Consider the following 236,188-nt stretch of genomic DNA (forward strand, 5'->3'; position numbering starts at 1 on the left):
TTCTTTACCTCAATAAAGGTAAAGGCCTAAGCAAAGACATTTTCAGGATCCTGTTGCGTTAAACATTTTTCTCATCCTGCATGAAAGATGACCCTTTTCACTCTCTTGCTTCCTGAGAGTGAGTATAAAAGCTGCTGGCTCAGGTGCCCGCTGCAGGGGAGGGGAAGAGAGTCACGGAACAGGAACCAGAACTGTTGATACAAATTACCTTTCAAATTGGAGCAAATGCTCCCAGAAATGTCACCTATTAAAAGATCAACTAATAAGTTCCTGCTGCAGCCCAAATAGCTCTATTAAATTAAAAAAAGTAAATATGCTGGTAGTCTTCAGGCCCAGGCTTTTTGTGAGCTTTGCAATCTGAGGTTTGTCAGTTCTGTACTTAAGCAGAATTGATGAGGCTCTGGGTAATATTTATTACAAAAACCTGTTTAATCTCTTTGAAAGCCTGGACCTTTAAGAGCTGAGAACAGACATATGACTTCTTTCCCTTGCCAAATCAAAGATGAAGAACCGTAGCAGATAGCCAGAGACTGCTGGATGCCAGGGATAGGGGTTGCTTTGCTGATTCTTCACCTGCTGATTTGGTATGCATTTAATCTGAAGAATGCAGTAAGCCTCTCAATGCACTGGAGCCTGAAAGAGCAGTATGGTTTTGATGAGGTCACACTTAACACTGTGTGTGTTATTCCTACAGCTTCCAAGATGAACATCCCTTGGCTGCAGTTGCTCTAAAATGAGTATGGTTTAACTGCATCCTAATGGGTAGATTTCATTTTCTTTGAGTGACTCCTGATCACTTTTCAAAGTCATGTGTGTAATCACTGTGAAACCTACAATTTTCTTAATTATAAATATTGGCTATTTTAAGATTTATGGAATCTTCCTATCATGCGTTTCTTGTTTTCCCAGTCAACTCCTGATACTGCCAGCTGTGAACTTGGAAGGCCTGACACTTTAAATGCTCAGCTTGACAGAGTTTTGGGTGATCTCATTTTAACTGTATTACCTAAAAGTTTGGGCCAGACAGTCCCTGAGTTCCCTTCCAACCTGGTGTTCTGTGATTCCTGGCATAGGTAAGGGTCTTATTGGTAAAAAGATATTTTAGCTATGGAAAGAGCCTATCAAAGAAGGACTAACTGGCAGACCAAATCTGTGTAATTAGTAGGTTCTTAGAGCTAATAATGGCAAGACCAAGCCCTAAATTGGAGGCTGTGGAGTCCAAAGGCCACTTGAGCCCATCTGGCTGACAGAATCATGTCCTTTATGCAACTCCTGATTGTAGCTATAGTTGAGTCTTTTAAACTTCTGATCATATGCTTCCTGACCCAAGAGCAGCTGCCATTGTGGCTAATACTGAATCAGATGTAGCTGAAAGAGGCCTTTTTGCAATAGGGTGGCATGAGCAAATCAGGTTTTCCTGGTCAAGTCCTCAAAGAGTCCTTATAAATTAGCACAGTTAGCAGCAGGGCCTACCAGTAAGGTGCTAAACCAAGAGTGATATGTTAATGCTAATCGTATCAAAACAGAAAGTAGCAAGTCTAGGTAGGCATGCAATAAAATACAACACCTCTACACAAAGGGTGTGCAGTTTGGTTGGGGAGAGCATCCCAGCCGGGATGTGACAGCAATATGTATAACTTAACTAGTAAGTAAGATAATTTTCTGTCTGCTCATATATCGTGCTTGGCATAGATCCCAGCTGTGGTGGGCTGGTGGCCTTCAGCTGCTAATAGAAGAGGGCTTGCTGTTGGGCTGAGACCACCACCCACATAGCCTAGTTTAAAATTAGTAAAGATGTTTCTGCATGGGTGGCAGTTGCACCTGTATGTTGCAGTGCAGATGTGCCTGTAATTAGGAAAGGGTCGGAGTGTTTTTTTTCTTGTGTGGAGGAGGAGGATAAGATGAATGGTCACTTGAGCACAGTTATAGCTTTCTGTGTGGGTGAATTGCTGAAGGTGTTTATTGTAACACATTCCACCTGGGTGAGGAGTAGGAGAGCAGAGACTTTTCTGTCTCCCTCCAAGGACCAGGCAAGGGAAGCATTGCCCGCAGGCGAATACTTCTGTACCTCTGGTTTGCAACCCCCTCCTACACAGATTCTGTATAGGAGCAGTATTGATGCAGAATCTTACAGAGCTACTCAGGAGCTTCTGCCACCACACCCCATGTTCCATGTGAACTGAGAGCTGTGTTTTAGGTGAATTATGAACAGGGTTAAAGCAAGTGGCTCTGGTCTTTTCTGACACAAGACACACCAAATCACCTAAAGAAGATGAGCTAAGACCTAAACCTATCAATACCGTTAAAAAAAATTGTGCTGTCTACTCAGCACTGTATGCAGAACATGCACCTTAATGCTCTGCTTTTGTGCTTTAATGTCTGGATGAAACAAGATTCCCTGCATGACAGTGACCACTTGACTTACTGATACAGAATGGGCAACAGGTGACCGCTGACACTCCATTTCTCTCTTCAAAGTTGTTTTTTTTTGTTTTGACAATCTATTGCACTGGTAGTTGACTTTACGGTGGTGCTTTCTGTTACCATCATCAAGCTATATTTCCTGCAATGTCTGAGTTGGTTTATTTTCAAGCTACCACTCTAGAAGGGCTTGGTTGCCCTGTGGAAAATCTGCCAATCCTGTAAGGGTGCCTCGATTATCTTAGAGTTGCACATCCTTGTGGGCAGCATACAGTCTCATGCCATCTTGGAGATGACAACAGAGTTTGTACTTCTGGCCAGGGAAGAAAATTTTGACTTGTCATCTGCAGACAAGTAATTGTTTGCTGCCACTTTTCTCTCCAGATCCTCTCCGATTCAGGAACAAATAATTTGTTCTACTTCTCTGTTTCTGCCAGGGGTAGCGTAAAAGGGAAATGACAGTGTATATGGAGCCAAGGGGCAACAGAGTGTCTGTGCTGTGCCAGAGAAACCAACCAAGTGCAATATATTAGGGGAGGGCTAGAGCCAAGAGCTCTGTTTCACAATGGCTGTGATGCACCATGTCTCTAAAGGCTTACACAAAGCCTCCCCGTCCTCAGTCAGCCTTTTTCTGTGAACAAAGTAAAACTTGCAAGGCTCTCAAGATTCCCTATGCACATTTCCTGGGAAGAATAGTTCTTGCTGTGAACATTAAGCATCAAAGTTGGCTGAACGCAGAGTAGAGAACAAGGTCATGGTCATTCTGCTCCCCTTCCCCTGACATTCTTGGATGATTGAAACAGTAGAGCTGGATGCTAATAAATCATCAATCAGATCTAATCAGCCATGCCCTTCTGAATAATCTTCTGTTCCCTTGAATTATTTCTTCCATCTAATATTGTCGATTTCATGTAACTAATGCTAAAGAAGGGAAGGTTTGTGATTCATGGCCTGTAGGATTGCAGACTTTTGCTATGCAAGTTTCCCCTGTGTCTGAAAGAACTCTGTCTTGAGTAATTATTGCCCTGATTTTAGGATTACTGCTGAAATAAGTTAAAACAGGCAAATTGAGTTGCCTGATGCATCACAGAGGGAACTGAAGCCATCAGGTCTTTGCTTTCGCCTCACTGCGCTGATAACGTCTTACACGGGCAAACTGTGCACTAATCCCAAAGCGGCTGGAAATCTCGCAGGGAAGGACACTGCCTGCCACTCCTGTATAATTGAGATGGAGCGTTTAGACACACACACAGGCTTACATAATTTTCCTGACTAAGTGACTTCCTCTTTGATAATGTATAAATCAAACGTACCTTAAACCGCCGTCCTGTTTTTCTGAAAGCCTAAGCAAAGCTGTGCAAGCTGGGAATAATGATCCCTTGATAAATGAGGGAACTTAGCTTCACAGGCAGGGGGCAAATGATGCAGGTGACATTCTTGTGAAAGGAACAGAGAAAGCCTTTGCAAAGGCTTATCTGGCATCCCTGATACTGGTTTTGGATATGGTGTGGTTTTCAGGTTTTGAGGGGATCATTTCTGCTCTGCTGACCAGGAGAGGAGGAGAATATGTGTGTCTAGCGAATGAGAAACACAATCTCTCTGACCCCTTCAGTGAATATCTACTGTTTTCTGTCAAAATGCTCATTACATTAAAAGGATGTATTTAAAATCTGTTGGTGTATGGGGTAGGGAAACATTAACTGGTATGATGAACATCTGGCCAACTGACACATAGTCAGAAATGCTGCAGTTTCTTACACAATATCCGAGCAGAAGTGGTGGTACTTTATCCTAAGGGAGTCATGTCTGAGAGCCGGTAATGGGTCCATAGATCTCATGAGTTTCATTTGTAAAACATGTTACCAAAGGTTATAAAAAGGCTGCAAATTGAAGCCATGCTACTGAATTTGTTGAGCTTCCTTGGGAAACGGACAGCTGACACCATCTTCCTGAACTTATCTCCAGCACAGAAACTGTGACTATTGGCAAAAGTGGTGGGTTTTCTCTCTCTTCTGTTTTGCTTCTGCCTCCAGTGTTATCTTCTATTGAGAAAAGTGAAGGTATCTTTTGACCTGTGTGTTCTCTGTCTTATTTTGGAAGGCTTATAGTGTCTGTTTCAAATCTTCCTCAGACGTAAACTGTTTGTTTATCTCTTCATAGATGAAAAACACAAGGCTTTATGGATGTAGAATCAGTTCTTTACAATTCCTTGGGTAGAAGCTATAATCCTCTCCTAAGGGTGAGGAAAGGAACACAGATAGAGCTTCAATGACTGACTGGAGGCCTAATTATGGTAAGGAGTAAGCTTAAGATTAAAAATCAGATTTGAATTCAGCCCCTTAATGAACGTTCCTAGATCTCCCTGCCTCATTTTATGCAGATGTACAAGCAGCATATGTTTTACCCAACAGACTCATCATGTTGACTCATTGGAAGGAACAGAAAAGGGAGTGTTACTGTATTACCCACTATCTGCCTTTTGCGATGCACTTTTCCTGTCTCTGTACCTTAAATGCCCTCCTCACTGTGGTGTCATAGTGTGCGTGCATTCATGAAGCACAGGCTTCCTTGCCAGATGGAAGCCTATGCAATTGCACTTCAAAGGAAAGGGTAAAGGTGGAGAGGATTTTAACAGGATGGAGCTGGTTGTGGAATCTGCCCCCTTGCCCTAGGAATGGCACAGATGGGGAGAGCCGTCTGCCAGTGCCTGGACTACGTGTTCTAGGGGGAGAAGGAAGCCTATAAACTACCCTTTCTTCTTCTTTTTTTTCTGTTTAACATTTATTTATTGGTTCTTCCCTGTCATCCTTCCCTGCCATCAGCTGCAAAACTAATGGCATCATGTCAAAATCTGTTAATGCATCTGCTGTGCAGGTTCAGGTTATCAAAAGTATTAGCTAAGCCAGTCCATGAACACCTGGGGAACATCTGTCTTCCATCACAGAAAAGATTCTGGGTGGCAGAGGAAGTTAATAAATCTAATTGGTTATGAAGTTGTATCAGACATTGAATAATACCACCTTGGAGTTCTTCCAGTGTCCCAAAAGCTGTTGCACAGACTCTTTCTGTGCATGGACAATGACCATGAGGGAGCTTAGGAAAGACTTACTTTGGATTTGCCAAGTTTCATATATTGATGGTTGACGGCATTAATAAAAAGTTCTCGCTCTGTTAATGCATGCTCTTCTCTCTAATGACTTCAGCTGTGATCGCAATGAGTGACTTTCTCCAGCCCATGGAAGTTTTGAAACAGGCAGTAGAAATGCTTATTGCTTCTCCCAGTAAGAGTATATGCTGCCTTTGAGACTTTTGCTATCAGTGGCTAAGACCTTGTTGTTTTTCTGGATAGCGTATGCTAACTGTGCCTCCTGTGGAAACCTTTCCTCCCTTCTAAGAAATAAAATATAATCATCCAGGATGAAGGTAGGAGAAGGATTCGTGAGGTAGAAACCAAAGATGAAGGTGTTTTTAGCAAACTTATAGATTTTTGAATAGATGAGTGGCACAGTGAGAGCTGTTGAAGGACTGGCAAAGAGGATCAACAGCATGAATCCATCCAGCATGAGGCACAGCCACTTGCCTTGACTCAGCCTCCTGATTGCTGCGAGAAAATCTGAACAGGAAGAGTTAAAAAACCATCCCAAAGCTGTCTTCCCTGTGGAGAGTCAGATATGGTGGCTGAAAACCTGCTCTCCACTAGACTGCACTGTACACCAGATTTTTATTGTTTTCTGAACTCAGTGAACCTTGCTTGCCTTGGGGAAAAAGGGGAATGTGAGCAGCAAGAGAAGGAAGCACTCCCAGGGAAATTGTGAAACAGTAGTCATGAGGAAGAAGCTGTCCTGTGCTGCTGAACATAGGATCCTGCTGCTTTAACTCATATGCTGCTTCTGGAACACCTGGTTAAACTCACTTTCATAATCTGCAGCAAGCTGGGACTTCCTTGCTAGGTCTTCCTACCTCTTCTGGGTGATTGCATCTCAGGCTTAGTGGCTGGTTCCTCTTTGTGGTCCCAAGCATCCAGTCTCAGTCTAATGATCCCAGGGAGATACTGAAGAATCTTTGCTTACTCCATAGACTGTAGAGAGATAACAACACTTCCATGCCTGGCTTTGGTTCTCCACCAAGCCTGGCAGCAGAGGGACTGATCCTCGCAGGCTCAGTCCATACCTGCCTTCCCTAAAAATGGTGCACAAGGAGGCAGCATGCACTGGTGTCTGGTGTGCTGCTGCCAGGGGACTCCATATGTTACTATGCGTGAGTTACCTTGATGCATGGGTTACTGTGATGAGTTGTCTGGAGATCTAGTTTAACCTCACTGGACATCAAGTTCCAGGAGAGATGTGCTTTTCTCTTTCCCTCTTGTAGAATGTGGGTGCTGCTGACAGAAGTTTCCACAGGCCCTCCCATGCTTGACAGTGTTTCAAATGATAGAAATGGAGCAAGTGGGAAGTTCACTGACTTTGAATGTGAGTGTGAAGATGTGGAAGATACCCAGGGCACCAGTTAAGACAGCTCCCGTGGCAAGATCAGATTCCACTGAGGAAGTTCCTGCTGTGACACTCCCTGCTTTTTGCGGGTAGGCTAAAAACATTGCATTGGGATCCAGACCAGTTTTAAGGTTTGCTGTCATCATCCCTTTAGTGGCTGTACCACCAATATCCCTGTGTGTTAGGCTATTCCCCAATGAAGGGGCAGTTAGTCCTCAGGAGAGACGGCACTTTATGGTCTTCTTCACAGTCAAAACTTGCTTGCTTCTGCTCTTGCCAGAGCTTATCAATGGCCTGCAACTGTAACTGCTCCTATCCCTTCCCCTCAGTGCTGGCTTGCAGGCTGGGGATGTTTCCGTGCCACCTGGCAGCCCCTCCCACTGCTCCAGTTCTCCCAGTGCTCCCAGTCTCTTTGTCAGGCTGGGCACGTCAGGCTGTGCTCCCCCAGGTAGTTTTGTTCCTCACCCACCTGAGTGCTGATGCTTTGGTAAAAATAACTCTGCACGGAAATGAGAACACTGATTGGGATTTAAATAAAATTTACATAAAAATTCTGCCTTGAGTACTAATTAATTAGGTGTTAAAAGCCCCTGAAAAAGTGTGTGGAGGGAGGCTTGTCTGCCTTGCCAAATGGGTAAAGCTATTAGGAGGGAGAGGGAAAGACTGTCAGTGGCCTAACCTGAAGTACTGCACTCCAGCCGGCTGGCATGGTAGGACATTTGCTGTTGGCAGGCAGGAGAGAGGCTCCCTTTTGCTGCAATGGGGTCATGCTTCAGGCCTCACTTAGTATTGTCTCAAGGCCTCCTTCTTGCCCAGGTTGTGCTCAACCTCATGCAGGAGAAGAGGCACTTGCCCAATGATCTTGCTGAATACCCAGGGCAGTAGGAGGCAAATGCAACATCAAGAGGGAGAGGGGCTGTGTTAGCACTCAGGGTAGCTCCTCAAGGGCGACTTATCCCTATCTCTTACAATCTATTACAAGGAAAATCTCTGTAGCTTGTGGTGACTTACTGGTTGATTAAGCAATGAGATCTACCAGTGTGGTTGACACCACCAATTAACATGTCCCTCATACTGTCTATCTAATTTAATCTATCCAGGGTTTTATAGAGTGCTCATCACCATGGAGAGGCTGAGGGTAGGGAGGCCTTTAATTTTTGTTGCAGTTGGCCTACATTAGAAAGCGGGTCATGGAAATGGACAAGCAGAGACATTCAGTTACTTGGACCATTTCAAACAGGATTGAGCCAACTTTCTGTGTCAGAGAGAACATTTGGCTTTCCCTGGATGTAGCCTGGACTCATCATATCCCAGCAGGTCCTCAGTGAATTTTGATGGGCTGGGTTATGAAGTTTCTCCACTTAGCAGCTCCTTGGTGCTTATTGCAAGAAGCGACACTACATGCTTAAAGATAGGGTCTGGCAGGTTGTTGACAACAGTTGTTGAGAGTCTCCCATTTATAGATAGCTAAAAGAATCCGAACAGACTGGTTTTTCAGCTTTCAGGATCTTCCAGATCAGACGGCTGTGGTGCAGTTTTGATCTTGATGGGCATCCTGATGGAGGCTGCCTGCCAGACTGGGCTCGCAGTCTGATTCACAGCAGCTCTGGGAAATGGCTCCATCTCCTCCTTAACCCACTTGAGCAGCAAATCGTCTTTCACTTGCACAGGGGCAGGATTCTTGGTCTATTGACACCCCACCAGTTGGCCTGCCCAAAACCGGGAATATGTATCCTCCAGTGAAAACAAAGGGTTTGTTTCAAATTAAGGACACATACACATTCCTCAGTGTAATCACAGCTATTGAAATCCTCTCCAGAAGAGTTTCCTCTCCATGTCTAGCTGTACTCCCAAAATGTGCAACAGGCTAATGTGTAAATCTGAGGGTGATGCTGTATGTAAGTCAAAAATCACTCCCTGCTCAGTTTTAAAGCTGAATCTCTTTTGGCTGTTTTTCTTTTCATTTTCAGAGAGGCCTAGACCTCACAAAATCCACAGGGAGTGAAGAATCCCCTTATTGTGCCTTTAATTTTTCTCCACAACAGATCATTAAGTACATGGGAGCTGCAATAAACCTCAATCTATCCTAGCCTTGGCATATACTACATTCTTACCTTAAGATGACAAAAAAAACCCAAAAGGGAGTACTTTTTCATCCCTCCCACTCTACTCCTCAAAATCAACCATTTAGACTCTGCATATATTTTGCTCAAATTCTCTTTCTCAGCATTTCTCCCTTTATAAATCTATGCCACTAAATGTTTTGAAACTTGCACTGTCTCTGTCACTGAGCTGTACTTTTGCGACTTGTTTTCATGTATGTGACCAAGGCAGATCAGAATCAATGCATGGATGTGGAGTTTTCAAGGAAAATAAAGTGGGTAGCCAGCCTACGGTGAATATGTAGTAGATTACCTGTGCTTGGGCCACTGCAGAAAAGATGTAAACAGAGACTCTTGTGTTTTTTCCAGTCCTATAGAGGTTAATTCTAGTTCCTCTGCCAAATTCCAGGTGAGATTGTTACATGCTGCTTATCTAGTCTTTTCTTTGGAATTGCACCTGAGAATTGCTATGACGTTTGGGATTTTTAATCAGAATGGTAATGGTCAAAGGCCTGGGAAGCAAAGTCTAACAATCCAAATTAGATTCTTGCAGTACTGGATGCTGTACAAAGATGGGAGAAACCAGCTGGAGGCAGATGTGGGGTTCTCATCCCTTACCCCAATTCTTACCCTATTTCAATGCCTGTATCTGACGTATTTAAATTGCCTCTTCGGGCTGAGTGAGGGCATGGTGAGCATAGCAGGCTACATATACTTTTGAAAAACAGAATTCTCTCTGGAATCTCATGTGTGCTCAGCTTTCATCTTCAGGTTACATAGTATATCCTCTGAGAGAAGTCTAAAAGCAGAGCTGCTCTGTTCTATGTGGGCACTAAGGAGCCCGCAGTATCTGTTGTTGCAGGAAGAGTTTGTTTCCTTTCCAGGGTCCAAAGTCTCTTTGTCTTACAATGCACAACAGCCTGCCAGCCTCTGTAGTGCTGCTGCCATCCTACTGGTCACTGCAGCAGCACTGGAGACACCATTTTTAATATGTTTTTCTTATGAATTTTTGTGGACTCCAGAGCCATGGATGTCACAAAAATAACATCCCTGCACAACTGGATGATGTGTTCTGTAACCAGGGTGGAGATGACTGAAAGCAGGTGCCTCTGCATGCAATATGCCAATTTTAAAGTGCTGGAAACATGTCTAGCCATCTGGGCCTTTGTGAAGGTATCCAGACCAACTCCAGTGCTCAGTTTATCTTTGAATTCTAACACCTCCACCACAGAATTGTTTGAACCGCACTCAGCAGTATATAATGTTAGAAGCCTGATAAGCTTACATGTAACTAAATAGGTGGATTTCTGAAGAGAGGAAATTACTTTGAAATACGAGTACTTAACTGTACATTGCATTGCCTTATAAAATGGTTCTGGTATGAAACTCAATCTCTGCTTGTTTCCATTATATTTAGCTTGTTTCAGGCTCATAGTTCAGTGTTTCTGCAATTGGCAGGACTTAGGAAGGCTTTACTCCCTTCAATTTTCTGAACCTTGTTTCTTTTCCACCTTTCTCTACATCACTGGAGACACTCATGGCTCAGGACAGAATGCAGATGACAAAGTAGTGGTAGAGTTTTAGATACATTTGATGGGTCTTGATCGCATGTTCAAGATGTTTGTGAGCTTATTAATTTTCCTGCTAGATCTCTGAGCTGTTTTTAGCCCTTCTCTGAGGGAGCAGGGATGCTACTTCCTAGAATCACCTGAAAATTTTGTTTAGCAATTTCCCTTTTAATGCACAGACCTACAACAACAGCACTATCTAACCTCTTCCAATGCTGCATTATAATGATGGCATACCACGGGTCTTAAATCTGTAACAATTTCTTGGGAGCCTGCTGTAGACCCCAAGATAAGCATTCCTTGTGTGCCTGCGTGTGATGACTGGGCAGCAGTCTCAATGGTCTGATTGATTCCTCTGGAGAAAAGGAAACCCGGACAGACCTCGAATTCTGCATTGCCATACTTTCCAGCAGAGTTTAGCCTTAAATGTAATTACCTCAACCATTTCATGTATATCCACTCTTTGCTAATGTTACTGCTTCTCCTTAGCTAGAGAAAATCCAGAGATTTTCTCTCAGTGATGGTGAATGGTGAGAGTGGCTATTGGAGCAGTGAAGGCTCACAGCCTTCAAAATAGCTCCATTTTATTTGAGCCATTTCAGCCACCTCCTGTTATTCTAGTGACCACAAGGGAGTTAACTCATTCTCAACTCCCTTAAAATCTTCAAAACCACTTTATGTTCCTGAGTGCAGCTGGTTTTAATTTATTTTTGCTTGTAAATCCAAGCTGTTTTATTAATGTATGCTCCACTACATGCCTTCTAGGTTAATAGGTATTTTAAGTAAGATCTCTGAAAAGTTTCTTAGGGATTACTACTGCAAAGAAAAAGAAAGACATCACTTTCCCACACATGTGATAAATTCAGAGCCCAGTATTACAAAGTTCTTCCAGAACTGAAAACAGAGGCAAAAATATGTAATAAAGAAGGAAAAAATTCAGAAGGTCATTTAGACCTTGCTCAAAGCAGGGTCAATGATCTGATTTAAACTATCTCACTATCTTACACACACTGTAACCTCAGCTCTGACTGTAGCTGTCAAGCACTGAAGAAAAAAATACGCCACAAAGCAACAACATTATGACATTTTGAAGCACATCCACAAACACTACCATTTTCCTCTTCTACAATATAAGCAGTCTCTTGTGTTAATGGTAAACTGCAACATCCCCATCTGACAGCAAAATTCCTTAGGAATTCATTGCACACTACTGCCTCTGGTTTCAGTTGAGACCTGTTTCTGTATTTTGAGTTGTTAGGAAGTGCTGGGGGCTGAGTGCAATTTGCTCTATATTTGGGGAGAAGGGCTGTGTGCATCACGTGGTAGGTTCAGGAGAAGCAGTGCAGACATCGATGTGAGACCGTACTGAAGGCTTTAGGACCCAAATCCAACACAAATAAACTTGGCCCAGATATCCTGATATTTTAGGCACTTACCCTAAGAGGTGAAGGAACAAAACCATCTTTCCTGAAGTGAGTGGTCTCCCCTCTGCAGTGTGAAGGAGACCCTGGAAGACAGCTCCAGCTTTTGGATGAGGTCTAGGGCTAGGAAGAAGCTGTGGTGATCTCAATCCTGCTCTCAGCTTCTTGTGTTTGCAGGCTAATTCTGCAGTTTATGGGAGAAGATTTAAAACAGTATGTAGATGCCTGACAGTGGTCATACCAGGAAACTCCCAAGCACCCAAGGATCACAGTAAATCTGCACCTTATTCAGTCACTCATGGCAGGATCCTGAATTTATCTATAAGGAGAAGCTACTGGGTGCCTAGTGGGCTGCCAGTCTGGGGAATGGGTGTCTGCTTGTGCCCAAGAGATCTGAATGGTGAATGGTGGAAATGATGCAGCGCTGGTAAACTAAACTCATCAGAAATCTTCCCCAGTCTCACAAGAAAGCGGTGTTCCTCTGCCAGGGCTCAGTCTAGCCTTCCCACCAGGGAAACATCTTCAAACAGACTTTGTTAGAAAAAGAAGAAAGTCAACCTGTCAGATTTTTTTCACTTGCTCAAATGTGGATTTTCCCCCCACTTTCTTATTACCCTGACCCATAGTCCAGATTTAATAGTGGTCAGCCAAGGGACAAGTTTCCTATACACACGCACGTCTCTTAGAGGATAAAGTCCTGTTGATGGACTCTACGTTTCAGGTTACTGTGTAGTTACAGCATGCTTCCTACAGGCACAAAAATCACCAATGAGGGAAACAGCTTTTCTTCAGCTAAATATGCCATGCGTCTAAAATGTCTGTCCTCTATGATAGGATCTTCTAGGCATAGTGATGGAAGCTGTGTGGGCTGCGGCTATGTCTTAGCCAGAGATATTGTAGAGATCTAACAGAAACATTAAGGAAGGAATGGATGGGTATGAACAGCACTAGAGGACATGGCAGAAGGACAGGAATGACAGCTGTTGATGACACTGAATCTAAAAGATTATCAAGATTACAGAACATCTTGCAGCTTCTCAAAACACCCAGACTGGGAATAAAGCAAGAGACAGACTGAAGCCACTGACAGTTAAGATAAAGGACAAGCACGGAGCCATTCAGGACATCCAGGTAAGGAGACTAAACAAAATTAATGTCAGCAATATTTCCTAATAATTCTGAGAGATGGAACAGGGTGGGGAGACAAAAGATCACAACCACTGTGAATGAAAGGCAGATCCAACACCAGCCCACGGTCACCTGTCTAAGAGGAACTCCAGTGATGTTGTGATTCATTAGCTTGTGTCCCTTGTCCTCCTGCCTTTGCAAGGAGTCCTAGCTGGAGCACATAGGCACAGACCTGTTGATGCCTGAGAACACATGGGCATGGAAGCATGAGTGCGAATGAAATCAGTGATTTAGAATAGAATCATCTCCTCCAGTAAGGTCTTTCATTGAACTCTGCTGCATTAGTTGAGATCTGTGTAACAACAGAGCACTCTGGTTCTTAGCAAAGGAGGCAAAGTGTGTTAAAACCAAAAAGATGATGTTCTGTGTGAGGAATATGGAATATTCACAAACAGCCCTTCGAAGGTAGGTGTGTGCTCCAAATCCTGTGGTTAAATTAATTCTTAAAGCTCCTCAATTTGATATTGCTTTCCTCTCCATACAGAATGTAACTGAAGGAGGGATAATTTCTCTCCTCCTCTGCTTTTTTTCTTTCTCTACCACCTGTTCACACATATGATGTCTTCTGTCACCAAAGACTGTACACACTAGGTTGAATGGACAAGCCCTGGTGGGTGGCTGTAGTCCTGAGGCAAAGGTGCATTAGGAATATTAAGAAGGCAGGCTATGAATGAGGGCAGAGAAACTCTACAGATTATACAAGTCCTTCCTTGTCTCCATTTCTCTGTAAACTCTGGCTCTAACTCATGTGAGAGCTGCAAGACAGCTGTCAGACTGAGTACTGCTTATTAAATACATATAGTGAGGAAAAGAGGGTTGAGCTAGTGCAATAAGGAGAAGCAAAGCTTCCATCCCAATTGGCAGAAGGCTCCTGGCTGCTGGCTGGACCCAATGCTCGTCATCCCAGGGAGACTGCAAGTGACTGCAATTTTGTCTTCCTCTCTGTCTCTAAGCACCTCACCTCAGGGTGCTCAGATAACACAAGTGTCTGAAGTGCTATACACTTTTTCCTCCACCCCATTTTCTCAGAGAGTGGGAGCATATATGTGCTGCCTGAATGCAAAATGTCTTCTTTATTCCTTCTGCTCAGCCAGAGCCCTGCTGACTTCAAGGACAAGTCCTGCTGTGCGAGGCTACAGTAGGTAACACTGGAGCAGTTTTGTGGCTTTATAAATGAGTCAATGTTTAGAGAGTGCCTAGATCCTTCCTGTCTCTCTACCTGCCTGCTCACTGCACACATTGAGATATGACTGAGTCAAGGTGTGGTTGGTACTTGCTGGGACTGGATGGCTGCAGGTTTTCATTTGTTTAAAATGTCTCTCTATAGGCTGGGCTTGCATAAAAGCACACCTACTGTGGGTGATACAGATGTGACTTAAATGTAATAACCTGCTGTGTCAGAACAATGGCCCCTATAGCCCACATCTCGGTTTCCTCTGGTGCCATGAGAGATGGTATTTCAGAAGAGTGCAGGAGCCTGGCTGCTCTCAGCAGTGCCTTCCCTGTGTATGTCATGAGCACCACGGCATTTGGTGAGCAGCAGTTCTCACCAAAAGACCCTAGCCGTTTTGATCTCTGTTCCCAGAGTGGCTGCTCCATCCCCCTGGTCATTTTAGTTGCTGTTCTCCATGCCTCCTCTTACTCCACTCTGCCCTCCTGGAAAGAAAGAACCAGAACTGCTCACTGTTCCCCAGATGTGAGTGCGCTTGGGTTTTATTACAGTGGCAACATGATACAAAGGAAGAGGACTGTACAGTGGCATCCTGTTCCACTCAGGAATCATCAAATTCAGCCAGTGCTACCTTTGACCACTCTTCCCATCCATTCCTGATATTGGACAAAACTATTTTCAACAATCATTTTGGCTGTGATACTTCCCCAACCTTTTCTGTCCTAATAAACACAACACTAAACAGAGAAACTTCTACAGAATGCATGCCAAGAGAGAGACTCTGACTTCTTTCTCTGTGTATGTGGGAACTACTCAGCTCAAACCTGAGGCTCCCTTCCAAACAAACCAGTGAAAGAAGACCCAGTAGATGCATCCTTGAGGGAAATGCAGCCACCTCTGTGTAAGAAGTTAACCACAGCAGAGCAGGTAGAAGACTGAAGGTGGGAGTTACAGCTGACTAAAGTGGCTTGAGAGAGGGCAAGTGCTCTAGCGCTCTGATCATCTTTGTAGCCCCACTCTGGACCCGTTCCAAAAGTTCCATATCCTTCTTATGCTGAGGATTCCAGAACTGGTCAAAATACTCCAGATGAGGTCTCACAAGAGCAGAATAGAGGGGCAGAGTCACCTCCCTTGACCTGCTGGCCATGCTTCTTTTGATGCAGCCCAGGATACAGTTGGCCTTCTGGGCTGTAAGCACACATTGCCGGCTCATGTCGAGCTTCTCATGGATCAGCATCCCCAAGTCTTTCTCTGCAGGCCTGCTCTCAGTCACGAGGTCCCCCATCCTATATTGAAACTGCAGATTGCCCCATCCCAGGTGTAGGACCTTGCACTTTGCCTTCTTGACCCGCATAACATTCACACTGACCCACTTCTCCAGCTTGTCCAGGTACCTCTGGATGACACCCCATCCTTCTGCTGTGGCAACTGCACCATTCAGCTTGGTGTCACCTGCAAACTTGCTGAGGGTGTTTTATGAGAGGCCAGAATGTTGCCCAGGACGTTGAAACAGCCTAGAAAACATATTTGCCTATTTTCATCCTGATGCTTTTGCTGAACTCAGCTTCACAGTGGAGACAAGTGACTTGGGGCTTCTTACTCTTAGTGTCATCAGCTAAAAAATGGGGCTAATATCAACCTTACCTACTTTACAGTGACTCGCAGCTAATCAAGAGTTAGCATTAGTTAATGTTTGCACAGCTCTGGGATGTGAAAATGGCAATATCGTGCTAAGTATTATTCCTGGTGTCTTGACACCATGATTCTTCATAAGCAGAGCAGCCAATTAAATTAGCTGAAAGTGGAGAGATGCAGCAGTGAGGAAGGTGAAGAAGATATCCAAACATAATACTGTATGCATGATGGTCTTCAGCTGCAGAAGGCAGGGAAAGCTGTGCTCCTGCTTAGAGAACCAGAAAGAGGTCTCTGTTTATGTAGGAGGACAGTCATTCCCCAACAACTTTGGGCTGCTGCTGCAGCAGTCCGGTGGCAAAGGAAGGGATGGGTCGATTCCTGACAGATTTGTGGTATAGAGGGCTTTGCTCAAGTCTTACATGGCCTTTGTTCATAGTCTGTTCAGTATGCTGGCTCTCTGTGAGGTCTATAGGACAACGCTGAGCAGCGCTTCACAGAGAGCGAAGGCCAACCCTGCCTCATGGCTATCAGCCATTGCCATCCTCAGTGAGGAGCTAGAAAGACTTCACAGGGGACAGCACAGGGCAACGTTTCACCAGCCACAGTGCATTACAGTTCAGGGTGTAACACAGCCTGGTAGGTAAATGGTTTCCAGCAGGAGATCCGTTTCAGCCTGGGTCTTCATGCCAGCTGTGGGTAAAGAGAAGGCATCCAGGAAAAATGTGGGAGTACAGTGCTCCCAGCAAGGCACTGTTTTGAAGGGGAAAGTAGTGGGACCTGGTTGAAACCCCCAAGTGGAATTTGAAAGAGTGTCTTGCCATTTCACAGACCTCGATTTTGTTCAAGACACTTGGAAACATATCCTGGTTTCTTGGTGATTGATCTGGAACAAGTACCCATGTTGGGACCTTGGCTTGCAACCTCTTTCAAGAGCCATTCCCAGGCACAGAGAGGTCCAACTGTCTGCAGGGGCATATTCCACCAGGGAGGTAAGGAGTGGATTGCCATGCTCTGAATCACGTGTCATTTCTTACAGCTCCCCAGTGCAAACTTAAATATTAGCTGAGGACTTGGTTGCAGCTCCTGGCCAGCACCCATACCCTGCAATGGCTTTCTGCTGCCTTGAAATTCCCCTCCTCACATATGCGCACATATGTACCCCATGGTTTCAGAGTGATACAGAAGCTGTAATTGCTTTCTCTCCAGAACTCTTGCACAGTGCTGTAGCTGGCTCATCTCCCTCAGGAACAGGCTCCATTTCAGGGCCATGAGATATGAATTATGTTTCTGGAAAGGTTATAAAAACTCCTTGGGACCCTTTGGAAGGAAGATGCAATCTTGAGTTGAAAAGTGGTATTAAAATGTCACCCAGTTTGACTGCAGGCACAATCAAGGCCTATGGCTTTGACTAGGGAGAGGTATCATCATGAAGCTACAAGGCAAAGATTGCTGACACTAAGCATATTCCATTTATGAAGTCATAAATGTGTCTGTACTAGGTAACTGATTTAGGATTTTGTTCCTCCTTCCTCCTCCTCTGCTTGTTCTGTGTTTTTTCTTCAGCCTTCTCTTTGTCCTCACATTATCTTTTCTCTTCCCAGAGAAGCTGAATATTTCCTGCTGTCAGAATGATTATTAACCCCTGCATTAGCAAGAATTATTAGTCTCTGTCTAGTTGCCTCCATAATTAAGCACTGCATGAAAGAATATTCTTGTAAGTAACCAAGGCGGTCGCTGCCTGGGGTGCTGTTGGCAGTGTGGTACAGTTCTCCACTGATCTACAGGCAGGGAGGTGAGTGTTTGGCTTGGAGATGCATTCACATCCAGCCCCTGATGCAGGTACCACATGCACAAGCTGCCATGCCTGTAGCTGGGGCACATACCTCCCCAAGATGGGGGCATGCACAAGGTGATCTTTTTGCATTCATTTGTGCGCTATTGCAGATATCCCAGCGAATATGTGTATGCACAGAGGCACACAGCCCCACTGACAGGTATCCAGCCCCATGTGAGCCTTTACCCTCCCGACAAAAGACTGAGCCTCTGCATATATCCAGCTTGCTTTCTTGTTTCCCTTACTCAAAACAATCGGTTTAGACCTGTCCTGTCTAGATATACTCCCTGGATAAGCCCCCCGTAAGAGGAGGCTCTGTGAGGAAGGCTGAGATAAGGGAAGAGGTGGTGACTGGAGAAGGGATATTAGACAGCAATAAAGTGCAGAGAAGTCCTACCCTTCCTATAAATACCCAAGCAGCTCCCCTGCTTCCTAGCAGCACTAATGAGGCTCAACAGGAGTTTTGGGGGCGACAAAGGAATCACTGATGAACAATCAGAGATGGTGCTCGGCTTCTAATGGGACTAATGAGCTGCTTTGCATAAATTGAGAGGGAGGAGGAAGAGGAGCAGATGGGCTCTTGGAAGTCCAGTTGCAGCAGAAGTGTCAGAAGAAGTGTCCTGCAGGGTGGCAGTTCTTGCTGCTGTCCTTCTGCCCCCTCCCCTGGCAGGAGGCGCTAACCGCAGGACAGCAGGCACTGGGAAGCTCTGCCCGAGTGGCTCAGCCACAGCTTGCATCGTGGTGTGAACCACGACTTAACACAACGTGTCTCAGTCCATACGGATTCTTGTATACTTCTTGTGGGCAGAGCATCAAAGCGCCTAATCCAATCATTTACTGAAGAAAGGGGGACATCTCTTCTGTAACTTCAGTGGCCAAGACGTGGGCATGTGGACCTCTAAAGGCAATTCACACTGTTCTTAGAGATAAGCAAATTAGAACAGAGGTGCCAGACTCTGAAAGTGTATTTACCTTGGCTGACTGGAATGATTGTCGACTCATCTGTTTTCTGAGGGGGCACCAGGTGATCAGACAGATACCCCTGGAGTTATTATCCTGCTTTGAAGGGGGATTAGCATCTTGTTCCCTACCTTTTACCAGTAGCAAAAGCTGTAGGTGAGATGTCCATGTCCGGCTGTAGGTGAGAAACCCAGGTTTCACAGGGCTGACAGATGCAATGCTGTTGAGAAAGGAGCGTACAGGAGCAAGAGACCAAGGCATTTGCTGCAAAGCAGGGATATTGTTCTATGCCTCAGTCTATCAGGTATAGGCAAGGGGAGAGTTTAACCGCAACCCACACCACTGAGGCTGGACAAAGATTTTGCTACTTAAAAAGTAGGTTGGCCTGGTGCACTGTAGCAATGCATGGCAAAGTACACAAAGTGAATGTCCCAGTGCAAAAATGTGACAAAGGCACATTTGGGTCACTTTTCCTTGGCATATTAGTGTCACTTATCCCATGATTCCTTATGCGAGATTGGAAAAAATATTGTGCTTTCTTTTGACTCTTACACCTGATTTCTGATCCTTCAAGCATTGCTGGGTGGGAGCAGGAATACATTCTCTGTCACACTATCTCAGTTCTTGACCCCTCTGCTGAGACTGCAAGCAATGAAACAAGCTATAGTCTCTATTGCAATCTAGTCAAGCGTCTGCTAGTAGCTGGCCTGAGGTCCATTGCTGTGTTTCCCTTTCTCAGATGCTCCCCAAACAGCCAGAAGATGGTGATGACAGTGCAGCGAGAGAAGCAGGTTAAAAAGGCTGCAGCGTTGCACTCGTTTGAATTCAGAAGCAGATGCTATAAGTTATCTTGCAAATGGAACTGTAGGAATGATCTTCTGCCTCACCTCCATAATTTGTTGACACTTCATTTAGGTGCACATCTGTGAGTGAGGTGTCCTCTCAGGAGGGAGAAGGTACTGAGCTCTCTGCCCACTTATTAGCTTGGACTGGAAGAGATGATTATGGGCTGGGTGCAGCTCCTCTAGCAGAGAAGAGCTGATGAAAACTTTTTTTCCACTAGGGCAGACTGTGTGCAAGGCTATACACTGACTCCTGCTCCTCAGTGCAGGGGGCACCTCTAGCATGAGTTGGACCTAGAGAACCAGTTCTGTATTCGGAACAGCCTGTGGCTACATAAAGCTACCAAATATTCAGATGGCCCCTATGCTTCTCTAACTTTTGCAGGGAAAGGAGGTAATGAAAGGGGATAATTTAGTACTGGGCAGATGAGAATTACAGTGTTATGTTGACTTGAAGCCAGCCAGCTAGCATGCTCTCCATGTTGGGCCAAGAGGTACTCCATGCCCTGGAGGTGTTCACAGGAAAGCTGTGCTCCAATTCCCCTCAGGCCTTTTCCAGCTTTTTCTTCTCCCCTTCTCCCCCTCCAGGGTCCTGTATGTTGAACTCTAACATGTGAACTCCCTGAGCTGGGCCTTGGAGGACACAATACCTATACCCTAGGCAGACAGGCAGATTTTGTGTGTCCCGAGAATTTACGAGAGAAATCTGTGAAAAGTGACTGGGGCAGAACATGAAAACAGGGTGAATGAGAGGCACTTGACTAAGTGAGATGAAAGAGGGGCTGGAGGCCAGCCTGTAGCACTAAACAGGGAAACCCTTGCAATGCAAAGATGTTTTCTGTGGCCATTGGTCTCTGCCTGGTTTGTTTTCTGTAACTACTTTGCCAGCTTCAGACTGTGGTTGGCATCTACTGCCAGCTCCTACCCCACAGAAAGGAAAGGGTACTACTGTGCATGCCCTAACACCTATGTATGTTTTTCCCTTCAGGATCCAGAAGTGCTAAGATTGCTCATTTGGAGCACAGTTTTGCAACATGTTCGCCTGCTGCTGATCCTGGCACTGGTACCTGAGAACACATGTACTTGTTTTGTGTAGCTATTGGCTCACTTCAGTGTCCACTTGCCTCCTTCCCATGCTTCCTTTCCCCAAAGTTAGTCAGGTGGAGGGAAAACCAGGAGGTAGGACACCAGATAGACCTGCACAATCGTAATTTTTACCAGCTTGTCCTTTCGGAGTCTGACTCTTAAAATACCAGAGAGGGTGGCTATTGCTGCCCTAAGGGACTATACTGCAGCTGAACAGGCAGTAGATGTTCTCCTGCTTCCTCTATGCCCTATGCTATTATGGCTGAAAGATGCCTGGTTATGTTTTTTGTTTAGTTGGTGCTGTTCCTAGTTTTGGAAGAAAATATCTTTGCTGAAACCGTGATGGGCAGAGGAGTGTCTGTCCCACTTCCACGGCCATGAGCTATTGGGCTGCCTGTATTTATTCCATCTCTATGATTATGCTGGGTCTCAGTAGCTGAGCTGCGTCTTCTGAATTCTTTAGCTGAATACATGGAGATAACTATTCTGGAGATATTTGTATCATTAGACATTTAGATGGAGGTCAGGAGCTGGAAGTTCAACCACTTCCATCATAAAGTTCCAGTGCAACTTTACATGAGGCGATTTAACCTCTCACACCTCATCCCCGCCTCCAGTCTGCAAAACACAAATACCTAAATCTTTCTTCACTTGTATTTCGAGTTCTTTAGGGCAAAAGTTTTGGGAGGTTGTTTTTTTGCAACACGCATAAGGGTCTCCCTTTGAGCTTCAGAGCATCACTATACCATAGACAGATAATTACAAATAGTATTAAAGCTGATCACTTTTAGTAAGAGATGATCTAATGATGTTCTTTGCAAGAGGATGAAAGCTATGCTTGGAGTCCTGTTCTACTTCTTCTTCTATCAGCATCTTCTGCAACTCATAAGTTCCCTCTCCTCTTTCATATTCCCTTTTTCTCTTGAATTCTCCCATGCCATGCTGCTGTTGCAAAACAGCTGCTATGGAGCACCCCAGATTTGACACATACATATGCAGGCAATGGCAGGTGACAGATGGGAAATAAGTCCTCTTATCTGGGAAGAGAACTGCCAATTTATAATCCAAATTCTGCAGTCAACAAAGATTTTAACTCTTAGGTTTCTGTTGGCACCTTGAGCTGTGTTCATACACTGTAGAAGCATGGTGGAAGGGCAAAAAAAATCACAATGCACCTACGTCTTCATAGACTTTTGGCCTGTGACAGTCACCTACATTCTGTTATGTGTGGAAACACCCATTTTTGGGTCCTATATAACATCTGAGCACTTACATCATCAAGTAGAATATTTGCAAATGCACCCATTTGAGAGAAGGGGTCTCTAATTATCTTTCATTTCATTGGTACATCTAACAGGAAAAGTCTTCTTTCTCTGGTAGATTGCTCCAGCAGAAGTACCATAGGCTCCGTTGCCATGGAAACAAAACCTTTTTCTTCTCATATTTCAATAATGTATTGAAGGTTTTCAGGCCCTTTTCCCCTTTTTATTCTGCTTGGCCTTTCAGCATTTACTGTGCATCATATGAGGGAAGACCAATGCTCTTACTCGTCAAAGCCCAAACAAAAAACAACCCACAAAATTGTTCTTCCATCTCCACTGACTGTCTCTGCTATCCTTCCCTCCTTTTGTCTTTCATTTGATGGCTTAGGCTTTCTATGGCAAATCTAACTCAGAAACAGCAATTTGCTTTATGTGATATAAAGTTCCTTTGCTCATATCCAAATGCTCTCCCTCAGGGTGAGGGAGAAGTGCTGCTGTCGTGGACCTCTCTTGGAGATGAAGTTTTTCCCTGTTATGCAATGCAGTTGAATGTCTTTTGGGGTATTGGAGTTGAGGAGGCAGGAGGTGTAAGGATTTCCACTCATGGGAAGAAAGTGATGAAATATGCTTTCACAGCAATGATTTCCATCTCAGCAGTTACAATAACTCAGAGTCTCTGCTGTGAAACCTACAAACCCAGCCTTTTTTCTTCATCACATGGAGCTGGGTGTATCTGCTTATTAGAGTTTTACCTGTTGAATAGAACAATACATAAAATTAAGAAGAGATATAGTAGCAGTTAAGCCCTGAATTTTAGAGATAGTCCTTACTATGCAGTACAGTTGCCATTTCTTTGCAAAGTCTATTCCTCTAACAAGCTCTTCCATTTCCTCTAAACAATGCATGTCCCACTGCAGCAGGTAGATATTTACAGTCCACAGACAACTCCTGGCTTGTGAAAATATTTGTGAAAAGCCTAGAGAAGGGTCTTTTGTCAGTGGTTTAATGGTGCATCCCCTGAACATTCATGGACTGCACTGCAGAACACATTATTACGAACACATCTCCCCCATCACTGCTTCCGTCTGCTGTTTATGTGTCCCTCTACAATCACAGCTTCGGGTACCTTTGCTCTTACCTGCCAAGCTGCCTACAAAGTACATAGGGGTTTTGGGGTTTGTTGCTTCTGAGTATGGGGGAATAACTGTCAGCCCTAGAGGTCAAACAGTGTTTTCTAGAAGATTAAAAAAAGGAAAAAGGCAATTTATTTGAATACAGCAGGGGTTTGGACAGCACTGAAGGCTTCCTCTGACCTATCAAAAAAATAAGCTAGAACATCAAAAACCACCACAGAAAGCACGGGGTTACTATGTTTACCTGCCAAGAATAAGAACAGGAGCTGGATCTCACAGCTGAGATGCTGAGATGGGATGACAAGAGAGCAGGTAGACAACAACCAGTCTCAATGGGTGTTGCATCCAACGCAGAAAGAAAGAAAACTAAAAGGAGAGTTTTCCAGTGATTCAAATTGCTCCTCTTTGTTAGTATGGGAAGACATGCCCTAAACCAGTCATCAGTCATCATCACTAATTCCACATCAGCTGTAGCAATTGGTGCATTCTAGGAGAAGAGTCAGAGGGGAACATTACCAGAGGCTGATGTGTGCACTGCTGGAAGGCTTAAGATTGCAATAGCACAGCGTACATGTGTGACTGTCTCCCAGGGAGATTAGTCTCTCCTGTGTTCTTATCTGTGCTCTCAAATGGAATCAGGCTGAGCTAAGTCATTATTTGGTTAGAAGACCCGTAACTTGAGCTAGAAAAAGGTTTTGATGGATTCAGCGTTGGCGAAATTCCCACAGAGTCCATGGAAAACATTGTTCGCAAGTCAAAGCTGTGCTTTGGTTGTGGGAGGTGTCCTCTTTCTGGGGAGCAGAACCACAACACTGAGCACTTGAAGTCACGGAAGGTTTTGCTCCCCAGGTTCAAATGACACAGGGAGGAAAAAGTTCTAAACCACACTCCGAGTTCACAGCCTAATGACAGAATTTTCTACCACCAAGGAAGGTGCTCGAAGCTAAACCATTATGTTATAACACTGTAAACTCCTAATTACTTATTGTGTTTCCTTCCAAAGATGCAGGTCTGAACAGAGTGTCTCTTACTTTATAGCAATTACAGATAACCAACGGTTTAGTTAAAGCTTAGTAAAAGTACTTTTGGTCAAAAGCTCTATTTTTCCAGCATGGACTAGAACTTAATATTTCTGGCCACAGCCCAAAGAGGTGACATTTTGAAGTATGAATAAAACTAGCATAACAACTCGCAATTGTGTGAGGACAACTAAGTTCTACATTTCCTGTAATTCTTTCTATTTTCTGATGTTTTCTCTTATGATCTTGACCATCTCAGTTTGGTTAAACAGCCAAAATAAGGCAAGAGCCATCTTTCTGCTGTAGTTTTTATAGTGACTTGCACAACAGCAGCTGAGGACCATTGATAGGGCCTGAAGTGTGAGGCCCCACCGGCAGAGGTGTGGCTACTGCTGTGATGAAAAGAGCAGAGATGGACTGCACAGAGCTGAGAGGATGTTCCCATGTGAAATATAATCATCATGCTGGTGCCAGTCACATCTAGTGGCACTGGGGCTGAAATCCCTGTAGTCAGGGTTATTGGAGAATGATCAGTGCTGGCAGGAAAAGGGGAGCGGTTTAAGCAGATGGGATCTCTCTAATCTTCCTAGTAGTTGTGTCTGTGCGTTGGTGCCATGAGGGCAAATAATCTGGACATTTCAATCCCTTGTCTACACTTGGAGTGTATCCAAATGGATGTCAAGGTAAACAGTCACAAATCCTGGCTTGGACTGTCTATCCTTGAGGTCTGCAGTTATATCACCAGGCTGGGTGGTTGTGGACTGTGATCCCTGCCAAATATACACAAGACTTACTCTAAATGCATTCCTCCAAACAGAGCAGCCTTACCGGCATGATTTTTAGGAGCCAACCCCCATGCTGAAACCTTAGGTGGATGAGGTTCCACCCCCCTGCTCCAGTCTGCAGCCTCATCTTGTAGTGGAAAGGGGCTCTGGGCTTGACAAGGAGCAAGTATTTGGGATGGCTGGGAGCACATGGGTGACAATGTCTCCCAGGAGATTTTGTGTGTATACCCTCTTCCTCAGGGGAGGGTCTGTGCTCTTCAGACTGCAGCAACATGAGGCTGCATGGCCTGGCTGGGCTCCTTGTGGCCCTTTGCTGCACTGATGTGCTGTTAGGCTGTGCACCCAGGCTGCCTGCCTTCTAGGGTACTTTCCAGGGAAGAGGGACACTGCCTGTGTATGCAGTTTGATTGAGGCACAAGCAATGGATGTACCTCTGTCCACCAAACTGGAGTCCCAGATAGAGGTGCTTCCTCTAGCTGCCCCACGAGCACTGCTGGCCCCTTTCACCCCAGAGCCTGTATCTGTTATACTGCTGTCTCAGAGCTTAAATGCTTCCTGCTTCCCTACCTGTCCAAAAGCTGCCTCCTATCCCCTCTACAGACCAGCCCCAGTCCACCTTGCTTCTGTGCTTCTACCAGGCCCCTTCTACCTCCTTCAGAGCTACCTACCTGATACATGAAATCTGCTACAATCCCCTCAATGCCTTTTTTTCAAGTGCAACTCTTTTTACTTCATTCTTGTGACAATTTCTGCTGGCTCGTAAGGCTGCTCCAGCCACCCCTCACCAGCCTTCCCAAGGGAATGATGGATCCAGTGCATCCTGCAGATGTGGAAACAGCTGGATGCATGAAGCACTTGCCAAAATTCTTCCTCTAAATGAATCAAAGACCACAAAAAAAAAGACATATTTAGAGAAGTTTTGACCTATAATAGTCCTATTGTTGTTGACTTCTGCTAGGGGTTCAGTAACTTCATCTTATTGTTGTTTAACTATATTCTGCATTTGTTTAAAAAAAGTGAAGAGGCTTGGGTGGAGGAGACTGAACTAATTGGGCATTTGGGCCAGTTTTGTGAAAATAGCTTGGGATTTTGAAATAGTCAATTTTCAACACAACTAAAGATTTGATTTGGGGTGATTTTGGAATAGGACTTAAAAGTACTGAAAAATAAAAATATTGTTTTTAAAAAGGTGACCCTGCTGAAAAGAAGGAAAATCTTTTCAAAGTGACTAAATAACTCTAAACTGTGAGAGAGGTTGATTTGGAAAGAAGGAAAGGGGTCAGGCTGGATCTAGCACAAACCACTTCGTTCAATATCTGCTTAAAAACATTATTTTGAGTTGAATCTTATTGAATAAATTATGTATAAAAATGCATAAATATCTCCCCAGTTTTACTTTGCACAATAGCGAGAAATGCTAGAGGTGGACTTGCACACTTTCGAATGGAGACAACCCTATTTTTGTACGGTACAGAAAGAGAGAGACAGCCATGGCATGGAAGAATGTACAACCTCTAAAGAAAAGAACAGAGTGAAAAAGAAATACAAGGGGAAAGGTCATCAGCAAAAAGTCAGCAAAAATTAAGCCTTTGTAAAATGTATTTGTTTTACAGTGATATATTTTATTAATGGCTTTTTAAACAGTGTTCGGGCTTGTTTAAACACCAGTTTTATACAGATTTAACTAAATCAGTTTACAAAACAATTGATTTCAGTCAGGCAATCTGTTAGAGCACAGACACCTGTAGCATAACTGTTTATATTGGCTTAGCTTGTGCCAGCAAATCATTGTACCTTCACTACCCGTTTTCTTCCCACAGCAACTGTTTGATTGCATTGCAGGTGGCTCTGCCTCCCTATCGCCCTCCAGAATTTGACCTCATCCCCTTGCAGCAGAGGAGCAGTGAGCTAGAAGGACAAGATGAATGCAGGCCTTTCTCCCTGGTGGGCTTTTCAGAAGGTAGATCCTGAGGAGGAAAAAGAAGCAGAGGGGAAGGCTAGAGGCATTGCAGATGCAATGCCTGCATTAGCTCAGAGATGCAGCTTGCAGTCAGCTACAGTGGAGTTCTGGCTCTCTCAACAGCCATTTTAGCTGCAGGAGCTCAGACCTGAGCAATAAAGGTTTTTCTCAGAAAGTAAGCAGTGTATATGAAGATGCCATTTCTTCATGGTTTGTCCTCATGCTGGCAAATTTCCACCTGCCTCAAAATGTTTTGTAAAAATGTCTTTTTGTTCAGACCACAGCGATGCTGTTGTTATGTCATTGCTTTTGACTCACACTGAAGTAGGATTTCTCAGCGGCTTCTGCAGTGTGAGCCCCAGAATGGTGCAAAGCAGTGAGTGCCCCTTTCAAACCAGCCTCTGTTGGTCAACATCCCTGATGGCTTTGCACCTTCCTGCAGTTTACTTGTGGCCAGTCCCTGCACTTTAGCACGTGCCATTTCAGCCTTGACCTACGGCTGATGCACTTAAAGGAAGAGAGACAGCCGCCAGTATTTGTGTTGAAGCTACGTGGTCCTCAGCACACGTCCTGGAGGATCAGCTGCCTTGTACTCAGTGTGTCTTCTGCTGCGTTAGCTGTGGATGCTGCATGTATATGGGCATCTGCAGGAAAGATTGCTGCATGGTATAAGGGGGAGTGGGCTGGTGTGGACTGGAGCTTTCCTGCAGTACATCAAGCACAGCCGTTATAAATCACTTATGAAGGGCTTCAGTTCCTGTGGAGTTACCCCTCATCAGAGTCTGGCAGCAGACTTCTAGCAGGATGCATCAGCAGCTCCTGTGCCCCCCTTCAGGCAGGACCCATCAGCGGCCTCTCTGCCCCAATTCCAGCAGGACCCATTAGTGACCTCTCTGCCTCGATTCCAGCAGGACCCATCAGTGACCTCTCTGCCTCCACTTCCAGCAGAGCCCACCAACAGCTCCTCTGCCCCCCTTTCAGCAGAGCCCACCAACAGCTCCTCTGCTCCCCTTCCAGCAGAGCCCACCAACAGCTCCTCTGCTCCCCTTCCAGCAGAGCCCACCAACAGCTCCTCTGCCCCACTTCTACCAGGACCCACCAGCACCCTCTCTGCCCAAGGGTCAGCCAGAACACATTTGGGTTGTGAGGAGTTGGGGCAAACACACACCAGGGCCTCCAGGTGCCTCCCGCCAGAGCCTTTCGGGCACCCTGGGGCAGGAAGCGGCAGGGCGCACACTGCTCTGTTTGAGGCTGTGTCCTGCTTCTACCGAGCCCCTTGCTGCCCTCTTTTTCCTGGTACCACAACTCGCATCTCTTTATTAATTTCTGCTTTGCACTTCCTCTCGCTTTTGCTGCTGCAGCCGTCTAAGATGCTCACTCTCACTAGGGCATCTTTCCCAATCTGGTACATATCGAGCTAAATGAGGCGTAATTAGGAATAATTATGACATGACATGGTCTGGAATGAGAAGCAGATGGGGCTTCCCTCAGGACGCTCCACGCTGGATTTCAGGGAGGAGGGGATGGGGACAGAGGGGAGATGTGGCAGTCTCTCATGGTTTCCTGTCTTTGGTCACCTCTGCTGGCAAGGTCCTGGTCAGTGATGTGCTGCAGTGTGAGCAGTATATGACGTCTGTCCTCTGAGACACCCATCTTGGTCACTCTGGCTACTTTGCAAATCACTCATTCTGTGTCAGAAAAGCAAAGCAGCACCTGTGTTTGCTCCTGTGTGCTATATCCCTCTAATCCTTCAGTGCAATTTTGGTCCTAATTTTACAGTAATGTATGGATTTTTTCTCTAGGAAGGAGGTGGAAGAGGGAAAAGTGAAGAGTATTGACTTTTTGGTAGAGGCAGAAGACTGGTGCTAAACTGCAGAGGTCAGCAAGGCATTTTCACATGTCTTTTATGCCCCTTATAAAGCACACTCAGCTGCTCTGTGTTGTATGGTCGCCTATGCATGGCAGAGATGCTGTAGAATTGCTGCGCACCACTAAGAAAGAGGATATTCAAGGAAAATTTCAGCCTTTGACTCTTTTAGCAAGATGCTCCTTGGAAAGTGAGTAAGAGAGAGGCCTTTGCTTGCGATGTTTCTGGCATATTTGTTCGTTGTTGTGTCTGTACTAGGACAGGCGGGAACATGGGTTTTGACTGGAGATGCCTGGCACAGTGGATCCACATGTCTGTGTTGTGGAAGATGCACAGAGAAGATAAGAGTGTGTGAATCCGTTCTCATTAAAAAATTATGTCATTCACAAGAAAATCCAGGACTATGGGAACCTATAATAAATAGTTTTTCCCACTATTATAACATGAGATGTTGGAAGGCTTTATTGCTCACATTTGGTCACTCTTGCACGTCTGGGAATACCCCTCTGGGGAGAGAGCTAAACCTTACTACAAAGAAGGTGATGATAGAAGGGATAGACTTCAACACTGACTAAAGCAATGCATTTCTGTGCCTTTTTAGCTACCTTGCTGTCTGGGGGCACAGACAGGAGACAAGAGGCCAGGCTAGCCCAGGTCCCAGATCAGGTTGTCTGGGAGCCAATACAGGACCATTGTGCTGCTCTCACCTTTACCTGTCCACTGCCCTGACTCCCCAGTCACGCCCCTGAGACAATACCTGACTGTGCAGAACAACTGATTTTCTTTCACCCCTTGCTACATGGCCTTGGCTGAAGGGAGAGCAGGCAGAGGGAGTAGTTTCTTCTATTTCCTCTGGGTTGAATTTTCTCGTTGCTGAGAGGCATTTGTACTTGCCATTGTTTAAGCTGCCTCTAGTTCCCAAAATCATAGATTTTTTTTTTCTACAAAATTAAGGCAAAGTGATATTTTTCTTAAAAATGCTATGGTAGATGGATGGGTGCATCCAGGAGTAATCAGGAGTGGCAAGCTAGCTCTACTTGGACATATCCCATCTGCTTCTGTTCAGCTAGTGCTGCTTGGACATCTTCAGTTGCCTACATGGTTGAATTCAGCCTGCTTACCACTGCTCTCACCATCTTGCTGTAGATTAACTAGCATCAAGTCTCCTTGCTTATATGAAGGATTCTGTCATGTCTCATATGTAATTTAGCTGCCCAGTTCAATATTGAACTTGCAGAATAATTCCTCCAAAGGAGCTGCCTCTGCGCTGTGATTGCACTGGCTGTAGGCTTTTAGTTTGCTGGGCTTTGGAAGCTCTGGCTTTGCAGAAGTCAATGGCTTCTTGACATTTTTCCTGGCGAGTGGGGATGAAAAGCAGTATTTTGGGGGTTTTTATGTGCAGGGAATTTTCATAATGAAATTGAAAGTTACTTCTGGAAAATCAGTCTTGTCGTCTCAGAGTTCTATAAAAGTGCCATGCTGTTAACATCTTTTCATGCCAGAACAGTTGAAATATCTATTATTCTTGTTTCGTTTTCAAAACGACTAAAGGGAGAATTTTTCTTAGTATGTCTTGAAAGCCTTTTTCTAGAATAGCTGCTCCTATTTCTTTTATAGCTGAGTATTTTAACAAACTGATAGAAAGGGAGGTTGGGTTCATCTTGTTCAACTTTACTCATAGAAAATTTAAGCATTTAAGCACAGCTTGTTGTTTGGGATCCTTTCATGGTCAGGGAGAGAAACATGAATCAACAGCACGCTCCAGTGAGGTCATGCTGTAACTTGAACAAGACAAGATATACCTCCACCTCACAGAGCACTGAGCAAGTATTACTGCCCTCTTCTTTTTTGTTTTGTGATCAGACCCACTGAATCGCCCTCTGGATGTTTCTGTTTCTCCCCTTCTACTATTGAACCAAACAATTAGTTTTGCCCAGATGCCTAACTGTTGGACAGCTAAAATCAGTATGATAAATATTGCCCCACAGGTCTCGTTCAAATTCAAAAATGGGAATTAGATATTAATGTCATTTGGACATTTTTTTAAAACATCCTCACAAGTAAATGCAATCATCAGTACCCTCCCATACCCCTTGAGTATGCATAATTGAAGCTTGGCTACTTTGGGAGATACTGCTCGGCTTCTCTAAGAGATATTGCTCATGAGCATAATGTTGTTGTTTGCTTATACACTGTGACACATGCTGTGTTCACACTCAGTGATTGTGCCCCCTTTGGGCATCCTAGATAGCACTTTTTCTGTGATGGCATCTTTCATCATATCCAGTTTTAAGAACTATCTTCATCAGCAAGACAAACTGGGGAATATTTTATACTAGAATCATTCTAAGAATAGAAATCTGCTGGATATCTGTGCAAGATGCGTCTTGGGTTTGTTGCCTTGTGGGCTCCTGGATCCTTTCTTGAAAGTATAGGTAGGAACTCTCTTTGAAGTAGATCAAACTGAAAGGTTCCTCTGTGCTGGCTGCTTCATGTAGCCCCACAGGTTACAGACTTGTAGCAATGTATGTACCTCGAGCTTGCCCAATGCTGGGTCCCGGCAAGATTTCCAGCTGAGTTTACTGCAGTTTGTAGTAACTGAGACAGAGTGGGGACATTCCATGCGAAAGATGCTTATGAAATGAAGTTAATCTCGCCTTCCATGGATTGCTGGACACCTAAGGGTCAGCATCTTTAACTTAGATACCAAATCAGATTTTGTAAAGATATATGTGTCCAGGGTTAGTTTCTTATGAGGTCCATAGATGCCCCCAGGAGCTAGTTAAAAAAGACTGATGAGGAGACACCTACCTTTCTTAGGAACCCTTTTTAAAAAAAAATAAATAAACAAGTGCTCTCATCTCTAACATTCCAGCTCAGTTTGAAAAACCCAGCTTGGCATAAGCAAGCATCTATTCCTGGTTCTCTTTCTTCTGGCTGGGGGTTGATGGAAAGCAGCTCAGTCCAGGTAAGAATTATTGTCTCTGCTGTTGTCTGAGTTTATGCACTGCAGGCTGACTCCAGTGAATGATAGATAGTGCAAACTACTCTCCTTTCTCTGTGTTTTCCCCATGTTTTGGCACTACCTGCTGATACAGGGTCATGACTCTGCCTGGAAAAGTTGGAAGGAGGCACAACATTAACAGTTCACTAATCAGATATTGTAGAGGCTCCTGTTTACTGACCATTTCCCAGAGTGGTTTTATTCTATCTTCATCATCTTTGGTTGTAGCAGCTGGTAGGATGTGCACCAGTAAGGATGTTTGCTGTTCAGCATATGGCTGAGTTTCACCTTGAGACCTCAGTTCTGTCAGCAGTTTAAAGATTAAATGCCTCCTCTCTAACTGAGTGTCAGAATCACCACAAAAATCACTGAGAGGTAAGAGACATAATCCCTTAGGAGCATCTCCATTGATCCTCTCATAGTTCCCAAGCAGTATGTAGCCCTAAATGTATGACTGTCCATTTCTCCAGATTAGTTGATTGAGTTACACATCCCTTGGGCTTCTCAGGGGAAAAATTTGTCTCCAGTGGAACAAGGCATGTTATGCAGCTTGGTTATTGCTGCTGGCATACAGCACGGGATCTAAAAGCTGCTGTGCTGAAGAAAGATCTTTCTTTGTATCTTCACCTAGATTTAGAGGGTTTAGGATCACATTCTTCCCATAGCCAGCTGGTAAATAGGTGCACCTATGTGCAGCACCATTGAGAATTAAGATAGCTGCTCTGAATACGGTATGAATGATGATCTCCCAAGGAAACATTCTTTTTTTTTGCTTTCTTTTCTTTTTTTTCCTTCCTCTCTTCATGCTTCCCAAAGTGTCTGTTGTTTTCCTGATATATTCAATCTGTGACAGTGCAAGGTGGTTGGTAATCCTGCATGTAAAGACATAGAGACAGCAGTCACATTACTGGGGCCTTATTCTCCAGAAAATCTATCGATAATATTTTTTTGTCTTGCTAGTGATGATGATGACGATTATTATTATTATTACTACTACTACTGCTCCTTTGTAGGAGGAAATGCAGTGAATGAGGAGACTTGACTGATATTTTGCATTCAGGTGTTCTGGTATGAATTAAGGAGTCGAGTTCGATCATTTCTCACACATGCCCAGAGCCCTCTGGTGGTCAATTCAGGTTTTTAATTTCGATGTTTTTGAGTTTTATCCAAACATATACAGCCATTCTTAAGACTTCTTTTGTCTGCATGTGTTTTTTAAGGGGAATGTTTGCCGATGCTGGTGTAACATTTTATTCATTATTTTCCCACCCAGGTCTGTCTATTAAAAATGGCATTGTTCTGTCGCCCAACAGTGTTTGCTTGGAAAACTGGCTTGGCCTGAGAAGTGCCATATTTACTCTGCAGGCAACAAAAGCTGTTGGTGTGCAGCTAAAGAAAATCCAGGGAATGTTTTGGAGTTGGAAATAATTTCAAATTAGCATGTACTGAAATTTGATTTCACCATAACATTTGGTTTTAAACCTCTAGCTCAAAAGGAGGTGTTTAACCACTCTTCAGGGGTGGCTGTCTGTGGAGGAGAACAGGGAAAATGGTGGAAGAAGGGGAGAGGAAGAACTTGTGAAGAGTCAATATAGAGTGCTGCTGCATTTTCTAGGTGTCAACCTTCCTTCTGCCTGCTCTTCTTAAGCACTTTAGCTTAAGCATCATCACTGGCTGGCTGGTTACCAAAGACTCTTAGAAATGTAAGACTGGCCGTGCTTGGTTAGACCAGAGGGACATCTCTTCTGGTGTCATGACTCCAAGAGACACTGTGATTAGAAGGTGGTTCTCACCAGTTAGATTCATCTCTTGCACTTAAGGTGTGTTGATCCCTGTAATCGCAAGCTGTGGAGCAGCCGCATGTCTGGATATGAAAACTAAACCTTCCTCTTTGTGCTGTTGTCAGACTTTAATCCTGCTACAGTTTACAGCGCACAATGGAAGTAGTGTCTGCAGATTTATCTAGAGAGTGGGAGCTGCTCTCCTTTAGGAAATCAGAGGACACAGTCCGCTATGATGTAAACACTCCCCTCGAGAAGTCTGTCGTTCATGGTGCTTCACATGCGTGCTCCCAGGGCATACCAGCAGAGACCAATACAGACTAACTTGTAACAGGAAAAGAGTAAATACTGCTTGATAGAACACATGTGATCTTTCTGGTATTCAACATGCAGTAACCTCTTGTGTGTGTATTCATGTGCACGTACATCCATGAGAACTTAAAAACCTATTTCCAAAAGGCTCAGATAAACCCAGGCCTTTTAGCCTTTAGGGGCAAGGCAGCCATGCAGTCCCTTTGGGGTGCTGGCAGTGAGCCTGTTGCTTGGTGGTTGCAGGATTATGAACGACGTGATGTGCCCAAGGTCAGTAAAGGAGCGGCTGGAGGAGGGAACTACTGCAGAGCTGGGGCCAACCTGATGTAGCTGCTCATGCCATCATGCTGAAAACTATAGCAGATTTGGATGACTTGCTTCCTGGGTAGGCACCACACAATCTAATTACTAAAATGCTGCCTATTTGCATTTAAGTGGTTTAAAGAATTATTGCGGTCACTTATGAAATATTGCTCTGGCAGCTCTAGGCATTTGAAGGAGAAGCTGGGGCAGGCAGGCAGTTTGTATAAATTTTCTCATGATGTGGATTGAGTCTTTATCTTGTTTTTCAGCTGAGTGGAAGCTATAGGGGTCAGAACGAGGCCTGGTAGCCAGGTTGTTCTCAGACCACTGCCCTGATTGTACTCTAAGTAGTCTCTCAGCCACAATTCCCTCTTGCATTGAATAATAATAATAGCCATTACCCACACTTCCAGGCTGCTGAGAAAATTGAATAGTTAATCAATTTGAACATGGTATGATACTGCAAGCCAAGCAGATCTGTGCCTGATCTACCTTTGATGAAGAGATCTGAGTGATATAGTATATGACATTAGGATCCTGTCTGTGACATAGTGCAGAGGTGATAGTCTTAATGGCCCTGCTGTGGTTCAATAATTCGTATCAAGCAAGAGAGCCTTAGTTCCCTTCCTATCATGGGCTCATTATCATTTTCACAATGATATGGCTTGGTCTGAACCAACGACCTTGCTTTTCTTTAGCCTCCTAAGCCAGCCCCTGATACACGCTAAAAAGGTTCTTTCTTTTCCTATCTCAGAGAGCATAAAAATCAAATCCTTACAGAACAAATAACCTTAAAGTGCTATAGAGCAGTGGGAAGTCAAGCCAAGTCACTGGACAGCCTGAGTGCTTTGAAAACCTGGATTAAATTTCCAACTCATTGAACACCCCTCCTGAAGAGAAGAGATGTCACCTTTCACTCAGAGGTGGAAACTCGTCCTCAGTGTGTGCATACATGTGTGAGAGAAGCAGGCAAGGACAGGGAGGAACAAGGCTGGTGTAGCAACACAGACTCCTATCAAGAGCAGAGCACACCGGGTTAAGAAATTTGCAGCAGTTGAGATGGTTTGTGCTGGCTTATGAGGTACAGAATACGTCTGTCCTAGTCCAGTAGAAGGTAACTAGCTCACTCAGCTGTGCATTCTCTGTTCTATTCTCTTGGACAACAGCTGACTGCTGTTCCCTGTCCTGGTCATCTGTTAGATATCTAGGGTGGTAAGGGACACAGGAAGTAGAAGTTATTTTGCTCCAGAGAAATAATAGGATCGCACTATTGCTTTTGAACATTGGAAAAAAATCTTCAGAACTCCTTTTAAAATACAGTGTTGGGTTCCTCTGTTGTCTGGCATTAGATACTAGTGTGCCACCATTTTTTTCCATTGAAGTCTGCAGACGTACTGTGATTTACACCCCAAAATGCAAATGGACTTATATTCGGAGATTGTAGCCTCATCTCCAGGATGTATGTTTGTTTTCCGTGACTCAAAACTTCAGGATCCCATTCAAGAAAATAGCTTCAGTCCCTCCCTCTCTTCTCCCATAGCCAGGCAGGATTGCATTATCACACACTTGCTGATGAGCAGAGCTACATTCCTACAGCCAAAGTGATCTCTGCCCCACTTAGCTCTGCTCTCCTCCAGCTGCTATGAGCCAAGGGCTCCTGGAACCACTGTAGTACTGCCAGCTCAGCTCCTACCAGGCAGGCAGAGCCTCTGTGTGTTCAATAAACTATGCAATAGCCTTAAGCCATTATGCTGTGGCTGCTGCTTTTGTTTTATGGCATTGAGGTCAACATTTACTTACTGTATTCACGTACGTGGCTCTGTAGGTCAACACAAATCAGCCCAAGAGGAACTTTTCCACTAACGTTACTGGGGACTAGAGGAAAGTGTTACTTTCACCTGGGGGACTTGAAGGAATTAATCTTTGTAATCTGCTTCCTTTCCGCTGCTGCATGGATTGGGGTAGGGATAGGAGGGAGGGCCCTCTTCCATCTCAGCAACAACAATGTGATAATTTGGTCTATGTATCTTTTAAAGCAGTTGCTTTCCTGATGTTTTTCTGACAAAGCTCTTAATTCTTCATATTGATGTAATAATTGATCTCCTGACAGTGTAGCCTGAGATGCTGCTAAGCACTTCCAGTGGGCCCAGATTAAATAGCATACAATTCCTCCACTCGTCTGTGAAAACACCTCCCTGGAATTATCCTGTAGATGAGATCAGGATGAAGTAGGCTCCCTCTGGCTTCTCTGTAGTGCCTCAGAGGAAAGGGGAACATCCCACAGGACATTATTTAGGGATAACTTTCCCAGAGGGATGCTTTCTGCTTAATCTCTGCCACTTAGAAACAGTTTTTTATGTCCTGTGATAAACACAAAGCTCCTAAAATTTCCCATCATCTGCAAGATGCATGAATCCTGCTCTACATTTTGCTAAATTGTTAACCTGAATAACATTTTCCAACAATAAGTTGTACTTGCTTCTGTTATAATTGAATGCCCTTCCATTTCCTGCACAAGGCAGTAATTTTGCTTTCTCATTCCTTTGATATTTTTATCTATTATAACCCTCACTTATTTATTGCTTCTTGAAACCAAGCAAAGCCAATCATTCTCATCTCTCTTTATGCCACAGTCTCTTTTACTCCTCTGGGGGTTTGCTCCTGTTTCTGGTTTGGTGTCTGTGATGTCTTTCTTGATATCCTGGTCCCACTGAAACCAGAGGCAAAATGACTGGATGGCTTTGTTAGTGCCTGGGTTTCATTTCAGAAGCTCAGAGGGAGAGCGCTGTTTCAAGTGAAGGTACATCATGGTATTGTCTCCTGTATTTTCCATCCTATTATGTACATTTAAAATTGGTACATCAAGCTTACTGATGTTACCAGGTTTTCAGATTATTTCACACTCTTAGAAGAAGAAATGCATAAGTGCTGTGATAACTTTAATTTCTTGTCAAGACATTTGGGAAAAAAGTTAATAGTAGCTACTGTTTGCCATCCAGAAACTGTACTCAGGTTCTCTAGGATGAATTATGCTGGAAGAAGTGAATTTGTCGTTCTTATCAATATTATCAGCTTGCATTGGTTTCCATGAAGATAATGGTTTCAACTCATCTAAGTGATTTCTATCTTTTAGCCCTGAAGTCCTTCATGCTCTCCAAAGAGTTAAATCCATCATAGTATTGGTGTTTGCCTTAGAGAGTTTAGAAGGATGAAAGCTGGTATTTAGTGTTATTAGCTTTTTCATGAAGGATAGTAGTCTTTGCTGCAAGTACCTAGGTCTGTATTTAATTGAGGAGAGAAAATGCTTGAAAAGGTATGGTTGGATTCAGCTGTGATGTCTAAGACACAGAAGAATCAATCACCAGGGTGGAAGAATAGCTTGCCTTTTTTTTTTTCCCTCAATAGCCCCAGTATGGTGTCAGGCTGGAACCTGCAAATTTATAGCTTCAAATAAGCTCTGTGTGTGTAGATTACATATGGATTTTCCTGTTTGCTTGCAGGTCAGACCACAGGCCTGGCATGTCATGTGCAGGCTGCTCTATATACAGAGGTACAGCCATTCATGAATTCTGAGCTGATTTTCTGCCTTCTCCCTTTGTTCATCTAGAAGACTTCAGGCCTTTTTCCTGGCTGGGAATTTCATCATCATGAGACCTCAGGCACTTGGTCCCTAACAGATTTGGCATAAATAAATAGTAAAAATGCTGGTGAGGACAAAGACAGTAAAAAAAAAAAAATCTCCTGGAAACAGTGAAGCCAGAGTCTGAAGGGCAAAGATCAATGTGTCTGTGAAAGGATACGGGTGGGCAGGAGGCTGCTGAGCTCACGATCTGTCAGACTGACCAGAATTGCTTCATTGTCTCTTCTTATTCCCCTCCTGGTTAGTATCCATCTGTTGTCTTTTGTCTTAGCATATTAATTTAAGCTTGTAATTGCATCCCATCATCCCATCATCAAAGGGGAAAAAAAAGGATTTTAAAATAAATGAGTGTTAAAATTTAATCCCATCCATTAAAAACTCCAGTACTCTTGCTGTCCCTCACTCTGATCCACATTCCCACTCATGGCTTTGCTGTTCTGCCAAACAGGTGCACTTCCCTGCATTTCTTACTTCACTTGTCCATGCTCCGGCCACCCTGTTCCTGTCCTCTCAGCCCATGTCTCATTTCACCGGCTGTGCACTGCCTCAAGAACTCCTGAGCAAACTGGGGACTTCAGGGCCTGCGGTGGGTTTTTTTGTTCATGGAGGTCTCCTTGAGCAGTCAATGCGCTCTTGTTGAAGCGAATATGACAGACAGGATTTTTTTTGGCATGGTGAGTGTCTGGATGTCTACCGTTTTCCCACCCTTCTCTTTCTCAGTAGGCTTCACTCGATTTGGCCTCATGATCTACCACAATTCATGTAGTGGTCTTCCCCCTGGGGGCCTCTCAAGTGCCTTGCTTCTGAGACAAGTGCCCCTCACTCTCCATGGTCACTTGAAGATTTCTTGGGGGGAAGGAGGTGGGAATAGGTGACCTTTATCCTTCTGGCCTTGGTGAAGTAAACCTGTTGTTATGACCTAGGCCAAACAGACCTATTTGACAGGATGGAGGCGGTTTGTTTGAATGTTTGCATGGCAGTCCAAAGTGATGAGAGTCACTTCAGGGATTCTACTCAACATTTCAATATTTGCTTTGAATACAGCCAAAGTTACAGCTCTTTACTTTGAGCTCAGTCAAAGCAACACTCGAACTCCAATCTATATTTTGAATGTGGTCAAAGTTACAACTCTTTGCACTCCATTAAAGTAACAGCACTTTTCAGAAACAATCTTTTACTTTGAGCTCAGTCAAGCTCAAAGTTGGACAGGAAAATTAACACAAAATGCTGAGAGTATTTCTGTGTTGCTCAGACACTAGAAGTGCTTCTGTAAAGGAAATATGGAATAAAGGCTTGTTTGTGAATTAATTTGTGGCTTTCTTTGCTAATTGTCACAGAGGATTGTCTCTGCATTGGAAGAAGGCATCAAAATAGCTGTTCAGTGTAGAGGATGGAAAATGTCTTCACTTATAGAAGGTCCAAAAAGGTTCAATATGGATCAGGTGAGGGTTTAGTAGTAATTAAGGCTATGAGTTTGAGCAGAAGATGCTGAAGTGCTTATGTTGTTTTTGCATCCAGCATACTTTCTAGGATGATAAAGGGCTGGTGTTGGCAAGAGTAAATGGCTTATGCACAGTGCTAATGTAAAAACTGTTTAACTTTATTGCAGATAGAGTTAGGTTTAAAACTGGGCTAGGCAATAGCTGCACTGCTACCAGGAGTCTGACAAGGCGAGAGTAAATGTCTTGCACATAGCCCCAGAGCTGTTAAGATATCTGGGCCCAGACCTTTTTCCAAGAAGCTGAGTTGTTCCTTAATGCAGCCTGATCACATGGCTTAAGTTGCCGTAACTTCCTCCTTTCCAAATAGCTGTCATTGTTGTGCTGATGATATCAGGCTCCCTTCTTGCTCTTTGGGATCCACAGATATGCCAGGACTGTTAGGTCCTGAGCCCTGTGTATGTGGCCATTATGAAAAACATGAGAGAATAGCTTGAAGGGATACTTGAAGCAACTATTTAGGCACTGATATGAACAGAGATGAAAGTGCAGCAACTTAAATTAAACATTGGTTAGAACAATGCAAGCATAGTGCATCTTAGGGGAAAGAAATGCAGAGCTGGAAAGGCAAGATAACCCTAAAATGGCAGGCAAGCACCTTATCAGAGTCTTTGGTTCTGTATGGTCGTCATCAGCCTCCTTATTACATCTTAATTTTGAACTAGTCTATCATTTGCAGAACCAATTATAATTTAAGAAACTGTCATGGGGCCAGGGTAGGGGGGATAAAGAATTAAATTCAGCTTAAGGATGCTCAGATTGTTTAAAACTTGCTGGGTCTAAATTTCCTATCATGTACAAAGTATTTTATCTCATTTGCCTATTCCTCCTTCTACCCATCTGACAACTACTGAGCTAACAACTATGCTGTTTTAAAAGAAAAAAAGCTAAAGGAGAAGCAAGTGCTGTGGTGGAGACACACAGCCATGTTGTTTGCTGGCAAATCTCAGGCTGGTCCATAGGATGACCTGCCCACAGGTGGGCTGGCTGCAGGCAGTGGCAGAGCAGGACATTTCCTAGGAAGGCTGGCTGCCCAGAGCAACAGAACAGCAGGAACTGCTGCTGCAAGAGAAGAACGGTACCAACCACTTAAGCAGTAAGCACGGGTGTTCTCTGCCTCCTAGCACTGCAGGCAGAGCTGGGCAGGCTGGCTGGCATGTCTACCAGAAGAGGGTGTGATGGCTGGTCCTTCTGCTTCCCTGGGTGAGGTTTGTCCCAGCACCAACTGTCGCTACCCTGTTCAACACAGTGGCAGATCCCACATGGTCAGTGGCTCGAAGTCTGGTGTTTTCACTGCTGTTGCGTGGATCTGTTTTCCTGCCAGGGAAGAGGGGTTTTCTGTTTAAAATACAGTACTTCCAGGGTCTCATCACAGGTAATATACAAGAGCTTTTGTCCTTGGTGTCAACACTAATATTTGCCTGTGCTGCTGGGCGTTTTTGAACTAGCTCCGAGCCTGTCTTCACAGGCACGTACATGCACGCTTGTACTTATGCAACACCCATTAACAGGAAAGAACACTCAGTATAAACACATACACACACGGAGCCATATGGACACATGCTCATTAATTGAAATCAGGCGCATGTACTGAGTTTCTTTGTTAGCATCCAAATCCTGGCCAATCTGCCAGTACTTACTAGATGCAAGACTGAATCACTTCCATTGTCTGTCACTTAAAAGCTGAAAATTGTTTTGCTGGCCCCTGGCTCTTGCTCACATATTCTTTGAGAAACAGCATTGGAATTTTGTTGGAATGCACATGTGGATGTATTTATATTTTGTGCGGGATATTACATGTAAGCTATAGCCTATGCAGATGGTTAGCTCAAGGCATGAAAATAACTTAAGTTGTCAGATTCAGTTTAAGAGGACAGAAACACCGCGAACTACACAGGAGAGCATTTCTTCTTACAAGCAAACTGCACACACTGAAGAACAGTCTTTTGATAGTAAGATTTAATTTGAGGAAGGAAATCAAGTACTCAGGAAATGTCACAATTAAATTTGGTATGAACCTGAATTATTTTCTTAGGCATCCCAAAGTATTCACGGATATTTTAATACAAGAGCACATGGTGTTTCAACACAGGACCATGCCTCACTGAGCAGACACAGTGGGAGCAGCTTTTGGGAGAGGTCAGAGCTCAGCAGCAATAAAGACTGAAAGTATGAAGCCTTTGCCTTAGTCACTACAGATATTGGAAATTTTTAAGAGAATTAGATGGAGGTCCCCAAGCAGGACACAGGTATTTTCATGTTAAGGCTTTTAAGTGCTGTCAGGACAATTTAGAGGCAGTGCCTGCCTTTGCCATAGCTTTCTATGTGATATTATGGGGGCATTTACTGAGACTAAGTTGGTTTGTGCCTCTTTACCCTCTTGTCAAATGAGAGAAGTATCTTATGTGTGGCCACACAAAGTTATCCTAAGATACCTCCCCAGTGTTTGAGATCTGGTCCTGTGAGCAGATCCCTGTATTCTGTGCAGTGCTCTATGAGCAGAAAATGCAGCTGTATTTCACATGATGAACACATCTCCTGGTCATGAACTGAGAGTGTAAAATTCTACCTTAGACGAAATGTCTCCAGCAGCTTCTGTAGTGAGCAGTGGTCAACTTTCAAACAGACCAAACTCTAGCTTTTCTTCTTGAAATTTTTCCAAAAGTTCTAGTCTGCTTGTCTCTTCTAAAAGAGTCTTTCTCTGGAGGGGGCAGAGAACTGTGGTGACTGAGTTTAGTGAGTAAGCCAAGTCTGGCAAAATCTTTGCCTGAGAAAGGAAAGTCCCAGGCATGGGGACTTGGGAAGAATGAGCTGCTAGGGGAAGCTTACTTGCAGGCATTTTAAGTCATCCAGCTGAATCTGTGCTCTGCACCAAAGTTGCAGACCATAAGTTTCCTGAGAACCTGGTATTTTAAAACACACTTTATGGATTTGATCTGTCTTCCCTCTAAAAGACCATCAGGAACATTTGTCAGTGATTTACAGCGCACATACTGTGGGGAGGGGAAGCAGATCATTTAGCCTCGAATACAGACTGCCATCTGGATAGGCTCAATGCGCAAGAAGGCGTAAAGTTGGGATGCAAATTTGCAGCACTTGGTTCTCAGCCAAGACAGTGCTTGTACTTAATTGTTCAAAAGCAGATGTATACAGACATCACCTATTTCAGGGGAGGAAAGAGACTAATGGGAGAACTTGGGGTCTGATTTGCAGAAATCACCACTGCAACTGAAACCCATGGGAGCTGTGCTTTGAGTGCATGGAGGTTATTAGTGTCTTGGTAGCGGCACCTAAGATTAACTGATCCTTTTGACATCTACCTTGCATTCTTGCATTTCACATCCGGAGGGTTTACATTGGTGGGAAGCTTCATGGTGTTTCCCAGATCAGGAATCCTGACCTGAGGTGAGTCATGGCTTAAGAAGATGTGTGCAACCTTCCTTCTACCTCTGTGTGCAGGTAAGAAAATAAATATAGCTAGCTGTACTGAGACTCTTAGAGTGGGTTGTAGAAACCCACTCTTCTCTGCATTTACCGTGGACTTTGAATGTGATGCTGAACAAATTACACACACCCAGCTTTTCAGTAGTGGCCATGAGCTGTTTCCTTTTGTATGCTGAGGTTGTGAGCCATGGTTGTGGCCAAAATTAATGGTCAGCATTGCAGATTTTTAGCTGTGATCTGCCCATGAATCAATTCCTCTGTCTATAAAATGCCCGTGATAACGGTTTGGTTTTGTAGCGGTGACTGGAAGACAAAAGTCCTTTTGAGTTTGGGAACTGCTCAGCAGTGATAATAACGAGGCAAATAGAAAAGGCCAGGAGGGAAGCAGAGTTTTGTATGCTGCACAGCGTGCTTCTGGTGTGCAGATAAGTACAGCCACAGAGTGAATAAAGAAGACAGCCTCATCTGTGAAGCTTCTGTGTGCTGAATGAGGCAGCAGGTCCAATAGAAAGAGCAAGAATATAGCATCAGGTAATTAAACCTGTACCTCTATTATTATTTCTGTTTCTAGAGTTTGGTCCTTCTCCACAATTCATTTGCTACCAAATCAAGAGCAGGTGGGAACAAAATGCTTATTTTTAGAGATACTTGTGGGGTTGAAACTTACATTTGATATCAAAAGCCGCTTCCTGTCCATATTTGAAGTTGGTATCCTGCTATTCTGCAGCAGTTGCTAGTGGAAACTGTTGATGTGTTGGTACACTTCCATTATCCATCACTCTGCTCTACAGTTTGGGAACTGGAAGGCATGCAGGTGGCTTCATTTTAATATCTATTTAAAGTGTAAATGGCTGTCTGCAGTGCCCTTTGAAAAGACAAGGGCTGTTGGAAGCTTTCAGCACTGGTGGGAACTAGGAGTGCACATGTTGTAGAGGAGAGTGGCAAACTTGATGCAAGATAATTGCTGATGGCTTTGAGGATTAGAGCTGAGACATTTGCCCTTTGAGTACCCGTGGGAGCTCTGGAAGTTGGCAGCACTGGAAAGCAAGAAGGCAGCAGTCCCCAAGGAAGCTGTGAGATGGGGGGGTGACATGGCATGTGTGAGCCAGCCCATCCCTGGAAAGGCTGGGGATGACGTGAGGAGAAGGGTGTTGTTGATTAAATAATGACAAGTTTATCTATGCTATGCCTGTTAATCTGACGGTCTTGGAGATGGGAATGCAGACTGTTGCCTTGTTTTGTATATTGGGAACAGCTAGGCATAAGATTTTGGTAGACATGGGAGACAAAGGAGGTATAATTTCTCTCTCTCATACTAGAAATCTGTCTTCCCAGACCTGCTAGAGGTGAGTTTGCAGTTTTGCTCTCAAATGTTGTAAAATAGGGCATGTGAAACTATGAAAATTAAGATTAATCCATAAGCATGAAGGATGCTGTTACAAACAGAGCAATTCAGTACAGTGAAAGAGATAAGAAGCAAGAGATCAGGGTCTGTGGCTTCCATCCATTGCAACTACTCATTGAGAGAGCAGTCTGATGAAAGAAGAGCTCCATTTTGCTTGGATGCATTTATATGAGTGATCCTGGGAAAAAAAAGGATAACTCTGAAATATAGACATGGATTTGTTCTCTTAGCTCCACCTGATGTGACACATGGTTCTCTTAGCCACACCTGGTGGGGCTGTGTAGTACTTTCCACCTGAATTGCATCTAGATCTGACTCTACTATGGCACAAATATTTGCTGATATTTGGAGACATGCAACACAGCTAGAATGGTCAGAAAAAAAGGAATGGGCTACCTTTCCTGATCACAGCTCCTCTGAGCAAGTAATGGTTTTATTTATAGTATATGTGTTGGCCTAAGTAACATTAATTTTCCTCTGGGCAATAAAGGGCTCCTGTATGACTGCTGACTTGCTGTTCTGCCAAACTTGTCTTCCATCTCCACAGTACAGTGAGGGCTGAAGTTATCTAGGAAAGGATGAAAGGGAAGAGTCATGGTAGATCGCATCTGGTTTGCTTTAATCTTTGCCTTAGAAACAAATAGTGTAAAGATCCCTATGAGTGGAAAAATATAATGGAACAGAGAGGCTTAGCATGAGAGGAGCTCAGTGTAGGTGCTTAGTATGTGTCAAAGCCACAACCATCTGAATGTGAATTTTCGTAACAGCCATTGTGTAGTAACTGCTCTGTTGGCACTACAAGTCAGCCCCATCTTAGAAGCATGCTGGATCTGGATGTAACTGTGCTTGATCCTTCGTGACCAATATTTGCTCGAGAGTTTATGAATCCTGACCCAAATGCCCTTGTTTGCTAGTCACATTGTGAAAGTAATAGGGAGAAGTTCTCCTTGGAGGGTCTGTTTCCTTTTAACACTCATTACTGTTCATTACCTGCAGGCATGGATGAGGCAGGCAGATGCACAGGATAGCATCTGGGGAGGTGGTGAGGGGCAAGCAGACTGCCAGCTTTACCTGTTCTGCCATGCACCAAGCATGACCTAAACAGCTGAGCCCCTTTCTTGCCTCAGGGTGGGGGCAGGATATCCGCCCCTTGCTGCCAGATCTCTCTGAAGGCTGTGGGATCTGTATCTGTTCTGCACCACCTCCCCCGGCCCCAAACTCTTGTTATACCCACAACCTTTCCCCTTCCTTTGTTGCAAGTGCAGCGCATCCTAGAAAGAGCTTGAGAGCCTGACAGGTCCCCTCTGATTTCCCACTCCTATGGAGGCAGATTGGGAGGTGGCAGCTGTGTGCCAAGGATGCAAACAGCTGGAGGAAAATTAAGTCTCTCCAACCCCTGAGAGGTTAAGATGAGAAGTTAAAAGGAGACAGTTGTCAAAGTGCCACAGGAACTCCCACAATCCCCAAAGCCATGGTCTTTTCTTGGACCTCTCTCATCTCTGTCAAAGCTTTGATGACTGGATCAAATAAATGCTTTCTAATTTGCAGAATCCTTGGAATGAGTAAAAGATCACCTTCTTCTATGCTCAGCTTCACCTGCCTCCTGCTGTCTGGGCCCTACCACACTTCCATCTCATGCAGTCATGCCTCTCTATGGGCATGCAATTATACAGCAGTGACCATTAGATTTACTGTACTGTAAATACACACTTTTCCTTTATTGCAGCAAGGTCATTGCAAATCTTCCGTTAGGCATGTGGCAAAAAAAGAAATGACTTCTCTGATTTCTCTGCCTCCCTGCTGTGGGCTTTCAAGGTCTCTACTGGGTGTCTGTGTCCATTTTTTTCTGGCTTAGGTGTTTGAAATGAGATACTTACATTGATAGCCCTCTGCACTTCCCACAGATTTCACTCATCAGTACTAAAAACATTCCTCTGAAAGCTGATTACCTTAATACAGATATAGCTACTGGTCTGTTGCAGTCAGACTTTAGGAACCTGGGGGTTGCTCTTTGGAAAACTGGGAAAAGACCCTGTCCTGTTAAGATCCACTGTAAGTGGAGTTAACTAGAAAGGGCTCTTCTGAAGCAGGAACTGTAGAGGTCCTAAACGGCTGTACTCTTTCAATCTTCAGGCCACCCTAGCACTCCCTCCATTCTCTCTTTCTATCCTGCTTGCCCCAGCATAAGGCATTTAGTTACATTTAGAAAAGTACCTTGGTTTCTCTGACAGTACACAGTAGAGGGGATGGCATTAACTACAGAAGTTAGGGGAAAATCCCTTTATCTTCTTGAGCCCAATCCAGCTCTCAGGGACTGAAGTGAATTGAGCCACATTTTTTTCAGGGCTGATGGCTAGAAAGTTTTTACTCATTCCTCTGTAGAGTTTTTTCTTCCATTTCCATTTGCCCTGTAGATTTCTCATCGTTGATAAATACTTCCATGATGTTACATCTTATGCAGGACAAGGTGCCTCTGACATGCCTCTTTCTTTTTCTGTGTGACATGCCACAGGCCACTGGGGAGCCTGTCTGAGGGCTGCCAAGAGAAACTATGGCACAGTCCCATTTCTGAATCATACTATGATAAAGCAGCACTGTCCCTAGCTGGCCGTGTTCATGCCTCAAATCACAAGAACATAAGATGCATTGAGCAGAGGTATTTGCTAGGCTTGCACTGACCTCTAGTGACAATGCAAGAGACTGAGGTCTTCAGCCGTCGAAAGGCTGGAAGGGCACACACGGATCCTCGGTGCTGGACAGTTTACAATTGCGTGTCCCCGTTTTTGGAAGGATTGTGCCCGTGAGCCTCTGGTACTGCCTTGGGGAAGAGATCCTACTGACTGATCAGGATCTGTCTACTTGGTAGATGATTGTAATGTTTCTCAGATGCCCCCAGCTCCACATACCTCCCCACGGAACTGTTTGTACTCCCTCAAGCCACTACGATAGTCTTTCAAGTTTCCTGGAGTTTTTATTCTTCCTGTCCGTATATCTGATCTGTCATTTCTTTGTGCTGCCCCATTACTGCACGGCATCCAGTGACTCACTGCCAGTCCATCCCTCTAGTATAGGCAATGCCCATGCTCCTTGCTTCTGCAATAGTCCTGAGTACTTCACTCCTACCTCTCACCTCTGCCTCCCTCTTCTCACACCCTGGCTCTTTGGTAAAGTCTGCAAGGCCTTTCCAGAGTTGGGATGAAATGTGCAGGAGTTCTGGTTTCTTTGTCACAAAGCTGCTTGCTGTGCTGCATGGTTATACGTCTTCTGCGTGATGCACAAGAAGAAACTCCTACTTCAGAATGTCATTTAGAAAGAAAGCCCCTTAAAAAGATACATTAAAGGTGTCCTGAGGCTATCTTTTACCCCGATGAGTCTGAAAAAAAAATGGTGAGAACTTTGGACCCAATTCCGGGACCTGCTAACCGTGCCCTCAAAATCATGAGCACCTCAGCCTTTACAGACATCAGAAGGACTCATGGACTATGAGCAACTCCTGGGAAGTCCTGCATTGCCCAGGAGCAAGATAGGGACCTGCCATGACTGCAGTGTGTGGAACAAGTGTAAACCTATTAGTCAGCTCCTCACTTCACCTCTGCCCTGCCCCAGCTCCATCTCATACCCACGGCACCACCTTTACTTTTATTGGCTAAGCTGCTCTGGTGTGTTTACGCATGCATGGCTTCTTGGGAACTATAACAAGATACTACCTGATTCAGTTGATATTCCACTGTCTTTCAGAGCCACACATCCCTCTGCCTTCCAAAAACCCTAGGAAGCGCTTTTACTCACTGAATTACAGCTCAGCCCCGTCAGCTCCATGTTATCATCAAAGCAAGGCCCAAAAAGCTCTACAGTGAGTATGTGGATGATATGAATCTTTAATTCTTGGAGTTGCTTCCAGAAGAAGAAATAATCTATGATGCCCCGTGAAACTTGGGAGAAAAAAGATCATATCCACCTGTGAACCCCCAAAGTCAGCCTTCTGTCTACCTACAAATTTCTCTGGAAAGTGGAGAGAGGCAGGAACACCCCCAATACCCCTTCCTTTAACACCTCTGTCTGCATTATGCTCTCCATGTCCTCTATATGCAAGTGACCATACCCACAGGACAGAGTTCCACAGCATTTGTTATTTGTTCTTCCCCTAGACCTCATTACAGATAGATCCAGCTCTGTTGCCCAAATCCTGACACTGAGATTAGCCTAGGAGACCAGATGAAGCATCTTGGGTTTTCATAAATCTCTGATGAGGAACATGCCTCTAGGAAGATGCTGGCTGGAGGCCCCTCACGTGGTGGTCCCTGGCTAGCCTGATCCACACAAGAAGCCTGAGAGAGAACGGAATGGAGGAAGGCTGCCAGCTACAGCCTTCCACACTAGGTTGAGCAGAAAGGCAATCAAGTTTGCTAAGCACTGTAACAGATGACAAGGTGTATATTTATACCAGATACCCACATACTTCGGGTGAATTGTGCAACATGAGATTTGTCATCATGCATCAGAACCCTCGTGTATCTAATCCAACACCATGGCTCCAACAATGTCAGGAGAGCTGAGCTGCCTGCAGTGATGCACCTTGCCAACTGTGCAATGCAGGAACAGAGGGTCTGGGATTAAAATTCCTCCTCAGTTCCCTCAGCAATCAACTAATATCCTGACTGTTCTTATTATTGGAGTAAGCAGAGCTGCAAATGTAAATAATCACAGGATTAGGCAGCCTTCTAAAGACAACTAGTACAACTGCAGCATACATTTCAGGGCTTCCCCTGGGCTGGGTATGTTTTAGGTGGGATAATAATTTCTGCTGATTTCATCTTACTTTCCTCTGTTAAATGATTCTTGGGCTAACTGTGCTCTGGATGCCAGCATTGAAGAGTTATTCCATCGCTGGGAATGACCTATAATCTTTCACATGACTCCTACCATCATCTTTTATGCCTCCTATCATCTCACTGTTCTTTCATAAAATCACAGAAAGCCAGATTGGAAGGGACCTCAAGGATCATCTGGTCCAACCTTTTTAGGTAATATATAGTTTAAATGAGATGGCCCAGAACCCTGTCCAGCTGAGCCTTAGAAGTGTCCAGCGTAGAGGAATCCACCGCTTCCCTAGGAAGATTATTCCAATGCTTAGCTGTTCTCATGGTGAAAAATTCTCTTCTGGAATCCATTCGGAATCTTCCTAGGAGCAATTTACACCCATTATCACTTGTCTTTCCCATGCGATTCTTTGTAAAAATGGAGTCTCCAGTCTCTTGGTAGATACCTGTTACGCACTGGTACATTGTCATGAGGTCTCCCCTAAGCTTTCTCCTCTCAAGGGTGAACACACTCAGTTATCTCAACGTTACTTCATTTGTCAGGTTTCCTAGTCCTCTGATCATCTTTGCATACTTGATTTTTGTTGTTGGTTTTGTTGATGTTTTTTTCCTCTGTTGTCCTTGCTGCAAGGGAATCAAGCCTTTCTCCTGCCCTATGTGTGCTGGTAGGCAGCTGCGCTCCGTAGTGGTGCTGCTGCCTTTGTGTTTGCAGCACTATCATCACCGCTTGATCAGCCTGGAAAGCAGTTACTTTGCTTGGACAGTTTTGGCTTCTGCCGTTCACAGAGCAGGAATCTCCCTTGAGCTGCCTGCAGCAGCTTTGCAACACTTCCCTGAACAGCTACAGATCATTTCAAACCCACTAGTGTGAGCAGTTATTGGACTGCTTCTTCCCAGCTCGCATAGCCTGACTCTCTAGTGAAAGCAATAGTGCTTCTTGCTCTTGCCCCCTTGGCTGTCCCCCCACTTTTAGCTCTTCCTGCAGCAACCTGCTCTCCTTACCTTGTAGTGAGTACGGAAATACCTTTCAACTGTTTCTCTTGAGAATGGCTAATAAAATTATCTGTGGCAGAAATGCCTTCTTATACTGAACACCTCCTGTTTATCCTTAGAAAGAATAGAAAAGATGGGCCTGGCAGGGTTGTCCTCTGTGTAATGCTTCTGCTAATTCCCAGTGTGATTTTAGTCAGCACTAGCATGTGGACCATTTCTCTGGTCTGGTTGATTTACTGGATTCATGTGTCCTGAATTAGCTAGTTCTTTGTCTATGGAAAATACCTTCTTCCTTACACTGTGACCTTCAGAAAAAGGACCAGGGAGGGAGACTCCTTCCTACGCTCTGTGGTGGAGTCTAAGGCATGGGAATTGTTTTATTTCTCTGCTTCTCCCCATCCATAGGCTTCTCATCCAGTGTAAGGACTCTGTTGTGATTTGTCTCTGAAGTAGTCAGGATCAGTTTTTGTCTTGGCTCTTGTAAAACATGATCCCTGAGATCCCTATAATGGCTCTTGCAGGAGTGCCATGACTTTGTGACTCACAGTCTGTGTAGCCCTGTGTCAATGTTCCTTCACGCTGTGTGGAAGATGATCTTTGACCAAACACCTGACATCTGATACAACCAATAGTGCCATTTGCTCTTATCATTTTCCTCTACTTTCTGTTTTGTAATTGATTAATTGATCTTTATTGGCATTTGCTTTTCTGTTTAGTGTGTTCTGCCCTGCCAGTTTCCAATGTAATTCCTTGCCTGTCGGCCCCTAATGTAAGAAGACTCAGAAGATGGTGATGGGAGTGGGACAAAGACTGTGTCATTTGAGAGGGGGTATACTTAAGGGACTGCATTGACTAGGGTTGTCAGATGCCAGAGAAGCCACTGACCCTTTGAAAGCCCAAGTGGTTTTTCAGGCAAACCAAGATCCATATAGTGTCCGGTACCCATTGCATCCTTGCTGAGCTGCCAACGACAACAGTTTGTGGTAAGACAAAAGTTGTTGGAGGTTGTTGTTCAAAGATTTAGACCGTTACCTGTGACCTCTCTTGGGCATCCCCAAAAAGTTGGGATCATTTTGTTAGCCTGTAAGGTATCACATTGTCATGTGTGATCTGAGCCATGCTAGAAATAGGTCATAGATACCAGCCAAGCAGTAGGTGTGTCCTGGCAAAACTCCTTGGCTAGCATCCCCCATTATTCCCACCTCAGCCACTATCTCACATCTCAGTTACCAGTGTTAGTTTGTAGCCAGAGAAGCCTTGTCCCGAGTGCCTACCAGGTCTTTGGTTACCCTGTGCTTCTAGGAGAGGATGAGGCACAGGACTTCTGGCTCCTCCAGAGACCAAGACAAGTATCCACTCATGGCATCCTGTGAGCCTTCTCATACCCTGCTGTGTATGAGGTGCTTCTCTGGTGAAACTTCAGCTCATAAAGATTCATGTCAAAGTTCTGCTCTCAATTAGCATGTCTTAGCTCTCCCTAAGGTGGTTTCATTGATAAACTAAAATTTCCAACCCCACTGATTCGCTAAGCCTTAGATCACCTCATGTCTCACAGGCTTGTGCTGTAAATTTGCTGAGATCTGCCTCTGTCCTGGTCTTTGGACTCTGCTCAAACTCTAGAGCTACTGAGGTGTTTGGCCAGACAACTCTAAGGTGGCAACAGCAACACCAAGTCAAGTGGTCTAGGCAAACACTTTGGTGATTTTACTTTGGAACTCACTTGAGCTTGGTCTAAGATGTAACAAATCCTGCATCATCTTAGACACCAGCTTCCATTGAGATCAAATTCTGCCAACTCTCTTGGATGTGAAGCAAAGCCTGACACTGCTACTGAGTGTTAACATTGCTCCCGCTACCTAGTTGAGCTTACTGGGAGCTGAAAGAGGAGATCTGAGAGTTACTCTGCTTCCTCCACCCCTCCAGAACAGGAAATCTCATATACTGACAAGCTAGAGAACGTAGTAGTTCAGCGATCATCTTAAAGGGATGAGCTTTGATTCAGTAGAAACAGCAAATGCTTCTGTTAACAAATATCTGAAACACTAATGAAAAAAAAAACCCAACTCTTTATAATAAAGGGAATAAAATTTTATTTTTATGCCCTTAAAGTTAAAAATATGCATTTCAAAATATTTACAATGACTATATATGTAATAACCTTTGTTAATGAAACAGCAACATACAGTACTAGAATATATCCACCAGATTGATAGTCTGCACAAGAAGAAAATGTAACAGAGAGAGAGAGAGAGAGAGAGGTAAACAGCACACATGCGCAATCTGCACCTGTTATTGTTTTTGATACCCTCTGCCTTTTAGTTGTGCATGGAGTCATGGGAAGTTTTGGCCTCTTGTCCTTTATAAATGCTGCTTGTGACCGAGTCTTTGAACTGACAAAAATTCATGGGTTGCAACAGTACCAATGCCTTACTTTCCCATGCCAGCCTTTCACATGGGAACTTTGTACTACAGAATGGACTCAAAATCTCTCAGCAACCCTAGGAAGTAGGTACAGTTTCACAGAAAAATTTGGCAGATGGAAATGCATCGAGTTAAGTGACTGCCTAAGGCTGTGCATGAAGGAGCAGAACTCACAAGCTCTGCCTCATCTCTCCTAATCTCTCATTAGGGAATACATTTCTTCTGCTGACCAGTATCATCTGCCTTTGAGATAGGCTGTGTCACAACATGGAACTCTCAATTAATACCACGTACCGGGTAATGATGTGGGGGAAAACCCTACGTACTAAAGGACTCCTCTCACTAAAGATCTGTGATGTTGCAATGCTGTTACCATTTTCTGGAGCTGAACAAAAGATTTTAGTGCAGGCTTCCCTCACTCCCAACCCCCCATGATTCCCTCCCTGCATGTGCGTCAATGAGCAACTGCATTCTCTGTATTTAGGAACCCCTGTGTATCTTCACTTTCTCTCCCTCTCTCTCTCTCTCTTCATCATCCACACCTGTATATTTGCCCTTCCTACCTGTATTTAACTCAACCATGGGAATGTCAAATAGTAAATACAACAGAAAAAAAATGCTACCTTATTCCTGTAAATATTTTAATACTAATTTGATCTGATTTCTATTGGTTTGCTTCTCAATCTAATGTCTTTATCTTTCACATATGTGCATATATATAAAAAATGTAACAAAAGGCCCATCCCATTTGTTTCAATGGACAAAAAAGAGGATTCATAAGCCTCGCTGCTCAACCCACAAGGCACAAAGAAAGGTAAGTGAGGCTCTAGGAAAGGAAAAAAACATAGCCCTTTTTTGGTGCCCTTCAATCATCGCTGCGGAGCTTGAAGCTTTATGAAGTTATGACATCACTTTGCAGAAAAGGAGAACAACTGTCTGGGTCACTTGTAGATTTCTCATGCAACAGCCCCAGCAGTATGAGATCAGTTGGAGCTGCTTCTCCCTCTCTTTTGTGAAGGAGTTTCTGAGAATTCTAGCATTGTTAGTGATTTTTCTGTGGTGGTGGCAGTGGTGATGTTGATGGCTGTTTCTGTCTATTGGCCCAACAGTTCTCTCAGCAGAGCAATTCTTCCCCATTCCCAGTAGCCAACCCTCTCCCCTGGACTCCTATAAGCTTTATTTTTTCCTGAGAACGAGGTAGAGGATACCAGTGATGAAACTGAAGCAAAAGCAAATCCAGGCCAATATGAAGCAGTAGCCATGGTGAGTATTTGTGAATGCAGGCATCTGGCCCGTGAACCGAGCCGTGTAAATGGAGACTCCAATCAGAATGCACACCCCTGTGGAACAGAAGAGGGAAAAAGAGAGTTAGAAAATGCACAGAAATCAGAATTCTGCAGGACTTCTAAAGTGCCATTGTTCCCCCAAGATCATAATGCGTGTCTTGTGCCACATGAGAGAGGGCCTGCTGTCCATTAGGCTTATTTACGGAGGATTTCTTTTGCAGATATGACGACATAAGACACCTGGGCCTTGTTTAGTGGATGCCATGGGGAGTAAGCCTTTTTTAGGACAAAATCAGTAACAAGATCTGCAGACAGTTTGTTGCTATGTGTTGAATCCCAAGAGCAGTAGCTGTCTAACTGTTTATTTCTATGTTCCCCCAAATACTTGAATTTTATTTGTTGTCTTTCAGAGAAATTTTGCAAAACCCACTAGGATTTTCTAATGAAAATCTAGGAATATTTTTGTTATATACAGAAAAAAAAATACCAAACCAACTTTCCAGTTCCTCAGAGCTATTTTTTTATTAAAAAAAGTCAGAAACTTTTAGCTGGCTGACAACCTCCCCCCATGGCCATGTACGGCAGATGTATGACTAGCACTTGCAGAGTCAGTGGGACACATGCAGAGCTATCGCAAGGTGGGCGTACTTACAGCAAACCAGCATGATGCCTCCAGTGATGTAGAAACGTTTGCCTTTCTCCAGGGTGAACAGCTGGACAATGAACATGACGAGTGCAATGACAGAGAAGATGATTGAGAGGATCATAAAGGCTTGAACGGCTTTGAGGGAAGCTGTAAAGACACAGGGAAGAGATTTGAGAAAGTCAGGACTCGGCCTTGGTATTGCGTACCAACGTTCTACAGTTCATCACCACAATGAAAATGCAGATTTAACTTACCCTCATTATCACTGCTGACTGGCAGCTGCTCACAGGTCCTGTTGCAAAGCAGCCACAGTCCTGATGAGACTCTTTCTAAGTTGGAAGTACCCACCATCCAAACCTGAAACAGGATGAAACAACTGCATTAAGCGAGAAGGGGGCTTACTTGCTCTTCTGGCCAGTCGTCAGCCTAAACCGTAAGGGGATCAACAGTAACCCAAATGCCACAAGACAGAGTTTTAAAAGTCCACGTGTGTTGGCAGCAGATGAACAGCTGAAGCGGGTGGGAGACGACGCAGGCGTCCAAAAGTCCAGGTGAAATACTAGGGACGTCTGTCCGCATGATCAGGGAGGAAAACACTGAGACCATCTTCTCCCTTTCCCCGTGCGAGGCGGCAGGAGCGGGAGAGCAGGCAGCAGAGGCGGGGGCGAGGGTCCCCGAAATGGGTCCCAGCGGGGGGAAAGGGGTGCGGGAAGAGCCCGTCCGCGGCCGCCAGGGGTCATCCTCGCCCCGGGTTTCCCCCGCAGCCGGCTGGAGGGGACCCGCGCTGCCCCACCGCTCCTCCCGCTCTTGGGCTTTCCATCGGGAGCGGCGCTGGAAGCTGGGCATGTGGCTCCCCCTCCCGCCCCCAGCTCTCGGCAGCGGACTGTTGCCGCGGGGGAGCGCCCAGCTGTGCAACAGCCTGGCTGCCAGATGGGATGACCAACACCGCTTCAGCGCTGTCATCTGCTGATCTCCCCTGCTCCTCGTGGGGTTCGCCGGGATGGAGGGCGTTGGGGTGCTGCCAGGTGGGATTTGAGAGTGGAGGGCAGCAGAGAGAAGCTGCCTCCTGTACCACCTCGGCTGCCTTTCTGCTCCCTGAGCGCACTCGTCACTTCTTCATCTTTTACTTATGGCTGCGAGCAGGTGTCCCTCACCTATAGACTTGAGCGCCCACCCGCCTGTCCCCCTGCCAGCAGTGTAAGGGGTTGGCTACTGCTGCAGAAGGTGGCAGCTGTGTTTATTCCATGGTTGTCTCTACTTACGTTGGAAATGGTGCAGACGAAGAGCATGATGACGGTGGCGATGTGAACCACAAAGATACCAGCCAGTAGCACCAACATCTTGGGTCCCTTCCAGGTGGTGTCACCGATACAGAGAACTCTGGAGGAGAATGAGAATAGATAGAAGAGGTGAAGGGCTGAATCAAAGAATAGTGTCACTATAAGCCTTATTTACAGATGGGAAAACAGGTTGATCTTAAATCCATTCTGGAAGCATATAGTCACAAAAAAAACATTGCTAAAACCTTTGTCAAAATCTTCAACAGAGTTGCTCAATAGGCTGAAGAAAGCTTGAAGGTAAAGGAACCAGTTTGGGAGGAGATGTAGAGCAGGGGTAGCTAGCCTGGGGACAGTTTAAAAATAGCCTGAGTATATACACAGGTTGCTTAAATAAGTGTGTGGTTATGTAAAGCAAAAATTACATACTCCAGGCCTACACTCCAGGAAGAGGAGTTTTTGCCCACAGGATTCACAGAGGACTAAAGAGATTTCCTTGTTCCCCTTTTCCCTCTCACGGCACAGCCTCTTCTAGCTGATCTGGGACGTGACAGGTGGTGCGAAGGACTGTTTTCCTGGGTGCATCAGGTATTCAGCAGAAGTGGAGAATGGACTCAGGGGCTACTGCTAATCAATGGCCTGCTCCATTGTGTGAAGAGGGGAATAACCAGAACAGAAATGCTGCTGAGATGTTCTGGGGTAGCTGAAGATGATTAGGTTTGCAAGGAAAACAGCCTATTTCCCTTTTAAAACCTGAGGCATGCAGATCACTTTACTACTGCAACAAGATTCTCTTCTAATGCAGATTCCTGTTTGCTTTGTTTTGGTAGGTTTTTTGGGTTGGTTTTGGTTTTTTGTTTTGTTTTTTTTTTTGCCTCTGTACCCAGCAAGCTTTCACATTTTGTAAAATTCCCTGTCATTGCTAAACATGTGATTGGAATGGGAAGGGAACATGCTCTAGATAGCTCTCACGACACCGTTCATCAAGGCCGCTAATTCCTCCCTTGAAAATGCAAAATACAAGGAACAAGCATAAGCTGTGAGAGGGAGTAGAGGCAATTCATGAGTGAGTGAGCATATTCCCTCGCCTTCCAGGGATTTATTAGTAATCATGCACGATAGCCATAGAAATCTGCTTTATTTCCTATGAAAGGCTGCTTCATACAAAGTTTTACAGGGCTGTCACTCTCTCTTGATAGTGCTGGTAGTATCTAGTATGTGATTATTGTTGGCTGTCAAGTTATTTTGGTTTGAGTGACTCAGGTGAGGTTTGATGCTGTCACCATTTTTACAGGGTGTGGTAACATTGTAATGGAACAACACAATTATACTTTGTGTTTTCTGTCACACAAACTGTAACAAAAGGCATTTAAAGTCTCATAGATTTGGGATTTTCTTACTCAATGACTCCACTTCCTCCACTCCTGTCTTCCCTCTCATTGTGGCCGTGTGTGGGAGTGTATTCCTGTAAAGCGCTGCAACTATTCCTTGCGCTGCTTTGGTTACAGTTTCCCAAACCACAGTAGGTAGGCAGTCTCTTCCATCATCAGTTCTTTGTCTAGTTCAGCACTAGCTGATGACTAGGAGGAATTCCTTGAGTTCACGATCTCGAGGAACCTGCTATTAGGTCATTCCTCCCACCCAAAAGAGGCTGCTCCTTGAAGGACAGTTAAGGTTTGGTGATTGGTCCCATCTCCTCAGCAAGAACTTGTCCACTGTGAGGCTTCCTTCACCTGGAGAAACCTCTGGAGTTGTTTAGCCCTAGCTTGCTGAACATGAGCCAGGCTTGCTTGTCTTTGGAGTGACCTAGCAAAGCCTTCATGCTCTAGCACTTGATTTGCCTGGATGGTCTACTCACTGTGCCCTCCCTTGCCACGGCATCTGCCTTAGTGATGATCTTGGAGAAAGTACAGCCTTCTTAGGAGTTCCTCTCTGACTGTAGTGACAGTCATTTATGACTGCAGCGCCACTAAAATCCAGGTTCTCAATATTATATGCAGCCTACGACACGAAAACACCTGACCTGAGAGTTACACCCCTTCTTTCCATTGACTGCAGAAGGAATGAGGGTTTCAAAATGCTGGACAGAAACTGATATAGCTATCACAATTGTACCTTGAACTGATAAACTGTTGCTATTGCAGTGACTAAGTTATATACCTGCAGCTGATGTCTTGAACAGAGCCTCTGAGTCAAATCTTCCCATCTTTTTTTCTGATTACCTTGGTTCTTACACGAAGTGTAACAAGTGGTCTTGCCACCATAGTGTGTTGGTATGCATGCACCAAATAGTGGCAGACTTGCCTGCTCTGAAATTTGCCTTTATTGAACAGCGGCTAAACTTCCTCCTTTCTTAGGTGGATCTATTTTTCCATGGCATCTTTAAAAACTAATTCAGCAGGTTTTTGCGAATCATTTTTGAGGACGCTCAACAAAGCCCTGTACTTGAAAGACAGAAAACCTACTTTCATGACGCCCTAAAGAACTGGAATAATCCTTTTACATGCATCTTCTGTTTGCATTCAGAAATAAAAATGAGGGACAGATGTTACTTTTCAATGTAAAAAAAAACCCCAAACCCCACACCTAGAACTTTGACCAATACACTAAGAAAAAAGCAAATCCTTTATTCCTTTTGCTTATTTTTTTGCCCTGTTCTGACACTGTTTGAGAGCACTGTTAGTTCAGGTGCTTTCAGTGCACTTGCTTCCTGAGAACGTCAGCACCTCTCCCTGAACACACATGCTATCAAAAGCAAACTCCTGAGGATATGTGCTCACAGCTTAGTTTTGGTTCTTTGTGAGTTAGAGCACAAGCCTCCCTCTCTATTCATCTACTTTCCCCTTTATTCATCTCTCTCTGCTTTTTAAATAAAACACTAGAGAACAATCTCAAGGGAGCAGTGGGTGAATGAATAGCACTGAAATAGAGTCATCTCTGTCTTTGACAGCATGGCATGGACTTTTCTTCCCATTAGACAGAGAAGCTGGCAGAGCATTGGTGACTGACAGGATACTCTTTCCATTTGTTAAGCATGAGACATCTTTCTCCGCTACAGGGTGGGGTCACATCGCTGGAGCAATAGGACACAATTGCATGCAAATGCCTTTTCTTCCACTTCCATACCTAAACTGCAGCTGGATTTGGAGCTTCTCAGGCTCTCCTTGGGCTATGAGTCAGTCTTAGCCTTCCTAGAGCTGCCATTTTTTTCCATTGACTCACACCAAAGCTCCCAAAACCACAATTATTTAACCCTGCAAGAGTCCAGGACATGCTGCCAGCTTTAGGACTGTTTCTCAAGAACCAGTCAAGCAACCAAGTTATGAATCCTGCATTGAGCCTCCTGGCACATCTTCCAGAGAAGACACCCCAGATAAGCCAAGAAAAACAGAGCTGAGACATTACGGCTGAATGACTGCTGAGGTAGGACAGGCTGATAGGGAAGAAAGAGTGAAGGTCATGCACCTGCTGAACAGCCTGCATGAGTCAAGAGAAGATCTTGCACTGATGACAGTGGGCTGAGTTTCCTTTTCCTGGGATGATGGATGAGGAGAAACAACAAGCCACACCAACAGTAATTATGAATAAGAATCACCATAGCAGCTTTCACCACAAAAAAAACCCAACTACAAATAAGCATGACACCCTTATCTGTGTAGAGACTATTTCTTTGACCATGCAGGAGTGCACATACTGAGGAACAACACATAACTCTGCTGCACCGTCGTTCAAGTTCAAGCAGGTAAGCACTACATATTAAAAACTAAGACAAAGTCTTCTCATGCAGACAAAGCATAGCCACACATATTGACCTGCTGTCTACACTTAAAGTGTTTTGTATCCTTCTGTCTGGAAGGCCATCTGGACAAGTGAGTCCTTGCCCTTGGTTTGCTGCTCAGCAAAACATCAGGATGGAATGCAAAGTGCCACTTGGAGATATGACAATGGTCAATTACGTAGTTCCTCAAATATAGGAAGTGGGTTACTCATATCAGGTAGTGGTCCTTTGCTTTTGGCAGAAAGTGTACTGTAGTGAAAGAAGTGGAGGGAAAGTGCGCAGCACGTTTTTCCAAGAATGATCAGGTTGTTTGGAGTGAAAATTCAGAGCACTCTCAACTAAATCTGAAATATTTCAGATACAAAGTGTTCCTAGAGGATGCAGCTCATCTGACTTCCATTCCCAGTCTCCTCTCTGAACTGAGGTTTCTGCTTGGGACTGCCTTTCCCAGGGTGAGTTGGTGAGGTATACTTTGAGAGCTGCTGGCTGAGGGAAGAACTCAGCCAATAGCCTGAAGCAGCCTATAGTGTCCATGGAGCAGAGGACATCTAAGTCGCGCCACCTGTGAGCACTGTGGTGACCTCTGACTCCTCTAAAACTCAGTTTTTCAACTGAAGTCCTTTGAGTTTGATACATTGAATATCTCAACACAGGAAAGATGGCATTTAGGGGGAAAAGGAAATTATTTTGTCAGAATGCCAACAAAAATATCCATAAATTGAAAGTAACAGAGATTAAAGAAATTTCACCTTCCTCAGCTGCCACCACAAAATATAAGGAATGCAGCAGTTAAGTCAGACCAGTGGTTTGTCTCACCCACTGTCTCCGATGGTGGCAGTAGGAGGTCCAATATTTAGAGAAAACGTGAATCTGGCCACTGTCTGATGTCACACAGAGTACACCAGGAATACTGGAGGTTCGAAACAGGGACAAGGCCACTTGGTAAGGAAGAAAAAAACTGGAGAGGACAGAAGAGAAAGTAATAACTATTTGATATTGAGACAGCCACAAACTGCCACCTCTGTCACTGGTGTATTCCTCAGTGCAAAGCCAACCTACAAATAACAATGTTACCATGATGCTACCTGTAAGGGAAACCTTGGGGTGGGATAAAACCACCTGCAGAATTTATAGGTTTGCCTTTTGACTGAGCTGAGGCCCTGACTGCACCTTAGCCCTGCTACCACTGTATGCCCCGTTATCGCGTGTGAATGGAGCATGAGTCTTCGTTGTGCCCAGAGTAATCTAGCAGGATGCAAAGATGTGAAAATCTCTGTGATATCGTGGTGGCTTGGTGACTTTGGACCCATCACGTTGTTACTAGAAAGCTCATGACAACTTGAAACAAACCACCAAGGAAAAAAATCTTTTTGCTTTCACCTTTGCTCTCTTTCTTGCTTCATATCCAGCTGAATCCAGAGTCCTTGCTGACTCCAGACTTTTATTAACCACTGTATGCCAGTGCTCCTGTTGACAACCTGGTTTTCACAGACTGGTCTGACTCTACTTACAAGTCACATGCTTTATATAGACATGTGGATGAGTAGGCTGATGCCTCTGGAAAAAGATTTCACATCTGTGGGGAAAAGGTTGGGCAGGAGGCGTATGTGGGCATATGAAGACCTTTGGAGGCTCTGGTTTATGGCACTGAGAAGATTTTTGTGCATGTATGGGTGGTGGCTGTGGTGACCACACTGGGTACAGTGAGTAAAAGTAACAGACAAATGCCAACCAAAATGAAAGTGTAGAATAGCCTGAGGGGCTACAGTTGAAAATAAGCTTAAGTAAATGGAAGATTTTGTGTGGTTCTTGGCACGCATTTCCTGGTGCTATGGTCTCCAAGGGATCAGGGGAAATGCCTTCCCAGGGGAGTGATAAAGCCTAAGCATGTGAATGATTTCTTGTGAGGCCAGATGAAGTTCTTGAGAATCCACCCTTGGTAATGAACCTCCACTTGCTGAGATATGCAGGCGGGAGTCACAAAAGATGACACACAAGGATTTTCCAGTGCTCATGCTTGTGATTCACATGAGAGTGGGGAAATACCAGAGCTCCTAGGGCAGACAGTGAGAAATTGGCTTTTTCTCCAGAAGAAACCACCCTCAAGTGCTCAGCCATGTGACAACATCAACTGAAGCTCCAAAACTCACTTGGTAGTAGGAAGGGGAAGAGACATCTGCCTGCGGCCTGGCAGGCAGCCAGAAGCTGCTGCTAGAGGAAAACATTCTTATTCCTCGTATTAGACATGCCAAGCAAGGGCTGGGACTGATGGGCAGCAAATAAGAGTGAGGGGTGGGGAAGGGGACCACAGAGCTAATGGAAGCACGTAAGTGTTCCTCTGCTTCTTTGGAGGTGTAATGGGGAGCATCCTCATGCACTAGCACCTGGATCATCCCTGGGTAGGTTAATCAGACACGGAAGTTGCTGGAACTTGCAGAGGTTCAGACAAGATGCTGAGCTATCTGAGAAACACATGTGGGAGGACTGATGGTCTGGGCAATGATGTGGTGTGTGTAGGGGTGTGCATCTGCAGCTCTGCATGGCTCCCTTTACAAATGGGACTGTGCATCTGTGGTTTCCCTGTGAGCAGAGCTGAGCTGTGTGTGTCTGTCTGTCTGTCTGTGTGCTTTTGCATGGCTTCCTTATGGTTGTGTGTATCTTTCTATGTGACTTTGACACTGACAGTGCCTACATGGGAGAAACTACCTGATAGCTCTGACAGTAAAGCTCAGGTTACAGTGTGGTGTGAGCAAAGGTGCACAGATCATTGGATAGAGTCTTTGGATAGAGGTGGAAGGTCTATGGAGCCCACATCAGCTGTGCTTTTGGCTGCATTTTAAAATTAAAACTGCAGTTCTCTGATTTATATGGATAGTTTCATAACAACCTCTTTTGTTTTTTTCTAAGGGAGGGTAACTCTGAAAAAGAAGTGGCTCCTTATCAGATAGCATCCCTCTCTCTCAAGACTGCAAAAACTTTTGAATGTGCCAGCACAGCCTATGAGGCACTGTGGTCAATGTAACTCAGGCATCTAAAGAGCCTGAGCTTTTGCATCAGTCTGCCTCCAGGGTGTCCTTGTTCCTAAAAGCCAGTTTGGAAAAGACTGTGCAGTATTAAACTGCAAAACTGCACGAGAGCTCCTTCTTTCAACTCACAATGCATGAGTAATGCGCTGGGACTCACAGGAGCGTAAGTATAAAGCAGAAGCAAGAGGATGCTGTGCAGCTTGGAATTGGTCGGTGCTCTGTGCGGGGTAGGGTAAAGGTGATTGTGAGGTAAAATGCCCCATCTGGCTCCAAGAGGGCTTCTTACACCTGTGATTAGTACAGTCTGGCAGAACAGTATTAAGGGTCATTCTAGCTCATGTTGTATACAGAAATTGCTTTCCAGGAGGCATCAAGAATGCCTTTTGTTGGGGCACACCATGCTGGCCTGGCTGCAGTTGCTGGAGGCCAACTAGCAGGCAGGTTGACTCAGCTGTCTGAGCTGGCATGACAAGCAGCATGACATGCCAGTCTCAGAGCTCAGCTCTACTTCAGCTGTGGTCCACATTCCTTGAGCTGGTCTTCAGCAAACTCCTGACCAGCCTGCTGCCACAGATCTGAGCATTTTGAAGCTCTCCTCTCTTGTTCCCATGGCTCTCAATGACCTTTCCAGTGCCTTGCTGAGGCCTGCAGGGGAGATGACTCTCCAGAATAAGCATGTGGACACCGGACTCAAGTCACGGCATCTGCTTTCACAACTCCCCTCCTTGAGCACACTCTGCCCTGCCAGGGCAAAAGGACAGCAGAAGTCCTTGTCCTGGATTTCATGTAATCCAAATATATTGCCAGGTGGCTCCACATCACAAAAGCTAAGCCTTCGGCATGAGTCACTGCTAACCTGCTGCCAGCCACTCCAATGTTCATAATTCATTGCATTTCTCTGCATGGCTGGGGATGACCTAGCCCAGGATCCGTCGCTCAGCTCTTATCCTGGCTGTCTCCACATGCCTGCCATACAGACTGGTTTTCACAGGGGAAAGGGGATAGATCTTAATTAGGAGCTTGGAAAACCGGTCACTCCCTTGGGTGGTGTGGGTTCTGGAGCTAGGTTGTCCTAGCCTGTCCCTCCCTACCATGACAAGGCATGGGCTACATTTGGTCACTCAGAGAGCAGCTTCCACATACTCTCTGACCTGGTACAAACAGTCCAGGAGGAGGGGGGTGCATGGAGCTGCAAATTTGGCCAGGGTTTCCTTTGTTCATTGTCCAGCTGCTCTAAGTAAGGAGATGCTTTCCAAAATTCTCCCAGTAGGGCCTGTAGAACTCATGCTCCAGATGGCAGCCCTGGAGTGCACTACTTTGCTGTCCTTCCTACAGTGTAACAGCAGAAAGCAGTTTGAAGAAGGAGGCACACTAGATTTCCCTCTGAGCAGTTTACATGCGGAACTGCTGCTGGACTCTGTGTCATGCTGTGGGATAACTTGATGTGGACTGACTCTGACGGAAGATCTGTATAGTCGCATATGAGATGGTTCTATTACAGCACTGTGGCTACTAGTTAGTTATCAGTCCTAGTAGGGGCTGTCAAAAGAGCAGGGATATGGAGAAGAGCCTCCTTTTCTGTGCAGGCTGCTTTGCCACCGCAGAAAAGACCCATGAAGTACTAAGCATTCATGTTCAGGTAGGAAGCTAAGAAATCCCCTTCCTTGCTCTCCCTTTTGGGGGTGTAAAAAAGCACTTCTGGGGCTCTTCCTTCTCCTTGCCTTGAAGGAAACATAAAGAAACCTCATCTTTTAGTCCTTTTCCAATGCTTTTTTTTTTTTTTTTTTTTTTTTTTTTACAGAACGGGAGGAAGGAAAAAAATTAGGAGTGCCACACCCTACAGCCTGCCCTGTGTTGTGTTGGGTGACAGTGTGGTCAGCTGCCTATTGAAGGGTACAGGCAGAGGAGCCCGTTGAGATCAAAGAGGTCTACTAGTGCTACTTCTTGCCTTGCAGGGCACTTGACTGTCTAAAGGCAAATCCCAGCCCAGCATCAGGTGACTCCCCTTTCAGCATCGGGTGTAGGCTTCAGCGAAAAGAGCACCGTTCCAGCAGCTGAATGGAAGTAAGGGGGTGAATAAGTGAAAACATGTCATGGAAGGGGTGTTGCAGCTGCTGTGTGGGATTGATGGGGCCCGTGAAGCCCCATGGGAGCAGATAGGGCTAAGAAAGCAGGCTTTATCCCACCATCCCTCCTTCTTTTGCTCCAAGGAGACTCAAATAGGCGCAGGCTGTGCTATGTGCCAACTTTGAAGATGGGAGGGTGATGAATAGATAGAAGGATTCATGCTTGCAGCAAATCTTCCTGATCTCATTATAAACAAGGCCCCAAGGCAGATTTTTTACCAAAAAACACTGGCTATTATCAGCAGATCTACCAGAACTGTTTCAAAACACAAACCCTGTTCCACCTCAGGCCACCAAACAGTAATTCCCACATGCACTTGCATTATTCACACACCGCAAAATTCAAACACCACCGGCTAGGCCAGCAGGACCAGTTTTCCAAGCCCAGGGCTTTCTGTCCTCAGCAGGATAGTGGGGAGCACTAGCAACCAAGCAGCTCTGAGGCATCCACTCCAAAACTATGTGTTTCTCCACAGGATCCCAAGTCCCTCCTCTATTAATATATCCTTGGGTGTGGCTCAACTCCATCTCAGACGTCTACCTTGGGATGACACATCCCAGTAGAGATGCCCAGCTCTCACATGAGTGTAGCCTGGATGACTGTTTCAGACTGTGTGCCACGTGTTTGAATGGTTAGTCATAACTAGGGGGGCTTCCACGGGATCCTGCTGGGAGGAGCTCCTTAGTTGGGTGTGCAGCGTCTCACGTGAATGAGCTGCTTTTCAACTTGTGCTTCCAGGCACTGCAATGTTAGTAATAGTAAGATACCTCAGTTTTGATCCTTATCTTATGCTGATCATCAGGGGAGCAAATAGGAATAAGCTGTCTTTAAGCTCACACTCTGTTAGAGCACACGTTTGGCAGCTGTGAGGTGAGCTGAGTGGAGGCATTTGGCTGACTTAAACTTCTGTTATCATAGAAACAGGAGCTAATGGGCTTCAAGTTTTCACACTCTTCATGCCCAGCTCCTCCTTGTATGTTTGTTCAGAGAAGAATCCCACTCCATTCAGAAACGTCAAGTGGGCTGTTCTTGGACAAAACTGATCTCAGAGGTGCCTTGAGGAATTCAGAGCATTTGAGTGAAAGTTGTTCAGTCACCATAGCGTTATTTTTTTTTTGTCTTTGGCAAATTAATTTCACTGTTAGTCATGGTAAATGACAACTTCTGAAAATGCTTTCTACTCAGACTGATTGCTGCCTGACCTGGAAACACTTGCTGCTTCAGTCAGCTCATCTGCCACTCAAAGATATCTGTTTGTCAGGCAGGAGGCACCCCTGCATGACTGAGCCACAAGCAATAGGGCCAGAGGCGACCTCAAAATTCACAAAATCCATCCTTCTGCCACAAGGTTAAGATTAACTCAGATTCTTACCCATTGGTATAGTAACTATCCAAAATATCAGCCTGAATCCCAGCAACTCCTGACAGGGATTGGGTAAGTATTGGTTCAGTCACTTTCAGACCCATGAAACTGTGCAGGGATGTGTTGGGTTCCTGCAACAGGAACTGAAGTCTAGTGCAAACAAATTGGCTTTGCTGTGCTCCCTTTCTCAGACCTCAAATACAGTTCAGAGATTTGACCTCAAGATTAAACCACAGCAGACAGATGAAGAGAGAGAATTGATGAAGGAGGGAAGTAAGGGAGGGAAAGATTGCATGGAAAAGGCAGGTGAATAGGGAAAATTGATATTCTCTGCAATCCTACACTTTGCATCAGAGCCTCCCCCAACCACACCCCATCATACAGCCCATGCTGCTTTTAGCAATTCCACCCGCTCTCTCACTTCGCCTCTCAGTGCTTCCCACTCCAGGATCTGTGATGCTGAAGAAGGCATAGCATGGATTTCTATCCATCGTGTGGCTTTTATTTGGCTTCAGCCTCAGGATCTGGGATCCCAATAGAAAAACAGAGCTCCTCCCCATTTTACCCCAAAGCTTCCACCTTTGGGGCCTCTCAGACGTCAATTAGAGGGATCACTGCTGTTTTAAATTGAAGCTTGGAAACCTACTGATGTAGGGGAGAAAGGCACGCTGGAAATTGCAAGTGAGAGCCCAAAACGCTGAACCAGCAGCCCTAATTTCAAACAGACGTTTTCCCACGTTTGTAAACAATGCCACTCCAAAAGCGCTTGGCGGCTCCTATGCTGGGGCTGGACCAGGTTGGGCATCCCGTGACTGTGCCCTATCTGTACATGCCCTGGAGGCGAGAGTAACATTGCTGCTGCCAGCACTCTTATGTCTGCAGCCGGGGAGCCTCGCAGTGTTGCTCTGCCCCACAACACAGCTGAATTTCAAAGCAAAAGCTGAAAGCTTAAGGTGCGTCCCGTAGCCAGCACATGTGCCAAGTAGAAGTGAAGTTGTAGAGCAGAGGTGAAAAGCAGGCTGGAGCTGCTGGGCAAGGGGAACAGACGCCAGTAAGGGAGGAAAGTTGCAGAGGATTTTTTCGAGAGCACCTCTTACCGTGTGGGCTGGGGCTGGTCCTGGCACCTGTGGGAGCAGGAGCGTGCTGGGCTGCAGCGCTGGAGTCCTGGAGCGCGGAGCTGTAGTGAAGGGGAGTGACCCTGGGGGTGGTTTAAGTTTCCTCGGTGGTGTGGGAGGGTGGTGTCTTTCCACTCTGTTTTAAAGCAGTTACTATGAATCAGTCTGCCTTTAAAGAGAGGGAGAAGAGGAAAAAAAAAAAAAATTAGTGAGCTACGCCCTGCTTTGTTGGCAGAGAGTCAAGAGTCGCTGGGAGGAAACCAGATTCAAAGAAATCTGAACAGGGCTGAGTCTGACTCAGTGTGGAGTAGAGACCGCAGCCTGGAAAAACGACTGACGCTGATCCAGCTGAGTAACAGAGGCCCATAACAGCATCTGTTTATAAAACTGAACTTCTGGTTGTCATAAAAAAAAAAAAAAGTATAGTTACAAATATGGCAACAGGACTTCAACAACACAATCACTCAAACAAACAGCTGGTTGGCAGGGGGCAACCAGGGCTGGGTGAGTCACCACATCCCCTCCCTGTACTGCACAGGGAGAACTTGTGGAGGCTGGCTGTATGGGGGATGCAAAGCAGACCTGTGTGGTTTGCATGGACAAGACTTTTGGGACTATACCAAGGAGCAGAGGTGTTCAAAATGCAGCTCTGGCCTGGTGATAACTCTGGAGTAAGTTGGCCAGATGGTGGTGGTTTGCTTCTACAGAGAGAGAGCAGGCAAGGAAGATGAAAGAAGTCTGTGATTCAGTCTCCTGAGGTCAGCATTTGTTGTCATCTTAAAGACCTCTAAAAATAGATCCTTTACGTTGCAGGGAATTGACTGATGTAGTTGTTTTGTGGATGCTACAGGCAAGATTCAGTGGAGATGTGCTTGAAATGTGAGTGAGGAGGGAAAAAGTTTGTCGGAAAGCACCTGGGTTAAAATGTGATCCATATAAAATAAAATGTTATAGAGTTGTTGATCTGCTACTACAAGGAATCAAACTTGCCAGCTGCAGAAGCCCAGAAAGAGATAAGCAGAGACTGATAAAATACATAGCAAAGGCCTTTCCTACTTTAATGGGGAGGACACTGCACTGCCTTTATTTGAAAAACAAAGGTGGTACTCTTTGAAGTCTATGCAGATTAAAAGATGTTGCTGTTTTTCAGATTATTCCTCTCTCTGGTGTTTGGTCTAATTTTAGACATAGCAACCTGCTTAAAAACAGACCTATGGATAAAACAGCAGCAAAGATGATACATGTGGTGGGCAAAAACATCACACCCAGACAATCCTGTGGGAATTTTGCCACTGTTGGAAAATAAAGACAGATTGTTGTTACCCAAGCCTAACTGTGTTTCATATCTATGGATTAGAACATGCTTCTTGGTGATATACATGAATACGATACCCAGGGAAAGGAAAATATATTTGCTTGCCCTGCAGAAGCAGCTGGCATTTGCATTGAGCTGTGCTGTCCATTTGGCCTTCCCTATTTCCCCAGCAGACTTTATTGGAGTGAGGGATGCTCAGCTCCACACAAAATACTAGAGCACACAGTCCCAAAGCAGGCTCAGTGGACCAGAGTTCAGCTGTAGTAGAGCAACCGCTGCCTCAGACTTCTTTACAAGTGACCATCCATCTGCAGCAGACCAGCTGCCTGCACGCGTGCAGAATCACCTGAGACTCAGCAGCCAAAACATCTGCATTTAGAACACACTTATATAAGCAAAAACAATGGTGCCCCCTAAGAAGTTGGACATGAAGTGGCCCTTGGCTGGCAAAGCATTATTTGTCCAGAGGGAGCAAACTCATTTTGTATAAATTGTTTTCCAGCCTGGCAGGCCATGTCAGGCAATGGGCAACATCAGACGCTTTGCAGGGAGGCAGCAGGTTTCTGTAGTGTCAGCATCAGCTCACCCACAGGAGCATTGCTTCCTGGCTTTCCATCTGGAAATGTTGGTGCCCAGCCAGCAGAATAAAGAAAAATAACCGGACAGGCAACATAGGCTGTGACTGTGGCCCTGGAGGACACACAGGTACCCTGCCAGTAACTGCCTTCAACCCTGTTGCTGTACTTGTCAATCCAGGTATGAGAGTGGCTAATAGCAATTGTCAAGTGAACAAAGCTGCGGATAGCTGCTCCTGTTTGGGAGAAATGCTGCATGTGTGCAAGATGGTGGTTTAAGCAAGTGAGGGTACCCCCTAATGTCAGGACATGAGGAGGTCAGGGAAGAGCTCAGCTTCCACTGAGCAGATTGGTAGCTTTTTGGGCTATTTACATCTTGCATCTGGATAGAGAGAGATGGTGTAGAAAGTGAACTTTCTGCCAGTAGGTAAAGGTAGGAGAACACTTTAAGTTGGTAAGATCTATCATGTTTTCTGTAGCTGTTTGTCTGTTGATGAAGCATTACCTCAATAAGCCTGTATATGTGCGTGACAGAGAAACAGCTTTATCCACCCATCTAGAGAAAAGGTTGGTCTTCCAGCGTGCCTCTGGCAACTTCTTCCTTTAGGGTGTGTGGTTTTCACAAGGCAGGTCGCAATAGAAAACCCATGACGTGAAAAGCTTCATCATAACATAAAAAATCTAAAGCATGCTGCCAGTTTGACACACTAGGGTTGAATTGCCTAAGATCCCAACACCATAATCCATGGTGTCTCTTGACCTCACTCATGGCGTCCTTTGAGCATCGCTCATTTCACAGGGTTTTCTGAATGCATGTGGGCAAGTAGCAGGAGGTGGTCAGGTCAAAGCCATGAGAATTTAAGCTGTGGGAATATGAATTGTCATTTCCACAGGCAATGATAGGGCAAAGCTTTCCTGTGTGTGCCATGCCTCTACTGAAACTCTTCCCAAACAAGCAGCTTGCAGCTACTGTATGTCTTCCTGTTTGGCCATGCCCCACACAGTTGCAGACATCACTACTTTGTGTGAACAGTAGCCCCTGGTGCAACAAGATGGGCATCCACAGTGACATCAGATAAGACAAACGTTAAGCTTTCGCAAGCTCAGATCAAAGGAGGAATTGATGATAAGGAGTGAGAGATGGGATGTGGAGTTAGGGGTGGAGAAGGTACGGTTGAGCACAGCTGGAAGCATCCAGAGCAGATCATTTCTAGAGAGGGGATTGCCAGGGAAAACAGGACATGGTATCCCTGCACTTTCTTCAGATGCCAGAATTTATGCTTCGGGGAGATCTGTAGCAGAGTTCCCATGCTCTCTGGGGTGCTTTCAAGTACAAATTCAACAGGAATTCAACATATGCTATTTGGATGTGCTTTTCTGGATAACTATCTGCAAACACACATTGCATATTAAACTCCCCTCAGTCTAAACAGCATGTCTTTCCACATAAAGATACTTAAACTCTTTCCTTTCTCTTACATGTGCTAATATTTATTCTGTGCAACATGCTGCTGTGTGGTTGTAGGGTGTGTGGAAGTGATATTCTCTGTGGTGTTTGCTACTTCTTGGCTTGTCACGACATGAAGAAGGCGAGGTTGAGCCTGACCTAGTGTGTGGGTTTAAAAAAATAGAAACCAACAAGTTTCATACTGCTCTGTAGTATTATAACTGATGTGTTTGTGTATCCTGGGGTTATCCATGTGATACTGTAATTTGCAGAGACATATGATAGAACTCAGAGCCGTATGATAAACTGCATTTGTCATGCATGACCCTGCAGGGCTTCAAATGGGTGCATTCATCCACTGGAGAGGAAAGGGTGATGGTTCCTTTATTTGTAGCTTCACTCAGTTCTGTGGAAGCAGATATTGGAAATCCTTTTAAAAATGGTTTTGGTCATTTCCTTTATGGTTTTGGTCATTTCTCTAAAATGTCTTGTCATGATCCTGTCCCCTCAAGGACTGCTAGACTTCCAGTACTAAAGGAAGCTAACTTGACAGGCAAGACTTGGCACAAAAAAAGAGTGCATTGAAGTCAACACTAAAAAGATATAATTCTTCAAGTGTACAGTCTGGTTTTTGGTTTTATTTGGTTTTAGTGGCATGAATATCACTAGCCCAAATACTTTGGTAAACTGTATGAAGAACAAAACCTACAGAAACATCTACAACTGATTTTCGCAGAATCACTGAGGACTGCCAGACTGCCTGATCTTTTGAAAGTGGGTAATTGATAGGTACATAGTTGAAAATGCTCTTGAGTATACAGCATTTGTATAGGAACGGTTTGTCGCAAAGCTTTAACAGGCAAGAACTGCAATAGTTCTCTCCAGGAGTGGTGTGTATGCCAGAATGCATTCCCTGCATCCCACCTGCATGGGAAGCCCCAGAACTTTCCTGATTTCTTAACAGGAATAAAAACTGAATGTGGGCATAAGATAAGGAGACAATTCCTACCATAATTTCATAGTGGTTAGAATTTAGTTTTGTCTTGCTATAGGAACCAAACCGTATGCTTCATTCTTATACTGGAAAGAGAGATGAGAATGGATTCTGATTCCTCTGTGCAGTGGAAGAACTGATATCTCATGCTATTTTAGAGTACTGACATTCACATTGTGGTCTGTGTGGCAGATTTGGAGATTCTGCCAGACTGGGTAAATGGCAATCCATTCATAACTGGCTGAGAAGTTTGGACTAGTTCTCAGAGGGCCAGTTAGCTCAAAGCCTTGCCTTTCCAGGAGGTGGGGTGGGTTCAATGTGATCTTTAGGCTGAGATTCTGAACACCTGGAGGAGTTAGCATGAGGTGCCTGGTGCTGGGAATAGAGACCCGAACCTGGGAAAACATAACTCTGAAGCAAAAGAAGGTGTGGCGAGACGAGAGCCGTCTTAAATGAGGCAGTCTTCTCCTGCTTTTATGAGAGTGGGGAAACCACATTCCTCATTTCATTTTCCCTTACTTTAACCTCTACCTCAGTCTCTTCCTTTTTTTTTCATTGGAAACAGACCAGTTGAAGGCATTTGCTTGTAATGTGCAAATGGTACCTCAGCCCTGGCAGACCCATCTGAGTTGTCACTTTCCCCAGGAGCCTCTCCCATTCCACATCAAAGATGTAGTGGCTGTTGGTATTCTCCACCTGTACATGAAGGCCTCTCTCATCCATTCTGGCAATGAAGGAGGTTTTCTTTATTTCTTTCTCCTGCTCCTGGCTCATTTCTAAATCTGCCCTCTGTGGCTGCTATATTGTGCAGTACACATTACTGATTTCGTCACTGGCAGGTTTTACAATATTGGTGGGAAAAAAAAGAATCCTGCAAGCACCAAGAAATAGCATAAGCTGACAGTGCCTCATTATCCTTCTTTCATTCAGTGCTGACAAAGGGAATTAGCTGCATGGCTGTCCTGTGTCCTGGACTGCGACTGTGTTGTTGGCTGTAGAACTGGACTTTGGGTATGAGGCCAAGGCAAAGGGAAGTGCTATTTGTGCTGTGGCTGAGGTACATCTTTCTATTTACCTTCTGCTCCCATGGGCTGTTTATACATGAAAGCTCTACTCAAGGTTTGTTGGACTTTCTTCTTAGCGCAGGTGTTGGTGCCCTGACAAAATGATAGAATCTCCTTCTGCTGACAGAGATAAGATTTGGACAGTGCATGAAGGCTAACTGTACTTGGTTCTCACTTTCTGCAATATCTTGTTTTTCTGGATCTCAGGATTCATTTATTTAACACTGTAATGTCACAGGCTGTACACGTGGCTGTACACGTGTGCAGAGAGGGTGAGTGCTAGCCTAGGAAGACAAGTGACAGAAACTGCAAGGGACCCGGCGTATGAACAGTCTAAACAGGCAGATTACTTCTCAAAGAAACTGAAACGAAAGCCCAGGGAAGGCTTCCGAAGGAGGGCAGTGGTACCTGTCCTGCTCTCACAGTGAGGGCAAGGGTTGATGGGAGGGGAAAAGCATCAAGCTTAATGGATAGTGAGGAGGGAGGAGGAGGAAAACAGGGAAGTGTAGCTGAGGTGGTAAGACAAGCTGGACATTGACAGGGTCAGGGTAGGGTAGAAAGGGCTGAACATCATAGGTGATGCAGCCAATAAAGAAAATGCCTCCTAGGTCCAAGTCCCTGAGCGAAGTGTAGAGGGCTGGCAGGAGTCTGGGAAGCCCTCTCCCTCTTATTGCTCTTGCGTGGCAGAAGGGAGGGGAGGTTTTCTAGATTTGCATTTTCATTCCCTGGCAAAGAGGGAAACAATTCCTGTGACAGCAGAGGCATGATTCCCTCCCGAAAGAGGAAACATCTACACTTGTCATGCTATTGGCCATCTTCTGAGTTTTTTTGCAGCAGTGCAGAACTGCAACAACTTGCATTGATTTCCTGGTGGTCTTACTGGTGTTGGATCGGGGATTGAAGCAGCACCATCATGTCAAGAAACTGGTGGTAAAGAGAGAATTTGTGAGGGGGAAAACCCTTGGCACAAAGCCTGAGCACTGAACTAAGCTCTCTCCTTCCTTGCTACCTGCTCCCCTGCTTCTGGCCAGTTGTCCATTGATCTTTTGAGAGGAAACAAAAATTATGCTTTGCTTCCTCTTGTGTACACACACACACACTCCCTTGTGCATTCACAAACACAAAAAAAATTTCATTACTCCATTCCTTCTCCTTTTGTAATATACAGTCACCACTTTCGTGACTCCCTTGTGTTTGAGGCAGGATATGGGCAGGAAATAATAACACAAGATTCAAACTGGAAAAATGCAAACCTATTATCTGGGGGAAAATAAACCCGAAATTAGCTATTCAGAGGGTGGGAGCCCTTGGAACTTGCAGGAGAAATAGAGCTGGAAGAAACTTAACAGGGACAGCAGACAGCTGGAGAAGAGTGTGCAACATGATCTAGCACTTAGTGGGGGAGAAGGCAGCCTATGTCATTTGCAGCTCTTCAGAAGCTGATGTCCCTCCTGCATCCACAGATTTCAGAGACATATTTTACCCTCAGAGAGGCACTAAAGTGGTAATGACAGCATCCACAGATTTCAGAGACATATTTCACCCTCAGAGAGGCCCTAAAGTGGTAATGACAGAAAAGCTGAAGGTTATTGCTTAGAGGATTTGACTCAAATCCTGTGGCTGGGGATCACTCTAATGTGGTCCCAGCAGTGCTGTGGGACTGAGGAATTGCCTATCTGGTTTGTGGAACTGATGTAAAAGTCAGAGGCATCATGTCCCTGTGCAACATACGCTGAGAGCGTGAGGGAAGACATGAGCTGGACAAGCAGGAGAACAAAGGGAGCATTCAACACATCACTTGGCTCTGAGCGTGATTACATTGCACAGAGAAGTAAAAGCCTGGGCTTTTTGACTTCTAGTGTGCTTATGAATGGTGATACTTTATGGATGTGGAACGAAAATCAGAGAAATGTCTCAATGGCACGAAATAATTGCTTGAGTTTGATAGGAATGCCTGGGCACCACCATCTCTATGAGATACATGATCAACCAGATGAAAAATTACAATGAAGGAATTAAAGCAAAGGACACGGCAGACTGGTAAAGAGTGTTCCCAGGTGAAGAATAAGGACTCTTGGGGGTGGGCTGAAGAAATTCTGAGGAGGATGTGGTTATTGGACTTTGGACTGAAGGATGCGGTTATTATGAACTTGGGACTGAAGCTTAGGGGTAACCCCAAATCTGTATGTACTACCTTGTTGAGAACAAATGCTATGTCTTCTGTGAAATGGATGTAAGAGCATGGATCTGCTTTACAATACCAGTCAAAATTGGACTAGAGGGTGAAACTGAGAAAACAGGACACAGGCTGAACAACACGCAGCAATAGCTTTGTAGTGGCCATGTTTTGTATGCATGATGAGTGTACTGGGTCAGGGGGAAACACAGAAGAGTAAGGGGGACCAACACCTTCATTACTTCCAGGACAGCAAGGCAAAACTTTTCTGAGTGCAGGGTCTGTTCCTCTTCACAGCGGTGCTGTGCATGTGTTGGGGTGAGAAATGTGCAGACAGAGTGATAAACTACTTCAACATCGCATTTTTATTATTGTGGCTGAAGAGGCAGTAAGCCATGTGTTAGGAAACCCCAATGTGGTACTTGAGATGTAACTCAAGTACATTATAGCTGGTTATGCCCCTTAAACTGGTGATATTTTCCACAGCTGATGGGGAAGGAGGGCATTCTGCCTCACAGACCACTTGCAGAGCAGCTATTCCCAGCAGGCATCAACAGCAGATCTATGTGGCTGGCTGGATGCAGGGTCCTTTTCTTTGTAAGAGAAGTGGTCAGGGTGGAGGAAAAGGGAACTAGTGATCTCCTTTGACCCCTCCAAGTTTCATGACAAGGACGGGCTCTGTGTGACTTAGAAGCAGTAGAGCAGCTGGGCAGCCCAGCTATGACAGTGAATCCTTGTTGGCTGCACTGCTGCTTATGGAGTTGGTTCCAATCCAGTGTTGTCACCTTCATGGCTCAGTGTAGAAGTGATAACCATGCCATGGGCCAGAGTGGGCACGATGGAGATCCAAAAGTTAAGAGACCTCTGCATATCACACCACAATGAGTTATTGTAGAGTGAAAACAGGGTAGAAACAGCAATGAAAGGAAGCTGCAAAGACTTTGGTAGCTGACCTGCATTGCCATCTCTCTCTCAGAGGGATTTTACTGCTGTCTCTGCTCTTCCCTTGTGGGAGAGCAGGATGTGTGCAGGTGTTAGAGACATGAATTTCCAGCCTCTTGCTTTGCTGGAAACAGACCCCACCCAATACTCACACAAGCAGCAGCTGGTGGTTGTCCCACTCCCTGTGTTGGTTGGCAGCTGAATCTGTCCTAGCAGCAGCTGATGCTGCTGACCTGTGTAGGCCACTGAGGATGCACAGTGTCCCTCTCAAAATGCCTGGAAAGTGTAATTGACCTGAGAGGCACTGAGTCACGAGAAAGCTGTGGGGGTTCATTCTCCCAGGAGAGCAGTCTCTGAGGGCAGGCTGCTGCTCAGCTGGTGCCTTGCTGGGTACTATGTGCTATTTACAAAGCTGAATTCTTAATACAAGAAAGGCCAGCTTGTCACAGTAGTTTAAAAATCCTTTTGACGTCTAGGGAAATGTCAGCAGGCAGAAACAAGTAATAGGAGGGTTTGACCCAGGCACAAAGAAGCTGTTGTTTTCTGCCTGTCCTGGCTGTCAGGGGTGTTGGGTTGCTCAACGCTGCTCAGGAAAGCAGCTCTGGAATTTCTCTGCCTTCCATGAAGGCTGAACACATGTGAAATGAAATGTTTCTGCCTGAATAAACACCTGCCCAACTGTCATGGGAAGAGTTGGGATGCTGATATGCAACAGGGTGAGGACTGGCACTGGGCCCAAGCTAGGAGTCAGGGAGAATCCTCTGGCAAAGCTGACATCTTGTTTTCAATTGCTTGGTTTCCAGCTGCAGGTGTAATCGATACCCAGGTAGTGGAGTGACTAAACTTGTCTGCTGTTGCTCCTTCTGGGTTTCAGCTGCACCAGGCACTGGGGAGGAATAGAGGGAGGGGGATGGGTGTGAGAGAAATTCCTGCCTCAAGAACCACAGAAGCGGTTTCATGCTTGGGATACTTTCATATTTGCTTTCCCCCAAGGTGGCCCCTCTTGCCTTGGAGACAGTGTGGCACCTGAAACCATGGGCAACATGACCATGAGGTTATTTACAGCTGCAAAGTCAGGAGCAGATAATGCATTTTGCGGGTCAGAAATCCCAGCTGCAGGAGTCTGATGGATGGATGTGGAGGAACTGGAGTGTTTCAGAAGTAAACAGGGTGACAAACCTCTAAGTGATCCTAGAACAGAGAGCCTGTGGTTTGTCAGAGAAGAGTGGAGGGTGTGCTGTGTCCACACTTGGCCCCCTGATCTGTTTTCTGATCCATCCCACTCTTGATGGATGGCTCAAGGAGGATTCTTCTGTGCACCGTCTTGTTCATAGCTGGTGAAACTTTGCCCAAGGCATCCTTGCCAGCCTTGATCAGCCATAGAGAAAGGGAAGCGACGCGTCCGAGTGGAGGGAGGGGAGGAATTGCAAGGGGATGCAGAGAAAGAGGAGTGTTGAATGTCTTCTTCGCTTCAGTCTTTACTGCTCTGGCCAGCCTTCAGGAATCCCAGACCATAGAGGAAGAAAAGTCTGGAGAAAAAAGACTGTCCTTTGGTCAAGGAGGACTGGGTTAGAGATTGTCTAGGCAAACTGAACACTCACAGACCCATGGGCCCTGATGGATGCACCCATGAGTGCTGAGGGAGCTGGAAGATGTTAACGGTAAACCATTCTACATCATCTTTGAAAGATCATGGAGAACAAGAGAGGTGTCTGAGGACTGGGAAAAAAAAAAAAAGCTAATATCATTCCAGTCTTCAAAAAGTGCAAGAAAGAGGACCTGGGAAACTACAAGCCGGTCAGTCTCACCTCATTCCCTGGAAAGGTGATGGAATAGCTCATTCGGGATGTCAGCTCCAAGTTTCTGGAAGAAAAGCTTATCAGTAGTGGTCAATATGGGTTCATAAGGGAAATAATGATGCTTGACCAATCTGGTAGCCTTCTATGTTGTCATTACTGGCTGGGTAGATGAGGGGACAGTGGTGGATGTTGTCCACCTTGACTTTAGCAAGGCTTTTGACATTGTCTCCCACAACATCCTCATACGTAATCTTTGGAAGTTAGATGAGTGGACAGTGAGACAAATTGAGAACTGGCTGGATGGTAGAGTTCAAACAGTTGTCATTGAAGGTGCAGAGTCTAGTTGGAAGCCTGTGGCCAGCAGTTTTCCCCAGGGGTCAGTATTGGGCTCAGTCTTGTTCAGCATATTCATCAGTGACCTGGACAAGGGAACAGAGTGTATCCTCAGCAAGCAGGCTAATTATACAAAACTGCGAAGAGTGGCTGATACACCAGAAGGTTATGCTGCCATTCAGTGACATCTGGAGAGGCTGGAAATTTGGGCAGAGAGGAACGTAATGAAGTTCAGCAAAGGCAGGTGTAGGGCTCTACACCTTGGTAGGAACAACCCCATGCACCAGTACATGTGTTTGGGTTTGACCAGCTGGAAAGCAGCTCTCTGGAGAAGGACCTGGAAGTTCTAGTAGAAATAAGTTGAAGATATACCAGCAATGTGCCTTCATGGCCAAGAGGCCAGTGGTATCCTGGGAAACATCCAGAAGAGTATAGGAAGCAGGTCAAGGGAGATTATCTACCCCTTCTGCTCTGTTCTAGTAAGGCCACATCTGGAGTATTGTGTCCAGTTCTGGGCTCCTCAGTTCAAGAAAGATAAGGAACTACTGGAGAGAGTCCAGTGGAGGGCCTGGTGTGATCAGAAATGATCAGGGGACTGGGGTGTCTCTCTCTCATGAGGGAGATGCTGAGTAAGCTTGGGCTATTTAGCTTGGAAAAGAGAAGGCAGACAGGGGACCTTATGAATTCTTGAAGATTTCTGAAGGGCAAGTGTCAAGAGGATGGGGCCAGACTCTTCTCAATGATGCCCATTGCCAAAGGGCAATGGGTACAAACTACAACACAGAAAGTTCCACATCCACATGAGGAAAAACTTCTTCAGTGTGAGGGTACTGGAACACTGGAATACGGTGCCTGCAGAGGTTATGGGGTGTCCATTACTGGAGATATGCAAAACCCACCCAGACGTTGCTTTGCAACCTGCTCTAGATGAACCTACTTTAGCAGGAGGGTTGGACTAGATGATCTCCAGAGATCCCTTCCAATCCCTACCACCCTGTAATTCTGTGGGATGGTGCAGATCTGCATCCTCCACTGATGTGAAGAGCCCCAACATTTTCCATGTAGTAACTCTGGTTTTCCTCTGCAGCCCTCACATCCCCTGGAACTCAGCAACATAAAACCCAGCAAGCATCTGTATCCAGTTTGTTCTATCCCTGTATTTGCTAAATTTAAGGTCCAGGCCATTACAGAAAATAGGTCTAGGTATCAGAGTGAGTGTCCCCACATACCTGCTGTCTGAGCACACTGTAACCGTAAAAGATTAGTGCCAGGCAGTCCTGTGTGCTGGACTACCCTGAAATGTGAGCCCTGGCTGTGGACAGCTCTGCCAAATGGGATCAGAAGCAAGAAAGCAAGAGTCAACCTGAACACTTCAAATGGTTAGTCTCGACAAAGAGCTAATCAGAAGGACCTCACAGGGCTCTGTGTTAACACTAGTGCTATTCAACATACTTGTGATCTGGAAAGGAACGTCAATAGCAAGTTAACTGTTTACTTGTGACCCACAGTTATTCCACAGAGGCAGTCTAAAGCTGGCTGCAAAGGGTTGCAGAAAATCTACTGACACTGAGTGGCTGGGCACTCCTTGGCACATGAAATTCAGTGCAGAAAATGCAAGGGAATCCCACAAGGAAGAAAATAAGCTGACTGTACAGATAAACTGAATGGCTCTAAATCAGCTTTTGCCAGCAGAGAAAGAGATCTTGGATTCATTGCAGACACTCTGCTGAAAGCACTCTCTGAAGTCTCTGCAGAGGTCAAAAAGCCAAGCAGAAATGTTAGGAATGAGTACAGAAGAAACAACACAATTACGCCTCTGTGTACTTCATGGTCTGCTGAAAGTTTGAAAGTTCTGAGTCCTTCTGGTTATTCCTTTGAAGAACATAGACAAACACTATTAAGAGTAGAGAGGACATCAACAGTGATCAGAAGTAGGAGATAGTTTCTGGGCAAGCATAGATTGTTAATCTTAGAGAAGAGATGCCTGAAAGGGAATCATAGATAGAACAGAGACTGTCAACAGAGAACTAACACTCCTGCAGTCCATTATCACAAAAGATAATGGCACTTGACGAACTGATTAGGCAACAAGTTTAAAACATACAAGCTATGGACTTTTCCACGTGGGCATCAAGGAATAATGGAATTCATTGCCACAGGCTGCTGTGGAAGATGATGCTTGAGTGGGTTGGTCACATCTATGCAGCATATTTCCTTTAGCGACTGTTGAATGCAGCAGCACAGATGCTACCTTTGCATCAGAAGCATCTTAAGTGGCAGGATGGTGAAAGGTGATGGAATGTAATTTATCTTCCTCTGTTTCTTAAGCTTCTTTCCCTAATACCTGGTGAATGCTAGAGAAGAGATACTGGTTCTGCAGTCTTTGCTAGTACAGGTCATCTTACATTTTTAGTAAAACTCTTTTTTTTTTTTTTTTTTTGCTACAGTAATGTGCCAAATTGTTATCCAATAGCTGGTGAGGTATTACAGGAGAACTAGAAAGTGATAAACTGGAGAAGACTGCAAACTTCCAGATGGAGAGCTGATGTCTTTTAGGGACATTCCTAATGTTCCGTGCAAGGCAGAAAGAAGGACTTTTGAGTGAAAGTAAGCAAAAATTATGGTTGTGTTTTTAAAATGAGAAAAACATTATTTTCCATGTTAGCTTTGCCAGGACAGTAGATGTCCTTAGACATTTAGGACACAGAAGAGAGACATAATCTTCTTCCCTTGCTGGACAAGTAAATATGCTCTGGCTGTCTGATCCAAACAGTTACACCTGTCCAAGCAGGAAATCCCAAGCTCCATATCAGCAATGAAATATGGATTCTGCATACTTGCAACTGTGAGTACAAGTTTGTTTTACAGTTGGTTTGTTTTACAATTTGTTTGTTTTATAATTTGCCCCAGGGATGCTGGTCTTGTCAGATTGCACAGGTTTGTTGCTTGGGGGACAAATTTCAGTTAAGGAGGATAATTTTGAATGAATAAGCTGGAAGGAAGTACAAACTGCCCACGGACAGTCTTTGCAGAGGAAAAGATAACTAGCTAAAAGTCTAGGACTGTGGGATGCTGGCAACAGAGACATGTCAGTTGTGGCTTAGCACGGTTTCAACCAGAAAGCAGCCCTGGCCACAAGCTCACCAGGGGTGTTTCCTGATATAATATCCTGTCACAACTCTGCGAGGCGAAGAATATACTTTCTGCAAACAAAACTACCTTTTAGGCTATTTTGTCCCTTCCAATTTAAATGTCTTGATTGCTGATGTCTGCTGTGTCTTAATGACCAACCCCTACTCAGAGATTACAGCTTTTAAGGTAATACGTGTCTTGAACAGTTTCAGCTACAGTTCAGGAGTTTTTTTTCCTATTCAATTCCGCCCAGTTTCTGACTCCACCTTCTCTGTCTGCCCACCCTCCTCAGTAGACAATGTTTTTCCATTTAATTTTATGAGACAAATGGAAGGCATTTTCATCCCCACCCCCATGCCTGGAGAAGAAAAGCCTGCATCTGGAAGCCATTCACAGCTGGAAGATCTCTTCTGGCATTCCTTGCTTTGAAATCCAGCTCATGTAACCTTCTGTCTAAATACCCTGTGCAGGCATGGCAGAAAGGGTCTTTGTGAATGGAGACCATGAAGAAGCCTGTGACCCCTAGGTCCTTTTGCAAGATTTCAAGATTCCAGACTTTCTTCCACACAAGGTAATTGTTATTTGGGACTAGGGCTTCCTAGTTTTGAGTTCTCCAAAAACACACTTTGAAAGCAATTTAAAAAGAGGTCTTTATTATTTGTGGTGTTAAACATTCACAGCAACAGTTAAATGAAGCTGCAGGAAGCATTGTGTAGGTTCCACAACTGATTTTGTCCAACCAGTCTGGTCAGTGGCCTGTGGGCTGCATTTTGTCTGTAGAGCAATTCACCCTAGCCCCAGTGACTTTTTTGCCACTGAAGAATACAACTTTAGGTCTCTTGCATCCTCCCCGCCCACTTAGAGTAAATTGATGAAATCTGATCCCTGCTTGCCAGCAAGGTGAATAATTTCTAATTCCACTTTAAATATCTTGGAACAGAGACTTACTTGTTATCTCTGCATTTTCTTCGCCTGTATATGCTTTCACCTGTGAATGCATTACTGGAGGCTTTGTAATGCTAGCAACCACACTCATCATTGTTGTAAATATCCCTGTCAAGATTAATAGGATGAAGACCATTATGCTACTGGTCTGGTATTTAATGAATAGTGCAGAGGAAATAGGTGTCTTCTCCCTAAAAAAGAAAGTGGAGTGTCCTATTTTTTTCACAATGGAATTCTCTCTGCTTTTATGTTCTGATAATGGTCAATGACTCCCAGCACCCCATAACACGTCCCTTTCCTGGGGGAGCTCCCTACTCTGGGTGTGCAGTAGTCTCGCATAGTTCACACTGTATTGGGTCTCTGGGACCTGAATAGGTGCAGCTACCTTAACTTCTGGCATCACAGCAAGGTACTGTTGCATGCATATTGTGTAACTGCTTGCCTGGAAACCTCCGCCTCATGTTCTTTGTTGTATTGTAAATCTGAGTAGACTAAAGAGGCTATGTTTTTCTATGTTAATTTGGGAACTGTTCGTAATTGGCTATTGAAGTTTTACTCTTAAAGTAAGTGAGCCATATTCTGAGAAGAATAGGTGTACAGGTATGTACATGCACTCAAGAGGTGGATGAATATATTATAAAAGAGATATATCAGTTTTCCAGCTCTCAACCCCTGAGAGATTAAAGGCAACCATTCACCTGAAGGTTAACTCTTGCAGGATGTTATTTATGCTGTCCTGTTTCACTTCATACTACTATAGGCACTGTTCAGCTCATATGTCTTAGCTGAGATAGTAATAAACCACTGAACAAGAGAGACTTAGACCGCGACACTTTTTATAGGGACTTGTCTGACACAATTTAGCTCTCTAGGCTGCCCCGCATAACGTAATATAATGGTCTATGTGTATCTGAGCCATATTCAGTGTACATGTTACCTCAATTTGACTCACATTTTGTGACAATTCCCTGATAAGGGTGCTGAGGGAATAAGGGGTTAATAGCTCTGGGGGATAGGTGACTTTTTTTCTTTTGTCAAGCTAGAGTTGTTCTCAGTGTGATACCATCACCAGGACTTCTGGAACAGATGTGTATTTAGGGGAATGTGGCTGCTTGTGCCTAGAGCTAAAGCATCCCTAAGGCTTCATATACCCAAACGAATAGCTTTGTAGCTTTGGGATTAAATTTGCACTGGTATGAAAGACAAGCACAATGCTCAGTACTCTTAACAACATCTTATTCTAACAGTTTGAGGAAAAAACCCAAACCATATTATTACTGATATTACTGTTATCTATTCTATGGCAATGCTGAGAAGCTGAGGCTCCAATGTGGTAGGTGCTGTTCAGAATTAAAACAAGCCACCACTAGAGGTACATGTGATGCTTAAATGCAATTGTGATCACTAGTGTGGTCATCACAGAGATTTGGGTGCATGCTTCAGAGGGCAAGGGCTGGCCTGGAAGGAAGCAGTTTTTTTCTTCATGTGCTCTTCAGTTCGGATACTTCAGGAAATATTTCTAGGCATGTGGTGCTGACATTCCCACCTCAGTTATTCTGTTGCTGGTGACCACATGGCTGTCACCAGGAGACTTGCCTCTGGAGGCAACTAGTCCTGTCACAGAGGGATTGTAAGCTTTTTGCCTGCTGTGGACAGCGGGAGGTGAACTGCTCTGGAATTCTGGTTTCTTACCACTTCTGAAAATATGGCCGTTGCTGCCAGCATTGCAAGCAGTGTGCTTGATTTTGAGAGGAGAGTGAACCAGGGCAGGGCAGAGGTGGGACAAGCAGTTCTTCTGAAAAGCTGGGCTTGCACACACAGAGGTGAAACTTCTTCTCGGAAGGATGGAAACAAGTGGAATACACTACTTAAGGGAGAAGATCCAAAAGCAAATAGCTGGAGTAATGGAAAGAGTTTGAGTGAAAGCAAATTTTCATTTGAATATCGGGAAATCTTTGCTAGCAACTGACTTGATAGTGTGTGGAATAGCTCCCTAAGGGAAATCCAGTAGTGGAAGCCTAGACCATCAGTTCTGGTCTCCAAAACTGGACTGGACACAGGAGAACACACTGCAGGCCAGGAAATGAACTTGCTTTGGCTGGGACAGTTTATGGGTGTGTGACCTTGCACTGTAAAAAAAAAACAGTGTGAGAATTGCAGTGACCTCAGAGAACACAAGTTCCTTCAAATCCAGCATTGATTTTCCATCTCTCTTCTACACATGAAGGTGCTTCTTGGCAGTGCAGTGATGGTGGCGGAGTCACCAGGATATGCACTTGCCTTTCCATTCAATCCTGTTGCTTTTTCCCTTCAGGGGTCTGTTAAGAAACTGTGCAAGAGACTCTGAGATGCAGAGCATGTGAAGAGGGGAGGGATAGATCTACTTCTCACCAGCAGGAATGGGAGGGAGCAGATCCATACTGTTCATGAGGCCTATAAAGCTATATTGATTTAATTAATTGAAACTCACTCCGACCCCTGATATGGCAGAGGCAGGGAAAGCGGAAGGAATAGACACCTTTCTGCCAGGCTTGGTCTTACTTCACTTGTGCCCTCTGCTCCCCTGGAAGTCCTCTGCCCAGTAGCCTTTACAGCACAGACAGGAGGCACTTTTTTGCTTTCTCATGCTGATGACTAGTCCCAGTGGACATCTCTGTCTCTTGCCAGATTTATCCCCAGGAAGCCACCCTCCTAAAGGTCTTTACAATTCTCTCTGGTGTTCCTTGCTCATGCTAAGGTGTATTACCACTGGGGTGTACAGGGCAGTATGGGGAGGGTGGTGGCAAATAACTGTGGTTTTAAAAGTAAATAATTTAAGCAACAACCTCTCCACCCAGGTAATCAGAGTGAACAAACATTCTGCATGTCAAAGGTGTTCCTGGAGATAAAGGTTAGCACAATAAGTCTCCTGCTTTCTTAGCTTTATCTAGTGTTCAGGACTTAATGCCACCTATCTCTCTGCTAAAGGCAAAGTCTTGCCCCTCAAAGTAGCAGTGCCCCAGTAGAGGTTACCACTCATTTTTCAAGTGGAAGTCTTTATACTGACTCGATATGACAGAGTATGGTGTTTTCCATGGGAGCTGGATTTAACCCCTAAAACTTTGTCCTTGACTCATACTGTGCAGTATTTGTCTGGGGGAGAAGAGAAAAGGGACAGATATGGACAAAAATTCTAATGGCTAGGAAATTCAGCCTTATAGTTGCAAGTTGCACTTGTTCTTGCAAAGCAGGCTGAGGCTTTTATTTTTCCTTTTCTTTTTTTAATTACCCATGTAAATACTGCTTACTGGAGCAAATCTTAGTTCTGCTGCTGAAGATTTGGCCTTGTGACCTTCCTGCTGTTTATTGACAGGCCATTACCATGTTGTGATGGTTGCCTAGCAAGGTAGTAACAATTGTGCTGTCACTGTGCCACACCAGAGGGCTATGAGACTGAAACTCTGTAGTACTTGTTTTGCAACAGTGCAGTGCCCGCATCAGTGCATCCCCAAGTCATGAGTGTAGGCATGGTGACATAGTTACTATGTATGTGCTCACCTAATCTGTCACCAAGTGCCCTACAGTGGCTCCCTGAACTGGTGTTGCCAGCATTCCCGCAGATCAAGCCTTGTTGTGCTCATAGAGACAAGAAGTAGAGTGCCTGTTCTGTAGACCTATACAACTGATCACAGAACCATGTTCAAGAGTAATTCCTTACATACGAAACCATCCTTTTGTCTGTAGTACAGTTATTTTTGCGTTATGACATAATGATCAAGACCATGGCATGTAAGAGTCCATGGGCAGTGATATAGAAACCTTCTTGTGGATGGCAGTGTTAGGGGCAAAGATAACTAACACCACTTCTGTTGCATAACTTGAAAGCTTATCAATGGATAGACGACAGAAAGTACTTGCCAGGGGGCAGTGGGGGGAATCCTGTTATCAGCAAGTACTTCTAGTGGGGTACCTATGGAGGTAAACTTTTAGCCTAGTGGTAATGAACTGATTTATCAGGAAGATTTAATTGCTGGCATATTTGCATGTCACACAAATAAATAGTAGAGAGGGCAACAACAGCAAGGTGAGCTCAAATTGCACAGGCCGAGATGTAGCTCTTGAGTGCATTTCAACAGCAAAATGCCATGACTACCTTCGTGTAGCAAAGTGTCTATGTAGGATGTGCCAGGGAGATTGGAGACAGTATCCTGGAGCACGGTGTGGCTATGGAGGACATGGACATCACAAAAATAATCTTGAAGCTAAAAAACTCAAGCATTTAGGAATGACATCTCTCCTGTATGTAGGAGGGGAATAGCAAGTGGGATATTTTCATTTTTTCAGTCCAACTAACCTCTGTGTCTGAGTTGAGCAGCAGAAGTATAATTTGGCACCCTTTAAACTCTTGGTCCCCTGACCGAGGGGGACCAGATTAGTGTATTGTCATGTCAGGGACCAGATTAGTGTATTGTCCAGCCAGCCCACACCTGTAGGATTCCTGACCCTGGAAATGAGGTACACAGGTGAGAACAGAAGGATTTGTGCCTTCTGCCATGCTCATAAGAGGAAAGGTAGTTGTAAAGGACCTGGAGTACAAGCATGGCTGGTGAGATCATACTGGAGTACTGTCTTCTGTTTTCTTGTTTGTATGTCTGAAAGGATGCTGAAAGCTAGAAAGGACTCAAAATGCAGTTTGTACAACAGAAAGTTAAGAATTGACTTAATCACAGTCTACAAATCCTTCACTTAAGAGAGAGATTCCTAATTGTAAACAACACTGGCAGAAAAGGTCTCGTAGAAATCTGAGTTACACCTACACTAATAAATAAAGTGAACCTGGGTCAGGTCTCTGAACCTGAAAGCAAGTGGCACAGCATCCCTCTGTATAAAATTTCTTCTCCCTCAAAGAAGGCAGCCTTGCCCAAATAACCTGTTGGGAAAAATGCCCTGACTTGTGGTGTCAGACTCAGCCCTGCTGGTGTTAGGAGAGTACTAGCTGCCACAAGCCAGAACTTGCCACGAAGCATATTAAGAGTTTAGCAATGCAGAAAATTGCAATTCAGGGCTTGAATACATGGCTTAAGCTGTTTAACTTACTAAAACAAGAGTCACCTTAGTGGCTGGTGGTTGAAGGCCATCTAGAAATAGGGTGTGTTTTCAAAACTATGAGGCTGGTTAGCCAGTGGGACAGTTAAGGGGTGGTAAGTTCCTTGTCACCTGCAGTCTTTCAGTCCATCTTGGATGGCATCCTAAAAAGACAGAGATGTAGGAGAAACCATGATTTTAGTGTGGGCAGGAGAGGGCCAAAAGGTGAATGCTGTGCACAGAGTCAGAGCAGGTATCTGCAGTGTCCAGCAGATGCACCTGTATCCCTGAAGGGTGTGACCACTACAGGGAAAGCCTTTGTGAAAACCTTCATATGATTGGAAAGAGATTTATTCTCCATCATCACTACTAGGAGCCCTAAGCTCTTTGGAAAGCACTTGATTAAATCTCTCTGCCTCCAGGACAGGAGATGGAAGCAGCACTCTGTGCTCCCTGCTGCTCTCTTCTGTGGGAGGTTTCAGTGCCTACACATAGCTCAGTAACTGAGACAGGCTGTGGGGACTCAGAAGAAGAGACAGAAGCTTTCTGGGGTGGATGTAGGCATTCCAAGCCATGGCTGTTTACCAAGAAGTGATGGAATAAGCTGGCTGAGAACCTGCATTCATCAGGTCACTTCCCCTGGATGTACCTTTTGGTTATGTGCTAGTGAGCCAGTGTTTGAGTCAGGGCCCCACTGATAGCCTTGGTGAGAGGAAGTGGAGAAGGAATAGTGCAGGAATTTTCCCATTAGGAAATACAGTAAAGAAGACCTGATTGGAGGTATGACTCCTCTGACATCTTTGCCTCCATTTGCCAGATAAGCAATTGGTGCTGTCTGGGACACCTTGTGTCCTACCAGATTTGATCTGCAAGCCACAAGATATTTTCTTTAGCAGCAACAAAAAGGCATCGGTAACATTTTTGTCCTAGAGGATGTTGAAGCCTCTTGAGGACCACATTTGAGCTTTTAAAAGAACAGGCTCCAGATCTTCAATGCAGAGGTAGAGCCTCTGTAAAAATGGCTGTGAAGGGTTGTGGGGAAATTCAATCACTTTAGAGTTTCATTTTCATTTAATGATTATTAAATGCATTTTAATCTGTGAAGAGAAGGGGACAGCAGATCTGTTCCAGCAAAGCTTTGAGATATTCATTTAAGGTCTGTAATAGACTCTGGGTGGAAAGAAACACTGGTAAATTCCAGAATGGTTTTGTTGAGAATCTTAGCAATATTGCACTTCAAACATGACAGTCATCACTGTCACTGATTGCAGAGGGAGGTGTAATCCTGGACTGCTCTGTTAGCCCAAAACAGGAGATTTTCCAAGGCTGTAATACTAAAACATGCTGTACAGTAGGACGGAGGGCTTTTCCTAGAGCTGATTGAAGATTGCACAATACAAGCTGGATTTCAGACACCCATTAGCAGAGCCCTAGGGCATCCTTAGAATTGCAACACAGGCAGACTTACCAGGAGTGGTAAAGGGCTATAGCACAGGCGAGTGACCTGTTTTGGGTCCATGAAAGGGAAGTGGATCTGACCTGTGACTGCATCCAGTCATGAACTGAAATGATAGGCGTTGTGAAAGTTGGGATTTTGAAAGTCAGGATTGTGGTGCATTGGTAAAGATGCATATGAGGCTTCAGGACTGAAGGGAGTAATTAAGGATGTTTGTTGTGTCCAGCACTCGATTAATGAAGGACTGACAGACCAGCTCTGCAATCTCTGTTTTAATCCAACCTTTTAAAAGCTAATTTCAAACAAAAGCAAACCAGAAAACTCTTGCTTTAAAAGAGAGGAGGATAAGTGAGAAGCCCCTAATCAAATATTCTGCTAACTCAAAGATCCTTCGGTGATAGTCATGCAGAGAGGCAGAGGTGAGCCTTCCCACTTCTTGCCTCATGCTGAAGACCAACCATGAGTGACTGCAGCATGTTTAAGTAGAGTCACAGCTCTTCCAAAGCCACTGTCTTTACCATTGACCTAACCCTTAACCCTTAATCCTCACCCACCGTGTCTCCATTGTAGCTTACTTTACACACACATCAGCCTGGTGGGAGCAGCCACTACCAGCTGTGTTGTTTCCAGCCAGTCTTTCTAGTTTCACAGCCTCTGCGAGGCTGCAGACTTTTTTTTTTTTTTTTTTTTTTTTTTTCACGTGTGTGTCATCCAGGAAACACACACACTTCTTTCTCTCCAGCCGCATCTTCTCCCTTGGTCAGTGATTCTGTAACTTGTGTGAAAGAATTTCAAGCAAAGCAAACTACAGTCAAATTTAAAAAAAAAAAAAATTATAGGAATTAGAAATGGGAAAATCTTGCTAGCTCTTCCAGTCCATCTTCTCACATTCTAGCCCAGAATAGTTCCTTTGAGATTCTTGCCTACAGTACCTTTTCCAGTGTATTATCCAGTCTGATTGTGTGTGATTTAAGCACTGGGCATCCTTTACTTCCCGTGAAAGACTGTTCCACAGATGACTACTTTTCACTGCTTGGAAGACGTTTCTGGAGTTTTCTTTCCATTCTGCCTGACCTAATTTCTCTAAGCTCTGCCCGTGGTAACACACTAGCCAAATATTCTCCTTCCTTCATGCTTAACCTCTTCAGGTGGTGGCAAATAATTCTTCAGTCAAGCTGTTTAGCCACGATGCTTAATACTTAGTTGTAAAGCTGGGCAATTATAATCCTTGGCTAGCTAGAAAAGACTAATGTTTAGATTAGCATGTTAAAAGGTGTGCAGAACACAAAAGGCATTGCTAGTAGCATTGCCTCTTTATTACAATAGTCACTTGACACATCCTGTCACAAGGTTTAGCTTTGGTTGCTTTTGACTATGCCAAACTTGGAGTCTAGTCTAAATCTGCCCCTCTACAGTTTATACCTATTTCCCCTAGTCCTATCACCACAAGCCTTTGTAAACAGACACCGCCCAGCTTTCTTGTAGCCCCTTCAGGTACTGGAAGGTCACTATAAGGTCTCCTTGGAGCCTTCTCTTCTCCAGGCTGAACAACCACAACTCTCTTAGACTGTCCTCCTGTGTTATGAAGGAGTGAAAAGGGATCTAAAACCCTTATTAAATCTGAGATAAAAGGAGATATCTTCACTCATCAATAATTACTGGGATATCTAGAAGGACAAAAGGTGCAATTATTATATCTAGCACCATTGTTTTCAAAGCACCCACTGTAACATAAACCCTCTGCTCAGTGCTGTAAAGAAAGCTAATTTATTATTCCCTTTAAATTGGCATATTAGACCTTGGCTCCTCTGACCTGTGCTCACTACCTTCTCAGTTCTGTCAAGGAAGCCAACCTGAGAAACTTACTTCTGCCTTCTGGCCTCCCTGGTTGCTATACCTTTTGCCATGCTGCCTCTTTATTCATTAATCCTTCCCCCTCCTAGTTTTCTCCCTCCCCTTTTTTTTCTTGCCAAAGCAAGGAGTTTTTAATAGTTAAAGAACGAAAAGACCTCCCACGCCTCGCCTCAAAAAAGCTAACACTCTTTCTTACTCACTCTTTTTGATTTCCAAACCTCTCCTGCTAGCTTAGAGTCTTCCTTTGAAGCACTGATTCCTCAAATACTAGGATGTGAGTATAACTTTAGTAAACTGTATAGTTTCAATGGCCTCAAGGGGACAATCCATGTGAGTAAATAATTCAGATGTGGGATGGAGACCATGACATTTAGCAGAGGTGGAAAAGTTTTCTGTTGGATATTGTGATGTGGTTGAAATCAAGATATTACAAGAGAATATACTGACTTCAATGAGGATGGAGTAGTAACTGCCTTGCAGAAAATTTTAACTGTAGGCTTGAAGGTCTTCAGGGTGCCTAGGTGTGCCTAGGTCATAGTGATGCAGGTGGATTGACTAGATAATCTTAGGAAACTTGCTCTAGTTCTGCTTATTCTGATTTACCATAGGTAAATGAAGGAAAAGATAAATTGAAGCAAAGAACAATTGCTTTGACTTTCTCATTTCTGTACACGAAACCAAACTGCAGTGAGCTTCAGCTGTACTGTTTCAAATACATTTGCTTTAAAACTGTTATTAAATGTTTCTTTGTATCCAAGATCACCTGCATATGTGATGTACCCTTTGCAAAGACTAATTTTAGATGCTTGAGTTTTGTCATTATCAAACAGTGTCTCTTTCCCACCAGCTTTGTGCCAATTCCAACATCAATAAGGATCAGCTGTGCTGCAGATTTGCATCTGTGAGAATCACTCTGAAGACCCAGCTTTATAGCGTAAGGAAACAAGAACTATTTTTGAGCTATCAGTCCAGCCACGGCAACATGGAGTTCAGCACAGCTCACTCTACACCATTTCTGGATTGAGGTTTGCACCCTGAGTTGTGCTCCATATTGCTGGAGTGAAATTGCTAGCAACACCCAATTAAAACAAGCACTGAATGTTTACTCCCCATCAGTGCCATGGCTTTGACTGCAGCCTAAATGCACCACTAATGACTTGGCCGATGGGAGGGGAAAATTACGTGTCAGAGCCAAGTACGTAACTAGGAATTCGGGCCATCAGCCAGCTTGTTAGATCACACTGTGTGCCTCTAATGAAATGCATTGATTTGTGACTCTTACAATAACATTTTTAGGAAATCATTTACTGGCTATTTATTTGTGTGTTGGAGCAGCCTGATAAGTTTGGAAAACTAAAGCAAACACTATGCTTATAAATCAAGAGCAAAATTTTAAGAATGAGGTTAATTAACCATTGGAATAGCTTTTCTAAGGATGTGATGGGTTTTACGTTCTATTCTGCTGCTCGGTCTGTACTAGTTAGTTGTATAAAATATGCGCTATAGCTCCAGCAGGAGATCTGTGTACCACTAGAAACGATTGTCTGAAGTTCTTTGAGTTCTGTTACACTCAAGACGAGACTGTTGTAGTGGTCCCTCTTGATGGTAAAAAAACCCCATGAGTCTGACAACCATTATGTCTGGGTGTTTATGATTCTGTGGAGTAACAGACTGAGATTCCATGAGTGGTAGATTTAAAACTGGCAACAATTTTCATAAAGAGGACTACCAGATTACAAAGACACATGCTGCAGAAATGCATGCTTTGACAATCCTGTGGCTGAGATAATGTACTGTGATGAATTAACAAGCTCCAAAAGAATTAACCCATCAATAAAATTAAAGACTTGGTACATTTGAAGGCATCTAGTCAGATCTCAAGAAATTTCTTAGCCACTACGTGTTCAGTCAGAGAGAAAGAAATAGTGGGGAGAGTCCACAATGACCTTGTAGTATTTCACTGGATACCTCAGAAAAGCATATAGGGATAGTGAGCAGTGGATAAGGGAAGTGTTTACCTACTTGGTAGGTTACCTACTTGGAGGTTGTATGGCTGCATTCCTGGATTGGATCCTCTTCAATAGCCTTACATATCTGTATAAAAATTTGTCTTTTTCTTGTCTGCTTACATTCCATTTTTGACTAAATTTCATAAATAACATTTTTTCCTGTGTGCTCAGGTGAACATCCTAGAGTTGCCAGAGTTGAAGTACTCTGTGAAAATCAACCCACTTTAAATAGTCTTGTGTTTCCTACCAAGAAAATGAGGCATCTAGAATCTCTAGTGAGTACTCAAAGTCTGTGTTGCTGCATTTGATTTTTTTCTTTTCAGGCTGCTTTCGAAGTACTTTTTGAATGGTTGATAACCATAAAGATTAGAAAAGAATCCAGTCAAGTAAGATTTGTTTTGAGAAAGAAGGAAAAAAAAAAAAGAATAGAGGAGGGAGGGGAAATTGGTTAGGTCCAAACCGCTGGCAAGCTTGTTTGTTTGTCTTTAGATGCATTTACTTATTCCAATTCAATCTTTATTTCTCTTCTGCCACAGACTTGATGTTTAGCAATGTAAGCTGTTCATGTTTAAAAACAGAATTCACCTTTAAATGTGCTTAGGCTAGAAAAAATATGCCCGATGAGGTCATTTGCAGAGCAACAGTTAATGCATCATGCAAGCAGCTAAATAAAGGTTACAATCTGAGTGGAATTATTCAGAGCTCAGGGGAAATCTGGCATTTACAGTCTGTCGCTGGGTTTGAGAAGTCTGGCTCTCTTGGTGTTATTGCCACCCAGAGACATTCTGCTTTCTGTGTGGCAGTAAGGGAGGAGACTGCCGTGCTGGATGGTCTTCCTGTAAAACTAGCAAAAATAGGAGCGGTGGGAAGTGTAATGTGCAAGGAATGTGTGGAATGAGAGGTGAGTATGAGCCCATCTTTGTCCAGGTTTCACAGAGCAATGTTATGGTTGTAAATAGCCACTCTTCCTCCTCTCTTTTCCTCTTCAGGGCAGCTGAAGAGACGATGTCAGGACAGCGTATGATCCCTGAGGGAGGAGGGCTGCATGGAGGGCTATGAAGAATCTGGGTGTGCCTCTTGAGACCTGCCAGTTAAGTATTGCAATTTTGGGGCTCAGTCTGGTAAAGGCTCCTCACTCTTCTTTTCCATCAACATCCTTGGGAGTTGAGAGTGTCACTTTGGGACACTTCAAGTATGTATGTGATACAGCCAGGATAAAAATGCATCACTTTATAAAGGTCTGAGCTTTTTTAGAGCTGGCAGTCTCCATAGAGGCGTTATGCTAAGATTGTGTTTTGCATTTTGTTTCCTTGTTTTGTTTCTATAAGCCAAGAACTAGGCTGATTGTACAGGAAATCAACAGTTATCAGCATTCACTTCAATGGGCAAGCTTTAAACGAGTCACCAGGGACTGGCTGTTGCCGAGTTCAAAGAGAAAGACACATCCAAAACCTCTAGCCAAGCCAAGTTATGGTGGGAAATATCAGATACAAAGAAGAAAAAATTGGAAGGCACAGTAGGGTGAAAGACAGATACAGTTTGGTTTTCCTGTCCATAATTGGTCAGATTAATAATGAGGTTAAAATCGAGATTTTTTTTTTAAAAAAAAAAGAAAACCAACATAAAATTTTGCTAATGGAGGTTTGTTGATCATCAGGAAACGTGCTCTGGTGCTGGCATTCTATGAGCTGTGTGCAATAATCTGGGGATGTAAACACATTGAGAAAGTTAATTTGGCACTTAACAAAATATTGGAAAATGTATTAGAAAGAAGAGCTCTGTGCAGGGCAGAAGGTGGAGCAAATGCTAAGCTTGTGCATTCATTCTTCTTTTTTTCTTTCTCAAACGATTTCAGAAATCTCTCCAGGCTCAGATAACTCAAAGAGAAGGACCTGCCTCCCGTATCACAGACAAGGTAAAGAGTTTGTGGTCATAAAAATGGGAAAAATGAGGAAGATAGAAAGGCAAAAAAAATAAAGGGAAGGAACAGAAGTCTAAACTTGGGCGTTGCTTCCGTCCCAGCAAACATGACTCCAAAAAGAAGACTAGAGAAAGATTGCCATCTTCTGGAAGGATAAATATCTGCCGTTACTCAGAATACTATATCTAATATATGCATACTTTTGAAACTATGGCATACTTCTGATAAATTTATTTTTCAACCTGAATTCTTATCCATATAAATCCAATTCAGTCTCATTTCATCTCTATATATACACCGTGATCCCAGCTTTAGAAACTGACATAGCATCCTGGATTTTAATGAGATTCTCATCAAGCTTAAAATTAAGAACACATTAACATTAAAGATTATCAGTAGAGAGATGGACTTTATCTATTCTTGAGCCTGAAAACTAATTTGTTCTTTTTTTAACTGAACATTTAGAAGCCAAACTTAAGGTGTCCAAATGAGGAGAGATTGAACAATGTAAAAAAAAATAATTGCCACTCTCCTTTTAAACAGCATCAGCTGTTATTCTACCTACTTCAGTAAATTAAATACATCTGTGTCAAACAGAACCTTTTTATTAATGAAAAACCCTGCAGGCAGTCCATGGAACACAGAAACATTTAGCGTTGCTTTCAGTTAGCCCATCTTAGAAATGATTATCTATAATAGAGGAGCTTATGTAGTGACTAGGATTAAGATAGCTGCAGAGCTACCGACTGTTCTGCTCAGGGCAAGAAGGGTCAGGAGCCCATGACAGCACAGCCCACGTACGGGACTGCAAACCTAACAATTCTGCCTGCTGCCTGCACTGTGTAAGGCTGTCGCAGTCTGTACTGTCACCCAGAGCTATTTGTACACCTGCCTCCCAGCCATCCCAGCGGAGGATGAGAGCAGAGGGACCACTGGTTCCCTCTGTTCTGGCAGAGCAGAAGGGCAGGCATATAGGGAATCCACCTGGCTTCCTCCCAGCAGTGGTTGCAGCCTCACTTTCTTGGAACTGGGCAAAGAAGACAGGGTGTGTATTTTTGCGATGCTCATCTCCCTTGCAGTTTTATTCAGTGCAGCACTGCTCCATGATCTCTAGTGACAGTTAATTCCTGCGAGAGGTGATGCCATCCTCACTTTTCACTGCTCTGATACTAAGCAAGGTCTATCAACACCTTCAGGTATTGTGAGAGCCTTTATATTTTCAGGACAGGAGCTCAGATGAAGGTTTGGGTGAGTGTGAATCTTTCTGTCACTCCTTACTAGTCTCCCAAATTAATCTGGTGTGAAGCTGCTGGAAGTTAGGATTCCTGGTGAACTTCGTGCTTTGGTAAATCTGCCACTACAAGGAACTTTCCCCTGCTCCTGTCCTTCGAGTACTGGGCTTCTGTCACTCCACTGTTTCACACGCATCTGTCACGGTGGTGATCTCTTTGTTCCAGTCTGCCTTTCAGCAGGCTTCTGCTGAGGGGCTGCTTTTCTCACTAAAATCTCCAGTGCTCTGGAGAGACCTGGACTGGCATCTCTTCAGGGTCTGAACTCAGCTCTCAGAGCAGATGCAGTGGCATAAACTTTCCTCTCCCAATTTTTTTGTTTCTCCCCTTTCTGTGACTGACAGGTCTGGCCAGGAATATATTCCAGGGCTGGGGAGCCTTTGCCATTCTGCTGAGGCAGTGCACAGGGCAAGGGGTGACGATGCCAAGCGTGCTGGCAGTTTCTGTACTAAGGTCACTCATCCGCTGAAGCACTGGGCAGAAACACGCCAGCTGACTTCATAGAAGTTCCCAAACAGCCGCTACATGGAGGTGGCAGGGATCTTTCTGTGTTTTACAGAAACTTCCTACTCAGTCAATACAGGTCACTCTTCTGGACTTAATCCCAGTGAACAGCACCAATCACTTCCCATATAATCTCCCAGACCAGCTGTGCTGTGATTGCATTGTGGATTACAAAATGACCGTTTTCCACAAAACAGCTGCTGGCTGGAGGGATAGAATTTAATGATCACTGGAAGGGGGAGGGGAAGAGGCGAAGAAAGTGGGTTTGAAGCAATTTGGTTTCTTGGAGGATCTAGAGATGAGCAAAACAGCAGACAAAGCGTGAGTCCCATTTCTGTACTGCTCCTCCAAATTAACAGAACTTCAAGGACTTGATGGCAAGGTAAATGCAATTTTCTTTCCTTTTGGGGCTATCTAGATACCCTAGTCAGTTGTTGTCAGTAAGTGCTAGGCTTTTGTGGAGGGAAACTTTTCTGACAATGTTCTCATGAAAGAGTAGTTCATATTTTCTTCGCATTCCTTATGTTTTCTGCATCCTTGATCCAATTCCTTCGTCTGACTCATTTGTTTCTTTGCCTTTTTCATTATCACTTGTTCTGAAATTATATGTTCTTTCAGCTACTATCACAAATCAATTGCAAAGAATATTTTCCCCACTATTGAAGATTTAAACTAGAAAAATTATTTTTGTCAATATTATGAGTGGAAAGGTCTTTTTTTTTTTAAATAACATTATGAGCAAACCGAAACCTGATGACAGAAAATCTTATAATCCAGCACTGACAAAAAACTGAAAAACTTTTTGTGCTGAAGGTTTCTATTTTCAGATAAAAAATCATGGTTTTGAGGACCATGCAATTTTATCTGTAATTTCCTTTTCAGTCATAAGCCAAATTTTTCACTGAAAAAACTTTCAGTAAGGAATTAGCCACCAACCCTAGCCAGAAACTTTCACATAATTACCTGTTCTGAGTTGGTATCTGCTCTGTGAAAATGGTGCTATTCAACATGCCTTCAGATCATGGAAGTCATTACTTATAGTATTACTAAGACTTTACTATTTCCAGAGTGCATCATCTCCATTGCTGAAAGAAAGAAATGCTCTGGTGAAGAGACAAAAGAAGGCAGAGCATAAAACAATACAAGATTTTTTTCGGGAACTGGGTATTTTCTTTCCTTCAATGAGGATGTTTTAGATCAGGTACTGTTTTCTCAGCCCTACTTTGCAAGAGGAGCTTCAACACCATCTTTATTCACCACATTTCTGAGCTTGCTAATTAGCAGAACAATTGTTTCTAACTGCACCACTTTTAGCTGCAGCGCAGTTACAAACAATGCAAAACTGAGTCTTGTATCATTTATTTTTAGTAGTGTCCACAATATGCTGGGCCTTTCTCACACATTCAGTGTTGGTTGAGTCAATCGGAGTTATGTCAAGAGGACTGGCAGTGGGCAATGTCTGTACAAACTGAATCTATTCATGGGCAAATAGATGTTGAGAGTCATAAATAGGAAAAGGTGGGTGTATCTGGATGAAGTTTTGCCAAACACAGGGAGTGCCATGTGGGAAGAGGCATACGTTGATTACATGAAAGTTGATGTGTGGGTAGATGACATCTAATCAATCCATAGAGTGGTAAGTTAGGGTTCTCAAAAGTCAGTGCAGGGTTTTGCAGGAACCATAAAATTTTAAGCTTCCCTCTGAGTGAGAAGACCACAAGACCCTGGTACACAAACTGCTTTCTGAATTACTTTTTCTGATGAGATAAACTGGGAAGAGTGTTTGTGGCAATGTTTGTTCTCAAAAAAACCACTTTGGCACTTTGTGTGAGAGCAGAGACGCTGTCAACCCACCATCATACCAAATTTCTGATGCGCAGAACAGTGTTCTCTCAGGTGGGAAGTGCTGCTATGGGACTTAAACTCAAGCTGCCAAGTCTGGTTAGCTGGATGTCCCTCATGAGCAGGTCATTGCTATGATGAGTCACCTTCAGCAATCCAGAAACATTTTCCTGCCTTTCACACCTGCGAAATGAACACACTCTGTGCCTCCCTAGGTACAGTAATAAACTGCTTGGAAAAGTGTTTTGGGGCACTTCGCAACAAGAATTCTCATTTAGTTGGACAGAGCATCCATCATGCCCCACCTGAAGGCAATACGTGGCATTTGGAGAAGTTGGTTAACAGTTTTCCCCTGCCATGTCTGAGATGGAGTGACTATGATGTCCCTTTCATTTTGCTCATGTGCTCACACATCCTGATGAGCTCAGCCCTGAGAAGACTACTGGGTCACCCTCTGTACAGATATTGAGGGAACTTTGAAATTGTTGAAAGTGACCTATTGTTTCACCACCCTGGCTTTCAGGAAATGGTTCTTTTATGCTGGGTGAGCAGTTGTGATGTTGTGTGGAGGATGGCTTGCTCGTATTGCCTCCTCACAGGTGCACACTGGGAAAAGCTGAAATTCAGAAGGCTAGGTGGGACAAGTGGCTGGTTTGATAGTCCTCATTTGTGTATTGTAGATGGAGCTGCTGAAGGGACTGCCATGGCATCGTGGTTTTCTGGCTGTCATCCTGAACCTGCTGGCTCTCACCCTCTCCACAACTGCCTTGCTTGTCAGCTACTGGTGCACTGGGACCCAGAAAGTGCCCAAACCCTTGTGTGGGAAGAGTAAAGACACTAAATGCATCGGTGTCCCCATGCCACATGACGCAGGTGCTAGCAATGTTTCATCCCAGGATGTGGTGCACTACAGCTGGGAGACCGGGGATGATCGCTTTGCCTTCAGATACTTCCACACGGGGATGTGGCTTTCCTGCGAAGAGAGCATGGAGGGGCCAGGTAGTGTCTTGCCCAGGCAGCCACAACTTCTTGCCTTGTACTTACTCTATAGGATTTTGGAAATGAAAGACAGGAGGTTGACAACATTTGGGAGAAAAGCCTTCTCCATTTTCCTAGATGGCATTGGCCCTGTTCTCCTTAAGTGACCAAAATGAAAGGTTTTGTGAATTGAACAGGGAACAGACTTTTAAAAAATAAAAATAAAAGAAAAAAATAAAAATGAAAATTTAAAAAAATAAAAATAGAAATACAAGTACTGCTTTATAGATACAGAGAAATCCTGGAGGATCTGAACCCGGAAGGGCTAAAGCTAGGAGGCAAATTGACTTAAAGATTAGAGCTGCAGTATTCCAATTCTTTTATTTGTTTTTGTCATATTGTGACAGGTTTCATTTGTAATTTTTGACTAGTATCTGGGACTGGCACTGTAAACCCTGGAGTGCCAGGGGCTGGTCATACAACCTGTGCTAGACCCCTTTGGTGCTGCCTTTCATCCTTGACTTGCTCCTGCCCAGCCCTGCTGAACTCCTTCCACTGAAACATGTGCTATGCCACTACAGGTAGATGCTCTGCAGTGCACAGATGCTCTTTACAGCCTGGCACACACATCAAGGGTTAGAACTGACCTGGAAGGTGGCCAATAGGAAGATCTGTATCTAAAGATACAGTGATGAAAGTCACTTTCACCAGGTCCACTCCCCTGAGCCCACTGCCCTCCCTTCAGATGTCCCGAAGCACAAACATCTCACCTTCTTTAACTAAGCCGTTGTGCTAGAATAGCATTTCTAATTTTCTTATCTGTTGCTGTCAGAGTTTGAAAATAAAGAACTGGTGAATAAAAGCAGACAGAAGGAGGTGGGAGCAGGAGGGAATGTGCTTGAAACTCTCATGTCCTAACGAGAGGTCTGCTTCATTATGAGCATTTCCAGACATGCTGTGGAAGGAGATGTGTTTATTCGGGACTGGCTTGAGTTGGGGTGTGTTTCCATGCTGCTTGTGGAAATGGGACTATATCCCTTGATAGCTTTCTCTGAAAGACTTGTCTAGCCACCGGGCAGTCCTGGAGTTACCCTGTTGCCTGAAGGAACACGGAAGGCATGTTACATCTGGATCACGGCAGAGCACAGGGTAGAGAGCACATAGTCAGTCTCAGTCTCCCGCTTCCTGTAAATTGAATACAACCCACACAGAACTGTAGGTCTTTGAAGCAAGAGCGTGGACAATGACAGCAATGAAAATAGGCTACTATGAGCAAAATGAGTTTGAGCTAAGCCGGAGAAAGGATTTCATTATTCAGGCTAATCTCAGTGTCAATTTAGATGAGCCATTTCTGAATAACCTCATTAAAGTTCTGGGTGAAGTAGCAAACTGTAAGTTAATGAGAACTGCAGATGGCACTAAACTGGGTAGCAGCCTGAGAGCTGTGGATGACAGAAGTAATACAGGAGATTGAAAGAGATTAGAACTGGGGGTGGAAGTTAAGAAAATGAGATTCTTAGATGAAAAGTGTGAGGCTGATTCTGAGAGAAAATACTGTGCCAAGTAGAAGAGAGGACCCTCAAATGCAGTAATGCAGTATGCATTAAAAGACTTACAAATAATAATGATGGACCTTCAGTTGAGGCAATAGTTTGCATCTGGCCAACATAAAAAGCCAAAGTAAATAAGGACACCATTTGTCCAAATAGCATGCCTAAAATGTGAGGACAAAAGACCATATTTCTGTGTGAGCCTTTGCCATGGAAGGGGAACTCACATCTCTGTCATGCCACATTTCACTTGGGAAGACTTTTTTTGCTTTCTCCTTTGGGAAGCAGTGTTAGAACTGCTCTACTGAGCTTGGAGTGAGTGGGAATTCACATACTCAGCAGAAGTGGTGGGTCTGTAGTCTGTTAAAAGCTACGCCCTTAATGAGCCAGAGCTACAGTATTGTTGTGAATGACTAGCAACAGATTTTTATGTTCACTAGAGCTTTGTAAGAGTTACAAATTGCTGAAGTTTTGCCTTTGGTTTTGTGTTTCAGAAGAGAAATGCCGTAGTTTTATAGAGCTTTCACCACCAGCAGAGAGAGGTAAGAGCAAATCCCCATACTTCACTGTAGCTGCCGAATGCACCTCTTTGGGATGGGGGACCTGCAACATTTCAGCCTGTATGAGGACAGCAGGGTGGGTTCCCAAGGTGCCAAGCACGAAATCCTGGGCCCATGGTTGCTGAAAAAGCAGAGATTTCCTCCCAGATGTTTGCTTAAACCACTGCCACTCATGAGGTTAGTGCTGGAAACCGCAGACCCCCTCCTATATGAATGGGAACTCGTCTCATCTAATTGGTTGCCCAGTCTGAGCTTGTCATCCTGCTGTAGTCAGTGGGAGGCGGATGGATGCCACCTAAGGGCAGTCCCTCACACATATGTTACATGTTGACTCAGTGCTTCAGTTATGTGGTCTCATGTGATGATACTGGAAGCTGAATCACCTCTTACTTTGTGGTAAATGATCAGGACATCGAAAAGTTAAACTTTAAGGGTGAAGTCCTTGCCTTGCCTCATCAAATAGAAAACTTCATTTGGGTTGGGGAGCTCACCTGTCTTGTCATTGTTAGATGTTTCAAATTATCCTGGCAATAACTAATATGCCTGGAAATACGTATGTTCCAAAGAGCCAGGCATGAAATCCTAGCCTTGTGGTTGGTAAAAGAGCAAAGACTTCTTCTCTGATGTTTGCTTAAATCACTGCTATATGTGAGGATGCATATGTACACATGTAATGGAGATTTTAATTACTGAAAGCTTTTCAGTTGCTGTGGGCTTGTTAATTATTCCCTGAGAATAAGGATGGAGGCAAGCCATTTTAGAGGATGTTCATATGTGAACACAAAGTCCTGGGGTGCTGAGCCTGCATCAGTGTTCAAGCCATGAGAGTCAGGGCAGGAACAAACGTTGGGGAATTGCAACAGCCAGCAGGAAGATGACTACTTCTTTTTCTGCCTTGTTTCTCCTATTTTAAAAAGACTGGCAAAGACTGCTGACCTGCTTTTATAAAGCAATGTGCATTCCCAGGTGTGGGGTTTGGTGTGAGTAGTGTGCAGTGGCATTGCTGCACCCTGATTAACCTGCATCGCTCTTGGCAAAACAGCAGGAAGTAAAACCTCCCTTGCTCATTCATTTGGGAAACAATATTCACACAATTCAAATAGTGCTTGTGTTACAAGATCATTTTGAAGTCTTGCAGATCTTCATTGTGTCCTTCACAATGAAGGACATAAATGTGATCGTCATAAAATTAATGACTTAACTGTATTTACTGAATGACATTTACATTCACTGCAAGTGCTCACTTCACAGTGAGGAGCAACACATTTTAATTCTTTCTCACCTTCTTGTGCTTCATTCCCTGACCAGGCCTCTGCCTCTGTTGCTTGCAATGTCTTCCTTATGGACTTTTTCTAAAGAAAGGACGTTTATGCAACTAGATTTTGTGTATTTTTAAATCTTTCTTGTCTGTCCTCCCCCTTACTGCTCCTTATCTAATTAAGCCCTACACACATAGAAAGGCCATGTTCTGTAAGACACTGAGCTCCTACAAATGAATTGGATGATCACTGTGATCTTAAGCATGACACTCACAGTGACACTGTGGTCTTAAGAGTTCTATCACCCACTTTTGCCCCTGCTTGCACATAACATCGTCTTAAAATGACCTTGGCCTCCAGCATAGCTGCCATTGTACAGTTAGGGCAGCACTAGAGAAGGTAGTGAGGCTGCTGATTGGAGGCTGAGCTGGGTGCAAAGCAGCCCCATATTACAGAGGCAGCATTACAAGACCAGATTATATAGCATGTGTGGTGAGCCTGGACTTTTAGGGAAAGTGATGCAGAGACCTCCGTGCATGTGTGGTGCCTGCAGCCTTCAGCACATTTTGAGCAGTCTAACCTTTAATGAAAGTCTCCTTGATGGTAGTGAGTAAGCCAGCTCCTTTAAGTAGGGAAAGCAGCTTATCAATTCCTTCTAAAGAGCTGGATGATTCTATGGCACTAATGATGTTGAGGAATCAAGTCAGTGCCATATAAATGTTTTCTTCACACTCCTTTACCCCCGTTGATTGTCTCCTCTACAGCCATTAATAGTTGCTAACAGTGGTGTTCACAGTGCTGCTTCATTTCTCAGGTTAATCTTTCTTTCTCAGTGAATCCTGTGCTCCTCTGCAGCCCAGCATTAGAGTGTTTTTTCTCATTCTCCTGCAAGTCCTACTGTACAGTGAGCTCAGCTGAGGACAATGGTTTCACTTAAGTCCTACTGATAAACCCAGCAGGAAAGTACCTATACTCTGTTCAAGCAGCAGGGTGAGCAGTGAATGTTATTGTGCTAGCTGGATATCCACCCCAAGGAGTACAGGCCTGCAAGGAGACTTCTGAATTCCTGAGGCCCAGTACCAGTCACTGCTGCAGAAAAACCATACAGTTCTCTTCTTAACCAGTTGAGTCCCAGGTTAAAAGTAATTTGCTTCCATTGCTGTAATTAGAAACCTACTCTGAATGTCAGTACATTAACGGGTAACAACCTATTAACATCCAGCTCAGATATGTTTGTGGCCACTCTATGACCACTAGGTCTTGTGCTAATACTCAATGGCTTTCCCCGTCTTTTTTTCCCATTACTTCCTCCTTGTTTCCTAATGCTGACTTGTTTGCATACACATGATTTAGTCCCTCTCAGCTTTTGCTGAGCTAGACTAGCAAAGTCATCAACTGCAACAGACTCTCTTGTCTCCTTAGCATCATTTGAGCCCTTGGTCATATGCTGGGAGGATTGCTTTCGGGTGTTTGTTGGTTTCCTTCTTTCCCTTCTTTCCAAAGGGATTGGGTTGGGAAGAGGTAGAACTCCCCTTTGAACAAGCCATCCTGTATTGATATGAGGAGTCTCTGGTTCCTGGCAGGAATCCTGTGGCTATCACTGGGATCAGAGATGCTGTACATCAGCTTGCTGCTCATCAGCTTCATTCTCCTGATGGTGGAAATGCTGTATACTGGCAATCCGGTCTGTGGGTTGAAGCTCAATGCCTTTGCTGCTGTCTCATCAGTGTTGTCAGGTAAGTGTATTACTGCAGGCTTGAAATCACAGCAGCAGGAGAGCCTCCTCTCCCACACAGGCTGAAGTATGCAGCTCTGGCTCCTGCTGTAACTTCTTTGCTTCATTGTATTCTTGCGTCCAGGTCTCCTTGGGATGGTGGCACACATGATGTATACTCAAGTCTTCCAGGCAACGGTTAATCTTGGACCAGAAGACTGGAGACCACACTCCTGGGACTACGGCTGGGCATTCTAGTATGTGAGCTATGAAGCCATCTTCACCTCCCCATCCTTTTGGGCTTCAGCCCTGCTAAAACCCAGCTCCTCCCTTCTCAATTTTGTTTCCAAAGACAGATGTACCATGGTTCTCCTACTACTAATCTCCCACTTTTGCCTCATACCCTGCTTAAACAAATATTTGCTGAGTTACTTAAATGAGTAGTTTCCAAGGACTGGCAAAACAATATAGTCACACCTAAACAAGTGCCTTCAACCCTGCTGACTAATCAGGTTTGGCCCTATACTGGTTTTCCGTGTTTGATCTCAGCTCTTCCCTGTGCGCAGAGGCCAGTGTCACACCTGTGATGATGCTCTCAAACATGCCTTGTATTTCTGCAATTTAAATACAGTGCATGCTGGTTTGGCATTTTTCACTAACCAGTGTCCAAAGGGCCTATTCCTGTTGCATCAAGCCTAGGACATGCTTAAAGATGTGCACATGGTAGCCAAGAATAGCAGCTGCAAAAAAGCAGGTGGCTCAGGGTTCTTCAAAGGCTAAAGATGCCAGATGCAGCTGATATGCCCTAAATGACTTAAAAAACAGTTGGATGAGCCTTGCAAACACCCATGGAAAAATGCAGGCACAATTTGCAATGCTCTGCTGGCAATGACCACATTGATTCTTAAGACTTAAACACTCCAGTGCCATGTACCTGTTATGGACCTCAAATGTAAGCATGACCACCTGGTTATGCTCAAAGTAGACACATATCTGTCCAGGAAGACACTTAGCAGCCCTGCAATAAAGAATTTGTTTCCAAGCTGTGCTGTCCTGCTCTGACCAGTTACAGACTCTCCTGCTATCCTTTTTAGTTTTTCTGTTATCCCTCCCTTCTCTTGACAAGGATGACCAGTATTTAACCCAATGATCTAAGAAGGATCCTGTGGTGGGATAACCCCTGAGAAGTGTAACGTTACGAGCCTTAGTCTTTCTAGTTCGTATCCATGCCCAGCAGCTTCTGCTTGGCAAATCAGGGTGCATCATGGTACATGCACTTCAGTTCCTTACCCTACTTGGCTTCTCACAGCGTGTGCTATTCTTGTGTTTCACCTGTAGCATGGCCTGGGCCTCCTTCACCTGCTGCATGGCCTCTGCTGTCACCACTCTCAACACCTACACCAAGACAGTGCTGGAGTTCAAAAGAAACCACATCAAGGGCTATGACGGGAGCTTCAAGGATCAGCCTCAGCACCACCAATGCTTTGTACAGCAGCAAATAAGCAGCTACTATGATCCCCAAGGCAAGCCCGTCCATTCAGTCTCTGAGGCAGTCGAATTCTACTCCAAGCTGCAGCAGAAAGTGCTACAGCAGGAACCAGAGCTGGAGCTGGATGAAGTCTTGGGACAGACGATTGGGGAGGATCACTGTTAGGGATGAGTGTGCAGGAGCAGAGCAATAGGGTTTGAGAGGCAGAAGAGCTCTGAACCAAACACTAACACCACTGTTAGCAAGTTCTTTGGGAGCTCTTCCCTACTTTACGGTTCAGGGAGTGAGAAGGTGGGCACTGGGCCAGGACAATGGCAGTGCCAATTGTAGTAGGGTGGGTCCTCCCTGATCACGGTTTGATGAGTGTCCTCAGCTAGAAAGGGTGAAATTGGAGGGACACGTTATTGGTGCCAGCCATCTCCAAGCACTTTCAGACAGAGTTGAAGCACATCTCCTAATCCCAGCAGTACTGCACCTGGGAATATTCAGTGCTACCCAGCTGGCAAATTGCAGTGCCACCTCTTTCGGTGGTGTCACATTGACTTTCCAGCAACCGCCCTGCTTCAGTGCTATGGTGAAGGGCATCTGTGCTCACACCAACTGGCTGTAATCCTCTCCGAATACCCTTTTATTCTTCATTTCCAGGCCTAATTTCCTCTTCTCCCTGCCTTCAGATTAAAAGTTCTGCTGCGGTAGGAATGGGGGGGTTGCTTTCAGACCTCTCTCTCCTCTTTCCTATCATTATATAATAAGTCCCACATGCTCCCTTCTTGCTTCTTCTCCCAAACTGACCCATTCTGAGGTACTCTCCTGCCTGTTTCTTTCTACTGTGCTTCTCCATAACCTTTAAGAATCCTTGGCTCAGCTTTTGCTTTTTGTTTCTAAATACATATGTACCATGGTTCTCCTACTACTAATCTCCTGCTTTTGCCTCATACAAAAAATGTCCCCTTTTCCCCATTGTAAAAATGTCACAAACAATTCCCAAATCAAGTGAAGTCATAATCTCTCAGAAGTGAGACACTGGTTCACATGACACACTGATGCTGTACACGGTATTTATTTGTTCCACTGCAATTCACAGTCCAAATACATTTTCCAAACAATATACAGACAGACTCTTTATTCACAGTGGGACGTGTGTGTGTGTGGGCAGGGTGAATTCACATTATGGAGGTGCTAACATCACTGGACTTGAATATCAGGAAGAACCCCAGGAGAATAACTACTTCACGTAACAGCCGCTTCACCTTTCCCAGCAAGGTGGTGGCTAGACAGGAGGGAAGGAGCACTCCTGTTTAATCCTCATATGTCACTGGTCCTCATGCTTTCAGTTCCTATTACACAGCTGTATGAACTGACTATATATTAAAAACACTAACCCCTGTCTGGAGGAAAATACCAGGCCTAGAGCCATTGCTACAGTTCTGCCAATATATACAAAGCTATTTACACAAAATTACCATTAAACATATATAAACTGTTCACAGGCTCTGACGTTAAGAGAGCAGGGCCCAAGGACCAGCCTTGGGGCTTGCAGCTAATCCCAAAGGGCTATCCTGGGAGGTTTATAAGGAGATGCAGGGATGGAGATGAGAGAGGATGATATAGCAAGGAGAGGTGTCAAGCGCCCAGGAGAGCAAACCCATGGAAGATGTGCCCATCTGAAGAGAAGGTCAAAGTCCTGCCATCACTTCACCACTCACAGGGAAGTTCGAGGAGGCCGGAAGGGCACGTGCCAGCAAGAGGACAGGAAGAGTCCGTTGCAATCCTCATCTCAGCCTGGTTTTGCCTAATGTCAAAGGTCAGACCTAGAAAGGCATACTGTGGAAACAATTCCTATGTTGTTGCCCTGCACTATAAAGAGCTACTGAGGGGCACCCAAGTGGTTGGGTTTTATATGGTTGTTTCTATTACAAGAAAAACGATGTAGAGACTCTGTAGCTACAACACAAGAGACTGATGGCACACTCAGAAGCACAGTTCAATGCGCTAAACATGTGAGCAAATGTGACTTAAAGGCTGGCAAGAGAAAGATTAAGTTGAGCTCAGAATAAGGGTAAAATGCACAGAAAAACCTTCTAGTTCTGCCTTTGCCTGAGCCTCTAAATCCTGAAGTAATGGTGTGAGAATCAGCTTTGCTGTGACTGGATCTAGTGTGATCTTTACAATGCCGGACGGGATCTGTTGGGAATATATCCCAAAAGGGCTATGATGCATTTGCAATGGGTGACTCAGCCCACTGGACTGCAGTGTGAAGTTAGTGACACTTTGGGTTTATAAAAATCTTAAGAGATGGACAGAAAGAAGACATGAACCTTTCACTTCTACACTACCCACATGAACTTGTCCTGAACTTGGAACTGGGGAAAGAAATGAGATGCATCCCACAGTCCTGAGGGAATTGGCCAATGTAGTTGCCAAGCCACTCTCAATGGTATTTGAAAAGTCATGGCAGTCACACAAAGTCCCTGGTGACTGAAAGAAGGGCAACATTGTGCCCATCTTTAAGAAGGGTGGAAAGGAGGACCCTGGGAACTACTGACCTGTCAGCCTCACCTCTGTGCCTGGGAAGGTCATGGAACAGATCCTCCTAGAAGCTTTGCTAAAGCACATAGAGGGCAGGGAGTTGATTTGAGACAGCCAACACAGCTTTGGGTGTTGTCCTGCCTGACCGACCTAGTGGCATTCTATGATGGAATGACCACATCAGTGGACCAGGGAAAAGCAATGGATGTGGTCTATCTGGGCTTTTGTAAAGCCTTTTACACAGTCCACCACATCCTTTTCACTAAACTGTAGAAATATGAATTTGATGGGTGGGCTGCTCGGTGGATAAGGAATTGGTTGAATGGTCACATCCAGAGGGTAGTGGTCAATGGCTCAATATCCAGATGGAGATCAGTGATGAGTGGTGTCCCTCAGGGGTCTGTCATCAATTACATAGACAGTGAGATTGAGTGCATCCTCAGCAAATTTGCAGATGACACCTAGCTGAGTGGTGTGGTTGTCATACCAGAAGGATGGGATATCATCCACAGGGACCTGGACAAGCTGGAGAAGTGGGACTGTATGAACTTCATGAGGTTCAACAAGGCCAAGTGCAAAGTCCTACACCTGAGTCGGGGCAATCCTCAGTTTTAATACAGGCTGGGGGAGGATGTGATTGAGAGCAGCCCTGCAGAGAAAGACTTGGGAGTGCTGATGGATGAAAAGCTCGACAAGAGCCAGCAATGTGCGCTCACAGCCCAGAAGGGCAACCGTACCAAGGTCGAGGGACCTGATTCTGCCATTCTACTTCAATCTTATGAGACTTCACCTGGAGTACTGCGTTCAGTTCTGGAGTGCTCAGTACCAGAAGGACATGGAGATGTTGGAGCAGGTCCAGAGGAGGGTCACGAAAATGATCAGAAGGCTGAAGCACCTCACCTAGGAGGACAGACTGAGAGAGTTGAGGTTGATCTTTAAGGTTCCTTCCAACTCAAAGTATTCTATGATTCTATGAAATATACAAGTGCAAGAGGGACCATCTTTCTCTAGATCAGGAAATTCAGCCACAGAGCTATTCTGCTTGTGAGTTTGGGGACTGAATGGAGAAGATGGCTAAGAGTACAGGAAAGACTGTAGACAAGACTAGCCCTGCAGGAGCCATACAGAGGCTTCTCTCCAAAAATTTAGAGATTAAAACAGGTGGTGTCCTTTAGCTACATCATTTGCCTGGAGTCATCATGGACCACTCTAGGCCCATAGCTTGTTATACTGCCAGGGAATACTGTTTGGACGTAAAAATGAGTGTCCTAAATCTCATTCATAAATTAAACATATAAAAATACACATATATTGCATAAATTGATACATATATATATATGTGTGTGTGTATATATATATGTATATAAGTTATTAATTCACATTTCTGTGTTACCTGAAGGAAGCATGCAAGAATGACATATGGAGAGGGAGATGCTGAACAAAGTTCCTCTGGTACAGGATAGGTCTGCCTAGGAAAAACTTGCCTCCAGTAGCATTCCCCAGAGAGCTGAAGAAAGGAGAAGTTCTTTTAACCCCCATTTCCTCTACACAGCAGTCTTCCCGAAGATCCAGAAAGAAGCTTCCTGTATTCCCCATACAGGCCATAGGTTCAACCAAAATCTGAGAAACCACCAGGCTAGAGCTAGAGACAGAAAGGCAAACAAAAACTAAAGTCAAAACCTATTGCCGTCCAGTCTGGTAGAGAAAAGTGGTAATTCACATGTCAGCAACTGAACCTGGGCACCACTATATGGAGGACCCTTGTTCGCCCATGTCAAAACAAGTGATCTCTGTCCCACCTCTCTGCTTCCTCTGCGAATCTGTCAGTCCCTTACAACGATTATCTCTCTTTTTTTCTAAGACCTCCCTTCTTGTCCAACCGCCAAAGTACAGCTGGGCTTCACAATCTGTATAGCTTACACCTAAAGAGGCAGCCAATCATCTTACAGTCAGTCTCTCTGCATCCCAAAGAGCACCTAATTGTGTCTGCAGGGAAGAGATCAGATGTTTTCAAAGGCCTGGATTTCATTAGGGATTCCTCCATAATCTCACCTTCTGAGGAAAGTCAACAAATTTCAGCCGGGCAAGATATCGCCTCACTTCTCCACGGCTGATTTTGGGAGCAGTAGCATCCTTTAACCACACCATTCGACCTTGACTCATCATGGCCCACTTCAGGCCCAGCTTGCTGACCGAAAGAAATCCTGGCTGATTTTCGGAGGTCGCAGTTGTTGTCACAGTGATGTGAAATGCATCCTTCTGGAGATCGTTAATTCCAACTGGTCCATCAGAAAAGGAAGAGAAAATAATGGTGAGGAGTAAATGATTATGTTTCTTCCAAAAGAAGTTTTACAGTCTTTTCTCAGTCAAAACATCCACTGGACCAAGGCTATATTCAGTCTGACTTTACAATTGCAAGCATCTTAGTTAATCAAGAAAAATGATCTTAAGTTACAAGTTTTCCATGGAAATAAACTGAAATTTAGACCAGAAATGGAATGGATTTTTTCCAGGTAATATTTTTGAACTTGCCATAGGAGAGGCACTTATTACAATAATGCAGTTCACTTTCAGAGAGCTGTTCTTTCCATGCCTGTTAGCATGTATTGTTTTACCTCTACTGAAGGGGAAATTGGTAAAGCAGGGGAAGTCACTGCAGAGCGTACTGTACAGACCTCAGAAAACCCAGTTTCTAATAAACTCCTCTAAAAATTATATTCTATTTATTCTTGAATGAGCTGTGGTTTTGATACAAATCCAATTAGATGTACCACTATGTAGCAGCTTTTCTATGATTCCTGGTCTACTGGACTCAGCATTGGACGAACTCATCTGTTGTCCCACATCCTGCCATGCTCAATAGGCTGGTTCTTGGTTGAACTACTTTAGAAAGAGCAAGGAAGACCAACAGGGACCGTACAACCTTGTACGGGTGTTAAATCCAGACCTACTTTCCCTGAAATACACATATTTAAAGATTTCAGATTCCCCCTTTCAAAAAACAAAGAGGAAGAAGCAGCACAACTGCTATCCCAGAGAGATGGCCAACAAAGGCAGAAGTATATCTTAGGTGACAGAGAAAACGTTCATAGCAGTTCCTCATGCCCCACCTTAAACATAAATAGCTTCATGGAATGCCAGGGAACTTCTCTGGTGCAAAACATACAAGAAATCGAACTGAGACCCTTCCTTGCCTAAGCATGTGCAAGAAACTTGGTGAGCCTTCTATTTGCAAAGCAGAGGTTGGACAGGACCATCCTTCTCAAGGAAGATAAATCTTATTTCCCATTGCTGGCCTATATGTGGTGGATCTCAGATGCTACCTTTAAAGGCAAAACTACATCCCATCACTTCTCACAGCTATTTCTCTCTCCATATTTCTTTAAGCCTAGGTAGTTTCTCCTCCATTGGTACTCACTTGCTGAAGCAATGACTTTGTCTGTTGCATTGGTGAGGTCTAAAAGGACTGTAGGAAAAACAGGATGGAGGAGATAGAGGTGGTGCAGCCTTGGGCGCTCCAGTCTGGGATCTGGTTGCTGTTGGAATGAAGAACAGACAAAAACATTACAGCTGGTTAGCAAAGAGGAGATTAGCTTTGCCGAAGAAATCAAGAAGTTTTCTGGCACTGCACTGTCTTTACATGAATCAGTCAATCAAAATCTCTATGATTTTACAGAGACGATATCCTGCAAAATTTTTTTTCTATACTAGAATTTGCTTCACAATTTCTATGTGGTAAGGTTGAGATCTGCCTCCGACTACCCACGAAAACTCCTGTGTTCAGGCTTAGAGAAGTCAGAGCGTCAAAGCAAGAGGAAAAGATCTCCCTGACAGGCTTCTTATATGACAGGTTTAAAGTTCAATTATACTAGGAATAAAAGACAGAGAATGCATGTGCCTCACAGAGAAACCTCAAAGTGAAGAAAGGATGCCTGCTCACCAGACTTTGTAACACAGGCTGTGCTTCATCAGCCCAGAAGAGAAAAACAGACTTCTTGTCCACAGTCATGACTGACAGTGCATCGAGTTGTTGCTTCTGCCATGGGAGTTCCTGGTTCCAAACAGGGAGGCCTGATTTGCCGTCTATCACTACCACCTCGAGGCAAGGGAGAGATCTAGCATTAATGGGTGTGCTGGTGTGGGTGGGTGTACAGACAGCCCTCTGGCAGTGCATGGCCTGTGCTGTTGCCTTTCACACCTGTAGCCACACATGTGTCATGTGGGAAGAGCAAGGAGCAGGGAATGACGGTTCCTTTCTACCCAGCCTCCCTCATTCCTATGCTGACACTCCTTGACTTCACTTGTTTTACCTTTTTGTTCCCATCTCCAGTCTGTGCTTGCAGCATGAAGTCCAGAGTTTGGTCAGCACCAAAGTAACCTGGCACAGGCTGGCTGTAAATTTGGAAAAAGAAACACTCAGTCCCATGGCAGCAAAACCAGGAATTTCAGATAGAGGCAGCACAAGTTGCTCTCATCCCCCATTCTGCCTCTTCAAAAGGCAGGATTTACCATCCTAAGTAAGACCTTTCATCTACTCAGAAGTGTTCTGACTGGGAGGAACCATTTGTTCACGGATCAGAAAAGTGAAAAATGATCAAGTAGCCTATGGTGCTTGATAGACTTTCTTTAGAGTCATCTGCGTAGGGGGCATTTCTTGCTGGGCTGGGTATACATCTGCTTATCACCCTGTAACATGACTTCATATTATTCTTTCCTTAGCATGAGAACCTGTACACTTTTGCTATGGTCATAAAAAATTACCCAGCCCTTTCAAAATGCATCGGCAGATTTGACCTCCTGCTGAAAGTCTATTTCCCAGGCTGCCTTAGCCGTGTGAAATGGATCTTAATATTCTCACCATTAATGTCAGCCCATGACTCTTTGTTTTCTTACTGCTAATAGCTTAACAAGCCTTTTTATAACATTCAGCAATTTAAATGAATTCTCTCCCTTCTGCGTGACATAATGCTATTACTTGACTATCCCTCATTATAACTCTTTTCTAACCCTCTTGCTTTGTAATGCTTTGGCTTTCTGAGTCTTATTTCTGTCTCCTTTAAATTCACTCCAACTAGTCACAAGGTTCTGAATAAGCACAAAAAATTCCTCAAAATACAGAGAATCAGAAATTTTGTGGCAAGATAGGATCACCAGAACATGTCCTCCCTCCTCTTGTTTATGACAGACTGCTGTATTTCACCCAATTAACCTAGTAGGCTGAGTTTACAGAAATATAAAGATGAGATGAATTCATTGTTTCTCATAACAGTCAGTTCTAATGATTAATCTCACCCAAAGAAACACGCCTGCATTTTCATTTTCCTGAACATGGATGGCTTTTGCTCCAAAGCGCTTGGTCTTGCTATAGCAAGATTAAAATGCCTGTTAGCTCCCATTACTTACACATGCTTATGAATTCTCCTTGATCATATAAACCCACTGACTTAAAACCTTCATGCTAAAGCATCTTTTTCCAGCCCTTTTCTCCATTTTCTTCCAGTTTTCCTTTTGAAATGTGCATACCAGAATGGCTCCTGATCGGCAATGTCACAGTACAGGAGTGGTTTGACTACTATATATACTTAATGTATCAAACAGCATCATTTGCTTTACAGACACCTCTGACAACCAGAACCAATGCTTTCAAGGCACTATCATGGGACACTCCTATACCTTGAAAGCTCTCCAGAAGCAACAGGAAGTACTAGATAGTTCTATCCTATGGGCATAAACTTAAAACCTTTCCTAAGGTGCCTCTTCTCATGTCCCTTATGGGTCATATTCAGTGGCAGATCCCACAAACTGAATTCAGGCAAGCAAATGTATTTTAGATGCTACCAATCAAAGGAAAAATCCCCCAGGAATTTTCTCAAATGGACCAGAAGGCCAATAATTATTCCTGCCCAACAGTAATCCCCCGGCAACATGCTATTAATCCTCTCTCATCCGAAATATCCATTTACAACACAATTTTCAACTGCTTACTCAATTTTGTGGTCTCTGAACTCTGCCCTTGTTTTATGACTACTGATTCTCTTCATACATTTCCAGGGATCTTGTCAAAAGCTATCTGAAAACGCAGCACATCTGCAGCAGCCAGGCTGCTTTTTTTAAGAGACTGTTCCTGAAGGACTGGACTAAGTCTTCCTGGATGGAGTAGTGTGCTTGAGGCACGTTTACCCAGGAAAATGGGGTCTGTAAGCTTTGCATGATGAGGAAACAGGTTTGGATTTGCTTGACTACCTGGTGATATCCTGTAGCTGAAGTCGTCCCCAGCCTGGTTGCTTACGCAGGACTTACTCCAAGTCCTAAAACAACAACCCTCTAAAATAAATGCTTGTCTACAACATATTCAGTTTACCAGATATCATCTCAGTTAACTCGAAGAAAGCAGGCAGTCCAGGACTTCGGCACAGTAGCCTTAAATGTGAATAGCTTTCACTATTTCTCAGTGCCTGTCTGGCAGCTCCTCTACATGTGTGGTACTCTGTCCGTTGGAAAGTCACAAAACCAGAAAAAACAGGGCTGGAGTGCAGCAACCTGGAATATCAGTTGCCCAGAGAGGTTGTGGAGTCTCCATCCTTGGAGTTTATTTAAAACATAACAGCACACAGTGGGTCCATTTAAAAATTTCTTGCGTACAACTGACTTTACAGTATCTATGAACTGGCTTTGTTTAGTTAGCATACACTTACCCTTTGAACTAGACCCCAGACATATCTAGAATTCTGCAGACTCTAGGCCAAAACCACCTTTAGCCCATCTCCTTTCCCTACATCAAATCAATAAGTCATAAGCCATTCCTATAGCAATTGATAATGTCACCCATCAGCCCTCAAAAATACGGATGTTACCTGAATATCAAACCTAGTTGAATACTAATTTTTTTTTTTTGCTTAATGAAGTTCCAATGCCTTCTTCCTACAGATGCTCTTGACAGTCAGGTAACACTGAGATGAGAGCCGCTTTCTCTTCTCTACATAGCAGAGCAAGCAATTTGTTTCTCACATAATTTCCCTCAACCGTGCCCAACTGCCCTACGCAAATATTTAATGCTGGGCAAAGTGAAATTGCTGGTTATTAAGAACCCAAGAGATCTGGCAAATTACTTAATTTCCACGTGTGAGATTAGAGGATGAACAGTATTATTTTAAGGTTTACATTTAATATAGATGGTGTGCTGGCAGCCATCAGAGTGCTCATTTTCAACTTTCAAGGAACATTAAGATCTGTGGGCCATACTCACAGACACCTTCTCTAAATACTTAGTGTCACTAATGCAACTGCTCCTCTCCACTGAGCTGGCAAGTAGTAGCCCTGGACAGCAGATGGGCTGAATCACGCACCAGTAATCCTCTGAATTCCAATGCCACGGTAGTCATGACATCAGTATTGGGTATTTGAATCAAGCCCTTATTTGTGATCGCTCACAAGCATTGCAGCTCAGGTTTCCAGCGTTCTGTTTCTTGCTCTTCCCACTTGCTCAGCAATGCATTTGCACACCTCCAGCTCTCAGATTCCTTTGCAGACATGGAGAATTCTTCTCAATTGCTTGCTATGGAGCACATGTGCTTAAAAGTGAAAGGCAGGAAATGGTACAGGAAGAAATAGAACAGAAAAATGTTCCAAATACGTAACCTGCTGATGTTCTGCAGTTCCAGGGTCCAGCGGGGCTCCAGGTCCTGTCCTCGCAGGAGGATCAAGCCATCTTTGGTTGTGATGAGCAGGTTGCTGCAGTTTGTGTCAGGTGCTTTCATTATCTGCAGGAAGTCAACACCCCCACTGGGACAAATGGAAAGCAGAGAGGAGATTCTGAGGCTTGTATGTGCACATCTCGGCACTAGCTGCCTGTACACACGGCAGTTCCTCCTGCCTAAGGTTTGAACAGTTCTTGGAGAAGCCCATCTTTTCCCCAGTGATGGAGCTTAGATTCCTTTGGGGGTTCCTCAGTTAAGTGGGCTAAATTCAGGTGTGGGCTCTTCTAAACATTTTGAGTTACTATAAAAACCATGGAGTGTATAGGTTCACAATTGTTTACCCTTGTCCAGGCTGACCTTGACTGCAATTTGGCAGTAAAGAAGGTGCTGAGAAATCCAGGCCCACAATGCTGTACACAGACCCAGCTTCCCAAAGGGACTCAAACAGCTGCGAATATCTTTTTTTTTTTCTTTTTCTAACTCCAGGTATGCATAGAGGTGGAAGAAAGGAACAAGGAGCAAGAGAAGCAAAGGACTCCCTTTTATCATACCCTGCACTTCTTTTGCTCGGACAACCACAGGAGAAGGAGAAAACAATGGGATCTCCAGAGTACTGTTATCAACTGGGCAAAGAAAAGAAGGATAATATTAAAGTAGGAGTGACAATCTCTAGGAATACTGACGTGAGTACCCTCCCCTTCCTCTCCCAGCAGAAGCAAGATGAAAAGTCCATCTCTTACTTGTAAATGTCAATGAGCTCTGACAGGTTGACAGATCTGCGTTTTTCCCACTCTGGTTCCTCCTGCTGCAGCATTTCAGGAAAGCTGTCCCGGTTTCTGGCTTGGGTAAAGATATCCCTCAGGGCAACTGCTTGAACATTACCTGTCAGGAAGAGTAAAGATGAAGGGTCCTGCCTGCAAAAGTTAACTTCCTACTCCCTAGTCCTTGTGACCACTGTGGCAGAAGGCAAAGTGCCCAAAGTTGGAACTTCCCTGACTTGACGTGCCTTTGGGAAACTCCAAGGTATTCCAGCATAGCAGGTATTGGTCCTCTTGCACTTTTCCACACCATGGCAAGTGAGACTCATTCCCATGCCCTCTACAACTAGCTTTCACTGCAGAAGGCACAGTAGAAATATCCCAGGGATGCTCTGAGCTATTTTAGGTAAAATAAATGTTTTCCCAGTAAGGTGAAATGCTGGAGAGGCAAGTTGCATTTTACCAAAACCAAACAGGATGTAGATGGCTCCCCGGCTGGTGATGTGGACTTGGGGGCCAATCACTTTCCCTTCTCCATTGGTGCTGTACTTCACAGGCCCACCCAAAGCAGTCCCAGTCCTTCCTGACACCAAGATGAAAAACATATCAGGCTGCAAAGAGAGAAACGCAGAGATTTTTAGCAGTGCTTTCATGCAATTGTGCTCTCAGAATTTTTCCCGGTCCCCAGAGCATGAAGCTCCACTATTCTTTCACCCCACAGCAAGCTCTTGCTAGTGGTCTCTTTCTCTTTGCTCAGTCTGGTTTGATGGGAGTCTTACATTCATGCTTTTCGCTTGACTGCAAAGGCATCAAAGATGGAAGGGACTTAAACCTGAATTCCTCTAACAACATTAATGCTGGAATTGTGGAGAGGGATGAGTACAGAGGAAATCTGCTTCTTGTTGAAACACATAGGTATTTATTTCTTTTGGATAATCTGAATGCTCCTTTCTCCAGAGATCTAACTCAACATAGCTTCCTACACTGTTGCTAAATACTTAGTTCAAACCAAGCGTTCACTGAATGGAAACACATAATTCTGAAGTCTCAGCCAGGGGTAAATAATTACCCTTCTGTCCTTTCACAACTGACAAGACATGCACGTACTGTCATTATTGCTTGATCTCACTACTCTGACCTGTTGAAGAAAAGGGGTGCTATTCAGGGAAATCTAAGGCAAAAAAAACCAAAACAAAGCAGGGGGTGGCAGGGTCTCTTGCGGCTCCTGTTATAGCATTTCCACATCAGGCTCCCTGTTCTTCCTCTAGATAGTCAAGGTACTTTTAGACATTAAGCAGGGATATGCTGTACCTCTGAGTCTGTGAGGGCCAGAACAACAATGTCCCTAATCCCATCTCCATCTACATCTGGAAGAGTTGCAGCTGGTGCAGCGAGCATTCCATTTGAAAGGTGGATGGAGTTCAGCGTCCAGATGGTCTTGCCTGTGGGAAGAACAGAATGAAAGAGACCTGCAGCACTTGTGGAACCAGTGGTCATCCTCAGACGGTGTCATGAAACCTTCTTGAAAAGTAAAAGAGATTATTTCCACCATTATCTGAGAAGAGGAAAGTCTACAAACTGAGGCAAGCTGAAATGCGAAGAGAAGTTCTTCCCCTAGCATTCTTCAGATTGTCTTTTGAGTCATGCCTCAAGTCTTGCTGTGCTATCTTCTTAGCACCTCTATAGAAAGACCTCAGCCCAAAAAACTTCCTGAAATAACAGAGAATATTTGAGGTTCATTTTTTTAAGGAGAACCTAAATGAGTGCTGCTCTGCAGGACAACAGTTGTTTTCCTCAGCCAGCAGTAAAGTCTGTAGGTAGATGCTAGGAAAGGAAACAGATGGGCAGTTCTGATATTCAAAGTGCAAATCTGTGTCAGTTAAATTTCCAGCTGCAAATAGCCACTCCAACATGGCATGCTCACTCTACCTCAGGGTATAACTATGTCAGCAGACGTGATGTCAAATGGTTCAGCAGGCCAGCATGGACCCATCTGGAAACTTAGTAAAACCTAACTTGCAAGCTGGCAAACAACCTTAACAAAAAGGCAAAATGAAATTCAGCGCTTTTAATTCTCCATGATTCTTTTGCCAACACTTCTACTTTTTCAGAGTTTAAAAATGCTTTGCGGCTGCTGTGTAGAATAAGGTTTGTCCCTGCATGACAAAGGAAATGAGAGGCCAGATGTACAAACACTTGTGCACATTAGTAACGCTAGTACTATCAGTCGAGAAGGCAGCTTAAAGTCCATGCAAACACTGTGGAAGTAATCTAGTCCCTAAAAACATTTGAAAGGTAAGTGCCACTGCTCAGTGACTAGCTCTGTCACTTAAATCCAAGGTTTCTTTTATCTCTCCATTCTCTGTCCTGATTCCTAAAACATCCCTATACCTACCTATGAATATTTCTGCCAGTGAATTAAGGCAGTGGAACAAACAGCAATCAGAGAATGGAGTTGCACATGACTGAATGATTAAATATGCAATATTCATTCACATCTAATCTATTCTTTTATGGGCCTGATTTCTCTGGAAGGCTTACTGGCTGTAGCATATGTCATTATATAACTTCTCCAAGCATGGTGCTCAGCTTTTCAGTGCTGTTGGGTAGGTGTTAAGTTGTGCTAACAGCTCAATGCTGATGAAAACAGACCTTACATATACATTATGCCATGGGGATGCTACAGGATAAGATTAACACTTTGAAATGTTCTGAGCCTGTAGGATGAAGATGCTGCCACAGAGCAGCAATGGTACGGATTCTCTCTTACACTGTGTAACTAGAAATCCATTAATGCTTTGACCTTCCCTGGGTGTCACAAGATAACAGCTACCATAAAGTGCCAGCACTGTATCATTCATGCTTATTAATCCCTTAAAAAAAAACCTCAAAAAGCAGTAGCATATTTCTAAATGCTGGTATTTGACTCTACCTGTGGAGGCACTGAGAAGGCTGAGGAATTTTGATGTTCCTGTAACAAGGCAGACGGGCTCTGCAGGTACCTCCAGCGACAGCCCTTTGCACTGTATACTCCGAGTCTCCTCTGGAAGCTGGATGGACCACAGGGTGCTGCCATTCATACCAGAAAGGGCCACCACAGTTATGGAGGGCCTAGAGACACCTGGAAGAGGCAGGAGAGAGAGAGAGAGAGTGAAATCCCTTTGCATCAGACGCTTTGGTCTTCGCACTTGAGTTCCAGCTCTAGCTCCTGAATCTGAGTGCCTCAAGCCAGTCACACTCACACTGCCTGAAAGCAAAGGTCAAATCCTAGCCCAAGGCTGAGTTTATCTGTTTGCAGAGCCTAAAGGCAATCTCCAGGCAAGTTGGGCTGTCAGCCAGCAGCACAGACAATCAAAGAGGCTGGACTTGACCTCACAGATAGAATTGTGGTCAGCCGAGCACAGAGGAACCAAGATTCTGAGGACAACTTCCTCAGTTGTGTCGACTTGCTGGTGTGAAATGCATTGCTGTCAAATCAGGCTGATCAGACAAATTGCAGACAAATCAGACTGATTAAAAATCTCCTTTCTCAAAGACACTGATGGGAAGCCTTAAGCTATTGCCATCTGATGTGAAAATCCTGAGTTATCTATAATTCTGGGGCAGCAGAAGGTGACTGGCAATCTGAGAGCTTTTTCTGTTGTTTTTCAAATGAGCTTCATTTTTGTGAAAAACAGACTGAATGCAACCAATAGGTGTAACTGGGGGGTCTTTTCCTAATTCACTGGTTAGTACAAAATTATTGTGAGAAAAGGTGTGCTATGCTATTTCAGTTGACGTTTGTTCCCATTCCAAATCTGAGCAACTTTTAGCCCAGGTTGTCCTCAGACATAACTGTGGTTACTGTAATCTCCACGTGGTAGGCTCATATCACAATTCAATTCCTCAGACATAATTGTGGTTACTGTAATCTCCATGTGGTAGGCTCATATCACAATGTAAGACAAACTCCTATACATATCAAGATAACAGTCTCAGTTGTCAGACTCTTGTCTTACTCGCAAAATAACACGTGACTACAGGCAGGCCATTGGCTAAAAGCAAGTCTGAGTCCACTCTCTAAATCAAACCAAATGTGCACAGACACTGGATTTGCCCCAGGATGATATGAGGGAAAATAGATTACATTGACCCAATAGGCATGGAGGCGCAGGATGCAATGAAAATTATGAATAGCATGGCTACACAGGCACAGTATACCTGCCAATTTAAGGAACTCTGAAAAGAGGAATGCAGTGGATTTGCAGTGGCACAAACTCTTCACATGCGTAAGACAGACATACAGAAGTCCATACTAATGGGTTACGGAAAGAGGAATGGGAAGAAGATGTGCTTACCAATGACACTAGCATTCATCAAGGCAGTGAAGACAACGAGGATGTCAGGGAGCCCATCACCGTTCACATCACACAGCTCCAGTGGGGACAACACACCACCTGTAACAGACACAGAGAATCACCGAACTGTTGTGAAAAGGCCACCCAGCCACCAAGCTGGGAGGAGCGCTGGTCCACAAAAAGAGACTCATGGATAGACAAGACTCCCAGAATCTGCTAGAACCACCAATGCCAGGCAGCTCCCACCACTGAAAGATCTTTAATTGCATGGAAAAGCAGAAAGGTAGCATCTAGGTCAAAGAAAGGCAAGGGAAGAATGGAGGAGCTAACAGAGAAAGATTTCTGCTTCCCACTTTCTGAGGTTATGTGGGAGCCACATATCTTAAGAAAGGCTTAGATTTGGCAATCAAGAGCAGAAAGTGAGGAGGGAGAGACATATCTAGATCTGTCAGAAATTATTTCACAAACCACTGTTACTGCTGGAATGGGAGATACTTCAGAAATGTTACCAGTGGCCATACAGGATGACAAAAGATCCTGAACGTTGATTTAAGGATTCAAGCAGGGCAAGAAGACAAAAGGAATAAGGTTAGTTAAGCCAGTAAGAAGACATACAGACTTTTCTCCTCCCAAACACACCCACACATTTCAGAGGTGCTGGTGGAACCCATAGTGTAGAGAGGGAGGTGCGATGTTTTAAAGTGAGCTGGGCCATCTCCATCTGGAATAGAGAGCACCATCTGGACAAAAAGGCAGGATGGGAGAAGAGCCAAAATGCTTTTCAGTGTTGACAGAAAGATTTTGTGGCACTTTTATCTAATGAGGCCAGATTTCACAAGCCTTAGCTTGAAGAGTAAGCAGGACAGCCACCTGTCTGTTACCTCGGAGCATCTGCAGTGGTGAGGAAGGGCCTCTGCTCTGAGCTGGCTCTCCCAGATAGGTCTCTCCCGCCGATGCCCAGCCTGGGAGCTGCCACCTCCCCCTTGCCAGATGTTGTTCTTGGGGCTTTCTCACCTGCTCCCTGACCTAGGTTGCGGTTCCAGGTGTTATGCAAGTCCCTAGGGGGACAGGGAATTAGAAATGCGCACACCAACACAAGAATCATCGAGATCACCACAGTGAGCAAAAAGATCACTGTGCGCAGGTATGGCATGAGGGAAGGAGCAGCCTTCTGCTCCAAACTCCCGGCTGTCTCTGCAGGATAACCCTCGGGCGTGCTCTCTGACGTGTGCTGCTTTGTCATCCCAACCTCCACATCAGAGTCAGGGTCCTGCACCTCATCGGGGGGGCTCTTCCCATTCTTGACCCCCCCGTTCTTCTGGATGTTGAGTACCAGGTCATCTTCACTTTCATCACTGTCAGCCTGCGTAAGGGGATCGTATTCCCCAAGGTCTGGGCTCTTTTTTCCTGAGGAAAGAGATGGAGAGAGACAATAAAGCACAAGATCCTCACTTCTGCAGAATCACAGTGGACAAAAGGCTGCAGTGAAGAGAGATACAGAAGGGAGGACAGTGCGGTCTGGATTTTGCATGGAGTGAGAGATGTGAGAAAATGACAGGGTCTGTTCATGTTTCAGAGTAGCAGCTGAAGGAAAAAAGATACCGATAGTTTATTTACCCAAGATAAAGGTGTGTATATATATTACATATATACATACACACACACATATGTGTATATGGAATTCACAGCTGATTCAATTCTAATGCTTTCCTGTTTGGCAATGAGACAAACTGCTATCAAGTTACGCTTAATGCTTTGAGTACTTGAATTGCAACACTCTCAACTTCAGACTCTGAACTCCTTCAGCATTTGCCAACATCTAATCCTGATACAGCCTGTCTTTACTTGTAGTCTGTGCTTCCTGAGGGGGTCTCTCTCAGCAACCCATTTTTCCCCTGCTCCTCCTGCCTGGTCCAAGCAGCATTCCTGCGTTCTAGTACGCCACATCTTCTGCCCCGCTTCCTGACGGATAGAAGGGATACAGCACTACACACTGTTTCTCTGCAGTGCTGGTAAAAATGAGTACCGACTCTCTGAAGATGTCAGCAATATGTTTTTTCCCTTTTGGGCCAGTAATGTGCTGGTGTCTGAAGGGACCACAGCTGCTTTTCTAAGACACTGCCTCCCCTGGATGTCTCAGCACTGCAAGAAGGAGTGCTCCAGCCCCTGCAGTAGAAAACCACAGTGCTCCTGCTCTGTTCCTGCTCCTACCAGAACCAACAGCATGTGCTTGGCCTTGCCAAGATAGATAACTTAGTACTGATGCCTTCAGGTGGTGGTACAAGAAAGTATCTCAGCCTTAGGTGTCTCTCTGACAGATGCCTAGCACATGGATGACTTCTCCTCCAAGCCCTAGAGAGCCACAGGGAGTGTGAGGAGGGCAGGTGCAGAGCTCGGTTGTTCATACTGGCGTAAGGCCAGGGCCATCTGTTTATGGGGGCAGGCAAGATAACGCAGACTCACTGCCCTGAGCTACGAGTGAAGGATCACGTCTCAGGGAGCTGCTGCGTGCCACCAGGCTGGGCATGGAGCCATGGCCCCTGCTCTGATGATTGCAGGGCCTCAGTCTATTTCTCTCTCTCTCCCTCCTATTCCAAGATGGGATTTTGCCATGTCAGATATCTGCCTCATTTCCCTTTGCCTAAAGCTGACCTGAGACAGAAGCTAAACTGTGCCCAAAGATGCCTGAAGTGATACATGCAAGGCATAAAGAATAAGCAAAAATACGCAAGTCGTAACCACTCTCAGACTCTAAGATGATAGGAAGGCTTTACAGAGCGGAAATTTAAGGGCTTTCATGATTATTCTTAATGCATAAGATAATATGCCTCACTTCTGGTTTTCCTGTCAGTCAGACATACTGTAATATCTACTTAGTGCAACACACCTACTTTGCATCATCTGGACTCTGTTTTGCAGCACACGCATCTTGTTTCTTTCTTACTTCTCCCCTCACAAAAGGACCTTCACTTCCCTTTCCTGTTCCACTTATAAATGATATTCAGTGCCAATCTTAAAATTTAAGAAGAAGTGTCAGCCCCACTAGAGGCCAAATGCCCCACACCAAGTAAGGCAGTCAGGACAACCCACCCACACTGATCAGAGGGAAACAAAGATATCCAACGAGATCACATATCTAAATCAAACCCTTCCATTTTTAAGTAGGGGCTTCTACAAAAGACTCAAGTCAAAACAATCTGGTGTGCATACACACTCCAAAAAAGCTGTTCCCTGTGGAGGGAGAGCACCCAGCTAAAAGATACTACATCCCTATGGGATGGTCCAGTGTATCCCGGCGTGACACTGTATTGTTTCACATAGATCTGTCCTAAACATGTGTTCAAAGTATGGGCTTTTCAGGAAGTCTTACTAACTTTGGCTCCAACCTGTGAGCAGCACAGAAGGCCACTGACCTCATTGGCACACAATTCTCTTCTCAGAAACTGCAGGGACAGCACAGTGCAAATTTCCCAGATGCCTATACAGTAGGTTGTGCTGGCAAGTTGATGAAAGAGTAAATAAAGAAATTCCAGAGAGGACTCACTGACAAGGTATTTTCAGCTTCTCACTACAGATCCAGATGTGCCAGTTCAAGCCATGTCAGAGTGGTAAGAAAAACAAATGCTGTTAACCCAAGAGTAAATGGTATTTAGCCTGGGAAGTCAAAGTCAAAGAGTAAATGGTATTTAGCAATGTTAACCAGACTCTTCCTGGTTTTGGAAACTGGTGTGCTTTGAGTGAAACAACTCAACAGCATAATTCCACTTCAGATATACTGTGATTTGTTTAATTATTTTAATTCCAGACAGTCAACTCAGAAGACTGGAACTTGCTCTTCATCCTTGGGGGAACTAAAAGCACTGACAGGAACGAGCTTTACCTGGAACAGTTTTGTTCTGGATCTCTAGGAGACCTTGAAACTATGACTCACCCACTCCTTCAACTGGCAGGGACTGAGACTTGGGCAACACTGACAGTGATGTCAAGACAGACTATCTGTAACAGGAACACCTTTCCCACTGACAACAACTGATCAGAGTCTAGAAAACATCTACTGCACAGTAATGACTTACAGCTTTTGTTTATCTATGCAGGAAAGGATCTGTTGAGTTATAGGAAAGCTATAAAGCGGATTGCTGCTCAGTCTTATTTCACATCTAAGCCTGACTAGGAACCAGAAGCTGGTATTCCTCTCTTTTCTCAAAATGTTAGCTGGCACTCTCACAAGGCACAACCAGTCAGCAAGGCCAGGCATAAAATGCCCTGCTGATTATTTATTTTTTTTTTTTCGGGCCAAAAGGAGAGAAGACATTGCCCTTTAACAACAGTTGAAGGAGCACTCACTAACACATGGGAAACCCAAATGTGTATCTAATATTAGAGAATTCAAATGCTCATCTCCCACTGTTTAGAGAACCCTAACAATTGATCTGCAGGTATTTTGGGAATGCATCTGGAGGGCTGGCGAGGACATGCTCAGCCCAGCCTCCCAAGGCTGTCCCCTGGTGCAGAGAATCTATAACTCATGAATCACCTGGCTGGACAGAAAGAAGAAGGAACTTAACTTTTCACCTGAGTTTTAGGTCATTTGCTGTAGGAAGGAGGGATACCATACCTGGCTTCCACTAATCAGTCCAAAACAGTTTTTCAATAGAAAAACATAAACACAGAGAGAGACATAAACAGCAGTAAAGCATACATGAAAATAAGGGCAGTCTCACACCATTTAGAGAATTATGATTTATTAAGAAGTGCTCCAGAAGTCAAATTCTTTCCTTTCTGGTCAACAACAAAGCTTGAGCTGGGGGAAGAGAAAGCTAAAACTGCCTCTGTTGTAAGTGGTCAGCTGTCAAAAAGTCCAGTACTCCCATGCAGTTTTCAGCTTTCCATTGTGGAAGTGGAAATGCTAAGACCTGAGCTGGCTCTCAGTCAACCTCTTACCTTATTTCCTGTAATTACAGTCACTATGTAACCTTCATGATAAATTAGTCCCTGTGCTAAACAAAACAGACTCCAGACCCACCTTGAGTGGTTTTGTAACCTCGTGTATGTAATAGATCTATATAACTTAGATCTAGATAACTCCAGATCCACCTTGAGTGGTTTTGTAACCTTGTGTATGTAATAGATCTATATCACTTAGATCTTGTTATTTGTCTTTTGTATAGTGTCTCTAACTGTATACAAAGCCTGCATCCACTTTAGAGGGATGAAGTTCACATCAGTGAAGTCAGTTTCCTTGCTGCTCTATGCTCTTTCCTACAGGTATAGTAAATAAGATGTTTTTGCTCTGACCTGCTCTAAATTGCATGCTGTTTCTTCCACAGCATCAGTGATAAAACAGAGGTTCCTAGTCAGTGGCTTGTAGTAACAATCAATCTGAGCAACCACTGTTTGTGGTCTGTGGCTAAATTACTGGTCATGTCACCCTCGGGTTTTTTTTTCGCAGCCACTGAAAGAAAAAGCAAATACTGAAGAGGGAGGTTTTCAGAGGCAGAAGAGAGAGAAAGTGCCCCCAACTTATCAACTTTCAAGGGCAGCTGGACTCCAAACTGTGCTTTATGACTTTTGAAAATCCCCTGTGCATTTGCCTAATAGTACTTTATGCACAGGTAGCTTTTGCAGCTATCACAGTAGAACATGACCTCTTCAAAGAAGATAACATGAATCATGTGATCGTGATTTGGAAAAGAGGTATCTGTGAGGTGATCTGTATTGGAATCAGGTCCCACTCATAATTAAATACTCATTTCTAGTGCTTATGGCTTGAAAGATACTAATTGTAATATTTTTTCTGGTTTTTACTTACTGGAAAGGCTTTTCTTTGCACTCACTTTGGAGTGAAAAGAGCAAATCTTGGATTTTATATATTGACTACAATTTTCAGTGCATTATTTCAATGATGACATACTGGTTCCAGTATCCCTTGTACTTGTTTCATGTTCTGTTTATTCTTCCTTTTTTTCCCAGCTGGCAGTTGGCAGCCACCAGTCACCGGGTACTGCAGACATATCTCTAAGCCCATGGGGAGATAAGTTGGCATGTATTGATATAATTAACTTAATGAGATACAGCAGGAAAAAACAGCTATTGCAGTGGCTTTCTGCTTTCTCACTGCTGTTGAAAGCTACATTTTTCAAGAGTTAACCACACAAACAAGGTATGATATATGCAATTTAACCAATGGACTGATGCAAAACCAGTTTTCTTAACTGCACTTGCAAGGCCTGTGCTCTTTTCCAAATCAGTGCCTCCTGGCAGCAGATATCAAACCAATCATGCCGGTTCCAGAAGTCCCAGAAGAGATCTGTACAGTTCCTTAGTGGTCACACCCCAATACACACACTTACACACACCAGTTTGCACTTTTCCTAATTCAACTTCATGTAAAATGTATCCCTTTCAATTTAGACAAATATATACATATGTAACTAAGAATAAACTGATTTGCAAACAAAACTTTCTTTGAATGAGATCTAGCAGGCATGACATAATGCAAAAAATAATTATTCCTAGTATGGGTTACTAAAATCATAGAATCACTAAGGTTTAAAAAGACCTCTAAGATCATTAAGTTCAACTGCCAGCTCAACACCACCCTGCCAACTAAACTATATCACAAAGTGCCATGTCTACATGTTTTTTGAACACTTTTCGGGAAGGAGAATTCACCACTTCCCTGGGCATCCTGTTCCAATGCTTCACCACTCTTTCCGTAAAGAATTTTTTTCTAATGTCCAATCTAAACTTCTCCTGGTACGACTTGAGGCCATCAGTGGGAAGGGCCCTGAAGACATTACAGTGATCTTTATGGACCAACGGAGGAGGAAAGTATGACTTGACCACTACGGGCAGCTTCACAGACTGGGGCATTGCAGCATTGCAGGACTATTGCAGTGCATGGTGCAGAGTAGGAGTCCCCCCGGCAGCAAACAGCTGGCTCTTGTCTCTGTCCCACGGCTGTGCTGACGACAAGACACGCTCAGGAGGGGCAACGAGGCACTTTCCCATTGGGTTAATACCACCAGGTGCATTGGCTCCAGTCCATCCAACAGCAATTAAAACGCTCTCAAGATCTGTTTTCGCAATGTAGTTTCATTCCCTTTTAATATCCTTTCTGAAAAGAATGGTTGTTGGGCTGCAGCTCACTGTCTTATCTTCAAAAGATCTGGTTTCCCCAACACAATAGTCCCTTATGCTTGAATACCCTTTCATCTCGCTGAAGATCTCTGGCTGGAAGGGCACTCAGAGGTGGCAGGCAGCCTTTAAACATTTACCTGAGTAATTGTTGTGGCACTTACTGAACTCATAGAACCACAGAATGGTTTGGGTTGGAAGGGACCTTTACAGGTCATCTAGTCCAACTCCCCTGCAGTGAGCAGGGGCATCTTACGCTTGATCGGGTTACTCAGAGCCCCATCCAACCTGATCTTGAATGTTTCCAGGGATGGGGGACCTATTACCTCTCCGGCCAACCCGTCCCAGGGTTCCACCACTCCTGGCCTGGCTTTTGAGGGTAAAACCCGGCAAGAGCGGATCAGAGAGGGACTCACGCTTTCTCGCGGCCATAGTGGCTGCCTTGAGCCCCGTGTCCCCTCCTGCGCGCCCGGCGGGACCCGCCGCCCCCTCCCTCGCAGCCCCGGTGAGGCCCCTCGCAGGGCTGCAGCCGGGCCCAGGCTCCCTCGCCGCCACACACGGCGCCCCGTCCCCTCCAGCCCTCTCTCCGCCACGGGACGCAGGCAGAAGCCGCTGCCCCTTCCCTCCCCAAAGCGCCGGGTCTCGCCCTGCATCACCGCATCACCATGGCAACGCACCCCCCCTCCCCCGGGCGGCGGCAACCGCGCCTCCCCGCAGCACAGCGGGACGCGGCTGCCCCGGCGCGGATCGGCGCTCCCTCCCTGTGGCGGGTGCAAACCCCCCTTACCCGGCAGCTTCAGCGCCCGGGACAGCACCGTAGCCATGCTGGAGAGGAGCAGTGCCCATGCGCGACACCGCTCCCTCGCCGCGCCTTCCCCCCTCGCCTGCTGGGAATTGTAGTTCGGCGGCGTGGGAGCTCCCTCCCTCGTGTCCCCCATGCCCATCACTCAGCTGGGGGCGGATCTGTATGAGGGATCTGGATGCAGGGATTGAGTGCACCCTCAGTAAATTCGCGGATGACACTAAGCTGGAAGGATGTGTTGATCTGCTGGAGGGTAGGGAGGGTCTGCAAAGAGATCTGAACAGGCTGGAGATATGGGATGAGACCAACAGTATGAGGTTCGTCAAGGGCAAGTGCCAAGTCCTGCACTTAGGACACAACAACCCCGTCCAGCGCTACAGGCTTGGAGAAGAGTGGCTGGAAAGCTGCCTGGCAGAGAAGGACCTGGACTGGATGATCTTTAAGGTCCCTTCCGACCCAAACTATTCTATGTTGGTTGGCACCCAGCTGAGCATGAGCCTGCTGTGTGCCCAGGTGGCCAAGCTGGATGGCATCTTGGCTTGTATCAAAAAATGGTGTGGCCAGCTGGACAAGTCACGTCCTTCTTCCCCTGTACTCAGCGTTGCTGAGGCCACATAACAAATCCTGCATTCACCTCTGGGTCCCTCACTGCAAGAAGGACATTGAGGCACTGGAGCGCAAAAGGGCGACAAAGCTGGTGAAGGGGCTGGAGAACAAGTCTTATGAGGAGCGGCTGAAGGAACTGGAGTTGTTTAGCCTGGGGCTGAAAGGAGACCTTAGTGCTCTCTACAACTGCCTGAAAGGAGGTTGTAGCAAGGTGGGTGTTGGTCTCTTCTCCCAAGTGACGACTGATAGGATGAGAGGAAATGGCCTCAAGCTTCACCAGGGGAGGTTCAGATTCGATATCAGGAAAAAAAATCTTCACTGAAAGAGTTATCAAAGCGCTGGCACAGGCTGCCCAGGGCGGTGGTTGAGTCACCATCACTGGAAGTATTTAAAAGATGATAGACGAGGCGCTCAGGGATTTAGTTTAGTGGAGGACAGGTACTGTTGGACTCAATTATCTTTAAGTTCTTTGCCAACCAATTGATTCTATAATTCTATGATTCCATCACAGGGAGCTGTGGTTATGGGCCACTCAGTGAGCACTGAGGGGTGGGAGGGGTGCAGGCCCATGGACCCTGATGGCCTCTCCCCATGAGGCTGTCCCTGCGAGGAGCTGGAAGGCCCTGGGCGTGGGATGGTATCAGGCTCTTCACCTGGGATGTGCCACTCTCCTGCAAAGACAGCTGCCCACCTGGCATAAACTTGGGATTTCCACTGAAACTGTTACTGTAAATGTTGGTCAAAATAAAATTCTCTAAGAGCCTTTTTGGGGTTTTAGAAAGTAGGCATTCTTTATTCAGTACAGGGTGTGTGAGGGATTAGCTCTGCCTAAGACATGCACACCCCTATAGTAGGTATAGGATACCCCTACTATAGCTTTTTATCTTTTCTTTACATGCACATGTATCTTATTTATTGGAAAGGCTTTACATATTCACACTGTTTCTTGGAACTAACCTTAATAATGACATACTCATTACACGTAGTATTTCCTCATTGCTGCCCCAAGAGGTGGCAGATGCCCCATCCGTGGAAACATTCAAGGTCAGGTTGGATGAAGCTCTGAGCAACTGAATCTAGTTGAAGAGCTAGATGTCCCTGCTCACTGCAGGGGTGGTTGGACTAGATGACTTTCTTGGTCCCTTCCAATCCAAACTGTTCTATGATTCTATGATTCTACTACTAGATTCTCTCTGGTTGTATTCAGGAATCTCTTATAGATTGAACTCGCCTATCACCATGCATGGTTAAGGTGATGTTGTGCAACACAACCTCCCTTCAAAGCTGATCTTCTCCAGCATGCCAATTCTGGTTTTCTATTCACAAAGTTCTCCTTTGTTTTGATTTATGCAACTCAAGAATACAAAGATACACATTACTCTAAGCAATCATTATTATATATGGATACAAATCTGTGCAGACTATAAAACCCAAAGTTCTTCACTGGTTCCATCCCCCTTCATTTCCTCCTTGTTATTTTATAGGAGCAGAGACCAGCAGGGTGGTGGGGTCTTGTGGCAGTGAGCCGTGACAATGGGCAGTCCACATTTGTACAGCTGTGCACAGCTGTGTGCTGGGCACAGGCTCATGTGGAAATATAGTTGTTACCTTATGGTTTAGACATAAAGTGCCAGTCCTTCAAGTTGTTCTTGGTATAAATATATGTGTTCGTTCTGAGGAAGGTTTTGGTTGGAAGAAATTGTATTTGTTGATTTTGTTATATTTTGCAACATTTTTTTTTTTAAGCTTAATTACAGTGGAAAAGACTGCCAGGGCATTTTCCAAAGCTGTCCTCAATCTTCACCACAGCCTTCTGAGGTACGTGAACAAGTGAATTCTCCCTTTCCCATGATGGGGAAGTTAAGCAAGGAGGCATTTGTGGCTTCTCCAAAGCCACAATGTTCCGCTTCCTGATTCTCAGGCTCATGCACGGGCCATGTAATACCACCACTTCTTCAAGCCAGAATTTATGTGAGAAGTCTCAAGGCTCACTCCTTATCAGAGAAAGAGAAAGGAGTATTGGCTACATACATCAAAAGGGAGCCTGATTGGCTAAAGAACACATTATGTTTCCCCAGCATCTGCTGGTGTTTTCTTCTGCTTCAAGCACTGTTCCTGTGACTAATATACTTACCCTTTGCTGTCTCTGTCTGTCCTGAAACTCTTCAAATAATAATAAAGAAGGAGCATAAGAGAGACACCAAGTGGTCTAGCTGGTGAAGAGATCTTTTTTTTTTTTTTCAAATATGAACTGCAAAGAGAGTAGTTCTAATCCAAAACCTTTTGGCACCAGAGGGTTTTTTTCCATTGATGTCATCTGGCTTCAGATCAGGACCTTCCTGAGAACACAGCACTTAGGGGGCAGTCCCAGGTGGCAAATTCTGGAGAAGCCATCAGAGTAGTTCTTTTTCTTTTCCTTCCAGGTCTTTCTGAATACAGAGTCCTTCTGCTGTGTATGCCATTTGCCCTCCTCCACTTTTTGATTTAAGAACACTGATGATCCTGTATCTATGTAAATATTTACAGAAGAGATCCTGGATCCTTTTCAAGTCTCAGTTAGCAAAGCCAAGACAAGACAAGGACAAGAGCTGTCTGGCAGAGTGGCTCTTTCTAAGAAAATGCTTCTGGCACCAATTAGAGCTGTGAACAAAGGTAAGACACAAAGCAGCCAGAAGTGGGAACTGGAAAATCTGGTGTCCTCATATGTGATCTTCTGACGTCTAGCACACACACATACGCTGCAAAAGCCCATACTTTATACTGCTTGTACATTTGTGGTGAGCACAGCCCACTCTTAATTTAATGCATCCCCACAAAAACGTCTCATTTCCTAAGCCCTGAGATCTCTTTGAGGCTAGTGGACAGAAAGGTCGATTGTGGTGAAAACTGATGCTTTTGAGGAACATATGGCTAAGAAAAGTGTTCAGAGGATATAATGACTTGCAAAGCATGAGAAATGAAGTTTTCCCTCTTTACATTGTGAATATAAGCTGATTTGCATATAAATTGGACCTGTCAAGTGTACTAATATCAATCAAAAAGCTTTGAAAATAAAACTGAAGTAGCAAATAAATCATTCATTTATGTGAATGTTGCTGTTCGTTTTATTTATTTTTCCAAAGCAGTTTGAAAAAGTCAAATGCTGAAAAATGAGATACTTGAGGTTAAGCTTGGAAGTCTGAGAATTTTGGGTTGGCAGTGTGGTTGTTTAGAAAAATGTTACAAGCCAAAAAAAGCATGAAAATCACGCCCTCCAGCCCCTTATCAGTGTTAAGCTTGTGCAAGCCTCATCTGCCCAGACTGGCATGTGAAGAATGGAGAGAAGAAGGGGGTAGATACTAGGGGGGATATATTATGCACAAGGAGGGGCAGCATCTGCTGCAAAATCCTGCAAACTGCCCAGCACCAAGCATACAAGCCCTTGGGATATACTCTCTTCTCTCTAACCAGTTGGGTCTGACAATGTTTGGATCGATGCAGACTGTAAAGTGCTGTGTAGGCTCTCAGTGCCAGACTTGTGGCTCCCATTGTTCTTTGTGGCTTCCTCTGACAGTCTTGCTTCTCCCTGTGAGCTTGTGGTGATGCCATGGACAGTCTGAGTCCCCCTGTTGATGCTTGTGCCTAAAGCAGTGACTTGCAGACAGCCCTTTTTTTTTATTTAATCCCAGCTGGGCAAGGGAGGAGGCCTGATACAGCAGAGACTTTTTACTCACTGGTCTGCAACAGGCCAAAGTGGGCATGAAGCAGTACCAGAGAAGAGAGCAAAACTTCATAGGTGATCAGCTCTTTCCTTCATCTAGTGTGAGAGAGAAGTGGCTGCAGCTGTGTGGGTGAGACCTCAAAGCCATGGTGGTTTGTGCAGGGGTAGGCAGGATAATGGGCACAGTGGTGCTGGAGGTGACCAGCCCCATAAGCCAGGCTGGAGAGAGAGGAGATGTTTCAGTCAGGCTGCTTTCTGACTGGCGTGTAGGGCTGAGACAAGAAAGGGTCCAGCATTGGCTGGCCAGTCCTGGAACAGCTCCAAAGACAGATGCTCCTAGAAATTGCACAGGAGCATCTGTGGTACTTCAGAGCTTTATTGAAATCCCTGTTGGCTCGTGTATGGATTTTTAAAAGGTCTCCAGTTCTACAGCTGTTAACATCTTGGAGCCAGCCTGCCCTCTGGTTCCTGGAGGTTGTCAGGAATTCCTCTGCAACTCCATCTCACTCACTATGCCCAGTTTTCACACTCTGGAGGTATTTCAGCTCAATGCGTGCACAGTAGCCAGAGCCAGACACAAGCAGCAGTGCTGAGGAGATCCTCACAGCTGTTGGTCTCCTACATGGCCCAGGGCGCAAATACCCTACAAGACACAGGGGCTTACAGGGAGGGTTTGAGCCCCTTTTGCTCTCAGCTTGCTAAATCTCCACCTACCCAAAGGCTGCAGGCTAACTAGGGTCTGGGGAAATTAGTGTGAAAGTTTCTGCAGAAGTTGCTCTTGATTTTGCAGTCTTGGAGTTCCTGAATATCCTGAGAGACTCACAGGCAGACATGTGCAATAGCCTGTTTGCACACCACATCACAAGCAAGCTTCATGCTGAGGCTATTTAAGTTTAGAAAACTGACCTCATACAAAAGAGCAGATCTAACCCCCTGCAGTTGCTTACAACACAGTCTCGGAGATGTGACAACAACAAAAAGCCAGAATTTTCTAGTTAGTTGGTTGATTTACAGTTCTAGGTCTCTGCTTAGGGTGGTACAGTGATGACACGTGGGTGCTAGGTGTCCTTATCTGAATGCAGCCACGGTGATGACAGTAGGCTGGGCAGTGCTCCTTTCACGTCACGGAAAATGTGGATGGTAACAGTCCGGAGACGGGGAAGGGAAGTGCTACAGCTCCCTCCTGCACTGCCTCCCCTGCTAAGCTTGGAGGAGGCACAGGGAATGGAGAATTTCTGATTCATGTTCCTGCCTGCTGAGAGCCGTGCTGAGGTAACACGCTGCCAGCATGAGACCAGGACATCAGGCATGCACAGCCACCCTTCACCAGCACAGACTGGATCTGGACTGGGGTTTTGGCAGTGCGTTGCAGTGGCTGTGTGGGTTTCTCCAACAGGTTCGCTCAGCTGGTGTCTCTGTGTCACGCTGTGGACAGCCTCTTGCTCAGAGCACTCCTCCATCCAGTGTCTCCATCCCACGCTGACCATCAGCAGCTCATTTCCTCTTTTCAGGGCAAGGCAACGGCAGCATAACAGGACTGTGTTTGCCACATGCTGAATGAGGAACAGCTGGAGACAGATGATTGTTTGGGTTATTTGCCTGTTGCCTAGACATTTTGTTTGGTTGTTTGAGCCCTGAAAAAAATAGGTTTCCAGTTCCTCCGGAGGCTAGTCTGTGTTAAGCCTGTATATTTTGGGCTGCTTTTGAAAACTAGTGTTTTATAACTTTGCAAATGAGTGTCCTGCTGCTTCAGTGGCAAGGCTCCATAAAGAAGGCAGTCTTCTCAGAAATTTTCCTGCCGCAGAGCCAGCGGGACTAAAGCAGCAGAAACAGCCGAAACTTGGGGATATCTGGTTCTGGTGTCAGAGAAGAAGATAACCCTGAGTGTGGTCCCAGTTTGACCTCTCTCCTGAGTAGCTTTAAGTGCCTGACTAGACGATCATGCTGGCTGATGTTTATGGACTGTGCTTAGAAGGACTCCACACAGCTTTGCTCCTGATGGCTCTTCATCTTCAGTAAACCAATATCACTCAGTTGCAATCATTATACCGTGTAACTGCTCTGTCTATAACACTTACACTATCCTTCTGGGTGTTTGCTTTTATTCTGAGTGGCTGGACAGTCCTTTGCCCTGTGATAAAAGCATCTTTTTTTCTCACTGCTGAGTGCAGACATTTTTACCGTGGAAAGCGGAGTTAAATAAGAATAGGCTGGTCAGGAAACAGAGAGGATGTTGTTGCCAGCTGATACTGTAAAAGTAATATCAGGAAGAATGCAGATTTGGCCAAGGCACTCACAAGCAGTGCCGTGGGTCTGGTCATGAGCCTTGGGTGTGCAGCAATTGTGCAGCTTCAGGCTGTGGTGGCCGCACATCCTCCCAAGACACAGGAAAAAGTCAGTCTGACACAGACGTGGGACCAGAATCAGGAGACCACCTAGTGTTTCACGAAAATCATCCCTTTAACACCTTGTGTTCCTTCAGAAATCTCTTTATTGTATACTGACCAGATCTGAGACTGTTTGATTTGGCAGGCACAGACCTGTGGGAGGGGGGCAGGAGAAAAAAAAAATAACAACACTGCAGCCGATTCATCCTCCTTGTTTATTCCACCAGAAATAGATTTGGCAGAGCGCATCAGGAATGAACTAATCAGCAGAGAATTAATTGGCATGTTTGTTAAAAGGCAGGAACAACACGGTGAACAAATTCATGGCTGGATGGCCGGAGGGTTCAAGCAGCCAGAGAGAAGCACTGCATAGTGGAAACTGTGACTAGTAGGAGAAGTCATACAGCTGTGCTGGAGAGCCAGCGGTTGAGAGCTGCCCAAAAGAACTGGGGGCAAATATATACGGGTGTCCTTGCAGATGAAGCTGCTCTCTAGAGGGGCTTTATCACCCAGGCTTTCCTTCCCATAAGGCTCCCATGTGTGGGGGAGATGGTTAGCTTGTGGGAGTGGGAGGGAGGGGTAAGAGAGGTACAGCTGGAGGAGGCTCCACAGAAAGACTGTGGACATGAAAGAGCAGGGAAATGAAGAGGGACACGTCACTCATTGTGAGCTGAAATGCAGAGAGGATGGTGAGGAGAAGAGTAGCAAGGAGGCAGAGCTTTGGAAGCCTCATCACAGAAGGACTGGCCTCAAGAGCACAGGTAACACTTGTATGCAATTCTCTGTCTTCTTTCTCAGGAATGTTTTGTTTCTTCCTCTGGAGGACACACATCCATGCACCTTGGAAAGAACTTGTTGGGTTGAGGGACTCTAAAAGCTCCTGTGGAAAGAGCCAGGAGAGGAGGGAACGTGTGCAGACTGGCATGGACTTGGAGGTTGGAGGATTTCTACCTGCATTTCCAGAGAACTAGGGAGTGCAAAGTGAAAGGAAGAAGCTAAAAGGAAGAGTGAATAAGTCCTTAGAGACAGCCAGCCAGGCAGGCAGGCAGGCATGGAGAGTGCAAGGTCTGTGTGTGCCTATCCAGGGAGAGAGAGGAAGCTTCTTAAGAGGGTTCACCAAGAGAGGTGGATATAGGACATATCCTGGAAAAGCAGGTACACCTGGAGAAGAGGCAGAAGGTGTATATTACCTCCGCAAAACAAACAGTACTTTACTAATGTTCTGATTTGCAGTAGATGTGTACTTTGCACCTGGATGGCTCTTGTTGTTTCCTTCTGTAGCATCAGTATGCCTGCCTGCTGGAAATAGCATCACCCTAGCTGTCAGTCATCAGACTTGCCGATCAGATCCCTTTGTTTAGCAGGATGGTCAGGCTGTTTGAGGGACTCACATGCTTTTTTATTCACACAACACTCAGGTAGAAAATCAGCAGTGTAACTCTTAATTATATGCAAAAGTATTATTTGACTCAAATATGTTGCCAAACTGAAAAAGTCAAGATATTGTTATTTCTACATAACCCAAGGCTCGTTGGGTTATGAACATATAGCATCATACTCACGTGCATATAAATCAAAGAATAATACATTACAATGGATATTTAACAAGGACTTTTGAAATAAGTGATATTCTAGCTGTACCACCGTGGCTGGGTTAATATTGTAGGATCTATTTTTTTTTAAAGTGCTTTTGGCATTTTTCTTGATCTTTCCACAATTACATAATACTACAAGCATATGCTAATGTTTATATTACCCTGATTCTTTTTTTTTTTTTTCGCTTGGAGAGTTAACAAATGCCATCCACTGTGCAGGCAGAGCTTGCAGATTCTTTGATTGTTCTGGACTCACAGTCTTGGCAGCTTTCTCCAATAAAAGCTCAGAGTCTTTTCAGGATCCCAGTCTGGGAGTTCTGGGAGAACTGGCATTAACTGAGAAATCGTGTGCACCTACTATCTGTTTTTTAAATGTGAAGTTGTTTGGTTTATAACACCTAAACCTTTTGACTTTATACATAAACCAAAACATTTCAGTTGTGTGTGTAAGTAATATAACCTTAAAATATCCTTAAAATATTTCATTTGGAAATAAGGATAGAGAACTTCCAACAGTCTGCAAAAATAACTTCATTATCTATTAAGAACCTTTATGAAATTGAGAATCTTAAACTTACTTTGATGTTTAAATGTCCATTACCACTGAATATGTATTTATGACTCACCTGAGATCAAACTCCCTGATTCATTTAAAAGTATATTTTATTTCTCTACAAAAAACCCAAACCCCAATATCACTCTTCAGCTTTAGTTTGAATGTACTCAAAAGGATCTCAGGATAATTATGAGTAGAATGGGTCTCAAATGAAAACCACAAATCTAATTCACTTGCAAAACAATATTGCAGACAAAATTTCCTTCATTTTGTTGATAACTAACTCTCACCAACAAAATCCTCCTCTCAAAAAAAGCATGGGCTTGAGCTAGCACACAAGGTTGCTCATGCATGGCATCAGGAAAGTTTATGTGTTTAAAGCAATCAGAAGTTCAGGGAAAGGTTTCAAGCCCTCTTGATCTACAAAGGGCAGGCAAGCTTTGAATCATAATGCAACAACTCATATGTCTGCAAAAGGAATAGTGTGTTCTCCTCATGCTTCATGGGAGAGGAGGTTCACTGAAATCAAGCTGTGTTTGGCCCTGGGGGAGGATAACCCAGGCAATTCCCCCATACCCTAGCAGACTGCACAATCCATGGGTGGTAGTGAACTCAAGTCATCACCTGTTTTCCCTCAGTTAATCAAAATCTGGGGTAGGTACCAGTGAAATCTCAGTGCTCTTTTGTCATTCCCTACTGCATGAAATGGAGTATACTGGAGCAACAAGAAACAAAAAGGGTGAACAAGAGAGGGATAGAGAGGGAAGTTCAAATCCTGGCAGAGCTCCTTTGCTTTAGGGATTCAGGCTTGGATGGCACAACTGCTGATCCTAGCAGGTCTGTGCTCAGAGTACTGAGCTAGCAGACCTTTTTTATCATGTCTGAGTGAGGTACTGAGAGGTTAAAAGAAGAAAAAGAAAATATTGTGTAATAGTGAGACAAATATGTGTGTCTTCATTGCTTGCAGATGAAGGAACCGTCTGGTGAATCACTGAGCCTACCCTGCTCCAAGGGCAGAATATGATGTAATTTTCTGACAGAGAGCATGTCACATTATTGTAATTAGCAGTAACAATAACAAAGCTACTATGTTGTTATCATTATTCTCTGAATTTAGGAAAGAGCTTTCTTCTAAGAATGTGATAGTTTTCTCTGCTCATCAATCCGTGTCCCACCCTGACAGTATTTTCCAGTGAAACACTGCAACGGGTCTAAAGACGTATTTGCAATAGCCTTGAGATCTGTTTCCTATTACAGATGACTCTGCAGACTTTTTCTGCTAGAAAACTTGCTAGTGAATATCTATTTGCCTTCTACAATTCCATCAAAGAGATGGAAAATCACTCAATCTCTGTGTAAATGTCTCTGTGTAAGATCTCTGTGTAAGGTACGGGAATTTATTTCAAATATTATTATAACAGACATTTACTATGATGATAAATTACAATAAGCCCTCAGGAATGCAGAGAGCAAAGCTACAAAGAAACTGGTCCATAAAGAGACCTGCAAACAGATTGTGTGGGTCTTGTGATTCATTTGGATGCCCGATGTTTTAAAAAGTTTGAGATCAAGGAGGGTGGATGTTCAGTATCAGATGTAGGTGGAATTTATCACCACTCTTCTTTAACAAATACAGAAGATCAAAGCATCCCACCCCAAAGTATTGAAACAGCTGGGAGGTGGAAAATGTAAGGAACAATCTCTTCAGGATGTTTTAAAATGAGCTAGGAAGACACACTGTCTCCTTGATGTCAGCATTTTCAAATAATTTGCAATTAGAGACGTTGGTGCCTGGTAAGTCCTTTCCCATCAGGGGAAATTAAAAAGGCATGTGCAGTATAAAGTCATCAAAAGAAAGAGGGAAAAAAAGGTCTAAAAGCTGGACTATTCATCTGGAAATGCAGAGAGGCAGATGAGCTGTAGTGTCAATGCAAATAGTTTCAAGAAGGTTCATGAAGACTTTTATTTATGTCCCACAGTGTTATCATTAAATCTTTTTCAACATCTTAATTTTGGCAGCTCTGAGTTGGAAGGAAGAATCATAGAATCATAGAATAGTTTGGGTTGGAAGGGACCTTAAAGACCATCCCATTCCAACCCCCCTGCCACGGGCAGGGACACCTAATCACCACCAGATCAGGCTGCCCAAGGCCCCATCCAGCCTGGCCTTGAACACCTCCAGGGATGGGGCAGCCACAACTTCCCTGGGCAACCTGTGCCAGTGTCTCACCACTCTCATAGTGAAGAAATGCTTCCTTATGCCTATCTTATATCTGCCCCTCTCCAGTTTATACCTATTCCTCCTAGTCCTATCACTACAAAGCTTTGTGAACAGTCCCTCCCCAGCTTTCTTGTAGGCCTCCTTGAGGTACTGGAAGGTTGCTATAAGATCTCCTTGGAACGTTCTCTTCTCCAGGCTGAACAAGCCCAGCTCTTTCAGCCCGTCCTCGTATGGAAGGTGCTCCAGCCCTCTGATCATCTTTGTAGCCCTCCTCTGGACCCGTTCCAACAGCTCCATACCCTTCTTACGTTGAGGATTCCAGAACTGGACACAACACTCCAGATGAGGTCTCACAAGAGAGGAATAGAGGGGCAGAATCACTCCCCTTGCCCTGCTGGCCACGCTTCTTTTAATACAGCCCAGGATACGGTTGGCCTTCTGGGCTGCGAGCACACATTGCTTGATCATGTCGAGCTTCTCATCAACCAGCACCCCCAAGTCCTTCTCTGCAGGGCTGCTTTCAATCACATCATCCCCCATCCTGTACTGAAATCAGGGATTGCCCCGACCCAGATGTAGGACCTTGCACTTGGCCTTGTTGAACCTCGTGAGGTTCACACAGGCTGACTTCTCCAGCTTGTCCAGGTCGCACTGGATGACATCCCCTCCTTAAGAAGAAGTGCATGTATATGCAAGATAGGAAGAAGGTAATTTATTTTTTTCTTTAAATGTATACTGCAATCAGAGGAAAAATACTGAGTACAAAATACATCCTGACAGGTGGAAAGTAATATTTTTAAAGTAGCATGACATTTTCCATCAGTATGGCTATATTCATACTGTTATTTAAAATATATGGGAAAATAAATGCAGTTGCAATTAAAATACACTAGTAATTGAATATAAGAAAGGCACAAAGTAAAAGGATTTATTTATGTACTGCTTTATCTGCTAGCTCTTCTAGTATGTTTTGAGGCAGTTGAATTTTTCCCAGACAGTTAGGAGATGAGGGTTATATGATATTCAAAAAGCAATTTAATGCCTTTATATTTTGCAGCTAGGTTTTAGACTTTTGATGCATGTACGTGAACAGGGGAATAATTTGGATTTTCGGAACATGCCTGCTTCTCACATGAGCCCCTCCATCACTGTGACAATAAATGACTGAAATTATCACTAATCCCCATCAACTTGGCAATGCATTTTTTCTGTTTGCTATGTGCAATATGTGTGTAATTGGTATTTCCAGCCAGTTTCTACCAGAACAGCTGTTCGTGACATTTTAAAAAAATAAAAGTATCAGATTCAACACTGAGGGACTACTTAATTAAGATGGAATAACAAATTAGTATGAGCAAGCTGTGGACAGACTGACCTATCCTCTTACATTTAGAGATGGCACTTGTCCAGGAAGCTTAGGGTTGACTTCCATTGGCTTGGAAATGTTGGTAAACTCGAAAGAAAACAAGGAGCTTAGGTAAATGCTCACATCAGTTTGTATACCTGTGTTGCCTGCTCTGCAGAACCGCTCAGGAGGATCTGAACAACCCCAATTCTCTCAGCCTGTCCTCATATGGGAGGTGCTCCAGCCCTCTGATCATGTGGGGTGCAGTTGCCTTTGAGGCTGCTTCACTGGGCAGCATTTCAGTTATTGCCACTGATTTTGATGACACCAAGCTGAGTGGTGTAGTTGCCACGCCGAAAGGACAGGATGTCATCCAGAGGGACCTGGACAGACTGGAGAAGTGGGCCTGTGAGAACCTCATGAGGTTCAACATAGCCAAGTGTAAGGTCCTGCACATGGGTCGGGGCAACCCCCATTTTCAGTACAGGATGGGGGATGATGTGCTTGAGAGCAGCCCTGCAGAGAAGTGCTTGGGGGTGCAGGTCGATGAGAAGCTCGACATTATCCGGCAGTGTGCGCTGGCAGCCCAGAAGGACAATGGTATCCTGGGCTGCATCAAAAGAAGCGTGGCCAGCAGGGCAAGGAAAGTGATTCTGCCCCTCTATTCCTCTCTTGTGAGATCCCACCTGGAGCACTGTGTCCAGTTCTGGAATCCTCAACATAAGAAGGATATGGATTGGTTGGAATGGGTCCAGTGGAGGGCTACAAAGATGATCGGAGGGCTGGAGCACCTTCCCTATGAGGACAGGCTGAGAGAGTTGGGCTTGTTCAGCCTGGAGAAGAGAAGGCTCAGAGGAGATAGCAACTATCCAGTACCTGAAGGGGGCCTACGAGAAAGTTGGAGAGGGGCTATTCATAAAGGCTTGTGGGGATAGGACCAGGGGGAGTGTGTATAAACAGGAGAGAAGCAGATTTAGATTAGACATTAGGAAGCATTTCTTCACTATGAGAGTGGTGAGACACTGGCACAGGTTGCCCAGGGAAGTTGTGGCTGCCCCATCCCTGGAGGTGTTCAATGCCAGGCTGAATGGGGCCTTGGGCAGCTGGATTTAGTGGGAGGTGTCCCTGCCCGTGACAGGGGTTGGAATGGGATGATCTTTAAGCTCCTTTCCAACCCAAACTATTCTATGATTCTGTGAGTCTATGATTCTATGATTCTGTCCTTGCCTCTATTAAATATTTGATGAATTGCTTCTCTGGTTTGAACTTTACTTTCCCCAGTTACAAAGTGGGGATGCAGCTATAACTGTACCTTGTAGTATCTTCTCCTGACATTGATAGAACATTTATAACTAAAAGGTGCTATCCCAAGATGACATAAGAAACCAAGCTACTTTCCTGGCTGCTGCCAGCTGATGAAGCATCTCGGTACCATTAAATGGCTTAAAAAAAAAAGTAAGGAGGTTTGTACATGTGAAAAAGAACAGCCCCTATGCTTCTGTAAAAGCTAGGCTGAGCAACTTCAACAACGTTTTTAAGAACTATATCATCAGAAAGAAATTTGGTTTGGCAGTGACAGGTGGGAGATGGAGAAAGAGAGGAAAGAAAGAAATAAAGCATTTAGCAAGATTTTTTTTCTTCATGGAGCAGGGGGAAGTCAAGATCCTAAGAAGAGCCAGCATGGCGACACTTCCTCTTTTCCTCTTCTTCGTCCTCTTGCCCTGCAGTAAATCCCAGGAAGACTTTCTGGACCAGCATCAGAAATGGAACTACAGAGAAGGCGGTAAGAGGTGGTGGTAGTGAATCAGCCTGGGAGGCATTCAGTAGCCCAGAGCTGAAAATTTGCCTATTTCGTCCTTGGAGTGACACACAGTGCTCATTCATGAGTGCACTTTCTTGATTCCTGTTTGGCTGCTGAGATTTCTAGGGACAAAAATGGCTTTAATCAGCTGGGGTATCCAGTGACAGCAGAAAACTTGGGCATCTGGAGGCAGAGAATTTCACTGTGAGGGGGAGCTTTCTGCTTTTTAATTTAGATCCTCAATGTGTTTAATGTTTGGCATGTCATTGAAAGTCAGTGCAGGGGATGGGGAGTGGAATCAAACTCAGACCACTGGCTCATGTTTTCTTGTTCTGTCACGTCTAATTTCTTCTCTTCCATGGGCATCCTGCTAACTTAGCTGACAAGGTCAACATAGAAGGTGTTAACAGCATTACTCAAACACTTGAGAAATGGGGAAATGGCATCTTCTGGCAAATGAAGCACACTCTGCTGAACAATCCAAACGATTTACTGCCCGAGTTCTCCAGGTAATTCTATTCATCTGAAGGTGGGGTTCAGTCCTCTCCTGGGTGACCTTCCCTGAGTGGGATTCATCTTCTCTACCTTTCAGATTATTGAAGTGTGGGAAGATGAATTCCACTGTCTTGGTATCTGTCCTGCTGGCAGCTATGACTGTCCTAGTAAACTGAATATTTTGCTGTTTATTTATTGTGAAATATTCCCGATTGCTATGACTGTATTATAATAATTATCCTAAAGGAATCTCAGTCCTGTGAGAACAGGCTGGAAAAATGAATTGTACTACAAAACCATACACGAACTTGCCACATGGCAGGGAGATGAAGCTGATTTGGCCTATGATGTTTTTCATTTCAGTCTCTAACACCCAGGCCTGAGAAAGCTATTCACTAGTCCATGTTCTCATATTTCACCCTTTGCATTGCAGGAAATACTAACAATTGAGCACACTCACAAAATTTGCTTCCATCTCATGTTTCCAGAAACAGTGTGGGGAAGACAATGAAAGGGAGAGAGGAGAAGGGAATTTGTGTAATTACTGGAAAGCTAATATCACTTAGATCAGAATCGTTTGTAAAGCAAGAGGTCCTTTTCTGTAACTTGGCTTTCTCTTTAGGAAAAAGAAAAAATATCTGTCCACAACTGCTACACGTTGAAGTAGTTGAAAAGAAAAGGCTAGAAGAATAAAATAACACTAGTCAGAGGACCACACAATACCTGTATAAATAAGGGTTTCAAGAGAATATAGCTGATTATATATTGATCTTTGGCATCATGTGGATTTCTCCCTGGCTGCACAGCAGCTGCTGCTATTTGCATAGAATTCATCACAGCTTTTACGCTGTCAGTGCCGAAATTCACTGGAACCTAAGATTGTCAGGGCCGATGTTAAGTCTTGTATTTGGAAAGCTCTAACTTTAGTCCAGGGAGATGTAAAGAGACTTTTCAGGCATGTTTCCTGCATAGGGCTTTGAGTAAAAGTTTGTGTGCAAGGGCACAGGCTGGTCCATCACAAATGTTGAGGATGACAGTAATCCATGGGAATCACTGGCCAGCCTCCATGTCTACTACTGGCTAACAGTGAGGCTCATCTTTTAATGGTTGCTTGCAACTCATTCAAGACGAAGGGCCCTTCCCCACCAAAAAGCACAAGGCCATGGGAAATTATTTTGTATGCTCAGGAACACTTCCCACACTGAATTATTTTTCTGTATTACTCTCTCTGCAGTCTCCGCCCTGTCTCTGCAGCTGTGGATAATCTCGTGAGGGAAGTCCAGTCAATAAGGAAAAGGCTAGAAGAACTGAATGAACGGCTCAACATCATCAGCAAAACTGTCCTTCCCATGAGAACGAATGCTCTACAGAGCCAGAGACGTGGAAATACTCAGCTGCGGAGACTTCCAATGCATAGGAGAAGGATGTATGGTCACAGGAGACCTCAGAGGAATTAATTCTCTACCAGAAAAAAAAAAAGGAAATCTTTGTTATTTTCAGCTGCTTAAGCCTTTCTCAACGGGATGCTGCTAGAGAAAATGAAGCAAAGCACATACAAGTCACCTTTACTAAGGAGACAAGAATTTCTGCATTTTGCTGTCCTTTTAAACCTAAGTCAGTAGGTAAACTGACCTTGTTCTTCGATGATAGCTGTTTTGTGTCCCATGCAAAATGAATTGACAAGCTCAGTCTACTTGAGCATGAATACCTTCAGGCTATGCACTTATTCTTTCTATTTAGCAGAGGAAGCGCCTTCTGTAAAGATCAGATGAATTTCTTTCTCTGTCCTATTTTACAGCACTCCATCTGAAACAGCTGGGGAATTTGATCTTCAAAAGTGCTGAACACTTGATGAATGCAGAAAGATAAAGTAGTGCTTGGTAGTTCCAGATGGGCAGGGAGTGGAAGAAGAAGCTATGTTTTAAAATACAGCCTTAACCTATTCTCCATCAGTGCAAAGAATGCCCCGTTCACATGTTCAGAGGATTGGTAGGGTTGGATAACCTTGATCTGTGCATCATGCTTCAATACTGAAGATGTGGCAGAATCTAGGGACCAAATTTGAACATCTGCCTTTGTCAAAGAGCTTTTTTCTTTTTAGCTACCTGGAACTGGGTACTCAAAACCCTATTATTCAGCAGATATGTTCAGAATTTCCAGTGCTGTGAAAGACACCACATGACTTCTGCTAAGACTCTTGGAAACCAGGAGATGTTTTTCAAAAGAATTTAAATACCTAATGGCATAGATAGATGTCTAGAAGGATTTTCCAAAATAGCTTAAGAGACAGTTCAGTCCCCAGAATCACAGGTGATAATTGAATTGGCATCTAATTCCCAGAGTATCTTCTCCACATGCAGGCGCAGACCTCCAGACACTTCCCAGTGGATAAGAAACTCAACATGAGCTGGCAGTGTGTGCTTGCAGCCCAGAAAGCCAACTGAATCCTTGGATGCATCAAAAGAAGTATGACCAGCAGGTCAAGGGAGGTGATGGTCCTCCTCTACTTTGGTCTCATGACACGTCACCTGGAGTAACGCATTCAGTTCTGGAGTCCTTAGCACAGAAAGAACATGAATCTGCCGGAGCAAGTCCAGAGGAGGACCATGAAGATGGTCAGAGGGATGGAGTGCCTCACCTACAAGAACACGCTGAAAGAGTTGGGGTTGTTTAGGCTAGAGAAGAGAAGGCTCTAGGGAGACCTATATATAGTCCAGGTAGCAGCCTTCCAATACTTATAAAGGAGGCCTACAAGAAAGCTGGGCAAGGGGCTCTTTATCACGGAGTGCAGTGATAGGATGACGGGTGATGGTTTTTAAGCTGAAAGAGGGTAGATTTAGATTAGATATTAGGAAACTTTTTTTACTGTGTAGTGGAAGGTGTTCCTGCTCATGGCAAGAGGGTTGGAACTGGATTACCTTTAAGATCCGTTCTAACGGAAACCAAGCCCTGATTCTATGATTAAAATCTGTAGGAAAAAAACCAACTATGCACCAAGGACTTTGCCACATCAGGGAGTAACCAGAATACCCTGCATTCAGTTTGTCTCTGCCTGTGTCTTCCAGACAATAAAACTGGTGATAAAAACTAGTGCAGAAATCAAATTATGGACAGTGTTGCAGCCAACGGCATATCTGAAATCTGTTGCAACATAGGCAGGACACTAAGAGAGGAAAACAAAATATTTTTTTAAAGGTCTGGATGAAGCAATTTGTGAGAACAAAAATAAAGAATGGATTATGTCTAAACGGTTGTGGGGGAGGCTGGCACCATGGTTGTTTTGCAAACAATTCTCTAGTCATAAACAGTGAGGATACAGACTAGCTATTTAAGGATTAAGGATTCTCAGGGCCTGAGAAGAAGTTCAGTGACACTACAATAACCTCCAGAGGGAAAGAGGAAAAACTAGTTTCATATGAAATCTTTCAGAATGAACACAGTGAGGAAGAAGTAACATGGTGAGCGTTTTGGCTGCTGCCTGGGAGTTGAGTAGGGGAGCTATAAGAAGTGTTTGAGATAATCTGACAAATATAAAGAGAGATATATATTCTGTATCGATTTATATAGATATAAATTTACAGATATAAATTCTCTGTGTTTAGGTTCTCAGAAAATAGCAAAACCCTAACTTGGAAGGTCTCTTTTTGGCTTTTGCTTGAGAATTTGAAACACTGCTTAGCTAGACAAAGGAATCAAGCCTGTGAAAAGGTTGATAAACAGATATATTTCAGTTATGTCTTTGGTGAAGTTGTCACCATAATTTCTCAGAAAATGTAGAGCATCTCGATCTGAGAATATATTTGCCTAAACTACAAGGAATAGCAGGAGAGAAAGGCTCCCTCCTCCTTGTTATTCTGCATTCAGAGCTGCCAGGCTGTGCTGTAGCATCTGCTGCATGCTTGCACACCCTGCTTGTCCCTCTAAGGGATGCTTTACACACTTTGCTTGGAAGTGTAGACTGCTGGCCACTTTGGCCTATATAGAGGAAGAATGCAACATCGATGTCAGCTTTCATGTCCATATTTCAGACGTGCGTTTCATCAGGCAACTTGAAATTCCATAAAATCAATTGGGGACTACTTGAAACAGAAAGATGAGACCTCCACCAACCTCTCAGTCACAGATGGCTGGAGGTGGGAGGTCAGACCAGATCACTCCACGTTTTTACTTTTTATCTAGATGTCCACCACCAGCTTCTGCCAGAGACAGACCATTGGGCAAGATGGGCTTCTGGTCTGACCCAGTCCATGTACTCCTCCACAGATACATGCAAGTTGGTATTTTTAGCAAAACCCATCAGCTCAATGGAGAAACTCAACATTTGTTTTAAAAGAGAACAATTAAGCTGCAGCAAGCAATGTATATTACAATTTTGCCATTTCTTACATAATGATGAATAAACCAAATAATACAAGTGGTTAGTAAATAACTAGATTTGTGACTTCATCGCCACTGATAGCAGCCTCCGTCATTCAGCCTGTGAAAGTTCATGCCAGGCTCCAGCCCTGCTCCCTGATCTGAACATAGCCTGTTTGATCTGATGACCACAGCCAGCTGCATTAACTTCTTTGCCTCTGCGCCACCTCTCTCTCTAGATGGAAATTCTTTAATGGCACATTTCTTTTATCATTTCCTCTTTTGCTTTTAAAGAGTATAGTAAAGGTATATATCAGCCTGCTTCCAAGGCACTCATCTGCTACTGGAGGATACAGAAGTTCAGCTGAACAGGCACCTTGAGATGCCTCTGCCTCATCTATCTGGAGAGTCTGGTCTGATCCATGTCTTCCCCAGTGATCAGTATTCGATTTCTGCCTCTGCTGCCCTCTTAAACAGTCCTTGGCAAGGTGCTTTCTCTACCTGGCACTTGTCCATGGCTTATACCAATAAACGCCATTTGTGATCATGAAGAATCTAAGTCCTCCATGCTCATGAATATACTAAGCTGTATAAGCTGCCTAAGCCTCCTGTTCAGTTCATTTATGTGTATTTCTGGGAAGGGACTTGGCAGGTGTTTTAAACAGAGTTGACCAGTTGGGCTGTGAACACACGCAGGAGTCAGGGGAGGGAGAGCAAATATCATTAGCGGTTTCTGAGATCTACTCCTTACTTACAGCTAACAACATTTGTAGAGCCATGGAGGGCTGCCTGAAATTGTGTCTCAAAAAAAAAAAGCAACTGTGATCCCCCTCCTATGTCTGTTTATTAATCAAAAATAATAATAACTTTTATAATTTGCAGTTTCAGGAGAACTGTGCCCCTCTACATTATATATTACACACTTTTGCCAGTATTTCTCCTCCCTTGTATTTTATTTGCTTCAGATTTCCCATCTCTCCCAGCTGAACACCACCACCTACACCAGCACTGTATTACACTTTCATAGAATCATAGAATTATAGAGTCATAGAATCATAGTATAGTTTGGGTTGGAAGGGACCTTAAAGATCATCTAGTTCCAACCCCCCTACCACGGGCAGGGACACCTCCCACTTTATCACACTTCTCAGCATCCTTCATCACTTCACCCCCAGGGCAGGTGGCTTTTATCTCCCACAGCCTGCTGGGGCTGAATCTCCCTCAGCACAAGTCACAGAATCATAGAATCATTTGGTTGGAAAAGACCTTTGAGATCATTAGGTACAACTGCACCTGTCCACTACTACACTCAAGACCAAAAAGAAGCTGAGACAACGAATAAAGAACCAGAGATTTTTGCTTGAAATCTATGTTTTGGGTCATTGACCAAGAATAAAATTTTTTTTCATTGGAATTTCAGGTTCAGGATTTCATCTTACTTAGTTCGTCAAATACACATCTCAAAAGGGAAAAATGTGAGGACCCATCAGCTTGAAGTGTTAGAGTTTATTTTTCACGGCACTGCAGAATGTAAAGTTTGGCACTGCTTTTGGGGCTGGGGCAACTCTTTTGCAAGATTCCTACCACAAAATCAAGAGCAGGATTAACACTACTGATTTAGCAAGCCCAAATGCCAAAGATGATGTTCTGGGAGCCCTCCATCTCTCTGAACACACAGACTTGGTATTTGATAAGATAGAAAGCAACGCGTTGTCCACTGCATGTTTTTCAGTTCAATAGCTGATTATTTTTTTCTTAAGAACCATAGTATGTTGTATTTATCTCAATGCTTACCCTCCTGAAAAAAGGAAGACCTCATACTATCAAGGAGATAGCAGAATCATTAAGAAACAAAGAAAAATAAGTTAATTAGAGAACTCGTTCAGACACATGGTGTAAACCATATCCCCGAACACCTCATCTACCTGTCTTTTAAATACCTCCAGGGATGGGGTGCTCAACCACCTCCCAGGGCAGCCCCATTCCACACCCTGATAGTCCTTCCACCGTAGAATTTTTTCCTAATCTCTACCTCCCCTGGCACAACTTGAGGCCACGTGCTCTTGTCCTATCACTTGCTGCTTGGGAGAAGAGACCAACGCCCACCTGACTACAACCTCCTTTCAGGCAGTTGTAGAGAGTGATAAGGTCTCCCTCCAGGCTCCTTCTCCCCAGGCTGAACACCCGCAACTCCCTCACCCGCCTCTCACGACTCCCGAGCCCTACCGACCCCGGCTGCGCCCCCCTCGCCGGCCCTGGGGGCGGTGCGCAGCGCTGCAGGCGGCGGAGCGCCCTCCGGCACCTCCCACTCTGCCCGAGCCGAGCGGAGCCGAGCCGAGCGGCACCATGCTGGGCATGATCAAGAACTCCCTGCTGAGCACGGTGGAGGCATGGCCCTACCGAGTGCTGAGCAAGGGAGAGAAAGTAGGTGGCGGGGCGGGCGGCCGGGCTCGGTTCCCCCGGGAGAAGGCGCTGTGAGCGTCCTGCGGGCAGCGCTTTCCTCCCAGCCCAGCTGGGACAGCTGGTGGCTGCTTCATCACCTTCCCCATCATCTTCCCCCAGGAGCAGCTCAGCTACGAGGAGAGGGAGTGCGAGGGCGGGAGGTTCGCGGCGGTGGAGCTGGCAGGGAAGCCATTCGACGAAGCCTCGAAGGAAGGGGCAGTCAAGCTTCTCAAGTACGTCGGAGGAGCCAATGACCAGGGTAGGAGACTCTTTCCACCCCACGGGGCTTGGTGGATGTTTGTGGTTGACCACCGCTAGCAGAGGCTCGGTGGATGTTTGTGGTTGGCCACCGCTAGCAGAGGCTCAGTGGATGTTTGTGGTTGGCCACCACTAGCAGAGGCTCAGTGGATGTTTGTGGTTGGCCACCGCTAGCAGAGGCTCAGTGGATGTTTGTGGTTGGCCACCGCTAGCAGAGGCTTGGTGAAAGCTTTATAGATGGAGGCAATGGTACCACAGACTTGTGGCTCTGAGCACCCAGGGTCTGTGATGGGGATGGCTCCTCACTGGAAGAAATAACCTTGCTGCAGGTTAAAGTATGCCCAGCCAGCTCATGAGTCCACTCCTAACCCATGTCTGTTTCAGGTAAAATCCCAGAGGAATGGGTTACCTTGCAGCTGGGGTAGCATGAGCACAGGCACATGTATATTTGCCACAAGTCCTTGGGTGAGCGGTAGCCGATGAAATCCAGGGTATCTGCAAGAATTTAGTTCTCTGATGTGCCGACATAGGCAGTGGAGTAGTTTTCATGACTGATAGTTTATCATATACTCTGACTGTTTCTGTTCATGTGATAAAGAACAAGGGCATGTAGTGATAGGACAAGGGGGTTGGCTTTAAATTGAAAGGGAGAAGATTTAGACTAGATATAAGGAAGAATTTCTTCACAATGAGAGTGGTAAGGCACTGGCACAGGTTGCCCAGGGAACCTGTGGATGCCCCATCCCTGGGGGTGTTCAAGGCCAGGTTGGATGGGGCCTTGGGCAGCCTGATCTGGTTGGAAGTGTCCCTGCCCATGGCAGGGGGGTTGGAACTGGATGATCTTTAAGGTCTCTTCCAACCTAAACCGTTCCAAGATACTATGATTCTGAAAAGCTTGGTTTTTTAATGGTTCTTCATAGTGTTTTATAATGGTACTTCAGTAAGTTGCTTCTGATTCTCAACTTACTAAAGAATGCGCATTGGTGATTGTAACAGGATGAGAGAACCACAGAGTAGTTCTGAGGCATATGCAGTTGCTCTCACACCTTTCTCAGGCATTTGGTAGAGGGAGTTGTATAGTTTGTATGGGCATAGGAGCTGGATGCAGAGGGAGATGGCATTTAGAGCAGCCTGCTTTGGAAAGGTGATGATCAGTGTTGCCATAGAGGAAGAGATACCTTCTATAACATGGCAGAGAACATGTGGTATTAAAGCATACAAATAAGAGAGAATGATGGCTTGATCTCAGCTATATCTGTGACTGCCTGATTTTGAGGGTTGGACATTCTCTAGAGCTGGAAGAAGAAGAGGGAGTAAAAATATACTTCAGTGCCTTGTGGTACTTCTCAGCAATAATGAGCAGAAAAGAAGTATACTTTTCCTAAAGTGGTGGACAGCATGGGAAGTCCTCCTGAAATTTAGAATGGCTCTGAATTTGGGGGCACTCGAACTTGTAGGATACCTGGGAGCATTTAGAAGAGTTTAGGAGAAAGCTCCTGTCACCTCATCACTAAGTGCAGATGATGATGATGATAATGATTTATTACTAATACAGATCTGAATGTGCCACTCACCTGGAATGATAGACCCTGCTGTGTTAGAGGTCATTTATCAGAAGAACAGTGTGTCTCAGTTGTATGAGGCGTACAGTTGAGAGCCACAAAACCAGAATCATTAATGAAAAGTCATTCAGAGATCACCTGGGGCTCTTATTTCCCAGGATCCATGCATAGTCAGTGAAGAGAAAGGCTTGCCTCAAGCGAAAGCCTAATGTAGTTTTTCTGTGTGACCCAGAGGACCCCACTTTCTTGACTGACTATATAAGGAGCACAGGGTGAGGAGCCTTCCTAAATTAAAATTAGCCTTTGTGTATCCCCTGTTAAAGCTTAGAGTTCCCGAGAACTTAGACTTCTTCAGTAATTTCTGTGTATCTCTTTTAGGGGCTGGAATGGGCATGACTGCTCCTGTCTCCATCACTGTTTTTCCTGCTGAAGATGGCTCCTTACAGCAGAAAGTAAAGGTCTCTCTGCGGATCCCGAGCCCATTTCAAGGCAACCCTCCTTCTCCTAGCGATGAAAGCATTAAGATTGAAGAGAGACAAGGGATGACCATTTATTCCACGTAAGTAACATATCCTGAGTTTCACAGTTCCAAGAGCTGAGGTCTCTAGCATGCTCTGAACAGCAGTGTTAGTTTTATTAGGTGACTTGCTGGACAAGGGGTCCGTGTGGTAGAAGGAGATGGAGGGGTCTTTCTCTTCTCAAGATGGGTGTTTTATGTCATTTCTTATCATTGATCGTGCTGCACTAATTTGGCATATGGATTTTTTTTTTTTTTTTTTCACTGGGAAAACAAGTATGGAGGCTAGCCCTGGAAAGCTTTTTGTTCCATCTGGGGATGTGAAGAGCAGGTGAGGGTGAATATGGAAGTATTGAGTAATTTCTAACCTTTGAAAACTATTATTGTTCCCACTTTCTGGCATCAAGGTGGGTCCTAGTCATCAAATATGTCCTTTGGTGTGGTTCGCAGTAAACTACAGCTGTCAACTGAAGTTCTTCTGTCAACTTATGCCAGGGTCCATAATGGAAACAAGCAGCCATTGCACCTTTGAATTTTTTTGACTATTGACTGACAACCTGGACTCTTGACACCCTGTTTTTAACCCCTTGAATGTTCCTCTGCCTCCTTGCTTGAGCTGTTGTGGCTGACTAACTCTCTGGCTTCTCCCTTGCCAGTGACTGCTGCTTGGCCTTTGCTGTGGGCATGGGGCCACTTCTGCAAGAACCATCTATTTTATCTCAAACCTTGGCCCTGAGCCAGAGTTGTGAGGTTACCTCTGCTGTGGAAACAGTTCCTGTTAGTGGGAGGTCAACGTAGATCAGGCTAATTTCATACTACCCATTTTAAACAGCTCTGTGGGCTGTAATTGCTAATGTATGCATTCCAACCTCCCCTTTTCCTTGGCCTAGCTAGAGTCTGACTTCCCTTCATGATCCAGCTTCCATCAGATGGTTGTTCACACCACAGTGAAAGTAGCTGTTGACAGCAGTGGTGTAAGGACTGCGGTTGTCTGAGCAGGCTGAGAGATAACCTTGTGTTCTGGGAAGCTGTTCCTCTGATATGGCATTGATTCAAAGGGCAGGGTCCTTTTGCTAATAGATATATATGGGTCTGTTTGCAGTGTCTGTTTGGGGTCTGCCAGTGACTGACTGTGCCCTGGCTGTGTAAACCTTGAGATTAAATTTATCACAGGCATATAGTTCACACAAGTGCATGCTGGCAGGAACTGGATTAAAGTGCATGGCTAACTATATTGTGGCTATATATTGTTCTCACTTGCTTCCTTTCTGTGTCCTGCCAGGACTGCTCTATACCTGTCTCTGTTTGGTTTCTTTGCAGGCAGTTTGGTGGCTATGCCAAAGAAGTGGATTATGTGAACTATGCTGCCAAGCTGAAGTCTGCTCTGGGGAGTGAAGCTGCATACCACAAGGATTTCTACTTATGCAATGGTTATGACCCCCCTATGAAGCCTTATGGGCGACGCAATGAGGTCTGGTTTGTAAAAGAGTAATTATCTGGCTTCCCTGATAATCTCCCCGTGCTGTGTTCCTGTCCTCTTCAAAATAAATCAACAATTTGGCAGAGGCAGAAAATGATCTTTCCCTCCCTCCACACCTATGCTTTGGTCTTTTATTGACCAGACATTTCAGAAGAACATTGCAGAGCCTCCTGATGGTCCTGCTCCTTCATTCCAGACCAGGTTCTCAATCTCATAGACTCTTGTGATCTCTCAGTGGCTTACTTTTATCTCCCTCGTACTCCCAGAGTTCAATGCTGAGACAGCAAAAGTACTTAATTAGCAAGACTGGTGCCTGACAGGAATCACGTTCTAGTGCTGATAGACTCTTAGTCTCACCTGAGGCAGGCAAGGGAACATGACAGAAGTACATACAGGGACTTTTTTATCTTCTTGAGCTTGCTACAGCTGTAAAATGATGCTTTTATCTGTGCTATTCCAAAAGCAATCTGAGGGGGCATGGGCATTGCTACCAGCTCAGCACAGTGAAGATAAGCATCTTTTACATTGTCTCATAGTATGTAGGAGAGAAAGGCTTTTGTCATCTGATAGAGAAATGTCATTTAGAGGAGCATCTAGATTTCTCTGTAGCTGCCCTCCTGTTTGAGTTGAGACATTTTGGGGTGTGTTATGTCCTAATCTCATCTACAGCCGGACAGTGTGACATGCAGACCCCAAGATCATTTCCTTACCTTCCTGTTACTTGTGTGCAACATTTCTTTAAAACTAGCCTACACAAGAGCCAAAGGTGGAATGTGTGTGGTAATCTAATTGAATTAGAAAAATACAGGCTGCCAAAAATACGGGTGCCAATTGTGATCTGAGGGTGCATTTGAAGAATAGTGAACATCTAGTTTAACTACTGTGGGTGCAGATCTTTTTAAAAAACCTCTCTTATTAAGTGTTAGTTTGTGAAGGATTTACTCAGAGTGGCTGTCTTTAAAGGAGGAGGGAAACCTGGCTGTTCTTGATAACTTGAGATTTATGTCGAATAATGAATAGCCTTTTGGAATCTTCAAGTACAATAGTAAGGGCAAGTATTGTTTTAGGGAGATTGGCAACGTTTAACTGTTAGGCATGGAACCAGCATTTTAGCCGTCAGCTCTGCCAGGGAGGCAGCAAGGTGCCTGCAGTGGGAACATGCTCACACACTATATTACTGTGGTGCCTCTATAATTCATTACCTGCGCTAAAAGAGGTGTGCTGTTCTCAGGCTAAAGTGCCTCAAAATTCAGGTGCTTTCCAAAAGTCATTTTCCCTCTGGAGCTGAAAGAGAGATTTGTCAGCTGGCATCCCAGGTTCTGGCTGCTTGAACTGTTTCACATTTGCCTGCTTTCCAGGAACAAATCTTAGCAGTAAAAGCAGAAAACCTGAGGTTCTGATGTGTTTTCCTTTTCTCTCTTACTGAGCCATGTAAGAGCTATGCTGTGGACCTCATGAGAGAATTTCAGTCACCAGTGTGGAGAGCAGCTAGTCAGGATGGGTAAAAAAAAAGCAGATATTTAATTTTTTTAAAAAAACAAGGGAAAAGCTATTGGCTCTAGTTAGTGATTGCAGTGCCAGGGAGAGGAATGAAAAGGGACATCAAGACAGACAAGGAGTTAGGCATTTAGAGATTTTTTTTTAAGGAGCAAAGACCCTTCTAAGGCCATCCCTGAATCCAAAGGTACCTATTCATGTTCCAGATTATTTTTACCTGTGTGGGTGAGGAATGGAGGGGCACCGTGCTGCCTGGCTTATGCATTCCTGATTTGATCTTGGAATTTCTGTGAAGGCTGTGGATATAGTCCTTTCTGGCTGTGGGTAATGAAAGTCCTGTAATGATTGAAATCCTGAAATTTCTCAATATTTCTCCTGTGAAATCTCACATGTTAGGAAGAAGTAAACCTGGTATGAACAGAGCTGGACATCTCAGTAGCATGGGTTTTTTTTCGTAACATGCATACACTTCTTTCTGAACAGAGAGTAAGAGTTTCTGGCCCAATAATGTGAGTAATTGCATCTGTAGACTCTGCCTGTGCAACCCTGCTACTGGCCTTTTGCATGGAGTAGGCAGTAGAGTCTCATGAAGAGTGTTAGCTGCTGTCAAAGTCTTGTGCAAACTGAATTGCCTTTTCTGTACAAGCAAAGATGCCTGTGTTCTGTCTGCACTTTCTAGGGTTTTTAAATAAATAAAAAAATACTAATATAATGATTTACATTTCCTGTGCTGATCATTGATTTTTTGGGCTCAGTGGCAGTTGTTGATTTGAAAGACTTCAGGTTGCCAGTTTATCTTTCTGTTTGGAGTGCTAATCATGTCACAGCATCTGTAAATATCGATAATGCTTTTCCCAATAAATTGCTGTTTAAGGTATCCTGGTGTAACCCTGCCTTATCTGACTGTGTAAGATGGGAGCTGATGGAATAATCTTTGTTGATGGTTTTAGCCACTTTGACTGATATATTTGTGTTAATGTAGAAACCTGGGGGCCTGCTCACCTGCAGAAAATTCACTTGTGTATTGTATTCCTGATGTGGGCTCACAGGCAGCGTTCAGGCAAATATTCATGAGTGATTTTCAGCATGACCTACGATCTGGAGTTAGACATATTGTCACATTGAGGTTCATCTAGCTCGTTGCACTGCGGCCAGTGATGGACTGTAGTGGACACTTGAGGCAGATTACAGGATCAGTGCACCCATGTGCTGGTACCTCTTCTGAATATTCCCGTCTTTACTAAAGTATGGCACAGGGATTTTTGTTATTGTGCTTGGTTGACCCAGACAGACTTTATCCCATGCATTTTTCCAGTTGCTTTTTAGACTAGGTAAGCTTACTGTCCATGGTATCTTTGAGTTCTATGACAAGGGATTTCTTGCCTGTGGGAGGGCAAAAATAACTCTTTGGCTGAGGTTTTCCAACAGGTTGTCTCCCGGCTCTGTAGGCAGCTGGGTCAGTCAGCTTACTGATGTGCCGCTGTTGTTGCAAGTGCATGTTTGTTTGGACAGCAAGACTCGCCCTTGACATTAGAGGGTTTCCAGTAATCTCTTTGTGCTGGTGCCAATAGTCAAGAGGTGTGCTCTGGATTTTGACCTGAGGCCAGTGTGGTCACAGCTGCTCCACTACATGCAATTGACTCCTGAACTGATATTAAAAAAAAAAAAAAGCTCTTTCTCTGCCCCCTCCAGTATTTGCTCTCCAAGGAATAATAGTGCAGTAGATTCTTCTGTGCCCATGCAGTGCCCTTTCTGTCTCAAGCAAGTGCTGAAATGGGAACATTTTTGTACCTGTCTGCTGTTCAGCAGGGCATAATGATGTTAATTCTTGTGTGTGGATTTAAGATGACAGTGCAGGGGAAACTGGAAGATAGATATTTCTTCTTACTTAGGCACCTCAGTGCTGCCGGTGGCTGCCTTGCTAGGTTGTTGGGGCATGGTGGGTATGTGCAGCAGAGGCTGCATTGCTCCCTGTGCCACCTCCCATCACCTTGCTCAGCACTGAAGAGGAGCACCTTCACAGCAGCCTATCCTGCCTGCTGGCCTAGACAGGTTCAGTGAGGTAACAGCCCTGGGAATTATCTCTGCCTTCCAGAGACAGAAGTGGCCTTGTGGCTAATTAGCAGCTGGGCAGGTCCCTCCTAGTGCTATGCAAAGCAGTGGTGTGATGACAGTAAGGTCAACCACAGGAGGGGCCACATTTAAACAGAACCAAATTCAAAACCATAATCTTGATGGGAATTATGCATATGTGACATAGATTTGACTGTGCTGAATATACGAACTTCCTAGACTATCCTACGTGTTAGTAACGTAGTCTGTGAGAGTTTTCCTACTGGCCACAATGGTGGCAAACCATGTATATTTATATATGTGTGTATGTATGGATATAAATATGTTTATATATATCTCTGTGTGTGTATAAGTACATGTGTATGTACATAGGTAGTGTATATGTAGGTGCCCCCAGACCCCTGCTTTGATTTATTGGTTGGCTTCTGCCATCACTGAATAACTTGATGTAAACACAGCCATAGGGCCAACATTTGCAGATTGAGGTTTTAAATCTGCTAAAATGAGAGCTTTGTTAGCTTCAGAAAGAAAGACTTTCTTTTGTAGACATATGCCTAAATATCTATAGCACTGCATTAAGAAGATGACAGCCTTTATAAAAGTGCTAATTGGTTAAGTTGTCCATATAAATCTGGCCAGACTTATAATACTCTAATCACTTTGAGAGAATGGATGATTTATGGTGAATGGGGAAGTAACATCATTATTTCCCTATTTTCATCAATCACCATGGCAAAGGGTGTATGAGCAGCTGTTTTGCTTGTGGTAGCAAATTTTCAGCTTTGCAAGGCAGCCCGAAGACGATGGAACAGGGGAAGATGGTGGTTCATAGCTCACATTGTCTTTCCTGCTGTAATTACAATAATATCTCTTTTACAATAGCACTCTAAGCAGCAACTCACTTTCTTCTGTGACAGCATTTCAGCCACACTGAGCTAAAAAAGAAATGCATCTTTTCTAATGGGACCATAAGTAGCTTTGGATGTGCAACGCCTCTATAAAACTGCTTGGCAACATGATGTATTGGAGCAGGATGAGTGGTGAAAGTGACTTCTCTGACAGTAATGGATGAAACACTTTCAGTGTAGCTACTCTGTCTCTGCTTGGTGCCTATGCCAACAGCAGGCTGGTTTTGTCAGCTCATTCATAATCTCTGCTTTGCTCTCAGCAGAATCTGTTGCACAAGACAGGTTTCAGCCATGACAGATGCTTTTTTTCTAGTCCTCTGTGGAAGCTCCTGCAGAAGATGGGTCAGTGCAAATGTTGCGTGATTCCTAAGGTGCTGTCTATCTAATTCCACATCTAGAGCCCATGCTAGGTGAGAGTTGGGTGCATGCTGCTCCCCACTGCTGCCCACCCCCCAAGTATCTGTGGGGAGAAACTTGAGTAAATGGAGTGGCATTAGACTGTTCTTAGACTGAGTGTGGGATCTGGCTAAGCAGCAGCCGAAGGTCCCAAGACAGCCTCAGACGTGTCTTTGCAGCCTCAGTGAGAAGACTGGGTTCAAGGACTTGAAATTTAGGTGCAGATTTTTCAAAAGTACAAATGGAAGTCAAACAAACATCCCAGAAACAAAATCCTGAAACATGCTTTTAAATCAACTTGCTGTCATGTACCAAGCACAGGATCAGACCAGTGCCTCTTGTTTTACATCCCCTGCAGCTCAATCTAGAGCGAGGACTAACAAGTACCATGGCCTTTCTCTCCTCCAGGAACACATGAGGCGATGCAGCTTGACATTGTAAGTTGTGAGCTTTCCACTGCCCCCACTTGCTTTGTGGGACCAAGAAGCAGCAGAAATGCTCTGGAGCCATGAGGCCGTTGAGAGGCAGCCAGTGTGGGAAAGCAGTTCTTCCACCATGCGCTGTATCACCCTGACCTGCACAAGGACTTGGGTGTAAGCATGGTATTGGGTCTGCAGTATGACACTGGCGTTGTGACCTGACACTGGGGCTCCCTGTGGTAAGACAGCAAAGCTCACGCCTGTGTTATGTGGGCAGCTGTACCACTCGACCTGTGCCTGCTCATGGAAGCTGAGTGAGTTTGGGTCTAAGTGAGGTGTGTTGGGGAAGTGTCTTCTTCAGCACGTACTTCTGTATGCCAAGAGAAAACAGTGAAGCATTGCCATGGCAACTATTCTCCCTTGAGTATTTTTCCAGAGCTTTCCAAACTCATCCAATTTTTTTTAATATCCCTAGTGCTTAATTTAAGCCCCTTCCTAATTGGAGTCTGAAGAAGCAGTTGAAGCATCTTCTGCCTTTAGACAAAAAGTTCAGTCACCTTCCCACACAAATGATGAAACTGAAGATCAACAGAACCAAATGTTGCTGTGAGTAACAGAGGAGAAGATCTGAAATTTAAAATGCATCGTATTCAGAAAAATGGAACAAATGAAACCTTTGACTCAAATCAAAGCATTGAAATGAAGGGTAGTGTACAGCATAACAATTTTGGACACAATTGCCTTCTGGCAGATCTTTCTAACAGTTTAATCACTGATTGCAGAGTTTCTCAATCCTTTTTATGACTCAGCTTTGCAAAGGAACATCTTTCCAAATCAACATGTGCTGGCTCATTGAAATCTCTTTCACGAGCTGTAATGTTATTTAGCCAAGGTTCCTCGAAACAGATGGTTACTGCACTGGTGTTTATTTGAGGTAATTAAGTTCATGTATAACTGTTCCTCTTATTCTCCAATGCCTTGCTTCCACCTGCACATTGGCACCCATGTATTGGAAACTCAAGCTGGAGAGGGAGAAAAAAGTCCTGTGGAGGTGGGAGATGTTTGATGCCATGGTTGTGCTGTCTCAAGAGAGAGTGTTGCGAGTGTGAGTCAGTTGGATATAGCATGTTGGGTGCCTCATAACTCGTATGCTGGCCCTTTGTCTTGGCAGACATTGGTGGTGAAGGGGAGACAGACAAATCCCTTCCAATATGGCTTTATGCTCTGATGGCTGCAACACAGTTAAACACAAAAGAGGAACCAGAGATGCCTCCCAGCTTCTCCAGCCCTGCCTTGAACCTGACCCTTGTCTCCTCCCTACAGCAGGGCCCAGGGAGCAAAGACCTAGCTGTAAATCCCCAGCATGACTCTGCTCCTGCTGTGTTGCTGTCTGCTTTGCGCAAGACTTTGGTATACGCCTTCACAGAGAGCAATGCTCTTCCTCTGAGAACATCCTCAGCACTACCTCCCAGGAGGGACTAAATCCTGAGCTTTGAGAGCAGCTGAGACTACTCTGAGCTCCCCTCCCTGCCCCAGTTGGGGGAAAACAAACGTTGATTTTACGAGTTACTGTGTCTTGGGAATCTAGCTTAAAACACTCTCCATTTGGGAACCTGCAAAGATTCAAAACAATGAAAGCAATCCTGCAGGTTTTGGAGTGCTTCCTTGATCCAAATGGGGAAATGAGGTTTGGAGCAAATATAGCTCGAAAACATGGGTACCATTTCAGGAACATGGGGTGCCCAGGGGTGATTTTGTTCCTCCCAGGTGTATTTGTTAATCTGATTGTGCAGTGACCCCTGCCTTCAAGCCTTGCCTCTCCCATCTGCCTGGACATGGCAGTAGCACTTTTCACCTTTTGGGTAGGCAGTACTTTGTTCTCCCATCACCCCTCAGATGCACCCTCCAGGCATGGACTGTATCGGCTTTGCAATTGTTTCACAGGAGATTTCTCTGGATCCAGGAATGAAGCCCAGATCTTTAATCAGAAGAGTCATTTAACTGGATACAGCTCTTCACAGAGCTGGTTTATTAATAGGAGGCAAGAGTTAATTTATTTTACATTATGTTGGTGCTATTTCTGAACATGAGAGAAAAACACATTTTTTTTTTTCCATAGCATATTATTTAGTTTTTGGCTTTTAAAAATTTGTTTATTTTGAATGGAAGCCCTGAATGCACAGAATGTAGCAAAAATTGCATAGATGCCAACACGGATTTTTGTTTCACCTTTCAAGTTACTCCTGCTCCTGATGCTAAGGCAGTAGCATTTGAAAAGGCTCTGGATGTTTTCTCTTTGCCTGGAAAGAAAGGTGTGAAAATAACAATCCTGAAGAAACACTGAAGGCAGCTGCTTTCAGATAACCCTACTAAGAGAGCTAAGATAGGACCAGGCACACCACGGAGATGAAGAGACTGTCTGGGGACCTGCTGCCTAGCCAGTGAGTTCCCCGGTGACTGCAGCTCCCTTCCCTGGGAAACACAGCAAGGGGATGAATGGAAGCTCCTCAGACAGTCCTGATGCGAAGATAAACACAATTGTTTTCTGAAATGTTTGATCCTATAGTCCATGAATCCATTTATCATAAATAGCCATTGCACAGCCCACTGTTATGACAAACTCTTCTGGAACGAATCCAGTTCCAGAATTATGACAAGCTAAAAATGCTGTCTATTTCCATGGCTATAGACAGAGAGCTGCTACTCAGCAACAAATGTACCACCAAGTGCCATAAAAATAGCCCCTTTGGAATTATTCAGTGTTTGGGAGTTGTCATTTCATAAGGGTAAAAATAGTTCAATTTTGTCACAAAATATGCATAATAAGTATTCACAGCTTTATAAATAGCATTTATAAAATTATGTGTGCAATTTTATCTTAAATTGATGCTGAGCAAACAGACAAAACAATCAACAAGAACTTAGCATGTAAGTTTTGATCTGAGGAAAAAATCTTGGTTGCTGATAACATCTTAGATAACTATAAGACTTTTGCCTTAGAAATGCAGATGTCAAAAGAGACATTCCTCCCTTCTCCCTGCCTTTCTTTCTTTAAGACAGCTTTAGGGCAAAAAGTCGAAATTATTGCTGTCATGGCAAATGTGATGATTTTAACCCAAAGAAGGAGCCCTGGCCAGAGTTGTCATCCCACACAAATTAATTCCACAGCTTTAGCTGTTCTGTAGGAAAGAGTCTAAACCCAGGGTTGTATATCACTTGGGGTCCCGGTTCTTGCATGTGGAATCACAAATGTGATGGAAATTCGGTTGGTGAAGTGAGGCTCCAGGTTAGAACTGGTGTAAGTAGCTGGGATGTAACTTTAATTGGTTCTTAAAGGGGCATTTGGGGACCATGCTTTTTGGCTTCTTCTCTTGTTATTCTGCTTCATTTCATTTCACTTGCCCTTGCAGCACTGATGTGGGGACAATACATTTGTATCGATTGGTGAGGAATTTGAGGAGTTGGTGGAGGCTCCTGGACATCTTTCCTTTCCCACTTATTGGTTCTGCTGAACAGGAGCAGGTACAAATATGATGGTTTTACTGCTGCGCTGCTCCAGACTTTCCTGCCTGCCTTCTCTCCTCTGGAGCCTGTCTGCAGTCTGAGGGTCCTTCTTATCTCTAAATGTGCTCAGTCACATCTCGTAGTGGCTGAAGACCTAGGGAAGGGTAGGAGATAGGGGTAGGGGAGGTAGTATCCAGGGAAAGAAAACATTGCAACATCAGAGCAATAATGCAGCAGAATTCAATGTGTGTCCTTATAAGAGAGGATGATGATTTTGTTTGAGAACAGAATGGGTTTTATTCACTCACTCTCCCATACTTGTAAGCAGCTGGATGCCAGCATCCAAGTGGTAGTTTACTCTGGATTAGCTTGCCACAGCCATCACTGGGAGTCCTGGTTGGGGGCTACCCTCCAGAGGAGTCACCTGTGTCCCACTAGGAAGCACAAAATGGAGAACTCGAATGTATGTGCTTCAAGATGCCACCCCCATACAGTATCATGCCTCAGAACTGTGATTGTGGAGTCTCAGGATACTCCATGAGCAGACATGAGCAGTCCATGATACGATTCATGAGCAGACATGGTCATCCTGTTCTGACCATAGTGGATGAGGCAGTTTAAAAATGAGGTTTAGCAACTAAGAGAGGAGAATAAAATGGGCTTTCTAGAACAGTGCAACAGCACAAGACAGCAATTTCACCTTAATTCTGAGCTTATTTAGGTTGTAATGCTTTTCCTTAGATAGCAGCATTAAATATATATGTATTTTTTAATGAAATAGGACATTTTCATTTGAAAAAAAAAACTTAGACTAGTACATTCACATTTTTTTCCCCATTCTTCATATGGTTTCACAGAAGACAATAAATATTTTCAGAGGAAAATTATATCCCTCTTACCATTTTACTGAAATTATCAAACAATTTCCAGGACAAATTTCCAGTAGCATGAGGGTTTACATTCTATTTCGTGAGGGGTCAGGGAGGTCTTGGTCTGAGAAACCAAGAGAGAGACAAAAATGTCAGAACTGTGCTTTGATGTTTTCCCACCTTTTGCTAGAGCACGAAATATTGCCTGTTAATGTGATAAAAAAGGAATGAGGCTAGCAGGGGATTTATGCCCTCCTGGAGACATGGTGTGCTAACTCTCCTCCAAGTTCTCTCATGCTATTTCCATGGCAACTCCATATAATGATAACTCCCACTGATTTTCTTCTTTTATCTGTTATTTTGGTCCCAGATAGTGATGGAGCTGAGGCATACATTCCTTTCACAGCATTTGATGCCCATCGACAGCCAAAAGTAAATAATGTCCTCATTCTTCAGACCTTTAGGAAGTGCGGTTAGTTCACAGCACTTTCAAGAATTCACCTGCAGAGCTGGATGGAGTCGAGATGGGAAAATCAGTGCTACAGATGCTCAGAGGAAGCTGCAAAAGATGGATGTTAACTGTCAGCATAAGGTGACAGGATTACATTCCACTCCTGCTTTTCTCCTACCCTTGGCCTGGGTACCAACTAGAGGTTAAGTAAGAGGCCATGGTGCAATGGGAGGATGAATAATTTGGGTGCATCTCAGCTGTCCAATTCACAGAGACAGGAGGTTGCTCTCTCTGACTGGAAGATATTCCCATCCACTCTGCTGTCTGTTCACGATTGCACATCTGGTCCAGCTTATGAGAAAAGGGACAGGAGCTTCTTCCAGGAAGAGCTGCAGCCACAGAAGCCCTTGACCAAGTGCATCTAGCCCATGACTTTCTCCCTGTTATGAAATCTCAGCAGCAAACGGCTGCTGGCTCATTTTATATAACAGAAGTGGCAGGCATGTTGCTTGTTCTGGAAAACCTGTGCTTTCTTCATCTAGCTAGTAGGGCAGGACAGGACAAATTATCAAGGCTGAGAGGGAGGGTCCACAGGAAGCCTCAAGTCCAGCTGCCAGCATGGGCTGCAATTCAGTCAATGCAGGCAGGAATGAATGAGGAGGCCTATCTCAAGTATCCACTTACTTCATACTGTGAGAGCACCCAGATATTTTGCCTCTACTCATTTCTTCTTATAGAGATTCCCATTTAAGAAAAAGATTAATGCCATCTGAAAGGGCATTCTCCTTCAGGAATGGACCTTAAACCCCACTGACTTACAATTGATAGTAGTGCCCCTTCTGAGTAAGGCTGCAGATCAGAAGAGCTGTCTTATTCTACTGAGGCCTTCATGTCCTGTATGCCAGCTCTTCACGAGACCTTTTCTGGGTCTCAGACTGTTCTAACAGATGGAGGAAGTAATTACACAAGAAGTTATTCAGTTCTCTGCATGCAGACAGATTTGCAAGGATGAAGGCATGTCAAGGATCAATGTCCCTCCACCGTGACAGTGGTCAGAGCAACTGTGTGGAATGGTGGGGAAGATGGAACTGCACCCACAGGGACCGTATCCCATGGCTGGAGTCCAAGTTGCCCACTGGAGAAAGGGCACACAGTCTCCCTGTCTGGTTCCCCACCACCCCACAGGGTCTCTTCTCCTTCTGTCCTTACAAAGAGATTGGGACAGTTTGAGGTCTAATATATTTCACTATTTACCTTCACCTCATCAGCGCCCAATGACGAGAGTTAATCCTAAGGAAAGTGGAAAAAGAGTCAGAAACTTAGTGCTGTGGTTAGTTCCTGCTCCCTGGTTAGACAATGTACTTGCTGGTTGGAACTGGTGTCCATCACTGCCTGGATAATGACAAGCCACCAGCTCAGCTGGAGGCCCATGTATGAGATGAAGTCTATTTGCAAAAGCCAGTGTGGTTCAGCCTCTGGCTCCCCTGCAGTCATCTCAGAGTCAACCCAAAGGACTGCAGGGCCATGCAATTATCCAGACATCATCTCCATTAAAGGAAGAGGAAGGACGGCTCCGCAGCATGAAGTTTTGACTGCAAGCAGCACAGGTTCAGATCTCTCCTCTGGGTAACACAGAACAACATACCTGGGAGTGAGGATGAGCAGCCACCTAGTCACACTGGAAATCTGCTCTTGACCTTGTGCCCTGAATGTAGAGAACAGCATTTCCCCATTACGCTCATGATGGAAGGATGAGCACGGAAGAGATCTCCTATAGGACTTTCAGCAATTCAACAGAAGTATCAAAAACACAATAGGAACATTATTAAATGCCAGATCTGTGGTCACCAATACAAATTCAAGCCCAACGCCTTGTCCACATGTATTATGATGATGCCATCCATCACAAACAATTCCCCGTCCCTGAGGACAGAGCTGGGGTGAGACAGTGGAGTTAAACATTGCAACAAATCTCTGCTAAGAGAGAGGCTACAAAGACACCTTTCTAACCTGCTTGTATAAAATGTATCCACAATTTATAGTTTTTTTTGTTTCTTACAATGTTGCTAAGACATATACATCTATAAAAATGATTCTTTCCAGCCTTAGACAGACAAATGACTCTAAAGTGAGAACTAAAGTCAAAGAAAATTTTGTCATTGATTTTACAGCAAGAATTTAACTTTTTTTGTCCCAGATTTTCACTTCAAATGTATCATCATGCTTCTATTAATTTCATTGCGAGCATTCTAGGCACAGTTGGAAGCCAAGCATGCTCCAAAAGCTGCTTACATTTGAAGAGAGCACTATGAAATAGAAATCAGGCGAGACACTATCAAGGGTTTCATCTCTTTGAGATCCAATAAAGGAGCATACAGCTTATTTCAGCATTTCCGCATTCATTCAGTATAGACAAAAGTTGTTTCCACTTTTAGCGATTACCACCAGATAATAAAGACAAATGATATTAAAAAAAAAAAAAACAAAAAAAAACACACAAAAACCCAAAACCCACAAGATGCATAATGAAACTTGCAGAGAGACACCTTCCTATCCTCCCACCCTACTTGTCTCCAGGATTTGGAAAGAATCCCTTGCAGTCAGAGCCAGGGCTGAACACCTTGGTAAATCTTTAGGATTCCTCCTGCCAGATTAAAAAATGTGTTGGTCACCAAGCCATGAAACACTGACCTGCTGTGAACTTGCTCGAATAGTTTGAATAGGTTAAAAATGGTTCATGATCTATCTTCATGCCATCTGGGTAACTCAGCGGAAACAGCACCGGGTTTCCACTGTGGATGTAAATCCCGCAGTGCCCCCGCCTGGTTACTGAATATCATGGAACAAGGGCCCGATGTCAGGGGAAAAATGTGCCTGTTCAGTATTTCAGGTCATCGCACAGGACAAATTTTAGTTTGTGTTTCAGGGAACACACTAAAGCAGAGAAAGTGGCAGAGCCACTTTCCTCCTAAGAAAGGACCAGGGCAGCAGGGAGGGTGACACCAGCTCTGCCATAGTGCAAGAAGGGCACAGGCAGGATACCAGGTAATTTGAAGCAGCATTTTAACTGCCTTCCAAGCCCAGCTGCAGCCTGTGCCATGGAAAACTGAGCACGCTGGACTCCTGTCTCATAACTCAATAGTTTGCCACACTGCCAGAAACTCACAGATAAGTCTGTCGTGCTGGAAAACCTCATGCTTTTCTTTTGTCCATAAATCCTTCACTAGAGCCAGGCAGAGGAGTTCACACTTTTCTACTCCTTCCCCTTCAAATCAGTATGCACGCCCTTGCATCAGTGACTACATCTGCTTGTGAGGTGACTTGCACTTAAGAGCTGGGCATTTAATACTGACCCATTTGTATCTCGTCTCACACAAATCATCTGCCATTTTAAATCCAAAAGTCTGGATGTAACAGGGGAAACCACAACACAACCTAGATATACAGTGATGGTTGAGGAAAAGAAGGGGCACAGACAGGTCATGTTACCTACTTGCCACTTCTCTGTGTAATAAAATTGTCCTACACACATTTCTACCAGATGTCACCAGCTCTGCCACTGGGGACCTCCTGTCCTGCTGACTAGCACACTTCCATCTAAGCAGGCCAGGAGCTTGGTGGCCCCTATTTGGGATGCTGCACAGGATAGGGAGCAGAGCTGGTGAGCCATAAGCTACCTCAACAGCCAGGATGCCAGAAGCGTGCCTACTTGCCCCTTTTCTGCCAGTAACAGTCCATCTCCGATGTCCTCTTAAAGCACCAGGAGTCTGTGGATGAAGGCCTGGAAACTGACTGATCCCTCTTGTCCATAAACACCTCACCAGAGGTGGGCAGGAGGCTCTCCAGGCACTCCTTTCTCTACAGCAACTGAAGGCAGCCAGTCAGAAAGGAGTTAGCAGAAATCAAACCAAACCGTGCCTAAAATAAAATGAGTTTGGAGACAAGATTTTTGTATTGCTGTATAAAACAAGCTGAACATCACAGTGGAAAAGCTTCATTTTTAGGCTGGAAAGTTTTATTATTTTTTTTTAATGTTATTGGAACATGCTGAGTCAAACAAATCATTTCTTGAGGGCAAATTCACAAATTTTCCCAAGTTCAAGGAAAGGCTGTGAGATAACTGTATTTTTAAAGGTTTTAATATCATAGAATCATAGAATCATAGAATAATAGAATCATAGAATAGTATCTTGACTTCCCCCTGCTCCATGAAGACAAAAAAATCTTGCTAAATGCTTTATTTCTTTCTTTCCTCTCTTTCTCCATCTCCCACCTGTCACTGCCAAACCAAATTTCTTTCTGATGATATAGTTCTTAAAAATGTTGTTGAAGTTGCTCAGCCTAGCTTTTACAGAAGCATAGGGGCTGTTCTTTTTCATATGTACAAACCTCCTAACTTTTTTTTTAAGCCGTTTAGTGGTACCAAGATGCTTCATCAGCCAGCAGCAGCCAGGAAAGTAGCTTGGTTTCTTATGTCATCTTGGGATAGCACCTTTTAGTTATAAATGTTCTATCAATGTCAGGAGAAGATACTACAAGATACACATATAGCTGCATCCCCACTTTGTAACTGCGGAAAGTAAAATTCAAACCAGAGAAGCAATTCATCAAATATTTAATAGAGGCAAGAATAGAATCATAGAATTATAGACTCATAGAATCATAGAATAGTTTGGGTTGGAAAGGAGCTTAAAGATCATCCTGTTCCAACCTTCCTGCCATGGGCAGGGACACATCCCACTGGATTAGGCTGCCCAAGGCCCCGTACAACCTGGCCTTGAACACCTCCAGCGATGGGGCAGCCACAGCTTCCCTGGGAAACCTGTGCCAGTGCCTCACCACTCTCATAGTGAAGAAATGCTTCCTAATGTCTAGTCTCAATCTGCTCCTCTCCTGTTTATACCCACTCCCCCTGGTCCTATCCCCACAAGCCTTTATGAATAGCCCCTCTCCAGCTTTCTTGTAGGCCCCCTTGAGGTACTGGAATGTTGCTGTAAGTTCTCTGAGCCTTCTCTTCTCCAGGCTGAACAAGCCCAACTCTCTCAGCCTGTCCTCGTACAGAAGGTGCTCCAGCCCTCTGATCAACTTTGTAGTCCTCTCCTGGACTCGTTCCAACAGCTCCATATCCTTCTGACGTTGAGGATTCTAGAAATGGACACAGTACTCCAGATGAGGTCTCGCAAGAGAGGAATAGCTTCCCTCGACCTGCTGTCCACGCTCCTTTTAATGCAGCCCAGGATAAAAGCTTTCACGATATCAAAGCTTTAACAAAAAGCAGGATTTTTTGGTTGTTGTTTTAATTACAAAAGGGTCCAGCGTGTTTTGCTTTGACCCCAGAGACGCGGAGAACCCTCAGCCCGCGGCAGGAGCGGCCCCACCCGGGCCCGTATCTCCCGGCGCAGCCCGGGCTGCGCGAGCGGTTCCACGGGCAAGGACGCCGCCCGGCGGCCGCTGGTGGAACGCCAGGAGGAGCCGCCCCCGGTGGATTTAATCCTTAACGGCAGTGCTGCCCTCTTTTTCCACTCCTCCCCCCATCTAACTTCTTGGCGTTGCCTCCGTTTCCTCTGCGGAACCAAAAATATAAAACCAGCCTCCTCCCTGTTTTTGAGGGTGTCGCTTTCACTTCTGCCAGAATTAGCCCGGTAGGAGGTGGCCAACCGATCTGGAGGGCACCGTGGGTACCAGGTGGATGCTGAAAGCATCCTGGATCCTGCGTGCCTTATTGCTGCCTTGGAACCAGTCTCACGTGACTGGGTTAGAGGCTGAGGGCCACAACCAGGTCCTTCTAGACAAAGAGGCAGGGAGAGAGTGTGGCTCAGCACTGCTAAAACCAGTGTGCCAGAGAGCACAGCCTTTCTCTTTACTCTGATTATAGAGGGGTCCTGGGATGACAAAGTGGCACTGAGCAGCACTGAAGTGTCTGATTTCTGAGTTTCTAACATGTGTTTGTTCAGTCTGGTAAAACCAGCAAATACTTATTTTGTAGGAAAAATGTGCTTTCTTACTGCACTGAGCAAGGAGCAGCACCAGAGACAAGGATGGTCCCCAAGTCCTTTTCTCTCTATGACTATAGATCTCATCCTAAATTTTCAGCACTTCTTCACACTCCTGTTTCAGTGTTTGAGCCTTACTGGTGACTATTTAGGTAGGGAGAAAACAGCAGACAGCACTGTATGTTGGAGAAATGACATTCTATTTCAGCTCTTGACTAATTCATTAGAAAACAAGACGCCCATTTTACAAGCCACAGCCTTTACTTTCTTCTCAAATGTGCCTGTTACTGGTTTGATGGGAGAAACTCTTCAGCCAGATGGAGCCCTGATTGGCTCTGGAGACCGATCTAGACAAGATCAGCCTGACTAGCTGATACGATTGACGCTTCAGAAAGCCTTTTGCAGAAAATGGCTAGTTACTAGTATCTAGCACATTGCTTCACTTGTTACCATAGCAAAGGAAAAGCTTTTTTTTCCCTAGAAACGGCTGGTGGCAGGACGTGCTGACTTTGAGAGAGGGAGAGAATCCCACATAGGACAGCTCTGGGTGCAGAAGGGTGAGTGTGCTGCAGGCAGGGAGAGGAGATGGGACAAGTCCCAGCTACACAGGGATCAGTGTGGCTGGAGTGGGGCAGGCACCCTCAGGAGAGACTCTCATGGCCACTGTTTTGCTTTTCTCAGTGTGATAGCATAGACTGCCTTGGAGCAGAGGTAGCCAAGTTCCCATGCTTGGGTGGCCGAGTAAGGGCACAGATTCATCAAACGCAGCAGGTCACCAGCAGCTCACCAACCCAGGCCTGGGTAGAGAGATGCAGAACAGCTAGTACCCCAGGGCTGGGCTTGCTGCCACTGAGGCATACCTCCTCAATGTATTCAGAGCCCCCAGAAAGCAGGTAAATGTTGGCAGAAGCCCTTAGACTTCCTTCCTTAGAACTCCCTCTTGAGAGAGGCTGCTGCAGCCCTCGGTTCAAGAGTGGCCTTGGGTGATGTTTCTGGCTCCTGCTAGAAACCACCTGCCTTAGAGCTGTAACCTCAGAACTGTTCAGTCTCTTCAATTAATAACCAGAACCTCCTCCGGGGCAAAGGGAGTAACTGGTGCTGTGGAAAATGAACCTGAAGAAGGCATTGCCCAATGGTGCACGCTCAGGGCAATGTACACCAACCACGTTCCAGGCTCAATGAGTAAGGGTGAAGTCAGCAAGGGAAGTGGTTATATCCTTTTGTTTAGCACTTGCGAGGCCATATCTGGAGTACTGTGCCCAGTTAGGGTCTCACTGCAACAGAGTTTGATCAAGTGGAACAAATCCAGCAAGGAGGACACTGAGGCAGCTGGAAACTGCCTGGGGCATGTCACCAGGAGGAGAGACTGATGGACCTGATGGGCCATGAGAAGGAAGACTAAAGGGAATCCAGTTGGCCTTGTATACTAAGTACGTAGATGTTATAGAGAATATGGGACCACACTTTTCTTAGATGTACACGGTGAAAGGATAAGAGGTGACAGATAAGTTAAAGCAAGGGAAGATCTTGTGTTCTTCTAGACACAAGCTTAAAAAAAATAGGATGAAAATGATTAGACATCATCACAGGTGCCCTGAGAAACTGTGGGATCTCCACCTTTGGAGATATTCAAAGCTTACAAGGACAAAGCTGTGAAACTCTGGTATAGCTCTGAGGTTAGCCCTGTTCACGGCAGAAGCTATGCTAGGTTTGTCCCAATTGACTGTAAGTCTGTAATTCCTCTAGACCTGTTAAAGTGCAGGCAAGAGCTAGAAACAAGGACAAATCCTGTGGCTTCTCAGAACAACCAGCTCCCTGCATGTGTGGGAGCTTAGGCTTTGAAAGGAGCTTGAGGCAGAGTACAGCAAGTAGCCTCCCACGTTACCCATATATGACCTACACACTGGCAGCTTTTAGATCTCAGTTTGTCTTTAAGACACTGCAAGGCCAGTCTCTCCCTGGGGAGTGTGTTGAGGAGAACAGAGTAATCTAAGCAACTCACCTGGCTGGATGGAAATGTAGTGGATGTTGATTCTCTGATGCTGCTCCTCAGGATGTTGGTTCTCTTTAGGTACTGCTCACAGGCTGTAGTGTAGTTGTTTGGGGTAGCTGAAGGAGACTCTGCTCCCAGCTGTTTTCCTTGCCTGTGTCACAGCCAGGAAAATGGGAGATGTTTCTGCTCTTCAGCTATCTCTGTTTCTGGTCCAATGTGATGAGATACACTGAAACCTACAGTATAGGATTTGTATGGGAGAAGGTGACTACTGTCCCTGGGGGCTGTACACCATCTGTACTATCAGCCTTGATGCAGGGATGGTCAGCCTTGGCAAAGGAGCACCGCACACGCTTGGGCCAACAGTTGCCATATCCAAGATGTGGCCCCATGATTCTGTTCCTTAGGGAACGGATCTGATTAAAGTAATTCTCTCACCCTGAGAGCCTGCAGAGAGCGGGTGCATGAGGCTGTGCCAGCCTCCCCACCAGCCTGGGTTACTCAGGCACAGCTGGAGCCACTGTCCTAACTGGACACAGTGTCAAACTGCTCTGTTGCATAGTGAAACAGGGCATGGAGATGTAGCAGAGGACATGTTTGAGGGAAGGGGCAGGGTGCCTACCAGTGACTCATCATTCACATGGAGCAGGCCAGAGGGGATGCTGCTTTTCAGCACTTGCTTCAGAAAGGGCTGGGGGGTGCAAGGGGTGCCCCATGCTTAGAAGAGGCTTACGAGATGCTGTTCATTACCCATCCCACGCAGCTGCCTCCTGCCACCCCAGGAGACCAACGCTTGCTTTCTTGGTCCATGGTCAGCCTGACAGGCAGGGGAGCTGGGCATATTCCCCAACGCTTCTGCCTCCAGAGCCTGGAGGAGGACACAACCCAACAGCATTGGCTGGCAGCATGATCCTCCCTGCCTACAAACAGTCCCCAGCATCTCCTGGACCAGCTGAGGGAAGGAGACTCATTTACCACTCCTGTGCCACCGCAAGGACTACAGGGCTTGCGGGGAGAGAGTGAATCTATTCCAGAGAAACATACTGCTTGTGGAGGGTGGTGCTAACACTGGTTGCCTAAAGGGGAGCTTTTTTGCCAAGCTGAGGAGAATTTAGTAGGCGAACTCAGCAAGGTCATTCTCAGGCCCTGACACCACTGGTCTGGGTCTGTGCCCAAGGGTTTATTGCACCATCCATGCCCACACCTGGCTGGGCACGTGAAGTCCTACAGCCCTGGCAAGCCCATGCGTTGGTGACCTTGATTGCCTGGGGTGTGAGCAGTGCCTCTGCCCTTCTCTGCCTTTTTCCCATGACATCCCTGACCTGAGGTTCAGCTGAGTTTATCTCACCTCCCGATAATCCTGGTTGCTTTCATAATACAGGTTTGCTACATGCCAACCCTTCTCTGGTGTGTACATTCCTGGCACTCCAGTTGCCTTGAACAGGGAGAGGATGGACCAGAAACCGGAGGGCCCTAAAGACAGTAAACCTGCAGCCCTCACCACCAAGGGAGCCTTTTGCAGGAGAGAGGGTAGGGACAAGTCTTACTGGGTTTACTGGCCTTACAGTAGGCAGATTTTACAAAAAAAAACCAGCACAAAGATCAGGCAATCCTCCTGCCATCTCCACACTCTTCTTCCTTTCAGGTTTAGCTTGTCTGGCCCCACCAGTTTAGGATTTCCCTGGGACATGCATGTGTCTGTGACTAAGTGGCTGACTGGTTTGTTGTAAGTTCAGTCTTAAGGAAAGAGGAAATTGCTGCTTTCCTCAAAGCCTCTCCTGAGGCTAGTGCCAAGTTCCAGAGAAATTTCTATTTAATTTGGTATTTAAAGCAGCCCTCATCAAAGCTGCCTTAATATTGAACCAGTGCTAAATAAGTCCAGCAGATTAGTATTTGTGTCATTACAGAGGTTTAAAAAAAATTACTTTAAAAGGCACTGCAAATCCATGGAAGGAGATTTTCACTCTCTGCCCAGCAGCACGCACGGTAACAACCAAGCAATCAAGAAAATCACTGTGCCCTGAATCTATGGGAGTGCATATGGTGTCCCACATCCCTCCTAGTTCTTTTGCCTCTAGGGCCAAATTGCATTTGAGAGGCACTTTCTGGTCTGTGGCAGTCAATAGAAGAGTTGATAAGCATCAAGAAGGTGAAAAATACCCAAGTAAGAGCACACTTCCCTCTTACTTCTCCTGTTTTTCTGTTTCTTTGTTCCACTGGAGTCCACTGAAGCAGAGGAGATGGCTCTGTTTTAACACATTTTTGGCTCCTCCTGGGGCATACCCTACCTACATTTAAGGCACCAATGACACCACAGCAGTTTGAAAACCCAAGTTCTTAAAAATTTAGTGTTGTTTCAGGTGTATCCCTCCTACCCTCAGTCTGCAACTCAACAGCTTGTATCATGGTTTTGCATACTGCTTTCCAATCTGCTCCTCAATGTTACATTAGTATCCTTGAATTTACTCTCCCATCCTGTGTGTTACACCTGTGGAACTGTGTAGGGAGAGGGGAGGGTAAGCATTATTTCCACCTCAAATTTACTAGAAAAAGGCAAGATGTCCTATGATGCATTTCAAACCAACGCCTAGGAGGGCTATTTCTCATGCCAAGGGATTCAGAAAACCCAAATGTCCCTGTGTTGCCCTTCAGTTCTGGTAGGCAGAGCAGGGAGAGACCAGCCTGGGATATTCTAGACAGCACTCTGCCTGAGGAAAGGAGTTTGCTGGTCAGAGCATATGGATATGTGGTGGCATAGCATGCCATCTGAAAAATCATGGGAGAGGAATCCTCTAAAATTGGATGTTACAGCCTTATACCATCAGGAGGTTTGAAAAAATATTATTGGTATTGTTATTTATTGTTAATCACCACCACCATTATCATTGTAATTATGTTGGTTTATTATTGGTTCTACTTTTACATAAAAATATTGCATGTACTCAGAACATCAGAAAGATATATTTTTACAAGCTGAATTAAATACAGGAATATAGATGCAGTAGACACAAACTGTGTGACCTCACACAGGCAGGTCGCTGGAACAGCCACCAAACCACAGATGATATGAAAAGAGTAAATATATTTTCATTACCTGGTGAACCAGGCAATTACCTGAAGCAGCACCCAGGCAGAGGCACATAAGTGGGAACACAGGCACCATGGAGCTCAGTTCTTGCTAGGGGATCATTGAACCTTCTTTTTTCACCTATATATCAGGGATTCATGCAGACATAGGTAACTGCTGTGCATCTTTCTCACAGCAGGATGGTATTCTCAAGCATGTTTGACAATCTGCCTCTGACTTTATCATAGGCCTACGCTATCTAAACACCTATGTTCTACTTGCCCAGCATATCAGGCTAAACAACAATTAGTATGTGTTTTTTTACACCCCCACTGCAAGTCACTTGAATGTGTTTGCAATACTCCTCACAAATCATCTATTATTTTCTAACATTCCCCTCTTGCTCATAAGACCACTCTCTCTGAGGCTGGCGAAGCTGGAGGTGTCCATTTGGACTTGCAGGGTGTAATGCAGATTAATTTACAAAGGCATGAAATAAACACATATAGAAAAAGGAGTAAATGTATGTCTACAAAAATGCTTTGAATCAAGTGTCCCATTGATCCTGTCAGGGAATCAAACCACTCAGCCAGCCATTTACAATCAGTTGTTTGGTTATTTCATGCATTAAGTCCTAGAGATGTTGGACGTTTTCTTCTGTGTTGGCTGATTCATCAGTTATGTTGAAGAAGCACATGCCTTAGAAGTGAAGCACTATTTATGGGTCAAAGGAGGAAACAGTCCACCGCCAAATGATTTTATAATGTTTACTGGCATACAGCTGTTACCTACTCAGAAAAAAGTTGCAATGAGAAACATAAATATCGGAATCACTTAGCAGCGTATAATACTGTAATACAGCTACTGGGGTTGACACATGAATGAAACACTTTGTCAAAAGATCTGCGGCTGTTAATCGTCCCTTAACACCAAAGGCAGATGAATTAGTTACAGTAGAAACGAACCAAATCAAAGTATTTACATGTTGACATTGCAGAAATGTATCCAGGCCACGGGCTTGTAGTACAAGATTAAAAAGCATGACAAACCAATCTGTGATAGGGGAGGAAAACAGGAGTGCCATTTTCTTCCAGTAATACATATGCTGTTGCTCCAGTTTCTTCACCTAATATTACCCCAGGTTTGAAGACCTAATGTGGGGTAATAGCTCACACAGATTGGAAATCTATGGCTTATGCTTTTTCAGATTGAACTTCAAGTCAATGTTGAGTTTGCAACAGTAGTAACTCCATTCCAATGCTGTCTCCTCTAGATAAGACACAGGTGTTCATCGAAGATACCTGAAATACAAGAACTCAAGAATCTCATACCAACAAAAGATATAAAATAAGAGAAGAAGCTGAGGTACAGAATCGTACCACATTCTTAGGGCTTATTACATGAATTTTCACGTCTAGACTAATAGGTTGTGGTCATCTGTCATGGTAAACAGTTCTATCTCCCCCAGTGTTAATATTCTGGGAGAAATACCATCTGGAAGAATATCAGTCCTCACCTTGTATTGTAGCAGAGGTGTCATAATATGATCATAGGGGGGTTGAATATGAGTAACGTCCCACACATCTATAGCTTCAGCATGTACTTCAGTGGAGGTCATGTTATCTATTATTTTATGACTCAAGTGAATCATCTTTTTGATAAGCTGAGACATGCCTTACTTTGAAAAGGTACCTTTGTACATATTGTTAATTTTGTTGCCATATATTTGCCCCCCACATAGGGTATCATTTTACCAGTCCTCTTAGGCCCAATGGGGTAACCACATTGTGAGGCTTTTGTATACAATCCAGCTGTCAATGTACAGGTAACGTGCCTATTCCTACCGAGGTGGTAAGTGTAAAACAATAACATATACCAAGGGACAGGAAGAAATTACTCAAACCATTCAAGCTCTTCAACCAGGGCAAATCATTAAGGAAATTAAGACTGCTTCTAATAATAATCCTATTTGGCCCATTTGAAAACCAGGCAGCCCTTGGAGAATGACTGTAGATTATAGAGAACTGAATAATGTCACACACACACCCCCAGTTACAGTTACAGTACTAGACATAGCTACTCTTACAAAAGAAATAGCAAACATTTACAACCCTGGAAAGTGGTGGCAGATCTTGCTAATGCTTTCTTTTTGATAGCCATTGCTTCAGAAAGCCAAGACTAGTTTACCTTTACCAGGTAAGAAAAGCAATACACTTTCCGAGTATTGTCACATGGATACAAACACAGGCCCTCTATTTGACAAAAAATGATAGCAGCTGATGTAGCACTATGGTCGGGTACCATTATATTGGTGATCTATTGATTATGGCAGAGGCACTACAAGAACCTGAAAGAATCACAGGCCAAGATAACATGACTGTACCCATACCCATACCTATTTATGGGGGGTTACATTAGAGCCCATGCAGGATAGCTCAAAGAGCCACACATCAGAAATGGAAACATTATTTACAGCAACAATTTCTACTAGGAGATCTACATGTAAACACTCCACACACCACTCTTCTAGGACCTGTATCATTTAATCATATGCCCACACTATGGGGAACTATTCCCCTTGGAGATATCCCTACATCTCATGTGGAAGAGGCTCCTTCCTCATGAGGAGTTCATAGAAGAGCACAGAAAAATGCCCGATTTATCTGGAAGCGCAACATACACAGTGACTGGACAAAGACAGTAATTTCTTCCTGTCCCTTGGAATATGTTATTGTTTTACAGTTACCACCTCGGTAGGAATAGGCAGCATAATGGGATCTCACATTGGGAACCCACATGAGATGGTTATAGATCGAATAGCAAATCCTGCTGTATCTGACCATCACTTGCTATAGAGCTTAATAAATTTTTTCATCCATTAATAAATGAATAGATGCAGCTTCACCATCACAAGCTCACAGAATCCTTGCCTTTCCCACTATTTTGCTAATAGATCTCTAAAAAGTCCCTTAACTCTTTCAGAGTGTAAGTGTGCATGATCTGCACTACCCGATCTACTTGTTCCTGCTACCTCATCATTTATATGAGGGGTTGTGCTTCCTCCACCTCCCTGCCTTTTAAATCCAGCTCAGATTCCTGTGAGAAGCTGATGCTGCTTTCCAGGACAAGCTGCACAAAGACATTTCAATTGTCTGCAGGGTAGACACCACCCCATGATCTATTTCAGGCCATGCTTCTGGTGAGGCACATTTAGCCAGGGAAATGGCCATCAGGGTCCAGGGCTTAGTACTGGGCCATCCCAGAATACAAGGAGTCACCATCACAGTCTCCCCAGTTCCTGACTTTTATTTTGCCAGCCATGGCATGGCTGTTCCTGGATCCTGCTGACTACACCGAATGTGTGAGCTGACACAGGTAGGACACAGGAACAACCACAAAACCACGGATGAAATGAAAAGAGTAAATTTATTTTTGTTACCTCATGAACCAAGGGATTCCCCAGTGCAGCACGAAGGCAGAGGCACACAAGTGTGAATGCAATCACAGCAGAGGCCAGTCCTTGCTAGAGGATTGTTGAATCTGTTGTTTTCAGCTGTATATCAGGGATTCATGCAGGCATAGTTTACCACCATGCTTTGATCTTCCTTGCAGCAGAGCAGGGATCTCAAGCATCTTTGTAGGTTGCCTCTGGCTCTATCACAGGCCTATGCTATCCAAACACAGATGTTCTACTTGTCAAGCACACAAGGCTAAACAGCAATTAGCATGATATATGTGTTTTTCTACACCTTAGCTGCAAGTCACTTGAGTGTGTTTACAATCCTCCTCACCAATCTTCTGTTATTTTCCCACACAGACAAACACAGTGGTGAAAACATCATGTTGTTCTTCCTGCATTTGCTTACTGTCACTTGGGTTTACATTTCTTCAGTTCTTAAGCACTTCTAACATCGGATCAGCTTTCTTTATTCAAGAAAAGTGGCATAGAAAAGCTACTAACCCCCTTCTACACCCTCGAGTGGCTGATTTCTGTTCCACAATCACAGCTTCAAAGAAGTTAGCACCTCTTTGCCATTTCCCCTCCTGTTGAAATCTCCCAGGTAGTCCACTCCAATCTATGGAGAGCTGTTGCTGTCACCCCCCATCCATTAAAGGTATTACATTCCCGAGGAAGAACACCAGTCTTTTGTATTCAGGCTGTTTGTGTTTTTATTAATTAAATATTCCACATAGAAAGTACTAAATAAATATGTAGCTGTGTCAGACACCATTGTACCATACATACCCACTTGGAGAGCTCTATGTATTCATATATGAAATATCATGGAAAGCTATTTACCAAATGCAAAACAGGCTATAGAATGACTCAACTCATTGCTCATTGCCAGGGTGCAGACCATACAGCACACACACAGACACACACATGCACACACAGACATGCACATGTTCATTCACTACTGGGAAAAAAAGATGTCTGCACTCTGCAACCTGGCAGCTTGTAAAATGTCTCTATTAATGCCAAAGTCACACTCTGGAGGAGGCAGAGCTCCAAGGCTCACAGGCTTAAATCCCACCAGGGTATTGCAAGCAACTGCATGGAAGAGGCTTTGCCTGCAGGGATCCACAGACTGGGGTGGCAGGGATGTGTGTGGGGCATTGTGGGGTAGGGCAGGCACCCGAGAGAGCTCACCTGCAGTGCATGGTCAGCAATCAGAGTTAGGAAGGAGGTTGATGCTAGAGAGCAAACTAGAAAATGTGCCAAGGTAAATAGGTGTAGGTGTTTTAATGTTTTTAAGTTTTGTTCCCCCTCTCCTCTGTGGTCTCAAGGTGGTGAAGGAGGCGTTGGAAGTGAACATGAAGAACAAAAAAGGACTACACTCACTCTGTCTTTTTTCTCTGTATTATTTCTCCAGTGATCTCTGGAGGAGAGACAGGCAGGGCTGGGAGTTGGCACTAAATTAATGGTGGATAGAGAAGTATGTCCTCTGTAGTACCTAAGATGTGTTCATGAATGGGCAGGAGGAGGGAAGTGTAGGGCTGACGCTTCTCATCCTGCCTTTTCTCCCATCAGACATGAGGAGCAGGCATCTCCACAAACTAATCAAATTGAGTCCTGGCTGGGGCAGAGCCGGTCACAGTCCTGGCTGATGATCTTCCTGCTGCTCTAGTCCTACAGCATTCCTGCTAAAAATAGGCCAGGACAGCATCTTCCAAGCACGTTCCTCCGTCAGTAGAAATGAGCTCCATCCCACAGAGAAACAGAGTGAGCAGGGTCAGGACAGCCACAGCAATGTCTGAAAGTTGTGTTTGAGGAATGACAGTGGGCTACAAGGGTGCCTGTGTGGAGAAAAGAGGACCCGTCTCCTCTTTTGGCAGTGTGGATTGACTGTGTCTTCTGCAGGAACAACTCACTTGTCACCATGCTGCCACTTCCCTATGCCTCTGCTGACAGGTGCTTAGTCTCTTTGTTCACTGTGGAGCTGCTACATGGGGCCTTTCCCACCAGTGTAGTCCTCGTATGGGCTTGTCCGGGTCTTGGGCCTTGGGATGGAGAAATCATTTTGGGGTTCGATGTTCTGAAAAGGAAGCATGAAAATCTTTACCTTTCAAAATTGGAGAGAAGTAGAAGATTAGTGCTTAAAAAGAAACCACAAGGGGAAAGGAGAAACAGAGCTGAAGGTTTCCTGAGAGTGTGATCAATAGGGTTGTGGAAGAGGATCCTGGCAGAACAAGCCAGTAATGGAGAGAGGTCACTAGAGGACATGCGGACATGCAGACTGCCCATTCGGGATCCACATGGCAACTTCCAGTGACTGCTGGTGGGAATACATTCAGGGCATTGACTGGGGAAAGGAGCTACTGTGGGAACTGTGCTCTAAGAGAGTACTTCTTGTGTGAAGTCAAATCCAGAAGTTTTGAAAACCACACCATCAGAATGCATTGGGCCCCTCTTGCCTCCCCATGCCCCTGGACACATCACAGCTCCTTCTCCCAAGCCACAGGCATCTCCATTAACACATGTCATGGCTTTGTCTGGTTCCATGCACAGGAGGATGCCTGCATCTATAGAATCCGCTCTACGTCTCTCTGTCTTTTCCATTCTCCTCCCCTAACCTTCAGCATGTGAACAACAGCCTACAGGTGGTGAAATGGGTGAAGAGAAATGTAAACTTACCTTCATCTGAAAGTGAGATGAGTATGGGGAGTAGCTGTTGTCTCCTGTGTCTCCTGAGTTGCAAGACAAAAAGAGGGAAAAGTTAGTGAGCTGGCATTGTGTGGTAGTTTGGAAATACCACATTGAGGACTCAAAGGGCCTGTAATTACTTTAGAAGCCTCTTTTAGACTGATCAAACTATGCAATATGCAGGCAGGAATGGGTTAAAATCCATAGGTGGGTGACATTAAATATTTCCTCATGAAAGCAGGAATGAATGGTATTGTAAATAAAAGGACACGGTAGCCTTGGAGTTTAGACACCTCCTGTTGCCTCACAATTACTGTCATCATCACCAGACAAATTCCTCCCGCTTGCCTGCACAAGACCCCATCTGTGGTGTGCCCTGGGAGAGCACAGACTTTCTTGCCTATTCTTCTGCAAACCCAGAGGTCTGACTATGGGAGACAAATGTGATCTCAGTAGCAGATCCACAGGGAGTGCAGTTACATCTCCTACCTGTAGATTTGGGAAGCCTCAACTGAGGCTTTGTTCAAGCAGGAACGAGACTTATACAGAAAAATAAGACTTTGCCTCCTTTTTGGTTGACGGGTTAATTTTTAATTGGATAATGGGAACGAGACCAGAAGTGGAATGAATAATGCCCAAGATATAACCTGACAAGCTCTGAAGGGCTGGAGCAACCACTAAGAGACAAAAAATTCCTGACTTTCATATGGGTTTCCCAGAGATAACATAATCATACGGAGCTATTTCTCAGCCCTGACATGCAGTAAGTCTCCTATTCAGTCACTCCTCCTATGCACCTCTGGCTTTTGCATTGGTCCTCACACTTTTCCCCATTGTCTGGAACTTCATTTTCACTTGCATTTCAGAAATTTCATCAGTCTGAAACTTTTCCCTACCTCTAAATTATGCATCATCTTAAAATCTTTTCTTGTAGCTCTCCTACACCTTTTAGCTTATGACTGGTGCAAGTGTGCTTAGGGCTGGGGGACAGTGGAGTCATTCACTTCATCATACCTTGCATAATTTCATCTTGAGTGTAGGCACGATTTTCCACTCCAGTTGTTTGCTTTATGAACTTGGGTTGGCAGAAGTCATTTTCTGGAGGATAGTCCCCTAGCTTCACAGGCGCAGTGAGGAAACAAATTTCAGGCACTATATACATTATCAGGAAAATCCATCCATTGGACACCAGAGCAATGGCCACAACAGGATCATCCCAGTTAGGTCTGTTTAAAACCCTGTTGCCTTTTGTGAGCATAGTGATCCACACTACCCAAGTGGCAATAGAGAACAGGACAGTGACAAAGATGTGCGCCCCATGCCTCTTCCAGCTTTTGTATGAACCGCAGAATGTGAACATGGAAACACAGAAGGTCAGAGCCATCAAGAAGAGCACGTAAATCAGAAGCATGACAAAGTCCTTGTTTGTCTCCTCTGCAGACATACTCATAAATTGCTCTTTCTGGTTTACTAGCATGGTGACTAAGTACTCAATGCTGATCACAACTTGTACCAGGGCAAAGGAAACAATGAGAAGCAGCAACACCGGCCAGGAGAACGGCTTTCTTCCTCTCACTAGTCTGTTGAGGTTGCAGGCATGGGTGAGGAGGCATGAGAAGCAGAGAGCAAAGATAACTCCAAAAAGAAAGAAGCGAGTGGGGCGAGTCCTTTCATTGAGTTTAATGATAAAGGCAAAAGTGAGACCAAAAATGCCGAGTGTGCCTAAGAGAAAGAAAAAATAGATGGAGATCATATGCCGTTTGCTGTTGTCTTGGACTTTACAGATGAGAAAGAAGAGTGAGCCCATGAGGAAAATAGTGACGAAGACTCCAGCTGCAGCTAGTGACTCCAGGACAATCCCCCAGGCCTGCTGCATGTCACAGAGCAGGTAGTAATCAGCATCAATGTTGCCGCAGCCTTGGGGAGGCGATGACGTTGCCATTCTCTTGTCTTCTTGAACAACGCTCCTGAGAAATGTTTCCCCAAAGCTGTAGAAGAAGGGAAGACACAGTCAGTCATATCAACCACCGGGCTGTTGACAGCAGAGGGAAAAGAGAGGCAGGACAGAAATCCACCCCCACCTCACTAGGCAAGGACACCACAGTGCTAAGGACATGGGGCTGTGGGAGCAGAGCCATCCCCTGTATGGCACTCGCTCTCTGTCAAGGGCAAGTTGAGCCCCTTAGCAGGAGGTGATTCACCTTGCATACCTTCTTTACTGTGCCTGGGGTTGTGCAATGTCATAGGAGTGTGGGGAGCAGGGAGAAGGTGAGGCACTTCTGTAGGTTAGCATGGTGCCTTGCAGCACAGAGACTGAGCTGTCTTGTCACTTTTGTGAAACAAGAGCAGCTGCTAGTCACAATCCAGCTTATGCTCTTTTGACAAGTTCAAACAACATCAGTGCCTTGTACCAGAGAGGTTCAGAAATGAGCAATGCAGAACAGGAAACTCATTACTCTGTTTCTTTTCTCTCTATTACTTTTTCTGAAATAGTCTTGGCTTTGGTTTATTGATATGAATGAAGGGGAAATTTAACTGCCTTCTGCTCTTCAGATAACTAACCTGGATGCCTCCAGCATAGTTCTTTCCAGTCCAAATTAAATAGCAAATACAAGCCACCAACCGTGAGCCCCAAACTTATTTTCCTCCTCCTTCACGGCGGTGTGGCAATAAGAACTCTGAGAGACACTCTGAGAGTCCCCTACCCAAGATATTGCCTTGTGCTGGCTGGAAGCCTGAGAGGTCAAAGTTAATACTGTTCATCAAATAAGTAACCACCAAGATGCTGCTTGAGGAGTTCACAAGGCAAAGATGGACAAGGTCTGTAATACACCCAGAGCACTCCTGCTGTCTCATCATCAGTCTGAGTTAGCCTGCACTGCTTCACTGGGACAGAAAGGGCTGTTTAGGTGAGCTCTGCCAATCACCCAGGGGAATTAAATTGCCTGAAGCATGTGCAGAAACCACCGCACAAGAACATTGGGCACTTTGTGGCCTATTATGGGGTTACTGAATAGGTTTAGATTCCAGAAGCCAGGTACTGTTTTCTAGGTACCATATTGCTTAGTAAGGTTTGTCTTTGAATCTATCAAAACAGCAGTTTAGATACAATGTGGGCATGAAACAGGAGGGAATTTGGCCGTAGTGGTGACCCACACTAGGAAACCAACACTTTCTTTTCTGAGATACAAAGACACAAGCTTGCCTGGTAAATTTCAGTATTCAGTATGCAAGCTGCCTTTATTTCCCCCCTCCAGAACAACACACTGTAGTTATAAGGCTGGTCCTAAAAAATTTCCAACAGATTTTTAGGAAGGGGAAGTTGAGTCTTCAATCACTGGCAGTTCATCTAATCAAAGGATGAACAAGGGGGAAAAAATATCACTGACTCACTTGCAGCCTCACACATAGCTCAATGAGACCTGCTTACAAATGGTGAAGTATTTTTCCAGCTTGTAGCCTCTCTGTGTAAAAGGAGACATGTAGCCCTTTGAAAAGCTGGCTAGAATAAAATGGAAATTATGCAAATATGCAGGAACTCTGGATTCTGGTGAAGAGAATGGAGTTGGTGAGTAATACACATGGGAGTTGTCACGAATTAGCATTCATAAAATTTGGGGGAATTATGATCACTTGCACAAATAGCTGAGAGTTATCTGGACATTTGTAAGAAACAAATAACAAGACTTTGTGAAAATCTGGAGAGAAGGCCCTACAATTTAAACCACAGACGTTTACCATTGATCAGATAAACTTATCTATTCACATCTCTGGCAGACAAAGAGTGGACAGGGCAGGTGGAGAGCCTAGAAAGCCAGAGAGAGACCCCAGGGCAGCACAGGGCACACCCACAGCTTTGGGGCCTGCCTCGTGCTTACTGCAAGCCGGTATTAGCCATATAGTTGGCTGCCACGGCCCTTGGAACAAATGGGATTGAAAGGACCTTGCTACCTTGGAGAACTGAGCCACTTGTACTGATTTTTACTCCCTTTACTTTTTTTCCTGGGTGGATGTACTGTGAGGCATGAGGAATCCTTTCCCTGTCTCCTGTGTGTGTGTTGCCCCTCAGAAGCTGAGTCTACACACCCAACACCTACACAAATGTCTGGAATTTCCAAGGGGCTCTGCAGTCTGTGCAAGGGATCCTGTGCTGTGGTCACTTCACTACTGCTGGGTCCACATCACCGCTCACCCCAAATCATGGTTCTTGCTGTAGTGCCAGGTCTTCTTCCAGCCTGAGCCTCCTCTCTCATTGATATTCACCCATAAAATACACCCATCCAATCACAAATTTCAAGTAATTTCTAGGGAAAGTCTGCCATAACTCCCACAGCTCCAGCTGGCAATCCCATGTTAGGGTGAAGGATGGGAGGCAATCACCTTCTGCCACGGCACCCCATGCCCCTGTTTGGTACCCGTCAGGGCCCCGCACACTATCCCACCCCAGCCACAGAAGGCAAATCCACCCTCGATCCTGTAGGACATTACCTTGAATTACCTTTTTGGGTCCTGCCCGGAGAAGGCAGCAGGGAGGCTCCGGCTGGAAAGGCAACTTCCCAATGCACCAGTAACACAGTCACCTCCGCTCCTCCTAACCCCAGCCAAGCAGCAGCCCCGTGCTCGCCTTCCTTGGGAGCTTTAACAGCTGGAGGGCTGAGGAGGTGTGGCTGAGCACGCCTATTCCAGTTCCACCGCCTCTCCTCTCCGACGGGACATGGCTATGAAAATACGGTCCCCGGTGCCAAGAAATTAAGGCAGGCCTCCTGACGTCAGTGGGGCACTCACCCCTGCGTTGGGGTGGAGACGGAGCTGCCAGTCCCAGCCCTCGCCACTGGACTGAATGCCGCTCAGCCAAGCACCTGATAAGGTGCTCCCCTGTCTGACTCCTGGAACCCGTGGGTGGGGACCACGGCTATGAATAGCAGCGCGTCCCCTCCCTGCTCCAAGCCTTTTGTCTCTTTGCATGCTTTCTTGCCAGATAACTGCTTGCGAAGTGGAAGGAGGTCTGGGGATGCAAGCGGATCCACAGCACCTGGAGGGAGAGTGGCTGCAAGCCCTCCTCCAGAGACGTTCTTCTTGGGGCTTTTGCTGGGCACTGTATCTACACGTGGGGACACGTTTGCTCTGCTCACCCCTTCCACCTCTGCCGGGGAAAGCCCCAGGCTCCTTTCCTGAAAAGGGTAGGTTGCCTTTCCTGGCGTCTCGCTTGGCCCAGCCCAGCTCTCCGAAGGCACAGTTGTGTCTGCTCGTGGGTGCTGAGTCACTTTATCCAAATTGCTGCCCCAAACAATTAATGAATGAAGGCAATGACAAAATCCCCCTTGCTCTATATTATGCCTCTGGCCTGACACACCTATTGGCGTGATCCCATCCAAAGTCCCAGCTTTCTCCAATGTGTTCATGACTTCATCTGTTATTTTAAATATTACTCATTGAGAGTATTTCATTGTTCTCATTAAGGAATTCACATCAGGGCTTATCCACACTGAACACTTGGGCTCTACACAGCCCCCAAACCTGGAAATCCCTCCCACCCCATGGAAACTGTAGTCCTTCCCAAAACCTGAGGAGCAGCTGTACGGCCTGTGCTGAGGTCTGACTGTCCATGGTTTTCTCACCTGCGTGTTAATTTTGTTTGTCTTATTTTAGGGCCCTTGGCTTATTTCTCGGTGCTGATCCCTTTTGAATGTCAGATGTGGAGATTGCCACAAAACACATACAAATGAGTCCTCTCTTGCACAATCCCTAAAAGAACATGAGGGCCTGCAGGCATTAGTAGCTCATCGAGTGAAACACAGTGCTCAGAGCGGTCACTGTGGGGTAGGCTTGAGCCATAGGACAGTTTCTCATGTCCTTCCTAATTACATTGCAGTGCAAAATTCTGAGGCTTCTTAGGAAAGGACATACCAGGCTTCTTTAGATGAAATTAGTCTTAACTTTAAAGTAAGTCCCAGGCTTAGTGGGCCAGCCAAGAAGAAGGCAGTTGTGAAAAATGAAAGAAGGAAAAAAGCAGTGATGGAGAGGAGTTTGGCAGCAGCTCAGTGGAATCCAGCCTGTCTAGAAAGTCATCCCAAGAAGCTTTCAAAGGTCACTGGTCATTGCCAGCCTATTTGCAACTTGTCAGAGCACATTATGGATTGCCAGCTACTTCCCTACATTTACAGAGACCACAAACCCCCATGGAATGCAGCATGTCAAATTATATTGGGGGGAAAAAAAGAAGAAAAGATAATAAAAGTAGCACTGACATTTTCCAGAATGCCTGAGAAATCCTTGAGAGTCAGTTATCAAACACACCTTGTGCTTTCAAAAGCTAATAAATTACACTACTTTTAAAAAAAAAAAACCATCTCAAGTGACTTAGGATCCCAGGTGCTGCTGGCTCATGGTAGGTAGCTTGACAATGGTGCCCATGGCCCTCATGCTGTGCCAACAAGGCTGGAGAAGCATCACTGGTCTGCAAGGGTGAATACAAGCAGCACAACAATCACACCAGAAAGATGACATCATTGTCAGTTTGCTATAGGGATGGGATGAAACTTGCTGATAGAGGCACCTAAACATAAATGTTTGATTGTCATTACCTAAATGTGAGCTAAGTGTCTCAGCTCCCAAACAGCCAAAAGGTCGGAATGACTGGCCCAGCTAATTGAATGCACGTGCCTATTTCTGTGTACGCTGAAATGCTGCCATGTGCCGTCAATTGGATTGCCTGGGACCTCACCTTAGTTACTTACACATTGGCATATAGTGTTGTTTGAGATGCCACAGAGCAGGCTGCTCAGCTTCCAGAGACCACTCCAGGTCTTCCATACCTGCTGTATTAGATCTGGCAGTCCTGTGCAGATGTTTTGGACATCCTTAGGCACCTCAAATTACCTTTGTAAGAACAAATGGATTAAGCTCTGAATCTCCACTGGCTATTTCTGAGCTAAGATGCCCAGGTTCTACGTACGTACCTGGATGTAGATGTTCACTATATGGACGTCATTCTGGTGTGCGAGCGTAGACAAACAGTTCACTGAAAGCACTATAGATCAGTCACCTGTAACTCAGTCACCAGCAGACAGATGGCATATAAGATACCAGAACTGTGGGGAACTTCCCCTCTGGAGCATCAGCTCTCACTGAATAACTCAGAGGATCTCAAATGGTCCTAGGTGCCATTGTGTGGGCAATTAAATCGACTCCTACGTGTCTACAGAGCAGCCTTCATCAGAGGCAGTCATCCTGATTCCCACTGTAGTTGGAAAGAGGCATTTCCAAGAGGATTTCAGTTGACTTGCTTCACAACAAACCAAATCGCACCTGAGAAGTATCTGTTTCTCTCCAACAGAGTTGAAGGGAGACAAGACAATGAATTCAGATACAGATCTTCACATGTCAGCTGAATTGCATATTAAGTCTCCAAAATCATTTTGACACAATACAGGAGCAAAATCCTGCTAATGTTAGAAGTTCCTTTGGGTAGGACGCTCTTGATAGCAAAACAGCTTGCTTTGGCTGTATTTCAAACCTGGACAAGCAAGCTGGCTGCTGGTGAATGGGAAGGGACAGTGGCTACATGGAGAGGCAGGGATGGGAACAGGGACTAACACCTTCAGGCAGCAGTCACCCACACCTTACTTTCCAGTCCTCAGGCAGCAGGTCAAAGTGAAAGAGGAGGGCTGAGCTCTCTCTTTGTGTTGAGTTCAATCCTTTTCCCTTCTCGCTGCTGGCATTGCCTGGTCCTGCTCCCTCTTGTAGAGTGCCAGTGCCTCAGTGCTGTCCGCAGTGCCTTGCACCAGCCCTTCTCCACTGGCTTCAGCCTTGTAGGGCTTAACTGCCACCAAAAGACAGAGCTGAAGTCCCTCTCAGCTCAGCCAGGTCTGTGGGGAAGAACATGTCTGGGAGGTTAAAGTATTGAGCTAGTATCTTTTATTAAGCCAAGTAATAAAACAAGTGCATGCCTGGGGAGAGATGGTGCATGACACTGTGGAATGTGTCTAAACAACATGTTTATTTTTGGCCACTGATATTGGCTGCTTTGTGAATATGCTTTTGTCATTCCTCCTGCTTAGCTACCTGTGTATTGACAACACAAGAACAGCCTTGATCCCTAAAAAATTCTCCCCTGCCAGCACTTATCAGAGTCATACTAAGCTAATATTACAGCAGCCTCCACCCTGTCCTGCCCCTTCCATTTCCTTTGTCTTTAGATCAGTTCAGGTATAAACACTATGACACCCTTGGAAACAGCCTGGAACAGAGGTGAGAGGTCTTCAGTTCAGGCAGCCAGCTCAGAGGACCTCTGCCTTAGACAAGAGTGAAGACAAAGGCAAGGAGTGTCATTTACAGAAAAGAACATGTGGCATTTCTGCCTAACACTGGACTTTCTCCTGGGGGTCCTGTCCCTGAATCTTTTGTGCTCTGGCTCTGAAAGCGTGTATCCAAAGGTTATAAAAAACCCTAAGAGTTGAATACTTTTCTGTTGGAAATGAAAAGCATGGCACCAAAAATAAATATCATCTAAAAACAGTTGTGCGAGAAACTCCTACTGGTGTCTTTCAGAACTGTTACTTGTTATGAGATTCAACAATGCCAAATGCAAGATCCTGGAGCTGGATCAGGGCAAACCCCTAGTATCAATACAGGCTATGGGATGAAAGAATTGAGAGTAGCCCTGTGGAGAGAAACTTGGGGATATTGGTGGATGAAAAGCTGGACATGAGCTGGCAACACATGCTTGCAGCTCAGAAGGCCAGAATATGGCAGCTTAGAAGGCCAGTCGTATTCTAGGTTATATCAAAAGCAGTGTGGCCAGCAGGTTGAGGGAGGTGATTCTCCTCCTCTACTCTGCTCTGCTGAGACCTCACCTGGAGTAGTACTATGTTCAGCTTTGGGGTCCCCAGCAAAAGTTGGGGCAGGTGCAGAGAAGGGCCCCAAAAATGACCAGAGGGATGAAACACCTCTCCAGTGAAGAGAGGATGAGAAAGTCAGAGTTGTTCATTCAAGAGAAGAGAAGGCTCCAGGGAAACCTTACTGCAGCCTTTCAGCATTTAAAGGAGAACTACAAGAATGACATGAAAAAACTTTTTAACAGGGCATGTTATGATAGGACAAGGAGTAATGGTTTTAATCTAAAAGAGGGTAGATTTAGATAAGGAATAAATTTTTGATAATGGGGGGTGTGAAACACTGGAGCAGGTTACCCAGAGAAGCTGTAGACACCCCATCCCTGGAAACATTCAGTCAGGTCAGATGGGGCTCTGAGCAACCTGATCTAGTAGAGGATGTCCCTGCTTATTGCAAGGGGGCTGGGCTGATGACCTTTAAAGGTCTTTCCCTACTCAAACCATTTTATGATTCAATGATTTTTTTTGATTGTGCAGCCATCAGCTCCCTGTTATTTTCAACCTCAGGAACAAAATAAACATTTCTGCTATGTAACAGTGTTACGCTTTCTTTGAGTGCTGATTGCTGCTTCCTCTCAAAAAAAGATCCTTTCTTTAAATAAGTGGGTTTTGGCAAACTCCTTTCTCTTTCTGGCTCCTAAATACCCAGATTCCTGGTACAGGATGTTTATTTACTGGGATGGGGAGAGATTTGGGCAAGAAGAGGGCAAGGAAACTTGCTAAGATATTAAAATCAGTGCTACTGATTATGTCCTGCGTACAGAAACTTTCAAACCTGTGAATTATCTACCAGAGCATCCCTAATTGGTGAGAAGATCCTGCTTCTGGAAATGCAACACAAATGGACTGCCTAGTCCTCCACTAGGAACATAATGTTCTGCTGTGCTGCAAACAAGATCACTTCTGTATGCAACCCCAGACATAGCCAGCCGAGTACCTGGAAACCCAGGGACAGAGGGTGGCTCCTGGAGAACCTGTTGAAACTATGCTGAGTTCGTGCCTTAGACTTGCTCTTATCACACTAGGGAGGGGTGACACTGTCTTTCATACTACAGAACTATGGAAGCTGAAGCAAAACAGGCAGAAATGAGTGGAGAGCAGCTAAGAGCACCTGTGGCTGTGGTCACTTTGGCTAGAAAGAGACTTTTTCATATAACAAAACTGGTCCCCTTGTAGGCTTTGAGCAAGTAAAAATAAATTAGATTTTGACCTTCTTTAGGATTTTTAACAGTATACTGGTAAACATTTCACTAATGACCACCAAGCCATGCCACGAGATGTAGTTTCCTGGAGGTATCCTGTGCTCATCTACTTAACAGAGCAGCTAAGGCAGCTCCAGTCCTCCTTTACGGCATTAACCTCATCTGCTTTTGTGCTGATGTGTTCCCAAAGCAGCAAGTAGCACTGATCTGGATGAGGGAATTCTGTATGTAGACAGATGTTTGGGGAGAAGTGCTTAACTCTTAAGAAACAAAAGATGTGAAAACTAGTGGAGCCTGGTAGCCTCAGAAAGACATGCCAAGGGAGATCCAGGAGAACCTGCATTTTCTCTCTCCCAGAAAGGCTGATCCCATGGCTGGGAAATGATTTTGGAGAGAGGGGACATCTAGCTGCATCTTCAGCTGGTGAAGTCCAACAGAGAGACTCTCAGCAAAGCATTCCAGGAGTCAGCCTTTGCTTTCCCTGTACATCAGTCTTCATTTTGGTACCCCTACCTGGCTCATAATGCTTTTCCATTTGGTATTTCTTGCCCACTGTGCCTGCAGTAGTCTTCCATTTTCCCTTGTTTTCCACTCCACACTTCAGGGTTGAGATGCCTGGCTGAGATTCTTGCTGAGAGAGGATTAGGACTTCTCTCACATGGGTGGCTGCTGGCAACAGATATTCTGAGAAAGCCATCCTACTCTGGAGTCTGAAGGTGATTTCTCCTGCCAGCAGTGCCTTTAGTAAGGGGTTCTGCAGAGGACAGCTTCCATGCAAGAAGCATTCCTGGGAATCACACTGCACACAAAAATTCCCTGCTCAATGATATAGAAAATTCTGCTTTAGTGCTTCTGGATCAAACACCATCACTATGACAAAAAACAAAACTGAGATCAAACATAAATCACTCCTCCACTTTAGACTTCATCAGGAAAAAGAAGCGTTGATGGATTTTATTTGTTTGTCAACAAGCTTCATGCTGGTAGAGATCTGTGTCTCCACACAGCTGGCATAAACAATATTTTATGTCCTAGATAAAGTATCAAAAATACAATTGCATTTACATGTTTGATCTTAATTAGACACATCCTATTGAGTGATACAGATGTGTACAAATCTACTGTTGACTGCAGAACCATGGCCTGGAAACAGCCAGCAGTTGTGGTTAATGTGTGTTATCCAACCGAGGCTAATTATTAATCAATGCAGTGATTTTTCTTGAAGGAAATGGGCAGTGGGGAGAAAAATATAAGGAACAATTATAAGGTAAGCTCAATGAATGGAATTCATAGCCTATTGCTCCTGAGTATTTTCTTGCAGTTTAGAGCAGGTCCCCAGGGCAGTCTGTTCTTGATCTCTGCATGTCACAAATCTCAGTGTCACGTCCTGGAGCTGCTGAGGAACTACGTAAGTTCCTGGGAGTCCCAGTCAGGCTTTAGGGAAGTGTAAGATGATAACACATAGGCTTTTGTGCTAGTTCAGGTGGAGACTGTCTTACTACAACTCTGGGAGAAGGAGCTTCTCTTCTGTGTAGTTTCATCTCCTGGGTATCAGGTGCTCGGTGGCAAAGCTCAGGCAGATGGAGGTGGGAGCTCTGCTCCACAGACAAAGGTGTTTCCCAGTAGACATGGGCATTACAGTCTGTGTTTCTCTGTGATTTGAGGGGACAAGGTCTGTGTTCCTTTGGGCTTGAGCTGGAGACTGCTGGAAGTGCCACGCCAGTGCTGACCTGGCAGAAATGCCAGTGAGTAACAGTTGCTAGTTTATAAAGCCAACGCCTCAAGTCTGCTTGCTAGTCCAAACTATGTAAAGTTTGTTGCTTGGTCATGATTATATACAATCATAAAACTCCTCAGATGTATTTCAAGCACTTGTAAGTGAGCAAACATGATGGGAGCCGTAGCTCAGCCCATGCTGGAGTCATTCCCCGGTTTAGTGTGTGTGTACCAAAATGGCCAACGTGGCCTTGCAAACACTCAGTTGAAATGGGAGAAAAACAGAATGTGTGTTTTACCAGAATAGGGCCAGGGCTTTCAGCATACACAAAATACCTTTCACTCAAATCCTAAAGATTCCCTTCCATTTGGCAAACCAGGAGCCAGGAGAATTGCTCCACAGACAGCAGCAGCCTGGAAGCGCATGGTTTCTGGCACAGGTAGATGGCATGTCCTGGGAGCCTGGAGGTGTGGTGCTCCTCAGGCATGCAGAGACCACAGTGGGCCCCACCATTGCAGAAGGAGTGGGGAGTGCAGATGGTAGGCTAGGGGACACAGACTGGGTGGAAGTTATAGAGATGGCTGGGCCACGGATCTTTGTATCCTCCATGTAAGAGGCCAGCAAATTGCTGGCCACCTTCCTTTCACTCGGCACAAAAAGATGCATGCAGACTGCCTTCCACAGCTTCTTCCATCATGTTGTACATTAAGGTGAGTGGATTGCTCTTCTAACTTTGAGGTCAACAGAGGCACACAAGTATCCCCAGATTCTGTCTCACTAAAGGCTCAGGACTGCAGTTCAGCTCTTCGCTCCTCCCACCAAAATCCTTTATTAAATGATTCGCCATTGCAATAATTTCCAGAAGTGGTTGCATCAACATGAAGGTCTTTCGAGTTTCCTCCTGTTCTATCTGTTAATCACAACTCACGTTTTTCTGAGACCTCCAGCTTCCTAGTATCACCAGTGACTTGAAGTTCCCTAAAGACATAGCAATGTTCATTTGGTGTGTGCCTGCTGCATCTGGTAGTTAAGCAGCATAAAAATCTATGACATAATGGTACACATTCAAGTAGCTGTACTTAGAGAAACTGAGGGGGAAACAGTTCTGTATTCTGCCTGCTTAACCAAGACAAAAATTTAAATGGGTGTGTTTAAGATAGTATGTGCCTGATAGTATTTCTGCTTCAGCTGCTTGCTTTTGTAAAATGATGCCTTTCTTTGCAGTTTCTACCTAATCTCGGTGGGCACATAACCACACACAAAGATGCATACCTGTGTGCAAGCACGTGCACAGAGCAGTGTGGCCACACCCAGCCTCGCCACTGCCTGCAGTGCTCTTGCCTCTCTTATTGCAATATCTATTAAAACTAGATAAAAATACAGGACTTGCACTGTGTAAGGATGCTATTGATGGAAATAGTAGCCAAGCAAGTTGAGAGAGAGAGAGACAGAGGGAGGGAGAGAGGGAGGGAGAGAAGGAGGAATGTAGGGCGGGTAATTGCAAGCCAGGAGCACCACTGAAAATGGTTTCTTATAGAAAATTCGCTGCAGGATGTTTAGCACGTGCTGCACTGCAATAGGACCCATCTGCTTGCTTTGTGAAGCCAGATCTGAAGAATCTTTACTCTTTATATAGTGTGTAGTTTAATGTCTGCACTTTACAAATATGGAGCACTTGAGGCCATAGATTTGACTGGTAGCCAGAGAGATTAATTTCTTGAGAACTGAAGCTGAGGCCTTAATGTAATCCATTTTGTTATTCTCCTATTAATTCTACCAAAATAAAGGGTGGAAATCTCAAAGGGATAGTAGTCTGGAAAACAAAATCTGTGCATAGAACTCTTAGATTTAATGTTTTAAGTTTTCTGATAAATGCAAAGAAAAAGTAACTCTTCAAATACCCAATCTTAAACACATAGTGGCACATATACAGATGGACATGCACACGCTCTTTCTCACTTCCAAAAATCCAGCATTCCATCAAATGGATATTTTACACTGATGATTCAGACCAGCTGGCAGAAGTCAAAGTGTCTCTTGACCTATTGCTGGGATAGTTTCTCTGTCTCCCCTCACTCCTTCATTTAACTCCTCCTAATTTCAGGTAAGTCTGTGGGGACATCTGCCATCTTCCTTGATGATTACTAAGGATATTGTAAACTTGTCATGATGGCATGGCTGTAAACAAGAAGCAATTCTGGATTAGGACAGAGCTTTTCACTGTTGAATGCAAAATAGAAATTTCTGTACTCCAGGAACTTTCAGCCTGGATTTTGTGCCCAGGACTGGAAGGAGGCAAGGTCTGAACTAGACAGAATATACAGTTGATTGCCAGGTCTCTGGACTTGATTATTTTCCTTCCAACTTTCTTGATAACCCAAGAGCTCCCCTAGGCTAGAGAGAAGGACATCAGTGTACAGACATTAGCAGCAGCCAAAAGGAAAGTTCTCAGCTGGAAGAAAGGAGGTTTACCAAGCTTCTGGCTTACAGCATATAGAGAAAGAGAGCGTATGCTTCAATTTGGACCAATAACCTCTGTTCCTCTGACTTTGCCAGTCCCTGGGTAGGAAAGATGAGCAACCTCTCCCACGGGACCTCCAGCTCTCTGCTGCTCTTCAGACCTAGCAGTCCCAGCTATTTTGCTTCGTAAACAAAAGTGACATACCTTAGTGACAACCATAGCCCAGGGAAGGGTTTAATGAAGGTTTAATCACCAATTAACCTCTTCAGAAGTGCAAATACAGCTTCAGCTAATAGTAAGAGCAACCCAGGAAAGTATCATAGATGAGGGACAGCTCTTGGTGCGTGCACAATATGGTAAAGGGAAGTTCCAACTTCCCAACAGCAGATTCTTCTCCTCCTTCTAGGGTTGTTGCATTGCCTGATAATCCCTTCCTTGTTCATTATTAACTGCCATAACAGTAATGAAAATGCCAACTGACACAAAATTAACTCTCCTGAAAAGGCTGTAAATTGCTTTTTCCAGGAATTCCTGGCTGCAAATAGGACCTAACCCTCAGGTAAAACTTAGCAGCTGTTGGGCACCAGACAGTGCCTCTACTTTTCAGCAATCACACAATGCTCCATCTCATCTTCAAGATCTGCAGGGAGGTTTGTTTAATCAGAGAGAAAATTTATTGCCTCTGTGCTTACATTTCAACAGGCAAAAGGAATCACTACAAATTTTGGCTCTGATCTTCTGCTTGGCACACAACACATCCCATCATGTGTGGGATAAGCTGAGGTATATTCTTGGGGAAAAAAAATCTGTGCTATATGTGAATGAAGGGATCCCACATATGCTGTGCATTTGAGCAATATAATTGCTGACTCCAAGGGCTTTATCACATTACAGGGCTATAACGCACACAGTGGTGAAGTTACCACAAGATCTTAGGTTACATAGGGATTAGATTTTCCTCAGCCAGGGCTGAACTCATATAGTGGATCTAAAACTGTGTTGGACTGGAACTAAACTAAGCCAACTCCAGTTCTTACCTGAGAATCCAAATAAGATCTAAATCCAACCTAGGATGACTCACCTGTCTGTTTGGAAGTGTGGTTTTACTAGAAGTAAAGGAAAGCTGCAATCCACATATGTGATTCTGCCAAACAAAACACATATCCTGGATGTATTATATGACAGTCTTTAGCAAATACAGCATCTGTCGCAGTCCTGTTCCAATTAAAAAAAAAAAAAAAAAAAAGGCTGCTATTACATAACTGTTGATAATCCCCAGTCTCCGGAGTAGTTAATCTAGATATATACATGGTTAAAACCTCTGCTGGCCAATTGAAATCTGACTTTCCTAACTACTACTCATTTATAATCATCAAACAGAGAAATGACACTGTTCAGTCTGCTGCTGGTTAGGGTGCATCCTACCCTTCCAGGACAGCACGAAATGTTGATAGATTTGCCCTAAATCTAACCTCCCCTCTCTTTATTCATCAAAAGGAAGTAAGACTAATACAATTAATGATTTGAAAGAACTTTATGAAAATATATGCAACATCTCTTCCTAACAAGTAGTCCTACATTGTTAAGCAATGAGAGACTTGCCCAAAAAGCCCAGCAGGAATTACTTTGTGCCTTCTAGAGCATCTCAGAACAGATCCCAGTCAGTCCCTGAATGGCTGAGGTGGAATACGCCTGCAGGTGCATAATGGAGGGACCTCCAACTCCACAGGGGTTGGAGTAAATTTCTCTGGTAATAGGCTTCAAAGCACAGAGGTGTCTCCTAAAATGTCAACAAGGTGGGGAAAAGGCATAGGTCACCTCTCCTGCACCACAGAAAACACAAGGTAGGCAGCACTGGAAGTAAATGACTTTTGTGTGGGTACCTGTCCATTGGTTGGGAGAAGAGCCTGCAGGGCCATATTGCAATGCAGCATGAACAGCATAGCAAAGTATCACCCCTGGGGCAGTTTAAGGGACCTGGATGCAGGCTGCCTAGTGTGGCAAGGCTGGGGAGTAGTGAGCAGGGCAGAGTGTGGAAAGTGTTTAGAAAGAAGGGTGCACTCAAAGGCACCTTTCTTGGCAAAAGACAGGAAGTCTGATGTATAGCAATGGCTAAAAGTAGGACGAGAAGATGTGAGGTCCCAAAAAACCACATTAAATAATAGTGGTGAATCATAGATTCATAGAATGGTTTGGGTTGGAAGGCACCTTAAAGATCATCCAGTTCCAACCCTCTGCCATGGGCAAAGACACATTCCCCTAAACCAGGTTACTCAAAGCCTTGTTCAACCTGGCCTTGAACACCACCAGGAATGGGGCTTCCACAACTTCTCTAGGCAACCTGTTCTAGTGCTTCACCACCCTCACGGTAAAAAACATCTTCCTAAGATCCAATCTAAATCTACCCTCGTTCATCTTAAAACTACTATCCCTCATCCTATCACTACACTTCCTGAAAAAGAGCCCCCTCTAAGTACAGGAAGGCTGCTCTAAGGCCTTCTGGGACCCTCCTCTTCTCTAGTCTAAACAAGACCAGCTCTTTCAGCCTGTCTTCATGGGAGGTGCTCCAGCCCTCTGATCATCTTCATGGCCCTCCTCTGGACTTGCTCTAACAGATCCATGCCATTCCTGTGCTGAGGACTCCAGAACTGAACGCAGTACTCCAAGTGAGGTCTCACAAGAGCAAAGGGGCAGAATCACCCTACAACACATTCTGGGGTATGCAGGAGGAAGTCTTGCTCAGGGAGAATTCTCAGCAGAACTCGGCTGCAGTAGTGAAGCACAGGGTTGCCGGTTATTATGTGAAGGGAGGCCTTGGCTAATAGTTCCAAAGGAATCAGTCCACGTAGGGAGGGAGGTTGCACCCAAGTGTTCACAGGGGAAGGGGTTCCCCTACCTCAGGCCATGTAGGGAAATTCCCTCTCCCATAGGCACAGGAGAGGTGGCTGTCCAACCGTATGCTCTGCAGGCACCACTGCCTCAAGATCACAGTCACTGAATGCTTCCAAAGGTTAGTAGACTCCCTTGGTGCTTTATCTGATTAAATGATGGGAGTGGACTGGGTAATGACACGATCTTGCAGACAATGCAGGAGAGCAGAAAGATGCAAATTCTTCCTATCTAGGCAGTGATATTTTGCTGAACAGGCGGGCTAACCTGCTCTGGTGTACCTGTACAGCCCTATATGTGAGGCAGCCCTGGCTTCTGCCATGGGGCTTGCTTGGCCCGTTGCCCACTTCAGTCACAGAAAAAAACATTCCAGCTGAAGGAACTGGGCACTGCACAAAGTCACAAGATGTTTCCTTTTACACAGGATTCATTTTAAGGCCCAGGATGGCTCCTGGTGCATCTACTTTACTTTCGCAAAGCAGGCAGAAATTTACATATTTGTCTTGCCACTGCAGAGACCAAGAAGATGAGTGTCCTGATCCTAGAAGCCACTTCAAGGAAAAGCCATCCAGACATGATTGGCTTTAGATTTCTACTTGTCAAGTGTCTTTCCCCAAGATAAGAAATAGCAGCTCCACGCAAGTCACCATCCAGCTATAAAGAGGAACTTTCCCATCCCAAAAGTCCTGCTCTTCATCCCTGTATCTTCACATAGAGTCATAGAATGGTTTGGGTTTGAAGAGACCTTAAAGATCATCAAGTTTCAACACCCTGCCATGGGCAGGGACACCTTCCACTAGACCAAGTTGCTCAAAATCTCATCTAACCTGTTCCAGTGCCTCAACACCCTCATAGTGAAAAAGAAGTCTTCCTAAAATCTCATCTAAATCATCCTCATTCATCTTAAAACCATTACCCTTCATCCTGTCACTACACTCCCTGATAAAGAGCCCCTCCCCATATTTCCATCTTTCCCGCAGGCCTCCTTTAAGTACTGGAAAGCTGCTATGAGGTCTTCTCAGAGACTTCTCTTCTCTAGCTTAAACAACCCAAAATCTCCCAGCCTGTCAACATGTCTTCTGCATAGTCCTTCCCACAGAGATCAGCCCATTTTTAGATGTCAACCCATGAGTTCTTTGAGGCAGAAAAGCATCTACGCTCATGCATTTTCTGTGCTGCCTATGTAAACTGGTAATACATGGTCCTGTAGATCTCCGGTCATCACAGAAGCAAAGGGTTGACATAGCTAAAAAAGCTGAACACTTCCAGCAGGAGGCTGTCTTGGCCCAAGTAGGAGAAGCTAAACAACATATCAAAGAAGTAGAGCTCTTAAAGTTTTTATCCATGTATCCTGCTTGGCACAGGACAAGCAATTACTGCTGGTTCAGGGGCCTGCCTTCCTTTCCAAGAAAGGACAGAGCAATTAGCTTTCTAGCTTTCTGAAGGGCTTGCTGTGGGTTTTTTTTTTTTGTTGTTGTTTTTTTTTTTTAAAAAAACTGGAAAAAGAAAGCCTTATTTACTGTGTGTGCAAGATACAGAGAAAGACCCTCACCAAAGATTTCATGGATACTATGTCCTCCAGCAAGCTGCCTTCCCACTGCACAAGAGATTTATCAACAACAGAAGGCCAACAGGGCCCTGTAGTGGCCACATCTTCCTTTACACTTGCTGCTTCTACTGAATTCAAGAGAACTACAGTTGTCCGCTGTAGGATTTTCAAAGGAACACAGTCACACTCACAAACATTCCATGCAAATATAAGACCAAGACCAGTGACAGCCTTCCATCAGCTCGATGCAACCATGATGGAGAGGGACATTTCTCACTAACCACGAACAGCAGCCAGACCAGGTGGCAGCATCTCACCTGTGAAAGCAGGACTGACATTTTCAGGAAGAAGAGGTAGCCTGGCATTTAGAGGATGGATCTTCAAAAACTCATCCTTTGAACTAGATAGAGGCAGTGTAGCTGGAGTAAGAGAAGTCATATCTGAGTGTGAGCCTTGGAAGAACCAAAGTGTCACAAAACACTAGCATGCTTCGCAAGGAAGGGCTTTCCCACAGACTTAGCTGAGATGAGCAAGCCTGGCTGCAGCCAGCCTGCTGAACACAGGCAGAAGCAAGGCTACTGCTAAATATGGTCTTAGGAAGAGCAGTCTAGCAAATCTGTTTCTGAAATTTCTTTCATAGAACTCTTATAAACATTTGTCAATATGTAACTCATCTTAGATAGTATAGCCCATCTTTGCTTGCATTTTTTAAAGTTTGCAATTTATCTAAACTCTTCTTGAAAATTGGAAAGGTGGCTCCAAGATTTCTAGCTAATACTAAAGCAGTTCTCACCAACAGTGTAACTACACCAGTGTAACTAAACTAATATATATATATACACATGACTTGAGTGTATCCAGTGGAAAATAGTCCATAGCTTTGCAGAATCTCTAAGGGGCATCTTGAGACAAGCAATTGCAGGAATGGAAAGCTGATTCTGCCTAGGCTCTGACAAAGTCTATTATGCAGCCTGACTCATATTGTTGACTGTATTGGGAGAAGACCAGTCCTTAACAACCAAAGAGACCCTCTGGCATGCACCTAGATAAAGGTTTAACACACCTGTAAGCGCGCACATGAGCAGCAGTAACAGCAAATCACTCAGTAGTGGAAAATTTATCATTCTGAATAAATATTGAGGGAGAAGAAGTATTACTTTCCTGCTGATGATACACCAAGCACAGAAGCTAGTAAGGACACATAAGGCTGGGTATCTTCTGTTATAAATTCCCTTCATCAACTGAGATACAATAAAGACAGTAGAACACCACGTATATACAACTATATGCTTGACTGGGGAATCTTAATTTCTATTGCTTTAGATAAAGTTGGATGAGCCTCCTCATGTTCTTCCTAGGCTTGCTCTGTGGGATCCTGTGCAGTCTTACATTGCTTCTGCAGGAAAGAAGGTATTTTGTGACTCTAGCTCTCATTGTCCAAAAGAATTTTTCCTATATCAAAGCCAAGAAATTTCATTTTTTTAGCCCTGTTCGTGGAATGGAGCAGATGTACAAGATAAAGCACACAAAAGAATAATTTTCTTCTGTACAGCTGGCATAACCCAAGCAATTAAACCTTATCACACAATCCTCCTCTACCTTAAACAGATGACTTGCAGAGCAAGTTTTGCTATTTGCCTTTCTTTACACAGAGATGTGTTTGTGGGTAAAAATCTTGAGGAGGATTATAGGGCACTCAAATCAGTTCAAATGGGAAATGTGCCAAAATACCTACCTTCCTTGACAATATCAAATAGGGAGGAAGAAGTGATGGACAGAGTTAACGGTTTCTATGAGAGACCCGTCAACAAGGTGTTTTTCTGCCTTTGCTAAGATTTGAATGGAATTCATATTTCCCCCTTTTTTGCATAGAAAACCCACATTGTATTCCCCTTTCCTTAGGAATGCTTAGCAGTCACCAAGCACAATGGAAAGCAGAAACTTTTGACATAGTCCTACCCTTAGACTTTATTTTAGAGAGGCAACAAAGCAGCATGTACATCTTGGCAACAATGAGGATCCACCAGCAGAGAAAGCAAAGGTAAAAATAATTCTCTCCCCTTCAGGCATGAGAAATTACCCTGTATTAAACTTCAGCCTTCTTGATGCTTCCCTTAAAAAGTGCCAAGCAAGCTCCAAAGGGCATCCACCCCTCCCTGCGGATTTAAAATATAAACAGGTGAAGTGTGACTGTCTCCTGTTGCACAACTGGACGTGACCTTGGCACAGCCCAACACACATCCTACCACAAAATATGATGTATACTTGATAATCATGTTCAGGAAGACAGATACATGTGTCCCAGGGGATTTGGAAGCAGAGGGTGCTATTGTCATCATCATAAGTTTCCATATCTGCAGGGTCTTCAGGAAGAGATACAGCACTGGAAGCATGGCTGTAATTCATTCCTGGGTCAGACAGCAGGTGACCAATCCAATTTCTTAGGTGCCAGAAGAATGAAACATCCTTAGCTCTCCCTTTTAAATTTAGTTATTCAGAAGAGCTTGCAGAGTCTGACCAAGGAAAAGAGCCATCTGAAGACTAAGAAAGTGCCTTTTAACATTTTCTTTTCACCTTAAAGCTCAGGAATTAACCCCAAAGGGTGAGATTCTGTCAGAAGCTCGTATTTGGATTCTCCACGTTTACACAGTGACAATTTGGTCGTCCCCCCCAAAAAAAAAAAAATCTACTGGTAAACGTGTAAGCAAGAACAGTAAGAATGTAGAGTGACTGCTTTTGGCATCAAAGCTGGATTTTTACAGCGCCTGAATGTTTACAGAAGCTCATCACATGCCTTTACAGGCAAACCACAACTTCACAGTCACACAATATCAAAATTCTTGGTATATGCCCGTATCTTTCATAGGTCAAGCAATCAATTCCATTCCTTAAGTACTTTCAAGAGCTTTTAATTTATGTTGGATATTTTCCTTCTTCGGTGCTTGGCTAAGCTGGGAATGCTTAATAATTCTCGTTGGGCTTTGTAAACTAAGGCCCTCCAGATTCCAAATCACTTCTTACTATGAGAGTTTCCTCCTAAATTAAGCCTCTTCTCAGCACAAAGTAATGGTATAGCTCGAAAGTCATCATTACTTAGCTCTCCCTCTTGGTCATCTCTGCTTCTCTGGGGCAAAGGGGAAGGTGGGCTGCAAGGTTCTTGGAAAAGGCTGTGTTCCTCATCATTATTTAAGGAGACTTATGCTCAGGCTGCCACCACAGAAAAAAGCCCTGGATTCCCCATGCTGGTTCCCAGCTTTGCCTTCCTGTCCACATCTTCTCTTGCAGCCCCTGGGCAGCAGATGCATAGCACTGAGGAAAGAGATGGCCAAATCCATTTCAAACAGGACAATTCAGTGCAGTTTCTAGTCTATACCACTGTGTGATTACAGGGACTGCTCCTTTTGCAACTACCTTCACTTATCTCGAGGTTAGTTATCCACACTCACATCAATATTTAATTTTATTCATAGGATTGTCCTCCTTCCATTAGCTCTAGAACATTTTTTAAAGACACTATATCGCCATCCTTTATTGTCCTAAGTAGTCACCTATGCAGTATTAAAAATCAAAAAGCATTATATACTTGTAATATGTATGTTAAATAAACAACCACCTTCTCATCACAGACTTGGGAAGTGCAGAGTTGTTTCAAACGGCAAACATCCCCCCTAAGCATGTTTTGAGAACACAGTTTTTGTTGAAATTTCACTTGAGTTTCAACCACAAAATGTTGACAGATTATGTTAGCCCAATCTTACTTTGTGTCACACTAAGGTTAATCCTCCTCTTCAGTTCCCTGCTGCGCAAAGACTTGAGAGGTGTGCTCCAGAACTGCCCCTCAAGAGTCCTCCTCACTGAACAAACACAGTGACGTCAATTGTCGTGCAAAAGTACGCAGTCACACACATACCAGTGCTGGTATTTTCTGAACTGTCTTTTATCCAGAGACAGGTCTCACTCCACTCTTTTCCCCTCATGTTTCATTAGATCAGCTTTAGATTTTGCTTTAGCCTGGCTGCAAATTCTATTTTGACCAAATACATCTTCAGACACTCCCTGTTCCACTTCAGTTATACAAACTGACCTAGCCCTCATGGTGTAGTCACAATAACAGGTTGAGGGAGCAGGAAATAGTTTGAAATATTTTTAGTTGAAATTGAATGTACATACCTGTGGCAGGTGAAGCACCAGTAAGAATGTGGGTGTGGTGAGACCTTTGCTTTTCTAGTGCCAAATATTTCTACTATTTATCATTCCGAATCAAGGGAGGTGGCCAGCTGCCCAGCAGTCTCTTCTTTCAAGGATGGTCTGCACTCTTGCGAGGAGCACCTCTACTTCTCTCCTCCCTTGTTCTCGCAATTGCAGAGGAGAAATAATCTTTGATCCCATCAAGGGGCAAGACAGATCCCCTCTGCTCTAGCAGCCTTCCACACAGAAAGAACACAGAAAGATGCTAGAGACTCCATGAATCTATCGAAGAAAACCTCACACTACTTCCAAAAGGAATGATGCTGCCCTATCTCCTCCAGCACTAAAATTGCCGTTCATGTGACTTTACAAGACTTCGCATGCCACCCATTTAACAGCTTGTAATAACACTAAGAGGTCTTTCAGAGACCCAGCACCCTCACAGGGATTTAATCATTTACTGACAGTGGGACCACCCCTGTTCTGCTTGTAAAGGGTACGAAATTTTGTTCAAGCATCCAGCAGGACAGACGACCAGTCAGAAGTTCCTTTGTTCCACAGGGAACAATCATTTGCATCCCCACCTATATGCGCAACTCATTTTATTCCTCTCTGCTGTATTCTAGGGCTGTTTCCTCTTACCTGTGGCATCCCTATGAAAGGGCCCCATAGAATTAACGTGTTCTTGTTACTGGGCTTCCCACCCCTGCCTCTCTGCAGTACAACCCATGGAAGATGCACTCTATTCCTGTTTTATAAGAATGCTCTTAGCAGTCAACATACCCAACATATGTAACCTTATTTTCTGCCACTGATCTTAGATTGGTTTAGAGCTATCAAACCTGAAGGAGAATATTCAGAAAATGGAAGTAAATTGTATCAAAAAAAAAAAAAAAGCCCCACACAAAAACCCCCTGACAAAGTAGGAACAGTGGCACTCTTCTCATGCCAGAGTATGTTTGCTCCTCATGAGGACAACAGAGCTAGTTTAAACAGAAAAAAAACCAAAACACATTCCCCTTAGTTTTAACCATGCTGTGGGTTTTTTTGTAATTTTGCAAAATGTGGCGCCCCAAACAAAAGTATAAAAGCATTCTGACTAGCATACATATAACATATATAGTTCAGATTTATGTTTATGAAGGAGCTTCTCACTCTTTGCCAGTATGAAAATTTTTATTGCTAATGGGAACTAGAACTAACCTTTTGATCTGATATGAAGATAAGTATATTTATCTCATTCTTGCAAAAGTGTGCGTATACGGCACTGAGCTCTCTCTAAAACGGAGAAACAAATAGGGAAACGGAGCAAGCCTCTATGACAGCCCTTTTTTCCCCATCGTTCAGCTCCAGCTGCTTTTCTGCGTAAATACCACCCTCTTGCGTTGGTTTGTAAGCACTACAAGATTCAGCCACAACTCTTCCTCCTGCCCCTGCCCGAACCACAGACCTCTCTTTGATCTTGCCAATCATTATGGATTCTGGACCGAATTCTAGTCAGTGAATAGCCTAACCCTGCCCAAAGAAGCTACCTCGTTTAGTTATCTTTTAGGTAGGCCACTTGTCAGCTGACACATCTGAATCGCTAAGATTGACCCAAGAAGAAAACCTTATTGCAGGGCTGATATTCAAAGTGAGGTCAGTGACAAGACAATGAAAACCAGGTACTTTTAAAATCAAGCAAAATATATTTTGAGTTCTCCATGTCACACGTCCCTTCACTAAGGCAAGGGCATCACAGCTGTGCTGTGGAAACTCAGTTGCTTCTTTTAACTTTTTCCTCTCTTTCTCCTGACAGACTTATCTGGCCCCAGATACATTCATGGGAGTTCGGATAGCGAGACAGGCTGCAGCAGTGGGAAAGCTGCACTCACACTGCACCCCCTTGTGAATGAGCACGGCCAGCCCACAGCTGCATTCAGGTCCAGAGGTGATGGTCTGATACCTCTGAAAGGAAGACTCGTCCCATGGTACCACAACAGACCAAGCTCAGTCTGTAACCGGTGAAGCAGAAGAGTGGAGAATGTTTTCCAGGTGTACTGCCCAATTTCCATAAGTAGTTCTGAAAAAATATCCACTGGGGATAGCTTGGTAGAGGGTTTTTGCTGAGCTCATGTAGCGATAAAATAGAAAAATAAAAAAGTCTGTCCAAACACTGAATTAGAAGGCTTTCCTTTTCTTCTTTTTCCCACCTGCCACCTTATTCCTGACACCAAGAGCTTCTTCTGTGTCATCGTCGTCATCATTTCGAGATCGTTTCTTCTCTCCCTGCTCCCGCATCTCCTGCAATGCAATCAAAAGATTGAGCAAGAGTTCTGCTGCCTGAGGAAAATCAGGCTACAACAGCAAGTAGGGGGACAAAAAGCCAGCACCCACCATTCGAGCAAATCTCTGGGCCTCAGCCACACGCTCTGTCAGCATCATAACTTCTTCCTCTTGCATAGGGAATGCTGGCAGCTTCTTGCCAATAAGGTGTTCAATGCGCTGGAACAGCTCTACATCATACCTGAGAAAAGACAAAGCACCAGCTTGAATTAACCCTCCCAACAGAGTTTCAGCTGTCATCTCCCACAACCATTACCTCTTATCTCCAGCCCAGAGATATTGTCAGCTCAAATGTCAGATATTGAGACTGTCAGATATTGACAGTCTCAAAAGCAGCTCTTAATTGCTTAACGATGACACGTTCCGGGTGGCTTCACTGATTTACCCAGCTCAAATCTGTTTAGAAGTATTTGGCAAAGACTTTTTTTCAGACAAATATTTAGCAAAACCCCACACTTCCTTAACCTGCATTATGTATTATAAAAATACATGCATATCACACAATCAAGACATAAACAGTCAGTTCTGCTCATTATCTGCTTGCTTCTGGAATTCATCCAGGACCTTTCTCCCTCCTCACCCTGGGCTTTGAATTCTATCCCCTTTAACTAAATAAATCCAACTGGCATCTCAAAATAAGTAGTATTTTCTTGTGACCCACAATGAGGTCAATGTTTTCTGCTCTGAAACACAGATGGGAAGACAGTCTGCCACATTTTGACACTTACTGTGTGACAAAGGTGATAGATTTGCCAGACCTCCCAGCTCGAGCTGTTCTCCCAACACGATGAATGTAATCCTGAAAACAATTTCCTTGATAAGCAATAAGATAACAGGCAACAAAAAGAATAGAAGTTATGGGATATCAGCCTACCTAACTTTTCTTCAAGAAAAACCAAGAAAATTGAGAGAAAGCACATCCAGGATTAAATATTTAGGATTGTGTGCAGCATTAGGATTTGAGAAGATGCTGAGTTGTGGAGGCATAACTTTGGTTTTAACATTTGAATTCTTCTCTTTATGAAGAAGGTGGCCACCTCCAATTATTCAAGACTGCAGGACAAAAGCTGTAGTACATAACTTTGCTATCTATCATTTCCTTGGAAAGCTAATAGTTAAAGTGAAACAATGACTGCATTTTCAGTTTTGGGATCTGGTGCTCTACACAATCTGCCTTCCAGATAAACTCTGGCAAGCAGATTTAAATTTAGCAAGCAGAACGAATTGGAGGATCAATGAGAACAATTTGGAAGAGTTTCATGTATTGAGCTTCTTCTGTTTAGATGGTTCTAGGCTGTTTTCCAGGTTTTATACTGCATTATGGAAATTAAAATACTCCCTTCTCCATGCAGGATCTGTGAAGAAAGGAAGCATCATGAGAAATTATGTGTTCTGCGACACAGTTAGATGAGAGGGAGGCACACAAAAACTGTAACAACATCATTTAAGTTTCTGCCCCCCATCATTGGTTTATTGGTTTGTTTACTTTTTTTTTTAAACTTTTGTCCAACAGTAGTGTCTTCAAAAGAATCACCATACATTCATCTGTTTGCAATGTGTAGTAGCTTTGATCATTATAAGGAACAATAGCCATTTGTGAAATGCATGTTAATGGTATGCTTTCTGAAACTAGGCTGGGAAACGAAGTCACAGCCCTAAGATAATACTGTAAATTCCATAAAGGTAGAGAGTTAGTAACTCACTTTTTTCAGTTTGCTGTACTTTCATGAAACACATGAAAGACATATTTCTTGATCGAATCCTCACTGAACATAATGGGAGAATTTTTACTTTTTTTCCAAACAGCTTAAAATGTGAAGCCAGACCTGGACCACAGAACAGAGATGACTGCCTGAAACTGAATATAGTTTTAACATATTACTAAAGTCTAGAAGCCCTTTAATGTAATCTAGCAAAACAAATAGTCTGATCAGAAATACAAAGACACAGAACCTCCCTAACTTCCCCTCTTCACTTATGGGATCAGTTCTACGATCCCGATGAGGCTATAGAACCAAACTGAGGTATCAACTCAGTTGCAGAGGCTGAACTACATCTTTTAATCTACAAAGCAGAACAAGAACAGGTGTCTTTGTTCCTCTGTCTAGCTTCATTATGCCTCCTGGTGACCAGAAGCTCTCAGCTGGCACACAGACTAGCTTACCTTAGAGTGTGTAGGAATATCAAAGTTTATCACCACATCTACATGTGGAATGTCCAGACCTCTGCTTGCAACATCAGTAGCCAAGAGAATAGAACGTGCCTTTGCCTTGAACTTGTTTAGAGAGCCCAAGCGTTTATTCTGGAAAAGAGAAGAACAAAAAGGGAACGAGAAAATAATGCTTACTCTGGTTAACGTGTTCTTGATGAAATACTAGTACAGAAGAACTGGGGGAAAACTACTGAAAAAAATCTCGCTTCTCTAATTTATTTTATTTCATTTTGAACTATTACAGAATCAGTTGCAGGATTCACATTAGTTAAATTTCTATGAATCAGTTTAGTCCACCAGGTGTGAAACACTCCTTCTGTAAAGTAGTGACTCAGTATGGTGCAATCCACTTCCCAAGTGACAGGTCTTCTGCCTATGCCACTCTGTGGGGGTATGTCCCATACCTGACTCATCTGCCCGTGGAGAGGAATGGCAGTGAACCCCAGGTTGCGGAGCAGCAGAGCAGTCCTCTGAGTATTGCTACATGTACTGCAGAATATCATGAAAGAGTTTCCAGCTAGTTCATTCAAGATATAAACCAGGTAGCTGTCCTGTAAAAAAAGGAAAAAAAAACATAACATACGCCACGTTAAAGAGTGAGTATAAACCAGAGAAGATGACAAGATATTGGGCAGATGTTGGAAGAGCAAGACAAGACAAAATCAGAAGAGGAGAAGAAACAGAAGGGGCATTACCTTGAATTTGGAGGGGATGAAAATGTAGTACTGCTGTAGTTTTTCAACTGTTTGATATTTGGAAGAAACAGCACATTTAACAGGATTCTTCAGAGCTGCACGCTGGAGTTTTTGAACCTAGGAAGATCAATTCAAATTAATACTAAATGGACAGAGATCTTGTCAGAAAGCTGAGTTCAGTCAACGGTATTGTCTGATGAAAGGAGAACTAAAGCAGAGCACTCTGCTCTCACCTTCTTGGTCATGGTAGCAGAAAACAGAAATGTCTTCCTGTCTCGAGGAATCACTTTTAATATCTTATCCACCTGTAAAAATAGAAAGGAAATGGAAATGCTGAATACAGCAGTAATCAAGATATAAACCTCCTCCAAACGATTACCCAAATCAAGTGCAACTTAAAGACTCACAGTAGGAACAAATTTCCCCCTTTCTTCTAATTGGAAAGTTTAGGCTGATAGTTTGTTGACAATTAGGGAGGGTGAACTCCAGAAATCCAATACCAGTGCAAATATCAGACAATACTCCTGCAGGAACATGTGTGTGATTGCATTCTACAGTAACTGCATCAATGTCAGATGCTTCAGAGAAACCAGATTTCAGAGACAAAATGCCTCTTACTTTCTGCAGAGCACTAGTAAGACCTCTGCTAAGTTCTACTCCCACCGCAGACTTTCATGCAACTATTAGATCCGAGTTACAATTCACTATTAATTTCTACAGAATAGCTCAATGTTTACTATTTGATTGTATGAAGAGATTTTAAAGGGAGTCATTTGGTGTTTCAAATTCTTCTTTTAGCAGATTCATACCTCTGTCTCAAAATCCATGTTAAGGATCCGGTCAGCCTCATCCATCACTAGGAACTTTAGAGCTCGTAAGTTGAAGCCCTTTGTGTTCTCCAGATGATCAACTAGACGGCCAGGGGTTGCTACCAACAAAATCACAGGATCATGTTTAGGATGAAAGCAAAGGATAAGATTCAAAGAGGCAAGAGTCATCCATTACAGAAACAGAATTCTTTGCCCAAGAGAAGTAAAGGCAGATTGCTTTGTGGGAAGGAGTTTCATAGGATATCTTCAGAGTATTTTGAAATAAGACTAATGGGGACAGATCCTCTGAAGAATGCCTTCCCTCCCCTTCTCCCTTTATAAAAAAAATGCAAACTAAACCAGACTGTAGATAAGTTGTACTGAGAAGGATGAGACCAAGATTTGATGCTATTCATAACCCATACTACCAGCACGTTAACTTACCAATTATAACATGTGGTTTCTTGGCTAAGGCCAGAGATTGAGACATTGTGTCAATTCCACCCACGATAACCGCTGCAGGACAAACAGAACACAGTAAATCTCTCACTGTAGCACCAGCGAGCTCCTGGCATGTTAGTGTTTCCTCCTATTCCCTGACACCCACAACAACTCTGTACAACTGAAAGGCTCCTTCTCTTTGAGAATTCATGTTGTTTTAGCACACATGATCTTCTCAGGCTTTTAAGCCATACAATGAAGTCCTTACTAGCCCCTATTTTATTTTTTTCACAGCTGAAGAACAGTATCTATTCCCTGCAGCTTAACCCGGCTACAAAGATATAGGAATTCTAAAAATACCCACAAGCTTTCATGTTTGTGGAGAACATGTAAAGAACCAATACAGACAATCTGAAGGAAAGATTAAACTACATCACGCTATAGAGTGAAGCTTTATGAAATTTCACTGGATGCAAACATAGTATTGAGAAGGCTCTCTTCTACTTCCATCTTCAACTGTTTAGACAGAGAATTGCAGACTATTCCATAAGGAAAGACCATAGTTGTTCCCAAACCCGATAGTAGATCTGTCTTCAGGTATCACAAGTTTCCTCACCTTTTGTTCAACCCTCCAAACAAATACTCTCTACTTTCTCCTTTGCAATCTAGAGATGACAAACTTCAGTCTTCAAGAAAACTGCTCCAAAATCACAAAGCTACTTACTAGTATGGACACCAATGGAGGATCCAAGAGCTTCAAACTGCTCTGAGATTTGGAAGGCCAGCTCCCTTGTTGGTGTGAGGACAAGAGCAAATAGTCGCTGAGGTGTTTCCAGCAGTGCTTGAAGAATTGGCAAAGCAAAGGCTCCTGTTTTACCAGAGCCGGTTTCTGCCAGTCCAATGATATCTCTGCCTACAAGGAGCAGCAAGGAGAGCAAAAACTGTTACAAATCTGAACCAGAGAAAGAAGCCTTTAAAATACCGTGCAATTAAGTACAAGAATTCCCTAAGGACAGAAAAAAGGAAACACACAAAGGGTATAGAACAACAAAAGGCTAAAACAAAGAATTTCAGAACACCTCTACAGCATTTTTTAGTGTGACTTAATTTGCACAATAATTACAGTCTTGATCCTTTCTGTTCTCTAGTTAAACTTCTGCCATACAAAGACTTCACATAAGCAAGGTTTGCATACAAATTTCAAGTTGAAAAAAGCTTTACTTTATTATTTCTCAAATCTGACTACCAGTTTATAGCTTGTGCTTCTATCTGAGTAAGTATTCTAGGCCAAATGTTCGTCTGTTTACCTACTTACAACGAAAGACTCCAGTGTTTGAGACAGGTCATACCAACTACAAAACAACAGCACCACCCAACTTATATTTCACAAGCCACAATCAATTTTGTGCCACTGGTTAAAAGAGTAATCTAAACTAGTTTGCAGTAGGACAGATTAGGAGAGCAAGTCCTTTGCCTAGAACCTGTGCAGGAAACAAAGTACAATTCACCACTACAATCCATTCTGATTTTCTGAACTCCTACAGCAGAGAACATGCTGCCAACAGGCCTTAAACTGGAGACATCTTCTCAGGAATGCAATATTCCTTTCGTGTTTGTTTTTTTTTTTTTTTTACAAGATAATCTTACATATGAAATAAAAGAGACTGACAACAGTTAAGTACCAGGACAGAGTAGACACTGAAAATTCATTCCCACTCTGTCAAAACATTATTCTGTTCCTGCTTCATAATGTTCTCCTTGTTTTTTTAAAAAAAAAAAAAAAAATCCAACCCACCAAATAGTCTAGAGGCAGAAATGCTTGTCGAATTCAGTAATTTACTTTCCTGTCGTTCCAGGATCTTTGCAGAAAGTCACTGTGGTTTTATTATTATTCACCCCAGAAAACTAATTTCAGAGAATTTCCTGCTCACGGCACAGCAGATTATAACAAGCCATGTAATCAGTCAAGGCATCTCCAATTTCAGACACAGACTGCAGGTCTCCATCTGAAGAGACACAGTCCTAAATCTGTCAGAAGTTTCCCCTGTATCCTTGAGTATTTCAGAAACAAAATGGTTGATGCAGATTAGCAGCTCAAATGATTTACAGCAGTTCCATTTAACATGGACTGTCAGAATTACGCAACAGAACACTCAAGAACTCATGCTTGTACCCTTTTGACAGTTTTCAATTGCAAGCAGTATTGGAGAAATAAGTATTCCAAGCTCCACCAGGGAAAGACACGAGAATGAAAACTGAGACTACTTCTAGACAGATATCTTCAATGATGAGGCGAGAACACTCTCATCCCTGCCACTTCTCTCTCAGCAAAATTTATTCTCATAGAGCTACTGGGGCATCCCCAGATGTGGGATCAGAGAAACACACTGCTCACCTTGGAGAGCGACTGGAATAGCCTCAACTTGGATCTTTGTTGGTGTCTTCCATCCTAACTGATCACAAGCTTCACAGAGGACATCTGTTACTCCCTGAACATTAGTGAAAAGAGAAAAGGGAAACAAACATCACCAAGAAGACCTAAGTTAAATCATATGGTTAAGTTAAATACGTGCCCCATCAAGCCAAGCTAGTCTCTAGCAGAGACAAATCCCATCAGGCCCTCAATTCAACTACATGAAAGGGCAGGCTGCTCACACTGATCCCCATCTCCACCAGTAACTTCATAGATTTGTTCAAACCTGCTAGTGCGGACTGCCATCAGTAAGAAACTAGTCAATTTTTCCCTAGTTTACACAAGGAACTTTACACAGAGCTGCCTCTCACCCCCTTTCTAGGGGCATCTGATGAGTATGAAAAAAAGGAAAGCTCCTGGGCAAGTTAGCACAACTGAAAATAGAGGCAGCTGGCTGAGAAGCAGCACTGGACAGAGTAGCTACATCACCCTCACTGTGATACAAGCAGTAACTATTACAAAAAGTGGAATGCTTTGATTTAAGCTAAAGTAGAGTCAAGCTTCATCTAAGCTACTGTGTTTTTTGAAAGTTAGACAGAATGTCCCTCTGACAGCATGTTTTCTTTTAGACATGTTTTTCCAGACACTGTTCATTCTTTGGAGATAACAGCTTGCATTCAGTGTGATCTGTGCTGGACAGATGTCTCTTCTCCTGTTTGAAGTTTGTTTCTATCTTAAAGGCAAGGTCAGGCAGAGCAGGAGCCAGCTCCAAATCAGCAAGAGTTTTGACTGTTGCAAAGCTTCATAATAACATTAAAATTTGCCCTTGGAAAGTAATACAATATGCATAATATTTCTGGGAAAAAATTATCCACATGCCTGTAAGTGGGAAATCTGTCCTGTCCCAGCTCTCGTCTGGCTGCACACGATTGATGGAGATCACTCCCTCGTGTGGCCCAGGCCTGATAAAAGGTGCTCGTTTTCTAAAACCCCAAAACGAGTCTTAGAGAGTTTTACTCGCCGGCATTTTCGGGATCAGGAGGAGCAGAAGCCTGAGCCGCAGGGCACCAGGGCCACGGGTCGGCGCCCCCTCCCCCCCGGCGGCTCCGGGACACCGGGGCACAGCCCGGCACACGGAGCTCTGCGAGGAGCCCCCTCCCGGCTCGATGTGCAGCACGGGGGTAGGGTGTTGCTCCTCAGGACGGAGCAGCGGGGACAGAAAGAGCTCCAGCCCGGCCTCACCAGGTCCTTGAAGGTCCGTGGCTCTTCCACCGCCGCCTCCGGGTCTGGTTCCACCACGGCCTTTCCCTCCTCCTCTCCTGCCGCCATCGTGGACCTCCCTTCTCTGAGGCAGCGCGAAGCACTCTCGGAGCTGTCGTCGCCACCGCGAGTGTGTTGGGATTTGTAGTTCGGAGGAAAGAGCCAATCAGAGCGGGCGGGGCGGGGCTGGAGAGGCCGCGGTGCGAGCGGTGGCGATGGGGGCGGGAAGTCTCTCGTCTTATTGAGGTCAGAGGGTACGTTCTGCATCCGGAGCTCTTCCTGGTGTTGCTTTCTGGGGAGTTAGGTGTAGCGTTCGGGGCGCCACGTGCTGTCATTCTCTCCTGATGGATGGTCCAGGACAACTTTCCACGGCCAGCTCCTTGTGGGGCACTTCTAGCACGGCAGGGCAGCTCTATGTGGGGAACCCTGATCACCTGGCAGCGAGTGGTTCAGTCTGTCAGAAGCCGTCGGTCCTTTTGTCCGGTGCACTCTGAATCATAGAAACATAGAATCACCAGGTTGGAGAAGATCTCTTGGATCATCACGTCCAACCATTCCTATCTGCCACTAAATCATGTCCTTGAACACCACATCTACCTGTCTTTTAAACGCCTCCAGGGATGGTTACTCAACCACCTCCCTGGGCCGCCCATGCCTGATGACCCTTTCTGTGAAATTTTTTTTCCTGTTAACCAGTCTGAACCTCCCGTGGTGCAGCTTGAGGCCATTCACCCTTGTCCTGTCCCCTGTCACTTGGTAGAAGAGCCCAGCACCCTCCTCTCTACAACCTCCTTTCGTGCAGTTGTAAAGAGCAATAAGGTCTTCCCTCAGCCTCCTTTTCCGCAAGCTAAACAGCCCCGGTTCCCTCAGCTGCTCCTCATAAGACTTGTTCTCCAGCCCCTTCACCAATGTCGTTGCTCTTCTCTGGACACGCTCCAGAGCCCCAACATCCTTCTCGTAGTGAGGGGCCCTGAACTGAACAGAGGATTCAAGGTGCAGCTTCACCAGTGCCGAGTACAGGGGCAGAATAACCTCCCTGGACCTGCTGGCAACACCATTTCTGATCCAAGCCAAGATGCCATAGGCCTTCTTGGCCACCCAGGCACACTGCTGGCTCATGTTCAGTTGGCTGTCAATCAACACCCCCAGGTCCTTCTCCTCTGTGCAGCTTTCTAGCCACTCTTCCCTGAGTCTGTAGCGCAGCACAGGGTTGTTGTGCTCCAAGTGCAGGACCCGGCATTTGGCCTTGTTAAACCTTATGCTGTTGGTCTCAGCCCAGTGATCCAGCCTGTTCAGATCTCTTTGGGGAGCCTTCCTACCCTGAAGCAGATCAACACTTCCTCCCAGCTTAGTTCTGCAAAGTCCTTAGACATCAGCAAGGGCTCTTGCCAGGCACTTGGGGCTCAGTATGTAGAGTTGACTCCACAGAGAGTGTGCCATGTAGAGGTGTCCCACAGAGAGCTGTCTCATGGAGAGCTGGCCACCATGGAGGGTTGGCTGCACAGAGTTGTCCCTTTCCCCTGACACTGGCTGAGTTGCCATGTCTGTGGAGACATCATGTCTCTGTACAAGGTTATTAAGCCCCACTCTCGAGGAGGTCTTTCTTCTAAATTTGTTCAAGACTTGGTTTCTTAGCTTAGACATTGTGTTTACTGGTGTTCTGTATTCATAAATTCTACCACTGTGAAAGAATAAGATAAAATGAGCCATCTGGGCACAGGAATACATTAATATACATAAACTTACATATGTGATACATATAAAGAGTAAGTATCTTCTTTGGAAGTGATGGTATGGAATATTTTGAAGTACCAGTGAAGGGAAAAAAAGAAAAGTCAAGAAATGTCACTGTTCTGCCTGTTTTCCAGTTTATGTTAAGTGCCAATGCACAACTTGCCATAAATATATAAAATAAACTCACAGCATGAAACAACAACAGGAGATGGGAATAGACGCAAACACTCTCTCAGCTTTCTTGATTGCTGCTGTTGTGTCTCAGGCAGAGAGCCTGCGGGTGCATGGTGAGAGGTGAAAATGATGATGGATTTAGTTCCCTTCGAGGGACAATCAAGTGTCATGTCATGATGGTAGTTCCTGAGCTCATTGGTTTCCATCTGGTCTGGGTTTAGCCTCTCTGATCTCTAGTCCTAGTGCTGACTGCAGCAGGGCAACCGTTCAGCTGAGTGAACATGCTTTGTTTTAGGGAAAAGGATGCCAAAGTATTAAACAGCTCAATCTTCAAAAAGACAGCTGAGCTGACTGCAAAATGGAACTTGTGACTACATTTTTGAGCAAACCTCCCTTTCTCTTGCTGTTTGGGAAGATCTACTGGGTGTGCTCACAGTGGAAATGCTGACGTACCCGAGCATCTGTCACTGGATTCTAAGCTTGCCATTTCCTCTGCCACCAGAACAATGAGGAAAGTGAGAGGAAATCCAAATAAACTCTCTGCATGACAGGGAAAGGAGGGGAAACCTGAAACAATTCTCTGGGCAGCAGTGGAAATGAAACTGCTGTATCCCACTGTGCTCAGGAGCAATGGTTTTAAAAACAAGTAAATCCCAAACCACATCAACAAGAAATTCCAAATGTACATGCTAGTTATGCCTGTATGTTGAAGAAATTACAGAAGTCTGAGCCATGAGCTGGCTATATATCTTTAGTGCTGAACATTAAGCCTGGGTAGTACTTAGACATGAAGCCTTGTAAGGGTCACTAGGATGCCTCAGGAAATAGAGTCGGCGATGTGACGGGAAGTCACTGCTTGTGATTCTTTGTTGAACTCATTGTCCGTATAATATGGTAGGTGCTATTTTGGTGAGGAGCAGGGTGGAGCAACTCTGTTTTGCTGAAATCCCAGTTTGGCTAAATCCTTTTTATCAGTCGAAGTGTCTGAATGGAAGTTCTCTCCTGTCCTAAACTGTTGTTGGGAAGCACTCACTTCTAAATGGTGATTCCCTTTCTGTGCTTTTCAGCACAAGGTACTGCAGATTTTACTGAATATAGAAATTTTCTCTCCATGGCTTTTAGACCGGGGTTTTGACTAAATACATTCCTAGCCCTACTGTGTGCCACAGGCTCACTGTTGGTTAGAAGGGACAGAGTGGGAGCATCCACAGCAGATGAATTTTAGTGCAGGTATAATGCAAACTATATCACAAGGGATGTAAAATGAGACAAGATGTACAGTGTGTATAGTAGATCACAGTTAATGGTAAATGGTCCCCTCTACCCACTTGGATGCCCAGAGAGAAGCTATTGGGATGTCCTAACTACCTGACTATAGTCAGGCTTGTTTGTCATAGACACCTTTTACTATGCTTTCAAAACATACTGTGGAACTTTGTGTTAAAATGATGTTTGCACTCCTGGTTCACCATTTAATCATTCCTCCCTGCAGCAGTTTCAATAAAACAGGAGAAAAAGTGGCATCAGGAGGCCAGGCTTCATAAGTGCCAGCCCTGGCTAAACATCAAATCACAAGTGTACCCTTCCCTGTCCTGCCACTCCAGCTACCAAAGAAAGGATTCAATCAACACAACTACTCATTTGAAGGGTAAATAAGATAACTACTTAAAAAAAAGCTACTTACCAAAGACACTGCTTCCCTCCCCCTCCCCAAGCCCCACATGCTCAGGGGACTGATGGACTCACCATCCCTGGAAGTGTTCAGTAAGTGTGTAGAGGCGGCATTTCAGGACATGGTTTTGTAGACACAATGGTGTTGGGCTGACAGTTGGACTTGAAGTTGTTAGAGGTCTTTTTCAACTTTAATGATTCCATGATTCTGTTTCTTGTGACTCTAACAGAATTACTTATTTGACCTAAGCCAGTACTGGAGTAGCTGTGTCCCCGTCCCAGCCCAGGTCACTTGCTTCACGTGCTTTCTTGGTACCACCTCTGTTGCTTATGTGACCCAGCAGTGAGTTGTTTCAGGAAGCAAAAGGAGTAGGAAACGAATCCTGCCCCCCGACATGGTGGATTTCTGCCAACACAGCTCTCCAAGCTGTCTCCCCAGAGTATCACATGAAATCCAGTGCTGACTGCATGGGAGGAGACAGGAAGCAATACCCAGAGCTTGCCACCTCCTGCCCTGCCTGCCAGCTGCCAGATCAAGTGTAGCTGAGGTGTGAGGGTGGAGACAAGTTCACAGGACCACCTGGCTTACAAAGAGACCATGGAATGGGCTTTGGAACAGAGTCATACAGCTCCTGTGTCTTGAGTAGGATTACAGATCTTCCAAACTCCAGGCCCCACTGCTTGTCTGAACCTCTGCTTGAAGTCCTAGCGAACAAACTCAGAGGAGGAAGTAGCTGAGACTTGGCCAGGATAGAGTTATACCTTGGGCTCAATCACACTCACACAGCAGCACTGCACAACAACCCAAATCCTGACCTTGAGTGAAGGGTTAATCTAGGGAAAAAAGGAGCAGAAGCAAGATTTTTTTTGCCTGTGTGGCTGAAAATGTATGCAAAAGTTTCTGATTTGTCGCAGCTGCTCAAACGGTCTCCATGATTACAGTGCAGGACTGCACTGAAGTTGGCTGCCAGCCCTCGTGAAGCACTGAGCTATCAAATTCAGGTCCTTCTGCCAGCCAGATTAATTGGTTCAGACCTGTTGTTTTTCCTATGTTATTCCCTGTGTGTGAACATGTGGACAAAGTAACATTACCAGAAAATGGAGGAGGAGGAAGGATAGTTATATAAATTACATAATTTTCTTGGTGGTGATAAACCCAGCCATCTCAGAAGTATGGTGAAGTCATAACTGATCTGGTAGAGTTAGCTGGTGATATGCTAAATTACTAAGAAAAAATTAGCATTATGTCTCCCTTTGCGTAGTGTGCAGCTCCTACTACAAAAACACAATTACGTGCTCATGTATATGCACCTCGGTGTTTACATGTCGGAGATCAGCATCCACGGTGTACATGGGCTGATTTATACAGCAGGATATACACTCACACAGACAAAGGCATACACTCATAGACAAATGCCAGCCGTGTGGCATGGAGCTCGTGACCTCACTTTTCATTCACTCCTTTTGAACACCTCCAGCTGCTCCTATCGATTCTTTGGCTCCAGTGCCTGGAGCATGAAATCAAGCAGAGTTAGCCAGGTGGCAGGAATGTGATCATATACAGGTGTGCAGAGAGACACTGACACAAAAAGTTCTTCATATTCATTTAATTGAACCAGCAGTGTACTTGTTCCTTTCTGGCAAACAAGCATCAGCATTACAGGCATCTGAGTCACAGTCTGAGGGACAAAAGCTTTTGTTCTTCTTATGTGTAAAAGCAAATGTCAATGTCATGAGACAAATGAAGAAGAGACAAAATGGACAAGATTCAAGCTTTGTGAGCTGCAGTGTTGCCCTTCCAAAGAGTTTGCTCAGTATTACAGAATTACAGAGTGGGTTTTCTCATCATTTTGATTCATGCATCTGCAAGGAAGTTTCTCTTATCCACTGAGGCCAACTTGTGGAGCTGGAATTATCCCTGCATTAATTCCTCTAGTAGTCTCAAGCTAGTTTCCGGGGTCTCTTCCTTGTACCTCTTCAGGGTACTGACATGATCCCCATCATCACAGTACTTGAGTACTTTGCAATATTTGTCACATAGACATCCCTGTAAGATAGGGAAGTACTACTATCCCCATATTTAAACAGAGAAATAAGGCACTGAGGGGTTAAAAATCACAAAGGACATATTTAGCAGAACAGTCACCTGAAACAGAGTCCTCCTAGTCCTTCCTCCTGTTTTGTAAGTGCTCTGCCACTGAATCATCCTGTTCCTCTGCACTCCCTCTTGAGTATTAGTGCCAATGTACATATATTGCTAATGTTAAGCTTACCCTGGGAAGCATTGCTAAGAGTATGTGTAGCTCTCCATGAGTGCTGCCTCCACCCTCACAGTCAAACTGTTGTGGATCTCACAGGCTGCTTGGCCGCACAGAGTGGCACCTCCACATTTCAAACGTGCTCCCATTACAGCTGGGATCCAGCTCAGACCAGTAACACAAACCTATGCTTCCCTCTCTGCTGCAAGAGGGACAACTACTTTTTTCCACCGGTTCCCTGAGGCAGGCTCTGGTCCCAGGGTCACTGATCTGTCCTTCTCCCTGTTCTGCTTCCTAAAATATGTCACTGGTTAGCAATTTTTCACCCTTTTTTATAGTTACCAGCATTCAGGCTATGCTTTCCTTTTCCTATAGGGACTTGCATTCCTTCAAAACCAAAGAACAGGGGACTTGCTCTCACATGTCACAGACTTGCTTTGCCTCCAAGAAAAGCTGCCCTCCTTTGGAGCAGAAGCCTCCTTTGTAAAAAAAAAAAATACATCTTTAAATACAACATCAAATCTTAACCCTATGTAAATAAATAGAACACCATCATCACAGTTCTCAGCACAAAGAGGTTTCTTCAGAAAGGATAACAATTTCTGGGCTATTTCACCCTGGGGTGATGAGCCCTCCATACAATCTGTCATGTCTGGAACTGCTTTCTTCAACAGCCTTTCCAGACGTACCTTGTTAACAGGTCTGCACTCTAGTGGAAACTCGCAGCTGCTGGCTTTTTGAGGGTATACCAGCCCTTTTACCTCTCATAGATTCAAAATAAGTTATTTACACACAGGGTCAGTTAGCACCACAACTGCAGGGATTTCACCAGCTTCCCGACCCGCTTCTTTTTGCTGCCTTGGGGAAGGAGAGCTGCAGTAATGGTTGCGGGAACATGGATCTGAGGAATAGACACCTACACTTGCCTGCAGGCTCTGGGATCTGCTGCTGCGTACCCCATAACCCACAGGGCTGCTCTGAGCTGGCAGGGTGTTGTGTCTGTGTGTGTAGGCTTTAGCCTATTACGAAAGAGTGTGTTCAGACATAAATAAGGCACATGACAGGAGTGCACACCTGTGTGGATAAGCATGACCAATTTTACAGTAGGAACAGGTAGCCGTGCTAATAGTGGCAACAAGTTAATGTCTCTGAGCCCAGTTTTAATTATGAGGAAAATACTGTTTCAGCTGGATGGTCTTGGGGTCTCAAAGGTGGTTTTAACACCCAAGCTGAGTCTCCTCGTATGTGGGGAAAGCTCTGTCCTGGCCTCAAGGAGTTCACAGACTTCATCCATTGCCCTGGTGCAGGTCTCAAGGTTGGCAGCCAGCTTCTGTATTTTGGCCTTCAGCACGGCCTGGCTCACTTTTGTGACCTCCTTTGTGTATTCTGGCACAAGGAAGCTGTGGGAGCCACAGAATACCATGAAGCAGATGGAGTTGTACAGTGAGATGGACGCCCTCTTCTCTGACTGGCGTAGTGTGGGGTCCCCTGGGCCCTGCCCCCGGCGGAGGAACTCCAGGCAGCCAAGGATTTCCCTCATCTGTTTCCGACAAGTCATTGCAATTTCCTGTACCTTCCTCACCTCCCGGGAATTGCAGAGCACTAAGGAGAGATCAGAGGTGATGCTGACAGCCCCCCCAGCAGTAGCCAGGCCCAGACCCACAGCTGATGCCAGGAGAGAGGCTCCCAGTGTTGCCGGGCTCAGGGACAATCCCACGATTGCTGTGACTGCTCCCGCGGCAGTCAGGGTGCTCCCACTGACATTGGCAATCAGGGACCTTTTGCGAAGCTTGTTGAGTTTACGAGCCGCCTTGTGAAGGTGAGCAATCTGGCCATGCAGCCTCCGCCTCTGATCCAGCAACGCTATGTGGAAGTGGTGCGTAGGGTCTAGTGCTTGGGGGAAGTCAACACCATTTCTCTCCATGGCTCTGTCCGGAAACAGAAAAGACTGGGTTGGGATTTAAGTTAAAGAAAAGAGACATGCTCATCCTGGACCACTGTTTCAGGAATGGCATCCAGCCAATTATTTTTTTTTTTTTTTTTGTTTCACCCAACTACTTGAAAGTTTTGCTGTCTGCATACACGTACACGCTCACGTACACACACACACAAACACAAACACAAACACATACACACATGTACATTTAATTACCATATTCACTGTAATTTTCAGAGAAAGGAACTTGTAAATGCTTTTCTTGACTAAAGAAGTTCTTTTAGTCTAAGAAGACTAAAATATCTTCATATCATTTTAATCTGAAGACTAAAATATCTTAAGGGCTGGGGTCAGAGGTGCTGTTGCTATTGTCTTTGTGAAGTCACAAAACATCTCTTCCAACCCTGGGCATAGAAATTGCCTTGAGTTGAAACAACTCAGTGTCTGAGTAGGAATACTGCCAGAACTAATGCATTATCCCCATGATGAGATTCAGAGGATTTGCAATATTCAAAGGCATCTTTCACAATAATAGGCTCTAAGAGGGTGAAAGCCATATATCCTAGGTTGGTATCTAGGAGTCATTTCTCATTAAAGGAGGACAAAGGGAAGCTGCTGAGGAGACTCAAGGTCTGGCTTTTCCATCTAGGAGGTGAGAAACTCCTTGATGCCTCAGACGGGCATTGTGAACCTCTTTCCTTTCTTTGAGCCTAAGCAACTCAAGGTCTTGCAGCAATTTTTTCCTATTATAACCTGGCGTCAGGGTCTGAACAAAGATGGGAACCATTGTTCTGTGGTGCTTAGTTCAACCTGTAGTGGTAGATCTGCAGTGACAGTGGCAGGGAAACCTATGGACCTTGTTTAAAAGATTCATGAAACACATATCAGAAAAGTGCACCTACTTTCAGTGCACTTTTCCTTGGGGGTGGGGGAACAGGGGCAATACAGGGGCCTATGAATAGAAAAGCCTTGAATACTGCTGGCTATGGCAACATGCCCTGGCAAGATAGCAGGAGAATGTCTTCCCTTCTAGAAGACATTCTTCAGGGTTCATTATCTTCTTCAGGGTTTCTGTACTAGGTAATTTCTGTTTGCATTGTCTGTTCTTCGTTACAAGGGTAGAAAGAAATGTTCCAATAAGCATTTGCAGGTTACTCTAGGGCTGCAAAATGCTTTCCAAAGGAAACGAACATCCTTAACTTGCTTATCTATAGGGCAATTGAGGCAAGAGAAGCAACAGGAGTGATGTAGTTGTCTGGTGGGAGCAGAGCTTTTGTATTCCACAACACCGTGCTGTGCACAAGACTGTGATGCATCTGCACCTAGCAAGGTATAGCCATAGAGCTAAGAAGCTGTTCGCAGTCTGTAATGCTCACATAGCCAGAAGAATTCTCTGTAGCAGAAAGACTCTGTCCCAGAGACAACTAAACAAAACTATTCATTGCTTCAACCTTCTTTTTACTACTAAGTTTTCTGTACTGCGTGAACTGGAGGTACTTGGTCCCTCACACAGGCACACTCTATATAGTTAGGGTACTTGAGGCTTTCATTCTGCAGATTCTCTGGTTTTTGGAAGATCTTCCCATAAAGAGGCTTTCCCTCCTGAACTGTATAAGTAAATAATCCTCACTGCAATTCATTTCCCTCCTACTTGTCCTAGTCCATCTCATGCAGAATCCTTTTGGACTTCCCCCTATGTCCTTCAGAACAACAACACCGGACTCTTTTGGTATCATCAGGACATTTGAGCCATTTAGTACACTGTACTTTTCTTAGTTGGAGGCAATGTTCTCTTATTTTTTACACCATAATCAGAGATAAACCTGAAAGCATAAGGATTAACACTGAACTAAATAGCACAGAAATGAACAATCATCAGTATATCATCAATAACTTAACAATGGATCAATGTAATCATTATTAAATATATCAATTCCTGTAACCTCTTAACAATTTATTCTGTAGATTTTCTTGCTGAGAACAGTCTCAGGTAATAATGGTGGTCATCTCACTGCAGTTAGTATAACAATCATTCAAGATATAGCACAAGCCACACAGTGATGCTTGTCTTTTGAATACGCTGATTTATACCAGTGTAAAGGAAAACTAAGCTAGCTCCTGCTCTTAGAGAAAAATCTCCCCAACAATAAAGGCATACATTAGTACAAAATCTGCAAATGCTTTCCTAATAGAGCACCCAGAGAGACTCCAAAAAATACTGTTTCAAACTTACCTTCAGTTTCCTGCTGACCTCCCCAAAGACAAATTTTGATCTGTTTCTGGAGGACATCAATTTATAGCTCCTGTGGACCAATGGCTGCAATGAGAATGCTTTGCCTCATACTGGGAGTTTGCCATTTCCTGCTCTCCCTGGTGCAGAAGGATGTGACACACTGGAAAGTGACCTGTGGGACAGCGAGCACACATCATGTTCAGGAAACGATCCCTGCGAATGAACATTGTGTGTTCGCTTTTCCTGAAGTGTAGAGGGAAAAAAAAAGTTAAAAAAATCTCAGGCTGTTCCTGGTGCTGAGCTAGTGCAGTCAGTATCCCCAGGGAACAGTTGCCTTTTCTTTCCCTGAAATAGCAACTGACTTTACTCTGTGCTGGAGCTGCCAATTTCTTGATGACTGAAGTTTCCCCCCCCGCCCCGCATAGGTCTAGAGACAGTGGAGTATCAGCCAACCAGTTACTTCATTCAAGGCCAGTTTACTTTTAAAATCCCAGCTCTTTGGGACAATCGTGCGTGACTGGCTGGAGCACAGAAGTGCTGTGTGAGAACACGAGCAGCGCTCCTCTCCATGAAAGGAAAACAGCTCCACAGCAAGCTTGCTCTGAACCCCCCCCATTCTTTCTCCTTCTGAGTAGATAAAACCATACAGCATCCTGCAAAAGGAGTAATCTCCTTGTGGTTTTGCTCTGTTTCTCAACCATGGGCACCATGGTGGTTGAGAAATGACCATATTGTTTTCCTAAGAGGCATATCCAGCAATCAATGATCAGAAAGAAATAGACATTCGGATGTGTTCTTTTGCTGCCTTCTGTTGCCTGGCAGTTGTGCCTGCATACAGATGTGGCCAGAAAGGGGAAGAGATAAAGATTTTGGGGAGGAACAGCTTAAGTGACAATCCTGGTGCTGCTTTTCACGCTCAGCAAGGGCGAGCCATGATCAAAGACAGATTCTTTGGATGGGTTTTTCAGGAAAAAAAAAAAAAAAAATCACTGGCTCTAAGTGGTGCAGCCCATCTTGGACAAAAATGGCATGTGTCCTTATTGATACCGGGCCTGTGATGCCAGTGACATGTGTTTTGAGCAATTGTACTTCAAGATGGGGTATCTACTTTCTTGCTTGGTGAATTCTCACTCTTCAGGACTGTTTGTTGACAAGGAGCCTCTGATTGTGCCCTGGAGTCTCCCTGGCCTGGCTCATCTGAAAGCTACCCAGCTGTCACTGGGTGGCATGGCTTTGCTGTTGAATATTTGAGACGCGTAGCTGCACAATTACTGGAGGTGACCTTAGGAAGGGACAAGGACTGAGAGTAAGCAGAAAAGGAGAGGACAAGTTTGGGATTATTTACTTCAATAGCAGTTTGGTTCTAGATCATCTTAAAATGACTGTGAAACAGTATGTAGAGTGTTTTGTCACAGATGGACCTGCATGAGAATGGGACATAAATGAATAAGTAAATAATACTGAAGAGCTACTTCAACCTGTCTGAGAAACAAAAAGAGAAAACATTGTTTTGAACATGTTCAAATAAGCAATCTTGATCTTTCCACTTTGCAAGTATTGCATGTTAACAGGAAGGTGAGTTTTGACACTGAAGGAAACTGTACTTTAGCCTTTCCCTTTGTTTTAGCAAACATATTCTTGAATTGGAGCCTATCTGCCTTGGCAAAGGTTTGCAGTTAGTAGACACAAGAGCTCTTTCGCACATTCCCAGATAGAATTTTTCTTTTTTTTTATTGTGACCTCATCTGCATTAAGACTTCTGCCAGCAGAGGTGTCTTTGTTAGAAGAGTGAGTTTTGGTAAAAATGAAATAACAAAGAAAAGGGGGAAAAATAGGGTCTGGAATGACCTGAGAAGATGACGCAGTTTTGGTTGCTCTTCTTCCTTTCCCAGTGCTCTTCTTTCAATACACTCAGCTGCAAAATGTTGTCAGAAACCCCTGTGGTGCTCAGTGAGTGGGTGAGGACAGGATTAACATGCAGAAGAGGAAATTCACTTTTTTTGTAGTATTCCCTCACAGAGATTCCTCCACACTGAAAGACCTGCACTTCACATTAGCCGAAGTGTTAGTCTCAGCCTTGGATGGTTTCTCACAGGAATCATCCCCAGGATCCTTCACCATCTAAAGAGAATGATTCCCCAAAATCCACCCAAAAAATGAGGTGCATACCCAGAAATTAAGGACTTTCCATGAGGAGCTACAGAGGTCAACTTGATTTTAAAACATAAATGTGTATTAGAATAAGAAACGTTATTTCCCAGGGAGCTGCCCTACAGAAGTGTGCTGTGATCTGTTTTCATCCCTGCTGGCACTCTCTCAAGCATCCCGTGGTGAGAGTGCTGGTCTTCTCTCCCACTGGTAATTACAGAGACCACATCCAGTAAAGATGAACAGGTGGGAATGGGAGCAGGATGGGAAGTTTTCTCTGAATGCCTCCCAGGGACTGAAAGAATTTCAGTGTCATTAGCGCACCTGCCCAGATATGAGCACATCTGTTGAGTCACTGGTTGGGGACCTGCTTGGAGTGAATCTTATCTACCAGGGATCTCAAGACTTGTAGGGTAAGTCTGACCTTCACTGGGCAGTTCTGAAAGCTAGTGGTGGCCTCACCACCCTGCCTGCTGTTCATTTTCACCCATCAACTCTGCTGCTGCAGTCTCTTGGTCTTGGCCTGTGAAGTGCTTAGGTTTGAGGGTAGACAGGGTGCAGCAGGTGTTTCATAACTACCCTGGCTAAAAAATGGTCTTTCTGATCCACCCTTTCCTATCTAGCCACATCCTCTTGAAGTGGGCAGAAGCCAGACCCATACAAAATCTGCCCTGAAGGCATTTTTTGGGACCAGATGACCAGCAAAGGGAAGGAAGGATGTTTTATTGCCTCAGCTCTCTTCCTTCCAGTGGATTTTGGCAGAAAGGGCTGTTCTTTCTGTTCTTGTTCTCTCTGGCAGAATGGATATATAACAGATGTGTTTATTCTGTAGCTGAGGCTACTAAAATGTAACATTTGAATGTAAAGGTGAAACATTTGAAGCTGGAATTTCAAAGACAAGCTTCCTTTATTAACATTGTTTTGATCAATTTGTTTTGCATTTGTGTCAGGCTTGCTACTCTCAACCTTAACTGCTTGATCATGGGGCTAAATGTTGTCTTTTTTTCCTTTTCTTTTTCCTGTGGTCAATAGAATCCATGACAAATTTTAACTCTTCACAACAATAGATTCACTCAGATTCCATGGAAACTTGAGTAGGCCAGAACTAAAACAAATAAAGCCTATTAGATCAAAAAGGGCTGCATTGGCTTTTAGTAACCTTACTAGGATCGAAATTAGTTTTTTTTAAAGCATTCCAGACAGGCTGTTCTGGGCTCTGGTCACTGGTATGTGTGGGACTCCAGCTGCGCTCGGAGAAAGCTACAAAAAAACAGGGAAGACTAGGGATGGAAATTCCTCTCGTTAGTTCCAGTTAAGTAGGCTATTAACCAAGTACACCGACTATGCTTGTTCCTGCTTTGTGAGCAAGCATTCATGTAACAAAAATACCATCCTATATTGCCCTGTGAAAACACTGACAGCAGTGTCTGCAGAGATAAAACATTTATTTGGACACACAGAGTAATTTCTGCAATGGACTTAAACAGAGTAGCTTATACTTATTATATGTTTCAGTATAGGCCAAATGGCATAAGGCTCACTCTCTGACACACAAAAAAACCAACTCCCTGCTTAGCCTACATGCCTCCAGCCTTGCCTGGGACACAGCTGATGTGACTGAGTCAGCTGTTTGCAGGTGCTACTGAGATCGGTGCTGCTGGAGGACTCTTCTCTGTTCAACGTGGCAGCAGTGGCAGCAGCAGTGGCAGCAGCAGTCTGGCTACTCATACCCTCAAGCACTGTACAAAACAGAGAATCATTACCAGAACTGCAAGTAAACCTAGTAGCTTGGTGAAAAGTAGAAATTATGTAGCCAAGTTTCTTGTGACTCTTTTCCTGTGGACTTGTTAGTGGTTGAAGTCACGTAAGTCACGTTGCAACAATTCTCTCAAAGGAAGCAAGCATATGGATTCTTCTCACCTACAAAACTACTTATTTTCAGGAATATTGTGAGAAGTCAGTGTCTTTGAAACTTTTACTATTTTGTCAAATTCTGGCTGAAATTCCCTAGGAAGCTCAAAAGCTACTGGCTGACAAAACTGCCAACAGCCTCACTCCATAACCCTCATTTCTGCAGGGAGCTGGGCTAGAACAAATCCCTGTGCTCTGAAACCTTGGCACAGATGTCCATGTTTTCTTGTTCCCCTTTGCCAGTGTGAATCTTGCAGTGTTTAGTCAATCTTTGGTTTCATATACAGGTTTCACATACTGCTCTGTGGTCTTCCCCCTATCAGGATGATGTTCACGTCCCCAAGTGCAGGAGGAGAAGCTGCTGGTGTGGGACCCTTTGGTGGCATTTCTGTACCACATGCTGGTGGATCTGGGCAGTATCTCCCAAGACCAAAGTTTAAATGGGAAGGAAAAGAAGTTCAGCTGGAAGGGGTGGTACCAACAATGTGTCTACCAAGAAAACCAGTGGGCTGGAAAGACTGGCCTTGTAAATCCCCCAAATTAGTCTTGGAGTCTTGGGGTAATACATTACTGGATAGATATAGCATTTATGAGCTAGGGAATGATAGTATCTGTTTTTCCATCAGGCAGCACAGGGCAGAGCTTTGACCTGACTCCACTATTTGTGCCCTGCCAGTAGCAGGTTGCTGTCTGAGTTAATGATCTCTGACAGAAACACTCTTGCTATCGCTTGCTCCACGATTCTTGCTTTCAATTGCTCTAATATGGCTCTAATATGTTCTGATTGGTGAGGTGACAATTCTCACCTTTGAGGGTAACTAGAACAACTCTAATCTTGGAGGGTTGAGGGCACTAAGTAACAATTCATTAATCAGTCATGGTGAGGGGAAGGGCTAGGAAAATGTACCTTTGTCAAGAAAATTGTATTTGCTAGTATCCTATACTTACTCAACTAAAAGTTTCTGATTCTGTCCCTGTTCTTGTCACTGGCCAAAGCCAGAAAGCTGCAGTGACTGGGTTCACCCCACATTCCTGTGCAATTCCCTAGCAGCTGCCTGGGCAGTAGATAGACAATGAAATTGCATATCTGCTAAAAAAGAATCTGCTCCACTATTAAACCAAGAATGTAAAAAACACAACCCAAAATCATGAGATGACATGAATTTCAATGCATTGAAATTGTCTGGCTTGAGTTTTGTAAAGAAAAATTAACTTTTTTTTACTGTTTTTTTATGACTTCTACTATTTCTTTATTTTTAAAATATATGAAAAAGTATGGTTTTAGAATTTGTGTTTTAATTTAATATTAATTCTCTTGTTTCTTCAAATTAACCATCTGTTCTATTGTACATCACTTGCAAGATGAGTCAAGAGAGATATTTAACATTCATAACAATACAAGGGCATTTCATTGAAAAATAACCTAAGAGAACTTGTATTTAAATTTATATATTGGATACAGAGTTATTCAGATAGATTGAGGCTGCTTTTCAGGTCTGCATGTTAATTCCATATCTTTTTTACCAATGATGCTGACTTTGTGTTGAGAATATCCTAGAATGATCAGTTGTGTCCCTGTTGCAGTCCTTCATCATCAAGTAAAAGAGTTTATCCACAGCCTCTAAATTTTTCAGGTCTCCTCTCAGTTTTTTTAAAACTCTTGCAAAACTTGGGGTTTGGTTTTTTTGTTTGATTGTGAGGAGAGAGGTGGTGGTGGTGGGTTTTTTTTGTTTGTTTGTTTGTTTTGAGAGTTTCTTATGTACGTTTTTTTATTATTGATAATTTTGTATTAAGTTTTGACTAGCAGGTTCAGCAGGAAACAACTCATATAAAAAATGCACTATGATGAAAACAAAATAATGAAATTCATTACATTGATTAACCCTCCCATCTGGCATCACAGAAACATGACAAACACATAAGGGCCTAAAGAAGGCCAGGTGAAGTTAAAAAATATTAACTTGAACTTCAAACAGGGGTGCATCTCACCTATTGTCAGTCCTTTTCAGAGGTTCATATGCAGCGAGTTTATTAATTTCCCGAAGCTCCCTCTAGAGCCTGGAGAAGAAACAGCCATTCCCAAAGCCCTGTTCAGCCCATCTCTTCCAGGCACTTGCTCTATAATGTATGACTTATAGACACCGATTCTTTATCTCTCTCCTGCCCCGTTTGATGTCCCTCAAGTCTGTTAGGTTTATGCTCCAATTTCAAATGTCCTTTCCACAGATACTCCTCCAGATCAGACACAGTCTCTGTAACCCAGCACTTGGTGTCCCGTGGAGCTTATAGGAGGTGCTATTGCAGAAGAGTGCAGGTGGCAGTGGTGTATCTCTGCTTGTCCCCTTTAATAATAGGCCACTCTTGCCCATGGATTATCTGATACCTTTTGACCCTGCTGACATCAACTGCTTCCATTGCCTTCTGGGACAGTAAAGTCCAGAAGTTCTCAGTTACTCATGGTGTAAACAAGTATTTTCTTTTGCCTGTTTTCAGATAATGCACTCCTTTCATAGACTGACCATAATGCTACCTGCGTGTGATCAGGGAAAGAAAAGTCTGTGGGTTTGTTGTTCCTACACTGTGGTGTGTGGCACATGGTTGCCTCTCATGCTCGTGAGTGAGAAGTTGTCAGTCACATTCTTAGGATTAGCAGAGGACATGTACAAGTTAGATGTGGGCAGAACATAGAGCTTTGCAGAGTTGCACATGGGAATGCAAAGAACGTGTATGATGGATAACATTATTGCATCACAGTCCTAAAGGTTTCTTCTACCTAAGGGATTCTTCTAGGCCCAGGGAGACTAAAATTCAATTTTAAATGGCTGAATGTGAACTGAAAACCATCCAATTAAAATCATTATTTTTGTCAAGCCAGGACTTTTATTTTCAGATCAGGTCTTCCATTCTCAAAATATGATAGCTGCATGGTGATTCCTCTTGGAATTCACTAGAAGTGGAAAAATAATCAGAAACATGTTGTCCTATTCCCTGCATGCTTACACAGAAGGAGAAGAGGAAATAGTTGCTCACTAAAGGCCAGGCAGTTCTTTTTGTACATTCGTTATCACTAGAATTAAGGCATAACCAGGCATGAAGGCCTCAGAAATTACCTATTACACATTCCCCAGACCTGATGATAAAGAACAGCTGACAGTAATATAAACCTCCTTAAAGACAAATATATGAAGAGGGGCTGACAGTCTCATGAAGGAGCTGAGGGCACCTTTCAAGCACAGTAACAAATCTGTTAATAGGAGATCTGGCAAGAGCAAGTCACCACTCCTGTGAGGCCTGGGAGCCTGCGCTTCCAGAAGAGGGAAAGCTGGTCAGCTGCACAGCCAGCACATGATGGGGATGGGAGCTTGGCATTTTTCCCAGGGTCCTAGTTCAGTTGTGTGTTGTGCCTGAGTGGTCTGCTGCCCAGTGTCCCTGAAACAATTTCACGAGACTACAGGAAAGGTCAGCATATGCTCTTGGCCCTGGGTGGCTTGAGCCCACTTCCTGCACCCTCCTGAACAAATGCTCAGGACATGGGAGGGTGGAAAGGAAACCTGGGAGAGAATATGCTTCCCTGCATCTGCATTTATTCCCTGCATGATTAGCAGAAGCTGTAAGGACAGGGCATGGCTGAGTGACCCAACTGGTTTGCAAACACATGCAGTTTTCAAATATACTTTCTAAAAATTACATAATTATGGGAGGCAGAATGGCCTGGACGGTGAGTAAACCTGTTTTACCACTGTCTGATCAATTGTAGCCCTTGAAAAGATCAAGTAGTGTCTCTTTCTTACCAGTCCAGTAATACAAAAAAATCTCAGCCCACCATAAACCAAACAGAAGAAGCAAACAAAACAAAACAAAAAAAAAATTTCCTTAGCTATTCTTTAATTTTTTTTTTCTAACCCACTTCAGACACAAACAGTAAAGCAAGACCTAGCTTTTGCGTCTAGCTGAGCTGGGCGTAGGGCAAGACTTACAGAGGACAGTAAAGCTGGTTCTATCCTCCCAGGTTGGATGAAACCAAGATAAAGCCTTTTGTCACTGAAGATGACCTAGAACAGGCTCTATCTTACACTTTACCTCTCACAGCCTGAAGATGCTCTGTTGGTAGCTAGAAATTGCTAAAGTGAGATGCATCGATTCTTCCCTGAAATACGAAAGAGTATTTTCAGGGAAGATTCTGTAAAAAAAAACATGTTAATGACAGCATTTCCTTTGGATTCCATGGAATTTAGAGCTCTGGGGAAAGGGAAACCTTAAGCTGCACTAGGGAAGAATTAGATTACCAAGGACCACTATTCTGACTCATGCTTACATCGGGATCACTATCCATACAAGTACTATTCAGAAGAAATAGTTATATGGAAGGCAATCTCCTCTCTATTTCCTCACAGGCTACTGGGTACATGCTTAATTTAGCTGTTAAGATAGCTTTTCTTAGTGTATGTTTTAGCTCGTCTCCTCACCATATGCACTCTCACATTCACTCTCCCTATCCCTTTCCTGATGAGATGGCACATCCACGTGGCTTGGGAGGACTGCTCCAGAAGACAACACTGGATTAAGTTGCCAGACTAAAGTACGCCATTCCCATATGCATACAGGGTCTTGGGGTTCATGCTTGCTCCACACCATGTATACAGAACAGCCTTCCTTGCAGAATCCCCAGCAGGTCCTTTTTAGCACTCATCCTCACAGTGTGCACACATGCTAGATCCAGCATTCAGCCTTCCAGCCTAACTCCCTGTTTTGAGACTCAAGAGGGGAAGAACTGGGGCTAGCGGGGCAGAGCAGTTTCTCACTACTCTGGGGAAGGACATGAAGATGACAATCTTCACAGGGCACACTCCTGGGATAAGCCAGAAAGGGTTGCATTGTCATAGTCCACTTCAGTACCTGCGTCATAGCAAAAGGAATGAGAAACGCTCTGGATGCAATGTGTAAGCCCCTGGTGAATAAGACAGAAAACAGAATGTGTGTGCTCACCTGCTGCTGAAAAGTTCCCAGTATACTGCTTGCGACCACGGAGGGGTATGGATGGCAGGAGTGGGAGCACTTCTATACCACAGAGCACTTGCACAGAAGGGAAGGACCTCCTCATCTGGATCAAAAGATAAATGGGCTTCTGTCTATGAGTATTCAGGAGGTTGTCATTGAGCTTTTTAACCCAGGAGTTAAGAAAGACAACCAGTGGTGACATTTTTCAGGACGGTGTTCCCAAGGACAAGACACAGAAAATTCTGTAGCCTTTAGGGAAGGATACACCAGAGGACAGCATAAAACAAGAGAGTTAGCATTGAAGGAGAAGGCCAGGGAACCAAATCAGTGCTGTGATTGTCTCAAAAAGTTGCCAAACACACTGGTGGAGCTATAGCAAGGGTCAGAGCAGTCTCCTGGGTAAATACAGCCTTTTCAATAACATCAGCATGGTTTCAGCATGCGTATGGAGGTCCTGTCTTACAAACACCTTGGAGTTTTTTTGACAAGGTCAGCTAGTATGTAGGGAGGAGTCAAGGGGTTGATGTGATCAGCCTGGATTTCCAAAGGCTTCTGACAAAGTCTCTCTGAAAAGAGCTTAGAGAAAAGTCAACAGGATAAGCAGCAGGATAAAAGGGTGAAAAAATGGTATGGTAGTTATTCGGTAGAAGGTCGAAAAAAGCATAGGATTAAACAGAGGAAGGTCACCAGGGTGTTTTGCAGGGATGCGCACTAGGACCTATGCTCTTTAACAAGTTCCTAAATGATTTGGAAAAAGGGGTGAACAGTGATATGATGGGGTTTGCTGACAGTATGACTAGTCAAAGCACTGGTGCAGTTGTTTGTTTGATGTCCACTAAGTGTCATCTAAATCCATGCTTGGTCTTAGAGCTTAGGGGTGGAGGGCAATAATTAAAGAGATAATTTGGAATTTTGACCCATAAACCACATAACTCAAACAGGAGACTTTTAGTTGTTGTTAGTGGTCCTAGGCCTCATGCAAGCTCAGAAGCTTTTCAAGAGTTTAACATGAGAGTCAGCAGAGGGCAGTGACACTGGTCTGACATTCGCTACTGTTGCTGCTGCTGAGAGCAAGGACATTTCTGCCTGGACTATCTGCACCTCCAGATACCCCAGACCTCCCTGGACTGGTAATGTACACAGTGGTGGTGCCATCAGACAGCTGTGATCTTAGGGAAGGTATCCTGCTATACCTCCCAAACATGGCTCATACATATATGTCAAACCTGGTATTTGGCAGGGGATATTTGGCGGTTGGAACAGCCTTTATGTCTGTCTAGAATCAAGACTCTGAATTTCATAAACCTGCTTTTAAGACTGATTGTGGACCCTGCTTTTAAGGACAAATTGCATTCTTGATACCTATGGCCAGATTTTAATTCCTCTTGGAGTATCATAGTACTCCCCTCTAGGCTGGACATTATTTTATATTTGCAGGGTATCAGAGACTGTGTGGCTGTCATGTGTCTTTAGAGATGTGTCTGAAGATGAGCATCCTTCTTACTTCAGCTTTAGTACCCACGAAGCATTGCACTTGAAACGCTTTTTCTTCTTTAGCTGTTCTATAGGCAGGTCCTCCCACGGTGGGTTGTCATGAAGGAGCCTAGCAAAAAGTAGTCTCTTTCCCTAAAATCTCCTCCTCAGTATGAATCTTTTCCTCCTTAGCACAATAGACTGTAAGTAGGCATTGGCAAGCAGGCCACCTACTATTCAGCATCTTTTATACTTCAGGAAGTATACAGTGGCTGACGCATTTCCTGATATATACTCAAAAATCACATCAGTTTGGACCCAGGACCTCTGATTACTAACATGAAGCCACAGACGAGTCACACTTTCTCGCTTTTCTGCAGCAATCTCAAAGAACTTCGGAGGTGCCTGTTATTACCTGATCTGCAGGGAAACAGAGGTAGGGAGGAAGCTGGTAGTTTGCTTATTGCCTCCTGGGCAGAACCAAACAGTGAATGTAGGTGGCCTCAGTTTCAGATAACTGTTTGCTCCCTGAGGCAAACCCTGTGATCCTGCACAGATTTTGTAATACTGATCAGGCCACAATTCTAAATTCCCTTGTTCAGGGCCTCTTCAAGACTGGAGGGTGAAAATTCCCAGTTTTAAATGTATATCATACTTCTGAATCTAGACAGCTTCATGTGAGGAATATTAATTCAGCCTTAAAGGCCACAGCATTCTTTTATTTATATTTCTTGGAAAATAAAGGCATCAGCAAGCCAACAGGAATATTTCCCTTGCAAGGCCCCTGGGATAAAATTTCATTTTTTCTGAAGATGGAAGTGGTGGGACAGCTGTCATAGGAATTCTCACTTGAAAACGTAAGCAATAAGGAAAGAATATTGCCTCATGCAGGTACTTTTTAAAAACCTCTTAGAAACTCTTCATCTGTTCAAAACTACCAGAGAAGTCTACTGGAAAAGGAACAAGAAACATAGACATACTCAGTGTCCAAAAACTAAGCACTTTATGTAACACACTTTACACATGCTCAAAAAGCAGGTGGCGAAACATCCCACCAGAAGTATTCCTCCTCCAGCTCTTCCCTGAAGATGTCTGCTTGCCCAGCTCCACACAGCTCCTCTGTTTTCACAGGTGCATTGAAGCCAGCAGCTATTTTTGGCACTGAGCTCAGGGCAGGGATTCAGCTGCTGGACGTTTAGGCAAAACTGCTCCTTTCCTTTGCAGACTCTGCATTCCAACGCCCTCTAGGAAAAGTGCAGGGAATGTCATCTTCAGTCCTCACCCTCCAGCAACACAGGAAGAGGGGACAATCTCTTCTCCCTCAAGGACATTTGTCCACCTGTGCTGAGCCACTGTGAGCTTGTTTTGTGAGTAGGCAGCTCATCTCCCTGGCTTTTCTGCAGAAAGTGGAAGAGTTGCAGGTTGTATTTGGGCACAGTGGGTTACTGATGATGGAAGAAGGGAAGTGAGAAGAGTCAAAGCTATTTCTTTGTAAGTAAAGGAGGA

General features: G+C 44.4%; 7 protein-coding genes across 16 annotated transcripts; 2 read left to right on the top strand and 5 right to left on the bottom strand.

Annotated features, from left to right (window-relative positions):
- Positions 1-12,891: 12,891 nt before the first annotated feature.
- Positions 12,892-105,367, top strand: GSG1 (germ cell associated 1). 9 transcript variants are annotated; one of them, XM_054056997.1, is made up of 11 exons: positions 80,295-80,474; positions 81,232-81,332; positions 90,928-91,014; positions 92,261-92,364; positions 93,079-93,177; positions 93,942-94,004; positions 98,326-98,644; positions 100,668-100,715; positions 103,576-103,728; positions 103,852-103,963; positions 105,045-105,367. In XM_054056997.1, the coding sequence occupies exons 5-11, from the start codon at positions 93,145-93,147 to the stop codon at positions 105,358-105,360; spliced, it is 1,044 nt and encodes a 347-aa protein (XP_053912972.1). In that variant the 5' UTR covers positions 80,295-80,474; positions 81,232-81,332; positions 90,928-91,014; positions 92,261-92,364; positions 93,079-93,144; the 3' UTR covers positions 105,361-105,367. The 9 variants fall into 9 exon arrangements, with proteins under 9 accessions (XP_053912994.1, XP_053913015.1, XP_053913002.1 ...); XM_054057019.1 differs by lacking the exons at positions 80,295-80,474; positions 81,232-81,332 and adding an exon at positions 12,892-13,133; XM_054057040.1 differs by lacking the exons at positions 80,295-80,474; positions 81,232-81,332 and adding an exon at positions 54,665-54,849.
- Positions 52,012-67,138, bottom strand: EMP1 (epithelial membrane protein 1). The gene is made up of 5 exons (XM_009556591.2): positions 66,967-67,138; positions 55,561-55,678; positions 54,553-54,655; positions 54,305-54,445; positions 52,012-53,706 (listed from the first exon to the last, which is right to left on the bottom strand). The coding sequence occupies exons 2-5, from the start codon at positions 55,636-55,638 to the stop codon at positions 53,543-53,545; spliced, it is 486 nt and encodes a 161-aa protein (XP_009554886.1). The 5' UTR covers positions 55,639-55,678; positions 66,967-67,138; the 3' UTR covers positions 52,012-53,542.
- Positions 105,368-109,228: 3,861 nt separating the features above from the next.
- Positions 109,229-128,567, bottom strand: FAM234B (family with sequence similarity 234 member B). Its single transcript, XM_009556649.2, has 13 exons — positions 128,441-128,567; positions 121,531-121,923; positions 120,517-120,615; positions 119,112-119,300; positions 117,491-117,621; positions 116,643-116,790; positions 116,162-116,303; positions 115,363-115,506; positions 112,035-112,116; positions 111,665-111,820; positions 111,143-111,260; positions 109,777-110,003; positions 109,229-109,366 (listed from the first exon to the last, which is right to left on the bottom strand). Exons 1-13 carry the CDS (start codon positions 128,475-128,477, stop codon positions 109,361-109,363), a joined length of 1,872 nt encoding a protein of 623 aa, XP_009554944.2. The 5' UTR covers positions 128,478-128,567; the 3' UTR covers positions 109,229-109,360.
- A 21,096-nt stretch (positions 128,568-149,663) lies between these two features.
- Positions 149,664-156,142, top strand: HEBP1 (heme binding protein 1). The gene is made up of 4 exons (XM_054051903.1): positions 149,664-149,941; positions 150,080-150,218; positions 152,158-152,338; positions 153,617-156,142. The coding sequence occupies exons 1-4, from the start codon at positions 149,864-149,866 to the stop codon at positions 153,786-153,788; spliced, it is 570 nt and encodes a 189-aa protein (XP_053907878.1). The 5' UTR covers positions 149,664-149,863; the 3' UTR covers positions 153,789-156,142.
- A 22,384-nt stretch (positions 156,143-178,526) lies between these two features.
- LOC104055518 (retinoic acid-induced protein 3) lies at positions 178,527-185,789 on the bottom strand. Of its 2 annotated transcripts, none has more exons than XM_054056893.1 (4): positions 185,580-185,789; positions 182,106-183,079; positions 181,083-181,135; positions 178,527-180,483 (listed from the first exon to the last, which is right to left on the bottom strand). In XM_054056893.1, exons 2-4 carry the CDS (start codon positions 183,031-183,033, stop codon positions 180,391-180,393), a joined length of 1,074 nt encoding a protein of 357 aa, XP_053912868.1. In that variant the 5' UTR covers positions 183,034-183,079; positions 185,580-185,789; the 3' UTR covers positions 178,527-180,390. The 2 variants fall into 2 exon arrangements, with proteins under 2 accessions (XP_053912868.1, XP_053912869.1); XM_054056894.1 differs by having other exon boundaries at positions 178,528-180,483; positions 185,590-185,789.
- A 19,870-nt stretch (positions 185,790-205,659) lies between these two features.
- DDX47 (DEAD-box helicase 47) lies at positions 205,660-214,286 on the bottom strand. The gene is made up of 12 exons (XM_009556590.2): positions 214,129-214,286; positions 212,869-212,962; positions 211,198-211,386; positions 210,477-210,548; positions 210,033-210,151; positions 209,457-209,528; positions 209,224-209,340; positions 208,933-209,079; positions 208,481-208,618; positions 207,045-207,115; positions 206,368-206,497; positions 205,660-206,274 (listed from the first exon to the last, which is right to left on the bottom strand). Exons 1-12 carry the CDS (start codon positions 214,213-214,215, stop codon positions 206,152-206,154), a joined length of 1,359 nt encoding a protein of 452 aa, XP_009554885.1. The 5' UTR covers positions 214,216-214,286; the 3' UTR covers positions 205,660-206,151.
- Positions 214,287-219,322: 5,036 nt separating this feature from the next.
- Positions 219,323-224,310, bottom strand: APOLD1 (apolipoprotein L domain containing 1). Its single transcript, XM_054056515.1, has 2 exons — positions 224,153-224,310; positions 219,323-221,911 (listed from the first exon to the last, which is right to left on the bottom strand). The coding sequence occupies exon 2, from the start codon at positions 221,905-221,907 to the stop codon at positions 221,167-221,169; it is 741 nt and encodes a 246-aa protein (XP_053912490.1). The 5' UTR covers positions 221,908-221,911; positions 224,153-224,310; the 3' UTR covers positions 219,323-221,166.
- Between the last annotated feature and the right edge of the window lie 11,878 nt (positions 224,311-236,188).

This window comes from Cuculus canorus, chromosome 1 (assembly GCF_017976375.1).
Source record: "Cuculus canorus isolate bCucCan1 chromosome 1, bCucCan1.pri, whole genome shotgun sequence".
NCBI lineage: Eukaryota > Metazoa > Chordata > Aves > Cuculiformes > Cuculidae > Cuculus > Cuculus canorus.

Excerpts from the sequence above, each read along its gene's own strand:
- FAM234B (XM_009556649.2), bottom strand. The coding sequence starts at position 128,477 with ATGGCTACGGTGCTGTCCCGGGCGCTGAAGCTGCCGG. Across the intron at positions 121,924-128,440 it reads CCGGGCGCTGAAGCTGCCGG|GAAAAAAGAGCCCAGACCTT; the intron begins GTAAGGGGGGTT and ends CTCTTTCCTCAG. Across the intron at positions 116,791-117,490 it reads TGGCCCTCACAGACTCAGAG|CCTGATATGTTTTTCATCTT; the intron begins GTACAGCATATC and ends CTCTCTTTGCAG.
- LOC104055518 (XM_054056893.1), bottom strand. The coding sequence starts at position 183,033 with ATGGCAACGTCATCGCCTCCCCAAGGCTGCGGCAACATTGATGCTGAT. Across the intron at positions 181,136-182,105 it reads TCAAGATGAAATTATGCAAG|GAGACACAGGAGACAACAGC; the intron begins GTATGATGAAGT and ends CTTGCAACTCAG. Across the intron at positions 180,484-181,082 it reads CATCTCACTTTCAGATGAAG|AACATCGAACCCCAAAATGA; the intron begins GTAAGTTTACAT and ends CTTCCTTTTCAG.
- GSG1 (XM_054057019.1), top strand. The coding sequence starts at position 93,145 with ATGAAGAATCTGGGTGTGCCTCTTGAGACCTGC. Across the intron at positions 94,005-98,325 it reads CCTCCCGTATCACAGACAAG|ATGGAGCTGCTGAAGGGACT; the intron begins GTAAAGAGTTTG and ends TGTGTATTGTAG. Across the intron at positions 103,729-103,851 it reads TGTCTCATCAGTGTTGTCAG|GTCTCCTTGGGATGGTGGCA; the intron begins GTAAGTGTATTA and ends TCTTGCGTCCAG.
- DDX47 (XM_009556590.2), bottom strand. The coding sequence starts at position 214,215 with ATGGCGGCAGGAGAGGAGGAGGGAAAGGCCGTGGTGGAACCAGACCCG. Across the intron at positions 212,963-214,128 it reads CACGGACCTTCAAGGACCTG|GGAGTAACAGATGTCCTCTG; the intron begins GTGAGGCCGGGC and ends ACTAATGTTCAG. Across the intron at positions 206,498-207,044 it reads TCTATCACCTTTGTCACACA|GTATGATGTAGAGCTGTTCC; the intron begins GTAAGTGTCAAA and ends GTCTTTTCTCAG.
- HEBP1 (XM_054051903.1), top strand. The coding sequence starts at position 149,864 with ATGCTGGGCATGATCAAGAACTCCCTGCTGAGCACGGTGGAGGCATGG. Across the intron at positions 149,942-150,079 it reads TGCTGAGCAAGGGAGAGAAA|GAGCAGCTCAGCTACGAGGA; the intron begins GTAGGTGGCGGG and ends ATCTTCCCCCAG. Across the intron at positions 150,219-152,157 it reads CGGAGGAGCCAATGACCAGG|GGGCTGGAATGGGCATGACT; the intron begins GTAGGAGACTCT and ends TATCTCTTTTAG.
- APOLD1 (XM_054056515.1), bottom strand. The coding sequence starts at position 221,907 with ATGGAGAGAAATGGTGTTGACTTCCCCCAAGCACTAGACCCTACGCAC.
- EMP1 (XM_009556591.2), bottom strand. The coding sequence starts at position 55,638 with ATGTTGGTGCTACTGGCTGGTATCTTTGTGGTTCACATCGCCACCGTC. Across the intron at positions 54,656-55,560 it reads TCGTCTGCACCATTTCCAAC|GTTTGGATGGTGGGTACTTC; the intron begins GTAAGTAGAGAC and ends ATCCTGTTTCAG. Across the intron at positions 53,707-54,304 it reads AGGCATCATGCTGGTTTGCT|GGGTGTGCATTCTGATTGGA; the intron begins GTAAGTACGCCC and ends TCTGTTCCACAG.